General features: G+C 47.6%; 7 protein-coding genes and 1 long non-coding RNA gene across 19 annotated transcripts; 4 read left to right on the forward strand and 4 right to left on the reverse strand.

The window, feature by feature from the left end:
• Positions 1-3,303: 3,303 nt before the first annotated feature.
• Positions 3,304-40,027, reverse strand: EHD2 (EH domain containing 2). Its single transcript, XM_039510808.1, has 8 exons — positions 39,890-40,027; positions 33,760-33,969; positions 32,039-32,185; positions 21,078-22,076; positions 15,824-15,921; positions 8,030-8,442; positions 4,662-4,826; positions 3,304-3,912 (listed from the first exon to the last, which is right to left on the reverse strand). The coding sequence occupies exons 4-8, from the start codon at positions 21,473-21,475 to the stop codon at positions 3,376-3,378; spliced, it is 1,611 nt and encodes a 536-aa protein (XP_039366742.1). The 5' UTR covers positions 21,476-22,076; positions 32,039-32,185; positions 33,760-33,969; positions 39,890-40,027; the 3' UTR covers positions 3,304-3,375.
• On the forward strand, positions 29,375-49,906 carry CAPN12 (calpain 12). Of its 2 annotated transcripts, none has more exons than XM_039510806.1 (21): positions 29,375-29,612; positions 31,294-31,363; positions 32,050-32,171; positions 33,767-33,900; positions 34,269-34,437; positions 34,993-35,076; positions 35,933-36,018; positions 36,770-36,844; positions 37,520-37,686; positions 38,405-38,583; positions 39,482-39,493; positions 39,887-40,095; positions 41,235-41,277; positions 41,886-41,939; positions 42,934-42,991; positions 43,939-44,003; positions 44,947-45,021; positions 45,573-45,651; positions 46,923-47,039; positions 47,895-47,953; positions 48,976-49,906. In XM_039510806.1, the coding sequence occupies exons 1-21, from the start codon at positions 29,385-29,387 to the stop codon at positions 49,000-49,002; spliced, it is 2,112 nt and encodes a 703-aa protein (XP_039366740.1). In that variant the 5' UTR covers positions 29,375-29,384; the 3' UTR covers positions 49,003-49,906. The 2 variants fall into 2 exon arrangements, with proteins under 2 accessions (XP_039366740.1, XP_039366741.1); XM_039510807.1 differs by having other exon boundaries at positions 44,953-45,021.
• A 4,494-nt stretch (positions 49,907-54,400) lies between these two features.
• BICRA (BRD4 interacting chromatin remodeling complex associated protein) lies at positions 54,401-167,363 on the reverse strand. Of its 11 annotated transcripts, none has more exons than XM_039510803.1 (19): positions 167,303-167,363; positions 166,931-167,022; positions 165,873-165,907; positions 163,877-164,004; positions 95,210-95,312; positions 87,871-87,916; positions 85,920-85,962; positions 84,930-84,995; positions 80,877-82,871; positions 76,836-77,153; positions 73,086-73,787; positions 70,213-70,408; positions 68,616-68,743; positions 67,961-68,086; positions 67,508-67,569; positions 66,239-66,387; positions 64,025-64,116; positions 63,130-63,232; positions 54,401-61,522 (listed from the first exon to the last, which is right to left on the reverse strand). In XM_039510803.1, exons 6-19 carry the CDS (start codon positions 87,909-87,911, stop codon positions 60,321-60,323), a joined length of 5,223 nt encoding a protein of 1,740 aa, XP_039366737.1. In that variant the 5' UTR covers positions 87,912-87,916; positions 95,210-95,312; positions 163,877-164,004; positions 165,873-165,907; positions 166,931-167,022; positions 167,303-167,363; the 3' UTR covers positions 54,401-60,320. The 11 variants fall into 11 exon arrangements, with proteins under 11 accessions (XP_039366737.1, XP_039366727.1, XP_039366729.1 ...); XM_039510793.1 differs by having other exon boundaries at positions 64,025-64,119; XM_039510795.1 differs by lacking the exon at positions 167,303-167,363 and adding an exon at positions 167,189-167,204 and having other exon boundaries at positions 64,025-64,119.
• A 7,125-nt stretch (positions 167,364-174,488) lies between these two features.
• On the forward strand, positions 174,489-218,257 carry ZNF541 (zinc finger protein 541). Its single transcript, XM_039510805.1, has 17 exons — positions 174,489-174,548; positions 178,356-178,462; positions 180,667-181,072; positions 182,372-182,615; positions 184,331-186,146; positions 188,844-188,902; positions 192,062-192,221; positions 192,863-193,030; positions 194,105-194,441; positions 195,459-195,522; positions 199,017-199,159; positions 199,677-199,780; positions 201,631-201,706; positions 202,253-202,341; positions 209,875-209,958; positions 216,043-216,224; positions 217,276-218,257. The coding sequence occupies exons 3-17, from the start codon at positions 180,769-180,771 to the stop codon at positions 217,376-217,378; spliced, it is 3,933 nt and encodes a 1,310-aa protein (XP_039366739.1). The 5' UTR covers positions 174,489-174,548; positions 178,356-178,462; positions 180,667-180,768; the 3' UTR covers positions 217,379-218,257.
• On the reverse strand, positions 204,318-209,574 carry LOC120388747. Its single transcript, XR_005590641.1, has 3 exons — positions 209,442-209,574; positions 205,047-205,246; positions 204,318-204,832 (listed from the first exon to the last, which is right to left on the reverse strand). It is a non-coding gene; the product is annotated as an uncharacterized LOC120388747 (long non-coding RNA).
• Positions 218,258-219,419: 1,162 nt separating the features above from the next.
• Positions 219,420-226,959, reverse strand: LOC120388966 (E3 SUMO-protein ligase ZBED1-like). The gene is made up of 3 exons (XM_039511107.1): positions 226,910-226,959; positions 225,139-225,295; positions 219,420-224,120 (listed from the first exon to the last, which is right to left on the reverse strand). The coding sequence occupies exons 2-3, from the start codon at positions 225,287-225,289 to the stop codon at positions 222,073-222,075; spliced, it is 2,199 nt and encodes a 732-aa protein (XP_039367041.1). The 5' UTR covers positions 225,290-225,295; positions 226,910-226,959; the 3' UTR covers positions 219,420-222,072.
• Positions 226,960-233,461: 6,502 nt separating this feature from the next.
• On the forward strand, positions 233,462-256,519 carry NAPA (NSF attachment protein alpha). The gene is made up of 11 exons (XM_039510539.1): positions 233,462-233,624; positions 241,384-241,463; positions 242,132-242,248; positions 247,486-247,532; positions 248,146-248,223; positions 250,528-250,583; positions 251,387-251,471; positions 251,891-251,995; positions 252,455-252,523; positions 253,650-253,700; positions 254,471-256,519. The coding sequence occupies exons 1-11, from the start codon at positions 233,527-233,529 to the stop codon at positions 254,570-254,572; spliced, it is 888 nt and encodes a 295-aa protein (XP_039366473.1). The 5' UTR covers positions 233,462-233,526; the 3' UTR covers positions 254,573-256,519.
• Positions 256,520-258,680: 2,161 nt separating this feature from the next.
• On the forward strand, positions 258,681-274,298 carry KPTN (kaptin, actin binding protein). The gene is made up of 13 exons (XM_039510882.1): positions 258,681-258,693; positions 258,793-259,143; positions 260,266-260,348; positions 261,687-261,771; positions 263,736-263,790; positions 264,337-264,412; positions 265,467-265,540; positions 266,043-266,152; positions 268,516-268,611; positions 269,134-269,200; positions 269,668-269,803; positions 271,666-271,875; positions 273,754-274,298. Exons 1-13 carry the CDS (start codon positions 258,681-258,683, stop codon positions 273,883-273,885), a joined length of 1,488 nt encoding a protein of 495 aa, XP_039366816.1. The 3' UTR covers positions 273,886-274,298.
• Positions 274,299-277,306: the final 3,008 nt, after the last annotated feature.

The following is a 277,306-nucleotide window of genomic DNA, read 5'->3' on the forward strand; positions in this document are numbered from 1 at the left end:
AACAGGGCTCTTGAAAACTGTAAATATTGGGGCGGAAAATCCAGAGAACCGGGTCTAAAGGGAACGAATGATGGAGCTGTGGCTAAAGCACAGGACTCCTGGGTTCTATTCCCAGCTCAGGGAGGGGAGTGGGGTCTAGTGGTTAGAGCCGAGGAGCCAGGATTCCTGGGTTCCATCCACAGCTCTGCCTCTGACTAGACCTCCCTTCCCCTTCTCTGTGTCTCATTTTCTCCTCCATCCCGGCGACCTTTATCTGGGGGTCAGGGCCCGTCTGTGCCCAGGGCTTGAGATCCCCTGGGGAGGGCAGGGTGCCACGACTGAGCGGGGCAAAAGGGACCAGGTGCCCCTTGGCTTTAGCCTCCATCCCCCGCTGGCCCCGAGGGCGGCGCTGGCCGGGTTCTGGGGTGGGGATGGAGGGCTTGGAATCTCCCCCGGCCCCCGACACACACACACACACACTTTCCGCTGCATGGACACCCCTGCATTCCCGCCGGCCCAGCCCCCCCGGCTTTCCCAAGCCCCGCTGAGGAATGCAAGTTTCCCTTGGCCAGGGCTCCGGGGTCCTGGCAGCCACCCAGGGGGGTGAGTCACCGGCCAGAGACGCTAGCTCCACCCTGTGGTGCAAAGGTGAGGAGGGAGCCGAATACACACACACACACACACACGCACACACAGACACACACACACACACACAGACACACACACACAGCACTGCCTGTGCCGGACAGTCTGTTCCCAGGGCGGCTCCCCGTCATCGGGGCTGCAGGCTCGTCCATCCCCCGTCCCCCAGCCCAGCCTCCTCCCGCTCAGGGTCGACCCAGGACCTGCCTCCTGCCCAGGGGCACAGGCTGGGGTCTCCACACCGCCCAGGGGATGGCAGATCGGGAGTAGGGGAGCAGCCTCTCACCCCCCAACTAGCTCCTGGGGACCCCACCTGGGGGCTGAGAATCTGCCCACAATGCACAGCCGCCCCCCTCCCTCCCCCTCTGCCTGGCGCTTTGGGCAGTAAGGGCATAGGGGTCCGGATTGATGGGCCGATCCGTCAATGGATCAGTGAGGGGAGGCAGGATACCAGGGTGGCTGGGCCCAGTGGTGGCAGGGACGGGGAGGGGGAGGAAGTGGGGGGCGGGAAAGCTGGGCAAGGCAGGCCACTGGGGTGAGGGGGGGGCCTGGCTGCCGAGCCCCAGGTCCGGTGCAGGACATCCGGGGCAGGATCCGGAAGCAGAGGGCCAGGCCGCTCCGATTCCGTGCGGCAGCCGGCTCTGGGGGCAAGCACCAGGGGCCAGGCGGTGGGTAAATGTGAGATCTCTTTATTGCAGAAGGATCAATATAAATACAGCCCCGGGGGCAGAGACGACGCCCAGAGTCCTGGAGCCCGGCTCGCACACGCCGAGGGCGAAAGACCTGCTGGGCTCAGGCCGCGCGTTCCCCTCAACGGGCCAAGGCCACTTCCCGGCCGTATCTGACCCGAGATCCGGAGGGACGGTAACGACAGAGGCCAGGGGAGAGACGGGGCCTGCAGGGGGAGCCCCCCAACCTGGTCACCTGACCAGCGCTGCATTAGCCCCGCCCCATCCCTCCAACCACTGTCCTGCCCCCGGGATGGGGAACCGAGGGCCTGAATCTCAGCTGCCCCATCCGTGCACTCGGGGCTGGAATGGCCGGGGCTGGCTGGTGTAACTAGAGCGGCCTCAGGGCTGCTGTGACTCATGCTCTGCCGCCAGCGGGCCCTGGTTAAAGGGCAGAATAAATGAGCGTTTTGCCATAACGATACCAAGGGGCTGCCCCCCCCAGCGCATGGGAGGGGGGAGCAGTGGGGTGTGTCGGGGGCATGAAGCGCAGGGTGGCTCGTCTGATACACGGGGTCAATATACACAAAGCATCTGGCTGGAGGGGAAACGGATGGGTCTGAATGGCCCCGGTCGGGCTGAGACGGGGCGGCTGGTACAGTGCAGGGTGCAGTACCGCCTGCTACCACTAGGGAGGGGTGTCCAGCGGGGCTGCAGTCCCCTCGGTCTGTAATACCCCAGGCTTCCACCAGGGGGCAGGCGGGCTGCAGGGCCATACAGGGATATGGGGGGCTAACGGGCAGGCCCTGTCCCCTGCAGCCGGCCCAGCTGTTCCGGGAACTGGGCCCAGAACCCCCCGAACCCCTAGGGTAGCTTTGCCCCAGGCCGCCCTCAGGGCTGGATCTGGGTCCGAGGGGCCTGGCGCCGGCCCCTGCCACCACGGCTCGCAGGCGGGACGTGGGCCCGGAGGACGCCAGGGGGCAGCGCCAGGGTGTGACTTGCGCTAACCCAGCCTGGCTCTTTGTCGCCCCCCAGTGGCGGGTCGGGGGAGAGCGGCGCGTGGCTTGCAGGCCCCGGGTTCAATCCCCACCCACTGTAGCTGGTGCCTCGGGGATCGGGGAGCACGGCAAGTCCCCCCCCCCCTTAACATGGCGACTGCCCCGGGGCCCGTCAGGTCTCCCCGCAAATGACCTGGGGCAGCTGGAGGTCCAGGCAGGGTCCAGCTCGCAGCCTCTCTCGTCTCTCCTGGTGGACAGGCAACATGGTGTGTGTGTTTGGGGGGGGTCTGGGGCTGGCAGCCCCCCGCTGGCCCCGACAGAGTCAGCTGCAGCTTCGTGCCCGGTGGCGGAGACGGTGAAGGGATTCCAGGGCGGCTGGCTCAGGATGGGATGCTGGGGGGCCCTGATCCTGCATCGATGAGGGTCCGAAATTACTGCCTCGCCAGGTGGGGGTGAGGCTGGTTTGCTGATGCTGGAAAGTGGGGGGACTGAGGTCTCCTGGAGCAGTTCAGCCTGGCACGGGGCGGGGCGGGAGCTGGGGTCTCCCGGAGCAGTTCAGCCTGGCACGGGGCGGGGGGGTAATCGGGGTCTCCTGGAGCAGTTCAGCCTGGCACGGGGCGGGGAGCTGGGGTCTCCGGAGCAGTTCAGCCTGGCACGGGGCAGGGGTAATCGGGTCTCCTGGAGCAGTTCAGCCTGGCACGGGGCGGGGGTAATCGGGTCTCCGGAGCAGTTCAGCCTGGCACGGGGCGGGGGTAATCGGGTCTCCCGGAGCAGTTCAGCCTGGCACGGGCGAGGGGGAGCTGGGGTCTCCCGGAGCAGTTCAGCCTGTCACGGGCGGGGGTGTCGGGTCTCCGGAGCAGTTCAGCCTGTCACGGGCGGGGGTAATCGGGGTCTCCCGGAGAAGTTCAGCCTGGCACGGGGTGAGGGGGTAATCGGGGTCTCCCGGAGCAGTTCAGCCTGGCACGGGGTGAGGGGGTAATCGGGGTCTCCCGGAGCAGTTCAGCCTGGCACGGGCGGGGGCGGAGCTGGGGTCTCCCGGAGCAGTTCAGCCTGGCACGGGGCGGGGGGGGGGGGGAGCCGGGGCCCCTTTACTCGGCCGAGCCCTTCTGCCTCCTCTTGGAGGGCGGCACGAGGTGGCGGGGCAGGTCGGCGGGCAGGCCGTGCCCCTCCAGCTTGACCTCGATGAGGTGGCTGGCCAGGGCGAACTCCTCGGCGTCCAGCATCCCGTCCCGGTCCACGTCGCTCAGCTTCCAGATCTTGCCCAGCACCGAGTTGGGCAGCTTGGTGGCCACCATCCAGCTCTTGGCCTTGGTGCCGCTCAGCTTCCCGTCCAGGGGCGCCAGGTTGTAGAAGATCTCGTCGTACTTGGGCTTGTCCTTGGTCACCACCCAGTCCTCGTCGTCCGCCCCCTCGTAGGCGCCGTCGGCCAGGCCCTCCACGAAGGGGCCGCTGTGGGTCACGTCGAAGGCCCCGCCCTGCACCGCGCCCTCGGGCGTCTCCAGCTCCTCCTGGCGCAGCAGGGGCATGAGCCGGGCGATGTCGCCCGTCAGCATCTCGTCCAGCCCCTCCAGCAGCCGCGGCTTCAGCGCGTGGAACTTGGTGAAGTCGCGAACCATCAGCAGCTCCTGCGGGGAGGGGGCGGTCAGCGGGGGGGGAGCGCGGCCCTGTCCGGTCACCCCCCCCAATCCCCACGGCCCAGTCCGGCCGGGCCCCCTCCCCCCCACGGCCCTGTCCGGTCACCCCCCCTAATCCCCACGGCCCAGTCCGTCCGGGCCCCCTCCCCCCCACGGCCCAGCCTAGCCTGCCCCCCTTCCCCCCACGGCCCAGTCCGGCCGGGCCCCTCCCCACGGCCCTGTCCGGTCACCCCCTAATCCCCACGGCCCAGTCCGGCCAGGCCCTCCTCCACGGCCCTGTCCGGTCACCCCCAAATCCCCACGGCCCAGTCTGGCCAGGCACTGTCCCTCCTCCACGGCCCTGTCCAGGCCACTACCGCCCCAATGGCCCACAACCCAGTCCGGTCCCCCCTCCCCACAGCCCAGTATAGCCCACCCCCCTCCCCACGGCCCAGTCCAGCCTGGCCCCTCCCCACCACGGCCCAGTCCGGTCACCCCCATCCCCACAGCCCAGTCCGGCCGGGCCCTCCCCACCCACGGCCCAGTCCAGCCTGGCCACCCCGCAATCCCCACGGCCCAGTCCGGCCGGGCCCCCTCCCCACAGCCCAGTATAGCCTAGTCCCCTCCCCACAGCCCTGTCCGGCCGGGCCCCTCCCCATGGTCCAGTATAGCCTGGCCCCCTCCCCCCCACGGCCCAGTCCGGCCTGTCCCTGCCCCCCCCCAGCTCCTCGCCCAGCCCCGTGGCGGGGGCCCCGGCTCACCTGCATCTTGCCGCAGTCGGGGAAGTCGCCGGGCGAGATGTGATGCTCCAGCTGGATCTTGGCGAAGATGACGGGCAGCTTGGCGATCAGGTGCTTCTTCTTGTTGTCCTTCCCGAACACCGAGGGCATCTCCTTCTTCAGGTGGCTGATGATGTGGGCGTGGACCTGGGGGGGCCAGGGGGCGTCAGCCAGGGACTGGGGGGTGGGGACCCACCCGCAGGGGCTGGCACCCCCCCCCCCCGTGCCAACCACAGCTCCCACCCCTGGGTTTGCTGGCAGAGCTGTCAATTATCCAGCCCCCTTCCCCCCCACCTAGTATGGCCCCCCCATCTCCCCCCCCCCAGCCCAGCTCGGACCCCCTGTGGCACCGGTGGGCCTGGCCAGCTCCCGTCAGCAGCTCTTCCTGCCCCCCCCCCCGCCTGGCACTGACCCAGAGCTTCGCTCCCTCTGCTTCCGCAGGAAGGATCCGTCTGGGGCAGCTGCGCAGGGCAGGGCAGGGGAGTTCGCTCCAGTCCCCACCCGCACCCCGGGACGGGCCCCCCAGCCCCAGGCTAATCCCGCCTGGCTCCCAGCAGGGCCCGGGACATGGGGCGGGGAGCCCGGAGTCCGGGGTTCGATCCCTGGCTCGGGGGGGGGCAGTGTCGTGGTGAGCGCAGGGGGGGCTGGGAGCCCGGACTCCTGGGTTCTATCCCCGGCTTGGGGGGGGGGTGTAGTGGGTAGAGCGGGGGGGGGGGGGGAGGGGAGCCAGGACTCCTGGGTTCTATCTCTGGCTTGGGAAGGGGAGTTGGGTGTAGTGGTTAGAGCTGGGGTGGGGCTGGGAGCCAGGACTCCTGGGTTCTCTCCCTAGCTCAGGGAGGGGGGGTGTAGTGGGTAGAGCAGGGGGGGCTGGGAGCCCGGACTCCTGGGTTCTCTCCCCGGCTCTGGGAGGGGGGGGTGTAGTGGGTAGAGCAGGGGGGGCTGGGAGCCAGGACTCCTGGGTTCTATCCCCGGCTCTGGGAGGGGGGGTCTAGTAACAATTAGGGGGGCTGAGGAGCTGATTTAGAAGGAAAGATTTAACAACCCAAATCCAGCTAAAATACACGGGGGGGGGACTACGGGCCATGGCTGCAGCCCCCCTGGGGGGAGTTTAGCCCATGAGCTCTTGGGGGCTGGGGCTCTGCCCCCCACTTGGCCCTGGCTGCCCCCAGCCATGCGCTTGCCCTGAGACGTCCGGGAATTTGCTGCCCCACGTCCCCCGGTGGAGAAGAGGAAAGTCAGCGCCCCAAAGCCTTGGGCGAGGACGGGCACCCCGGGTCCCGCCTGCAGACGGCAGCTGAACCCATGTGATTCAGTGGTTAGGCGCACGGGGCTGGGGTGCAGGACTCCTGGGTTCTCGTCCTGCCTCGGTTCCTGTGGAGTTAAGCTGTGAGCGCCTGGCACAACAGGGGGCCGGATCTCGGGCCGGGTGTGGGCAGCGCCCGGCACAACAGGGCCCCAACTTACTGTGACCGTAAGAAAGCGCCTCTGTGCCTCAGTTTCCCCTCTGCACTAAGGCTCGGGGCCAGACACCAGCGCCAGGGGGGCAGGGGGCAGATGAACGTCCCCGCTCGACGGCGACGCCGGCCCGGGGCCGAGGGGCGGGCGGGCGTCCAGCCTCCGTGACCAGGCGGCTCTTGGCAGCCGGCGGTGGAAAGTGCTCGGCGGCTGGTCCATGGACGTTCTGTTCCCTGGCTCTGGCCGTGGCCGGGAGGAAATGGCCACTCGGGAGCCCGGGCCGCTCAAAGGGCCCCGGGGAGCCGCGCAGCAGGTGGCAGGAAAAGATAAGGCGGCGCGGGAGGGAAAGAGGCCGCGAAAGCCAAGCGGGCGCTTCCTCTCGGGCCAATGGAGGAGCCTCATTAAACCTCCCCCGCGTCACTGGGGGCTCGGGAGAGGAACCCGCCTCACTGGAGGGGCCGCGCCCTCGGGGGGGAGGGGGCGCTTTCCAAAAGCCTGTTAGACTAGGGACCGGGGGGCTGGCTGGTTGGGGGGCGGGGTACGGGACCCGGGGCCTTTCCCCTCTCCAGGGTGTCGACTCTGATCCGGCTCCAGGGCAGGGGCCTTTCTCCTCTAGGGGGTGCTGGCCCCGATCCGGCCGTGGGGCTGGGGCCTTTCCCCATTTCTCAGGCTGGGGGCCCTGTTACTCGGGAGGGGGTCCCCGTTTCTCAGGCGGGGGGGCTGGATCACAGCTGCGGAAGGCTCTGCCGCATGGGAAACCCTTAACGAGGAAACCAGGCGCAGGATGCGGGGGCGGGGGGGGCTCGCAAACCCCGTAATGCCCCCCCCCGGCAGGGCCATTGTTCAGGGCAGGACAGCCAAGTTCGGGGGCTTCGTGTCTGGAGCCATCTGCTGCCTAAGAGTCACAACCCTGAAATGATATGGGGAGGGGGTAGGAAACAGCCCCAAAAGCTGCCCTCAGAGACTCCCCCCAAACTCAGGGGGTGCAGAGCCCCAAGGGGCAGAGAATGTGAGACCGCACCCTGCAGCCAAGGGGTCTCTAATCACTAGCCCTCCCCTCCCTGGGATAGAACCCAGGAGTCCTGGTTCCCAGCCCTGCTCTAACCACCAGCCCCCACTCCCCAGGCCAGGCCAGGCCAGGCCAAGGAGAGAACCCAGGAGTCCTGGTGGCTAGGATGATAACCAGGTCCTTTTGCCATCTGAGTGGCCAGGTGCTCCCTGCCCCCTCAGTCCCCCGTCTCTCCTGGTGCCCCCCACTCACCCTGCTAGAACTCCTCCCTCCCCTCAGTCCCCACCTGCCTAGGTCCCCCTGTCCCCCTCAATGCCCTCCACCCAGGACCCCAGAACCCCCCTTCCACACCTAGATCCTCATCCTCCTCAGTGCTCCCCAGAACCCCCCTTCCACGCCCCTCGGTCCCCCTGCCCGCCTAGGTCCCCAGCCCCCTCAGTGCCCCCAGAACCCCCTTCCACGCCCCTCGGTCCCCCAGAACCCCTTTCCATGCCCTCGGTCCCCTGCCCGCCTAGGTCCCCATCCCCTCAGTGCCCCCAGAACCCCTTCCACGCCCCTCAGTCCCCTGCCCGCCTTGGTCCCCATCCCCTCAGTGCCCCCAGAGCCCCTTCCAAGCCCCTCGGTCCCCGCCCCTCAGTGTCCCCAGAGCGCCCTTCCACACCCCTCGGTCCCCTGCCCGCCTAGGTCCCCATCCCCTCAGTGCCCCCAGAACCCCTTTCATGCCCCTCGGTCCCCACCCCCTCAGAGCCCCCTTCCACACCCCTCAGTCCCCGCCCTCTCAGTGCCCCCAGAGCCCCCTTCCACACCCCTCGGTCCCCCTGCCCGCCTAGGTCCCCGCCCCCCTCAGTGGCCCCCATCGCCCCAAACCCCGCGGTGCCCCGCTCACCCTGACGAGCCGGGCTCTCTTGACCAGGTCGTTGAGCTTGCGGAGGGCCGAGTTGCGGGGCAGGTTCTGGATGTCCTGGAACAAGTCCTGCTCCTCCAGCTCGAAGAGCCGCCGGTTGTCGGAGACGAGCAGCGGCTCGGCCCAGAAGGAGCCAATGTAGACACGCAGCACCTCGGGGGTGTTAAACACCTTCCCCAGGGACCACATGAGGGCCCCATAGACCCGCATCAGCTGCTGCGTCTCCACCATGTCGGCCTTGTTCAGGACCACCCGGATCTTGTCCTCGTTGCCCTTCAGGGCTCGGATGGCCTCCGAGAACTCGTCCGAGATCTCCAGCTTGTGGGCGTCGAAGAGCAGGATGATGCGATCCACGCGCTCCGCGAACCACTGCAGCACGGCCGGGAAGTCGTAGCCTGCGGGGCGAGGCCGGGCGGGGAGATGCCGTCAGGGCAGGGCCTGCCCTGTGCCCCACTCCCCAGACCCTGGCCCCCTGCCCGCCCTGCCCCCGTGTCTCGTGCCCACCCTGCCGCCCCACTCCCCAGACCCTGTGCCCCACACCCGCCCTGGCCCCCTGCCGCCCCATTCCCCAGACCCTGTGCCCCACACCTGCCCTGGCCCCCTGCCGCCCCATTCCCCAGACCCTGTGCCCCACGCCCGCCCTGGCCCCCTGCCGCCCCATTCCCCAGACCCTGTGCCCCCTGGCCCCTGCCCGCCTGCTCCCACTCCCCAGACCCTGTGCCCCACACCCGCTCTGGCCCCTGCCCCATGCCTGCCCCACTCCCCAGACCCTGTGCCCCATGCCCGCCCTGGCCCCCTGCCCCTGTGCCTCGTGCCCACCCTGCTCCCCACTCCCCAGACCCTGTGCCCCACGCCCGCCCTGGCCCCTGCCCCCTGCCTCCCCCACTCCCCACCCCCTGTGCCCCCCATCCACCCTGGCCCCTGCCCGCCCTGCCCCTGTGCCTCGTGCCCACCCTGCTCCCCACTCCCCAGACCTGTGCCCCACACCCGCCCTGCCAGGGCATGGGGCGCTCCCTGCAGAGGGCACCGGGTGCCTGTGGACCTGGCTGCCGGGTGTGGGGTCCCTATGCAGCAAGTTTCTGCCCTGACCCCTTCTGCTGGTGCTGGGGCCGAGGCCAGAGGAATCGCTCGTGGGCTGAGAAAGGGACAGGGGCCTCCGCCTCCCCCCAACACAGGGGCGGCTCCAGACCCCAGCGCGGCTGGGCTGCGGGGCAGCCCGCCGCTGGGGTGCTCTGCCGGTCCCGTCCGTCCGTCGGTGGACCTCCCAGGCGCGCTCGCGCCTGCGGAGGTCCGATGGGCGCATGCGGCACGCCTGCGGGAGGTCCAGAGCTGGAGCCGCCGACCCGGCAGACCGGCGCCACGGCGCCACCGTGCTTGGGGCGGCGAAATGGCTAGAGCCGCCCCTGCCCCAACAGACCCCCTCTCCCACCCTCTGCTCCTCCCCCAGTGTACCCCCACCCTGCCCCAACAGACCCCTCCCCACCCTCTGCTGCTCCCCAGTGTACCCCCACCCTGCCCCAACAGACCCCTCCCCACCCTCTGCTCCTCCCAGTGTACCCCACCCTGCCCCAACAGACCCCCTCCCCCACCCTCTGCTGCTCCCCCAGTGTACCCCCACCCTGCCCCCATCACTCTCCACTGCCTCCCACTGAGATCAGGGCCCCGTCGCCGCCCAGACCCCAGCCAAGATCAGGGCCCCTGTACTGGGGGGGGGGAGCTCAGGGGCTGAGAGAAGACGTCTCATTACATCCCCCCAGCAGCCCTAGCAGCCTCGCTGAGGAGCGATCCCCCCCCTGGGCAGCCCGCGGCAGCAAGTGTCTCCAGCGCACCAAAAAAGGAAGCCGTGAGGCTGAGCAGAGGAAAGTCTGAGCCAGCTGGGGCCCTGCTGTGACTCAAACCCCAGCTGGACCGGACGGGGCTGTAACCCCCCCCCCGGGCTTCTCTCCGCTGCCCGGGAGTCCTGGGAAAGGTTGGGGTGGCCTGGCCTGGCCTCCCGTGCCAGGGGGAATCAGCCCTGCTGCAGCCCCTCCCCTGTCCCCTGGCCTCGCCGGGGGGCAGGGAGCAGGAGCCGGCCCCGTTGGCTGCAGTGATGGGGGGTGGGGGGAGAATCGGGTCCCGCGAACTCCTCCGGCCCCTGCTGTTTACACAAGCAGGGAGGGAGTGGGCGAGTTTCCAGGCCTGGCGCCCGGCCCTGCCTGGAAAATGGAGCCGATCCAGGGGACGGGGGCTCCCGGTGACGGATGCCACTGAGCTGGGGTGGGGAAGGGGAGGCTGGGCCCAGAGCCCGTCCGGCTGGAGAGCCGAGGCTGAGCTGGGGATTTGGGGGATTCTCGGGGGGCGGGGGGTCCGAGGGGCAGGAACAGCAGCTGGCCCAGACCGTGTGCCCACCCGAGAGCCGCGCTGGCCTTTCCCCCATGCCAGCCTGGATCTCACAGTGCCCTGCACCTACTGTCCCGAGCTCCAGGGTTCGCCGTTGCTTGCGGGCCCGGAGCAGCGGTGGGTTATGGGGCACTGAACAGGCCCCGCGCCCCACCCCAGAGGTGGCTGCAGCTCAGGCCTGGCCGGGGAGCAGGGCCGTAAATCAGCCCTGCGGGAAACAGCCTGAGCGCCGGACGGTGCCAGCTCACGGCGGGAATTTCCTCTGCGCTCCGCCCCATTCGGCTCAGGCCCCGGGCAGCGTCTCGGCGACGGGGTTCACCAGGGGACGGGGCTCTGGGCTTCCATTGCCTCAGGGGATCTCCTCCTTCCCCCCGACAACCAGCACCCAGGAACTGCCGCTAGCTCCCTGCCACTGGGGGCTGGTGGTTAGAGCGGGGAGGGGCAGCTGGGAGCCAGGACTCCTGGGTTCTCTCCCCGGCTCTGGGAGGGGAGTGGGATCTAGTGGTTAGAGAGTGGGGGGAGGGGAGCTAGGACTCCTGGTTTCAGACAGTGATTCACTGAATGGCCTTCAGCAAGTCCCCGCTCCTCTCTCTGTGCCTCAGTTTCCCCAGTTGTGAAGCAGGGAGAGAACCACCCTGATTGGCCTCACAAGGGTCGACCTGGCCATAGGTTTTCACTAGCAATGCTCCCGGTGCCCCCCGTCAAAGCGGGTTGTGCTGTTCCCATTCACATGCGCTGTCGCCTGCCTCCCCCATGATCACCCCCCCGGACATACGCCCTGCCCCCGCCGCGCTCCCCTCTGCTGCCCAGCCCCGCTGGCAGGACGGGCACGGTTCTCATTGCTATGGGGCTCAGCTGGTCCTGGCCACGGAAACCTCCCTGCCCCGGCTTATCACCTGCTTTATTTTAACAGCTTCTTCCTCCGTTTGTCCCGGCCCTGCTGGGGGATTTCAGATCCTGCCCTGCTCCCAGAAGGGACCTGCCCTGAACTGAACGGCCCAGCTGGGCATTCCCTGGGTTCAGTCCCATGGCCGGCTGCAGCGCCGGCTCGGGGGGACGCACAGCTGCACAAGCGACCCTACAATAACAGACCAGTGTAGCAGTGCAGGAGTCACACTGCAGCCTGCATGCTGGAGGGAGATCGGTTTTGTTTGGGACGCAGAGCTGGGCCTGTCCTGAGGGTTGTTTGCACCACGGGAGAGCTGTGAGCAGCCGAGGGCGCCTTGAACTCAGCAGGGTGTTTACCGAGCCGCCACGCGCCAGGGTCGGGCTGGATTCCCTGCATAGCTCAGGGCGCGGAGCTCCCTCCAGCTCCGAAGGGGGCCAGGTGGGCCGCTGGGCAAGGGAGACCCATGGCAGCTGGGTGAACCCCTCCTGGAATGCAGCCCCCGCCCCACACGGGCCAGCGATGAATTCAGAGGGGAGGAATCCCAACGAGGAATTCGGACACGTCAGTGGGAAAGCACGCCCCCCCCCCACTACATTCCTCCAGCCAGGGCACATCCAGGCCGGGGACCCCCCCCCGGCACATTCCTGCAGGGGCCAGGGGTCACCGGGAGGGCAGGTGCTCAGTGCCCCTGAAATCAGGCTGCCGGCAGCCCCACGGGGCTTTGATAAACTGCCGTGTTAAGGATTCCTGTTCCCTGCCACTGAGATGCAGCCGCCTCTGGGGTGCGGGGTGGGGGCCTGTTTATACAGGGATCCCACACCCCACACTGAGATGTAGTCACCTCTGTGACGGGCCCTGGCAGCTGTTTATACAGAGAGTCCCTCAGCCAGGAGTGAAATGCAGCCACCTCAGGGGTGGAATGCAGCAGCTGCTAAACATCGGCATTGCACTATGGTTTAGAATAATAATCAAAGCATGATCTTATGGTCCAAAACCAGGACTGGGAGCCAGGACTCCTGGGTTCTCTCCCCAGCTCTGGGAGGGGAGTGGGGTCTAGTGGTTAGAGCAGGGGGGCTGGGAGCCAGGACTCCTGGGTTCTCTCCCCAGCTCTGGGAGGGGAGTGGGGTCTAGCGGTTAGAGCAGGGGGGCTGGGAGCCAGGACTCCTGGGTTCTCTCCCAGCTCTGGGAGGGGAGTGGGGTCTAATGGTTAGAGCAGCAGGAGCTGGGAGCCAGGACTCCTGGGTTCTCTCCCCAGCTGCCCTGGGGGAGCCACTGCCCCTCAGTTTCCCTGGGAGCTAATGGCCCCGCACACCTGGTGCGGGTGGCGGTGTGGAAGCAGGTTATCCAGCGTTGGCTTTCCCAGGAACATCAGAACGGCCGTACTGGGTCAGACCAAAGGTCCATCCAGCCCCGTATCCTGTCTGCCGCCAGTGGCCAATGCCAGGTGCCCCAGAGGGAGTGAACCTAACAGGCAATGATCAAGTGATCTCTCTCCTGCCGTCCATCTCCACCCTCTGACAGACAGAGGCTGGGGACCCCATTCCTTACCCAGCCTGGCTAATAGCCATTAATGGACCTAACCTCCACGAATTTATCCAGCTCTCTTCCCCCCGCACCCCCCCGCGGCTGCTCCCTGCCCCGCAGGGCCAGAGGCCTGGATGTCCCTGTGTTGGTGCCCCTGTGCCTCATGCTCCCTGGCCGGCATCCCGGCGCGGGAACAGCCAGCCCCTGCTCAGCTGACGGGGATCCAGCCCCGGCTGGGAGGTGAGGCTCCGGGGCCCTGCCGGATCCCGTGGCAGGGTGAGGTCATCGGCCTCCTTCAGTTCGCACGCCCAGCTTCACTGGATACAGGATTCGCCCTCACTTCTGGCCCCGAATGGCTGGCTGGCATTGCTGAATCGTAAACGGGCCCCCGCGCCCCACCCCAGAGGTGGCTGCACCTCATCCCCGGCTGAGCCGAGCACCAATCCCTCCCCACCCAGCATCACCCCCCAGCTCCCCACAGGTGGGACCCCGCGGGATCCCTGTCGCTCCACTGATGAGGCTCACTAACGAGCTGGTGCCTTGAGGCGACATTGCACCGGATTCTGGCCCTGGCACTTTTCATTCCCACTCAGTGCCCCCCTTTGTAACGGATTCGGCCAAACGTTTCCTTCCAGGAATGATTTTCTAACCAGAAGGGCGGAGTGAGGGGCACAGGAACAAGAGAAAGAAAATGTCCATGTTTGTGGGTAACGTTTCCGCACTCCCCTGTGCTGAGCCTGCAACGCCGTGCGGGCGGGAGTGGCTCCCGCTCTGTGTCTGGCTGGGGCAGAGAGAGACACCCAGAGCTGGACAGCAGGGGCTGCGGGTCAGGAGTGAGGGGCCCCGGCAGAGCTGGGGGAGCAGGGGCTGCGGGTCAGGAGTGAGGGGCACCGGCAGAGCTGGGGGAGCAGGGGCTGCGGGTCGGGAGTGAGGGGCCCCGGCAGAGCTGGGGGAGCAGGGGCTGCGGGTCGGGAGTGAGGGGCAGCGGCAGAGCTGGGGAAGCAGGGGAACTCAAAGCCCCAGCTCCAGTCCCTCCTTTGCCATCTGTGTCTGGCGCTCGCCCAGCATCACCGGCAGCCCCGGCCCTTTGGAGGCGCTGGGATAACGCCCCCCCCCCGCCCCCCAGCCCTTCCTGTTTGGAAGGAGCCCGGCTGCATTGTCACTATTTCCCGGCGGCCGGAGCCGGGGGGGCTGGGACCGGGGGGCTCGGCTGCAGCCCCGCGCCAGGACCACGCCCGGCCGGTCGCAGGGCAGGGCCAAGGGCAGAGCGGAGACGAAGCCTGAGATTTATTTGTCTGATGGCTCTGGGCCCCCCCAACGCCCTTTAGGAACCCAGGCGTCCTGGCCCCAGGCCCCTCCCCCAGTCAGTGCGGCAACACCCACGTTTGTCCCCCTGGGGCTTGGCCTCTGCCCCTGGGCAGCGTCTCGCCTCCCGCCCCCGGCATCCCCCTAGCTGGGGGGGAGCTGGGCCCCATCGACCCGGGAGCCCCCAGCCCGACCACGCCCAGCCCCTGGGCTCTGCAGCGGGGGGGCAGAGCCCACCCCCAGGCTGGCATCGCACCCGCTAGTGAGCAGCGGGGGGCCCCGCTCGGCCCTGGTGCAAGGCACCCGCAAGGCAACGACTTGCTTGCACAGACGCCCTGCCCCGCCCTGGGGGCACACACATGCCACACCCCATGGGCACATGCCCCACGGGCGCACGCACACACACACACGCCCCGTGGGCACGCACACACCCCGCACACACACACACACACAGAGCCTGGGGCGCACACACACACACACACACACACACACACACACACCTCCACTGAAATACGGACACACACACACACCCACCCAGTGAGTGCCCTCCCGAGCTGCGCCCAGACCCAGGGCACACGCCCTGCCACGAGGGGCCGCACACACTGACAGGCACAAACAGTTTGTTCAAGCAAATCACTACGACGACGGGTGGTTCATCCCGCGACGATGACTCACGGTGAAAAAATGCCCTTGGCCCGGGCCCGGCCCCTGTAGCAACAGGCCCGACAGCCAAGCGCGAGTTGCCCCGGGCGGGACGGGGAGGGGGCGTTCTGCAGGGGGGGGTCCTGGTGCAGGGGGTGCACGGGGACACACCCAGCCAAGGGGATACACCACGACTCCCAGCCCCCGCCCCCCACTACCCCACTGGACCCCACTCCCCTCCCCGAGCTGGGGAGAGAACCGAGGAGTCCTGGCTCCCAGCCCCCCCTGCTCTAACCCCCCCTCCCCTCCCCTCCCCTCCCCTCCCCTCCCAGAGCTGGGGGGAGAACCCAGGAGTCCTGGCTCTCAGCCTCCCCCGCTCTAACCCACCAGCTCCCATTTCCCTCCCCTCCCCTCCCCGAGCTGGGGAGAGAACCCAGGAGTCCTGGCTCCCAGCCCCCGCTCCATCCCCCCTCCCCTCCCAGAGCTGGGAAGAGAACCCAGGAGTCCTAGCTCCCAGCCCCCCCTGCTCTAACCGCTAGCCCCACTCCCCTCCCAGAGCTGGGGATGGAACCCAGGAGTCCTGGCTCTCAGCCCCCGCTCCCAGAGCTAACCCAGGAGTCCAGCTCCCATTTCCGCTCCCCTCCTCCCAGAGCTGGGAGAGAACCCAGGAGTCCTGGCTCCCAGCCCCTGCTCTAACCCCTCCCCTCCTCCTCCCCGAGCTGGGAGAGAACCCAGGAGTCCTGGCTCCCAGCCCCCTGCTCTAACCCCCTCCTCCCCTCCTCCTCCCAAGCTGGGGAGAGAACCCAGGAGTCCTGGCTCCCAGCCCCTGCTCTAACCCCCTCCCCTCCCCTCCCCTCCCCGAGCTGGGGGGAGAACCCAGGAGTCCTGCTGGGCTCCGCAGCCCTTCCACCCACCCTGGCGATCAACGTGCCCCTGAACGAAGCCCCACGCGGGGGGAGCCGGGGTTACAGATGAAGCCCCCGCCCTTTGCTCCATCCACAGAGCACTGAGCCAGTGCATCCCCCCCCAGGCCTTACCCCGGGACACACGCTGCTTGGCTCCCGACAGGATCCCCGGGGTGTCGATGAGGCTGATGCTCTCCAGGACTTGGTTGGGCAGCTGGGCGCACATGAACCTGGCAGGAGAGGGAGGCAGCGATGAGCAATGGCAGCACGTGAGACAGGAGAGGGGCAGCTCAGCCTAGCAGCTTGGGCTGCGCACGAGGAGCCAGGACGCCTGGGTCCTACCCTGGCACAGGGAGGGGAGAGGAGTCTAGTGGTTAGAGCTGGGGGGGCTGGGAGCCAGGACTCCTGGGTTCTCTCCTGGCTCTGGGATTGGAGTGAGGTCTAGTGGTTAGAGCAGGGGGGTGGCCAGGAGCCAGGACTCCTGGGTTCAATGCGTGGCTCTGTCACTGCACTGCTGTGTGACCTGGGGCAAGTCTCTTCCCCGCTGGTACCCGTCTCCCCTCCCTGCCCTTGTCGAGTTAGGGTGGGACTGTCTCACTCTGGGCAGCGGGGGGCCCTGATCCCGGCCGGGGTCTGGGCAGCACCTGGCGCACTCGGAGACTCTGTGTTTGGATGCTGGCAGGTTTATCTCGCGTGCTGAGAAAGCCGCTGGAAAACACGTACTGTTTACTCAGCCCCCTCTCCTTGCGCAAGGAGCAGATCGGGGGCCGGGCCGGAGCGCACTGCGCTGGGGCCAGTCTCTGCTCCCCAGGGCCCACAGAAGAGTTAGAGCAGCCCCGAGGCTGCTGTAATTTACACTAAGGGCCAGGCAGCTCGCAGGATTCAGAGGGTTTAAAGCCACAGGTGCGGGGAGGGGTAACTGGGAATCACAGACCTTCTGCACCTTGGGGAGTCCCTGCCTGTCCCTGATCCTGGGGGTGCTGGGGAGCCAGGTCCCCCCCCCTACAGAACAGCAGCCTTGGGGGAGCCCCAAGCTGGCTGGAGAGGCCGGTGGCCCTGTGCAGCAACACCAGAGCTGGGCATTGGCCCCCTCCAGTCCCAGGGTGCAGCAGCCACCCCCTGGCCTCACCTGTGCCAGCCTGGGACCACCCTTCTTCCACACCTCCCCCCGCCCCCCACCCGCGGCGGGCCCGGTGCCTCGGCTCACGCTGGAAAATGTCTTCTCCTGCCCGGGGGCAGCCTGGGGCACCGCGGCACCGGCCACGTGCCACGTGCCAGCGCCTGGACGCGGGCGAAGGGGGGAGCGGCCCCCATGGCAGCCCGGGGCACCGGCCACGTGCCAGCGCCTGGACACGGGCGAAGGGGGGAGCGGCCCCCGTGGCAGCAGGAATGAAGGCTGGAGCAAGCCGCAGGCTGGGGGATCTGGGGAGAGGAGAGCGAGCCAGGGCTGGGGCAGAGACGGGGGGCGCTGCCCCACGCTCCCTGGCCTGCGCAGGGGGGTGGGGATGGGGGGGGGGCATCGGCAGGAAGCTGGGCCATGCACACGAGTGGGGGGCTCATGGGAGGAGCCCGTGTTTACAAACTCCTCCCCGCTGCAGGAAGTCGGCCCGGCCCGATAGAAACACACTGCTAAAAATAGCCCTGCCCGGGCCCAGCTGAGCCGGGCGTGGGAGGGGGCTCCCAGCTCGGCCGTGGCTCATTCGCTACAGGCCAGATGGGCTCCGGGGTCTGCTCCAAGCCGGGGGCTGACGGGAGCCGTTGCACTGACCTCAGTGGGCTTGGGGTTGGGCTCCAGGGCCCATTGCCCTGGGAAAGCCGCCACAGTCCATGAAAAGAACCCAGGCGTCCTGGCCTGTTTGTCTAGAAGGGAGAGTGTTTCCAGAGTCAGAATTCATTTTATTTTACCGACATTGGGGCCCCGTCGGGCCGGGCACCGCCCAGACCCTGGCCGAGATCAGGGCCCCGTCGCGCCGGGCGCCGCCCAGACCCCGGCCGAGATCAGGGCCCCGTCACGCCGGGTGCTGCCCAGACCCTGGCCGAGATCGGGGCCCGTCGCGCTGGCGCCGCCCAGACCCGACCGAGATCGGGGCCCCCGTCGCGCCGGGCGCCGCCCAGACCCTGGCCGAGAGCGGGGCCCCCGTCGCGCCGGGCGCCGCCCAGACCCCGGCCGAGAGAGGGGCCTCCGTCGCGCCGGGCGCCGCCCAGACCCCGGCCGAGATCAGGGCCCCGTTGGGCCGGGCGCCACCCAGACCCCGGCCGAGATCAGGGCCCCCGTCGCGCCGGGCGCCGCCCAGACCCCGGCCAAGATCGGGGCCCCGTCGCGCCGGGCGCTGCCCAGCCGAGATCACGGCCCCATTGTGCTGGGTGCTGCACAGACACAGAGTGAGAGCCAGTCCCCCATAGATGTATTATCCCTATGTTACCGACAGGGGAAACTGAGGCACAATGCGATTTCCAGTGAGTCTGTGACAGAGCCAGATACTGAACCCCCATCTCCTGGGTCCCAGCCTTTCCTCAAGGCCCCCCTCCCTCCGTCTTCCCCATTTGCACCCCTCAGCTCAGCCCCGGGGGCCTCCTGCCAGCCATCCCCGGGGGCCTCCTGCCAGCCATCCCCGGGGGCCTCCTGCCAGCCGTCTCGTGAGCAGGGCCTGGCCGCCGTGGCTCCCTGCCGCCAGCGCATCTGGAGCCGTGACGCCTTCTTTCCAGGCAGGCCGGGCCGGGGAGGGGACTGGGCCACAGGCCCTGCATTCCTGAGAGCCTGGCTCAGCCCCAGCCCCCAGCCGGGCCCCCCCGCCGCGGAGCGGGGCTGGGTGGGAGCAGGTGCCTCTGCACTGCATGAGACCCCCACCCCAGACAAGGCCAGGCTGGACGCACATCAGGGGGGGCTGCTGCTGTTTAAACCTCCCTCCCCCAGCCGCAGCCCCCCAGGTGTAGCCCCCTCCCCTGTCAAACCCGACAGGCCAGGCTTCTCCCCAGGGGCTGGGCAGGGACATGCCGGGCTGAACAGCTGTTTGCAATGGGCTCTGGTGGAGCAGGGGTGGGGCGGGAAGCCAAGGCAGGGCTGTGCCAGATGGGGCAAGGGATCTCCACTTTTCAGAGAAGGAGTGGGGTCTAGTGGTTAAAGCTGGGGGGGTTGGGCTGGGAACCAGGACTCCTGGCTTCTATCCCTGGCTCTGGGAGGGGAGTGGGGTCTAGTGGTTAGAGCAGGGAGGGTTAGGAGCCAGGACGCCTGGGTCCGATCCCTGGCTCTGTGAAGGTGTGGGGTGTCTGGTGCAGGGGGGGCCTGGGAGCCGGGACGCCTGGGTCCGATCCCTGGCTCTGTGAAGGTGTGGGGTGTCTGGTGCAGGGGAGGTCTGGGAGCCAGGACTCCTGGGTCCGATCCCTGGCTCTGTAGGATGTAAGGCTCGACGAGGAGAAACGACATGTGCAGGGTTATGCAGAGTCAGGGAAATCGCTCAGGAGTCCTGACAACAAGCACACGCCGCCTTGCTACCATCCTGAGCTGCTGCGTGCGGCCGCTGAAGTGCTGCTGTGTTCCACCCCAGAGGCAGCTGCACTGCGGTGTGTGTTGGGGGAGCCGTCCCATGCGATACTCTGTGACTCGGTGGGAGAGGTTTACAAAGCAGGGCCAGTGGCTTAGCCACAAATTTAATCACTGACACCCCCAGGCCGGCTCCTCAACATCAGGACAGGAACTGGCTCCCAGGGGTGTGGGTGTGTGTCCCCACTGGCTTACACACACACACATGCAGGGATGCATGCACACACATACCGGATTGCACACACACAAGTACACACACAGGTGCACAAACACAGAGGAATGTATGCGCACACACACACACACACATACACACGCCCCACCCAGCCTTTCCGAAACACGCTTGAACAAAACCTGGCAGGGGAATTTGCCTGACACCGTGCGGCCTGGGCCCCGAGCTCGGCTCTCGCTTGCCCTGCAGACCCTGGGCGTGAAGCAGGACTCCCCGGGCCGGGGCTCTGGATAGTCCCTCCTATCCTTGTAATCTACGATGCAGTGAACAGCCCGGGGGGGGGGGGGTCTGTTCCCATCTATCCCCCTGCCCCCCCATCTCGGAACAGTGTCGTCTCCCAAGGAAGGACGGGAGCCCCATTGCAAGAGACATTTACTATCCGACTGCAGCGAGCGGAGGGGACCGTCCTGTCCCATGGGGGCGGGGGGGATAGACTGGAGGGGCCGATCCCACCCCAGGGGGGGCGATAGACTGGGAGAGGCCGATCCCACCCCAGCATGGGGGGGGATAGACCGGAGGGGACACACCGCCCTCTCCCCCCAGGATGCCCAGCACAGAGGGGGGCCAGGGCAGAGCCAAGGGTGGAGACAGGCTGTAGAAATGAACCATGGCTCCGCCCTGGGGTGAGGCTGGCTAGATCGGGGCTGGGAGAGGAGAGGAGAGGAGCGGAGCTGGGGGTGGGAGGGGCTAGAGAAGGGGAATGGGCTCCCCCTGCTTATCCCAAGGGCAAGGGGACGCCCATTGACGCTGAATGGCAGCTGTTTAAGCCAATGAAAGGAAATGCAGCCGGCCATTGGCCAGCGGAACTCCCTGCTACAAGCTCCGAGGCCAAGCGCTTAGGGATAGTGAGAACGGTTAAAGACACACTGGGGGGTTTGGTTTAAGAAGGGATACAAGTCCCCAAGCTTCAGGGCATGAGCCCCCTTCCAAGTCTTGGGGATCAGGGGAAAGCATCCCCTAGTGGCCAGATTATCCCATAGTTCTCTGGGCTAGACGGACCCGCTGGCCATTCCTATGTCACATCCCTTTGCTTAAGCACAAGTGAGGGGAGCTGGGACTGGGCCCATCAGGCCAGGCCTCCTGCCTGCAAGAGAGCGGGTCAAACCAGACACCCCCGAGGACCGTGAGGTACCGGCTGTGGCATCGCACCCCATGGGGGGAATTCCTGACCCCTCCATGGGGCTGATCCGCTCACGCCCTGGAGCATGCCCATTAAACAGCCCCAGGACCCAAGCTGGGTCAGCCCGGGCTGGCTCGGGCGAGGGCTGAAGACGAGGAAGAGCTCTTGCACATGGCAAGGAAAGGCCGTGGCACAGGGTCCCTGGGGGAAGGCACTGGACAACTAGCGGCCCTCTGTTGTGCCACAGTGAGTTAGCGGTGGCCGGGGAGCATTGTGGGAAGGCACTGGAGGACCAGCAGCCCTCGATTGTTGTGTGGCGGGCTGGCCTGGGCCGAGTTAAGTGGCTGTAGAGGGAAGCTCACTCAAGGGCTGCCCAGTAGGCCCCGTTGTTCCGGCCACCACACGCGTGCGGACGGGGCTGAGTTCACGGGGACGTTGGCCACTGCTGGCCGGCCCTTCGGGGGCAGGAGCCAGCGAGCGGGGGGCCAGCACTCACCGGTTGAGGAAGGTGTTCCCGAAGGGGTTGAGCTTGCGGAAGGGTTTCTTGGGGTCAACGATGAGGGCGTTGCCCGGGATGATCCCCTCGGTCTCGCCGTGCATGACCGCAATGAAGGAGTCGGTGGTGGGCTCGGGCCCGATGCGGCTGCCCGGGATGTCCTGCTCCAGCAAGTACCTGATGAAGGTGGTCTTCCCTGTGGAGTACTGCCCCACCACCAGCACCATGGGCTTGTTGTCAAAGTCGGCGTCCTCCAGGGCCGGCGAGTGGAAGTCATGGAAGCGGTAGAACTCCTCCACGGGCAGCAGCTTCTTCTTGTAAAGGTTCTTTAGCCCCTCGGTGACTGTGTGGATCACCTCAGGGGTCTTCTTCTCGTTCTTCCTCATCCAGCTGAACATCTTCCCCTAGTCCTGCCGTACACACCCGGGGAGAAACAGGGCAACGGGACCTCCTTGGGAGATCGATAGATCCTAATCAATAGATCCTGCCGAGATCAATAGCTCGGAGCTGATAGCTCTTTCTGAGATCAATAGATCTGTGAGTCAATAGTTCAACCGATCCGATAGAGAGATCAATGAATCCAAGCTGAAAACCCCGTCGAAAACCAGGAAGAGCCACAGACTTTTGGAGATCAGCAGATGTGAAGTTGATAGATCTTTAAATTGCTAGATCTCTGGGAGATCAGTCAGTCCAAATGGAAAGCTCTTGGAGACGGGAGACCGACAGATCTGAAACCAATAGACCTCTTGGGAATCAGCAGATCTCTGATCAGTAGATCCAAATGGATAGATCTTTTTTTGTGGGGAGACGGGTGGATCTCTTGGGTGATTTCCAGACCTGGATTTGGTAATCAGATGACATTTAAAGGCACGGCGTTGCGTATGCTGCTTGATTTATAGAAACCCAAGCAGAATCACTCCTAAACCAGGATCATAGGCTTGGCACAGGGGGGTTTCTTCTGATGCCGTTTGGGAAGGAACTTGTGCTCCCCTTTCCTCCCTTAAAAAAAAAAAAAAAAAAAAAAAAGTTATGCAGCCCGGAGAAAGCCAGCACCAGGAGCTAGCGGCACAATCTCAGCAGGGATCAGAGCTGCTAATGGCGCTTTGCAGAGAAAAATTCCTTCTCTGGCCCATGCAATTTTTTTTTCTAAAGGAGGAAAAAAATCTTTCAGTGAACTTGCAGAAGATCCTGCAGAACATCTGAGGAGGGGCTGGGAGGCGGCCTAGGGAAAAGGAGTTGCCAGATGACACAAGGCAGACAGCGGAATATATTAACATAAATTATCAGGGGGGTTGTGGGGGGAACTTGAGAACGAATATTGTGTGTGGAGGGGGAGACATATGAACAGCTTTGTACCGAAGGCAGGAATGTAGGCTGGACAGGCAGCCTGTGGTGCCACCAAGCGGGGGACTGAAGCATGTGCTGTCAGAGGGAAAAGGAGGAACCAGATGCAGCCTTTGCAGTCACCCTTTGCACAGGATGCTCAGGAAAGTTCATCTGAATTCACAGCAGGGGACGTTACCACCCCCTCCCAGAACATGCCTGTGCAGAAGTCAAGGGGTCTGTGGCCAAAGCTCATGATTTTGTCACAAGTCTCATGATAATTATTAGCGGGGTGGGCGTGTTCGTCTGTATCCACAAACACAACGAGGAGTCAGTGGCACCTTAAAGACTAACAGATTTATTTGGGCAGAAGCTTTTGTGGGTAAAACCCCACTTCTTCAGATGCCTGGAGTGAGAGTTACAGATACAGACGTAAATATCCTGGCACGTGAAGAGAAGAGAGTTACCTCCCGAGTGGGGACCCAGTGCTGACAAGGCCAATTCAGTCAGGGTGGACGTGGTCCACTCCCAATAACTGATGAGGAGGTGTCAATTCCAGGAGAGGGGAAATTGCTTTTGTCGCGAGCCAGCCACTCCCAGTCCCTATTCAAGCCCAAATGAACGGTGTTAAGTTTGCAAATGGATTGTAGCTCTGCGGTTTCTCTTTGAAGTTTTTGTTGTTGAAGGATGGGCATCAGATGCCATCGTGTGCCAGCCATGCCCCTCTGCCATGTACATTGGCCAAACCGGACATCCCTACGGAAAGGAATAAATGGACACACATCGGACATCAGGAACGGTACCATAGAAAAGCCAGTAGGAGAACCCGTCACTCTCCCTGGACATTCAAGAGCTGATTTACAAGTAGCCATCCCTTAGCTCTCTGGGCCGGACATTTGTACAGCATGTAGCACAACAGGGTCCTGGCCCAGGTGCTACCCTAATACAAATAATAAGGAAAAACTAAAGCCTAATGAAACCTGGCAGTAAATCCCATGCAGGCACGAGGCATCGCTCTTCTAGAGGCCTTCCATCGGTCGATCTCCAAGTACTTCATGACCAAGGTCGGTATGGTTGTCTCCATTTCACAGGTGGGGAAACTGAGGTTCAGAGTGGCCAGTGACTCGCCCTCGGTCAGCAGGCCAGTGACAGAACCTACCTCCCCCGAGTCCCCCTCCAGCGCTCTATTCACTGAGCCAGGCTGCTTCCCGCACAGAGCTCCAGGGTGGTCAACCATCCCCTATTAACGACGCAGCCACTTTCTACTAAGCAAAGGAACCTGCTCGCAACGGCTAATCGCAGGCGCTGAAAGCTCCCTGGCACTCCAGGCCCATCGCACAGAGCTCAGAGCAGACGGGGTGGGTGGCGAGCCGACAGAGGGGGTGTACGGAGACACCCGAGCAATTTATTATTTTGGGCCTGGTTGTACATTTTCCATTAAGTCTCCCCCCTTCCCACCTCTGATGGTTGAGTTTTTGACCAAGTATCTTAGTGGGACGAGCCTGCTTCTCTCAGAACCACCTTGTGCCATAAAACTAGGACGGAAGGCAGAGTCCGGGAAGTAGCTGACAAAATCCAGGAAGCGCGACTTTGCTGGTTCAGACGCCTGTGGAGCAGGAGCAAAGAGGCCCTGGTGAAGGCCGCAGGGCAGGACACGGTGGTAAGAAAGAGGAAAGCCAAGGGAGCAGTTGCCTTCTTCTTGCAGCAGCCTTGGCAGGGAGGCGCAGAGCCCTCAGATCGTGTCAAATCTGCTCTGCGGGCAGTCCTCAGTGATGTTTGACGTTGTCTGTCTTTGGCTTCAGTCATACATGGGATCCTTTAACAGGTCCCAGGTGTGAGGGCTGGGTCTGCATTGACACTGGCCCACTCAAAATCCATTCACAAGGACCTGGGAGTGGCATGGCAAACCAAAGCGGGGGACACGCATGGCCAGGTCAGTAACGAGTCTGGTTTCTGATGTCAGCCGTAGACTATAGAAATCTGGGCTGGACAAATGGGCCCACAGCAGGTGCCCTGATGACAAGCACACTCTTGGGTTGTCAAAGAGAACTGTTTGCAGGGGTAGGCTTGGGTTTGTCCTGATCTTCTCAGCCATTCTGCCTGGAGCATCCTCATGAAGGACACGTAGGGGAGTGATTTTCTTAACATGGGGAGCAGCGGTACTGCTGGGGGGTGAATCGTCCCAGTTACGATGCACATGTTGAGCGCAGTTGTGGGTCGACCAACGTGACATGAGACAACTGGAAAAGAAGCAGTAGATAGATTGCATTAACGAAGATGGATCTTAGTTCCACCTTGGAGCGATGAAGGTGGTTGGATGCTTGCACAACAACCCGACCTCAGAGGATGCAATCAAGGGAAGAAGAATTCTGCTTTTCGCAAAAACAGAGGCTTGCTGTGAAAATTTTCATTTGGTCAACATTGAATTAATTTTCTGTTGGGGAAAACCTTTTTATGGAAAGTTGTTGTCCAACCCTATTAATAAAAATACTTCATTTTCCACCCAAAACCTGAAAGTTTTCAGACAAAAAGGCAAAATTTTCCACAGGGGTGGGGCAAAAAAATTCCAATCAGGTCTAATTTTTAAATATCTGAAACTGGCGTCTCAGCAAAAGCTGGAGCAAATGGTCTCTAAGGATTCGTGGGTTGCAAGGCCAAGAGGGACCACGGTGATCTAGTCTGACCTCTGTATAACGCAAGCCAGAGAACTGCCCTGAAATGATTCCCAGAGCAGAGCTTGTAGAAAAACAGACCGTCTTGATTTTACAAGGGTCAGTGATGGAGACTCCACCATGATCCTTGGTCAATTGTTCCAATGGTTAATGACTCTCACTGTTAAAAATTCCCGTCTTATTTTTGGTCTGAGTTTGTCTAGCTTCAACACCAGGTTCGACCTTCCTCCGCTGGATCGTAGAGCCCGTTACCGAATGTTTGTTCCCCGTGCAGGTACTTACAGACTGATCCAGTCAGCCCTGAGCCTTCTCTTGGTTAAGTTAGACTCAAGGAGCTCAATCCATTTGTTACTCCAAGGCAGGTTCTCTCAGCCTTTCCTCGTTCTCCTGTGAGCCCTCTCCGATTCATCAGCATCCTTCTTGTGTGGTGGCCACCAGGACTGGACACGAGATCCCAGCAGTGGTCGCACCAGGGCCAAATACGGTGGGAGAAGAACCTCTCTGCTCCGACTCGAGATTCCCCTGTTGATGCATCATCTCAGGCTGGCATTAGCCCTCATGGCCCCAGTGTCACACCGGGAGCTGACGTTCGGCTGATTCTCCACCCAATCTCTGTCAGAGTCCCTGCTCCCCAGGACAGCGTCTCCCCCACCCTGTAGGCACGGCCTGCATTCTGTGTTCCTAATCGTATCCATTGACATGCAGCTGTAGTAAAACACTGCGGGAATCGCACAGGTCAGGAAACGAGTCCAGTTCTACCCACAAGTGGAGAGCAGCATTTTAACAAGGGCTTTCCCCGGTCCCTCCTCCGCGACGCTAATAGCTGCTATAAGCAGCCACTGTCTGTCTGAGTTGTCTCCCTGGAACTGAACCACCAACTTCCAGAGCTAAAGCTTAGAATCGTAGAATCACAGAATCTCAGGGTTGGAAGGGACCTCAGGAGGTATCTAGTTCAACCCCCTGCTCAAAGCAGGACCAAACCCAACTAAATCATCCCAGCCAGGGCTTTGTCAAGCCTGACCTTAAACACCTCTAAGGAAGGAGATTCCACCACCTCCCTAGGTAACCCATTCCAGTGCTTCACCACCCTCCTAGTGAAATTGTTTTTCCTAATATCCAACCTAGACCTCCCCCACTGCAACTTGAGACCATTGCTCCTTGTTCTGTCATCTGCCACCACTGAGAACAGTCTAGATCCATCCTCTTTGGAACCCCCTTTCAGGTAGTTGAAAGCAGCTATCAAATCCCCCCTCACTCTTCTCTTCTGCAGACTAAATAAGCCCAGTTTCCTCAGCCTCTCCTCATAAGTCATGTGCTCCAGCCCCCTGGTCATTTTTGTTGCCCTCCACTGGGCTCTTTCCAATTTTTCCACATCCTTCTTGTAGAGTGGGGCCCAAAACTGGACACAGGACTCCAGATGAGGCCTCACTAATGTTGAATAGAGAGGAAGGATCACATCCCTCGATCTGCTGGCAATGCCCCTACTTATACAGCCCAAAACACCGTTAGCTTGCTTGGCAACAAGGGCACACTGTCAACTCATATCCAGCTTCTCGTCCACTGTAACCCCTAGGTCCTCTTCTGCAGAACTGCTTCCTAACCATTCGATCCCTAGTCTGTAGCAGTGCCTGGGATTCTTCCGTCCTAAGTGCAGGACTCTGCACTTGTCCTTGTTGAACTGTCCTCCAATTTGTCTAAGCCACTCTGGACCCTATCCCTACCCTCCAGCGTACCTACCTCTCCCCCTAGATTAGTGTCATCTGCAAACTTGCTGAGGGTGCAATTCATCCCATCATCCAGATCATTAATAAAGATGTTGAACAAAACCGGCCCCAGGACCGACCCTTGGGGCACTCCGCTTGATACCGGCTGCCAACCAGACATTGAGCCACTGATCACTATCCATTGAGCCTGACAATCTAGCCAGCTTTCTATCCACCGTATAGTCCATTCATCCCAATCCGTACTTCTTTAACTTGCTGGCGAGAATACTGTGGGCGATCGTATCAAAAGCTTTTCTAAAGTCAAGATATATCACGTCCACTGCTTTCCCCATATCCACAGAGCCAGTGATCTCATCAGAGAAAGCAATTAGGTTGGTCAGGCATGACCTGCCCTTGGTGAATCCATGTTAATTGTTCCTGATCACCTTCCTCTCCTCCAAGTGCTTCAGAATGGATTCCTTGAGACCTGCTCCGTGATTTTGCCGGGGACTGAAGTGAGGCTGACCAGTCTGTAGTTCCCCGGGTTCTCTTTCTTCCCATCACTATATTTGCCTTTTTCCAATCGTCTGGGACCTCCTCCGATCGCCACAAATTTTCAAAAATAATGTCCAGTGGCTCTGCAGGCTTTGCCATAGCCTGATGAGCCAGCAGAAGGTGCTGTAGCCAAGCTGGACTGGAGTCACAGAAGCTATTGCTGCCGATGTCCCTCACTGCCGACCCCCAGCCCCTCTGCTATCCCAGCCTGGAATCCCCCCCAACACACACAGCTCGGCCGATGCCCCTCACTCCCGACCCGCAGCCCCTCTGCTATCCCAGCCTGGGATCCCCCCCAACACACGCAGCTCGGCCGATGCCCCTCACTCCCGACCCACAGCCCCTCTGCTATCCCAGCCTGGGATCCCCCCCAACACACACAGCTCGGCCGATGCCCCTCACTCCCGACCCGCAGCCCCTCTGCTATCCCAGCCTGGGATCCCCCCCAGCACACACAGCTCAGTCCTGCAGCCCCCCAGTGGCTGCTGCTAAGGAGGCATCTCCCTGAGCTGCGTTCTGGGGTGGGGCTCTGATGGGCGATTTAGCCCGAGAGCTCTCTGAGGCACACGCCGTGTGGCCTACTTTGTGCTTGTCCAGCAGCTGGCACCATGGGGACCTGGTCTCCCTTGGTCACTAGGCGCTGGATCGCGATGTCTGAGCACGTGGGGGTCGGCCAGGACTCCTGGGCACCCCCCGAGGGGAGGGGAAGCTACACAGGACAAAGCAAACTGGGTTTCAGCTCCGGTGAACACCTGCAGGGTCCAGGAATCGGGTCGGATCCCTCACCATAGCGGGGAGCCCCCTCCCAGCCTCCCGTGGCAGTGCCCACCGGTGCAGCCCGGTGCGCGTCTGCAGCCGGGCCGCGTAGCTAGCGAGGGAACTCGGTTATTGCCTCCATCCGAGGGGGTCGGGGCCGGGAGGGACCAGCAGCTCCCGTCTCGAGCCCAGGCACTTGTGCTGTGTAGCGAGCTCAGGGTGTCAGCGTCACTCCAGCGCATGGCAGGGCGGCTCCTCCACAGGGCCTGATAACACATTGTTTTATGATCTCTACAGTAGCAAAGGTGCCCATCTCACCAGAAGCGCCCCAGATACGGAATTAACCCTTTTATATCTTGGGCCAAAACTTACACAGTGAGTGTGTTCATTTACTTCAGTGGGCTTTGGGGGGCCAGGACTCCTGGGTTCTATGCCTGGGTCTGAGAGAGGAATGGGGGTGCTATGAGCCAGGACTCCTGTGTTTTATTTCCTGCCCTGGGAGGGGAGTGGGATCTAGTGGTTAGAGCAGGGGGGGCTGGGAGCCAGGACTCCTGGGTTCTGTCCCGGCTCTGGGAGGGGAGTGGGGTCTAATGGCTACAGCACGGGGGGGCTGGGAGCCAGGACTCCTGGGTTCTATTTCCTGCTCTGGGAGGGGAGTGGGGTCTAATGGCTAGAGCAGGGGGGGCTGGGGAGCCAGGACTCCTGGGTTCTATTTCCTGCTCTGGGAGGGGAATGGGGTCTAATGGCTAGAGCAGGGGGTTGGGAGCGAGGACTCTGGGCTGGGTGTGGGACTGATTTCACTGGGATTTGGGGGCACTCAGCTCCCACAGAACACTGGGCACCGGCAGCGCACAGCACCGAGAGATGGACCAAAGAACTTTACTTTAGGCAACCGGCTCTGAACACTTCGGCCCATTTGCATGTTACCAGCGGATGGGGAAAGTGAGGTCCAGAGAGGAGACGTGTCAATGGAACCCAGGAGTCCTGCGCTTCTGCTCGCCCCTGCTGTAACCACTAGTCCATCCCTCCCCCCTCTCCACCACTCAACACCCAAATCAACAGTCAAATAGGACACAGGCAGGATGGGACCAACCCGCAGCCCTGCAAAGAGTTAACAGCACCCAAAGTGCGTGCAGACTCAGATCAATAACCAGCTCCCTCCAGCTTTGTTTAATGTGGAGCAGAACCCGGCTGTTGACAAAGGCTAATAAACATTGGCCTTGGCCCTGGGTTTCACTAGGACACGCCCGTGCGACGGCACAGGTGCCTGGTGCAGAGCGTTGCCGGCACTGCTGAGCATGGCTTCCCCCGGGATCACCGTCCGGCTCATCGGCGACCCGAGCTCGGCGCCCGCCCAGGCCGTCCCGCACTCGGGGCAGGGGTACCAGGAGCTCAAGCAGCAATGCCTGCAGGAGCGACGCCTCTTCACCGACCTGCTCTTCGACGCCGTCCCCAGCTCACTCGGATACTGGCAACTCGGACTTGGGTCTGAGAATATTAGGGGGCTGGAGTGGAAGAGGCCACAGGTAGGTCTGATGCTTTCGCAGCCAGCCAGTGCTTCCTGCAGACAGGGTTCAGGGGTCTCCTGCCACTGGCTCCCTCCTCAAGGAGAGCCAAGATGCGAATCCCCACAAGTCTCCTGAGGACGGGAGGATGCTGCGCTGCTGGGTCTTATTAGTGCCTAGTCTCCCCGACCGAGATCAGGGCCCCTTGTCACGCCGGGCGCTGCCCAGACCTCGACCGAGATCAGGGCCCTGTCACACCAGGCGCTGCCCAGACCCCGACTGAGATCGGGGCCCCGTTGTGCCAGATGTAGACACACAAAGGGAGAGAGTCCCTGCATCTAAGCTGAGGAAGCTTGGCCTTGTGGTTAAGACACTGGACGCAGACTCAGGGTTCAAATCCTGGTTAACCGCCCCCGGCGTGACCTTGGACAAGTTACTGTATCTCTCTGGGCCTCAGTTTCCCTGGTTCCAAACTGGACCTCTAGGAGCTAGTGTAATAAGTAACGGCAGTGTCTCGTTCATCGGGAATTGGGATGGCACACGGGCGGTGGCAGCGGCCCAGGGCACAACCAAAGCTGTCACTTAACAGGGCAAGAATGCAAGTCTCTAATTAAGAAGGTGACTCGTTTTCTTAGCCTGGAGATCTCTCCTCAGTCACCGTTGCAGCACAGGCAGGCTGTTTGCTTTAGGATTAGCCAGGTGACAGGTGATTTGTTTCAGCATCAGAAACTGGAGTTGGGCAGAGGTCAGGTTGCCGATTCCTCCTGTATCCAGGCGTGTCCCGCGGCGAGCACTGACTGAGGCAGGCTCTCACGCCATTGTCAAAGGGATCCCAGTGCCGACTTGAGTCCAAACCAGGATTTGGGTTCCACACAAGGTGCTCTGGCAACAATTTGGTCTGGGATGGTGGAAATCTTGCAAGCTCAGCTGCAGATAGGAAATTTCCCATCAGCTGGAATGGATGAAAGGTCCTGAGACCGGCCTAACACCCCGCCACGCCCCATCTGTACTGTGCCCCCACAGCAGTGGCAAGTCGTTTGCTGCTGAGGCTACAGTTGCTAGTGAAGAATGCACGGTGGACAGAGGGGTAGGAACAGGGATCGATAGCTTTCAGATGAGAACACTCAACATCTGTAGTGTTGCCCCTTCTTCTGGCACTAGTATCCCACTGCTGACACCAGCGTTGCCCCAAGTGCTGAATGGCAGCAGGTGTCTGGAGCCCGGCAGTTTGGCTTCCCTTTGGGGGAGAAATCACTGATGTGGAGTGTGTGTCTATTCTAGGTGTAACATCCATGCCCCAGTCTTGATGTGAGATGGTCAAACAGCATGCAGGGCGATACCTTGTCCTGGGACCAACACCAATGCTCATGGAGCAACTCTGCCCAAGGAACTGACACTCAATAGTGCAAAAGGCAGAGAGCAAACTACCTGGCTACTCTCCCAGCTCCCTCTCTCCCCAAGTTGTCTCTACGCAAAACCCTTGTGTAACCCCAAACTAACAACTACACAGCATGTCTGCATGAGTCGCAAACCTTGCTCGCACACTCAGAACTTGGAAGACTATGTGTAACAGCGCCACCTGGTGACGCCTGCCATTGTGGTATCAAAAATGACAACCATTCATTCCTCTCCTGCTGTATAATTTCCATGCTGGACTTTCCTCCTCAAACCAGAAAGCTCCCGTCTCTATTCTGTCTTGCAGGAAATTTGCAGGTCCCCAAAGTTCATAAAAGAGGACATGAGCCGGACTGATGTCATGCAGGGCAAGCTGGGTAAGCACCTTCTCCTCCCCTTCTGAGTGCCCTGCGCGTGGTTTCATCCTCCACCTCGGACGATGCGCAAAAAGGTGGGCTGAAAACTTGGCCCCGCTGGCAGAGTCCTCACGCCACCCGTGGGTAGTAGCTGCAGCCTCACAACTGCGGTGCCTGGAGTGGCACCCGTGGGACGCAGCGCTGCTCTCCTGTGGTCCATGGGCATGAGAGAGAATTTCCCTGCAGTTTCCCAGGAACAAACCTTATTGAATTAAACGTCATTCAATACGGTTTAACATCCGCCTCTTAGGAGCACATTGTATTCGAAACGCGAAGGTTTGTGTGTTATTGCAGCAGACTAATGCAGAGCTTGGAAAGTGTTAAGAGTTTGCAGGGAAAGGAACAAGGCTTGGTGGGATTCCTAGGCAGTCTGTGCTGCTGGGGAGTTCAGCATGTAGGCAGGGGCTGCGACCCTGGGTCAGGAGGGAGAGACACGGGTCTCCGCCCAAGAGAGGTGGCGGTTGGGGAGCCGGGAGCCCTTGCTGGACCACAGACTGGGAATCCAGTTACAGTGGCCCAGGACGGTGGCAGTGAGTCTGTCTCTGGGCCAATGCAGCTGGGTTAGCTGTCGCCGGTAGCGCCAAAGGTCGCGGGTTCAAATGATCCAGTGCAACAGAACCGTCCAAATCGACTCACCCCTCCAACAGGCAACTGCTGGTTCCTGGCTGCAGCTGCGTCTCTCACCCTCGAACCACGGCTCATGCAGAGGGTGGTACCCAGGGGGCAAAGCTTTGCACAGGAGGACTATGCTGGCATCTTCCATTTCCAGGTGGGTTGTCCAGCCTGTGGGACCAAAACGGGGCTGGTCAGGGGAGCTGGCGGATGGCGGTGGACGGAGGGGGCATTTCCCCACCTGGCGAGGGGGATGGCTCGGGCAGTTGCAGGGTGGGAGCCTAGGCTGTGCATTAGGAGTGAAAGGGAGCCTTTACATCAGGGTTGGCATGTCAGGGGCCCCAGGGTGCCGATGCGTCAGGTGCTGTCCATCCACAACCGGGGCCGGCTCCAGGCACCAGCGCAGGAAGCAGGTGCTTGGGGTGGCACGTCCGGGTCTTCGGCGGCAATTTGGCAGCAGGTCCCTCAGTCCCTCTGGGAGGGAAGGACGGGCCACCGAATTGCCGCCAAAGACTGAAGCAGCGCGGTAGAGCAGCCGCCAAAGTGCCGCCGATCACGGCTGGGTTTTTTTCCCCTCCTTCACCGCTTGGGACAGCAAAAAACAGCTGGATCCGGCCCTGTCCACAACGCAAAAAGACCGAACGGACGAAGGGTCCGATTGTCAGAAGCGAGAGGCACTCACGGCTCAGCCCTGGCCGCTGCTCCACGTCACTCCTTATGGTCTTATGGAAATGCCTCTCTCAGGATGTGCTAGTCACCTTCTCCTAACCCCTAGGCTCCATCCCCCACACTTATTGTTTCCAATCTCCCCTAAGCAGCAATCAGACTCATTCAGGTCCAGCTCCCAAACCTGCGATGTTCCAGCAAACTGGCGTCCCCCCCGCTCCAATGCATCAATCTGGACTAAGCGAAAACCCCAGCTCGGAACAGCCTCATTCGCGCGGGGAATTTGGCTCTGAGCTTCATGGCAGCTCTGTGCTGGAGACGTTCCAATAGGAGGGTGCTGCCGTGGGGGCTGATCCCGGATTGAGGGCCTTGCCAAAATTTTTCCATCAAATACCCAAAAACGTGACATATTTTGATTTAAAAAATTGTCACCATGGTGCCTCATGGAAACTGTAGTTCCAGGGTCTCAAAAGTCTGTTCTCCAGTATGGCCGGGGCTCCCGGGTTTGGACTACATCTCCCAGGATGTATCACTATCTTGCCTGCTGGAGGGTGTGTTCTATAGGCATCCTGGGCCATGGGGCATCATGGGAGATGTAGTCCAGCCAGAGGGGTTGGCCCATAGAGGAGAATGGGAACACAACGTGACTGAACTACAACTCCCATAAGGCACCATAGTGACACTGTTGAATGGAAAGGCTTTGGTTCAGTGTTTCTCAACTTTTTGGATACCAGGGACCGGCTTCTGCCTTCCTAAACTGAGTCAGGGAGATCTCAGGGACTAACGCCACTGGGCTTAATACTGGAGTCACTGACTGAAATGTATTGGCCTGTGGAATCCAGGGCAGACTAGAGGAGCTGATGGTCTGTTCTGGCCATAAACTCTATTAAATATTGTGGGTTTTCCAGCAGAAACCCCCCTTTTCGGAACAGCTCTAAGATGTTCCCCCTCTGAGATGCTGTAGGATTTCTAGGGAGCAGCTCCCCAGATCACAGGGGCGGGGACCCCCTGGGTTGGACTGACAGGGTCGAGCTCCGATGGGTCCGGTAGCAGCATGCACTGTGCTAATGGGTTCTTACCCTCCAGTTCTGGCAGTACGGGCAGTGGGTGGATGTGGTGGTTGACGACCGGCTGCCGGTGAAGAACGGAGAACTGGTCTTCGTGCGCTCCTGCCAGAGCGATGAATTCTGGATGCCCCTGCTGGAGAAGGCCTATGCCAAGTGAGTTGGCGGATCTCTGCCCGGGTAGCTTTGCGCTCAACCTTGCATTCCCATGGGGCAACGCAGCTGCTGGACAACAGAGAGCATCCCTTGGCACTGATGTCACACTGGCTGACCAGAGAACTCAGAGAGCCGAGAAAAGGGGCAAAGGGTCATTCTCTCAAGTTGACAGCGGGGGAAACTGAGGCACAGAGCCTGTCCAAATCCACACAGTCATTGGCATAGGCCCCAGGAGTCCTGAGTCCCAACCCCCCCGCTCTAATCCACCAGACCTCACTTTCCTCCTGTAGCGGGGCACACAGCCCAGAAGTCCTGCCTCCCAATCCTGCGTGCTCTCTTTCTCCTTCCCCTTCGCTGCCCCGTTTCAGGCTCAACGGCTCTTACGAGGCCATGAACGGCGGGTACATGAACGAGGCCTTCGTGGACTTCACGGGTGGGGTCGGGGAAACCTACCAGCTCAAGATGCCCAATCCAGAGCTCTTCAAAGTCATCCGCGCGGCCCTCACGAAGAGGTCTCTGATGGGGGCACACATCAAGGTGAGCGTGCGGAGAATCTCTTCTCTCAGCCGCCGATGTAATAATGGGCCTCGGGCGGAGCACCAGGAGCAGAACCTGAACCCCGGAGCTTGGAATCTTAATCTGCGAGTCCCAGCTCCTGGCATGTGTGAGGGTTGCACTTCTCCCCCGTGGTCCTGGCTCCTGCTAGTGATGGCTGGGCCACACAGCTCTTTAGGAGCCTGCTACGATATTGGCTACCAGAGACCCCGACCGAGATCAGGGCCCCGTCGTGCCGGGCGCTGCCCAGACCCCGGCCGAGATCAGGGCCCCGTCGCACCAGGTGCCGCCCAGACCCCAGCTGAGATCAGGGCCCCGTCGCGCCGGGCGCTGCCCAGACCCCAGCCGAGATCAGGGCCCCATCGGGCCGGGCGCTGCCCAGACCTCAACCGAGATCGGGGCCCCGTCGCACCGGGCGCCACCCAGACCCCGGCTGAGATCAGGGCCCCATCACGCCAGGCGCCGCCCAGACCCCAGCCGAGATCGGGGCCCCGTCGCAAAGCCTGATTGTGGGGATGTTTTCTCCCTCTTCCCTAGATCACCCGGCCGGAGGACATGGAGGGACACACGCCAGAGGGGCTGGTGAAGGGACACGCCTACTCCATAACGGGTGTTCGCAAGGTGGGCCCGTAGCTACCCCTCCTTCCACTGGCTGAGGGAGCGCAGGGCCGGGCAGCGCTGGGGGATCCTGGGGGCAGACATGCAGCCGGGTTACCTCTGTGACGGGTATCGCAGGAGCCCCCAGCGAGATCAGAGTCCCTTCGTGCCAGGTGCTGCACAGACAATCCCTGCCCCAGTGGGGATCCAGTGTAAACCAGGGAGCCGGCCTGGCCCACTGGGTCATTGTCCAGCCCGCGGCAGGGGATCAGGCAGCGCCAGGGGGAGATATTCCCAGGGAGCACCTTGCCTGCGTGTGGATGTGCACATCACATGATGCTGTGGTGAGAGCCAGCGGGCTGGAGGGGGAGCTGGGCCCAGCCTGCAGGACAGGACCTGCCGCTGCAGGGTGGGTTTGCTAACTGCCCCCGCCCAGGGCATCCCACCCCCACCCCCGCCGCTGCGACAGGCTGTCAGGACTCCATCCCCCCCACACCCCACATTGTCTCCCTCTGCTACCTTCTAGTTGCCCATTGCTGATCTAAATAGCCCACGAAAGGGTTATTAGACCCATTACACAAATGGGGAAACTGAGGCCAGAGGAGCTCCATCCTTCAATAATTACCACACCACTGTAGCACCTGGGAGCCTATCACAGACCAGAGCCCCACAGCGCTAGGCGCTGTACAGAGAACAGAATGACAGATTGGGGTACAGGCTACGGATCACACGAGAGTCGACAGGCAGCCACAGACAGGGCCCTAGGAAACAATGAGCCATGACTGGTCAGAGTGATGGGCTGGGCAGGGTCCCAGCAACCTTCCTGAAGGGCGACCGCGTGCCACGATTCAAGCCCGTTTCCCCGCGTGCCTTTGTACAGCTGGATCACGGGGGCAAGAGGCTTAAGCTGCTGAGGCTGAGGAATCCCTGGGGAAAGGTGGAGTGGAACGGCCGGTGGAGCGACCAGTGAGTGCGGGGAAAAGGAGGGGTGGACTTGAGGAACACGGCGGTGTTCTGACAAGTGCTTTCAACATCCATTGCCCCCAGGCCGCATTGCTTTATGGGTGAGCAGCAATTGCACCCAGGACTCTGGACTCTGAAACACAAACCTCCCCAGCCTGAGCTGCCAGACCCAGCTCCGTTTGCTTATGCTCCCCTGCTCCCCAGCTTGTCACCCTCTGCAAGCAGCAGCAGCAGTGTATGGGGCATTGGGGGGTCAGTTTCCCATTGGAAGAGAAATCAGGGATGTGGCCTCCGGGAATGATCTCAGTACAACTTACTAACAACACTAGAACGCCAGTCCTGGAGCAAGGCTGCTCCCACACAGCACGGAGGTGAGCCCCTCATTCAGGGATCTCAGCCCCACCACGCAGTTCCCGGCTCCACCCCCAAGAGCTGACTCAAGTTAGGGAGATTAGGGTGGAGCGCAACCCCCCCAGGGGGCCCTGAAATGAAATTAACGACAAGGGTTTCTTCAAAGACTGACCACTTGCTCGCACTCAAAGAACTTGTAAGACTGTGTGAAACCTGGTGACTCTCCCCATCACAACTAATTTTCTGGAATTGGACTCTGCATCTCAAAGCACAAGCCTCAGCCACCAGAGCTAAAGGACCTGAGCCAGTAACTCTGGGGCAGGTGTGGGGTCTATATGGCCCAGACACTGGGTGGCAGAGTCGTGGGTATCACATTTAACCCCCGCACCCTTCTCCTTCTCAGCTCCCCGCTGTGGGCAGGGCTGGAGCCCCAGCTCCAGAAGAGCCTACGAGTGAGAAAGGAAGATGGGGAATTCTGGTAAGAGACCCAGCCCCACACCCAACAAAGGGGGACCGGATACCGGGGCAGGGGTGGGAAAGGGCAGCACGGGGCACGTCAGGTATGTTCAATGACAGGCGGCACTGTTCAGTGTTACTATGGTTACCACCAGTAGTATTATGGTAGTGCCTGGGCCTCCAACCGAGATCGGGATCCCCGTTGTGCCAGGGGCTGCACGGACCCTGACCATGATCAGGGCCCCCTTTGTGCCAGGGGCTGCCTCAGAGAAGTTACAGTCCAAGTGGACAAAGGTTGGGAGGGGAAACTGAGGCACAGGGCGGGGACGCGCCTGGCACAGGGCCACCCAGCAGGCCAGTGGCAGGGCTCGGAATAGAACCCAGGCCTTGGGACTCCCGCTCTGGCGCCCTGACCTGCTAGATGGAATCAGCCCACTCCCCCCACGTGCTATGGGACAGCGATGTAGTAACGAGACAGGCTAGGTCGCCTGTGAGGCTCTACGAGCATGGGGAGCGGAGGGGGCCCAATCCCCAGCTGCTGTGCAAACTGCTGCCGCTCCAGTGGAGTCGACAGGACGGAGCTGATTTCTGCCAGCGGGGGAGTTGGGCCGCTGGATCCTGCTCCAGGGCTCCCTGACAGACCAGCACTGGGCTGTGTCTGCACCTCCCAGCTCTCTCGGTCTGTCTCAATGCACAGGATGCAAATGGACGACTTCCTGCGGTACTTTGACGCCCTGGAGATCTGCAGCCTGACTCCAGACTTGCTGGAAGAGGAGAAGGGGCTCGGCTGGAACGTCCACTCCTTCCAGGGGCGCTGGAGCACTGGCTATACCGCCGGCGGGTGCAGGAGCTCAGGCCTTCGAGGTAAAGGGCTCTGCCCGAAGGAGGGCTGGGGACAGGGACTGGCCCGTGAGCCCTTCGCCTGGGCTCACACCCAGGCTAGGTCAGGGGGAACGAAGGCTGCTGACCCTCAGCCTGAGCCCCACAGCTTGTCCCCACTGAGAAACCCCCAGAGACTGAGCACCGAGAGACGTCAACACAGCAGCCGGCCCTGGAATTACAGGGGGCTGCGGGTCGGGATTGAGGGGCAGGGGCAGAACCGGGGGTCGCCGGGGAGAACAGGGCTGGGACAGCGGGGGGCTGCGGGTCGGGATTGAGGGGCAGGGGCAGAACCGGGGAGAACAGGGCTGGGACAGCGGGGGGCTGCGGGTCAGGATTGAGGAGCAGGGGCAGAGCAGGGAGGGGCAGGGTGCAGGAGTCAGGGGCTCTGCGTGTGTGTGTGGGGGACCTGCCCGCTGGTGCACACAAGGCCCTTAGGGCAGAAGCTGGGATGGGGTTGGGGAATTAATGACTAGGCAGATCCACGCCCCCCCCCCCCCCACGGGCTGGGGGAGCGGATGCAGAGGCAGTGGGGGCTGTTCCACGCTGAAGCAAGTGCAGACATTCCTAGGGGTGGGGGAGGTTCTTTGGCCCAAGCTCCCCCCCGCCCCCCCACAAAGCACAAAGTTCACTGGGGAGGCGACACCCTATGGGTGGAGCCTCCCCCTCCCACTGTGAGCCTGGCCTGGCCTCGCCCCCGCAGACAGCTTCTGGATGAACCCCCAGTACCACGTCCGCCTGCTGGAGGCGGATGAGGCCGACCTGCGGAAGCAGCGCCCGGACCCCAGCTGCACCCTGCTGGTCTCCCTGATGCAGAGGGACCGGCGCCAGGACAGGAAGCGGGGAAAGGACTTTCTGCCCATTGGCTTTGAGATCCTGAAGGTAAGGGCTGAGCCCGGGAAGTGTAAGGGCCCCCCCACCCCCCCCGGGGGAAGCCGGAGCACCTCCCGCTGAGCTCACTGGCCCAATACACCAAACTTCCTCTGTCCACCCAGCGGGCTCCATCTCCCCCGGAGAGTGACGGCCCCAAGGGGCTGCCAGCTGCTCTGCTCCCTGGCCCTGGCCAAGGGGCTCGGGGCAACTGTCCCGCAGCGCTGGGATCTGCAGTAGGAGCCAAGGTGAGACCCTGGCCCCCTTAACGCCAGAGGCGAGTAATCCCCCCAGAAGAGTCAACACCGGGACGGGGGGCGGGGCGGGGAAGGAGGTATTAGCAAGGGGGATTTTGGGTGCTGGGAAGGGGGACAGGTCAAAGAGGAGCGAGACGACCCAACTGAGGTCAAGGCCACCTCGCACTGGGCCCTACCTGGAACCCCACCAAGATTGGGGTGTGTGTTGTGCCAGGTGCTGCGCAGACGTCGAGCGAGACAGCCCCTGCCCCCCAGCCCCTGAACAGGCAGAGGTAGGAGCATTCTCCCACATTTGACAGATGGGGAAGGGAGGCCCAGAGAGATGCGAACTGATGCCCAGTCTCCAGCCTTCACCACAAGGCTGCTGCAGCCTCTTACCGCGTCCTTGAGAAACCCGGGGCAGGTCGGGGTGTGGCTGCCTGCTCCAGCCAGCTCTGGAGACCGGGAACAGAGCAGGTTCTGCAGCCCGCTGGGGACCCCGATACCCAACGCTCCTCGTGAGTGACGCTGTAGGGACGCGGCGTGAGCAGCCCCTCCTCAGAGATCGCCCCGTGTCCCAGGGGAGGGGGCCCTAGAGCCCTGGGGAGGGAGGGGACCACCAGGGTTTCTTGCTCAGTTGCTCTCATTCCCCCACTGCTGTTTTTCTCTTGCAGATGTCCAAGGAGGTAACTAGCGAGAGAGGTTGTGATTCCCCCCAGCGCGCGGGCCAGACTCCCTCCCAGCTTGCGGCCGGACGGCTGATTCGCAGTGATTAGAACATGGGGATGCTGGTGGGGATGGCGCAGAGAGGAGCTTGGGCCATGGGGGGACCTGCAGGAAAGATCAACGAAAGGAGTGAGCAGGGCCAGATCCCCAGGTGGTATAAATTGGTGTCGTTTCTTTGGTGTCAGTGGGGCCAGATCGGCAGCTGGTGTAAACTGGTGTCACTCCAGTGGCTTGCAAGGAACTCAGCTGACTCCAATCCCCTGCCGCTGACCAGGTTCCAGACTGACGGGCCCAGACCCTCGGAGTCATTTCGGTACCCGACTCCCTCTGATTTCAGACCCATCTCCCCGCAGTACCTGGAGCTGAAGAACGTGTCCCAGAGGAGGACGCTGCTCCCGTCTCTCCGCGCCGTGTGTTGGACCTCGCACGTGCCCATGAGGGATGTCACCGGCCGCTACAGGCTGCCGCAGGGGGATTATCTCATCATCCCCAGCACTGGCTACCCGATGGAGGAGTCCAGCTTCACCCTGCGCATCTTCACGGAGAAGGCAAACAAGTTCCTGTGAGTCCCAGCTTCCTGACACCCGCGGGCCTTGCAAAGAGACGCCGTGAACAGGGGTTTGCACGGCGCGGGGTTGGCGCATCCAGTTGAATAGTGCGTTGCACTTTGACAGCCATCGACAGCATGGCTGAGGGGTTAAAGCAGGGGGCTGGGAGTCAGGACTGCGGGAGCCCTGCCCCAGATGTGTGGGGGAGCGGTTGGGTTAAAGATGGGGGCTTATGACTCCTGGGAAGGGAATGGGGGCTAATGGTTAGGCTGGGAGTCAGGACTCCTGGGTTCTTTTCCTGGATCTCCAAGGGAATATTAGCTAGTGGTCAGAGCACGGGGGCTGGGATTCAAGAGACTGGGATTCTTTTCCCAATTCTCCCCCCGTCTCCCCGTGTGACCTTGGGCAAGTCATGGCCCTGCTCCATGCCTCAGTTTCCCCATCCCTACAATGAAGTTAAATACCTAGCTCACCAGAGGGGGGGGGGTGACATCTAATCCATGTCATACAGCAGGCTGGCACCTCGAGGCGCTGCATATGCCTTTCTCACCCGCTGCATGGCGATTCTGTCGCCTCCCACCACTGCAGAGCGGGCTCCTAACACCGGAGCTGTGAAAAGGATCAAATGGGGTGTGGGTGTGGCCCGGCGGGACAGTGCCCTCTATTGGGCAGCAGCAGGCGCCATGGCACAGTTCAAGGCCCCAGTTCTGCAGTGCATTTTAAGCACATGCTTAAATCCATCCCTGTTTTGCAAAGCACATGCTTAACTTTAAGCACGTCTAAGTGCTCTCCCAGAGAGGGCTGGAACGCTGGCTCTAAATGGCTAAACAAAAGGAAGATGATCGAGAAGAGGGAGAAGGAAAAGGGTAAAGAAACCAACCCAATACTGGGAGGAAGGATAAGGAGACTCAGTTCCCTGGGCCGCCAAAGTCTTCCTCTGTACCATGGGCAAGTCATTCACAGCCTCACTCTCCCTGTCTGTGCAATGGGGAGAACGGCACCTCCCGACCTCACAGGCGTAGGAGGATAAATACGCTGAAGAGGCTGAGGCGTTCAGGTCCCCAGGAACAGAAGGCCATCGAAGTACCTCAGATAGACAGACACTGAGTGCCCATCTTAACAAGCTATTGTGCAATATTCATGTGTCTTCCAGGGAAATCGATGATGAAATCAGAGCAGACATGAGACCCCTTCAGGTAACAGCGTCTCGGCTAATTTACTCTGAACAGTCAGGCTTGCCAGCGAAGCAGGTTCCATCCCAGCATCTCAATGCGCTTCCCAGGAATTTTCGACACTGTCCCCAACGCGGGGCTAAGTCCACGCGCTGGTGAAACACACCTAGCCAGGAAGCACAAAACCCCTCAGCCAGCAGCTCTCAGAATATTCTGCAGGACAAACTCAGCCACTATCCATGTGGATTCAGGTGGAGGAACGGGGCAGTAAATAAGCCCCAGATGGCTGTAAGGAAATGAGTGTGGATTTGTGCACTGACAGCCCCTTTGCCCCCCATCTGCAGCAGGTTAGAAATGCAAAGGAGAAAACCTTCCCTCAGAGGGCCTAAAAACCTAGGAACCATCCGAAACCAAATGGAAACTCTGGGGCATGGTTCTTCCTCAGCATTTCACGCTGGGGCAGCATTCCTACCAGGTCTCACCCCAATGACCCCTCATTTCCTGGCCCCCACTAGCAGCACCCAGAGCAGAGCCTCTTGCAGTGCAGGAGAAGATTCCACCGAGGTTCTTCACAGGTGAAAACATTTTAGGCAAAATGCCACAGGCCTGAAAACGTGTCCCTCTTTCCCCAGAGGATCCCCAACGAGAAGGAGTTTGAGCAAACCTTCCTGAAGCTTGCAGGACCGGTGAGTGGGGTGGGGAGGATGCTGGGTTTGACTGGGATGGGTTATTGGGGTCTTTTTCTACAGAGCCGGGCTCTGGATCTCCCACGAACGCTTTGAGTTGCTCGTGGGGCCAAGTTCTGACCTCAGACGAACTGAAGTGACACAGGGGTTGCAAGGATGGAAAAGGCAACTGGCTATTTCCAATGTTCTCTATGGGGGGAAGTCAGTCAGTCCAATGGTATCTGTCTGCCCCCCATTAACACCGTACCTGAGCACCCCATCCTCTCTCATGTAGATTAGGGTTGTTCAACTTAGAAGAGAGACAGCTGGGAGGGGAGGGAGAATATGAGAGATGTCTAGAAAATCATGAATGGTGTGGAAGCAATGAACCGAGAAGTGTTATTTACCCTTTCCCACAATACGAACACCAGGGGTCACCCAGTGAAATGAGCATTCAGCAGGTTTAATACAAACACGAGGAAGTACTTTTTCATGCAATGCACAATTAACCTGTGGAACTCATTGCCAAGGGATGTTGTGATGGCCAAAAGTATAACGGGGTTCAAAAAAGAACAGATCCACCAATGGCTATTAGCCAAAATGGTCAGGGACACAAACCCCATGCTCGGGGCAACCCGAAACCTCTCACTGCCAGAAGTCAGGGGTGGATCATTCCATGATTGCCCTGTTCTGTACACTTCCCCTTAAGCTCTGGTATGGGCCACTGTCAGAGACAGGATACTGGGCAAGATGGACCCTGGCGTGACCCAGTGTGGCAGCTCTGATGTTCTCATCCTCCTACCACACCCTGCGAGGTAGGGAAGTGTGATTATCCCTATTGTACAGTGGGGAAACCGAGGCACAGAGAAGCTAAGTGACTTGCCCAGGTTGACACAGGGAGTCTGTGGCAAAGCAAGGAATTGAACCCGGTACCAGGCAGCTTGCTAACCCCTGGATCATCCATCCTGCCCCTGGGAAACCCCATTTCAACCCACTCGCGTTGCTTGGTTGGCAGGACAAGCAGATCAGTGCTGCCAAACTACAGGATATCCTGAACAAGGTCACGGCAAAGCGTGAGTACCCCTGCGCAATCACCTCTACCCTTCCCTGGCCAGCGCTGCACTCCGTAGCTTTGCTACCCCAGAGAGGAGCTTTAATCCCAAACCAGCCCCGCTGTCCGCAACCTCCAATGGACTCAGCTTAGAGGGTGGAAAGTCGGCCTGCCCCAGGCGTTCTCCCTCTCGAGACGGGAAAGGGTCTGGTGGCAATGGAAATAAATCAGTTCAACACCACAGGAGCCAGTGTTTGACCAGTTCAGACTGGACCTTTCCCCCTTGCGAGGTAGGGCAGTACAGTTCTCCTCCTTTGAGGGATGGGGAAACTGAGGCACGGGAGAGGAGAAGTGACATGCCCAAGGTTGCACAGCCAGTCTGCAGCAGAGGCAGGAAGAGAAGCCAGGAGTCCTGGCTCCCAGTCCTCTGCTCTAACCACTGGACAACACAATACACTCTCCCCCCACTCAGCCCCTCCGATCACCATGAGCTAAGAATATCACTCATCAGTGGTGACTCTCAGTCCCCTCTCTCTAACCATTAGGTGACATTTCCTTCCAGCGGCTGAAATGGAATCCAGCAGTTTTGACTCCCCAGCCTCGGCCTCCTGCTCCAACCATTGGACAACACTCTCTGTCCTCTACTGGAAGAGCTGCGAATAGAACCCAGAGGTCCTGACCCCCAATTCCAGTATCAACCAGTAGAACTTAATCCCCTCCTGACTCCCAACCCCCCCGTGGAATCCACTCCCTTCCCAGAGCCAAGGACAGAACCCAGCCATCCTAACTCCCAGCCTCCCCGTTCCAACCAGTAGACTCCCCTCCCCTCCAGGAGCATGGCAAACACTTCAGGCTGCTTCGGCATCTCTTGACAGCTGCAGGCCTGGCGAAGATGATGGGCAAAGCCCTGTCTCCCCCACTGTTATGAGATAAGCCTTTATCTAACACCGCCACATTCTTACCTTGCAGAGAGTCAGCTGAAGACAGATGGGTTTGGCCTGGAGCTCTGCCAGAAGATCATCCAGCACTTTGATGTATCCTTTGGAGAAGAAAACTAGGGTGGGAGATGTTAAGAAACAAACATCACACGGCATCACCCGGCCCAGGACAGAGTAACCCCACGACAAGGCCTTGGCATGAGGGAACTCAGCTGTAACTGGGAGAGCAATGCTCAGCCTCCATCTTCTTTTGCTGGCAATGGGTATTACAGATCAAGGGGGTAGATTGTCCCATATCTGCCTATTGTGGGGCTCTTCCACTGTCCTCTAGAGCCAGCCACTGTTGGAGATGGGAAACGGGAGTAGCTGGATCCCTGGTTTCAGGCAATTCCTACATTTGCTGTATGGGTGGGGTTGGCCTGAGCTGAGCTCCAGAGCTGCCTGGGAACAGGACCTCGCTGGGGGAGGAGGGAGCTGTTTGCATGAATAAGGAAGGGGCAGAGCCTCTGGGGTCTGGCTCTCGTAGGATAAAGGGATCTGAGGACTTTGGATCGCCGACCCTCCCCCTGGGAAACCCCCTCAATGATCTCAAAGGGGTAATCCCACTTGGGTCCGTGGGGTTTGAACCCTGGACCTAGGAGCACGTGCTGACCACCGTGTGAGCTAAAGTTTGTCCCAGCTCCTCCGAGGTATTAAGGCACCTAATTCCCATTGAGATGCAGGGCTCACATCCCACAGGCGTGAGCTGCAGGAGCCTGCTCACCACGTATGTAGACTAGGGTGGGTTATCCACAGTCACAGCATACGCCACTGTCCAAACAGCCACGTCCGCCTCGTGGCGGAGAATCCCCGAATGGGGCTCCCCGTTCTGGGAGCAGCCCACAGACACCAAGCTGAACAGGGGATGGTGGTGGGAGAACAGGGCAAGTTGAGACAGGATCCCCTTTGCTACAAAAGCCAGCCGGGTATGAAGCAGGAATTGGAGAGAGCCACGCATCTCCTCCCTGCGCTGGGCTGGTGTTTTCCCTTCACTGAGCAGCATCAGCACAGCAAGACTGGAAAACTGACACTGCCAGAGTTCAAGCACCTGTGGAGCAAGATTAAAGAATGGGAGGTACACGCGGTGGCAGAAAGTCGTGGGTTCGAGTCCCCCCCACCCCCGAGGGATGCAGCAGCTGGGTTATTAGCCATATTGCCCTTCCAGAGAGGCAAACAATTCCCATTTCTGGAGGCTGCCCAGGAAACAGGCTCCAGTGGATAGGGGGAAGATCGATGCTCTTCCAAGCTCTGCCCCTGTGAGTCACCAAAACAAGGCACCGCCCCCTGTTTTAAAATCAGGAATCAAAGTGTTATCTTACACTAAGTGATTACTGGGCCTCTGGTTCACCCTTACCCGAGATGGACAGAGGCAGTTCACACCTCTCCGAGCTATTGCCAAGGAGTCACAACTTTCAGCCAAGTCAGGGAGAGCTGCAGCTTCCCAGCACTAACAGGGGTCAGAGACCCACAAAACACACTGACCAGGGGGTTGCATGTGCATTGATCTCCTTGTAAACCCCTGAATTCGATTCCTGTTGGCGCTGGCCTCTGGCTCAGGGATAGGTGTGTGGGATTTTAAGCCCGTATCCTCTCTTGGATCCCGACACTCCTGCTCCCATTTGACAGGCTGTCTTTATCGAGTACGACGTGGATCGCTCGGGGACGATGAACATCCACGAAATGCAGCTGGCGCTGGATGCAGCGGGTAAGGAGGGGGGTGGTGTCAGCAGTTAAAGGAGAGCGACGAAGGAACGGCTGGGGCTATGTGACCTCTGGTGGGTCTCTCTGGTGGGATGCAGGAACAGCATTGGCCATGCCTGCCAAAAGGGTGAAGCCTCTTGGAGGGGTCTAAGGTGAAACAGCAGCTGGCCAGCTGCGGGGATCAAGGGGGGGGCCCCCTCTGTGGAACTCTGCTCACATGTGCGTGAGGATAGAGACAAGGCAACACAGTCAGAGAGCCACCCTATGGGTGGGTTGTGTTTTACTGCACATCTCAGTGCAGAAATAGGGTTTAACCCTCTAGTAAAAAATCCTGGAGGTGTCCCCCACCTTCCCCGCCCAGCACCTTGGAAATGCTGCCACCGATTTCGAAAGCGTCGCTGCCATTTCTCAAGCTCAGGAAATCCCGGCGACTGGGGACAGGGAGGAAAATGTGGGGTGCTTGCCTGACCCGCTGTGCAATAGAGTCAGCAATCCTCAAATCAGAGAAACGTCGGGCTGGATGGGGCCTCAAGCAGTCAGCGACACCAGCCCCCTCCCCTGAGGCTGGGCCACGGAAAGCTAGACCACCCCCGACAGGGGTCTCGCCAACCCAGCGACGGGGATCCCACAACCTCCCTTGGAAGCCCATCCCAGAGGGTTAGAAAGTTTCTACTTCGATCCAACCTAAATCTCCCTTGTTGCAGATTAAGCCCATCACTTCCTGTCCTACCTTCACCGGACATGGAGAACAACTGATCCCCATCCTCTTTGTAACAGCCCCTCCTGGCTACGCTCAGGTTCTCCCTCAGTCGCCTGTTCCACGAGTCCGGACTCTGACCACGGCCACAGACCTGTTGGGTGACTGGGCCAGTCACCTTCCTATGCCTCTGTTCCCCTCCCCCTTTTCCTCTCTTTAAGCTCCTGCCAGGGCTTTCCCCTTCCATTCAAGAGCTCAGTTTAGAGTAATTAAACAGGGATTCCCTTAGCCTCACTGCCTCTTTGCCTCTCTGTGAAATTAAGTAACTTGCAGTCAGAGGTCGCAGCGCTCTCGAGTCCCCACGCCTGTGCTAGACCACACCACCTGTCCAGGACAGGAGACATCCATTAAGTGCCCCAGCTCCGAGTAGGTGTCTGTTGATATTGAGGTGCATTAAACTGGAGAAGACAAAATCAGCCTGGGTACGAGCTGCAACAACTGCACAACAAGCCCCAGTGAAAGTCCGAACACTGTGTGAATCTCAGGCCTTCGCTGTCCGTTTCGCCCTTTGCACGCAGGTTTTCACTTGAACCACCAGCTGAGGGAGACCATCACGAGCAAATACCGCGACCGTTACATGATGATCAACTTCGACAACTTCCTGTCCTGCATGGTGCAGCTGGAAGCCATCTTCAGTAAGTGCCGTCTCCCGCTAGGCTAACAGATGATTAGCAGCTCCGCCGTCAGTGACGGTCCAGATCCACACCTCTCCAGCAGCAGAACCATGTGCACAAATCACATGCTAAGAACACCCCAGTGTCAGCAACCATTCGTAACCCCTCTTCTCCCCACCTTTCCACTTCATCCAATCGGTCTCCTCAGAACGAGCCGGGAGAAATAAAGCCCTTGCAACGTGACCCGGTGGCAACCCGGGTGCTAGCTGGGGAAATGAGGAATAGGAGGAGATGGAGAATGGAGAGTTTTAAAGGGGGCTGAAGGCGAGGAGGAGAGGTTTGAATCCCATGCAGGAGATTCAGAGATGTCAAGGCCAGAATAGATCATTCTGACCATCTCAATCTGTCCCTCCCGTTCAGCACAGGCTGGAGATCTCACCCAGCGACCCCAATAGCGAGCCCAAGTTCTTACTGAACTGGGGTGTGTCTTGTAGCAAGAGACGGGAAGCCAGCACGAGAACGGGCAGTAGAGGGGAGACAGCATCAGAGCAGGGCGTGAGGTTGCTGCACTAGCTGAGCTTTGGCTCCCTGTATTAATCAGTGGGTAACCCAGCCGCTCATTTAAGAAGAGGATTTAAAAGCAATCTGTGGGGCGGGCCACATGGCTTTGGAAACAGACCTAAACTGGAACAATGGCTCAGAACGCTCCACTTGAATGTCATGGGCACGTGATGTCAACTCCAGGGCATGTTGGGATTGCTATATTTCAACCCCGTGGAATCAGTGATGCAAATTGGGATGTAAAGGGGGGGGTGGGGGGAGCGTTATGTGGGACACAGCTGCCTGCTAAGTCTCGCTTTCTTTTTGTCGTGGCAGGGCAGTGCCAAGAGTACGACAAAGCCGGTGCTGGGACGATCACCATGACGCAGAAGGAGGTGAGAAGCCCGGGTTACCGCCTCTCACTCATCATCTCGACTGCTGATCGTTGCCCCAATGCTGGGCGCTAGCTGAGCCGAGACCCCTATTCCTTTTGCAGCAGCCATTAGTAAGCCCGAGGCTCATGCTCACGAGCTTCGGTGTTCAGGCTGCCCTGCCCTGCTGTGCGGCGGCACCTCATGCCCACTGCTGGGTCTGGGCACGCACCAAACCATCCTCGTGATCACCCCCTTGTCTTGTCCTTCAAGAGACGGCATTAGGGGCACCTGCTCCGCAGTGGAAGGAAGAAGGGCTGGTTTGAGCCAAGCAGGACAAACTTCTCCCACTCAGCTCTGCAAAGGGCCGAGCTGCTCCTGGGTCTCCAACCGCTTTGCCGCTGCACCTCAATCCTGACCCGGAGGCCCCCCACCTCCTAGTACAGTGCCCCCACCACGATCTCAGCCCAAGTCCACCTGCAATCCCAAACCACAACCCCTCTCTCCTTCTTGTCCCCTCCCGGGCTCCTTCCCCACAGCCGTGCCATGGTGCCTCGGTCCCGATCAGCCTCCCAACCCTGCTATACACTCCTGCCTCCACCCCACCATCGCTGCAGACGTCCCTCAATCTTGCCCATCTCCTGGCTATTCCACCCCAGGCTTCCCACACACAGATCTGCCAATGCTGTCTATCACCATATTGCCTTTCCGGGCTTGGGCGTAGCTCGGACAAACCATGCCACCCATCACGCCAGTGGCAAAGGACTAACATGTTTACCCAGTGCATCACCCAGCCTCCACCGGAGGGCCCCACTGAACACTCTGCAGTGGACAGAGTTGCTTCCTGACTCACTGAAGTATAAAAAATGCTAGTGAAATATTGCGCCACCCCTTGCATTTTTCTTTCCTACGACCCACGCAACCATCTTTTCTAAAGCAGCTTCCAACGGGGGTTCTGTTTTGCAGCACTTATCTTGACACACAGCCTCGAAGATACACAAAGACTTGGGTTGCCTAAACGGTTCGGTTTTGTTTCTGCCTTTCAGTGGTTGCAGCTTGCTACCCTCACCTAACCTGGAAGAGGTGACAGAAACGTCTCCCGGGAGGATCAGCAACAAATACCTAACAAGATGCAATAAAAAAAAAAATCAGTTAAGGAGGATGCATTAGGAGAAATTGAATAGATAATTTTGCACTAATCATTTTGCACTAATTCATAACATTCAAGGCCAGAAAGAACCATTAGATCATCTAGTTTGATTTTCCGTATCACACAGGCCAGATTAGTTCAGCCTTACCCCTGTACTGAGCCAAGTAATTTGTCTGGCTAAAGTCTCTCTTCCAGAAAGTCAGCCATGATCTGAAATCTTTAAGAAATGGAGAATCCGCCACTTTCCTTGGGAGTTCGTTCCTGTGGTTAATCACCCTCCCTGTTAATCTGCCTTCCTACTAACTCTGATTTGTCTGGGTTTAACTTCCCGCCCTTTGTTCTTGTTCCGCCTGTCTCTGCTAGATTAAAGAGCCCTTGAGCAGCAGATATTTTCTCCCCAGGGAGGTACTTATACACTAATCAAGTCACCTCTTGATCTTCTCAATTCACTAAACAGATCGAGCTCCTTAAGTCTCTCATTGTAAAGTGTTTTTTCCAGCCCTGGAATCATTTTTGTGGCTCTTTGCACTTTTCTCCAAATATTCCTCAACTGGTTCATCTCTTGGGATGAAGCAGGTTCGATCCTAGCTCTGCAGACTGCTCTGCTGGGGCATGGCCCTGCCTTTTCCGCACCCCCTTTTCAACATCCAACTCCCAAGAGTGAGAAGGGGGTGGGGTGGAGAACCTGTTGCTCATGTGGCTATCAGGGGTTACTGACAAACGATTTCCAATATGATGAACGCTCATCATGTCGAAACTGTGAATGTTCTGCCTCTTGGAATCTCAGCAGCTGAACTGAGCACCTAATAAAGAATGTGTCAAATGTATATATTTAAGGTGGGTTTATTTACAGTGGGTGAAAGCAACTAGCACAAATATATATTCTGGTTGCACCTAAGTGTATGTCAACATTGCATTTTGAAACCTATGGCAGTGACTTTCAGATCCTAGCTCCACAGACTCAGGCTTGTGGGTTTCACACAGCAACACTAAAACCAGCTGTGTAGACCAGGGGTAGGCAACCTAAGGCACGTGTGCGAAAGGCGGCACTCGAGCTGATATTCAGTGGCACTCACACTGCCCGGGTCCTGGCCACCGGGGCGGGGAGGGCGGACTCTGCATTTTAATTTAATTTTAAATTAAGCTTCTTAAACATTTTTAAAACATTATTTACTTTCCACACAACAATAGTTTAGTTCTATATTATAGACTTATAGAAAGAGACCTTCTAAAGACGTTAAAATGTATGACTGGCCTGCGAAAGCTTAAATTGGAGGGAATCAATGCAGACTCGGCACAGCACTGCTGAAAGGTTGCCGACCCCTGGTGGACATTCAGGCTTGGGCTGGAGCCCGGGCTCTGATGCCTGGGGCAGGTTGGGGAGATCAGGGCCCAAGCTCCACACCGAGCCCAACACCTACAGGGCTGTGTTTAGTGCCCAGTGCAAGCCCGAGCCTGTAGACCTGGACTCCGAGACTTGCTGCTGCCGGTTTTAAAATGCAGTGGAGACTCACTCCAGGAGTCCACGTCATGGACCTTGCCCCTAAGTGCTGCACACCTTTCAGGGTTTGGCTAACCACGGAAAATCCCAATAGAGCTGGGCGGGAAAATTTGTTTTCCCCCCCTGCTAAAAATTTCAACGAAAGCAATTTTGGTTTTGACTTGAGTATTTCAGGGTTATGTTGGGAGAAAAACAACAACATATTTTTTCAAATTAAAACCTGAAAATTTGATGAAAACAACCCTCACCCCTCCCAAAGTTGTGGGATCAAAAAGCCATTTGATGGAAGCTTCCACCAGCTCTAGGTGCCAAATCTGACAGCAGTTGCGGAGACAAAAAGCACACCCTTATTCCACACAGTTTACTGAACAGCCAGGAGACGGCAATGACTTTCGAACCCTGCTGGAAATGCAGGTAGGTGCAGCAGAGGCCAGCAAATCAGGCCCTTTCTGTTGGTATGTCTAGAATCCAGCCATGCCAAGGTGTAACGAAGCAATAAGCTACATCCATCGTACAATGGGACATCTCCAGACCCTGGGATGGGGCAGGGTGGGCAGATGGGAAAAGCAAAGCCAACAGGACCTCAAAAGACATTTAAGCTGGGAGCTTCCAGAGGAGTCCAAATCCCATGAAAATTCATTTGGAGTTGGGAGCCTAACGTGAGGCTCTTTCGAACCCCAGCCTTCAAGCCCAAGCCTGCAGACCTTAAAAGAGTTATGAATGTATCAATTATTTTCTGTTCACAACTTTCCAAGGCCAAGACCCCGTCTAACAAGTACTAGGGTTAGAAAGGATCCGGCTTGATTCTCCATTGCCCTGGCATCTGGTGCAGTCATTTCACACTCACTTTGCACTGGTGTAAGATGGCCACACAAGGAGGAGACGTAAGCCCCATCAAGTGACAAGTTTCATTCTTGCTTCCGCGGGAGCCAGATTTGTAACACACCATGAGCACTACAAGATTGTGAGAAACCCAAATATTGCTATGTCCAGGAGCTAATTTATAATCCAGTTTCCCAACCTGATTACAAAGATGGACCCTCATGATACAACAAGACTTATGCAGGCACACTCATACACCCACGTGAAGCCACACTGTCCCAGTGAAAACAGCAGGGGGGCCCCAGAGGGAAACCAAGAATATGCTTGCAAGGATCAGACTGGGTCATGGTTCCAAACTGTGGGGCAGAATATCCCTTAACCGTATTTCCTCAGACAGAAACTTTGGGTCATGTTTGTAAGCAGCTGGGTTGTGATCAGGTTCCTAGACATAAGATATAGACAAGGTCTAATTTGCTTTTCCCTTTTGCAAACCACCGTAAACATCAGACTGTCTTGCCAAGCAAAAGCATTACATATAAGGGCTACCGTAATGCAAATAATAAATAATGAGCCATCTAAAGTCAAGAGCTCATTTGCATCTTTCAAACCTGCATTCTAAAGGTCTTTGGAAAGAAACACCAAACAATTCATATACAGTATTTAAAAAGAAGAGCAATTTAATTTACACAGAAGTACTAAATGTACATAATTCTTTAAAAAAATTGTTATACACAATAAATACAGTACAAAATTATTTTATAGTACTATATTTTGTTTCGAACTGTGATAGCGTTCACTGGTACCAGCGGGGCAAGAAAGAAAAGGGGGTTGTTTTACTTGGTTAAGGGGTGGGGAATTTTCCCTCTCCTTTTTTGCAAGTGTTGCTGTTACTTTATTTCGGTAGGTGGGGAGGAAATGAACAGTCAGGGATGAGAGATTTACTTTTTGCCATAATTATTTTTTTGCATTTCCTCTTCCGGTTAATTCTACACCAGAGACAAGCTGACATGGATAGGGGGCAGCTGAGAGTAAAAACTCGTTAGCTGTCCCCCTGCAAAACTATGTAAATTAAAATGTGCAGAAAAGGGGTGAAAAGAACCCCACTCCCCGCTGTGAAAGGAAAAAGGTATGGTCACTTCAAGTTCATTTCAAAATACTGGGAAGTTGTAAAAAATTTTCGAGTATACTTCCCCGAAACAGTGAGAAAGCCAATGCTTATCAGCCTTTTGTTCAAAAGGGGAGTCTCTGGTTTTAAAGTTATCCATCTTGCAGAAAAAGGAAAACAAGAATGCTCTAATGATCCCAAGCCACTCTTTCTTTTAGATTAAAGAAAAAAGTAGAGACTAAACAAAAACCAAACAATTTAATACACATTTTTATATATATGTATATATAAAAAAGAAAACGCCAAATATTTTAGCCTGGGAATTGTCATTTCTTATTGCTACCTCACCAATCCTCTCATCACAGCTAATGAAGGGTTAAGAGGGGCCACTGAGCACTTTGACCTCTAGTGTTTGCAAGCCAATCCAAAAGGGGGTTCTCTCCTTGGATTTTTTATCTTCCTGCTCTGTGCCACAGAGCAGTGTTCAAATGCAAAAATAAAATCTCAGTAACAATAATTAAAAAAAAAAAAATCAGTCACCTTCGGTTTGCTTATCTTCTAACAAGCCCAGGCTACTGTGATAAAACAGGAGACCTCCCTTCTTAAGTAGAACCAGTGCTTCAGAATGTATCAAAGGCAGTTCACAAGCAACAAACCTTAAAAAGTTTGATTGAGAAGGCTTCTCAAATGGAGGAATTAAAATACACCTGGTACAAAGGCAAAATTTATCAGGCAGTTTTGTGAACTGCTACACAGCATGAAGTGAATGGAAAAGCAACACTGCTAATTTTTTTTTTTTAAATAAAATAGTATTAGAAAAACTTGTGGGCACAGAGGTAAAGACCTGATACATAACTATCCAAAAAGCTACATCAGTGGTGGATGGTCTAATGTTAAAATACTCTTGTCAAAGAAAAAAAGTGGACCGTAATTTTTTATTTTTAATTTTTGGTTAAATTATGCCCCCTAAAAAATGGTCTTAATTAAACTGCAAATTTTCCTTAAGACACAAACTTTTCTCTACTTCACAAGACACATAAAGGGTTAAAGAAGAAGAAATTGATGTTGAAGAATAGTTTGGGTGAGCAGTCACTGTCCAAAACTTTCTACTTTCTCCAGCAGTCGTTTCATTATCGTTTGCGGGTGTAAAGAATGGTGATGTCTTTTCCTATATTGCCGTTTTCCAACAAGGACACCACCTCAGGGGACATGGGGACATTTGTGCATAAAGGAGTTGGAAGTGAATAGGATGGTAACAAACACTAATGTTGGACTTCAATGTTTCTGTCACAGGTAAAAAGCAGTTAGCTAATAAAAGGTGTGCAAGTGACACTAAGGCCAGATGGTAAAAAGAAAGCCTGCATGTGTTCCATTCCCAGCTATTCATCTCCCAGTGGACTAGAACATGTGTGTCAATTCTGTACTTGCATAGCTGGAAGGACCTGATTGCATAAGCTTTTCTATTCTCCTTGTCAAGTGCGTTCACAGCTATGAGAGTTAAATGCACACACTGAAATATGCTGGTTTATAAAATGTCTTGAGTATTTTTGACCTACACTGTGTGCACGAGCATGTACTGAGTTGGGAGGAAGATGGCAGAGGCAATAATGATTGTGCAAAATTAACACTAGCTATAAGAATTGAAAACAAGGAACAAAACAGGGGATTCTGGTATGTTCAAAACTCCTCAAGAGTGACCTGCACACATTTCTTAAGGAGTTTTGTGTTCACATAAAGGGTCCAATTACTTACTGCTTAAAGCCACCAGTCCTCCTGCCACAATAACTCCTCTTCCCCACTGCTTTTTAAAGCAAACTCATTCTTGGAAAATACTTGCTTCCATCCACTGAAATGCAAAAGCTGCCTCTGGAGTTCTAAATTAATTACTTTCCCGTTTTTATATTTCTTGGTGTGGAGTAACGAGGGGCATATGAATACTTTTAAGGCCTCTTTTTAGTAAGAAATGAGGAGGAGAGGAAGAGAGGAAAATAATACGGTCCAGATTTTCACGTCCTCACCATCCAGAACAGTGGGACCTGCTGGGGGTTGAGTATTTTTGAAAATCAAGTGATTTCATTTATATGCCTAAATTTGAGCTATTGAGTATTAAGCCATCTTGAAAATCTGATCCCAGAGGGAGAAAAAGAAAAGTTGCTGACTCCCTATATTTCTAGTTGAGTCTCTTGAGCTATAATGCAAGAGTAGGCTGTTGAATTTTAAATGGAGTTTGCAGATTTTAGGACAATGTTAACCACCAAAAATTGGTCCAGAAAGGAAAAGATACCTTGATGATTTACAAACATTCACATATCCTCAAAGACTGAGTTTGAAGTCTGTTTGTAATGAGCATATGAGAATATGTAGGAATTTGAATGCAGTTATAGCTAATTCCCAGGCCCTGGAAATGAGATTTATGATTTCTTCTTGGAAAGAAAGGGAAGCAGCAAAAGAAAAGATGTTTAGTTAGTGGCTGAAAGCAGTTCATCTGGCTTCCTATCAAGAGCTCAAGCAGCTAAGCTTCAGCACAACTTGCTGGGCCTAACTTGTTCTGTTGGTAAAACACTGGGACATTAGCCAAGGGGGTAGCTAGCCTGTGTTTAATCTGCAGCCTGACCATGTGTTTCTTTTTTCACATGCAGAAAGCAGGAAAAATAACATGGATTTGGAAATATATGAAGCAGCTACTTATTAGGTAACTCCCAGAACGAGGCCAAACAGTTTGGTCTCTTAAAGTATACATTCAGGAGACGAACTGGAGCCTCTAAAATATATGAGAGGGTATTGCATGTGTGAAAAAGGATTTAGACCTACTTTTAAAAATAATTTATGATAATAAAAAAGAGACAACAGAAGAAAGATTAGGGGAATTTCTGTCAACCATTAAGAGTCACACTGCAACCAATTTTAATAGTGGCCAAAAAGGGGTTTAACTATGTGTTTGGCCAATGTTGACAGTGTCAAACAGTAAATCTACTCCAGCCCACTCAGGAACCTACAACAGAAACTTTTAAAACATTATCTTTTTTCCTTAACAATACAGGTTTAACAAAGCATGGGCCCATGCACCCTGGCTGCCCTGCCATGTTAAAAACCTGATTAACCTTGTAATGCCAGAAAAGACAGGGCTAAAGATCCAGAACTTGCAGCCTGAAGGAACCCACTGATGAAGCACGTCAATGAGATTCACAACAGGTGACTAGTGCTAGCGCACACAACGCAGGGGTCTCCTGTGATAGAGTGGGAGTATCCTGACCCTGACTCACCATTCTGCACTTGGTACTGTCCCTGCATAAATCAAACGGATCAAGTATCAGGTGATTAACCAATCAACAAGGGGATTCAGCTGTCTGTTGATGATGGTTCAGAGAGAGAGACAGGATGGAAGGCTGGAAGGCAGAGCAAAGGAGCTCAGGATTTCAGAGTGGTGAGATCTCTCTCTCCCTCCTGTCCTGGGCCTTGGTAGTAGATAAAGACTTGGAGAAAAGCTTATGTGGTGGGGACCAAACACTTGTACAGTACACTGTAAATAAAGCACATGGTGACCAGCCTACCCAGGAGTGTGTAAGGATTGTTTGCAGCAAGGAACCCCAGGAACCCCAAACTGTGACATTCCCTCACTTGGCTCCTCAGGTTACATATTATACCATGACCCAGGACAGGCACTGACTGGGTGCCGAGCTGCTCTGACTCATGTGGCACAAGCTGTGCACATTGATGGCTGGTGGAGGACCGTTACGTAAGTGTGAGCCTAAAGATCTGGGGGAATTTGGGCCCACTATAATCTTAATTCCCCCCCCCCCATTTGTGGAAGCAGCCTTTATGCTCATAAAATATCTCCCCAACCCCACTACTAGAGACACATGTGCACTCGCAGACTCTCAGTTCTAATTCCTCCAGGGTCAGCAAACTTTCTAGGAGGCCAGCCCTTCTTCCAGTGAAGTCAATGGGCGTTTTACCATTGATTTCAATGGGACCACAATTTGGAAGGAATTCATTGGGCTATACTGAATCCCAGCAGACAATATGAGAGAGACTAAAATGTGGAGGGACTGGTGGTGGTGGTTGTGCCTTTTAAGGTTCAAATCTTGTTGTGGGGATTGCTGTGAAAAGAAAACACTAAACTTCCATGGAATAAAGGAGGTGGTGGCCCCTTACGGTTAATCAACACACAATGCTAACAGGCTTCCTTCCACAGGAGTCTGATAGCAGCTGCAATTCAGGACATTCATTAGGGGTGTGGGCTGGGGATGGTAAAACTGTAAATCAGTTTAAGAAAGGGGAAAAAAAATAAGCAGAAAACTTCCAAATTCAAATGCCTCTAACTGATAACACTGACAATTTTCTCCCTTTTCTGTTCACCAACTCTCTACTTCATCATCCAAAAGGATGCTAATGCTAACAGGCAGGTCCTTGGCTCCAGGCTCACACAGAGATGTTTGCCTTCCTTTCCCACCCTCCCTCAGGGACACTTTTGCCAATTCCATAGGTCTGGTAACAGGAGAGAGACTGATATCGGAATAGTGTACATCTGTGTTAATGTCACAATCTCTGAAGTTTGATTATTCACTCTGTGAGCTCGAGCTCTCTCTTATACATGCACACAACACAGGAAATTCTACATTATCTCATTAACTGCTCTTGGTTTCGCAGGTATCTGTCAAGCCATAGGGTGGGAGGTGTGTGTATATATAAGAGCAAGGGACACAGAGAAGCGCCACTTCTGTGCTACCTCCATAGTTACAATTTTTCAGTAAGCTGGCCAGACAAGGGAGCAGCTGCCACCTGTTATTCTCTGAATGCCCTGCTCTGAAGATGTTCTCTAAAGGGAATTTCAGCAAAAAGGAGGATCTGTTTTAAAAAAATACAATCGGCGAGATAAATATGAGGCGGATTGAAACCCATTAATTTATAGAACTCAGTGCATAGAAGAAACTGAAGAAAGAAATACTGTGAAGGATCAAAAATACTAAAAGATGCTAGAAAACAGGCTCACGCTTTCATTTGGGACGGGGAATCCCTCAGTGGCTGTAATACAACACGCTGCAGTTTTAAGTGTTATCAACCCAGTTGTGAGCAATGCATTTTAAGAGGAACCTGAGATTCGCACCCAGTTGATTTTTATTGTGCATTTATTTTAACTTCCTATTAATTTATTGTTACCCTCCTGATATTTCACCACTTCTTAATCCCCACTTTGGGCAGCTAAGAGCACTGGGAGTGGAGTGCAAATTACTTTAACCAGGCTTCTCTCTTTGATCATTATCTCTCTGTCTTGCCTACTGACAGAAAAGGAAATGTTCTTTTGCAGAGTGACACCCCTTTATACATGTCCACTCCAGGCCAGGAAGAGGAGATACATTTCCTCACAAATCCAATTCTTCCATCCTGGTTTGAACTGTGGGATCCCATCTAAAGCAGCAGGAGCCTGCCAACACGAGAGACTCCAAGCAGGTGGTGTGCTGATATTGCAATCCGTTTGTATGGTACATACCACTCCTATCGTGCGGTAATGAATGACATCAATAGGCTGTTGAAGGAAACAGGACTCATGGCACATCACAAATACTTGATGGCACTGATGCAAAGCCTTAACTCCTACTACCACCAATAAAAAATGGAGGTAAAATCAGTGAAAAAGCTCTAATGGGATGAATGCCACACATACAGGTTACAACGTCTACATACATTCAGCATACATACATACAATTAAGTCATGGTTACATACACACCCATGCGGGGGAACAGTGAAAAGAAACCAGGTATTTCCACTGTCACCACACATTTGGGTAAAGAAATAATAAGGCATGAGTGGGAATAAATAGATCCTCCTCAGGGTTTCTGGCATTAGTCAATGTACATTTCTGGAAGGGTTTATGTCTGTTATTTGTAGTGAAATAAATGTGATCTTGCCCAGCTCACATTTCCTGGCATTTTCTTTATCACAGTGTTCTCAACCATTATCCATGTGAGTGTGACCATAAGTAGGGCGATAAGGTCGCATCGGAGAACAGGAAGACTGAACTGGAATGACAGAGCCCTCGTGCATTGAAACCAATGTTATAAGATGTCCTGATGTTAATTTCAGTAGGCAGCATTTAACTGATAAATCTAGGATTAGAGAGAAAAGTGGCAGCCCTAGTATACGTGTGAATTCTAAAGAGACTGTGGTTGGAATCCTTAGCACAAGGCAGGTGTTAGAACTCAAATCCTGACAAAGCCACTGGAAGTTTGTCAGCAAAAGGCCTGGTATCTGATCTATCACAGCATCCACCTGCTCATATAAATTTAATAGGGCTTCTAAACCTCCCTGTATGCCTCTGAGTTCCAGTGCCTGCAGGATGTGCAGAGAGAGAGAGAGACAGAATGGGAAGAACTAAAGGAAAAGGAAAATCAGGAACTGATCAAAACCAAACACGCCGGGGGAGAAGTGGGCCTGGTGGCGTAGTGAAAGTGTCCATCACTGCTATGAAGAGGATGATTTGGGTTTGTCACTCAATCTAATACTCTCACATCCCAGACTGCCTGGGGCCAGCAGTGCTGCTGAAGTGGAGAGGCAGGAGTACCTTGTGTCATTCAACAGGCTCCTCCTCTAACTGATTAGGGAGAGGCATTGACAGGTCCCTAAGGGAGCCCCATCCAGTCCTCCTTAGTCAGGAGGCTGATGGTCATGACACAGGGTCTCAAGAGTACATGCTATAACCCCCCCACCCCCCTTATGGCTTTAATAAGGAAACAGGGGATCCCTATGGGGAAGCAATAAGATGAAGGTAACTGAGTACAAGAAAACATTTAAACAACAACAAATGATGCAAAGCAGAAATGTAAAACATGTAAACATTCATTTGGCATTTTTGCTTTCCGCCTTTGCCTAGCTCCAAGCAGAACATTGCAACCCGATGCCTTGGCCCCAGCCTGTTCTCTTATCAGCACACCCCCTGCCTTGGAATGCTGCAGGGAAATGCCAGAGCAGCTTCACTCCTAACACAGCCTGAATACACTTCGCCCGGTTGCTACCAAAATATCAGGTTGCCATGGAGTACAACAAAAAGCTCTGTAACCACCCCGCTCAGAGTAAATGATTGCATGATATTCCTCTCTTCCCCCATCTCCTCTGTGCTGCTCCTGCTAGTCCTACCCACAGCTACTCCCAAGGGAATTCTTTCTCTTCAAGTTGTAGGAGTAAAACATAGATTTAGTTGTAAACTTTCTTTCTTTTTAATTATTAGTGTTTGCATTTCCTTTCTTGACTATTTTTTTGCCCTTTGTTGACCAATGAGAGGTTTCACAAGCCCATGCTTGATTCCTGAAATAACTTAAAAATGAACAATAAATTTTGCCCCTGTGGCAATTCCTGCAGAGTCCCCTTTTGCCTCACACTGGCTTGACTTGCAATCTGTTCAAAGTTTAAGATGGGGGCGGGGGGAGGGGAAACTGATCAATCAGATATTCAAATTAGCCATTTGTTACAGAATCTAAATTACACAGCCAGCACTACCTATGGGCCCCATCAATCCCCTCCCACCCACCTGTTTGCTTCTCACTTGCCGTTATAGGGTGTATTTGATGAGACGAGTGTATTGTAAATCCAGCCTCAGCTTGTACTTTACAACATCCAAAACCCATCATATAAACACTTGGATGAAGCATCATTAGGACACCCTCTTCCCCCACTCCTGCTGGTGCCAGGCCCGAGCCATCGGGTCTCTGGATAGGCGGCACCATTGACACCCATGGTGCTCAACCCTTTCAACCAGCAAGAGCGTCTTCTTCGGTCCTTGCTTTCTGTTCAGTTTCTGCTCAGTTTGGTTTTCTGTTATCTGTTCAACGTCCTTGCTCCAAGGCCGCCATTGTGATTAGGGGCAAGGTAAGTGTCTGTACGATGGACAGGTGAAGAGAAAGGGGAGGAAGAGGAGTTGTACGAGGAGGAGGGTGTCCGGATATTCTGACCCCCAGTCTGAGGTTGCTGCAGGTTGAGAATGCTGTCAATGGCACTCTGTAGGTGTTCATTAAGGGAGTCGTCCTGGGGGCTGTCGCTGGAGAAGCTGGCATTATCCACATCAAAGGACTCTGACTTCCTGCGCTTGGCTGGAGGCAAGGGAACCTCCCAGGTGAGCTCTGAGCCAGAGCTGTGGTCAGGGGGCTCCGTTTTTATCATTCCATGATAAAACTCATCCTCTACTTCTGCAAGTTCCTTCATAAGGCCACTGGTAGAGTCATCGGTCTTCGGAGGGGCAGGGCTGTCTTGCATCACCAGAGAACGGGCATCGCTCCTGTTGAAAAACAGGAGCTTGGAGCTCTCCTCCGGCTTGCTCTTCTCTGCCACCACCACAGTTGGGGTTTCATGGGTTTTGAGAGAGGTGATCACGCCTTTGGAGCTGTCCTCCTGCTTGATCACAAGGGTGCTGGGGATCGTATCGACCTTTGGGATGCCTCCCTTCGGACAGGCATCAGTGGCTTTATCTGCTATAAAAGCATCCACGTTCTCTCTGTAAGTCTTACGAAGCGGAAGCCTGCAGTAGGTCACAATGGGTTTTTTCTCCACAGGCGCTGAGGTTATGTGGTCAATAGTCCCGTTCATTTGCCCGGCAGTGGTGGTGGTGGTGGTGGCGGCAGCTGAAGAGTGCTGGTCAGCTGTTTTGATGACTGTGCACACCGGAGGTGGCTGGTGAACTGGGTCCAAGGCAGTGTTGTGCACCACCTTCCTCAGACCAGCCTCCTGCTTGATCTTCAGCTTAAGCCCAATCCGGCTCCGTGCCTCGTAAGTTTTGATTGGGGGCTTGCTCCTCGAGGGTAGGGCATCCTCATCTCCATCCAAAGAAGGCGAAGCTTTTGCCCATGTGACAGAAGGGGAGCCTCCGCTGTGCTTGATAACCAATTTGGTGGGGTGGATCTGGGTGGCTGTCTGCACTGGAGGCACCTTTAGATTCTCAGAAGCTGGGGTGATGCTGGATACAGAGGATAGAGCCAGAGAGGAAGTGAGGCTCTGTGAGCGAGATGATGATGAAACATACTCATCTGCAACAAAAACACAATGTCACAGTCCAGCCAAAGCAGCACACTGAGAAGACACCCAGCAGAAAAATGGTAACAATAAGTGTGTGTCAACCCTAAAACTAATAATAATTCTTGACTTTCCCTAGCATCCAGGGCCGGCTCCAGACCCCAGCGCGGCAAGCACGCGCGTGGGGCGGTCCTTTCCCGGGGGGGCGGCAGGCAGGTCCGGCGGACCTGCCGCAGTCATGCCTGCGGGAGGTCCACCGGAGCCCCGGGACGACGGGACCTGCCACAGGCATGACTGCGGAGGGTTCGCTGGTCCCGCGGCTCGGCTGGACCTCCCGCAGGCATGACTGTGGCAGCTCAAGCGGAGCCGCCGGACCAGCCAACCGTCCGCAGCTGCGGGAGGTCCAGCCGAGCCGCGCGACCAGCGGACCCTCACCAGTCATGCCCGCGGGAGGTCCGCTGCTCCCGTGGCTCCGGGGCGCCTCCCGCGCATGACTGCTTGGGGCGGCCAAAAAGGTAGAGCCGCCCCTGCTAGCATCTAACGATTACCCTAATTAATTAATTCATCCTAAAAAATCTTAGTCCATGAGGGAAGTTTTATCCCTATTTTACAGCAAATCACCACCAGAGCTGGGATTAGAAACCCTGGAGTCCGGACTCATATTCCCTTTCTTCAATCACTAGACACTCTCTCCTTCAGGAGAAAGGAGCATTTTGGCATCTCAGCAATTCCTTACTTTCGTCAACAAAATTAAATAAAATAATTTTTACAAATCAAAACACTTACCCTGTTCCAGCCGGGATTTATTTTCTGTTCTGTAATTCCTGCCCCCCCTGCTAGCTGCGTCTTCTGTTTCTCAGCCCCTCTTCTCTTTCTCTTAGCTAATTTTCTCTCCTTCTGCCTCCTATATGGTTTAGTCCCTTACTGGCTCAGCCTTCCCCATGTGCTTTCACTGAACACACAAGGAGAGGAACACAATCATTCAAAAAGCCACCTGTGTTCCTTTGATCATGAGTGCCCAGCAGGAACCATTTCAGAGCCCTGGTAATTTGGTTGTTCATGTTACAGACACCACTGCCTAGTTGCTCTTTCTTCTCTAGGCTGCACAGATTTTCTCCTTGTTCCAAGGCTCTTTCCAGCTTTTTCAAGTTGAGCCAAGCAAATATATATTACTGCGAAAAGATGCCATAAATGTACACAAACCCATTAGTATAAAAAACACCCACAATCAGGGCAACTGAGAACTGTAAGCAATTGATCAGGAGCCTACAGACTGCACCTAATTTGTGTAAAATGGAGAAGACTGCAGCCACTGACTTCTTTGATACAGACCAAGAGATAGAGGAGCCTACAGAACCCAACACACACTGCTCAATCTTGCTCAATCGACTCCGATCATACAGAAGCGTTGTAAAATGGGACTTGCACTCTCTGCACACTGACCCCTCTGTATTCAGATGAAGTTGGCTGAGAGCTGGCATGGGCCAGCTCACTGGTTTACAAGTTTTCCACTCCTCCCTCAGTAACTTAAAAAGGTAGGAAAATACTGTGTCTAGGGAGAGGTGGGAGGAGCAGCATATGAGTAAATGACGAGCACAGATAGAAATAATGTCTCCCTAACCTGGTTTCTCCTTTGCTAGCTGTTTATCAAGAGCCAACATGGTCTTTTCTTCCTGAATAAACATTCGATCGATCATCACCATCTCTGCAGAAGGGCTGACTCTCTGCAGACCAAAAATGAAAAACAGGTGAGAGGTGGAGGAAAAGAACGGCACAGTAACCACAGTACAGAAATTAGGGGTCCAATCTTCAGCTTCTGCTTTAGGGAAACAAGCATTAACACAATGGTGAATTACCTTGACATGTCACTGAGTAGTGTTTGTTCTCATGGAGCTGGCACAAGTCTTAACCATGCACTGGAAAGCACTTTTCCTCACTTAGACATTTGGGAAGGGCTTTTGGGTAGTGGTTTATAGTATGGAATCTCTGCCTTTCTTACAGCACGGATAAGGAGTCACAATTTTAATATAAACTTGTAATCTAAGTTAATGGGTCATATTTCTGGGGTGACCAAGCCTTCCTGTCCCCATTAAAAAAAAAAAGTTCCAGGCTTGCTGCAAAATTACCCCTCGCTAATCACAGAATCATAGGACTGGAAGGGACCTATGTAAATTAATGTTTTATTTTACTTTTAAATTGAAATCTCCTGTTTCAATTTAAAAGTAAAATAAAACATTAATTTACGTAGTTGTGAGGCGTTCCTCCCAAAGGTAAAAGCCTTTTCCCCAGTCTCCCTACTTGCAACTTGGTCCTGTTCTCACTGAAATCAAGTGAAAAACTCCCACTGACTTCAACAGTGCAGGACTGAACCCTTATTACCTCAGCATGGTCATATTTAGTAAGTGAAACTGCAATTTAAACTCTCATTACAAATGCATAGGATAGATTAGAGAAGACCAATAATCATGCTGACCTTCATACCATTGAGCACAGTAGCACATAAAGGCCAATCTTACCCGAGACTCCTCTAAGAGCAGCAGGCGGTATTTGTTCAACATAGCTTGTGTGCGTTTCAGCAGTTGGGTGGACACTGTTTCAAACTCTTCATCTACTAAAAGAAGAGGTAAAGAAAGAAGGCTATTTGGTTTTTTTATATACAGGCATTGTTGGGGCTATCTTGTTAGCTCTGAAAGGAAAGTCTCCATTCCCTGAAAGACATTTTATATGATAAGGTAAATGCAGAAACAGGACTAACATTCTATATCAACATTAGTGTTACTAGAGGACTCAGCAGCAGCAATTGTGATTGCTCCTTCAAATGCTTTCCTCATCAGCTTAGGTTGCTTCCCAAAGTATGTGGCTAGTTTCAATTGTGCACATGATCATGTGATTGGTCTCATAGCTTAGAGGGGCAAGGGACCATTGAGACAACAGATATTTTTCTCTGTGTAACATCAAGTGGTTTAAAACTCTCTCTACACGTTCAGGATTTGAGACTGCAGATTATTGCCAGGCCAGGAGCTGGCTTTATGTCTGGATTGCAGTACAGCGCCAAGCAGTGAATCAACTCGACCTTTGGAGCAGAAGAGTGCTTCAGCAGACAGTTGAGGAACACAAGAATTGCCAGACTGGATCAGACCAAGGTCCCATCTAGCTCAATATACTGTCTCTGATAGTGGACAATACCAGATGCTTCAGTGGAAGGGACATAAAACATCCTAAAAGGACAACTACAGACTAATTTACCCAAAGGGAAATTTCTTCCTAATTTCCTCCCTGCCCCAGCAGAAGAGGTTATGTCCATATAATATATTTTGTATCCTGTCTAATGTAACCATGGATGTTCTCATTATTCATATACATGGATAAATTCTTTGACTCCTGCTAAGCTTTTGGCCTCCATCATATCTTGTGGTAATGATTTCCATAGGTTAATTATGCATGGCACATAAATGTAGGTTATTGGTTTCCAATGTGCTGCCTTTCAATTTAATAAAATGCTTCCCCTATTCTTCTGTTATAGGAGGATAAATAAGAGCACCTGATTCACATTCTCTATACTGGTCATTATTTTACATATGGATACCATTTAGAATAAAAGAAAATCACAGCCTGCAGACAATTAATATAACAATGCTTTTTTCCTGAATTTTAACACTAGGGAAAGTGATTCTTCCTGCTTCAAATGCACATTATAACAAACAGGTTTATCATCTTTCTTAGTGGAAATAAATAAAGAATGACACTCCCCACAAAGCTATATGCAGTGTTGTTGTACCTGTATTGGTACCAGGATATTAGAGAGACAAGATGGGTGAGGTAATACTCCTCGCAAAGAGAAGAATGATACAATTACATGGGAAGAAGAGGTTGAACTCCCTGCACTAACTGATAATGTGGAAAACTTCATAAGGCACATATACCACACAGATAGAGTGAGTGAGTTTAAAATTGTTAATTAATGTTTGTAATAAAACTTTGAAAGTGTACAGCACTATGTATTAAAACTACTCATAGTTTTCTCTTCTACAATGCCTGGATCCTCACGGGGTCTTTTACAAACTATGCACAGCACTACTAAAATTATTTTGGGGGAAGTTCTACAGTCTGTGTTATACAGGTCAGACTAGATGAGCACAATGGTCCTTTCTGGCCTTGGAATCTATGAAATGCAGCCACTTCTGGGGTGGAGGATGGCAAACAGCAAAGCAACAACAGAGGAAAGAGAACTTTTGACCAAGGATACCAGGGTAAACTCCAACTCTTATGAAAAACCCTAAGGGATCATTAGTGGCCTTACTAAGCAGACAAGAACTCTCTTTTTAATATCTGAGGGGTAGCCGTGTTAGTCTGGATCTGTAAAAGCAGCAAAGAGTCTTGTGGCACCTTATAGACTAACAGACGTATTGGAACATGAGCTGCCAGATTTCAAACAGGTGGTTCCAAGAAGTTTATTCAGGTTTTGGGGATTTCATCTTTTTTCTGGAGTGGAAGCAGAGCAGCTTACTTCTCTCTTTTCATGGCTGGACAAATCCATTTTTCCCCGTGACCCACCAACCGTGATCTCTCTCATGCCAACATCAGAAGAAGAGGCCTGAGTTTACTTCTTGAGGGTGAGACCCACCTCCATTCTGTTGCTTAGCGAAGAAGCCAAGCTAAGTTTAAAACACTTTGCTATAGTTCTAGGACTATTAGTTATCATCCTTCCTTGTCTACACAGCTGAACTTACCCTTTCTGTAGTCGTGGGTAGAGGGAAGCATCCCCTGGTAGACATGATAGGGTAGAAGCCTTTGTAAGGCATCTTCAAATGATCGGAATGAAGTTTTATAGTCAGGGTGCAACACCGCTCCCTGATGTTTATGTAACTGTTCCAAGAAACTAAAAAAAAAAAAAAAAAAAAAGGACAAGTCAGACAGTTGTACAAAGTGTATGGAAAACGCAGACTCAAAAGCAGAGATATCTATAAAAGCATTATGCTGAGTGGTTGAAATTCTTATTGCTCCTCCTTCCAATATATATATAGGCTGTTTGCAGTGACTGAAGCATGATATACAGAGATGCTCTAAAGCTTACCTTCTACGTCTGCAGAAAACGAGCTGTTTTATATGTGCGGAACATGAAATACACATATGTGCACACACGAGGAACACACGCACACACAATTACCTATCCCTGCTAATACTGTATGTAGTTTTATGGTTGCCAAAGGGCACTCATAACTGAATTATATAGCAGCTTGTGAGATTTCTGGGCAGCAGCAAGAGGCTCATAGAACAGACAAAAGGTTCTTTTGATACATGGAATGTGACTCAGACATCCTATAACTCAATTATAAAAATGCCCCCTAGGAGCCTTCAAATTATATTACTACACAGTTTTACTAATTAAGGAAAATGTAATTTATCTTCCAGTTAAAATAGTCTCATCCTCCTGACACTAACAATAAAGTTGGTTGAGCTAAAATGGGCAGTGATGGAATGTGGTCTGCTGTGCATGTGTGAAGTACTATGTGCAGACAGGCACACACGGATATAAACAAAAGCAGCGTAATACATAGCTGGCTATGTTATAGGTGTGTGTGTGTGTGTGTGTGTGTGTGCATGCACATGCTAAACACACTAACGCAAAAGGAGGATGAGTGCAATCATGGAGAAGGAAGAATGACTGACCACACAGGAAAAGAACCACAACAAAATTCTAGAAGAATTATTCTCTTCAGTGTGAAATGTACTTTCAACCAGTGTCACCCATGGGCCCTCTGGAGAGGCACTGAAGGGCATGCTATGTTACCGAGAATTGCCATGCCATGATAAAGTATCATGCTTCCTCCCCAGTAGAGTGGATTACAGTGCACAACATTGCATGCCTCCAAAGTTAACACAGATGCGGGATAGTCTGTTAAACTTTAACCTTACTAGGCATGCGATGTTACTGTTACCCTTACACTGCTTTCTTTAACTTCTTAGGCTCCAACACACTCTCTCTGGCAAACACTTACCAAGCTTCTTTGCTGGGCTGTAGTGTAGGAGGTTTTTTCAGACTTCCAAGCTTACTATCATACTGGTAAGAAAAAAGAATGCACATGAAAGGACTTAGTAAGAAATAGATTAGTTTTACTCGGCAGAGAATGATGAACTAACGGAGGAACCATCCAGCTCACATTAGAGAGAACTCTTTCTGTTCAGTAAATTAGTACAAGGAAATTGGAGAATAAAATGAGATTGTGGGCCGGAGGAAATCAGTTGGATGATTTTGGAGATTCTGGCCAAAGCGCAGAAGAAAAGGGCTAATTCCAGCTGACGACTAAGAAAAACAGCTTTCCTCACTTTAAACATGGCAGCTTTCAGGTAGCAGAAAACACACAGCTTCCTTTCGAACTTCCTCACTGATAGAATAGTTAAAAAAAAATTGAGCTATTATTTGAAGGAAATAAACATTTGTGTAAACTCACCTGCTGCTGGGATGGGACTGGGACTGAGGGCATGAGTTGTGATAATCCTTTCCCAACTACCTGGATCTGCAAGGGGCCTTTTCCAAGATTCAGGCCGGAGATGGAGCTAATCACTCCAGGCTTCGCCTGCAGAAGAAACAAAGGATCTCTTTTATTTGGGATCCCAATATGAATTTAATGACTACAAACTGATTACCAAAACACACAGTAGGAAACTACTCGCCAAGAGGATGTCAGTCATCAGTGAAATGACTTAGAATGGAATTCCTTGGTGTTGATATGCAAACATCTATGAATAAATCTTTTTTGATATATAATTATTTTAACTTGCACATCTAGAACGTACATCCCAACAGTATTTGCATGCCATTAAATAAATTGGGAAGCACATTAAGTCCCTCAAGGAAGAGGAACAAAGCTCCCTTCCCCAGTGGTCTAATTAATATTAATAGGGATAATTATTTGTTTTCTTTTTGTTTAAGAGTTCATAGTACTTATAAAATCAAACAATTATACGCCAAAGTCAAATGGTTTCTGAAACTTAATTCCTTCTTCTCACACAAAAAGAACAAATGTGGAGTGAAACTCAGTAAGTTTTGTTTATCCTTGAAATGGACAAACTACTGTGAAGAAGCATTAAAAATGAAGCTCTCACCTGAACTGGCTGCTGTACGGCAAGAGGTGTTCCTGGTTTCCCTGGCACTGTAGTCACTTTCCCCACAGAAACAGCTGCGGAGCCACTGGAAAATGTTTTACTCTCTGCAGGAACTGAAGCAGCTATACCTAGCAAATATAAGCAGATTTTAAAACGAGCTCCAAGTTTAAACAACAATAGCAACATGTCTTGGATTCCTGCAGCATATTGCATCTTGAAGAATCTTTATAGACTATCTAGAGATATTGGGCAAAATTTTCAAACGACATATGCGCTTTTGAAAATTTTGCCCATTGCTTCAGCTATCACTGAAATGCAGCCACCTCTGCCAGCGGTTTAACAGCACACAGCAACACTCCACAACAGGGCAGCAAAAGAAGTGAAAAAGATGACCACTTAATTCAACTGAATACTAATGCAGGGGATTGTAGGGAAGCAGAATGCAATTATCAGGACACCAGGGCTAAAACACCTCTACTCTTGAGACATGTGCCAGGGGATCTTAACAACTATAAGTGGGAGAAATCTTAGTTTTATACCCATGCAAAAATCATTACTACCAGCAGAGCAGAAAGTGACTGAAAATCAAAATACCACCACGCTGTAAATATGTTTTGGTTTTTTTTTAACAAATGAAAATATGTGGACCTTTTTATCAATACCTCAGATTAGTTTACTCAGTGTACCATGGGCATAACATTATAAAAACAGTATCCATTTCCCATTTGTGAAAGTGCATGGAAGCAGCTGATAGGTGCCTAAAATAATTGATAGGCACAGTGTATAAATCTAAATCAGTAAATAGAGCGAGGGAAAATACAGAGCACCTGTAGCCTAAAATTCATCCCTGTGTGTGGCGGGGAAGCATAAGGCCTGCGCATGATTTAAGTCCCACTTAAATCTTTAAATTAGGGTTTAAATGAGAATTAAGTGGTGCACTGACCCTAAACTAGCCTTCAGCACGGGGTGAATTTCCCCCCTGGGTTTCAGAGAGCTTCACACAAGAAGGTAAATATAATTATTCCTGGTTTTCAGATGGAGAACTGGTGGCTGAAAGAGGTAAGTGTCTTGGCCAAAGCAACACAGAAGGTGAGTAGCAGAACTGGCATTAAGGATGTCTTGACTCTCCATCCAGGGCCCATATCTGCTCCACCATGTTGCCCCCAATCAATTGAGTTACTTCAGATTTACACTCTGTGAATGAGAGCAGCATCTGGCCCGTGGACTTCAATGACATTTGAGGGCACTCAGCAGCTCACAGAATCAGGCCCTTAGAGAGGCAGATGATGAACTTCCCAACATCATTTTTAGAATAGCTTTTCTTACTGCACAGGCACTTCGAAGTGTGAAGGGGGGGAAAAGGGGGAGAAAGAGGAAGTTGAAAGTCACAGTCCAGCAGAAATGCAACAGAATTTCCCCTTCCCAGACTGGTTCCCCTCCCCAAGCACGCACGAGGCCTGGTTTTAGCAGCTTCCGCTGATGTCTGCTGCAGCAGTGTTGCGAGCTGCGCTGGCTGCCCTCCTCCACTACCACCTCCTCCTCCCGCTCCCTCCTTGTACTTGGCCCTTCCCAAGAACAGGCGCCACCTCACTCGAACCTGCAGTAGAAGGCTGGACTGCAGCAGGGACAGATGGGTGGCTGTGGACTGGTGCTTGCGTTGTTGTCACTGCTACTGGCTGTCCTTGGCTGCTAACCAGGACAGATGACGGCTGGCTGCTGAAGTGGCTCAGAGCTGATGACACCTGGCTGGTGGAAGTCTGGTGTTTCGTTTGCAGGATAATCCCCTGGGGCACCTGTGTTGGATAAATGACAGAGGCTGAAAAGATGCCCTAACACCATCTTTTGGTACATTTTATCCTTTTACCTTCCTTTTGAATCTGCTATGTACCATAAATATTTCTACCCAGCAGCAAAGCATGGGAAGAAAGGGACCCTCCTTTGCTCTCATGTTTCCAACCTAGTCCACTGGTTTCCATCCTATAGCCCCAGGATCTCACAGTCTTAGGTGGTGAATGTAAAGGAAACAAAAAAAGGTCTTTGCTTAGCAGTGGGAATCTCCAGGTCTGTCAGCGACAGGAATTTAAAATCACATGAACATGCCCTGCGTGCTTGAAATACAGCAGACTGGATCCCAGACTAAGTCCTTTCAAGGGAAATTTATTTTTAATATGCAGGTTTTTAAAAACCGGAGCTTGGCTCCCCTTTCCCCTGCAGATAAAGTGACAGTAAAGACAATATCTGAAATGTGGATTGTAAAGAATTTTTCGGATGCTTTCTAAGATGTAAGGCCCGAGCCGGCTCTCACTGAAGTTAATGGGAATCAACCCATTAACATGAATTTGAACGGACTGGGATCTACAACTCCAGGGCTCAAAGTTCAAATTACTAATACTTAGGCTTGGTTTACACCAGTGGTCCCCAACCTTTCTGTGTGGCAGGCGCCGAACGACTAGCCGCCGAGGAGTGTGGCCGCCAAACAAGCAGCCAACAAAATGCCGCTGAGAAGCGGCAACGCCAAGAAAAGCTGCCACTGAAATGCAGCCGAGAAGTAGCGTCATCAAGAGGCAGCGACGCTTCTTGACGTTGCCGCTTCTCGGCGGCATTTCAGCAGCTGCTTGTCTAGTGGCCAGTAGGTGGGTGCACACAGATGCCCCGGGGCGGGCGCCATGGCGCCCGCGGGCACTGCATTGGGGACCCCTGGTTTACACTATTGTCAGGTCAACATAAGGCAGCTTACGATGACCTAATTATGTCAGACGTTTTGCAGCATGAGCTTTCATGGGTGAATACCCACTTCTTCAGATTCACCCACGAAAGCTCATGCTGCAAAACGTCTGTTAGTCTATAAGGTGCCACAGGATTCTTTGTTGCTTCTACAGAACCAGACTAACACGGCTACCCCTCTGATACTAATTATGTCAGTGTCTACACTACAATGGTGCTTCTGCTGATGTAAGTGGCCCACTACACTGACTACACCCCAAAGGGGCTGACAGCTGGAGCCCTTCCCCCACCCCAGCCCTGACAGTCTGAGCTGTCAGTGGGGTGTAGGCTCACAGCTGTGAGTCTCTCCCCGTTTCCCTGCCTCCTGGTGAGGGATTGCGAGGGGGGGGGGCAGTGGCTGGGCTCAGGTTATCCTCTCCCTCACCCCAATCCCTCACTGGGAGGTTCCAGCTGTGAGCCCCACATAGAGCTGACAGCCAGAGTCAAAAAATTAAATAATACCAGGTGAGAAACCAACGAGAATGTCAATTTCATTGCTGGTAGGCTGCCGCTGTGAAATCGAGCCCTGTACTGTTAGCCCTGGGGCCAGGGGCGCTCACAGCTGTGAGCCTGCTGGGCTGACAGCTCGGGTTATCAGGGTGGAGGGCCCAGCTGTGAGCCCCCTGCCTACAGATGAGGCTGTCATTCCCAGAGCTGCCAGGCTCCAACTGTCAAGTGTCCCATAATGCCCCATTTCAGTCAGTGGAAGTGCTCCTGGTGTGGACACGCACCACAGACAGAGGGAGCAAGTGTGGATATGAACCACTGCTTTAATTATTGTGGTAGCTGTACTTCGACTTAAGGGGACTTAATTTTGTAGTGCAGGCACGCCCTCAGACTCCCTGGAAACAGGCTGAGACCCCAGCAGGGTTGAGCTCTGTCTGCTCTGCATGAATAGGAAAGATCCCAAGGGGCACTTTTCACAGGAGCATGTGTTTGTTTTTATCTCTGTCCAAAAATTTCTCTCCGTTTCGGTGCTTGAGTAATTCATGTTGCTAAAGAACTTGGAAGAGGCCAAACTCTGTAAGTCCTAAATATTAAATAATTATTTATTTTATGTACTATTTACATAGTATTTGGTAGCAAAGATACACACTCAGGGCTTGTCTACATGAACAATTAGTTTGTGGCAAACTGGGGTGTGAATCTATCTTGCACTAGTTTTCTGGGGACTAACTGTTCACGTGCTAACAGACATTAAGAGTTAGTTAATTCACTTTAATCTAGTCCTCTTTGAAATGGGACGATCAAAGTGAACTAAAATTGTTAATGCGCAGCAGCAGGGTCCACACGGACAGGTAGTCTGCAGCAGGCTAGCACGGGGTAGAGCTTGCTGCAAACTAAGTTTGTGTAGACAAGCCCTTAAACAGCTCCAAAACAATTTAGAAACTATTCTACATTGTTACTGTTTCCTAAAGGCTGACAATGTGCCCATGATACTAAAATCAAGATAATTCCTTCCCAGAGGACTATTTTAAAAACAAACAAAACAAGATATAACCTTGGTAGTCCAGATGATCATTTTTTAAGGTGGTGACTTTTGTGATTTGCATATCTGTCCAGAAGAAGCTAGACTGAAAATCTCCAATTTCTAATCCCTATGACCCATTCATTCTCCTTGAAGTATGGGGGTGTATTTTTAATTTCTAGAGGGTTATATTTCTACAGGCCAAGTTTAATTTACCCTCGTTGATGGTAATTATTTACCTGCTGGAACCTGTCCAATAGCTGCTTCTGCTGAGGAGCGGGATTTGGAATTGCAGAGAGTGTCTGGAATTGATTTGGGACCATCTGAAAACTTCTCTGTTGTTCCGGTGTTAGGTGAAGGGTCTGGGTTGGGACTGGCGGTTTGATTTGGCCCTGGGAAGGGAACTGGAAATGTGGGGAATGAGTATGCTGAGACTCAGCTGGAGCCTGGATCTGGGATTGCAACCGTGCCTGCACCTGGGTCTCAGACTGGGGCTGGATCTGAGTGGCAAGCTGAACTTGTAGCTGCAGATGTGGAGGTGTTGCCAGCTGAGGTTGCCCTTCGGCCTGAGACTGGGGTGGCTGGAACTGTACCTGAGGCTGCGACGGGGGTCGTAAGGGGTGCTGGGTGGGACCATGGGGGGATGATGTGATTTGATTCTGTATCACGTACAAGTTCTGCATTTGCGTTTGAGGGGTGCAGGACCGGGAGAGGGGTTCAGAAGGAGGCCTGGACAAAGTTTGTGGCTGGGAGGGAGGCCTTGAGTGAGGCCGGGAGGGTGGTCGGGAAAGTGGCTGTGGCTGTGATGGAGGACGGGACTGGTGGGGGGACTGCATCTGTGAGAGGTGTGCAGGTTGGAGCTGGGGACTCTCCCCCATTGGAGGATGAGGTAGCGAATGGGACGGGGAGGCTCCAGGGAGCTTCTGTTGCCCTGCGGGTAACTGAAACAAAGAAAGAAACAGGGAGTAAGTTAGTTAGGACTCATGTGTCTCACCAAAATCCTTGCATGTTCTTCAGGCATTTTAGGGTATGTCCACACAGCAAAAGCTCTACAAGGACTAGTGTACCTGAGCTAGCTTGAATGCAGCTAGTGCTGGCAGTAACAACAGTGACGACTGCACAGTGCAGGCTTCAGCGCGAGGAGTACAAATCCAGTACCGACCCTGGGTATATACTCAGCTCACAAGCCGCACTCTCTTCACTACTACTGTTACCTGTGCTATCTGGATGCAAGCCAGACCAAACAGGCTTGCCTGTGCACAACTTCTGCTGTCCAGATATATCCTCAGACTGTACTGCAGTGCAAACCACTCTTAAAACATAAAAAGCCTGGGGCTCCCAAACTACTTTTAAGTCCAGAAACCCCACTGAACTCAAGTCACTCTGTGAAGGGGTTTACCGAGGCATTGCCTACGGAAAAAAGAGCTTGAGGAACTGAGCTCTTTCTACCACTCGCCCCCTCTGGTTTATTCAAGAGAAGTGCTTCTTTGAGCTAACCGGAGCATACGTAGAGTGAGATTTCAGGGGTACAGTTTCCAGCTCTCATACCTTCCACCAGGGATGCTTGTGGGCATAGTACTATCATCTACAGATTTATTGCACTGGCTCGCCGGCTTAGAAGCTACCTTCAAAAATGTTTTTAAATCAGTAAAAGAAACAACTTGGGAATAAAACTTGAAAGGCATCTTGTATGGGTGTTCCTTAGCTTCTGAAAACAGCTTCAAGTCTCAGCCAGTGTAGCCAACCTTTCCCCAGAAAGCCTTACTGCAGGGGGTACAGTGTTTGTACCAGTGTGCGTGAATGTAAATAAAGCCCAGCCCCTTTGCCCCACAGCTGTGGCACCATGAAAAAGGGGAGGGAGAGGGGGTCCAAGTTTATTTTTAGAATGTATTTAGTTTCCTCTCCTAGAGCCCTTCTCCTCGTCTGAGCCCCCCGGGGGGCACAAGAACCTCCTTGGTTTTATTTACCCTCCTCTGTATTGCACCATCTTAGCTCCTTCCTAAGCTCCCTTTGAATTGCTTAGAACAACACTAGGCATACCTTTTGCTCCCTTCCCACGGGATCTAATCAAAATTAAAATGCCCTCCACCCAAAGGAGCAAGCCTGAGCCCACTGGTTCCCTGCATAGTACAGTATTGTACTACCCACTACATTAGAGCCAACCCGCATTTTTAATGGTGCTAACCCTATGAAGGCACTGGCCACTGCAAGTCCCCTGATATGAGAACCTGGTCAATATCACGCTCTTCTATAAATTACGGGGGTGAAACTGATCTATTATAAAGTCAAGTTCTCAAGTCTTATTGTGGCTAAGAAGAGCCTTTCGACTATCACATCACTTCAAGTCTACCACAGTCCTTATTATAACCATTTGCTACTAAAATATAAAGAATAAAAGAAGAATTAAGCCTCTGGCAGGAACACAAATGTACCAGGACAGCAGCGTGCAACTGTGAAGGGACAGAAGAAAAAGCATTGCAAGACAGCAGCAGTTTCCAGCGCTAGTGAGAACCTGCAGGCAAGCAAGCAAGAGCAGCAGGAATTCAGAGAGTAGATGAACAGGCAAGTGTCACAGACTGACAACAAGGGCCAGAAGGGGGTACGTTTGGAAGGGGAAAGAAAGATTCAATAGGACTGCTGACGCAGCAATGCATGGACATGTCCCAGGCTCCGAATATAAAAGGCAATTCCCTCAGTCACAGACCTTGGTGTGAAAACATCGGCAGCTCACCCAACCCAGCATGCTGATGTTTTATATATTGTCTGGAAGCTTCCAAACTGAACTAAACTGCAGTCTGAACTCCCATCTTCTCCAGGCTGCTCACATGATGATCATGGGTGATAAATTACTCAGGTCCATTTGATCACTTTGGCTACCAAGGTCCTCCGTGCCTGAAGTCTGCTAACCTCACCTTGGAACCCTGACCCATGCACATTATTCTTCTCCTTTTATTGCTTTCTTCTCAGAATAAGAGCAAGTTATATTTTCTTTTGTTTCTGGGCTGTCTAAAAACAGGGATGGAGCTGCTTTTATTTTAAAACAAAGATGCAGCTGGATTTTGTTTTATCTTCTCCTAGCGATACAGATCCACCATAGAAAAGTGAACTAGGGAGTTGAATTTGGATGCTATAAATATTAGAATCGTGGAGATAAGAGATGGAAAAGACTTATTACAACATCATCCAAGCCACCTCTTTGCCAACATGTGATGGTATCATGCAGCACAACTCTTTTGCTATAGAAATGTGATTATGAATATTTATGTGTACTTATGTGTATATATATAAAAAAATATAAAAATCCACACACATAATGAACTTAAACTTTTGATTACATTTGAGACTGGTAAAAACATTTTTAAAAGCATACAGTTTATTAACAACTTTGCTTTTTACCTTTTTTTTCCTTTCTTTTTCTTCTTTTTTTGGGCAAGTCTCATTGAAACCAAGAAAAGAATGTTTGGTTGTTTCCACATTTCTATATAGCACAGAGGCCAGTCAAAAATCTCTCTCTGGGAAATTCGCACAGAGTTTTATAACATGTGGATTCAGGGCCAGACTGTCTATGCACTTACTACACACTTACAACAATGTAACTGAAATCATAATCCTGCCCTCAGACTGCTCATGAAAAGTCACCCTAGTTAGAAGGGAGATAAATGTGCCAGTAGCAGAATTCTTTTTCCATCACATTTTTGCCATTACACCACAAGAGGGCGACTTCTGTTACTACTATAGAGGTTACCCTACCACCACCCACTTCCATCTTTGTTTTGAAATGTGAAAAATGCTAGTGTCCACCTAAGAGATACACTGATATTCTGTCTTTGTGTATTGGTCCCTCCCCTCCTGCAGAGAGAGAGAAAGCAAAAAGCAAAAGAGAACTCTAAGAGGAAGGACCAAACAGATTAGACAGAAGCTAAGGACAGAAGAAAGAAAGGAAGATAGGCCAAAGCAGGCTGTGTGGAATCACAACAGGTAAGGGCTACCTGGCAAGCCAGTGCCTGTTGGGAATGGCTGGCTGAGAACTGAGGTATAAGATTCGGTCCTTTGGACTCCACCGTTGCCAGATTCTGATTCTGGGTCAGCTCTCGGCTGGCAGGCGGTTGCAGAGCTGTGCCTGCACTGCTGCTCACTATCACTGATGCTGGGACACTGCTTGTGGTGCTGAGAGCTGTTGTGGCTATGCTGTAGATGGGCAGAGGCATTGGAAGGTGTGGTGGTACTGTGGACTGATTCAGATTGTTCTCCTGCTGCATTTTCAAGGATGCCGGATAAAATTGCTGCTGCTGCTGGCTCCGATCCTTCTGAAATTTCCAACAAATTTAGCATTGACCAGATTTCTGGTTCTTACTCCTCCTTTTTTTCTGTTGATGTTCACCATCCAACCCCCATATTCATTCAGGCCTTTGCTACTAATGGTACTCTATTAACAATACCTCAACCAGTTGTCAAAAGCAAATAGTTTCTGCTCTTGCTCTTCACCATGCCCACCCCCAGATACTGGTCCAATACTTTTCAGGACTCTTCACAGGCACTAGGCAGATCCAAATTACTGTCAGAAATGAGACTGCCTCCTCTGAAGATGGTAAGAGTCATTTTACAGCAGTCTCCTCCAGGAACCTGCAGAATCTGACCATAGCCATGTTACTCCTGGGGGAATTCTGCACCACTGCGCATGCACAGAATTTGTCCCCCACAGATTTCTTTGCTTCCCCGCATTAAAATGACTTTCTGACAGGGAAGCACAGGAAAGCCATAAGAGCAGTGCCCAGGGCAGTCGGCAGAGAGGTAAATCACTGTGGGCAGAAGGCAGGACTGGAGAAGACCCGGCTGGTGGCTGCTAGTGCTGGCTGGGCTGGGGAGGACGGGACTTCCTCTTCCCCTGCACAGCATCCGGGGCTGGGTCAGACCCACTCCCAGATTTCTCCCCGGCTACAGGAAGCTCTGCAAACTCCCCCTGCCCCAACGCTCCTCAGCTGCAGGGGGAGCGATCCCTGTACAGGGAGCTGCACCCCCAGCTGCCCAACCTCCATGCATCCAGACCCCCTCATTACCCAGACCTTCCTGCTGAGTCTCAGCCCTCCTCCCCGCACTCAGAACCTCACCCACAATGAGCCCCACTCCCCTTGCACCTGGACCACCCCGATGAGCCCCCCGCACCCAGATCCCCACCCCACCGAGCCCACACCAACTGCACCTGGAGCCCCACCCCACTGAACCCCACTCCCCCAGCATCTGGACCTCCCACTGAGCCCCCCCCCCAGGCCCCGCTGCCGAGCTCTATCACTGCAACGCCCGCCCCCGCTGAGCTCCAAACACCTTCATCTGGACCTCCCTGCAAACTCCCATTACCGATACACCCAGAACCCACCCCCACAAGCCCCTGTGCATCCAGATGCCACTCGCACCCAGAACCCTCTCAACCCACACCTGGATCCCCCCACATTAAGTCCCTCCACACTTGGATCCTGGGAGGGTGGCGGAGGAGAGGCAGAAAGCTGCACAGTGATCTCCCACCTCGGTGCAGCCAGTGGCCTGTGCTCCCCAGTGCCAGGCTGGAGCCTCCACATTTATTAGACAAATAACATTTGCAGAATTTTGCAGATTTTTGGCGCAGAATGCCCTCAGGAGTAAACTATCAAAGCAACAGCTTATGCCCTACTGCGAGACCTAATGTGAAATGCAGGGAACATTCCTACTGGATGGTAGCTTTACACAGTATCAGAATTTGATGTGATATCAAACTGCAAATAAAAACAAAAAACCTCCAAGCCAAGACGTTGGGAGCCATGTCTGAAACTCCCATTCTTAATGTCATTCCCTACCCTTGTGCTGAGACAGTGCAGAACATGCAGGATTCACAGGAAATCATTTATGGTTTAGATAAGTGAGGGTTTCTTTTCCCCCCTCAATACCCAGCAAGAAGAGAGTAGGCTAGGGTTCATTTTTGTCTCTGAAGATCATAACTTTTGTGAATTTTTTAGGATCTCAGTGACACGTCCCTCCTCAAGTTACATTAACATTTGTACATTTCTTTTCTTGTATATAGTAATAAACAGTGAAAATGGAAGTACATTTTAGTGTTAAAGGGTCACTGTCAAGATCAAAGCCTTATGTTTAAAATGATATGTCCTCCCCTGTGTTACTAGCAACATCCAAAAAAAATAAAAATTAAATAACTTCAAGCTTCCCTTTACTCTTCACCATCACTGATGCTGTTTGTTTACTTTTTGCACTTGGACAATGAAATGAGACTGATTAGTTTCACGATCAGTTTCTACTCCCCGAGGCAGAGTTCTAAACTAGGCTCTGCAGCCTTGGGAAAGTCATTTAACCTCTTTATCTCACATTCACCATCTGTAAAATGGGACTAATATTACTTTCTCAACTACCTCATAGGAGTGTTGTTACAGCTAATTAATTACATGTTTCTACAGTGCTTTGAAAATGTGGAGCATTATATAAGAGGTAATTTAAATATTATTAGTCATGTTCTATAAACCCCAAAGTGAAACCGATTCTGATTGCTAACTCTCTGCACTTCTACTTGCTTTACAAATATTAACTAATGAATCCCCACCTCTATGAGGTAGGTATGTACGATTAGTATCATTATTGCTTTTAAGATGTTGCTGTGTTCCAACTGCAGGAGATGGTTTGTCTTTTAATTTAAACAACTTTAATTGAATTAAAAAAGATAAAAACCTTTCTATTCATAATAGGTTATGTAACATCCCCCCCCTTTGTTTTAAACTACTACTACATCTGGGGCCCAATTTAGTGACAGTGACCACTTTAAGTGGATTATGCAGTTACTGTATCATATTGGTGAATCAATTAATTGAATTAATTAAATGTTTACAAACATTTATATTATAAAAAATTTTTTTAAAAAAAGTATATTTAGAGGAATATAAAAAACAAAGAAAATTCACAGATGACTCTAGTTTTGTATCTCGTAAGTTGCCAGAGGATCTTAGTGACATTGGGACAAATTTAACCCTAGTATGGGGAGGCACAGCTCAAATGATGTCAGTAGTATTGTGTCCATTCATGTCAGAGGTAAATCTGGCCCACTGTCTTTTGGAGAAAGGCATGTGTGAGAATGTTATGGTAAATTGATAACACTACTCTTAGGTAATATTTAAGAGGAATTAAAAAAAAAAAAACTGTAAACTCCTATGGTCTCTCTAATGCAATTCAGTGACTTCACCAGGCCTTGGATCAAGCCTTCATCTTTTTTTAAATTAAAGAATAAAAATACAATGGTTTAAACTGATGCCCAAAAGAAGTGAAAAGCCTTATCTAATCTGCTATGATATGAACAGATGAGGTGAGCCATACCTGCTTTCTGTCTGCACTCCTTAACAGCGTACATAGTGACTGCATCAACACTTGTGAGAGTGGAAGATGCTGAACTGGCAAGCCTGGACACTGAACTCTTATCCACAAACAGAAGAACACAGGCAGTGGCTGTGCAAGTCTCCCCTCACTAATGCGCCTCAGCAGAGAACTGGAGGTACAGTCTCGGGGAGCCATGGGAACTCAGTCAACGTGGCATGTTTATTTATCAGCTTCTCTTCTGTGACTACCAGCCATGATGGTAGCTTTTGTGATCTGGATGCAAGTACCACTAACCCACCTACTCATTCCACAGAAGTGATCGAATGGCCAGCAGACGACAATAGCTGCCAGATACTAAAAACCTAGGCTAGATTCAAAGTAGGTAAAAGGCTACATACTCATTACCAAACCCCTGAGACCACCCAGTTCTTCTAGCAGTTTTAAATTAAAGCACACATTCTAAGTGAGTAGGTCTTATGATGGGATAACCCACCAACTTTGAAACTTCATTTAAAAAAATAATTAGTGCTATAATACAGCATTTGTAGTGTGTCCAGTCTATGAGGAAAGATTAGATTATGCAGCCTGAATCCTATAACTCTCCTTTGCCTTCCTCACAATAGATAAAATAAGTGAGCCAACTAGCAATACCACTAATAGGGTCATTACAATATTTCACTTGCCTGTTGCAGAAACATCTGCATGGAATCTTGGTTTATGACAGTTCCAGCAGCTGTCTGGCCCAAGATGATCTTCTCTGGACTGGATGCCAAGTTAGGGCTGGGCTGTGAAGTCACAGGTAGCTGTGCTGGCTGCTGAGGAGGCTGCTGCTGCACATTCAACTGAAGATGAGGTGGAGCTGGAGGCTGGGATGCAGTCTGGACGGTCAGTATAGAGGACTGGTCACTGCTTGGCAGCAGGCTGGTGCCAGAAGCAGGCTGTGGCTGAATGAGGCCTGGACTCTGACTGCTGGTGGTGGCAGATGCCTGAATGCTCACAGCTTGGTTGAGGTTCTCAGTGGAATTTAACATAGCAACTTGATTAGGCAGAGTTACACCTTGGATAACGGTCTGCCCAGTCTGACTGATGGCACCACTGGCCAATGAGGCTGCAACAGAGGGCTGACTCTGAGTGGTCAAGCTGCCAGCTAGAGAGACAGGCATCTGGAACAAAGTTGGCTGACCCACCTGACCAGGCTGCAGCTGAATAGGTGCAGAAAGAATGTGAGCAGTGCCATGCGCATTCTGCGATGTAAGCACCTGCCCCAGATTCAGCTGGCTAGCTATGTTCTGATTGGTGAGGATTTGGGCAGGCAAGGCCTGATTGGTTATCAGCTGTCCACCAGGCCCTTGGCTAGTTATGATGTGGGCTTGGCCACTAGGGTGCGAAGTTGTTAGGATCTGTCCTCCCATGTTAGCCTGCAAGGCTGAGAGCTGCTGGGGTATCTGAACAGCAGAGGTACCTGCTAACTGCCCAGGAAGAAGGAACTGGTTCTGACCCTGTAACATGGCTTGAGGAACATGCTGCGCGGGGATGACAATACTGCTGCCTTGGTTTAGCAAGTGGACGCTCATGGGCTTGCTGAGGGCTTGCTGCTGCGGTGGAGGCTGTTTGAACATGTTGGCAGGCAGCCCTTGCGGGAATCCAGACAGCACCACATTCTGTCCCGGTTTGCCTGCCATAAACGTCAGGTTCTGTTGGGCCTTCTGCTGTTGCAGGGCAGCCTCATTCTGGATGGTCAGGGTGGTATTATTGGGACCAAATGGCTTGGGGGTGATCTGGTACAGCTTTTGTTGAAGGACCCCTGCAGGTTTGGGCTGAATTGGTGTGGGTGTTCTGTGGATAATCACGTTTTGGGCCTGCACCAATGGGCTGCTTAAGTTCGACGTGACTGTGAGAGGTTGGGAGCCTTGGGTGGCAGATACATTCCCAAACATGGAGTTTCCATTCAGTGTGGTAGTGGCCACTGATGGCAGGTTTTTCTGGATGACAAGGCCAGCGTTCTGTGGAGACACCCCTGTGGAAGCAAGGGTGACCTGCTGTTGCTCAGGTGTCTGGGTGATGTAACTGCCTACAGGCATGGTGGTCACTTGGGAGGGCTGAACTTGTTTTGCAATGATCTGCTGAGCTGACTGGTTAATAGCCATCACCTGTTGCCCAACTACTTGAATAGGCCCAATTCCCAATGTCCCACTTGGGCTTCCATTAGGCAAGCCCTGAAGGTTGGAAATTGGCTGTATGGTAACATTCCCCAAGCCAACCTGCTGAAGAAAAGGCTGAACACTGATGGCCTTATTAACAACGTCTGCTCCCACTGACTGCTGCACCAGTGCTTGATGTGTCAGGACTGCAGGCTGCTGCAACCCGATTAGGTCAGCCCCACTGGAGAAAATCTGCGGCGTGCCATCAGAGGCAGTCTGAACCACTGGCTGAAGTGTAGGGAGCTGGAAAGAACCCAGGTCCAGTTCTGCCTCTGCCTCCAGAGTCTGTTCTGTAATGTTAGCCTCTTGCAGGCTCTGCTGGAGAATGTCACAGGGCTGGTCTGAGTTCTGAAGATTTGCCCCGCCACCAGATGGTGACCCCAGGATGTCATCTTCTAAAAAGTCTAGGTCAACGCTTGTTGTGTTCTGATTCTGTTCAGTGTTCAGATGGTTGCCAGAGGATTCTTGTACATGCAGCTAAAAGGTTTAAGATGGGAGGAGTGGGGGAAGAGAGAGAGAAAAAGCATTTAATTCAAACCCATGAAACAGGATTTTTAATCTTTCTGTGCTAAATGGTTGTGCACCCTTACTGGGAGCTGTTAAAATGCTTTTGTGATCCACCCTAGAGTTGACTGCATCTCAGTGTTGGGCAAAGTGATCCCAATGTCAAGTTTGTGTATCAATTTGCTAAGTACATTTGTAAACCATCTTGCCATCCCCATAAAGTGCTAAATAAATGCATGATGTTATTAAAGGGAACCCGAGGCACAGGAATTAAATGCCTTGCATAAAGTCACACTGTGAGTCAGTGGAAGAGCTGGTAACAGAACCCAAGCGAGCAAACTCGCAGTTCCTTTACTTTAGCCATTAGACCAGTGGTTCCTAAACTTGTTCCACTGCTTGTGCAGGGAAAGCCCCTGGCGGCCAGGCTGCTTTGTTTACCTGCCGCGTCCGCAGGTTCGGCCGATCGCAGCTCCAGTGGCCGCGGTTCGCTGCTCCAGGCCAAGGGGAGCTGCTGGAAGCAGCCCAGGCTGAGGGACGTACTGGCCGCGCTGCTTCCAGCAGCTCCCATTGGCCTGGAGCAGCGAACCGCGGCCACTGAGAGCCACGATCGGCCGAACCTGCAGACACGGCAGGTAAACAAACCAGCCCGGCCCACCAGGGGCTTTCCCTGCACAAGCAGCGGAACAAGTTTGGGAACCACTGCACTAGACTTCTCTAGAGCATAAACATAAGAAAGCGAGGTGATAGCAACAGAGTTTGGAAAATATAACGCCTTTGTATTAATCAATCAACTAAAAAGTAGAATAAAATTGTTGTTGGACCTAGAACTGAGATTTCCATATTCCAAAACTAGAAAAATAGTTTCTTGCCACTGACATTCAAACGAGCTTAGACATATACCTCCATACACTGGCTGACCTTAGAGCAGTGGTTCTAAAACTTTTGTACTGGTGACCCCTTTCACATAGCAAGCCTCCGATTGCAACCCCCTTTATAAATATATAAACAAGTGTTTTTAATTTAACACCATTATAAATACTGGAGGCAAAGCGGGGTTTGGAGTGGAGGCTGGCAGCTCGCGACCCCCCATGTAATAACCTCGCGACCCCCTTAGGGGTCCTGACCCGCAGTTTGAGAACCCCTGCCTTACAGGGTGAGCTCCTCAGAGCAGGGACTGTCCTTGTGTGTTTGGAAAGTGCCTAGCACACAGTGGGCACTACTGGCTTTATCATGTCAATGTTTTGTGTGAGGCAATCTTGGTTCCATTTGTTTTTGGATCTACCTGAAATCAGAATCTAACATTTAAATCCAAACTCTTGGAAAAGCTTCTTTGCTTTCCAACAAGTACCATAGAGCATCAGAAGCTTTAATAAATGGCTTTTCATAAGTAAAAAAAAAAGCTCAATGTAGTCAGGAAAGGATAAAAAAAACCTCACTACGCTCTCTATTCTATTGCAAGTACAAACAGCATACTTGGTGGAAAATAAAAAATACTGACCATGTTTCCAATCAGATTTGTGCAAAATAATCAAGTGAGGCTTTCCAGGGTCAACTTTACCCTGTCTGTCTGTCAACAAAACTGAGCACTCCCAACTCCAATCCTACATTAGAAGAAAGAACTAAGAAGGTGCTACATGTTCCTTACAATTTCTTTGTAACATTCCGCCCCATTTTCCCCACAATCTTTAAAGGATAGTGGTCTTATCATACTTCCTTTTTTAGCTCCTCTGTATTCTCTGTCCTCAAAGTTTTCCCAAGTTTATAGAAAAACAAACACACAGAGAGAGAGATGTGTGCTTATAAACCCATTTCCCCCCCCACACACACATATGGGGCACACACTAAACCCATTTGTTCTTCCCTGCCCCAACTTTTCTTTAAGATTTTGGGGAATAATCCATGCATCCTGTGTAATCTACTCACACTGGAAAACAGATTTATTAAAAACAAACTTGTGAAACTACAAAAGACAGGTTTCTAAAATGAATTTACCAAGTAACAATTAAAAAAAAACCCATTATAAATACATACCCCAGTACCCTCAAAGAAGGCACTGGCTGCATCTCCTGTGTTGTCCAGGAGATCATCACTGTCAATCTGCAATTAAAAATATTGTATTTACTTTATTTAAATAGAATTAAACTGAATTTAGTGCTGACACTGTGGATGGTGCTGAGTGGCAGTCACTGGAGACAGATGAATGGTCTCTCTAGCCACAGAGCTGGTACACCATTGGTAGCAGTTGGGCAAGCTTCCTTCACATGCACTGCCCCTCTGCCAACATGCCTCAGATTTGATGTGGAGAGCCCCAAATCCAGAGGTGGGAAGGTAGTTCTTTCTCTGGGGCTTATTCAATACTTGGCTTCTCTGCTGAAGGGGCAAACAAGTACCAACCGTAGCGGCAGATATTGTAAGGTAGACACTTCCCTGCTAAAAGAACAGGAGTCCTTGTGGCACCTTAGAGACTAACACATTTATTTGAGCATAAGCTTTCGTGGGCTACAGCTCACTTCATTCCGATGAAGTGAGCTGTAGCCCACGAAAGCTCATGCTCCAATAAATGTGTTAGTCTCTAAGGTGCCACAAGGACTCCTGTTCTTTTTGCAGATACAGACTAACACGGCTGCTGCTCTGAAACTTACCTACTAGGAGATAGAAAACAAACGTATTTTGCTCAGGTCAGCAAACAATAACTAGAAGATAGGGCTCTGTGATCGCTAGCAACATAGGTGACTAGGTTGGGTCCCATTCTTGTAAACTGCTCTGTGCAGAGGACAGTGCATGTACAGCTCTAATGACTTCAGTGTGGCTCTGCTTGGAGCAGCTTGCAGGATTGGGTCCTTAGAGACGAAAAATTCCAGAACCTATTACCACCCCCCTGGGCTACTCAATCCCTTCCCCCTTTAAAAAAAAAAAAAAAGAGAAATTCAAGTTAGGGTTTTTTTCCCTTTAATCTAAACTTCACTGTCAAACATGTTTAAATTTTAATATTTTGATTAACAAGTAAAAACCACTACTCACCTTTTCAGATCCATGTAAAAAATCATTCAAAGCCTGAGGATCACTGCAAAAGAACATATGAAATTGTTTAAAGAGAGAATGTACGACCCAAATTTTAATCTGAAAAGAAATACATGTCCCTAATGAATATATTCACATAACTGGGCATCCACTTGCATTCTGACTGGTAGAAATATCAGTTTACTGCTAGGGGATCGCTGTTATTTTTTTTGACAGTCATTCCTCAGCAGCACTGGTGTGGCCAACAGTTAGTTAATATTGCTTCGGCAGAGGCCAGTAACTCCTTCTATACACTGTCCTGTCAGGAGCACATAAAAGCCATGAGGTTCTATCATGAAAAATATTGCATTTTGGTGCATGAAATGTGCCAATATGGATCTGGGAGCCATTTGGCTGCTCTATCACCCCCATGGACAGAATTAATGTGGATGCATTTTGAATAAAAACAATTAGGTCCTGTACCCTAGAACATTTTTACAAATTTAAATTTGATACAAGATTTCAACCATCTAAGACTAAATGACCAATAACGTACACAGCTTTATGCTCTATTTTTATACTACATCAATATACTGATCACCGTTTACAATCAGTAAATGTATGTAATTTTTCTTTTTAGCCTCCTCTGTCACTAACATGCTCTTATTCCCCCTCCCCTGTTATTTCTGCAGGGCCCTACTTACCAAGTCATTGACAACAGTTTTATAATCGCAATAATCCCTTCTGGAAAATTAGCCTACATTGTGGTTAACAAGTAGTTTGTCAAAACATTAACTGCTCTGAGTTAACCTCAGGCTACTAGCTAGCTCAGGGGTCGGCAACCTTTCAGCACTGCTGTGCCGAGTCTTCATTTATTCACTCTAATTTAAGGTTTCCTGTGCCAGTAATACATTTTAACTTTTTTAGAAGTTCTCTTTCTATAAGTCTATAATATAGAACTAAACTATTGTTGTGTGTAAAGTAAATAAGGTTTTTAAAATATTTAAGAAGCTTCATTTAAAATTAAATTAAAATGCAGAGCCCCACGGACCAGTGGCCAGGACCCGGGCAGTGTGAATGCCACTGAAAATCAGCTCGCGTGCCACCTTTGGCACGCATGCCATAGGTTGCCTACCCCTGAGCTAGCTAGAGCTGATGACAGCTTTCACCAGGCACTTCTCTCAACAAGCACTTTGCAACAGTGCTGTGAGACGGACTATCGCTGTACATTTTTAAGCGTGTGCAGTGCCTAGATGCTATAGTTACTGGCATAACACTACAGAAATTAGATAGTTTTATCCACACATGCATTAAATGGAACAAATGAAAAACAGAATGTGCAGAGTTAATCTACTGTTAATGTTTATTTCCCTATAAAAATCAGCTGTGCAAAATGTTCTTAATTAAACCTAAACAAACAAACAAAAAACAAGTGCAACAAAACATGAAACCACAAAAGTTTCAAACAAGAAAATCAGAGCTGGTTCAGCCAAAAACTTACTGCAGTTTTAAAGGTTGCTATCAAATTTTCACATAAAATTATTAATTATTATTTGTTTGTTTGCAGGAGCGTCTACAATGTGGGTAGTCTCTTTCAGCACAGCAAAGAAGGGATAGTCCCTGCCCCAAAGAGTTCACAGTCTAAGGCAGACAGAGATTAGGGAAGGGGAGTAGTTTCACTATGGAAAGCATTGCAGAAGTGGGCATTAAGAGGGGCCTTGAAAGTAGGCAGCGTAGGGCCTTTAAGAGAACTTCAGGGAAGTTGAACCATGCAAAGAGAACTGCATGGAAAAAAGCATGGAGGCAACTGATTGAGAATGTGTGCAAACCTGAATTCCATGGAAATGCTCTTAACTCCAAACATGGAATCTCAAGTCTTTAGCACCCTCCCCCCGCCCCACCCAATACCCTAGAATAGTCCAGAAGATGATAAATTAGCATGGGGTCTGTTTCATGAGGCGGTACTACTTACCAAATTACATCTAACAAGCACCGGCCATCTTCATCATCCATGTCAACTGAAAAGAGGGGTGAGAGACTGCATTAAAATTAGAAAAATACAGCTGTGCTATGTAGCACAAACTGTATTTATTAACTGCTGCCTTCCCATCCCCACCCCACAACAAACAAAAACAACCCCCCACCCACCCCTTAAGCCCCAACACAACATTTTGCAATTCAAAAGGTCTTTCTTCCACATACAGACCCAATAATATACACCTCATTTTATCCTGCTATGGCAGATGAGTAATCATTGCTTAGTCCTGGTCTACATTGGGGGGGGGGGGGGTGAAATCGATCTAAGATACGCAACTTCAGCTATGAGACCAGTGTAGCTGAAGTTGACATATCTTAGATCGACTTACCTCCCGTCCTCACGGCCTGGGATCGATGGCCGCGGCTCCCCCGTCGACTCCACTTCTGCCTCTTGCCCTGGTGGAGTTCCGGAGTCGATGGCAGAGCATTTGGGGATTGATTTATCGCATCTAGAGGAAACACGATAAATCGATAGCTACCCGCCAATCCGTCGGGTAGTGTGAACATACCCTTAGGTGCTCAAAGGTCTTTGGGCTTCAGCACCTTAGAGCATAAATACACGTGTTAACACATTCCATTCTTATTATTTATGTTGCTGTGTAATTTGGTGCTGGTTGAAAGAGCTAGACTGCTAGGCCCTGAAGTTTGAAGTCCCTATTTCTCCAAAGAGCGACAGTGACAAGTCAAATTGCAGGCCCACACGATGTCCTCACCAACATACCCCAAGCCTCTAACATACTTATGGGGAATATGTGTATCAGCCTCCATTCAATCTTTAGCTTCCCTCCTGAGACTAGGGAGGAGCAAACAGCTATTGCTAATTTATGGTTGCAGGTTTTTATGTGAATACTTGTCCACTGGATACTGAAGAGCCATCAATAACTTTCAGTCACTACTGATATAGGCTGGATTTGAAAAGGTGACCTACAAGTGAAAGGCTCCAGCTCCATTTCCAGTCCATCTAGCATGCCAATTCCTTTACTTATTTTCTCTCTCTCTCTCTCACACACACACACACACACACACACACACTCTCTCTCTCACTTAAAATTAAAGCTTATGAAAATCAGTCCTTTGTTATCGGCTGGCAGCATGAATTCAAGTGTTCGTTTGCAAATTTATCCCCCACAATAACAACCCCATACCTCATCTGGGCCTCTTCAGAATAGATAGGGCCAAATAAATCCAACTGATTCACTATTAAGAGAAACCCATGATAAGACGTTAACTAAATTAGAACTCAACTCTTCAGATTGAATATACAGGCCCATCTTGCTGACATTTGCTATAGAAGTAACTAGAATTACTTAGCTGTGTTTAAGAGATTAGTTCTGCACCACAGGGATAAAACACCCTTCCCCCTGGTTTTTGCACCCCATGTTCTGGCCATTTGTTTTGCATATTAAATCACAAGTCTCTTTTGCCTCAGACCTGACTGGGTTGAGGGTGCAGGGGGAAAAATCATCCCAGCTGACATTGCAGTCACGGTTTGATCATCTGCAAGAAGTTCTCAAAAGGGATTCACGTGACTTACAACCAATATGTTCTATCACGTTTTAACTAGCTCTAGACACCAGGGGGCAACCTCTCAAAAAACACTAGGTGCAGGATGCAGCTGGACATTCCCAGGGTCCGTGAAAGCGGGAAGAAGAGAGGCAGGTGCACAGGATGGGGTGTGCACAGCTCTCCATACAGAAACAAATGAGCTGTCTTGTCTTAAAGGGGCTTAAAGCTGGTTTGTCAGCTGCAGCTAGACAACTGCTAGAAAACCATTAACTCTCCAGTGGTGACACTCAGCTACAATACAGTACACATAACACTGAAGACTATATTATTGACCCCTTCAGATGTACATGCCACTTCTATTAATGTTAATGAGTAGTCCTCAGCACACATTAGTTCCATATAAAATCACATTGCCAGAAGTCAGTTTCCTGCTGTGAAAACACTTTAATTCAAGGGTTTGCCTTTAAAAAAAAAAAACAACAAAAAACATGAAGGGCATTAAATAAAGGCTACACATTGTGGCTCCTTCGGCAATAAGATGCCATATAAGAGAAAACCGCAGTAAGGACTGTCTATGCCACAGCCGTTGAAGGCAAAGACTGAATCACTGGTGACTGATACTCTTGGTGATCTGTCTTCGTTGGGGTGGAGGATCCCGGGGTTTGTGCTTGGGAGGTACCAGAGGCACTGATACTACCACATCCTGACCCAGTGCCAATGGAGCCCTAGACTTGGGGGCTTTCTTATCATGCCTCTTTAACTTAGGACGTATTAAGTTCTCTTGGGCTGAGCAAGTGCTCAATTTAGGCAGGGCTGGATCCAACTTCTTTAAAGTGGATTTGAAGTAAGATTTAGCCTCATGCTTATGAGAATGCTCCCTGCTCTCCCAACAAGACCCTGCTGAGACATCTGGGGGAGGTAGATTCCAGGGGGGTGGGTCCCCGGCCTGGATATGAGTCAACTGTGTGCCCTTGTTGCCAAGAAGGCTAATGGCATTTTGGGCTGTACAAGTAGGAACACTGCCAGCAGATCGAGGGACATGATCATGAATCTTGATGACTCCCATTAACCAGGACAATTATCTGCAGATGGGTGTGTTTTACCTCTAAGTCTTCCTGTATATGTGTGTGCTGGCAAGTGGGCAATGAAGTCTTTCAGTGACATGTGATCATGTCACCTGAACTGGAATCCATCTTTAACCTGGTGCTTTTCTATTGAGAAGGAGGGGGTGGAAACGCAGAGAGGGACAAAGGATTCCTGCCTTATGCAAAAGATATATAAAGGGGTGGAACAGAACAAAGAGGAGGGAGAAGCCATCACGAAGAATCCCCTAGCTACCACCTGAGCTGGAACAAGAGCTGTACCAGGGGAAAGAATTGTGCCCAGGCCTGGAAGGTGTCCAGTCTGAGGAAAAAACGTACTGAAGCATCTCTAAGGGTGAGATTATCTATATTCAGTTTGATTAGACATAGATTTGCGCATTTTATTTTATTTTGCTTGGTGACTTACTTTGTTCTGTCTGTTACTACTTAGAACCACTTAACTCCTACTTTCTGTATTTAATAAAATTATTTTTTACTTAATTAACCCAGAGTATGTATTAATACCTGGGGGAGCAAACAATTGTGCATCTCTCTCTATCAGTGTTATAGAGGGCGAACAATTTATGAGTTTACCCTGCATAAGCTTTATACAGGGTAAAACGGATTTATTTGGGTTTAGACCCCCATTGGGAGTTGGGCATTCGGGTGTTAAAGACAAGCACACTTCTGTTAGCTGCTTTCAGGTAAACCTGCAGTTTTGGGACAAGTAATTCAGACCCTGGGTCTTTGTTGGAGCAGACAGGAGTGTCTGGCTCAGCAAGACAGGGTGCTGGAGTCCTGAGCTGGCAGGGAAAACAGGAGCAGAGGTAGTCTTGGCACATTGGTTGGCAGATCCCAGGGGGGTTTCTGTGATCCAACCCGTCGCAGTATGGAAAAAGAAATTGCAAAGTCGCAGTTCTCCAGAACGTACAGATTAACACTGCTGCCTTCTCAAACACACAACATGCAAAGACATTTTCTCCTGTTCATTTCAAGACACCATTCAAAATTGCCTTTGATTTAAAAAACTCTGTTAGTCTGGAGCAAATTTTCAGACAAACCATGCCTCTCTCAACACTCATCCAACCAACTAGCACTGGACTCCTCTGTTTCTTCACCAAATCTCTGCCATTCTGGGTGCAAGAGCCTTCTTCTCCTTGGCAATCTTCCTGTAGCTCTTTACCTATTAAATTCACTATCTTATTTAAAATTTCACCAGAAAGCATAACTCTTCTCTACTGCTGTTACATCAGAGTTTCCTCCTCCACCTCTTCCCACCCATGCCATTATTTAATTCTAATTGTATTTTTAGTTCTCTAAAGCATTCTGATGATCCTGCTTGTGGGAAAGAGAGTATACAAACCAAAATTGTATTGTGTTATACTGCAAGAGGTCTGCAAAACACTGACTGATTTGGTGTACAAATAAAACCATCATGATTATAACCTTATACCAGGAGAGATGGAAAGAAGGAGGGGAAAAGGAGGAGAATCTTTAAAAAATGTATATAACCACAACCACGGATTATTATCCCATTAAAAAGTCTAACAATTTCATTCTGCTCTGTCATTCTAGTGCAAAGCAGTTTTATGAGCACTTAAGGGTTTTATGAATGAAAATATTGTTTCTTTTCTTACCCTTGCACCCATAAATCATCTTAAGTATAACAAAAAAGGACTTCACTAAAGCTTTGTCTGTTTTAAATGCAAATTCACCAGAAAACACAGGCTTAAGTAAAACGGCCACTGCTTTCCACTGAGAATATGTTCATAATTTGGAGGAATCAGAGACTCCATAATTACCACTATGATTGGGTAGATTAAACCTACTATATGAGCTAACTGACCTTTCCTTCCAGGGAGAAGCCCTGAGACCATCTGATTTTTAGGCTGAGAAGAACCATATTCACATTATTGTCCACCTGCATTAGCACTCCTTGTGAAAGCATGCGGGGGCATCCAGGGTTTCAGATGATAGTTCATATTTGTTTGTTTATTTGTTTTGGCCTGATGCCCCTGGAGACATTTTATATCCAAAAGAGGGTGCTGAGATTGTCTGCCTGGACTTGGCTACCTGTGAAGGACTTGCACAGTGAACAGGCCACTCTTACAGGTAAAATCTCCCCTAGTTAGAAACACTGAGTTCTTGACCACTAGGAAAAATAGCCACATTAATTTTCTGTAGTGATACCAGGTTACATTTTGATGGGTACACACTGAGAAACCTTATATAATGGGGGCCAAGGTGGGAAACTGGGGTACAAGGCAATAAATGGCATGCCAAGAAGTCCTTTACTGCCTTCCAGTTCTTTCACCTCTGGACCACTGTCCCTCTTTTCACTCCACAGCCATCTGCTGAAGGAGGAGGAAGAGGTGAGGAATGGCGACCTGCAACAGAAACTGGGAGCAAAAGTGACAGTCCAATAGTTAGGGCTTTATGACCCACAGCAGCAGCTGTGGACTATAACCCAATACTTTCCCCATCTTTTAGGTGCAGCAGGAAAGCACTATCACACCTGCCCAGGAAGAATGAGGAGCGATATATAGCTATAGAGAGTCTGGAGCAGCTGCAGACCTTCTAAGTGATGATCATAATGGTCTCTTCTGACCTTAAAGTCTATGAGTCTAAGTGTAGTTTCACAATATTCAGTATACTTTTGCGTGAAAGAGTCAACCCTGTGTGTCTTGGTTTCTTTTTGCTTGTTTTAAAACATACTTTACTATTTAGTTATCTAAGGCTATATCTACATTACAGACTATGTCAGCATAACTTATATTGCTTAGTGGTGTGAATAAACCACCCTCTGAGCGACAGAAGTTACACCGACATAAGCGCTCCTGTGCACAGCACTATGTCGGTGGGAAAGCTTTCCCCGCTGATGTAACTTCTACTGTTCAAGGAAGTGGTTTTATTATGCCAATGGGAGAGCTCTCTCCCATCGGCAAAGAGCATCTTCACCAGATGCGCTGCAACAGTACAGCTGACCTAACTCTTATGGGCTGCTAGTTTTCCTCCAGTAAGGACGACAAATTCCCTAGGAGGTAGTATGGGGGGGGGGGGAGGGGCACGAAGGGAAATGTAATTATAGAAGAATGAGCACATATCTAAGGCCTGGTCTTTCCAGCATTAACCTGCCATGCTGTACTCTGTGTATGTGAGGAGAAACAATGTTCATTTTATTATTCATTTATTTCCCCTTGAGAGTTTGTCTCCATCATCCTGCTTCAGAGAAGCGAGTAAAATTGTGCTCAGAAATAAGGGAAAATATTTCAAGTGACTAGCAATATCCTTGTCCTCTTTGAGGCTGTGTCCACTCATCTCTACTCCCCTCCATGGGCCCCTTCTGCGTCTTCCAGCAAGGTGCCGGGGTAGGGCTCAAGGATGGGTTCCCCAGAAGCTCTACCCCTTTCTGTTCCACAGGATTCAGATAGGCATGTGTTTCCCCTGTAGGTCTGAGCCTGGGATACAAATTGGGATCCCCTGGGGTTGGGGGATGCCTGTTATTGAAGCGGCAATAGGGGGAGGGGACTGTGCCTGAAGGACCCTTGTTGGCAGCACTTGTGCTATGTCCAGTGCCCTCCACCCATGATTCAAGCGGAAGGGGAAGCAGAGAAAGCAGGCTGAGTTCCACAGTCAGAGGTGTGGCTGCTGGTGCGGGATATAGACATGCTGCTATTCTGGCTTCACTCCCTTATGGAAATAGAGGAGAGGGAGCTGCTTGTCCCACAGCTCAGTCTTTCCAACCCTGCATGGCTCATTTCCTGCCTCGAAAAGTCACGGCGACCCTTCCCAGACTAGGCTGTGAGGGAAACTGCTCTCTGCTCATCGAGCTGGCCAAGCTCCCCAGTGAGATATTCGAGGGGTGTGAGTGTGAGAGAGAACACAAGCTCAAAAATCAAACGTAGCAATGGGAATCAGATGGACACAATACTGAACTGAATTTTTAGTAGAAAAATTTGAACTAAAGTTTAGAATTTTCCTCAGCAAAACTCTGCAGTACAGAGGGGAGCTGCAGGCCTCTGTAGGTAAAGAAAAATCTGGAGACAAGTTAAAGAGGCAGGGCATTCCCCAGCTACCAGTGACTGACAGGTCTGGTTCTGTCCCAACCTGCAAGGAGACTGAAGTACCCATTGTAACAGATTTGTAGACTTTAGCACAAGAAACAAACGTCAATGTAGAACTTTAGTCAAATGTTACATGGAAATCTAACAATATTATATTCACCCCAATTCTTCTGCGTGACATGGCAGCAGGAATATTCTTCCAGGAATATAAATAAGAACTAGCTAAGCAAGACTTCTTAATCATGAATCTACATTGGCACTGATCAAATTAATTTTTTAAAGGTGTGCTCAATAACTCCCTTCTCAAGATCATTCCCAAATTTTCCTTCAACAACTGACTAGTCTATAACTTATCATGACTTGTTTTTAATAATGGAGTTATGTCTGTCACTCACAAATCTGACACATTATCTGTGAACTGCAAGTGTTATGACTGAAACTCTTTGGAAGTGATGAATATTTTCTGGACCAATTTTACTTGCCTGAAGAAAAAAACGTTCAGGTCTTCCGTTTAGCATTTGCTTAATCACACATTACTACATATGGCTAACAACTCTCAAAACTGAACCATGTAATTTGATCTCAAAAGATAAAAAACAAAGTAACTGTTTAACAAATCTACCATTTACTTATCCGCCGTCTTCAATTTCCCATTGCATTTATTTTAGTAGGTAGGTTTTCTTCCTGCTTTAGTTTCTCTCATCTATGAGTGCATCTGAAAAACCCTATATTGTGAGATAAAATGTTAGCTTTAGTTCAACATTCAGTATTTCTTTTTGCTCTGCTAATGATGCTTTTGACTTACTTTTGCTTATTTGATTAGTCAAAACCTCCTCACCAGATTTTATTTAACAATAAAACAAAGCCTTCTAACAGGATTCTTTATACCCACCTTGGTTGCTCTGGTTTCTTTTTAGACTTAACTATGATGTATTTCAATTGCAATTTTTCCAACTTGGGGGGGGGGGTTAAATTTGGTTCTTGGGAGCTGAGGGACTAAGAGGCCAGGCATCCTCTAGAATGGTGAAGCTCAATAAAAGCCTTCTGTACCTCGGGCAGTACACATCAGTCTTGAGGCTCTCTTGAGGAGAACCTATTAATCAAGCCCAGTTCAGCTATGTCTTCACTAGGGTATTTTACGAAAAGATTCCCATCGCTGTAAGCACTAGTTCAAATGAACAGGTGTTTGCAACAGCAGGAAGTTGTATCAAATTACCTACTGGTCATACACTTGAAATCTTTAATTTTTAAAGAGATACATTTAAACACCTCCTATATTAACTTTTAGCACAAAGCCATTAGGTAGATCCTGGCAAAGCACATTTTGAAGTTTTCAGCTTAGAATGGTGAAACTGAGGAATTTGTTCTGAAAACCTCAAATCTGGCATCATGCCATTCCTAGGCAAAGCCTTTTTTGTTACTGGGTCTGGAAAGGGATTTTTTTTTCCTGTGCTCAGATCTGCACTGCAGCTGTGATCTGAGCAGGGTTTAAAGGCACTGTGATACGAAACCCCCTAATGTGATCCTGCTAATAAAAAAAATCAGAACTAAGAAGGAAAAAAAGATTCAGCTGCTTAACATATTGTATACTGAGGATAAGACTGCGTACATCTTACTTCCATAGAAACAGAGGAGAGGAAATCAGTACTTCTAAGAGACTGAGCTTTGTATGTTTAGATGGTATGGCTTTAACACTTATGAATCCTCTTTACACAAGTATTTTTAGGATGGGAAAGGTGTATCCTTAAGATCATAGGAAATTCCAAAGGACTGCTGGACCAATTTCTATTAACAAGAATATAATTTTAAAACAACCCTTGCCCTCTGAAGTTTACCTTGTTTACAGTGCCATGAACATGCTACAGTAATAATGACAACTGTATTTATTCAGGGCCTTTAACCTAGAAGGATCCCAAACCTCTAACAGACTGCATCATTCACCCATCACTGAAATGCAGCCACGTGTAGAGCAGAACATGACAGCCACGCTGTATCAACACCACAGCGCAGCAGGGGCCACAAAAGTAACTTCCACATTTGAAGTCACACAGGTCATTTTTTCTTTTTAGAAAGGTAGTATGTAAATTCAAGGAGGTAATGGGATTGATACCCCTATTTCTATGAAAACTGCCATGGGAACGTCTAATCCTCACAGATAATTCACTTCAGTTTTATAGATCACTCAGAAAACAGAGTCCCCCTATCACTCTGCTACAGCACTGGTTGGGAGCTGACACAAAAGGAAGAGGTTCCCTTACTGCAGTGGTCCCCAACGCAGTGCCCGTGGGCACCATGGCGCCCGCCAGGGCATTTATGTGCGTCCACCTAGTGCTCAGCAGGGGAAAAAAGCCGCGGCCCCGTGCCTGCCGGGCACAGAGAACTCCAGGGATGCAGGCGCCGGTGTTCTCTGTCCCCGGCAGGCATGGGGCCCGCCTAGTGCCCAGCAGGGGAGAGATGCCAGGGCCCCCCTGAGGACAGAGTACTCCGGGGGTGCAGGCTGCACAGCTTCTCTCAGGCTTCTCACTGTACTGCCCAGAACTGCAGCAAAAAAACCAACCAACCAAACTCTCTGCCTCTGCAGAATGGACCGAATGCTGCCCCGTAGCATGTGCTAACACAGGCACCTGCTTGCTCCACTGGTGCCTGGAGCCGGCCCTGTATGTGAGTATTCTTCCTGCGCTGATACTGCTGTTTTCTTGTGCTTTGCAATTTATTATTTAACATTTTGCTCCAAAATGAGTGGTTCAAATAAGAGACAACGTACATATTATTTCAACCCAGAGTGGGAAGAATATTAAATAATACCAAAAAATCATATTTAATGTACAAATACAAAATAAGCCTTGAGAAATTGTTGGCACCCGCCACACTCTTCTGAAAACATGAATGTGCTACTGGCCACAGAAAGTTTGGGGCCCACTGCCTTACTGAATCACAAACATTACTCCTTCCAGGACTTTTGGTGTTTCTTTGAGCTCTCCCATCCAAGTACTCACTAGGTCCGCTCATGCTTAACTTATTAGATACGACACGATTACCGCCCGAGCTAATATAAATGTAACAACTAAGTAGTAAGGTACAGGTATCAAAATATATTGCCGTAACAAGCCTAAGCAGTTGCTGTGTAATATCCTTAGTACTGCACAGCGCCCACTTGGTAGTTCCAAGGGAAACAACAGTAAGCTCACAATAGCATTACTGTGCTGTCTCTGAACTTGGGTGACACTGCTGGATATAATCTAGTAAACAAAAAGTCTGCAAGCTGGGGTAGATCTGAAAGATGGGCTTCTCTGCCCAGTGAACAACAAAATTTAAAGAACTTATTTACACACACTTATATTTTAGGTATTTAGTTACTCTCCAGAAAATTAATGCCTGATTGCAGGTAGAGAATCATTCAGCCCCCACAGTGCTTCTGTCTGATTATTCATACTACCAGATGAAGAGGCACATGTTCATAAGAAACAAGTAAGGGGAATACCACAGCTACACAGGAGTAAAAAAATAGATCATAGAATCATAGACTTTAAGGTCAGAAGGGACCATTATGACCGTCTAGTCTCACCTCCTGCACTACACAGGCCACAGAATCTCACCCACCCACTCCTGTATCAAACCCCTAACCTATGTCTGAGCTACTGAAGTCCTCAAATAGTGGTTTGAAGACGTCAAGGTGCAGAGAATCCTCCAGCAAGTGACCCGTGCCCCACACTGCAGAGGAAGGCGAAAAACTCCCAGGGCCTCTGCCAATCTGCCCTGGAGGAAAATTCCTTCCCAACCCCAAATATGGCGATCAGCTAAACCCTGAGCATGTGGGCAAAACTCACCAGCCAGACACCCAGGAAAGAATTCTCTGTAGTAACTCAGATCCCACCCCATCTAACATCCCATCACAGGCCACTGGGCATATTTACCACTAATAGTCAAAGATTAATTAATTGCCAAAATTAGGCTATCCCATTATACCATCCCCTCCATAAACTTATCAAGCTTAGTCTTGAAGCCAGATATGTCTTTTGCCCTCACTGCTCCCCTTGGAAGGCTGTTCCAGAACTTCACTCCTCCGATGGTTAGAAACCTTCATCTAATTTCAAGTCTAAACTTCCTGATTGCTAGTTTATATCCATTTGATCTTGTGTCCACATTGGTACAGAGCTTAAATAATTCCTCTCTCTCCCTGGTATTTATTCCTCTGATATATTTATAGAGAGCAGTCATATCTCCCCTCAGCCTTCTTTTGGTTAGACTAAACAAGCCAAGCTCTTTGAGTCTCCTTTCACAAGACAGGTTAGATGGGGAACTGAGGCACTGAGCGTGTAAGGGTATATCTACACTGCCCTTCTGTGTAGAAAGGGGAGGGGGGGGAGATAACAGTGTATACCAAAGTGCCGTGCTGTAACTCCCCCATATGGATGTTGTGGGCATGAACTCAAAAGGTCCAGAGTTTAGACTGATATAGTCCTCTTCAAAGCCTGTATGTTGTGTATGTGCTATTAACACACCTCTTAGTTCAAACTGTGGGGCAGTGTAGATACATCCTAAGAGACTTGTCCAAGCTCACACTGGAAATCTGTCCCAGAGCTGGGAACTGAACCTCATTCTCTTGAGTCCCCACTAGCACACTTACTGCCTCCCTATCATCATCAGTGCTTACCTACAATGGTCCTGAAGTGCCAATCCAAAGAAATTCATACAAGTGTAACTAAACCAGTGCAAGACCCTCATGAAGAAATGCTGCACTAGAGCAAAATGTGCCAGGCACTGATGAGACTTATTAGGTAAATTCCACTGGTGCCAGTCCTGCTTTGCACTGGTGCAGTGTGTCTATGCTAGAGATTTTCATCAGTGTAAATATATCAGTGCAGTTACACTAGTGCTAATTTCCCTAAGGAAGGCAGGACCTCTGATAGATACAGAGTTTGGAAAAGAGAAGACTGAGAGGGGACATGATGGCAGTTTTCAGGTATCTAAAAGGGTGTCATAAGGAGGTGGGAGAAAACGTGTTCACCTTAGCCTCTAAGGATAGAACAAGAAGCAATGGGCTTAAAGTGCAGCAAAGGAGGTTTAGGTTGGAGATGAGGAAAAAGTTCCTAACTGTCAGGGTGGTTAAACACTGGCATAAACAGCCTAGGGAGTTTGTGGAATCTCCATCTCTGGAGATATTTAAGAGCAGGTTAGATAAATGTCTATCCAGGATGGTCTAGACAGTATTTGGTCCTGCCATGAGGGCAGCGGACTGGACTCGATGATCTCTCGAGGTCCCTTCCAGTCCTACAATCTATGAATCTATGAACCTATTAATACCGTAGGTTAAACAGACATTAAATTTTTAAAGGCTTTTTTTTTTAAACATTCCAAAACAGGGTAGAAGTTTATGACATTTTTTAAATGAGGGAGGTTATCAGAATTGTGGTTTTAGCTAAATTTGGGATAATTACCAATTCTAAGTATCTGAGGGGTAGCCGTGTTAGTCTGGATCTGTAAAAGTAGCAAAGAGTCCTGTGGCACCTTATAGACTAACAGACATTTTGGAGCATGAGCTTTCGTGGGTGAATACCCACTTCGTCGGATGTTGAAGTGGGTATTCACCCACAAAAGCTCATGCTCCAAAACATCTGTTAGTCTATAAGGTGCCACAGGACTCTTTGCTACTTTTACCAATTCTAAGGTCCTAAGAAATCTAAGCTGCCAATTCTCTGGTTTCTCTGCCAGAATGAGTGTCATCCACTGACCCTAACATTTCCCTCCCTTGTTCACTTTGCAATTGTGTGTCAAATACCAGACTCCCAAGAACAGAGGATGCCTCGTATAGTATACATGTTAAGTGTGGTGGTACACTCCACTAAATTCCTGCTTCTCACCAAGCCATGAATATACTAAAGACAGGATTCAGAGGGGCTGTCTAATGGAGAACCACAGGGAGTAGATGGAGGCTGTAAGAACTGTAATGAAGTGTTAATAGCACACACAGAGGCACTAAAAGCTGCAAAATTAGCCTTCTTGGTGTTTGAAACATGGGACCATGAGACTATCTGATGCCATGGACTCTCATCTATAAAATCAGCACAGGGAAATTTAGCACAGAACTACAGCAAATTTTGTCTACGTTTGAAAGAGCTATTTACAATGGGGAATTCTTTGCAACACATAGCTCCTCTCATTCCACAGGTTGAGGAATTGTTGGTATTATATTTGTTTTTGCCCTTTGTTTTGTTTAAATTATCTATTTATTTTTCAGTAAGCACTAGTGTAATCACGGCTGCAAAAGTCACTGCAGCTGACATGGTCCTTGCTCTGAGGAGCTTACTATGTATATATTACAAACACAGATGGTAAAGACTCAAGCCAGACATTGCTAGAATATAACATAATGCCAATTTGAATTTTATAGCACCTTCTATCCCAAAGCATACTGAAGTGCTTTACAAACTGACTTACATGATACATACAGAAACTGCTTCACCTGCCACTAATGTGCAGCCACCTCCGGGGAGAAATCAGGCAGCTGTTATCAGTGTGCTGCAAGAGTACATAACAATTTCGGGCAGGAAGTGAAAAAGGATCATGCAGCCAACTATAAGGAGAATTTAGCTAGGCAGAATGGAATTACCAAGCATGAAAAATACCATGGTATTATTATTGGCTGAAACTGGCAATGACCATAGTTTTACATCACAACAAAAGAATCTAAAAATAAATATAGCTAAGCAGTAGATACCCAAAACAGGTATTAATATGACTATTCTAACGTTGCTACTCTATGCTGGAAATTATAGTGAGTGCTATTAAATGAATGTGAATTGTCCATTGCATCTGCACATCAAATGAAATCAGCCAGCGAAGTCTACACATTTACATAATTTTCTGGTCCACCAGAAAATCAAATATCAAAGATCACTGACTGAAGGAACCTCCAATGGAAGGCACTTTGGAGCAAAGCAGCCTGACACGACTTCCTTCCCCAAACTCTCAGGATTCATACGTTATCGAGTTCTGTTTTATACAGAGTTGTACACACTTTAAATACATAATCACCTTTCAACATTACAGATACAATAAAAGCAAATAGTTGTTCATATGCTAATTAAATAAAAAGTTCTAGACAGATTAAACTTTGCTTGCTCCAGATGCATCACTGTTAGCAATGCTTTGAAACGGGGACTGCAGGCACTTGACTAAATTGAAAAATGTGTCCGGTTTGATTGTAGTTTCTGTAAGCACTTTCACACTCCTAATTGAAATGCTATTTTCAAGCATATTGGTGGAAGAAAAAAAGGGGAGAGATTAGCCTGATTTTCAAAAATGCCAACCACCCACAAATCCCACTGAAGATAATGTCAACTGCAGGTGCTATGCCGCTGAAGATCAGGCCAGAAGATCTTGTGGTTAAGACACAGGAGTGGAAAGCAGGAGACAGGTTCTGACCTGAATATACCGGTACGTCAAACTTCCAACATAGTCTTGGATAAGTCCTGTTGTCTCTGTGCCTGTTTCTCATCCATAACATGGGGCCAGTAGTCCTAAAGCACCTCATATGGATGACGTGAGGTAGGGACGTAAATATCCATTAAAAAAGTTAACTGTTTAAACAATTAAAATTATGTTGTTTAATCGGTTAACCAATTAAAGGGTGAGCGGCTGGGGCTGCTCCGGTGGGCCAGTATGGCTGGGGCTGGGGTCGGCGGGCTGGCCTGGGGCTGGGGCTGCTCCAGCAGGCCCCAAGGCTGGGGGTTAATGGTTAGGGTTGGGTAACTGGTAAGACTAATGCTTACCGGTTAACTGTTTAACTGTTTAGTATTTTACATCCCTAAGGTGAGGCTGAATTAGTTAATAATTGTAAAGAGCATTGAGATCCTCAGATACAAGGTGTAAGAGCAGGATGAAGTGTTACTTATGAATAATTTGGGCAAAGTGTTACTTATCGTAATTTTATGACTTCCTAGAGCAGTGATTCTCCAGCTTTTAAGTTCTGTGGCTCACTTCATAAGACTGTGCAAGCGTCTCATGAACCAAACACCCCAAATCTCTCTAGCCTGGTTCTCACAATGTTTCATTCTGAGAACAAGCAAGATATGCAGTGTTATTGTAGCTGAGCTGAGTCCCAAGATATTAGCGAGACAACATAGGTGAGGTATTATCTTTTATTGGACTAACTTCTGTTGGTGAAAGAGAGAGAAGCTTTCAAGTTTACATAGAGCTCTTCCTGAGGTCTGGGAAATGTACTCAGAGGGTATGTCTACACTGCAGTTAAAAACCCGCAGCTGGCCTGTGCCAGCTGACTCGGGCTTGCGCGGCTCAGGCTGTGGGGCAGTTTAATTGCAGTACAGAGTTCTGGGCTCAGGTTAGAACCTAAGCTCAGGGACCCTGCGAGGTGGGAGGGTCCCAGAGCTCGAGCTCCAGCCCAAACCCGGAAGTCTAAACTGCAATTAAACAGCCCCACAGCCCAACCCCCGTGAGAGAGAGTTAGCTGGTATGGGCCAGACATGAGTGTCTAATTCTTCTCTGGTGGAGTGTCCTTGTTTGGTGAAGGCCATTTTAAGTATGTAAAAGTGTATATCCTTGGAGCATATTCTGTGGTATCTGAGTGCTTGATTGTAGATAACAGATTTCTTGCTGTGCTTGGAGTGGTTACTGGATCTGTGAAGGTAGGTGTGGTGCTCCATGGGTTTATTGTATACAGTTGTTTGTAGGGTTCCATTGCTTGATGCTAGTGTGTTAATGTCCCCACATGGGATATCATCAGACAGTTACAATGCATACCCAATGGAGACCATATCCTGAAAGAAATCTTTCCTGAACCTCCTCTTCTGTTCTTTAAACAACCCCCAACCACTCCCAGCTCATTATCAAAAGCAAGCTCCCTACCAACCAGGCCACATCAATTCAAAGCAGCACCAGATCTTGCCAAAACAACAGATTCAAAACCTGTAGACATCTCTCTGCTGGTACAAACAGATGCCTCACAACACACCTTTCAAGATCCATGGGTCCTACACACGCCTATTGCTACGTGTGGTATATCTCATCCAGTGTACTAAATGCCCCCAATAACAACTTATGGGTGAAACGAGGCAAACTTGCACAGAAAAATGATAAAAGACAAAAATGCCATATCACCTGTGGGTGAACACTTTTCCCAAAGTGATCACTCTATATCTGACCTCTCCGTCCTCATCCTCAAATGAAGCCTGCAGAATACCTTCAAAAGATGAGCCTGGGAGCTCAAATTCACAACCTTGCTAAATACTAAGAATCATAGCCTGAATAAAGACACTGGATTTATGATTTACTCTAACAACCTGTACCCCACTTAATCCCCCCTCTCCAGTTTACCCCAATCACTGGAGAGGTGTTAATGGGACACTTAACCTTGAATGGTCCTTGGAAATTTGTTAACTACTTGTGCTAAACAATCTGTTCCACCTTGTATTTAGCTGTGACACTCTGAGTACATTTCCCAGCCCTGAAGACGAATTCTGTGTAAGCTTGAAAGCTTGTCTCTCTCACCAACAGAAATTGGTCCAATAAAAAATATTACCTCATCCACCTCGTCTCTCTGACAACCAAGACAGAAATTTTGAGTACTGCAATCTTATGGCAAAACACTCTACTGAATCTTAATTTATTCTTTTGCATTCTACAGCTACAGCAGACAGAAGATGTAATGTGTGGTAAAATATTTTTCCTTCCACCGCCCCCCCTTGGTGGAAGCATACTGCTCTTCCAAAAATGTGATAGGTCATGACTTTTGCTTTCTCTACACTTCTGCCTAGCAGCTTCAGGCACAAAGGGGACACACAAAAATAACAAGAAAGTCAAGCTAGTGAAAGAAAGGTGTGTCATTCAGTGTGGTGGTGCTGACAGTTCTAAAGCATCAGTGGATAAACACACCTGTTGAGTCTCATCTATGTGGTGGAAGACTCTCCTCTCTCCCCCCGAAATTAATTTTAACTTTAAAAAAGCTAAGTGTCTTCCTGTTACAGAGACTTGGCAGTGCATGTTATAATGAGATTTAAAATTTTATCATTTAAAAAAAAAATCTGTCAATCAAATTTGTCACTTTTTTTTTTACACAGCTCAGGGATAAGGGGAAAAGACTTCTGATTGTCAAACCCAGCAACAGTTCAAATCCCCACAAATATACTGAATTTTATCTGTACGTCAGAGTACAAAACAAAGAGCAAGACGTCTGATCCCAGTAGATTCTCAGCAGGGTGGATGAACCAGTTCAGATAAAATAACTGTCCCAAACTTTTGCTCAAAAATCAAAGAGAACCTACACAGGACCTTTTTTTGAGATTTGAAAAATGTCAATCTTTTGGCACCTAGGTACAATGGGAAAAGGCACATTAGGAACAGATACACAGAGAGGCTAAGATATAAAATAAGATATAAGATAGGATAGGACTGATTTAGGGAAGACATGTTACCCTTCTTTTAGATGAGATGCCAAACCAAAGTCCTGACCACTTGTGTTCATCAAAAATTCAAATGCATTTTTTCCAAGGATTGGGGTTGAATCCTAGTGTCCAAGCTAAATTTCAACTCTAGCAGTTACATTCTGCCTGTCTATATCCCACCTAGTTTCTGCTAGAGACACTTCCTCACTTTCAGTCCTAAACTGTTATCTAGTGTTGCTGTTCTGCACTGTTCAACAGTTATGACATACCACCCCAGAAATGGCTGCATTTCAGTGGCAGCTAATCTCTAAGTATCCATTACTTATGTCACAGGAACATTTGCAAAGATGGAATTAGTTAATGTTTTTAAAGTGTTTGGATGACAGGTGCTACAGAAGCACAGAGTAATATGAGATGCAACATGAATTTTACTATTTTAATCAATGACAATTTCTCAGTACAGAGAGGTTACCATGTAGAGAAATTCTATTCTGTTCTATTCAGATTATTTTAGCGCACACACTACTCTGGTATCTGCACAATTTTCTGCAGTGCACTAAGGTATGTGACTAGCATCTGTCATATGTGGTTTCCTTCTTTCTCCTTTCTTCAGGGGGAAAATTGCGTGTGGATTGTTTTTTTAATTTTCTTTGGATGTATGATATGTTGTGTGCTTACACTAGTGAATGCAAGCCTGATGCAATACCTTGCACTTGGAAAGGAAGGTGGTAAGGTTTGTGGTGATCTCCTGGAGTTTGTTTCATAGGTGTAGACTAGCCTCTGAGAAAGCTCTATCTCCTGCACAAATGAACTTAACCCTTGCAGTAAACAGTTCCATTGTGCCCAAGACAATCCTTGCCCTAGAGCCCTGCATGATCGTTTAGGTATTCTGAGCCCAGATCATTAACTGCCTTGAAGATAAGGACTGAGACCTGAAAACAGCAGGTTTCACCTGCCTTAAACCTGAAGTGTATATCCCGTCTTTTAAAATGTATGTATGAACACTTCATCACGTGCACCGTGTTTTCCACAATGGGCATTTCCAAGTCAAAGTGAATTCGCCTTCTTACTTCCCCTAAATTTTGGAGCTTCCTGGATCACATTTTGTTTTTCCAACATAAAACTTGGAGTACAAAATAACCTATGCGTTGTGAATTTCTATTGTGCTTCATATCAAGTATTTGCTACGCAGTATTCCAAAGACTAAAGTGACAGATCACAGACACTCCATACATCATAACTGAGAAACATAGCATGATACTTTCCTTCCCAGCAATGCAATCCCTTGTGACTGACATTATCAGGAGACCAGAGGTATTTAACAGTCAGCAGAAGAGAGAAATCCCTCTGAATTCTGTGTTTGAATTTTCAATAACTGGTCAAGGTCAAAAAGTCCAGACCTCCCTGGAGGGATATTAATTTTATTTATGAGAGGCTTTATTTGCACAAATCTGTAAAAATGACAGCTTGACAGGGGACGTTTATTCATTAGCTGATCAAAAGGCATTAAGAGATGCCATTAAATAAATTAGCTAATCCCCGTACCCCCTTCTGTCCCTATATAACATGAAGAAGCTTGTAGTGGAGAGAGGATTTAGAAATCAAAAGATATCAGTAAGATATCTCTTGATCCCTACACATTAAAAGGATATCGGTGAACCATTATCTATATAATCTAGAATTAGGGTAGATGGAAGATGCTGCTTCAAAGAAGATGGGAAGCACTAATGTGGACTATCCTTTCCAGAAATGACAGCTAGATGGTTCTCTGTGACCCCTGGAAAGCTTTATATGTTACACCAGTGGTTGTGTTTTGCTGCCATAGGAAGCAAAAGGTATAGCAACATTTACCTAGGGTCAAAATAGTGGCCTCCATTTATATGCTTGTCCTAGTACTGGGGAAACTGTTCACTACGCAGCCGGATATGAACATCCCACTAAAATCTGGAGATTGAGATTATCAACAATTTTATTTTTTGAAATAAGTGGGGATGTGTTACTTGTATTGCAGCAGAGTACGGAGGTCTCAAGCCTGGACTGGGCCCCAGTGTGCTAGGCACAATACAGACTTATAATGAAAAGACAGTCCTGGCCTCAAGAATGCAACACTTACACAGTGAATGGGCCTCATAGTCTGTTCTCCTGCTCCATGTGTAATCACTGCATCAATGCAAAGTGAGTAGGACTACTCAATCCAAAGGGAAACATTCTGCACCCTTTTGGCATCCAGTCTAAATTATAGCTTGAGCACTGGCCTGCTAAACCCAGGGTTGTGAGTTCAATCCTTGAGGGGGCCATTTAGGGATCCGGGGAAAATGTCTGGGGATTGGTCCTGCTTTGAGCATGGGGTTGGACTAGATGACCTCCTGAGGTCCCTTCCAACCCTGATATTCTATGATTTTCCATGAAACCTACTGCCTTTGAGAGGACAAAGTTAGGGACTACCCAGAATTGCCCTGACCACCTTCAAACAAACACCAAGAACAAAGATGAAGTCTAGGGATAGCTACCGAAGGTAGCTGAAAGAACGAGGAGTATTTCTGGCACCTTAGAGACTAACAAATTTATTTGGGCATAAGCTTTCATGGGCTAAAACCCACTTAATCAGATGCACGCAGTGGAAAATACAGTAGGAAGATAGACAGACAGACAGAGAACATGAAAAAATGGGGGTTGCCATACCAACTCTAACAAGACTAATCAATTAAGGTGGGCTATTATCAGCAGGAGAAAAAAAAAACTTTTGTAGTGGTAATCAGGATGGCCCATTTCAAACAGTTGATGAGAAGGTGTGAGTAACAGTAGGGGGAAAATTAGCATGGGGAAATAGTTTTTAGTTTGTGTAATGACCCATCCACTCACAGTTTTTATTCAAGTCTAATTCAAGGTAGTTGCTATTTCTTCAGTTTACATTGTGTCTTCCTACCCTGCTAAATAAACCAAGAATTAGTGATTCCAAGGCAAAATACATTGCTTTGCATCAAAATACTCAGGTAAACAACTGGAGAGGTCATAAACATATTAAAATCAACACTAAGGCATAACCCAACAGGAAGGTGGAAGACTGCTGCGGGTTGAAATCTGCTCCTGAAATTTTAGATCCACACTTCATGTGAGTAACCTACTGGTATCTGAAAGAGCTAACACCTTGGTGTAAAATACACTTTTAAGACACAGGTTTGCTTCCCTAGTGGAAAAAAGAAGGAAAAAAAATAATCATTCAGAATGACTCTGACTACAAGACGTGAACATTTCCCATCTACAGGCAAAAAGATTTCATTCAAGGATTCCAGTCCTCACTCCAAAAAGAACAATTGTATGATTAAAAAGAATGATTAAAAAGCTTATGCTCAAATAAATGTGTTAGTCTCTAAGGTGCCACAAGTAGTCCTCGTTCTTTTTGCTGATACAGACTCACTCTGAAAACTATATGAGTGCTCACCAACAAGAACAATTGTAGGGTCCACATTTTCCCAAGACTTCTTCCTTTTTATGATGTAATGTGATACATTACATTCATTGACACTTGCAACAAAGGTTGGGCCATGTAAAACCTTTATGCATCCAATAATATTTTATATTTATATAGCATGTCACCCTCAAAGCATCACAAATCACATAAAAACACAATCACTGAAAAGCAACTACCTCTGGATTAAGAGGGCAACAGCCAAAACAAGGTATGCTATACTAAGTGTGCGTGCATTTTAGATATGCCTCTACCCCAATATAACGCGACCCGACATAACACAAATTCGGACATAGCGTGGTAAAGCACTGCTCCGGGGGGGCGGGGCTGCGCACTCCAGTGGATAAAAGCAAGTTCATTATAACGCGGTTTCACTTATAACACGGTAAGATTTTGTGGCTCCCGAGGACAGCGTTATATCAGGGTAGAGGTGTAGAATAAAAAGTTGTGGACATGCTGGCAAAGAAGCCATGAGACCTTTAACACCCACACACTGAAGATAAGATCTCAGTTTTGAAGATCTCCTCTGAAAAAGACTCTCACATATTAAGCTACAGGAAACTCTGTTGATCCACTTAGAATAAAGAGGGGTAGATTTAACCTTCCCAGGATTTGTTCCAAACAGCCTAGGGTATTCCAAACCTAACACTCAGCTCTTTAAGCCATCTGCTCTAGCAATAAAAGATTAGATAACTAACAAACTTAAAAAAGAAAACAAGTTACCTATCTTAAGAGGTAATAAATCCTTTTTCGTTTTCTTTTGGGAAGTTATAGCATTCAATAACCTCTCTTCATAGGCAAATGTGCAGAGAAAACTGCATGAGTCTCAAATACTTTGAATCTTCTCTATGGGGTGAAGCATGAACATTGTAATATACCAGACTTTCACTTCTGGAGCTCTAAGTCACAAGTAAGACTCAGTTTCATTCAAGTTCTTATCCCACCCTCATCACTGTAATATCTGAATGCTAACAGTGAGTCTCATGGTCTCTGCTAGATGCTAACCACATCACAAAACTACAACTCACAGACAGAATTCAACAGAACTGACAGTTTGCTCAACAGTGCAGCAGAGAGATTTCAAATCAGAGTGAAGGTACATGATCAAAGCACTCCTGTGCAGCACCAAACTTCGCTAGCATTATGCTGTCTCTGGTACAGATGGAAGACTTTTGACACATGGGTGGCACAGTTTTGAGTACCCAGACTATCTGCCTGAGCAATGGCGCTCTCTCTTACTGACACACTGCAATGACTTTGCTGCTCTCACTCACACACTGCACTGCCTCACACTCCTGACTCCTGGAAGAAGTGGGTATTCACCCACGAAAGCTCATGCTGCAAAACATCTGTTAGTCTATAAGGTGCCACAGGATTCTTTGCTGCTACTCCTGACTCTGCTTGCCTGCCTGTCTCAGGCTTTACCTTGGCTCTGCCTTTTGACGCTCCTGAGCCCCATCTGCCTCTGGCCCTTAAGCCCATAGCACTGTACAGGAGAAAACATAAAAGCAGGTGACAGCATGTGTGGCTGCTGTGACATGAAGTAGCTGCTATGCAGAGGACACACAGCACAGATGCCAAGAACTGAATGGTCCATGGAGATTGAACTCTCCTCTTTTCACATAGCAGGGGTCTCTCCAGATCAAAGTTGAGGCATGCTAGCCGATGTAAGTAAGTCTGCACTAATGCTGCCTGTGCTGTACTTGTTCTGGGGATAAGCAGCCGTCAGTTTCCAAACCTGTTTAATTTAGCACCAAGAGTTCAAATCTCACCTCTTAAATTCCCCCGTGTTTCACTATACTGGCTAAATTTGAGCACTAAATTCAGTTAAAAAACCCAGTGAGTTAACTACTTCCAGCAACCAATATATTTTACCCACCTCTTCCATGTCGATTTTGAGGACTTGGCCAAATCCAGTTACACAACTTTTGAGAATCCTCTCTCTTTGGGAGAGCGCATTCTGCTTTAAAAAAAAAAAGGGCTGGGGGGAGGAGGAGGAATCACCTACGTAGGCTAAGGGCAAATTAATAATCCCACCTTTAATGTCAAATAACAAAGCAGAGGAACAAACATGTCCGGTATGCAGAACATCACTGCGACATCATGATGATGAGGCAATTTTTACCAACCCCTTCTCCTAACAGAACTTTAACATCAAATATGCCTGTGATGAATATAGAAGTTATATATAATGTAATACAGAAGTTCACAGATGCAGTCAGTGGTTGCATGGACATGAAATTAAGCACCTGAAAAGGTTCTGTTCTTAATGTAAGCATTTAAAACCTACTTTGCTCTTTACTTCACCTTTCTATAAATCAAAACACAACGGTCATATCAGTCTGGTGGCCTCCATGGAAACACTTTGGTCCAGCCTATACTTAAAGTTTTGCTGGGGGAGGGGGATCTCACTCCTAACTGACATAGCTATGCCAGGAAATGCCCCAGTGTAAACTCAGCTATACCAGCAAAAAGTCCTTTGGCTGAGATAGTTTAGTTCGTTTGAGGAACTAGTGTTAGTTACCAAAGGCGGCACGCAAGCTGATTTTCAGTGGCACTCACGCTGCTCGGGTCCTGGCCACGGGTCCTGACCACCGGCTCTGCATTTTAATTTAATTTTAAATGAAGCTTCTTAAACATTTTAAAAACCTTATTGACTTCACATACACCAATAGTTTAGTTCTATATTATAGACTTATAGAAAGAGGCCTTCTAAAACGTTAAAATGTATTACTGGCACACAAAACCTTAAATTAGAATAAACAAATGAAGACTCGGCACACCACTTCTGAAAGGTTGCCGACCCCTGGATTAGAGGATGTTCAAGTCAAGATGGAAATCCTGGGAACTGACCTATGCTACCACAGAAAACAAAACTAAATTTTTCCTATCCCATCCTGTGTGTGAGAGCATGAATGTGCATCTTTCCCACCTGCTCTGGCTGTTGCATAGCTTTGAATATATAGAGAGCCTGATTCTCATTTATGCTAAGGCTTTTATACACGTCTCTCACAGTGTAGATAGGCCATGGTGTAAATGGTGGGCCTGATTCCCATTTATGTATCCAAATCTATAAAAAGTCATCTTTTGCTCTAAGCCATGTACACCTCTACCCCGATATAACGCTGTCCTCGGGAGCCAAAAAAATCTTACCGTGTTATAGGTGAAACCGCATTATATCGAACTTGCTTTGATCCACCAGAGTGCACAGCCCCCCTCCCCCCCGTTTTACCGCGTTATAACCGAATGTGTGCTATAACGGGTCGCGTTATATCGGGGTAGAGGTGTACTTTAGCATGTAGTTAACTGGACAAATGTAAAAAGGAGCAGAAATTAAAACATGAATTGACAAACGCCATATGTTAATTATCTAAAAAACTTTTGGGGGTGTACTGTATATGTTAAATAAGACTCAAGGGATTAGTTTGGACATGAGTTCTGGTTACAATTTTTTTTTAACGTTTTATAGGACGTTTGTTGGCAAATAAAGTTCTTTTGGCTCTTTCCAGCTTATAAAAAAAATAGACATTGGAAATTAGATGAGCTGTTTAAACCCAACAGATTTTCCTGCCAGAATGGAGGTCTTCTAGGACAACTCAGCACCTCAGTCAGATGGCCACAAGCCCTCCCCTCCGCTGCTAGTGTTCGAATGGTATTTCTACTTCTCACCATTTACACTTATATTTTCTTTAGGCCAGTAAGAATGAAGTTACAAAATTCTCCAAGCAGCACAGGGAGTCCTACAAGAAACCGCAGATGCACTTCTTTCCCCTATTTTACACTCACATAGTGCCTTTTTATCCACAGCTCTCAATGTGCTTTACAAACAAATACTGAGTATGAGAGAGGTAAGTAAACTGATACAGAGAAGGAGAGTGACTTGTCCAAGGTCACACACACAGTTACTGGAAGAGCCAGGAAGAGAAGCCAGAAGTTCTGGTTCCATGTCTTATTCTTTAACTAGTAGACAACTCTGCTTTTTCTTATACATGCTAAAACTCCTACACAAGGGAGGCCTTTTGCAAAGCCTTTCCCCCCGTTTGGATTTCTTGTGGATTCGCTCCAAACAGCTCAAAACTTTGGCAGACAAACCAATAACCTGGTTCACAGAGACCCATATTTTACAGAACTAGCAACTCCAAACAGCAGAAAAATAAACTGGTGCATCTTCTTTCCTTCCATCACAAAGCAATTCTGGGCATTTTAATTAGTCACCAAAAGTATTACCAATGCATTTGATTCTGAAGAACTTGATTCTGACAGCCTTACTTATTCAAGTAATCCCATGAAAATCCTTTTTACTACTTGAATGTGTAAGAAACTATTTAATGTGATCAGCTGCAGCAGAATTAGGCCCTACATTTTTCTCTCTACTCGTCTTTGGTTGACACATTGGGAATCTTAAGAAAAACATTAAGGAACTTAAGCCCTCTTTTTACTACTGCATTTTACCAATGGGTGATTTAAAAAAAAAAAAACAGTCTAGTGCTTTAACATTGAGCTGTGAAAGCATCAGAATTGGTGGCAAGCTTTCTAGATTTTTATTTAAAGTTGTTTTAAAACCATGCAACATACTTGGATTTATAATCCCATGAACAGACCCATAAATAATGAAAAAGACCATGCTTGAAGCCAATTAACTGTACCTGTGGCTGCATTGAAGCCAAGCTATCCGAGGTCCACAAGTTCAAGTCTCCAATTGCTCAAGAGGAAAGCATCACTAATGACTAATGGTGAGTGGAATCTGGCTCTCACTAACTCAGCAAGCCAGAGCCAAATATTTCCTTTCAAAGCTGTTTTCCCACAGAAAGACTCAAGAGCAGAAATGCTGCTCTTTAATTAGCAGTACATCCCTATTTTGATTTCAATGAGTTTGAATAATTAGGTTATTTACAGGTGAGACAACTCAGCTTGTCATTGGCATATTGGAGTATTAATTGATTAATTACCTTTCCTTGCTCATATTTTCCTCTATGCCATTTAGATAAACTAGGTTAAAAAGCTCCAAATAAGAATACACTATTTGTAAAATAAATATTTTTTATTTTACATTGTTTCAACTTTATTACACCTTTGTACCACATTAGTCTGCAAGAAGCTGCACCTTTAAAAACTGAAGGGGAAAAAGTTAATTCTGCTCCCCTACAAATGTAACATTGAGAGCAGTTCCTACTAAATCAGAATTACAATCAAATTAAATTGAGTTCTTTGAGGCAGGCCAGTGTCTTTCTTGGTGTCTGTACAAAACTAGTATAAATGGGGTCTCAATCCGAACTGGTAAAGCAAATAAAAAATAAATGATTATAATGATATATAATTACTTATGCCAGCAAACTGCCATGGTAAAGGTGTGGCTATTAACTAAGAGTGGCTTCTAAATGAAGGTGGGTGTTTGTTGGTTGTTTTTCCTCCCCACACTAGTGACCACTATAGGCTGGGGATTAAGAGATGCCCCACAGATAAGGATATATACCTGGAGATAGAGTTTGGAAGATCAAATTTCCCATACACAACATTTATAAAAGATAAACATGTTTTTTCCAGAATAGCACTGTCGTCATATGAAAACTAAAGCAAATCATGAATAGGAAGAGCATCATAACAACACAGACTTCATTCACTGCAGCGAAGAATTGTTGAAGTATCCACGCCTGCCTGGAAAAGAGCAGCAGCATGACATCTTTTCAGCTAATGGCTTTTTCTGTGATCGTAGTTTATATGTGGTACCCAGAAAATCCTCCCTGTTTACCTTTTCTTCCAGTTATCATCACATCCTTTATTCCAACCTCTCTATAGGCCGCTGAACAATGAATGATGCCTACGGCAAAAAAGGCTTCCCCACAATGGAGATCGGCATCTGGTACTGTACATTTGCACATGGTTTTCTCCCCCACTTTAGCTTGGCTGTGATTCACATCCTGACCAATGGCAGTGGGTTTGAATCACACAGCCTTCAAAAGCTGTAAGGCTGCCTGCTGAGTTACAGCTGGGGGTGAGGAAGAGGGAGGGAGAAAAATGCCACTATAACCACAAAGGATAATTGCACAGGGGCTCAGTTAGACAAGGTACTGCAGGCTGCTGAAGGTTTTGCAAGGAAATCAAAGCATTTTACACCGTTTATTATGGAGGGAATGCCCCATCATTCATATGAGCAAATTCAGCACGGAGTCAAGTGTGAAACTTAAGATTGCCTTGAGTCACGCAGCATGGCCAAGTGTTCTGCAAATATCCCTTAAACAACTCTGCCAATGCATCTCACTCCTAACCTGCAGTAGCTGTGCTGTTTTAGTTTTGTCTCAATCTACAGCTCTGCCAAGGCATCTCAATCCTTGACTGGCAATCCCCCACTGCTAGTCCAGTATGTAGGGCAGTAATGAGCAGTGACTTCCAGTCACATCCAATTGTGAGGTGGTTTTTATGTGGACCGATGATCTGAGGAAATCTCAATTGGGACACTAGAGTAAAAAAACCTGTAGGCTAATTTAAGCCTCGTCTGCTCTAGGAAAATTATCCATTGCTGACAATGGGCATGAGCAATGGGTGCAGCTGGACTAAAAGCCAAATGGAATCATGAAAGATTACCAGTTAAAAATAACCAGTTCTGAAACTAGCTCTTGCTTTTAAGTCTTCACGTTCAGAAGATGACTGTGGTGCATTTCACTTTATACTAATGTGATAAATGACACTTTGCTCTTCTATAGTAACTTCCATTCAAGGATCACAAGGATTTCACAAGTTTAACAGATGTCAGAAGTAAGGCGAGATAAACCATTTGTGGAAGGAATGAATGCGGGGAAGTGTGAAGTGGTACCAATTATAGGAAAGATGAGGTATTCCAGGCTTAGATGCTTTGGTCACAAGAAAAGAAAATTGGAAGAATATACAGTAAACAGGGTGTTAAACTTTGAAGGGGAGGGTAAGAGAAGGGTTGGAAGATCCAAAACTAGACAAATGGATGGATGCCATATAGAAGGATCTGATTATGTCCCGAGTTTCCAAGGAACTTCGAGACAAACTGGAATGGAGAAGGTTTTGAAGAGCTGATCCCGTATAGATGGGACTAAGGATGGAGGAAGTAGTGAGATGAGAAATTAAGCGATTTGCGCTAGGTCACATAGCAAATCAATGGTAGAGCTGGGATTAGAACCCAGATCTCCTAACTTCCAGTCTTATGCTTTAGTCACTATCATTTTTTTCATTAGTTCCTAATCTAAAAAAATGTTTTTGAAGGGAAAAAACCCACAGCCCTCTCATTTATAAGGCCCCTTTATGCCACTCTAGCTACATCAAAGGGCCACAATGTAAACGAGGATCAGGCTCATAATCTGTAAAGCAGTTATGACTCATGCACACTGGTTTGGCAAATTGTGCTTAAAGCCAGTTTGTGGGGCATTAGTCTTTTTTGTAGGAGACAACCCTCAGTCTAAAACTTTAAATATAACAGTAATTTCAAAAATGTTTGAAAAAAGCAAGGTGTACAAATATCTTCTTGGAAAAGATTACTAGAGAAGATTTCTAGGGTGTTTGTATGTGGAGACAATCTGTTGTACTACCATACCAGTCCTGAACAAAATATTTTGATGTCTGTCTCCTATTAGGTTACTAATTATTAATTATTATTATTTTTAAGGGTAAGCCTTGTGTTCATGGGAGAAAAACTCAACAAACAATCTTAGAGGGGGTAATATATTTCAATAATGGAACGGGGGGGAAATAGAGATTGATATGCAAAAACCATTAATTAGTTCAGTGTAACAGAGGCTTTATCTTTAGCAAAACCTTTCTTCTTTGTCTTAATGGCAAAGTAAGCATATTATCATGTGGGATAGAGGCAAGTATCCTTAAAAATGCAGACCTGCTTTAGGAACCATGACGTTTCAATTGTATAATACAGATATAATAGTATTTATCTATCTACATGCTTATATCACCAAACACTGTAGTGTAATGGTTATGTAGTGTAATGTAATGGTTATGTAATGTAACAACATCCCTTTTACAGCTGGGGAACTGAGGCAGCAAAATAAATCTCCCTTTCCCATGATGCCTATAAAAAAATTTACCATTAGGCCACGGTTGTGTTGAGACCACTGCCTACTATGCTGAACAGCACTGCCTCACTGTTTCCATGTAGTCCTCGATTTGCATGTCTGTATCCACCTTGTTGTCTCTTCTTTTACACCTAAGTCTGTAAACTCCTTGGTGTAGGGACTATCTTTTTGTTCTGTTTTTGTACAGCGCCTAGCACAATGGAGTCCTGATCCATGAATAGGGCTCCTAGGTACTACCGTAATACAAATAATAAACAACTAGCCCATGGTCACAAAATAAATCGGTGGCAGAGCAGGGAACTGATAGTGCCTGACCAGCATCTTGTCCACTGGTTCATCCTTCTTCCCTTATAAATCTAATATATAATAAGAAGAATGCCTAACAATTTTGCCCTGTTTTACAGACACACAGGTTTCTTATTTTAGCTAATTTTAACAACGTAAACCTGAGCCTTGGATAGCACCGTGAGTTAATGGAACTTCCACATCACAAAAGCAGCAGTCTGCCATAGCTGACTGAACTAAAGTCAGCAAGAAAGGCTGCTAAGCAGAACTGAAATGACTTAGCATAGAAGGGCTGGAGAAACTTGCACAGCATTTGTTGTAACCAGTCTTGTTAGTCCTACTCTGTAATAAGCACAGAAAGTGGTATTGTACAATAACAATACCTTCCTAGAACCATCTCAGCATCAGGTTATAAAATAACAGTTGCTTACAAAACCATATTCTGAGTCAGTAAGATTAACTGCACAAGGGAACTGGAGCAGCTGCCCTTGTTCTCAGATGGCTAACACTTGTAGCTTTTGTGCAGCGACTGCAGATATCAGCAAAATGAGGACCCAATTTTGTCTCATGCCCAGGGTTAATTATTATGATAATACTCAGGGTAACTTTCCAAAGCTTTTCCCCCACGACTGCTGATACTAAAAGTGTGAAATAATTCAATTTAAAATAAACGATAGGAAATTTTCTACTGAAGATATGGCTCCGTTCAACTCAGCACCATTTCAATTCATGAAAGCCAGTCAGAGTCATAATTCACTAAAATCAGTAGTGTGCAAAGTCAGAAAGATGTCACACTTACAAAAGGAGAGCAAATAAGCCTACTTAAATGAAGACCAGAGATAAGAATAAATCTGCGAGATCATCATTTACTCTGTATTAATACAAGAAAGTCCTCTGTGAAGAGACTTTTCAAAGCCCCTTAATATTCTGCATTTCTTTAGAGTTTTCATTCAACGATCCCAAAGAACTCTTTAAACATTAAAGCCTCACAACCTGCTGATAAGTAAGTAAGTACTATATTAGGTTTGCTTTCTCCTCTTGTCAAACCTTTGGTAAAGGTTATATTCAGACTTTATAACCTTCCTTCTATTTTCATAATTTTCTCAAGAATTCTCCTTTGGGGCTGAAACTTGCCTCAAATTAGCCCAAGAGTGATATCATCTCCAGAGATAGTTTGAGGGGAAACCCTACAGCCACTTCAGGTTTATGGAGAGCGAAAGAAACCCCTACCACCACTTATTTAGCTTAAAATAAAACATAATTCAATGGTCTCCATTAACCCAAAAATTTCTTCACAAAAATCTGTCACTTCCTGACACGTTTAAGTCTTCCATGTGAAAAAGAGATCTCCAAACACAAAACTTTTTAAAATGAGAAAGATGAAAGGGTCGCTGATATGGGAGAACACTGAAGGAGCACAAACAACTGAAAACTTAACAACCGCTTATTTAAAGTAATTTTGTCTCCGTTCTTAATAGTGAGTTTTAGTGATTATGAAAGGTGCTAATCTGTAACAGTTAAGAGACTCAAAATTTGCCAATATCTAGCACTTGACCAATTTAACAGCATGGTTGTAGTAAAAACAACGAGGAGCCCTTGTAGCTCCTTAGAGACTAACAAATTTATTTGGGCATAAGCTTTCGTGGTCTAGAACCCACTTCATCGGATGCATGAAATGAAAAATACAGGAGCGTGTATAAAACATAAAAGGATGGGGGTTGCTTTACCAAGTGTGAGGTCAGTCTAATGAGATAAATCAATTAACAGCAGGATACCAAGGGAGGAAAAATAACTTTTGAAGTGGTAAGAGAGTGACCCATTACAGACGGTTGACAAGAAGGTGTGAGTAACAGTAGGGAGAAATTAGTATTGGGAAAATTAAGTTTAGGTTTTTAATGACCCAATCACTCCAAGTCTTTATGGTATCCAGTTTTCAAATTAATTCCAGTTCTGCAGCTTCACGTTGGAGTCTGTTTTTGAAGTTTTTTTGTTGAAGAATTGCCACTTTTAGGTCTGTTATTCAGTGACCAGAGAGACTGAAGTGTTCCCTTACTGGTTTTTGAATGTTATGATTCCTGATGTCAGATTTGTGTCCATTTATTCTTTTGCGTAGAGAATGTCCAATTTGGCCAATGTATACGGCAGAGAGGCATTGCTGACACATGATGGCATATATCACATTGGTAGATATGCAGGTGAACAAGTGCCGGATGGTGTGGCTGATGTGGTTAGGTTCTATGATGGTGTCACTTGAATAGATACGTGGACAGAGTTGGCACCAGGGTTTGTAGCAGGGTTTGGTTCCTGGGTTGGTGTTTCTGTTGTGTGGTGTGTAGTTGCTGGTGAGTATTTCCTTCTGGTTGGGGGGCTGTCTGTAGGCGAGGACTGGCCTGTCTCCCAAGGTCTGTGAGAGTGAGGGATCGTCCTTCAGGATAGGTTGTAGATCCTTGATGATGTGCTGGAGAGGTTTTAGTTGGGGGCTGTAGGTGACAGCTAGTGGCGTTCCGTTACTTTCTTTGCTGGGCCTGTCTTGTAGTAGGTGACTTCTTGGTACCCTTCTGGCTCTGTCAATCTGTTTCTTCACTTCACCAGGTGGGTAATGCAGTTTTAAGAACGCTTGATAGAGATTCTGTAGGTGTTTGTCTGAGGGATCGAAGCAAATGTAGTTGTATCTTAGAGCTTGGCTGCAGACAATGGGTCATGTGATGTGGTCTGGATGAAAGCTGGAGGCGTGTAGCTAAGTATAGTGGTCAGTAGGTTTCTGGTATAGGGTGGTGTTTATGTGACCATTGCTTATTAGCACTGTTGTGTCTAGGAAGTGGACCTTTTGTGTGGACTGGTCCAGGCTGAGGTTGATGGTAGGGTGGAAATAATTGAAATCCCTCAAGGGCCTCCTTCCCATGGGTCCAGATGATGAAGATATCAATGTTGCGCAAGTAGAGTAGGGGCGTAAGGGGACGTGAGCTGAGGAAGCGCTGTTCTAAGTCAGCCATAAAAATGTTGGCATACTGAGGGGCCATGCAGGTACCCATAGCAGTCCCGCTGACTTGAAGGTACAAATTGTCCCCAAATCTGAAATAGTTGTGGGTGAGGACAAAGTCACAAAGTTCAGCCACCAGGTTTGCCGTGATGGTATCGTGGATGCTATTCCTGATGGCTTGAAGTCCATCTTTGTGTGGAATGTTGGTGTAGAGGGCTTCTACATCCATAGTGGCTAGGATGGTGTTTTCTGGAAGATCACCAAAGGATTGTAGTTTCCTCAGGAAGTCAGCGGTGTCTCGAAGATAGCTGGGAGTGCTAGTAGCGCAGGGCCTGAGGAGAAAGTCTACATAGCCAGATAATCCTGCTGTGAGGGTGCCAATGCCTGAGATAATGGGGTGTCCAGGATTCCCAGGTTTATGGATTTTGAGTAGCAGGTAGAATACTCCTGGTTGGGGCTCTAGGGGTGTGTCAGTGTAGATTTGTTCCTGTGCTTCTTTAGGAAGTTTCTTGAGCAGATGATGTAGTTTATTTTGGTACTCCTCAGTGGGGTCAGAGGGTAATGGCCTGTAGAATGTGGTGTGAGAGTTGTCTAGCAGCCTCTTCTTCATATTCCGACCTATTAATGACCACAGCACCTCCTTTGTCAGCCTTTTTTTATTATGATGTCTGAGTTGTTTCTGAGGCTGTGGATGGCATTGTATTCTGCACAGCAGAGGTTACGGGGCAAGTGGTGCTGCTTTTCCACAATTTCAGCTCATGCACATCGACGGAAGCACTCTATGTAGAAGTCCAGTCTTGTTTTGACCTTCAGGAGGAGTCCATGCAGAATCCTTCTTTTTGTAGTGTTGGTAGGAAGCTTCCTGTGTGCTGTTAGTGTGCTGTTCAGTGGTGTGTTGGAAATACTCTTTGAGTCGGAGATGTCAAAAGTAGGATTCTAGATCACTGCAGAACTGTATCGTGTTTGTGTTGTTGGGGCAGTGGGGCAGGAGAGACCCCGAGATAGGACAGACTCTTCTGTAGGAATTTAGATAGCCAGTAAGCTTTGGCGACAGATACTCCGTGTGTTAAAATATGCCAACAACAAAATGATGAGTGAAACAAATCTTAAGAATGACAGGACCAGGTGGATGTATTTGTAGACATTTGGCGATCAAATGCATATGCATTATGCAGAAAATTATGGTGGATCCTGAGACTAATTTGATGGTAAATGAGGTAAATCATAGGTATTCAAGATGGAAAAGACCTCTTTTGCACCAACAAACAAATGTTTACTCCTCCTGGCCAGTACAGGACTTCACCTCAGGAAGTTTTTTTGTTTTGCAACCTAAATTGTCTTTTTCTTAATATCATTCCATTAAGATTATCCAATGGATTATCATTCCATTAAGAGAATCTCTCTTATTATGTGTTTGCACACCAACCAACCAGAGTGCTTCAGTATGCATAAAAGAGGGCTGCATTTCATCTCTGTTTGGCATTGCCATTGACTGGATAATGAAGAAGTGTATTAACAACACAAACACCAGTAATAGCATGAGTAGATGGCAAATGCCTAGAAGACCTATACTTTGCTGCAGATATTAGGCAACTGAGAGACACCCCTGAAAAGTTACAAAGACAACTTGGCAAAAACAGCAGTTCAAGTGGTGCTTAAAATTAGTTATGCTAAAACAAACATGCTTGAAACTCAGACAGTAAACTTTACATTAGAAGGCACACAAAAAATAAATCAAGAAAGTGGGCAGCAGCATATTAGCCAATGGAGACCTCAAGAAGGAAGTGACATAAAAGACAGGAAAGGCATCCACAGAAGTTACTAAACTCAACAACGTATGGAAATCAAAGATACACAGCATCAGAACAAAACTAAGAATTTTACACACAAATGTGATCTCGGTGCTAACATACGGCTGCAAGAGCTGGAGAGATACTAAAATGTCAGACAGAAAACTAGACGCCTTTGTAAACAAGTGCCTCTGACAGATTCAAGCACTTGTTGGAAAGGCTTCATCACCAATGAAGAGATCTGAGAAATCACCAACAAGCAGCTTGTTTCTACCAAATCAGAAGGAAGTACTGGACATATTTGGGGCATGATCTCCAGGTGCCACCCTGACTCCCATGTAAAGCTCTCAAGTGGAAACCAACTGGCATAAGGAAACAAAGATGCCCAAGAGAAACATTAAGAAGAACCCTTAGCATGGAGGGCAGAACAGTCAATCTCAACACCATAGAGCACATGGAAGCAGCAGCGAGAGACTGGGTTTTGCTGCTTTACAACAACATTGGCATGGGAGGGATGTAAAAACAAAACAACACACTCACCACCAAACTAGCACCTACCACAACAGGACCTCCATAGCAACTGGGGCCTACAGGCGTTACCATAATACAAATAATAATACTTCTAGTTACAACTCTTGTGATTATAACATGTTTTATTATTATTATTTGTATATTGCAGTAGGGCCCAGCAGCCAAAAAATCAGGACTGGATTCCATTGTGCTGGGCAGTATACATACATACAGGAAGACAAGGAAATTTTATAATCTAATTTACAGAGCGGTGGAAATATATACTGAATAGCTCTGTATTAAGGAGAAAAAACACACACATCAGTCATAAATCAGATGAGAAGCTCAACAGAAATAAAGTATAATCTACCAGAGTAAGAGTTCTTACTGTTATAACTCCTCTTTATTCAACATTTGAGTACTGTAATTTCCAAACGATTCTTTGTTTTGCAGAAAGCATACTGCCAAGTTATTTTTCATAGTTTATCAGAAACATTCCCTACACCCTATTGTTTGTTATAACAACCCTGGAGTCACTTTTTATGATTCTGCAGAAGAAAGATTATATAGAGGTAGAATAATATACAGGAAAGGAAAAGGGGGAAGAAAAAGATAACTTTCTAAATTACCACCCTCTTCTAATCTTCCATTGCACTTAATTTTATCTGTGGATGCACTTTAGACCTCAGTTCTGTGAAGAGCCTGTACAAGGTGGACCTTCTTCCATAGAAGCACAGAGCCCACTGGCTGCAATGGTGGTCTGTGCATGCAGAGCTCAATGCAGGATCAGGGCCTTAGAGTTTAAGCTCCTTGTGGATATCAGTGTGTCTTGTCCAGCTTCAAGCACATTATCCACAAATAATACTTGAACTCTATACATAACACACTCTTAAGATAGGAGAGGAGGCTGTTAACAACTATAGATGGGATTCTCTCCAACTAAGCTGCCAGCCTCCGTCTCCTTTCAGGACCCCCAGAATCAGTGGATAATCAATTTCAGCAGCATTTTTGTTCAGGGGGAGCTTTTGAGATGCTCATCTATCTATAAATGCCTCTTCAGTGACTGGCACCAAGCAGCTTTTGAAGTGGAGGTTGTGCAGTGATAAGGGGATGAAATTCCAAAGTGGGTTGAATGTGCATAGGCTAGAGATGCTTTAGTGTAAAAGATCATGTGATTCAATGTCTTACTCTTAAGAAACACGAATATTTTCAAACTTAAAATCTGACCTACTGTAACATTTTAGAATTATCTGATGAGGAAAATCCTTTGCATTCTTCATACCTATTATTGCTAAATCGTCCATCATTAAGAAATTAATAAAGCACAACATACTAGTTAGATAATACAACACGTATAATAACGTTTCCAGTGGTCAGACAGCTCTACAACATCAGTCAATAAACAATCTAGAGCTTTACTCACATCAATGGATAACCGATTTTTAAAACACGTTCTTACACAAAGATCACTATCCTAATTCAGCTCCATTCAAAACACAGAGAAATTTGGGGCTGCATGTGAAAGGGGCAATGCAGAGAATAAACCAGGGATCTCAAACATGCAGCCCCCGCGGAGTTATTTCCTGCAGCCCGCCATACGCACCAACTCTACTGGCAGCCAAGCTCCCCCACTGAGCACGCCGCGTCCACACTTCTCCACCTACCTCCCAGCTCTTCTCGCTGCCAAACAGCTGTTTGGTGGCACTTAGGACTTTCCAGGAGGGAGGGGAGAGGAGTGGGGATGTGGCATGCTCAGGGGAGGAGGTGGAGAAGAGGCGGGCTGGGGTAGGGATTTGGGGCAGGGGTTGGAATAGGGGCAGGGAGGGGTTGGGTCTTTGGGGAAGGGGTTGGAATGAGGGCTGGGAAGAGGTGGGAGGGGGTGGGGCAGGAGCAGGGCCTCATGTAGTAGACGAGCAGTCTGAGGTATGAAGTTCAGCATGTGTGATTCTTTGCTGTGAGTAGTTGAGAAGAATGTTTGTTAAAAGTGGCAATGTGTTTTGTATGAATACACCTCTACCCCAATATAATGCGACCTGATATAACACGGGTTCGCATACAACGCAGTAAAGCAGCGCTCTGGCGGATCAGCGCGTCAGCTCCCAGCCACGGCGCTCCGCTTCCCACCACCGGTGAGTGTGGGGAGGTTGGGAAAAGGACGCCCCTCGTACTCACCTGCGACGGGAAGCAGAGCGCCGCAGCTGGAAGCTGGCAGAGTGGAGCAGGCTGGGGCCAGGCTGCTCCGCTTCCGCCGCTGCCAGTGAGTGCGGGACCTTTCCCCAACCCCCTCGCCCCCCCCAAGCGACATGGCTGGGACCGGCGCAAGGAAAGCGGAGCGGGCTGGGGCTGTGGTGCTCCGCTTCCTGCCACAGGTGAGTACAGGGGGTATCCTTTCTCCAACCTCCCCGCACTCACCAGCAGCGGCGGAAGTGGCGCCGCCGGGCCCCCGCCCACTCCACTCCGCCAGCTCCCAGCTGCGGCGCACCGCTTCCCACCGCAGGTGAGTACAGGAGGCATCCTTTCCCCAACCTCCCCGCACTCTCCGGCAGTGGGAAGCGGAGCACTGTGGCTGGGAGCTGGCAGAGTGGAGCGGGCTGGGGCCGGGCTGCTCCGCTTCCCACCGCTGCCGGTGAGTGACTGTCAGGGGGCAGGGGGTGTGGATAGGGGTTGGGGCAGTCAGGGGACAGGGGTGTTGGGTAGGGGGTGGAGTCCTGGGGGTGATTAGGGACGGGGGGTCTCTGGAGGGGGCAGTCAGGGGACAAAGCAAGTTCGATATAACGCGGTCTCACCTATAGCGCGGTAAGATTTTTTGGGTCCGGAGGACGGCATTATATCGGGGTAGAGGTGTAGTTACTTTAAAAAGTTCCTGCCATTACAGCTATGTTGATAGACAGTTAGTGTAGATCATCATCATTGTTTCTGACCACATAAGGAATAGTTACAGGTGTTTATAATTTTATTAAAACCCCTCTTCACATAAGTTTTTTAAATGTTCATACATTAATTTTTAATAGCACACTATATTACTCTCCTTTTTTTCATTCTTGACTATACTTTTGTATCGTTGTATGAAAAGGTGTCAGTGATGTGGCCCAAGGGCCAATGTACTAGTCCTCATGTGGCCCTCATGGTGATTTGAGTTTGAGATCCCTGGAATAAACAGTGCTTGCCCAAATGGGAAACTACAACATTAACAGCATTTGAAAAGCTTTCCTCCCCGCATGGATTATTTATAGACAATGGAGGGGAGAAAGAAAAATTAAATATTGAAAGTGAAGACCACAGTTTAGAGCAGTAGTTTGATAGTCAAAATTGGGGCCTCAAGAGTTTCAGTGAACTGTATTACGGAAATGTCTATAAATACGTATTCCTTGGTTCTAGTCACAGTTCTGCCACTCACTCATTTTGTGTCTCAGTTTCCCCATCCGTGAACCTGGGCTAATACTGACCAACTCCATAACGACAAAGCAAAGTTTAATTAAATAACATTTATGAAATGGTTTGAGATTCCCAGATGAAAGATGCTGCAGATGTGCAGAGAATGATTATTCAATAAGTGAACATCCTTTCAAACTCGGTTTGCTAATTTTTACATAGAACTACGAAAAAGATTAGAATTTAAAAGATGAACATTTGAGCTTCAAAATTTAAAAAGTTGCACAGATGTCTGCAATGCACCTTTGTGACAGAGATGTCTTTGCAAACAGAAATCAGAGCTGCCAAGAAGTGAATGCTTAAAAGGAACAGTGTTATAATTACGAGGTTGGCTAGCAGTGCCAGTTTTCATAAACACGGAGATTCTGGATTAAGGTTTCCATTCTCACAGAGGGGGGAGTAGCACAAGAAACAACTGACTCATGCTACTGTATTTTCTGTTTCATGTCATCAGGATTCACACTGAGCAACTCCTAGCACTCTGCATCAGCAGTTGATTTACAAGGCATCCTTTGTTATTTTGCTTTAAAAAGGGACCCGACTACTACTATTTTGAAGAAACTGCTTTCACATTTTTTAAATGCTCTCCCATTGATTATAGCAGCCTTTTGAAACTTTAACATCTAATTTTTTTTCCTTTTCTATTTAGTAATTTTTGCATGCACTCTCTCTCTCTCTCTCTCTCTCTGTTTTTATGAATTTCAAGTCAACATAGCTCCAAATAATATTTATCACTTATAGAGTACTTTCAATCTTCAAAGTGTTTTTCAAACTTTAATCCTCATAACACATGTGAAGGGAGGAATTACAGATTAAAAATTGGAGCATAGATAAATTAAGCAATCAGGATCCCATCTTATGTTCGGACTTTCTTCTGCCCTTTCTCCTGTCTGAATGACAAGATCACCAAGGTCATCAGCTGCAATGGATGTGGATCTAAGATGATGTTTTGATAGTTAACCATACAGATTTTGGTTAGCATTAAATATTGCAGACTATAAACACCATCACCTTCATTAAGAGTGCTCATTTCTCAAGATTTTCTTTAAATAATACATTTTAAAAAAATCAAGCAAGGCATTTCCCACCAGATTATAAGAAATTAAGGGAATATCAAAACTGGGCCCTAAGAAGTATAAACTACTTGACAGTATCCCTTTAAAAGCATGAAATTTTTTTAAAAAAAGCTAATAGGGCTGTTTTACAATTTGCTTCGATTTTTTTAACTGCATGTTTCATACAATAAGTGTTTGGATTTTAAACTATATTATCAGAGTGGATACTTTTTCTAAAGCACCTCTTTAATTTATTATTTATGTAGAGATATTCCTATAGTACTTATGAACGTAGTACCCAAATGCGCCTTAAAGTCTGAATTATGGAAAAAAACAGATGAATTAAAACTTCCATCACTCCCAAAAAGAGTGTTCTGCTTAATTTATTCTGACATCCATATCTACATCACACATTTAAATCAGTAAAACTATCCTACAATTCATACTAAAGGATTCCAAAAGCGCTTTACAAACTACTGTGAAACCTGATTTAAATGGCCACCAGAGTAACCAGCAAAAATCAGTTCCTTAGAATCATCAAAGGGTGCCAAGTATCAGGGTGGTAGCCATGTTAATCTGGATCTGTAAAAAGCGACAAAGAGTCCTGTGGCACCTTATACACTAACAGGCGTACTGGAGCATAAGCTTTCGTGGGTGAATACATGCGTCTGACCAAGTGGGTATTCACCCACGAAAGCTTATGCTCCAATACGCCTGTTAGTGTATAAGGTGCCACAGGACTCTGTCATCAGAGGGTGCGGATCTTTAACTGAAGGTTAAACATTATACAATGGAACCCTGATTATCCAATCTAATTGGGACCAGGACCAGATTGGATAATCAAAAATCCGGATAAATTGAAGGATGGGTGCAGGGTGGCTCAGTTAATTCAGAGAACCGGATAATGGAGGCTCAGATAAATGGGGTTCTACTGTACTAGAAAGTCTGTGGATTCAGTGGTCACGTAAGTCAGGGTGCTGCATGTTGAAGAGTTTGTCATTTTTCAAGTTTCTGTTTATATGCACATAGTCAGAGGAATCATTTTGCCTGACACTGAGCAGCAGCCACCTTTTGGCTGGAACGCAACAGTTTAACCACTCACTGCAATGCTACACAGCAGCTTAGTGAAGGAAATGAAGCATAGTATCCTAACCAATTGAAACTGCAGGAAGAATTTTAGGTAGTTAGTTATCCAGCCTGGAACTTGACCAGAATACCAGGATTAACAATAAAACTCAAGTAACTGTGCTGGGGTATCCCTCTGTCTTGGTCACTGTCTTCTTATGACTACTTTCTTTTAAGAAACTGATTAATGTCTATAACCACAGATGATTGTTTTGTAGAATTACACACAAAATTAATTTTCTCCAGACTTCTCCTTATGTTATTTTTAATTTTTTTTTAAAATAACATTAACACACACTGGTGTCAAATTGGGAACTGGATTTCTATAGCATAATGTCTATTTGCCCAAAATGGATGCATCAAGAATTGCCAGCATGAATACTGAAGAGGGAATATGGTCCAGTGGAGAGGACACTGGAAGAGGGATAGGGAGATCTTGGATCTACTCCCAATACACAGTATGACTTTTAGCAAGTTACTTAAAATCCATGCATCTCACAGTTCCCTCATCAGTAAAATCAGGATGGTAACATTTACAGTATTTTATAAGTGCTTTGAGATCTATGATGAACAGCCCTACACAGAGGCACAATATCATTCATGATGAACTGAACTGAGATTAGCTAATTTACGAGTATGGCATGGATTTTAGTGTGTTTTCTGTACATATGGAAATAATGGCTGAGATTAAGTAGCTTCAAGACTGCAGCATAGGTTCCCAATATTTTCAGAAACATACTACTCTCCAAAGCCAGGAAGTCACCAATTTGACACTGTATGTCGAGCAAAGCCAAAAATAAACTGTGGCCTTATGACTCTGCCTGCCATGAACATAACAGTCTCCTGCAACTGAAACAAAAGTTCTCCAGACAAGTTAAAACATACCTCATGGTAACAGGGCTTGAAACAACAAACAAAACCAATGAAAACACTCCTAGACTATCGAGGAGTATTTAATAAAATATTGATATTTCTTTCTTGAATGCACAGTATTTGTGGTTCAGGTTATTCCTGTCTTGCAAATGTAAAACAAGGAGGTGGTTGTTGTTTTTTTAACTTTTGCAAATAATTTATCCTAATTGGGAGTTTTTCATTCCAGTTTTATTTTTGTGGAGGGAAAGAAGTATCAGAAAAAATTCTCTCATACAGTCATCCATATTTTAAAAATAAGGTTAAAGGGAGCTCTGTCAAAATTTGTGGGCCTAAAAACTGATCTATCTTGAATGCCTTCAGGCTATTTACTTCCAATTAATTCCCCAAAGTGGTCAGGACTTTGTATTATACAGACAAGGTGGTGAGGTAATATCTTTTATTGGACCAACTTCTATTCATATGAGAGGCACTTCCGAGCTTATACAGAGGACTTTGTAAGTCTCAAACTGAAAAGAGGGAAGAATGAGAGACATATGCAAACAAATTCTTGTGATCTTAACCACAAAGTATACATCAGCTCCCGTAAGGGTCTGGCTTACAATGATATAAAACAGGAAATTCACTGTGAAGGTTGAAATTCATATTCTCAACTTACTCTGGGGTGTGTGTGTGTGTGTGTGTGGAGTGGAGGGCCTTGATACAGTCCCTTCATCCCACAATGGGCATCTCATAAAAGAGGATTATTAAGAATTTGAACATATATAAATAAAATAAAAAAATGGGGGTATCTCCTTGCAGAGAACAGTGTTCAAACCAATGAGACAACTGCTTGCTTTTATCTGTAATGATTTCAGCATTGGGTTGAACACCATTCAGAGCTATACGCACAAGAACGAATAACCACCAGTGAAGCACTGGACCAAATACCAACTCTACAGGTCATGCCAGAGCTAGATGTGGAGCCCACTGTAGAAGAGCTAAGCAAGGCCACTGATTTGCTATCGAGTGGCAAGGCTCCTGGAAAAGATGGCATCCCAACAAAAATCCTCAAGTGCGGGAAAGACAGCCTATTACCATATCTTCATCAGCTGCTACTTAAATGCTGGAAAGAGAGTGAGGTACCACAAGAGATGCATGTCGCGAACATCATCATTTTGTATAAAAATAAAGGCGAAAAGGGCGACTGCAACTACAGGGGTAACTCGCTACTCAGTGTCAAGTATCAGAGGCGTAACTGTGTTAGTCTGGATCTGTAAAAAGCGACAAACAGTCCTGTGGCACCTTATAGACTAACAGACATATTGGAGCATGAGCTTTCGTGGGTGAATACCCACTTCGTCAGATGCATCTGGGTGGGTATTCACCCGCGAAAGCTCATGCTCCAATATGTCTGTTAGTCTATAAGGTGCCACAGGACTCTGTCACTCGCTACACAGTGTAGCAGGAAAAGCTTTCGCAAAAGTCATCTTAGTGTGTCTACAACAGCTGGCAAATCATGTCTACCCTGAATCACAAGTGTGGATTCAGAGCTGGAAGATCCACTATAGACATGATATTTTTTCTGCGTCAACGCCAAGAAAAATGCAGAGAGCAAAACTGACCATTGTACATCGCCTTGTGGACCTAACCAAAGCATTAGACACAATCAGAAGAGCAGGTCTATTTGCAAAACTAGAAAAGATAGGATGCCCACCAACCCTGTTAAGTCTTATACGTTCATTCCACAACAAAAGAAGAACAACTGTCCAATTCGGACAGCTTTGAGATGAAAAACGGTGTGAAGCAAGGATGTGTTCTTGCCCCTACACTCTTTGGAATTTTCTTCTCGGTACTCTTGAACTGTGCATTTAAGGACATGAAAGATGCAGTGTATCTCCACACAAAATCAGATGGGAAATTCTTCAACCTGTCCCAACTTAAGTCAAAGACCAAAGTCAAAAGGTGCGAATTAGGGAACTTGTATTCACTGATGATGCTGCCCTCATAGCCCACAATGAAGATCTACTACAAGAACTCATGAATCACCTTTCAAGTGCCTGTCAGCCATTTACTCTTACCATTAGCATCAAGAAAATGGTTGTATTAGGACAGGGGGTTCCCCAAGATCCTTCAATCACCTTAAATGCAAACCAGCTAGAAGTAGTCCAAAAGTTCAGCTATTTAGGTTCTACAGTGACCACCAACCTGGAGGAAGAACTAAATGTTTGCATTGGAAAGGCGGCCGCTACCTTTAGCGGACTAACTAAAAGAGCATGGAACAACTCAAAGCTTACCATCAAAACCAAGCGGCAAAGCTGCTTTTACAGATCCAGACTAACATGGCTACCCCTCTGATACTTGACATCAAGACCAAAATACTAGTGTACCAAGCCTGCACCCTCAGCACTCTCATGTATGGTGGGGAAACATGGATACCTTATGCTCATCAGGAGAAAAGATTAATCAGTTTCCACCTACATTGTTTATGCCCCATACTCAACACCAAATGGCAGGATAAAGTCACCAACACAGAGGTTCTTCGAAGGGCAAATTTATCAAGTGTGACAGCCCTGCTCAAGTAAAGCCGACTACACTAGCTGGGCCAGCTGAGTAGGTTGGAAGACTGACGCATACCCAAGGACATGCTATACGGGGAGCTATCAAAGGGAAGAACAACAACAGGACGTCCCAAACTTCACTATAAAGACACATGCAAGTGAGATATGAAGGAATTTGAATTGATCCTGACCAATGGGAAATCTTGGCAAGTGATCATAGGTACCATCATCTCCATCAGGGTATCAAAGTCCATGACAGAAGCTGGTTCCTACAGCCTGAAGAGAAAAGAGCCTGTAGGAAGCAAGCAGCTCCCAACCAAGATACAGACATTTGCAATAACTGTCAAGATCATGCAAATTTCGGATTGGACTATTCAGTCACATGAGACATTACAAACTGTCTACATCATAGGCTGCAATTCCCACCATCTCTCAGAGATGAAAAGGTGCCAGGTGAACACTTGTTCTCACTTTCAGGTGACATTGTAAAGTGGGCAGCATTATCTCCCACAAATGTAAACAAATTTGTTTCTTTTAGAGATTGGCTGAGTAGGACTGAGTGGACTTGTAGGCTCTAAAGTTTTACATTGTTTTATTTTTGAATGCAGGTTTTTTCCTACATAATTCTACATTTGTAAGTTAAACTTTCATGATGAAGAAATTGCTCTACAGTACCTATATTAGGTAAATTGAATAATATTTATTTTGTTTTTTACAGTGCAAATATTTGTAATAAAAAATAAAGTGAGCACTGTACACTTTGTATTCTGTGTTGTAACTGAAATCAATACATTTGAAAATGTAGAAAACATCCAAAATATTTATTATTGTTTAACAGCGCAATTAAACACACAATTAATTTTATCAGGCGATTAATTTTTTATCACGCAATTAATCGCACAATTGTGATTACTCTTTTAATCACGATAATTGCTTGACAGCCCTCAAATATGTATATGTATATATATTATATATAAAAATCTGTAACCAAGGACCCACTGCAACAGGCAAACCCACATCTTATCCCTCATTCAAAGACTGTAGGCAAGAAGCTGAGTTCAGCAACAACATTTAAATCTGGTTTATACCAACAGTTCACAGCTCATAGTAGATAGAGTTTCAGGATTACCCTCTTTAGTATGTCTTGAATACTACAAAATAGTACCGTTTTGTTGGTGACAACACATCAATTTATCACAGAGAGAAAAGACATCCATTTGTGTTTCCTATTGCTTTGTATCTGTGTTGTTTCCATGTAATTTGTGTTTTACATTAAAATAATAATAGCTCTCCCCCCCACACACCTATATTAGACAATTGACTTTTCCTGGTCCTTTGAGCGGTTACTTAACACAAGTTTCACTATATAGGATTAAGTTTAGGTAACACACTCATACAAGTTTCAAACCCCTCTATTAATTAGGCATGTAAACCAACCTGCACTTATACTAACCCAGGGGTTCTCAAATTTCATTGCACCGAAACCCCCTTCTGACAACAAAAATTACTACACGACCCCAGGAAGGAGGACCAAAGTCTGAGCCTGCCCGAGTCCTGCCGCCCCGGGGGAGTGGGGGACAAAGTGAAGCCCAAGGGCTTCAGCCCCAGGAGGGGAGGCCTTTGGCCCTGAGTGGTGGGGCTCTGGCTTCAGCCCCGGGCACCAGCAAGTCTAATGCCAACCCTGGTGACCCCATTAAAATGGGGTTCCAACCCTCAGTTTGAGAACCGTTGTACTAACCTCATCACAAGTCTTCTTTCAGGGAGCTTGAGAACTGTGGTGGTGCTTACATTTGTATAGGAGCTGCAGAATGAGCAAGGAAATATTACCCCAACGTAGCTTTACTTATGTTTAACGTAGGTGTAAAAGAAAAAAGCCCCCATGTTAAACATCCTGCAAGAGATTACACACTCAATATTTCAGGGAACAGCTACAGTTTCTCTGGAAAATAGGGGAGTTTCCAAATGGGAATGCTGACATACCCTTAAATATGGAAGAGTTAGCAGTGCTATGATCCAACTAAGAATTACAAGGGCTTATGCTTATACATACAATAAATCAACTAAGACTAAAAAGAAAGGGGGTGGGGGGAAATTATGTTCTATTTCAAGGAAGCTTAAAAAATTAGGCAAAAGGCACACTTTGTTTGGATAAAAGCTTATGCAATGTTTACATCTCTTTTTAATTGAGACAAACTGCTACTGGAGTATACAATTCAAGAAGCATTTTTTTATTATTTATATAGTTTATTATTATTTCAATTGTTTCTTTTTAAACACATGTAGAGATTAATCTTGCTGCTCCTCCCCCGAGTTTTTACAACATTTGATCCTGTCTCACTGTCACACACAAATTTATCTGATGTCACTCCTGGAGGATTTGCTGTATTACTCACATGGAACCACGTACAACTGTGCTTACTTACACTTTGTAAATAATCTGAAAAATAGGCATCTGGTAAGCAGAGTGACACTTTCACAAAAGCCTACAAGCTCTTAAAGCATACACAAAAAAACGGCTTCAGAAAAACCACCTTCTTTCCATTAACAAGAGCTTCATAAAGTGCAGTAAGAGGGAAAAAATGCTGCATTCAGTGTATCATCCCATGCTAAAATTAACCCTTTACATTAAAACATTGTGATGTCTGAGTAGGATGACCAGATAGCAACTGTGAAAAAACGGGACAGGGGGTGGGTGTAATAGGCACCTATATAAGAAAAAGTTCCCCAAAAATGGGACTGTCCCTATAAAAACAGAACATCTGGTCACCCTATGTCTGAGAAATTAACTAAGTCTCCCTTAAAAAGGTTGCATGGAATAGTTCCTATTCTCCATCTAATGATTGCTAATTTGGAAAAAAAATAACTAAAGCTTTCAATAAATATGGCAAAATGTGTTGAGAAGTATATGCTGTTCCTAATAAAGAAAAATGTTCTGAAGCCATATTTTCCTTCTACATACAATGTTATTTCTCCCCATTTTGTTTATTAGAACACAGAAGAACATATTTTTGGCAAAAGAGATGTTTAAATGTGTTTCAGTAACAGCTGTGTTCGGCATGCTGATCTAACTGCAACAATATTAGAAGCTGAGCTGCAATTTCTTTTGCAATCCTCATTCTGTTCTAAGCAGGGGATGCTTCTTGCCAACAGTAGGTCTGACTTGATTTTATTGTAGGATAACACTTGATGTTATCTATGTTTAGAACTTACACACACACACACACACACACAAAGCTGGCAAGGAAAAGTCTTCTGGTAACAGAAACATCATGGATGCAATTCTGAAGGGAAAACAACAAACTACCTCTCAGAGTGCTCTTTAAAAAAATACCTTGGGGTGGCAGAGATATAAATAGTTATATTTCCTCCCTAAGGCATATGCCACCACCACCAATATCTAATTAATCCTGAAAAGGTCCTGCCAGTGAAACCTCACAAGCTGAGAAGTAACCATATCTTAATGAAGCTACAGTCTAAAAAAGATGACACTGTAAAAATCAAGATCACCCAAAAGGGAACAAAGGTTAATGTTTCTGCTTAGTTGTTTGCAGGAAGGATAGAGAAAAGGAGCCCTTGTTTTTGTTCAAGCACAGTTTCCTTTTAGTACATATGCAAATCCTTTGGGTTCAGTGGTAGAAATCTTATAACCTTGCCTTTCAGCCATAATGTAATTTCTGATGTAATAAAGGAAAGTGAAAGTGTGAGTTTCACTTTCAGTCTAACAAACAACATGGACTGTGCCCTCACAATTCACAATCTCTGTGCCTTGCTTTCTTCCTTTGCCAAAGGACAAGCAAGGACAACAAACTCCTAGATGACAAAAGGCAAAATGGCTTTGGAGGGGGATCTACGAATTATAGTGGCCTTCCAGGCTGCAAATCCATATTAATCCTGAAGTTAAATTCTGCCCCTTTTAAAACAGTCCCTGCAGTTTCTACTGGATATGGCACTCTTCACTTACTGTTCTAACTATTGCATTCTGTTAAACAAATGCTGCCACTACAAAGCAGTGGCAGAGCTAAAAAAGTCTGTAGGGCAATCTGAATCCTCCTGGATGTAAAGGAACTATATGCAATGGGCACCAACATTTTCAAAAAGGAAAAAATTCTAAGCCAGTATGTACCTGCTCAGTTTCACTCACTTAGGATTAAATTTGGAGGGCAGAAAACAGAATAAAGTAACAACAACAAAAAAAATTACCTTATTAAAAAAAGGTTTGTGAACAGCAAAATCCCTGCATCTCATTTAAACACTGGATTCCAAAATGAGATAATAAGTAATACTACTATCTGACAATCATTGTTTTAACTTCCCTAGCTCCATCTAGTCGCGGGTTAAAGTGCTTTACAAACATTAACCAAAAGACCCCTCCCAGTGAGGTACTAATATTATACTTATTTTACAGGTAGGCAAACTGAGGCCCAGAAAGATTTAATGCATTGCTGAAGCCCATACAGCAAAACACTAACAGAGTTGGGACTAGAACCCAAGGAGTTCTAGCTCTCAGTTTTATAGTTTAACCGCTAGACTACACTGCCTCTCTATTATAAAATAAAACTGAGTAGGTAATCTCTTGAATTTTGTGCAAAACATAAACGCACCTATAATATAACTGGGCCTCATGCTCACAGCCCCAGGTAGTGTGGACATAGGTTCCAATATTATTACAAGGAGAAATCCAAGATATTATATTTCCCTTAACCTGCCAGTCATAGTAACCTTTGCTTTATCACATTCAGGATTTATAAACAACCTCTCTCCCTCCTACTCTACTCTACATAATCTAACGTAGCAGGTTGGCAGGGTAATGTACAGTAGGTATGTGTTACCAGACTATAGCCAGGCAATTGTGTCCAACCAAAGAAAGGTTAGAATAGGTATAAACAGCATCAATTAAAATATTACATCTCCATCTCTCCATGTATCTATTCACAATATAGTTATTTTATTCTCTTTGTGGAGTCACTGGACATGATTGTCTTCTCAAAACAACAACAAAGTGAGTGGAGTTATACCATTACACAACCAGTGTGAGAGGAGAACCAGGCCTATGTTTATTTCTGAGCAATAGCAACAACATCCTGTCATACAATCAGATCAACAAAGTGAGATCCCCTTGACAGACTTTTCTTCTTTAGCAGCACTTAGCTCATACTATTTTATCCTAATCCTACTTATAGGAAGATGGCTGTGATTATTTCTAATACCTTTGTTAGTTTAAATAAAAATCTATATTGCAAATGTGAAAATCTTTGGGTCTGACTGACTGTTGTTCTGCACTATCATTTATATTAGTGAAAAATTGCATTCAAAATTCTACCAAATCCTATTATGTGGAAGGCAGTGCAATTTATTGGTTAAAAGCACAAAACCAGAAGCTGGTAACTGAGAATCAGGCCCTTTGAGTCCTATTAAGCAGATTGCTGTTTAATTGTTAATTATTCTTATTATATTTTATATTTAATACAATATAAAAGTTATTCCTCAGTTATTTACCTGTCTTTGTAATTAGAGGTAAGGATGAGAATATATTTTATATTGCCCTGGAATTTTCCTTTAAACCAATTCTTGGGGAAACCATGCAGCTGACGATACCTCAGACATGTTTTTACATGAGCATGGTATATGGAGACTGTGACTATCAACTCTTGAAGCCAGCTGCCTGCTATAACATTTTAGCTGTTTCAATACATAGATAAATGCCACTGGTGGTTGCCACCAGAACGATGAGCTGTTACTGGCTTCTAGCCACAAATGAATTTTGCAAGGCAAAGGGAACCGTGTTTCTAAGGCTGTGAGCAATTCAGTTCACAGGATTATGTGGAGAAGTGTTTAATACTACTGAAAAGCAGCAGTGTTTATAAGTGTGAATTTTAATAGCATTAACAGCAATTACCCATGTGAATCCCCTACCCAGTCATAGGAGAACGGACACCTATATCCATGGCCGATCTATGTTCATGAACATATCATTAGGAAAACCTCTTTGATATTGCAGGGCAGCAACAACCTTATTTAGGGTCACACAATGCCATTTCCATCCTACTGGCAGAAAACCACAGCTAGAAAAGGCTATGCAGGCAGATGATTAGTAACGGGAAGAAATTCAACATACACAGTGATCAAGTTTTATAGCAATATGCCATATTTCCTACCACTTTTTAGACTTTATTTCCCGGCCCTGGCATTATCTCTAGTAACTGCCATTATCATGAAGGAAAACAGTACATTTTAAATTGTTAACTCAATATTCCATGACCAACTCTATGTATGTTTCAGTGGCATTCACACAAGATTCTTCAAAATCAGGGCATGGTATCACTTTGCACAAACAACTTTATAGCTGAGGTTGAAAACTGTTTACTAAATGATTGGAAAACAGTTTTCCTCTTCTCCTGAGCCAAAATTTGACACACTATGTAGCATAATAATAATAGGGGGAGGAGATGTGGAGGGGTAATTTTCTAATAAAACCTTGGTTTGTATGAAAACTGTCCATAGAATAGTGCTCATATCCTGTTCACCATTTTCTGCAAGAGTCATGCTGGAGAGTGATGAGACACTGACAGTTATAGCTACAGATATTAGTATCCAACAACAAACTATTTTACATTTCTATAGCCATTTCATCCTGAAGAATCTTAAAGGGCATTTTCAAAATATACAAAAGGAATTACCTCACCCCCAACTTAAAGGCAGGTATCTCAGAGGTATAATATGGCAACTTTAAAATACTGAACAATATTTTAGAACAGGTTAGTACAAGAAGCAAAGAAGAATCCCTCATCTAATTGAGAATATAGGAAGGTAGAAAATAATTACATATTTGGGAATTTGGCCAAGACTTTTGAAAAAGTGCCATGGGATCTTTAATGATCACAAGTGGTCAAAACCCTGGTTTTAACATTTAGTATAAAAGATGACACACAGCTTCAGCAGCCCAGTATAAAAAAATCAGGATAGAAATCTATAAAATTGGGCTTTTCAATTTCACATTTGCATAAAAAATAAATCTGTTGATACAATCAGGATATAATGATAAAAATATGGAAAACCTTGAGTTAATACATTTTTAAATCAATGGAGAGGGGAAAGAAGTTTTAGAAGCAGCACATTTAGAGACAAAGGGCTTGTGGAAAGGTAATACATAACATAACTCTTCACTTGAAATCCTCTTAAATACAGCTTTTTAGAGCTGAAGAACCATGCTAGTAAAATGTTTTCAACAAGTTTAACTGGAGATGAGAATCCAAGTTTAAGAAGCAAGTGCATACTTGTTTCTCAAGTATTCTGAAATGAACAGATTATTAAATTCTTCTGTGAAACTTGTTGCCATTTACACTTGCAGGGCGAGAAGGATTACATAGAACAAGGGTAAGTAGCTCCAATTCTCCATCGTCCTGAACCTTGTGAAGTCATTTACACCAGTGCAAAGCACATGTAAAAATGCTATTAAATCAGATTGGTAGCATTTTACATCCACTTTGAACTGGTGTAAATGAGTGCACAAACTGAAGGCCAATGGAGAACAAATCTCACTGTGATTTGAAATAATGCATCATACCAAGATGTCAGAAGAGCAACTATTTCTATGAAGTTAGCCCTGGCAGTCACTCTTGCCCAGGAAAAGCACCAGATTTTCAAATGCCCAGAGAGCCAATATTTTTGAATACTGCAGCAATTCTCAAAATGTTGTAGTCCAATGGCAGTCAAGAAAGGTGGCAGATCATAAGTTGCTCTTTCCAACTTCCTTTTGCTTCTAAAGACATCTACATCACTGCAAACAACAGTCAGTCTGGCTGGAAAAGGACCACAGGATGTTGCTGAGTTGTGAACAGAAGAGGAGGTGGGTGGACCACAGGAGCGCAAGTAGGAATGGAGGTGTCTAGAAGACATTTGTTATTTCCATAGCGTTATTCATATCTCAACCAGTCTGAGAACCCTGACAATCAGTGTTATTGGAGCTTTCATTAGTAACTTGGTCTGTCCCCCAGTTAAAATAGCCACCAACATAGCAGGACTTCTAACACTGAATACAGCAGTCTCTTAAATTTTCACTGATTGTTTTTATTATGTGTTCATCATAGAGTCATAACACAAGTCTCAAGTGCTTGTAGGTTCTGACAGTTTGACCTACCCACACAGTTACAAAACTTATCCTAGTGGAACTTTCATGTCTGGCAATTGCTACATGATGCAATTATTCAAAGCACTGGAAAGAATGGGCGCGTACTTGTATAACAACCCTCTAGGGCTGTATCTACACAAAGAAAGGGAACCGGGCTCAACAGAAGTATCAGGGGGTCAACCACGTTTTCTGTAAAAAGCACTGAACACAGTCTGGTGAAACATACGAAAATCATTACTAAAAAGACTCTGATGATTCAGTGTTATTTCAGAACATCTTCTAGATTGTTTAGTTTTCTAACCAAGCACCTGGGTCCTGTTATCTTGCTGTAGTAGACCTTTCAAGTGAGACTTGATCTGTAGTGATACTCTGTCTATTACACTACATAGTAAGACAATTCATCTGCGACAGCTGGTTTCAGGCACCTTCAGTCTCAGGATTTTATATATTACTGGGAAGCGTGTATTTAAGATTTCTGACTCCAAATCCACAAAGAATTGTCAGAATTAAATGTCATGCTGAGAGTTGTAACAAGAAACTATATGGCTATGACTAGATTGCTGGTTATGAACAAACCATGGAGGAATGAGGATAAAAATATTTGGCTCTTGTATAGCACCTCTCATCCAGGGCTCTGAAAAAAATCGACAAATAAGCCTCCCAACACTGCTATGAGGGAAATATAGATGGACAAACAGAGTCACAGAGAGGTTAAGTCACAGAGAGGTTAAAACAAAGTTTCTTCTACCTGAAGACACCTGGGACCTGATTTTCAGATGTGCTGTGAACCCACAGCCCCTACTGAAATCAATGGGACACTGCGGCTCTGAAAAATCAGGTCCTAGAACATAACATTAGAATGTATGGAGATATACCTATCTCATAGAACTGGAAGGGACCCCGAAAGGGCATTGAGTCCAACCCGCCGCCTTCACTAGCAGGACCAAGTACTGATTTTGCCCCAGATCCCTAAGTGGCCCCCTCTAAGACTGAACTCACAACCTTCGGTTTAGCAGGCCAATTAGCCCCCGTCATATTGTATGTATAGTTGGGGGTTATTTTTTTCCAATGTGCATTAATTTACATTTATCCACATTAAATTTCATTTGCCATTTTGTTGCCCAGTCCTAGGTCTCTCAAGCTGAGTATTCAAAAAATAGAGTTATTGGACACTTGAAAATATGGGCCTAAGTTCTCAGTTATTGACAGAATTAAAAATACAATCCAAAAGGCTTGACTTCCAATCCCTGCTCTAACCACTATAAACACACTGTTTACACAATACAACAACTTCCTGGCCACATTATCCTGGTTCTATGAGTAATAATTACTAATAGTGCATACATTTCCCAAGATTTGGCTTTCTATTAAAAGCACTCTGGAAGCATATTTAATATAATAATACATTTATTCACATCACTATTGCATAATACCAAATACAATCGCCCAAATACATATGAAAAGCATTTCCCCTCAGCAGGAGCAACAGAACAGGAAAAAAGTTTCTAAGCCAAGTCATTTTGGAGAGAAGACAAGTCCAAAAAACAAAGTTAGGAAAAATCTTCAAGAAACTAAAGACAACTCAGTTTTGAACCCCACTGTATTCTAAATGTCTTATTGCTCCAAACATCCCAGAAAAGAAATGAACCCTGAGAAAGGTCAAATATGTGAAATTTCAGGTGGATTGGTCTGGTTCTGGTGAAGTTAGGGGAAGGGAAGGATTGCAATGATGTCAAATTTTGCCCAATAATGGTAAGCTTAAGAATGTCTCTTCATTTACAATTAGTTTACAATGCCCAATTCTCAGCGTAAATGAAAGTCTAAGGCCTTGAGATGCACACATCCTTTGACCATATGCACTAAGGTGTGTGTGAATTTTTTTTCTCTGCCTGTATTAAAACCTACATGAAATGCCTTGGGAAGCCCACAGCTACTCAAGAAAATGCAATTTACTATTTGTTTGTTCAGGATATACCCTGTTTACCCCCCGGATGTGGCATCTGTACGCATGTGCTTACATGAAAACGTTTTATCACTACGTAATAGTAACAAACTCTGCTCAAAATACACCTCTACCCTGATATAACGCAGTCCTCAGGAACCAAAAAAATCTTACTGCGTTATAGGTGAAACCGCATTATACTGAATTTGCTTTGATCTGCCTGAGCGCACAGCCCCGTCCTCCGGAGTGCTGCTTTACCACATTATATCCAAATTCGTGTTATATCGGGTCACCTTATATCGGGGTAGAGTTGTAGCAAAAAGTTACTTCTCATACAGGGCTTGGTCAGCCAGTGCTGGGCACCAACAGTTCCCACAGAGTACTTAGCACCAAGCAGGATATACTCAGAATCCTGAAAGACTGGCCGTAGCCCAGTAGGAGAAATTAAGTTTTAAGTTTGTAGGTGAAGAAGTTTAAAAAATATGGCAAGGATGTTAGGAAAAAATCTTTCTCCAAGATGCCTTGTGTTATTTCTCCCAAAGTTTTCAGAAAATATTACACCCTGGGATAAGATACAGCAAGTGAAATGTTAAATAAATTGGTTTATACACTCTTCCTGTGTCACTAAACACAAACCTGATTTATACTGGGAAACAAATTGTAACCTTAACTATGGAAAGACCATAATATCACTGAAATCACAGCTGGACATTTGGACCATCCATCCTCTTGACCACTGCAGGATTGCTCCTGCTCCAATCTATTCCCCAGGGCTTTATCAAGTTGTACATGTTCCTACTGTTTTCCTTGGGAAACTATTGCACCATCTAACAGACCTTACTGTTAGCAGATACTTGCTCTCCTCCCTGACATTCCACCTCAAACACAGTCACTGTATTAGCTGCTGTTTTGTCCATCCCTTATCTTAAGGCAAGATGGGCAAAGTTTTCAAGTGCCCAAGTGACTTAGGGGCCTAAATACCAGTGTCTTTAGGCTCCTAAGTTACACTGGCACTTTTCAAATTTTTACCTAATATGTCCAAATAAATTGTTCTCTAGACAGAATCTTTCATTCTCTCCAGTCTATGTTTAACACTCCTACTACAGAGGGATTTGAATGGGATCATATTACACACAGTGCCTTTGGGTTTATATCCTCCCCATCAATTAATCTTTTTTAAAGTTTAATTTCTTACTTTTATCTCCAGAGTTTTCTGTGGCTTCCATTCACCTTAGTTAATGTTAAAAAGATTAAATAAGTTCTTGAAGTTTTGGGTTTGCAAGGAATATAGGATAAGGCGTTTAATGATCATTTTTCCTTTTTCAAAATAAAAATAAAGTTAATTGCAAAGTATCAGGGATCAGTAAGAAATGGATGACAGCTAAAAACACTCAGATGCAGATTTACATAAAACAAAAATGTACAAAATATAGTTTTAGTGCTCTGTCTTAAGGCATCTATAGTTATTTTTGTCACTAGCCTCCTGAGATAGGAGCAAATGAAAGCAACAAGGAAAATAATCCTTTCAAACTAAGTGAGCCTGCCTACATTTTTCACTCCCAGATTTTGTCTCACTTTGTAAGGTTTTGTTTGCCTCTGATTTCAATGGCCAAATTATCCCCATGACCACTGAAAAACCTCTACAATAATTACCATCAATTTTAGAAGCGCCTTTTGCTGAGGCCTGATCACCTCAGAGCTCTACTGAGATAAGGAAATTTGAATTTATATGAGGGTATGGCCCTAAAGTGGAGATATGATGCAATACCAGATTTATAACTACTGCCATAACTGGTGTATTTGTACTTTAAAATTTCAAGGTAGGCCAATATTTAACTGTTCTCAATTATATTATTATTGAGGACTCTTTTGAGATAGTTTTCTTCCCTTTAAGAGCCCTGCTTGTCTCCTTTTTATGTCACAATCAGTAATTCTGTGGGATGTCTGTATGATCTGAAAGCTAGGAAAGGTCCAAGATGTATCATGTAACTCTGGGAGGAAAAAACAATCTAGCGGGTCTCTTCTCACCTCAATGCACATGCGTAAATCCCATTAGCAACAATAGGAGTTACACACATGCGCATGAAAAAGGAAATAATCCCCTTTCACCCTTGTGTCAACCACCTCTACCAACGTCACAATAAACAGTTTTTCTATTATGCACGAAGAACGGGGGTGGTAGTGTGATAACCCCACAACAACAACAAAGCATCCTACAGTGCAGAAAGCTGAAAATTACAATTTCCCTGTAGGGCCTGCAGTGAGGGATTTGCAGAATCTGCAAGGAATCAAGGAAATCTCCATTTCAATACATACTCTGCTGAAGGATCTGCAGGAATGCTCCACCCTTCCCAGCTGCCTTCACTATATTTTTGCAGTGGACAAGATTTTTTAAAAAGCGAACTTACAGGTGATTTCTGCAGAATCAAATTTCTAAACACTCCCCCTCCTGTCCTGCCGCTAAACAAAGTCAACATACAAATTTTATTTTTATGCTACAAATGGCTATCATATATAGTTAGTAGGCTAAGTATTTGGACTGTTTTCTTTTAAAATGTAGTTCTGTTCATATTTCCAAGAGATTTTTTTTAAATGGATAGAGTTCAAATGAGCATGCCCATATCACTCCCAACCTCAAATAATTCCATCACCTACCCATTTTGGGGGGGGGGGATTCAGTTAAAAATTGCTCTCATTTTTAAAACCTTCCATGGACTTGATCTAACCAATATCATAAACCTTATTTCTCTGGTCCCATCTCTACAGCAACTACCACTATAGATAATGGCATAGAGAGTACACTTATAAAGTCTGCGGACGATACCAAGCTGGGAGGGTTTGCAAGTGCTTTGGGGGATAGGCTTAAAATTCAAAATGATCTGGACAAACTGCAGAAATGGTCTGAAGTAAATAAGATGAAAATCAATAAAGACAAATGCAAAGTACTCCATTTAGGAAGGAACAATCAGTTGCACACATACAAAAAGGGAAATGACTGCCTAGGAAGGAGTACTGAGGAAAGGGACCTGGGGGGGTCATAGTGGACCACACGCTAAATATGAGTCAACAATGTAAGGGATGTATTAGCAGGAGTGTTGTAAGCAAGACACAAGAAGTAATTCTTCCGCTCTACTCAGGCCTCAACTGGAGTATGGTGTCCAGTTCTGGGCACCACATTTCAGGGAGGATGTGGACAAGTTGGAAAAAGTCCAGAGAAGAGCAACAAAAATGATTAAAGGTCTAGAAAACATGACCTATGAGGGACGACGATTGAAAAAAACTGGGTTTGTTTAGTCTAGAAAAGAGAAGGCTGAGAGGGAACATAACAGTTTTCAAGTATACCTCTACCCCGATATAACTCTGTCCTCAGGAGCCAAAAAAAAATCATCTTACTGTGTTATAGGTGAAACCGCGCTATATTGAACTTGCTTTGATCCGCTGAAGTGCACCGTCCCGCCCCCCCCCCCCCCCGGAGCGCTGCTTTACCGCATTATATCCGAATTCATGTTATATTGGGTCACGTTATATCGGGGTATAGGTGTATGTAAAAGTTTGTTACAAGGAGGAGGAAGAAAAATTGGTTCAAGAAGCAATGGGCTAAAATTGCAGCAAGGGAAGTTCAGGTTGGACCAGGGGTCAGCAACCTTTCAGAAGTGATGTGCCGAGTCTTCATTTATTCACTGTAATTTAAGGTTGTGTGTGCCCGTAATACATTTTTAATGTTTTTAGAAGATCTTTCTATAAGTCTATAATATACAACTATTGTTGTATGTAAGGTAAATAAGGTTTTTAAAAAATTTAAGAACCTTCATTTAAAATTAAATTGAAATGCAGAGCCCCCCGGACTGGTGGCCAGGATCCGGGCAGTGTGAGTGCCACTGAAAATCAGCTTGCGTGCCACCTTTAGCACGCGTGCCATAGGCTGCCTACCCCTGGTCTAGATAATTAGTCCTGCCACGAGTGCAGGGGACTGGACTAGATGACCTCTCAAGGTCCCTTTCAGTTTTATGATTCTATGACTATACTGGCGGATCCAGTATCAACATGGCAGTCGCCTGAAACATATATCCTTTCCACCGCCATACTGACAGACCACAGTCCTCACCCTCCCAAGACACAATTAAAACATGGTTTGGACTCACAATGTAAACAAAACAACCATGTTTGAACTGTGTTCCCACACAGTCTCTACAGCCTTAAACAGGGATGCAGCCTGATTCAGGAACAGGATTCAGTTCAATCCCATATACCTTGCAAGATCAAGTCATGTTTTAACTCTGTTCTGGGAGGGAAGTATGAGAAGAGGAGACACCATTGTTCCCCCCAACATGATAGTTATTGTAAATAAGATCTTGCACTGTATTCCCCTCACCACTTCTACACCTCATTTATCACTGGTCTCCTCTCTGCTCTTCCACACAATCTCACTACTGCTCACTACTCTTATTTAACTCAGTGTTTACAGAGGCTTTGTATGAAAGATAAGAGACAAAAAGTTGTAGTGTGAAGTCATATTGTAAAAGAGAAATAAAAAGGACAATATTATAATAAAAACTATCCTCTGAGCGTCCTAACTGTGAAGAAAGACAGCAGGCAAATGCAGGGATTTTACTAGCAGTGGATCAATTTGACCCATTCCTAAATGTAGTAAGTTCTCAGTCCCAAAAACCAATATAAAATCTGTTTATAAATCAGAAATTGATGCCTGTATTATCCAGCCCCGTCACTGTATCTGCACAGACCTTTCAATAAAGAGCATAAATGCTGATACTTGATGCCTATCTGGGCTTGGAATTATTTAAAAAATTGAACTCTGAGGTTGTACAACAGAATATTTCCTTCTGACATTAATTTTTATTCATAATGGATGTGAGTAAACTAGTTACGCCAGAGGTAGGCAACCTATGGCACGTGTGCCAAAGGCAGCACACAAGCTGATTTGCAGTGGCACTCACACTGCCCAGGTCCTGGCCCCTGGTCTCGGGGGCTCTGCATTTTAATTTAATTTTAAATGAAGCTTCTTAAACATTTTAAAAACATTATTTACTTTACCTACGACAATAGTTTAGTTATATATTATAGACTTATAGAAAGAGACCTTCCAAAAACGTTAAAATGTATTACTGGCCCGCGAAACCTTAAATTAGAGTGAATAAATTAAGACTCGGCACAGCACTTCTGAAAGGCTGCCGCCCCCTGATTTAGGCAATGAGTACTAGTGCCAAGGATGCACTATGCTGTCATGGATACAAGGATTGTGAGCTGTAACACTGACCCCCAGGAAAGAAGTCAAATCTCCCTCCCCAAAACATCCACACCTCTAACACGGTAGCTCTCAACAGCACAGCCTTTCCATTCAAAACAGGCAAGATGATTTTTAAACATTTTCTTTCACTGCATAATGAAAAGAAGAAAGAAAAAGCAAGTTAGTGGATCCAGGTGTTTGGTTTTTTTAACATATGTTGAAACACATACGATATACAAGAATAAAACTAGCAACCACTCCTCACCTCCAAATGGTATCTTACTCGACTCAGCTATGGCCAGCCTTCACCTCACCTCTCCCTCCCTCAAGCCCTGGATAAATAAATGGACTTTGGAGCATGCCTGAACCTGATTAGATTTGAGCACTTTTAGACTGGGGTGTTATGGACTAAATGATAAAGAGATGATCATTGCTGTGGCCAGCTCTGACTCGCCTGATGTTGAAGTTTATTTTTCATTGACTCTGACTCTAACTACTTGGTGGCGACAGTAGCCTCAATGTGCGCCATATCACTTTAGAGATCATCTTTTCCATATGGTGTGCATAACAAATCTTAACAGCTCAGTGCAGTGTTCTAGGTTTGAGAGCCAAACTTACATGTGATGGTTCTAACTTAAAAATTTCTGTCTTGTCCAGGTCTAACTTTTGCTTTCATTTTGTTTTTGCTTTAATTTCTTTTCAGACTCATTTATGTTTATCAGTAAGTTTGAAAGGAATGTAAATCATCCAGGGAGAGAGCTGTGGTTAAGTTTTTACAGCGTTTACCAGGCACTATCATCCTTGCTGATTTTCTGTAGCAACATTTCTTTTTAGAATGTGCTGGCCTCGCCATCCTACTTCACTGATTACTTTGGGTGACATCAGCTAGTTTTCACCAAAAGAAACTTGTAGTACTATAAACTATTTGTGGGCCTTCTTTGAACTATAATTTTATCTCTTAGGAAAGGGATAGTAGGGACTGGAAATGTATTTAGTTTTAACTTTAGGGACATAGGCAGATTGACATGCTCTGCAAAAATCTTGCTGCATGTATGTATTAGCAAAGACAACTATAACAGGAGATGAAAAAGCAGCATGTTGGCATAGTTCCAACACACTAAGGGTCTAATCCTATAAAGTGCAAAGGGAAGGTGAGGATACTCAGCACCTCCCACAATGGGACCCAAAGTTTTGAATTACTTCTCAAAATTCAAAACCCTTGCATTCTAAAATTAGTTGGACTGGTCTGTCCTTTATAATGCATATCATCCTAGAGATGAAAAAGTAGTTCTCATATTAGGCTAAAACTAGGTAAAAGGAGAACATTTCAAATATGAAACTACGTGTGGCAAACTTCCTGCCTTGTCCAGATCTATGCTGTATTGCTTCACATTTGTATTTTTTCCCTTTTAAATGCAATTTCTATTACCAGTAGTTTAAAGGAAGGCACAGTAACCTAACGGTTAAAACAGGGTCATGGGAGTCAGGACTTCTGTGATCCAATTTGCAGTGATGCCATGCACCTGCAGTTCCCAGACCAGAACAGAGAACAAAATATCCAGTGGCCAGAGAAGGATTCCCTATGTGAATTTGGACAAGAGGATTAATTTCTCTGTGCCTTAATTTCTACCACCTGCAAAGTGGGGATACCAACACTTAAACAACTTTGTAAAGCACAGAGATCCTCAAATGAAAGATGCTCTAGAAGAACGGCAAATGATTTTATTAAGGTAAAGGAAACTAAATTTTAAATAAACTTAAATTTCCAATTATATGGTTTGAATAGTGGTCTAGTGTCACAGAGGCCAGCTTCTCGTGCGTGATGCTCAAATAGTATAGCAATGGGTGCCATAAGAACACTGAACATAAAACAGACAGATTTTGCAGGGAAATTTTCATTATGTTTGTAACATGAGTCTGCTGCCATGGAAATGAATGTATCAGATTATCAACATTATGACGAATTCACTGCAGAATCATATTAGGTGTAGAGGGGAATAGGGAGGATGATTTACATTCCCTTAAACTATGATGGGATAGGAGGGGTGTGAAAATTAGTTCCCCAAATAACATCCTTAATAAAAATGTATGTACACTTTGTGCCACAAAACATTTCTTCTGCTGTTCAAATAATAAAAAAACAAAAAAACAGCTTATTTGTTTTGGAAACTGGGACTTGGTCTGCTGGAATATGATGCTTTGTTTATAAACAATGCATCAAAAACATACAATTTAACTATTAGCTGCCAAACATGCTAACAAAACACTAAAATTGTCAACACAATTCCGCTTATATTCAGACTAAATATCTATCTATCTAGCAATGCAAGTCCAGGAATATAACAAAGAAAAAAATTAACTGCTTCCGCCATTTCTTTTCCTATAATCCATAACAGCTGCAAAAAGTCACCGTGATAATGATTTACATTTCCACAGTGCCTTGCATCTAAAGATCTTCAAGTGCTTTTCAATTAATTAGTTAGCCTCAAACCCTCCAAACAATGTGAAGTACCTTAGTATCATTATACCAATATTATAGACTGGGGCTGGGATTTTAGAAGTATCCTAAGGGAGTCAGGTGCCCAACTTCCAATAAAATTCACTAGGTGTCTAACTTAATCAGGCTCCTTTAAAAAAGTGGCGGGAGGCACGAGTGACCTATACATTATAGAGCAGCCAATAGAACCTAGAAGCCTGATTCCCAGAACCCCTAGAAAATACACCTGCCCTGAAGTTGGCACTATGGACAATAATACTTTGCAAAAAAACTACACTTCTACCCCGATATAACACTGTCCTCGGGAGCCACAAAATCTTGCCGCGTTATAGGTGGAACCGCGTTATATTGAACTTGCTTTGATCCAACTGGAGTGCGCAGCCCTCCCTCCCCCGGCCCCGAGTGCTGCTTTACCGCGTTATATCCAAATTCGTGTTTTATCAGGGCAGAGGTGTACTAGGGTTACATAAATATATTTAACCCAAAACAATGTAAAATTATATCATATATAGCCATTTTCCTGTACTTTAGTATTCTTTAAAAAAAAAAATCCCCCTACATTGATTTCTACAATACAATTAGCCTTCAAACATTTTCCTCCCTTTTCCCTCCCACCTAAAAAAAAATAAATAATAATAATGATAAAAATCAATCAGGGCACAATGACTTAATGCATGCAGAGTTTATTACAATAAAACTGAAGATGATAGAATACTGTATTCTCTCTCCTAATTACATTAATGACAATAGCTAGTTGCAGTGCACTTATGCCACTGTCAACATTGCCATTGTCAATCCCACATTTTAAGATAGGTTTGAAATATAATAGTAAAAATCTTCAGAATGTTCAAACCTGGCACTCCCACAACCACTTGGAGGCAAATTTTAGTTTTGTACAAATTATAAAAAAATTGTCCCAATATGTACACACACATTTAACACAAAAACACACTCATTAGTGGACAAAGATGCTGGAAGTGGGGGGGGAGGTCCCCAAATACAATTTTATCTGTCGTGTACACAGTGCCTCAGATTGATGGAGTTTTCCACACTATCAGTCAAAGAAACACGCAAAAGGAAGTATGTCTCGAGTATCCAGTTCTGAGCCCTTCGTAGCCTGGGCCATATGGGTTTTAAAGATGCTATTTTACACTGGGATGTTTTTTTTTTTTCCCCAATTGGGTGGGAAATGTTGGGGTTCATTTCATTTTTAACAACAGATGTTTAATTTTGAGAAAGTTGAGAGAAGCTACCACACGTAAGGATTTTTGCATATCAGCAGGATTTATACACCAAAACTTGAGGCTAAAGCAGGGGATGAAGGAGTCTGACTCAATATATGATATTTAGCAATAATTCACCTTCCCAGAAGTCTCTCTCTCTCTCTCTCTCTATATATATATACACACACACACACACACACATATAATGTTCTTAAAGCTTGTAAACACACATATAGGAAAGCTATTGGCCAAAATAAATATGAAGGAACTGAAATATACCAAAACATATGAGCAACAGTGAAGATGTAATAATTCAATCAAAGGACATTCCAAGTTAATCTGTCCTCAGCGCACATCCCTTTTTTCTCCAGTTATTTGCAGAGGTCTCAAGACCAGCATTTGATACCACATTGGCTGCAACAAACGGATGATACATATCTTGACGCACATAATGTCAGACTGGTCTCTGAATTGCTATACTTTGGGTGGTTTTAGAGAACATCCTTTTACATGTGGATTATTTTTGGTGTGCATCCTAGAATATTAAGGGAATTGGCGAGTGAAATTGCAAGCCCGTTAGCGATGATTTTTAATAAATCTCTAAACTTGGGGGTTGTACCGTTTGACTGGAGATTAGCTAATATAGTTCCTATATTCAAGAAGGGGAAAAAAAGTGACCCAGGTAACTACAGGCCTGTTAGTTTAACATCTGTAGTATGCAAAGTCATGGAAAAAATTTTAAAGGAGAGAGTGGTTACGGACCTTGAGGCCGATGGCAACTGGGACAAATTACAGCATGGTTTTACGAAAGGTAGATCGTGCCAAACCAACCTGATCTCCTTCTTTGAGAAAGTAACAGATTTTTTAGACAAGGGAAATGCGGTGGATCTAATATATCTTGATTTCAGTAAGGCGTTTGATACGGTACCGCATGAGGAATTACTGGTTAAATTGGAAAAGATGGGGATCGAAATGAAAATCCAGAGGTGGATAAGGAGCTGGTTAAAGGGGAGACTGCAGAGGGTCGTATTGAAGGGTGATCTGTCGGGTTGGAGGGGGGTTACCAGTGCAGTTCCTCAAGGTTCGGTTTTGGGTCCGATTTTATTTAATCTATTTATCGCTGACCTCGGAACCAAAAGTAGGAGTGGGCTGATAAAGTTTGCGGATGACACCAAGTTGGGAGGTATTGCCAATTCGGAAAAGGATCGGGATATCCTCCAGGGAGATTTGGATGACCTTGTAAACTGGAGTATTAGTAACAGGATGAAATTCAATAATGAGAAAAGTGTAAGGTTATGCATTTAGGGATGACTAACAAGAATTTTAGTTATAAGCTGGGGACGCACCAGTTGGAAGTAACGGAGGAGGAGAAGGACCTAGGAGTCCTGGTTGATCGTAGGATGACTATGAGTAGGCAATGTGATGTGGCCGTTAAAAAAAGCTAATGCAGTCTTGGGATGCATTAGGCGAGGTATTTCTAGTAGAGATAAGGAGGTGCTAGTCCCGTTATATAAGGCGTTGGTGAGACCTCATTTGGAGTATTGTGTGCAGTTTTGGTCTCCCATGTTTAAGAAGGATGAATTCAAACTGGAACGGGTACAAAGAAGGGCCACTAGAATGATCCGAGGAATGGAAAGCCTGTCGTATGAAAGGAGACTTGAGGAGCTCGGTTTGTTTTCCTTAACCAAAAGAAGGATAAGAGGAGATATGATTGCACTCTTTAAATATATCAGAGGGATAAATACCAGGGAAGGAGAGGAATTATTTCAGCTCAGTGCTAATGTGGACACGAGGACAAACAGATATAAATTGTCAGTCAGGAAATTTAGGCTTGAAATTAGACGAAGGTTTCTAACCATCAGAGGAGTGCAATTCTGGAACAGCCTACCGAGGGAAACACTGGGGGCGAAGGACCTCCATGACTTTAAGATTAAGCTGGATAAGTTTATGGAGGGGATGGTATGATAGGATAACGGGTTTAGTCAATAGGTCAATAACGTGCCACACTGGTAATTAGTACAAAGGGTCAATGTTGGGATATTGTTAGCCTTTTCCAGAGGGTCTGGCTGGAGAGTCTTGCCCACATGCTCGGGGTTCAGCTAATCGCCATATTTGGGGTCGGGAAGGAATTTTCCTCCAGGGTAGATTGGCAGTGGCCCTGGAGGTTTTTCGCCTTCCTCCGAAGCATGGGGCAGGGGTCACTTGCTGGTGGATTATCTGCTACTTGAAGTCTTTAAATCATGATTTGGAGCATTCAACAGCAGAGTCAAGGGAGAGAATTAGTTCAGGAGTGGGTGGATCGGCTTATGTGGCCTGCATCTTGCAGGAGGTCAGACTAGATGATCATAATGGTCCCTTCTGATCTTGAATTCTATGATTCTATAAAGAAACTACAGGTGCTGAACTATCCAGGTGGGAGAGGAAGGTTCAATTCTGGTCCTAGTCCCTCCTCATGTTGGTAGGCAGCAGAAGCACTATGTAGGCAACAGAAGCACTATGTAGGCAGTATGCTCAGTCTTATGGAGTAGGAAAGAATGTCATGCAATGCTCAAGAGCAGACCCTCCACCAATTAAGGTGTAGCACTAACTCTTAAATGAAGTCCATGTCCAGCCATACAGAGATTGCCTCCATGTGGGCTGCAAAGGTGTTAAATTTGGGAAGGAAAAGAGATTACATGATCCAGCGTTTATGTCATCGATCATTTCTCACTGTAACACTTTGCACTTATACAGTGTATGTTATCTGAGGAGTTTAGTGCACTTTCTAAAGGTGAGTATTATCTCTATTTTAAAGGAGAAACTGGCACAGAGAAGACCAGTGTCTTGACCAAGGTCACCTAGTAAGTTAATGGCAGAAACAGGAATAGAACCTATGTATTATAATTTCAGTCCCCTGCCATACCACTAGAATAGACTCCATCTGGCATAGGTGCCGACTCCATGGGTGCTCCAGGGCTGAAGCACCCACAGAAATATATTAGTGGGTGCTTAGCACCCGGCAGCCAAGCTCTCCTCCTCCTGCCCCTCCCTCCCTGCACCTCCTGCACACTGTGGAACAGTTGTTCCGCGGCGTGTAGGAGGCACTGGAAGAGAGGGGGAGGAGCAGGGATGGGGCACGCGTGGGGGAAGGGGTGGGAAGGGGCTTTGGAAGAAGGGGTGGATGAGGGGCAGGTCCAGGGGAATAGCAGGAGCGGGAAAAGGCAGGGTGGGGGCAGAAGCTTGGGGGAAGGGGTAGAGTGGAGGCAGGGTCTGGGGCAGAACAAGGACGGGACGAGGCAGGGCAAGGGTAGAGGTTTGGAGGAAGGGGTTGGGGTTGCCAACTTTCTAATTGCACAAAACTGAACAGCCTTGCCTCGTCCCTTCCCCGAGGCCCCGCTGCTGCTCCAAAGCCTCCCCCCGTCACTCACTCCATCCCCCCTCCCTGTCGCTCGCTCTCACCCACCCTCACTCACTTGTTAATTTTCACTGGGTTTGGGCGGGGGCTTGGGGAACGGGAGAAGGTTGGGCTTGGGGAGCAGGAGGGGGCTCAGGGCTGGGACAGGGGGTTGGGGTGCGGGAGGGCGTGCGGGATCTAGGAGGGAGTTTGGGTGTGGTAGGGGGCTCAGGCAGGGGGTTGGGATGCAAGCAGCTCCCGGAAGCAGCAACATGTCCCTCCGGCTCCTGGGCGGAGGCGCAACCAGGCAGCTCTATGCGCTGCCTCCGCCCGCAAGCGCCGCCCCTGCAGCTCCCACTGGCCACGGTTCTTGGCCAATGGGAGCTACAGAGATGGTGCTCAGGGTGGCGGCAGCATGTGCAGAGGCCCCTGGCCATCCCTCTGCCTAGGAGCTGAGGGACATGTCACCGCTTCCTGGGAGCCATGTGGAACCAGGTAGGGAGTCTGCCATCCCTGCACCAACCAGACTTTTAACAGCCCGGTCAGCAGTGCTGACTCCGGAGTCACTTTTTGACGGGGTGTTCCAGTCAAAAATTGGACACCAGGGAACCCTAGGAGGAGTGAGGGCTGGCCTGGGGCGGAGGGAGGAGTCAAGCACCCCCCTAGATAGAAAGGAAGTCGGCGCCTCTGCCCTGTGGGCAGTGTCCACTGATTCCTTAGATGCCTTTGATGAGTGGTGGGCGCTATCCAGGAGTCTCTGCTCAGTTTCTCTCTGTCTCCCTCACTTTTAACCTTTGACCTCACTCTCATTCCTGTTTTCTCCTTTCTTGTCCCACCTACTCAACTGCAGTCTGGGCTTAGTGGTTCCTCCCCCTTAGTTGAGGGAATGGGTCTTTAGTTTTGAGCAGGCCTAGACCCACCTGTCCTAGTTCTGCAAATAGTAAAATACACTCCCTCCCCTACGGCAAAGCCAGAAAAAGGATGATGTCAGGTGGGGAACTTCCAGGAGGCACGACTGGTTCTTTGTATGGAAATGCCCTTAATGATTATAACCAAGGTTGATGGGAGGAATTAGGATACATGAAGAGAAATATTTTCAAGTATGAATTCTCTCTCTACCATATTTAGGAAGATACCACAATTTTTTTAAAAAGGTGCGACAATGCTGTTTGAAAGAATTTCCAGTTCTTGTCTGGTTGATGCTGCCATGTCCCTAGGTGGTGACTGAAATGTCTCATTTCTAGGTCAGGGGACCTTCCTTTTAACAATGGAACTCCGAGCCTGACTGCCCTCTGTCTCTCCTTTCCCTTCCTTCCCCCTCCCCCAACATGCTGTATTTACTTGTAACATTTTGCTTGAAATCACTTCCAGACTCACATTCCCTCAACCACAGCAGGAGGAGGAGTACAATAGAAAGCAAAGTGTTCTCTTTTCAGAGGAAGGGGGAGAGAGAGAGAGAGGGCTGTGTGCAGGGCAGAAATCTTCCTTGAGTGTGAAAACCCTCGTCATGATTTGCCTAAACAATGAGCAACACTGGGCTGTTTTCTCACACATCTCTTAAGAAAGTCTTAGTTCAAATACATTTGCAGAGATCATTAATCATTTTGGTTGTCAAAAATATTTTAAGTGAATTTTATGATGGTGAAAGGTGCCAGAATGATAGTCCTTGGAGACTAATGTCCTTGATCCATAGATTAGGTAAAGGAGATGCAGTAGTAGTGTGGGTTTTCCTGTCAGTGTGCCTTACATCCAGAACCTGGATGGATGACCTTTAGCACCTTTGTCTACAGCTGCAGCAAAGATGAATTATGGAGCACATTTGCTAATGTAGATGCAGCCAAGTAGACCAATTACGGTGGGCGAGAGAGAGAGAGAGAGAGAGACCCACCCACCCTACTAGGAAATGGGCTGAAACCAAAAGTTTACTTGCACAGAAGATAGTTGAAGGGTGACCAGATAGCAATTACTTTTGACCACCACTGACTTTAAACTGATTTCAACTGGGTTTTTTTAAGCTATTCACCATTTTCATGTTATTTTTCTAACCCAGGCTTGAAAAATCCATTTGTCCTGGATGAGTAGGGAACTTTGTCTGGTGCATGCATCACCTTTCAGGTATTTCAACTCCTTATGGTAACAAAGAAAACTTTAACCTGAACATAAACCAATTTTTGTCTTCCTGCCTCTGCTGCTGCTTAGAGCTTCCACTAACTGCACGAGAGTGAAAACTGAGCAGAATCTTGTTAGTTTTCATGGCTGGTTTTCAGTTCTCTCTGGGCAGCAATAAAAATGACAAGAACCACGTCAATTTCATTTTGCTGATGCTTGACAAAGCAGAGTAAAAGCAGAGACAGACAGTGGAGTCTGGGACTAAAACTTGAAGGCTGGGGAAATGGAATGACAAAAACAGCTCCTTGCAGCAGCCAGAAAGTTCATGGAGGGGTAAAGTTGCCCTGAACAGTGGAGTTACCCTTCAACCCCCCCCCCCATCCCCCATGCACGTTCTTTCATATCCATCTGTAGCTGCAATCATCTTGCTTTTAGTGGTCTGGTAAAATTTTCAAGCCCTCTTCATGCATGGATGGGGCTGGGAAAGAGGAAGAGGTTGACGGAGTATGTAAAAAAAAAAGAGAAGTAAAGAAAGAGTTGGAGGGAGAAGAAAATATATCAGAGGAGATGGACAACACAACAATTGGAAAGGGAATGGAAGAGAGAGAAAGAAAAAGGAAACACGCCAAAGACAACTCAGGAAAGGATATACCATGATCTATTATAGAAAAGAGAAAGTGGAGACAGGAAAGGAAAGAAACGGAACAATAGCAAGAGAAATGTAGTAAGTAGGAGTGTTCAAATGAGATATGGTAAATATATTATTTGATTGTTTTAATTTGGGTTAAAATGAATATTGGCAAAACTAGAGTTTTTGTGGTACTGAGACCATCTCTACAGCTGGAAAAATCCTGTTTGGCAAATATAATGCTACATTAATACTGGTATAACTCAGCAAATATATTCCATTTTTTCTGCTATTCAATCAGTTCCGGTCACAAGTTATATTTGAAAAGACTTGTTAAACAGAAGGTTGATTAACAATATGTTACAATTAAATACAGTACACAACTTTTTTAGTCCTTTATACTGCAGGGGGAATGTGGCTTTGGGGAGGGCAGGTATTTTTCATCTTGACTAATAAGCTTAATCCTAAAGTAAGCAGGTGTCAGGTAAAATTTTTAAGCCTTGTTAAAGTCCTTGAAGTCCACTGGGGATTTCAGCCATTGGCGGACAGCAACCAGCATAGCTACAATGGTGCAAACCCCTGGTGTAGACAGGGAAGTCTGCTATTTGCATGAGGGAAGCATACCCTAGTATCAAGGAGGGGGTTTTCCTGTCTACACTAGGGATTTATACCAGTGTAGTTACTCAGTGGTTGGTCACCAGTGGATGAGATCAGGACAAATCTCTAGTGTTGACAAGACCTCAAACATCTTCCAACATCTCTCTACAACACATAAAATCCATTGATGATAAAGGCAGCTTGGGTCATTTTATTATTTGTGATTTGTACTTTTAATGAAAATTATATGATTATGAATCTTAGTGGTGACCAGGATGATTTACAAAAACAGGCTGTCCTTATTCTAGTTGGGGGGAGTGTGAGAAGGCTGACTGTGTATCTGTTTACTCCATTAAAAGGTTAGTCTTGTGAAAACTTCTTTGCTATGAGACAGCTATGGAAAGGATGGCAATTATAGCTGAGGTTCCAAAGCCCTTGGGGGCAGGAGGGAATCTCTGAAGGTGTATTCTGAGTTGTCATGTTTAAAGGAGTCTATGATGTTCCATCAACCTGTTTGAATGTTTCATACAGAAGACTCTGAATAGATGTGTGAGTCCCCAGCTTTGAGAAAGCCAGAATGCAATAGTGGATGGCTTCCAACCAGAAATGATGAGAAGGCAACACTGCTCTGGGCTGAACTGATACCGCCGATGGTTAACAGCTAAGGCAGGTGAAATCAAATGTTACTCAAAGAAAGGAAGGAAAAGACAAAACAACCCTGCAGAGATTATTGATAACTGAAAATTACTAATGAATTACAGCCAGTATTGTACCACTGCTGGTATGTTTGCCTCAGCACCAGAACTGCCTCTGAAACAGTGGTTCTTTGAGGAACAAATGGTACCTTCAAATGCATATTAGCAAGGTTTCTATTTATTTTAATAGGAGTTGTGCACACAGATGAAGGCACAATTTCCTCCTTCCTTCGAGACTCAACATAGAAAGAGACAGTCCCTAATGTAAGTGATTTATGAAGTTACCCCTCTAGACTGTGTAACAGAATATATTTACCTTCCTGATTATTCTAATGCCTGCCAGTAAATCACTCTGAATCTCTCAATACAAACAAATAATACAGAAATTATGAGTATATAAAGTAACAGAGCATTGGCGGTGGTGAACAAAAAGATATTAGTAATGGTGCTTTTTGTGAGTGGTGTGTAACTGCATTCGGAACTGCAAAGGATTGTAGCTCGACAACACTGAAGTCGTCAATCTATCTAGCCTTCCTCTCCACTGCCTCACCAATTGGCTTGACCCTCACCTGGAAGCAACACGTCAGGAGATAAGAAAATAGCTCAGTCTCCACATCAAAATTAAGGTTCTCTACTGAGACTATCAAGTCTACTGAGACTTGCCAATGCATGGGAGCAGTTCTCGTAACATGAAGATTAAGGCCTTGTCTACACTGGAGAATTTGGGCATATTACATAACATTAGCCCATGTTTGTTTGGCATACATACAAACTTTCTAAAGGCATATTTTATTTATACTGTTTATGTCAGCCCTTCTACAAGTCTAAATAATGTCTGATCTTAGCCAGTACTAACTTGTGACGTTACAATGCTAACAAAGGCAAGAAGCACTGGTAAACCTGCTAGCACATTACAGTTAGTCCTCCACAGTCCCATAGTACACTAGTCACTCATTTGGAAACTTGGTCTGTTTTCTGTATTTCCACAAGCTACTACGCATTATGGCTGTGTCAAGAACGATGGGATAGGTTTCCAGGAAGCAATGTGCTTGCACTGTTTTACTATACTGTAAAGATGTGTGGACAAGGGGATACATGCAATTGAAGTGGGACATACAGTTCAGGCTCTGAAATGTGGCAGTCACACACAGGCCAATATGAACATTTTAAAAGCACACAGTGTAATTGTCTAGTGCAGATGACACATTACCCATTGGGAATTGGTTGTGAGCTCTCTTTTAAACAAAGTATTGTGAATGGTGGAATATGGCCTGACTAGTACATAGAAAAATATTACTAGTGAAAATTCACAGCACAACAACAATGAAGTAGTTTAGAACTGGCACTGCAGTTTGCACATATGAAATAATCCAGGATTTTCAATCTACTGCACAATGGAATGTAACTAGATTCAAATTCACCATAAGGAGATTCTACAGTATTTATGTGACATTTGTACACATATATTCTGCATGTTCTTCTTTCCTGAAGGGACTTCTCTATTCGGTGTCAACCTTTTGCAGAGTTGAGAGAACCCAAGTGAAAGATGAGCCTAGTTTACAGGGTCTAGTCTCCTGCCAATGGTAGGGTTGCCAGGCATCCAGTTTTCAACCGGAATGCCTGCTCAAAAAGGGACTCTGCTGGCTGGCTGGCAAAAGTCCGGTCGGCAGTGCAGCAGGGGCCCAGGGCTAATACAGGTTCCCTGCCTGCCCTAGCTCCGCAGGGCTCCTGGAAGCAGCTGCCAGATCCTTGTGGTCCCTAGGAACATGGGCTGCCAGGGAGGCTCCGCGTGCTGCCCCTGCTCCTAGTGCCAGCTCTGCAGATCTGATTGGCTGGGAACCCATTGGCTGGCCGCCCTGTACCTAGGGGCTGCAGTGACCTGGTGGCTGTTTCCTGGAACCGCGGTAAGCACTGCTGGGACCCCGCACTCCAAACCTACTCCTGCATCCCAACCTCCTGTCCCAGCCTGGAGTCCTTTTCCACACACAAACTCCCTCCCCCAACCCTCTTCGCCAGTCCTGAGCCCCCTCCTGCCCCCAAACCCCTCATCCCTGGCCCCACCCCAAAGCCCACACCCCCTTCCACACTCTGAACCCCTTGGCCTTTAGTCCAGAGCCCCCTCCTGCACCCCAACCCTCTTATCCCCAACCCCACTTCAGAGTCTGCATCCCCAGGTGGAGTCCTCACCCCCCGCACCCCAACCCCCTGCCCCAGAGCCTTCTCCTGCACCCTGAACCCCTCATTTCTGGCCCTACCTGGGGCCTGCACCCCCAGACCAGAGCCCAAACCCCCCCTGCACCCCAGCAGTCCTCTCCTGCATCCCAAGCCCCTCATCCCAGGACCCACCCCAGAGCCCACACTCCCTGCCCCAGCCCGGTGAAAGTGAGTAAGGATGGGGATGGGTGAGCGACGGGGGGGGGGGGGAGGCGGAGGGAGTGAGTGGGGACAGGGCCTCGGAGAAGGGGCGGAGGCTCAGGGCAGGGCAGGGGTTTTCAGTTTTGCACAATTATAAAATTGACAACCCTAGCCAATGGATGCAGATTAATATTAATTGGATTTACCATACATGCAAACATACCAATTGAGGGCAAGTGGCTAATTATAAATAGTTCTAAGTAGAAGCAGTAGTTTTATTCAGGGAAAATAAAGGAGGAAGATAGCTATTTGAAAAACAAACCATGTCCCTGGACATACACTGTAAGGGAAAACGCATGACAAAGGAAAAAGGCAGAGTTGGGAAAACTAACACTAAACGTGGCATCTTTATCTTCTCTAACCGCTCCAAATCTATCCCCATCTACATTTTATCCCCACTGGACTTGGAGAACTATTTATTCTTTACTTAGTACCAATCCTTTAAAGCCTTGGGGTGTAACATGTTCATATATTTTAAAATACATTGTAAGGGGTGAAATCTAAACAACATGCTGCATTATCTATAACTTCCCTCAGTCTTAAAAAAGGCAACTGTCTCTTTTTATACAAGTAAATTATCTTGCCAAAAAGCTTCATCCTAGCCATTAACTTACTCTCCAAGATTACATTAAAATGAATATACTACAGTTTAAAAATATTGATGTTTATCACATTATAAAAAAAGTATATTTATGTATAAGTATATAAAATGTATGTGACCAAGACATTCAAACTATAACCCTTGTCCTTCCTTCATCCTATTTCCCTCATAATTTATCACTTCCACTTGTGGAGTTATGTCTGTAACTAGGACTTGATCCTGTAAACACTTAGCACGTGTACAGCTTTACTCAGTGAGTAGTCACGCTGAATTAATGGCGATAAACATGAGTGAAGTCATGCCTAAATGTTTCCACGATCAAGGCCTTACGCCCCAGTGCTGGAACTTGATGGGAAGCAGACAGTGAAAACAGAATCCTAGTGAACCTGCTGAGTATAAGAGCACAGGAGTCTTTCCAGCCACATCGCACCACAGGACTGGGGGTTTAGATAGTAAGCTCTTTAGGGCAGGGAGTTGTATTTATTGTATTTGTCTGTAAAGCACCTAGGATGCACTTTGGATGCTGTATAAATGATTTTCCTGCTTTTTCTGCACACAATGGAGACCTTGGGTGACTTTTTACAAAAATCATGGAATGAAAATTCTGGGTCAAAAGTAAGCAGGTTATTAAAAGTAGAGAAGTCAGTGTGCACTTTCAAATTACTTGGTCTGCCCATAGTTCCTAAACTGTGGCACATTATTCAAACAGAGGTGGGGTTATGAACTTTGAGGGATCTACCAAGCCTACCTTCTCTAGGCACTGAATATTTCCTTTATGCTTTGTAAATAATATCTGTAAAGGCTTTTTTTGCTTTTAGCCTCCATACTCAGGGTGAAACTACAACAGGGGAGTGGGGTAGAGAGAACCTAAAAGTGTATTGTTTTATATTTCACATATTAAGGCTCTGAAACAGAGAGCAGTGTTTGGTTTTAAGAAAAGGGATGCTACGGTAATTCTGTTCCAAATAAAATAGAACAACATATTTTAATGTTTTCAATTAACTTTGATTCTCCCAAACCATTCTTAGCTGTAGTATGAGAAATACATTTACTCCTGGAACAGAACAAAAAAAAAATTATGAACTTTCAGCTCCCACTTGGCACAGTAATGTGGATCTGCACCAAATGGCAAAGAAGCAAATAATATTTGGCAAAAGACAGGAACTTTGGCGCTGCTAAGGAGCATTCATGCAAATGCCACATGTGCCTAAACTAGAGCCATGAAAATAGCAGCCCTGAACAATCAATTACACTCTTCATTTTTGGAATCAGATCTCTTTAAGGAAGAAAGAAAAATTCAAAGCTGCTGCATTTCATCAATTTTAAAAGTTGCATTAGTCTTACAGTTATAACTGAATGCTCTGCTTAGCAAAAACACAAAACAAAAGAACAGAATGCAGAGACTACTGTAGGATTTTGACACTAAATGATGTAATCTGTAAAAATTCACAAGTAGATTCATTACAGCGAAATACTTGACTGGTCAAGCACTTAAAAAGGAAACATCCACATGTCTATTATTCTGAAGCTCAACAATAAATGAGGCTAAATAACAAATGAAATAAAGCCACCCATGTCACTTTGACTTCTTGTTCTAGAAAGATCATAGACATTTAGTGCAATTATTTTAATAATAAAATACTGATTGCAAAACTGAAAATATTTTTAGTTAGTGTTGAAAAGCAATAAAACCCTAGACACACTTCAGTGGATGATGGAGCACAGTAATGTGATCTTATTTTTAAAATGCCATTTAAAAACCTAACCTGAGCACAACAGAATCAGTGCATCTCAGCCCCATATAAAGATATTTCCAAACACCTTTCCTTTTGTACTTGGTGGTAAACAGACAATTTTGATAAGTAGCACCTGTACTCACAGAAATACCACAGCAGAGCAATACAGACAACATGAGTTTGACCAGAACCCTTTGAGTCAATCACAGAGAAAGAATCAATCAATACAATACACTTAGTCCCAGTCAATCTGAATTGGTTTGGAAAAGCTCAGTTATACTTTGGGTTAAAATAAGTTTATATACCTCACCAAAGTTCAATTACTTTTCAGTGAAGCATGTGTGTTGTTTACCAATAATACCTTAAGTATACAGATATTTGGATAAACTCTACCAAAAATCTACCAGATTTGACAATAAGGAGGATATGCAAAACCACAGGAAAAAAAATGAGCAGAACATATTGTGTGTTACATTAAAAATGTGCCTCTACCCCCCAAAATAGGGGCGACGCTCTCTCAAAAATATTTTTTTCCACCTAAAATTTAAGTCAAGCCATAACAGGCACATAAATGGAAAATGTGGTGAGCGTGAATATAAATCAATTGCAGGTTTATTTACCAAATGTATTTTTTAAATGTATGCAGCCAAACTTCAGGACCACAAAAAAGTAGTGAGACACCCATTTGCAAAAAAAGGTTAATAATGTTCATTTAGTTTTCTTTACCAGACACCGTAACCATGTTGTGCTGCATTCTTTTTTTTTTTTTTAAATAAATCAGTGCTGAGCAGACACACACTGGTTTGCAAAACAATGCCAAAAACACAAGTCTGAAATTTCATAAGGGAGGAGCAAGTGAAGGATAACCCTTAACTGGCAGGTCTTCTCTCCTCAGTGGAACTCCAGGCTTGATTTTACCATCCCATGTCAAATACCAATGTACCGTTTGTAATACCTTGCAGAGCAGCAACCATCAAGATCAGGCTTTTTTATTCTGACATTGCTAATCTGTTTTGCTTCACCTCTCCATTAAAACATTTATTTTAAAATCGAGCATAAGATAAGACCCATCCGTGGGCATCCTTCTTGGTTTTTACTTGGGAGGAGTGGGGGGTGGGGTAACTGAGACAGACGATGGCTTTACCACCTCAACCGAGAAATCAAAACGAAGTCATAACCATCCAACACTGCAAACTAACAGCTCATTTTTCCTCCCCAAAGCCCCCACCCCTTTACTGGGGGAGGGGGAGAAGGGTGATTCCAGAAGGTTGCGGGGATCTGAGGAAGGAGCACCCAGCACCCCTCTTTCCACTGCTGTGTCTGTGCAGGGAACGACAGAACGTTATGTATCGTTTTATAAAGCTACATTGTATTCTGTAGACGTGACCTGCAGACGCAGTAACAGGAGGCTGTTTGGGGGGGAACTGGATTGGGGGAGCAATGGAAAGGGAACAGGGATGCTACCCTAGGAGGGGTGCAAGGCTCCCTTTCCCCCCCTCCTCCCCAGTTTTTTTCGCCCTGTCACAGCCCTGAGTTGCAGGTAGAGAGAGTTAAGAGATTTAAAGAGAAATTGCTACATTGTAACAAACTCACCGTGATGTTTGAGCAGCAGTCAGCGCGGGGTCTCCGAGACATCCCCGCACGGGCTCCGGAGGCAGGACCCCGGCAGGCACAGACACAGAGGTTCAGCACACTGCCTGATTACATTTCAACAGAGCTTCCTAAAATGCAAAGCACGGGAGGGAGGAAGGGAGGGAGAAGAACGACTGTAATACTATTTCATTTATTTAAAAAAGTCACTTACCTCTACTAAAAAAAAATAAAATCAGGTATAACTTGCCCCCACCCCTTTCAAAGGATTTACATTTGTGATGCCCCACCCCCCTCTTTCAAAATAGCCACACACACAAGTGAGAACGGCAGAGAAACACCATAGGGCTGTCAAGCTGGAATGAGTAAGATTTAAAGAGGCAGACGTGCCAAATCGCGTTCATTTTTCAAATGTAATTTTAAGGCAGTTTATAATGCATCTCCCTCATATGAAGAAACATTTTGCAGCATCTGGATGCATATGAGTGTTTATTTCAAGCGCACTTAAAAAACTATTTTTTATATTTTTAAAAAGCCAAGCTCAATGCTCCAAACTGTTGCAGCTTAACTAGAGATTAAAACGTATTTATTTATGTAAAGATGTTTTCAAAGGCACCTATAATAAAATGTCTTATACCATGCTGCCCCATTGAAGATCTCAACAAAACACTTCAAAACCCCTTCATCAAACAGATTGTTTTAAAACTGTCTTTGAAACGAGCTCAAAATGAAAGTCTCAGGCTCCATCTATAGTAAAAAAAAATTTATTTATTTTTTAAATCATTGCAAACACTCCTGTTAGCAACTCAAGGTAGACAGCCTGCTGGTTACTTCCACAGTTTCAACAGCGTGGAACAGACTTGCTTCCCAGAGGCTCAAATGATATAGGCCCCAATCCAGGGCACAAATCACTGCAGGATTGGGGCTCACTGTCATCCAACTTTTCTGGAAGCAAGTCTCTTCAACATGGTTCTGAAAATTATGTCACAGATGGCAGGATCTCTACACTAGGGCTCCCACCATGTTTCAAAATCTTCCTTAAAATAAACAAGGCGTAAAGGGGTCCATCCACAGTGGGGACTGAAGAGTGACCAGCACCTCTCGAATTTGGGCCTCAAATAAATAAAATTTAGCAAGTTTATTCTCTCCCTACGTTACTGGGTCATTCATCATTTGAATGGGAGTGTGTGGAAAGATAGATGTATTTTAATGGCTTGATCCCGATCCCATTAGCATCAATAGGCATTTTTCACTGACTTCAATAGTAGCAGGTTCAATCCCTGTTTGAAGGTTTTCAACTTGATAGTTATTATTGTCTTTATTGTTTAATTAGCCCTTAGGCCCCAATCCTGGAATGCATCCATGTAGAGCTCACTGCAGAATCAGGGATTAAGGCCCTGATCCTGGAAAAACATACACACATTCTTAACTTCAAGTATCCGAATAGTCCCCCTGAAGTCAACAGGGCAACACACGTGCTTAAACTTTAACATTTATGTAAGTGTTTACAGGAGCAAGGCCTAAGAGTCATAAGAACAAGCTTATGAATGTTTGTATAGTGCTTTATACAAAAAATATATACATCCTAAACATTATTTTAATTTTTAAAACATGTATCTGTAGTTAGTTTGCATAGTTTGTAAGGGACCGTAAAATCAATATTATTACTGAGTTTAAAATGTTGCTGCTACAGTTATTTATTAAGCACCAACGTTTTCAGCTAACTACATCAATGCAGTTGGATTCATCTCACTCAACTTAAGAGGAAAATATGACTTCAATGAAAACTGGAATGGTTAGTAGCTATAGAAACTTTTGATGTAATTCAGTCTCTAGATCATAATCACTTCAGCTTTCTGTAGCAGCAATAAAGTGACTCAGATAAATAAACCAATACAAATGTATTTAATCATTGTAATGGATGCACGATGTACATGAACAAGTGCAAAGTAGTAATTCTATTACTAATCATAAAAACAATAAACTTATTAAAACTAACCTGTTCACAGCAGACAGCACAAACACACCACTGCTCTGTGAAAGCAAAGAAAAATATGATGCAATACAATTTTAATTTATGTACACGATTAATATTTAATGACTGCTGATTTCCTTCCCAAAAATAGGTTTTCTGGACTTGGGTAATTATTAATCGTACTTTTATAAGATACATTTCATCAGCTAATTCCCACTGTACAAAATCTTGATTTAGAAGAGATCTAAAGTGAAATCATGGCCCCACTGAAACTTCTACTGACTTCAGTGGGGCCAGGATTTTACCCATGGTATGTACTAATTACCAATTATTAATTATATTCATACTGTGCCTTCCTGGTATATCACATCAGCTGCAGCTCTGGAAACATACATTTCCTTAACTCGTGTGTTTAAAATTAAGCATGTGCATAAGTGTTTGTGAGATTACGGCCTTTGTTACTTCACAGGTGGTTACAAAGGGATGTACTTCTTTCTAACTCTAAAGAAAGGTTTCTTTGGAGGCAAACAGCACTAGCTACTGTGATCTTAGATTGCCCAGCAGTTCATAGCAGTTGATTTAAAAAAAAAGTTTATAGGTATGGAAGAGAAAACTCCTTCTCATAGCCATTTGTAGTTGCCACAGTAGTCTGTTGTTTTAAATGACAATTTTTGTTATAACTGGACTTCATAATCAAAATTATTTAAATCATTATTTTGTAGTATTTTGAGAAATTAGGGGTAAACTAACCACATACTCTTAGGGTCTCACATATTGAGCAAGGACCAGTTACGTTCAGCAGGTTAATTGGAAAATTATGTACTAAAAATAATCCTTCCCCATCCCCTTCTAGTAATGGTATCACTGGCTAAAAGGTTAAACTGAGGAAGTACTGTAATATCACCAGTCTTCCCGAGGGGAGTCAATTACTGTGAAAAGGAATTATAAACATAGTTTCACTAGGGAAAGGAAGGATTTTTTTAACGTATGTCCTCTTTAACATTTTAATACCAAGTGAACATACCAAGTTTGATATAAAACCAAAAGCTGTATTTAAACAAAAAAATGTCTCAATTACTTACAGTTTTAGGGCCAAATTCTGCAAAGACTTCCCACTAAGAGTAAGCACTGTACTAGGTAGTAAATGTTTGCAGAATCAGGGCCTTAATTAATGCTGGGACAAAAAATAAAATGTCATTTGTTTCATTATATTACATGTTCACAATATTTTATTTTTTATAACTGGCCATGAAAGCCAAAGGAGCCAGCAAAATCTTATGACTGATATTAGGCATAGCTACATACATTGAGAGCAGGCACATTTTAAGCAATCTACATACTTTGAGTTTATATACTGAATGCTACTAGTACTACTGTACATTCAAACACAATCTCATACTGGCTCTGTGTTCAGGCAGCACAAAGTACAGCTCAAGCAAGGGTCCTCAGCATACCAATTAAAAACTGGTTCTGCCAGAGAGAGAAAGACCTTTCCTGATTGGTCAAAAGTAGAGCAGCTCAGAAAGGAATGGGAAGGACTATATGCATCACCCTGAATCCTGATTAGACAGGTTAAATGTGATTGACCAGTGTGAGTAATTAATAATCAAGAGGCAGGGCTTTCTGCTTTGTTTATACCCTTTGATTGGCTGAATTTGAATTAGATATACATTCTGTTTATACCTGGGTGGGACTATGGAAGGGTTTATTTTGGTGCATCACACTATAAAAGTGCAGTGCAAACTGAGTGCAGTGACAGTTTAACAGAGGGAAGAGAGAGAAGGGGGTTTGCAGTGTAGTAGCCGCCTGCAGCCTCAGCATCATCTCTATTTCCTGGCTGTAAATGGCCTTGTGATCAGCCTGCCAAACTGCTGAAAGCTAACCTAATCAGGAATGTAACTTTTAATGAAGCACACAGGGCCATGCTATGGCTTCTACTGTCAAATCTGTACAGGAATTTTGAAACACAAAATAGTTTGAATAAAATGTGTGTGAAAGGAAATGAAGATGAAGGATGTTGTTGTTCCCTCTTCATACCTACATTCCATTCTGCATAATCAGAACTGCTTATAGAGTAAATTTTAAGTAATTAAATTAATCCTTATTCACACATGAACAATATTTTTCCCTTGAGCTTTTCCACACCAACCTGAAAAGTTTAATAGGTATAATTAAGTCTATCTTGTCCAGAAATCCTGGCAAGAAGCCACAATAATTGCTAATTAAGCTTAGGCATGGGGCAAGATGGCTCAAACCAACCTCCTTCTTGAAAGGATGTTACCAGCAACCAAGCTCTTCATGCACAGGGCACATTTCCAAATGTGAAGAAGAAGGTGATACTGATTTTTTTAAAGAAAGACAGATTTTTAAATTGTATTACATTTCCCTAACTTTGCAGTAATTTCCCCGTCTCTTTTCAATACACTTAAAAAACAAACACAACCCCCCCATAACAAAACAAAAAACTTACTAGAGTGACAGGAGGCTTCCCCACAGCTAGGTCCTGCCATTCTGAATAACTAGAGCAGTTCCAATGACTTCAGGGCAGTGTCACGCATTCATACCAGCAGAGAATTTGGCCAACAAATCCATTGTTCAAAACTAGAGAAGGGGACAAGTTAAAATAATATTTTATAATTCTGCAGCACCTTTCAGTGAAAATAATACCTAGTGCTTTTCATCATTAGATCTCAAAGTGCTTTAAAAAAGAGAGACAAGGCAGGTGAGGTAATATCTTTTATTAGATCAACTTCTGTTGGTGAGAGAGACAGGCTTTCAAGCCACATGGAGCTAGGGTGGCCAGGCGTCCGGTTTTCAACTGTAACGCAATGGCCAACTCTGCGCGGCTCCCGGAAGCAGCCTGCGTGTCCTTCTGGCTCTTAGATGCAAGGGCAGTAATGGGGGCTCCACGCGCTGCCCATGCTCATGGCGCAGGCACCGCCCCAAACGCCAGCGCCGCAGCTTCCACTGACTGGAGTGGGGGCAGCGTGTGGAGCACAGTGGAGGTCTCTGGCCACTCCTGTGCCTAGGAGCTGAAGGGACATGCCGGCCGCTTCCTGGGAGCCACCTGAGGTAAGCACTGCCCGAAGCCCACACCCCAAACTCCCTCCCGTGACCCAACCCCTTGCCCCAGCCCGGAGCCCCCTCCCACACCATGAACCCCTCACTTCTGGCCACACCCCCAGCCCAGAGACCATACTCCCTCCCACACTCCAACACCCTGCCCCAGACAGGAGCCCCCTCCCACACTCTGAAACCCGCAGACCCATCCCTCCGCCCAGAGACCCCTCCTGCACCCCGAACCCCTCATCCCCAGACCCACCCCAGAGCCCGCAGCCCCTCCCACACCCCAACGCCCTGCTCCAGCCCAGTGAAAATGAGTGAGCGAGCGAGGGTGGGGGAGAGCAAGGGAAGGAAGGGGGATGGAGTGAGTGGGGGCATGGCCTCAAAGAAGGGGCAGGGCCTTGGGGAAGGGAAATGACAGGGTGTTTGGTTTTCTGCAATCAGAAAGTTGGCAACCCTATATGGAGCTCTTTTTCAGCTCAGCATCATTATGCCCATTTTTTTTTACACATGGAGAAACTGTGGCAGAGGGAGATGAAGTCACATGCCCATGTTCACAAAGCAGACCCATGGCAGAGACAGAATAGAACCTATGTCTCCAGAGTCACAGTCCAGAGCTCTAATCGCTAGGCCATACCACCTTCCATCAACTAAAAATCTCAAACAGCTTTTTAAACCTCAAGCCAGATCCTCAAATAAACAAATGCTCACAACCCCATTGTTAGTAATGGAGTTGCACCAATTTCACAGCTGAAGATTTGGCCTTTTAAACAATAAATTAAAATGTCACTGTTCCACTGTAGAGCACGCAAATCAGTAAATCTTTCTGGGCCCAACTCGCCATTGCTGTGTACCTTGGGCAATCATTTACACCTGTGTAAAGTGAGTAAAAAATGCTACAGAAGCATTTTAAACCCACTTTCCATTGGTGAAAATGACTATACAAAGTGCAGTATAATGATGAAACAGGTCATCTGTACCTCAGTTTAACTGTCTGTAAAATGGGTTAATTTATATATATATATTACTGTTTGATTAGCAGTACTAATGACGCTAATTTTATATATATATAAAATTAGCATCATTAGTACTGCTAATCAAACAGTAAAAAATCAGCCAGGAGTATTATAAACCTTGCATCTTCAGAGATTTATAATTTATGAGAGGGACATGAAAATTTACTCCAAAGTGAGACTCTTCATACATGTGGATTAACGTCCCAGAGGAGCATTTTTGTTTGTGCTTTTTTTAAATAACAAAGTTTAAAATGACAATTGACACTGCTGGACATCTCTAATACATCTTCAGTCCTATTTTAATAGGGCTACTCACATACGAGAGCCTCTCACATGAAAATTGAGCATTTAATTATAAATACAAATGATCTAATCATAAATTGTTCCTGCTTTAACCAATAGACTGCAATAACAGTAGGTGGGTACTGGGTCACTGCAGTTTTAAAAACATTGTAGGTGACATACTTTCAATTCTGTGATATTTTTCCCTTTCTTTTCTCTTCTGAGTTATTTTACTGAGATTCAGGTGACTCCAGATGACTCTTCTCTCAGCATGACCTGGACTATAATATTAGTAATAGAGCTTTTTCATGGATAGAGAGGGAGCAATAATGGCCTTAGAAGACATTCTGGGACAGAAGGCTATTCCGTCAGAATTAAAATTGCATCAGTTCTTTAGAATAATTGTAATAATAAGTAAATTTGGGAAGGAATTGAACTGTATTAATTAAAGAATACTTATAAATAATAACATTTTCCCTTTGCTAGACCTGAGGATTTCTAATCATTACACAAACATTAGTTCATTAAGCCTCACAACTCCCCGATGGGGTAGGGTCAGTAGAATAGTAATTTATTAAAGGACAAACTGAGGCAAAAAAACAAAATAAAGTAACTCATCCAAGGCCACCCAGTGGGTCAGTGGCAGAGTTGCCAGGAAAATACAGGATCCTGACTCATTTTGTTTATATAGCCGGGACTCACTCTTCCTCCTAATAGTTTAAACACAACATTTAAACTTTGCTTTTAAAAGTTTTACAAAAGCTAATTAGTAGACGTTTTCATATATACATGTGAATATATATGAAGAGATTTCTATTTATTAGGTAGAAATATATATACACACACATACACAAAAATTTACATTAAAATGTCTTTCTTTTGGATTCAAACATTTTTCTGTAAAATACGCAAATCAAATATGACAGATTTTGCTAAAAAATTAGAACCAGCCACTAGAATGTAACTGATTTAGTTTACTTTGTTCCAATCCAAATTAAGTGCGGAAAGAAAACCAACAACATAATGATGACAAGTAAACAAGCCATTTAAAATCTCTTCAGTTTTAATCATCTCAGTGGTGATATCAGAAAAAAATAACATTTTAAATATAGATAGGTCCGAATTTATGCCTGATTTGGAGTCATACTAGGAATAAATTTGGCCTATGATTTCTAACTTGACAGTAAAAAAATTTAAACACTAATTGTAAAAAGTTATTGTCCATCCTGAACATATACAATTTAACTATTGAGATTAATATATGTGGTTTCATATGATCCACATGGCTCAAAATTGGATTTTTTGGGGGTTGCAGATTTATTTGCAGGTTTTCTGGTGCAAACAGTAATAAAACAGGTTAACAAAATCAATGGACACATTCCCTTTGTTCAGATTAATAGGCTTTGAACTCCAAATCAAACAATTAAAAACACTAAAACATACATAGAACATGTCTTATATTTCCAAAACTCCATGTCCAGCTTCTAGAGTAAGCTGCCATCTGTTTTCTTCTGAAATGTGTCTAGCAACTTTTTACAGCTTTGAGCTTGCTTACCTGAGGTGGAGATAGGAAGCCTGGGGCCTCCCCATGCATTCTCAAGTTCAGGGAGTCACTCTCAGCCAAACCTACTTGACAGAATTGTAGTGTGTCTGAATATGATTGCCAACAATTGTGGTTAACTGACACAGTAATAAAACTGAGTAATTCAGGACAACCCTGCACCCTGTGTAGTCATTTACATCAGTGCAAAATGGGCTTTATATAAACATGACACATAGTCCTGCCAACCTCATCATGGCAGTCCCAAAACTATTAAGATGATAGTACTTTGAAATCTACCTTTATTTAACTGCGATGGATAGTATAAAATGTTACAATTATATAATCAAAAGAATATTTTATTATTTCCTTATTCTAATCTTGCAGCTTTATTGACATGGAATGTGTTTCATATCTATGGAAATAGTAGAATATAATAGGTCCTGTTATATCAGTGGTTCTCAAACTTTTGTACGGTGACTCCTTTCACACAGCAAGCATCTGAGTGAGACCCCCCCTAATAAATTAAAAATACCTGATAATATATTTAACACCATTGTAAATGCTGGAGGCAAAGCAGGGTTTGGAGCGGAGGCTGACAGCTCGCAACCCCCCCAGGTAATATCCTTGTGCCCCCCTCAGGGGTCCCGACCCCGTTTGAGAAACCCTGTGTTATATTAAGTGCATTAACTTGATGTGCCTGTTCAAGTGCTGAAACAATTAACATTGTTCTTTATTTGACTGGTCACAATTAGCCTTTAAATTTGAATGGAAATAAATTAAACATGATACTGTATTAAGGTAAATGGTGGAAGTTCACATCTCTCTTGGTGATGTTGTTGTTTTAAGCTGAAAACCAAAGTACATTAGAGAAATTTACAGTGTGAAGCTGTTGAAATATAAAAACCAAAGTTTTGACCACTTGTCAAACATGTAATACCGAGTATCTACTTAATATCAGTTTTAGCTCACTGATCAGTATGCACACAGATTTCACCTCACCCACCACTGAAATGCAGCCCCTTTGGGATGGAACACACCAGCTGGTTTTTTTTTTTTTCAAATGAAACTAAAAAAGGGTTTTACTAGATAGAATTGTAGCACCCAAATTTGAATTTTGTTATCACACCAAGACTAATAACCACGATCATGAATAAAGACATTAGGCTTGGTTCCTCACTCCCTTGCACTCTGTGTAGCTATGTACACCTACTGAAACGGGGAGTAAAACATTACCATTTTTCTTATGGCATTTTACTTACATGTTACACTACTGTTCATAACTACACAAGGAGTAGGGTAGTCCTGAATTAGGCCCAGTTTAATTACTGTGTCAGTTAACCACAATTGTTGGCAATCATGTGAGGCATGGTACAATTCTCTTTTGTCACCTCCTGCAACATGTCACCCTGTAACACCACAATGGGATACTGGCATCCATGCTGACAAAAGAGGAGTCTTCTCCTCTATAGCCTTGTCTACACTAGTGATTTGCCTCCTTTTCAGCCACCAGTGTAGTTGCATCAGAGCAAACCCCTACCATAGACAGAGTAAACCTCCATAAACCAATATTAGAATTGGTGCGCTTTACCCCGATTTCAAGCAGGGGTAAGTTCATCACAGTTTTATTTTTTTCTGGTTTGTGATGTGCTGTTGCCTTAGCAAGATGTTCTGGGGACAACTAAATTTAGTCACCTTTTGGTGGGGGATGGAGTGGGGGAAACAGTCACAGCACCGTCTCATCGGCTTTTTCTCCATATCTCTCTCCTACCTTCTCCCAACGTCACTGTTACACTTTCCCCCTCCTTCCTCCTCATAAACCTCTTCTCTCTCCTTACACTTCCCCCTACAGCCATCTCATACTTCCATCCCCTCCTCTAACCAATCCCTTCCTTCTTCACACTTCTTTTCCCATTGTCTCATTATATAGCAAACCCTTTCCCCCAACATGTCCTTCTTCATACTCCTCCCTCACTTCTCACTCCCCAAACACTTCCTCTCACTCCTCCACATTCCATTATGTCTCCCCCTAAGCTCCTGTTCACAACTCCTCCACCCTATATTCATCACACACCTTCCCTTTAACCTCTTCCTCTCTCCATATTCCCCTCACACCTCCCCTTTGCATCTCCTCCTCTCCACACCCTCATGCCTCCCCTTCCACATCCTCTACCTGTATGCCCGTCCCCTCATATCCTCCAGCCTTTCCATATATCCTCCAGCCCTCCTCTCCTCCCTATCCCTTCCCCTCCCCCCATTACCCCACTCCACTTCTGCCTATCCCCTCCCCCTACCTCCCTCTCCCCATCACCCTCCTCAATCTTCCCTCCCTCCTCCCCCTCCATATCTCCCACTTCACTTCTCCCTAGCCCCTCACACCTCCCCTCCTGACTTCCCTCCCTTCCCTATCCCATCACAACTCCTCTCCCATGTGCCCGCTCCCCAACCCCTCCCCCATATACCCCTTCCTACCCTCCCTCCCCTCAAGCCCTTCCCCTCCCTCCCTATTCTCATATACACTTCCCTATCCCTGCACTCCTCTCTTCCCCCCCCATGCACTCCCTCCTGGTCCCCTCACACCTCCCCTCCGTTCGCCCTCTCACAAAATGGCGCCGCCCTTCGGCCCCTTTTCCCGCCCAGACTGTCCCAGCACCACGTGACCGAGGCGGAGCCGCTCCTCCTCACGCCCCCTCCCCTCTCGGCGCGGGGCTGCGCGAGGCTCCGCCGCCAGCGCGGGGCGGGGCGAGGCGCCGCGTGCGGACCGAGGCAGCGCAGGCGGGAAGGGGCGCGAGGCGACGGGTAAAGTTGCTGCCTCCTGTGGGGCGGCCCCTAATTCGGAGACATGGCAGGACCCAGGGACAGCGACCCCGCCTGCCCATCCCCAGGGGCAGGGACCCCCGCCCAGCGCGCCGGGATCCCCATCACCGACAGGGACCCCGCCCTCCCCAGAACCCCCATCGCCCCCAGGGACAGCGACCCCCGCCGCCTGCCCATCCCCCAGGGCAGGGACCCCCGCCCAGCCCGCCGGGATCCCCATCACCGACAGGGACCCCGCCCCTCCCCCAGAGCCCCCATCGCCCCCAGGGACAGCGACCCCCCGCCGGCCCATCCCCAGGGGCAGGGACCCCCCCCGCCCAGCCCGCCGGGATCCCCCATCACCGACAGGGACCCCGCCCTCCCCCAGAGCCCCCATCGCCCCCAGGGACAGCGACCCCCGCCGGCCCATCCCCCAGGGCAGGGACCCCCTGCCCAGCCCGCCGGGATCCCCATCACCGACAGGGACCCCGCCCTCCCCCAGAGCCCCCATCGCCCCAGGGACAGCGACCCCCGCCTGCCCATCCCCGGGACAGCGACCCCATCCAAACCGCCGGGATCCCCCATCACCGACAGGGACCCCCTCCCCTCCCCCCTGGGGCCCCCCATCGCCCCCAGGGACAGTGACCCCCCCATCCAACCCGCCGGGATCCCCCATCACCGACAGGGACCCCGCCTCCCCAGAACCCCCATCGCCCCCAGGGACAGCGACCCCCGGCTGCCCATCCCCGGGACAGCGACCCCCCATCCAAACCGCCGGGATCCCCATCACCGACAGGGACCCCGCCTCCCCCAGGGGCCCCCCATCGCCCCAGGGACAGCGACCCCCATCCAACCCGCCGGGATCCCCATCACCGACAGGGACCCCTCCTCCCCAGGGCCCCCATCGCCCCAGGGACAGCGACCCCCGGTGGGAGCTGGGACCCCCCCATCCAACCCGCCGGGATCCCCCATCACCGACAGGGACCCCTCCTCCCCAGGGACCCCCATCGCCCCAGGGACAGCGACCCCCATCCAACCCGCCGGGATCCCCCATCACCGACAGGGACCCCCCTCCTCCCAGGAGCCCCCATCGCCCCAGGGACATCGACCCCCGCCTGCCCATCCCCCCAGGGGCAGGGACCCCCCCGCCCAGCCCGCCCGGATCCCCCATCACCGACAGGGATCCCCTCCCCTCCCCCCAGGGCCCGCCCATCGCCCCCAGGGACAGCGACCCACCCCATCCAACCCGCCGGGATCCCCCATCACCGACAGGGACCCCCTCCCCTCCCCCCAGGGCCCCCCCATCGCCCCCAGGGACAGCGACCCCCATCCAACCCGCCGGGATCCCCATCACCGACAGGGACCCCTCCTCCCCAGGGTCCCCATTGCCCCCAGGGACAGCGATCCCCATCCAACTCGCTGGGATCCCCATCACCGACAGGGCCCCTCCCCAGGGGCCCCCATCGCCCCAGGGACAGCAACCACCCCATCCAACCCGCCGGGATCCCCCATCACCGACAGGGACCCCTGCCCCTCCCAGGGGCCCCCATCACCCCCAGGGACAGCGACCCCGATGGGAGCAGGGACCCCCATCCAACCCGCCGGGATCCCCATCACCGACAGGGACCCTCCTCCCCCAGGCTCCCATCGCCCCCAGGGACAGCGACCCCCATCCAACTCGCCGGGATCCCCATCACCGACAGGGACCCCTCCCCTCCCCTGGGGCCCCCATCGCCCCAGGGACAGTGACCCCATCCAACCCGCCGGGATCCCCATCACCGACAGGGACCCCTCCTCCCACCAGAACCCACCCATCGCCCCAGGGACAGCGACCCCGCTGGGAGCAGGGACCCCATCCAACCCGCCGGGATCCCCTATCACCGACAGGGATCTCCGCCCTCCTCCTAGGGTCCCCCCATCGCCCCCAGGGACAGTGACCCCGCCCGCCCACCCCCCAGGGGCAGGGACCCCCCTGCCGGGATCTCCCATCACGGACAGGGACCCCCGCCCATCCCTCCAAGGGGAGGGGCACCCCATCCCCTCAGGGGCATGGACCCCCACTGCCCTTATCACAGACAGGGACCCCTCATCCATCCCCCCAGGAGAAGGGACCCCTTGCCCCATCATAGACACCCCCTGGTCATCCCCCCAGGGGCAAGGACCCCCTGACTTTCTGCAGGAACAAGGACCCCCCCCACACCCATCGCCAACAAGGGCAAGCACTCTCCCCCATCCCAGGCAGGGAGCCCCTCCCCATTCATCCACTCCAGGGGAGGGAACGCACTCTCTCTTCACCCTCAGTACAGGTAGGGACCCCCCTTCTCCATCACGGACAGGGACCCCTGCCCATCCCTCCAGGGGCAGAGATCCCCTCTTCCCCGTCACGGGCAAGGACCCCATGCCAGTCTCCCCAGGGGCAAGGACACCCCAGTCCCATTACAGACAGGGAGCCCCCCAGCCATCCCCACCAGAGGTAGTGACCCTCCCGTCCAGGGCAGGGACCACCATGCCCCCTCATTCCCACCACAGGCTCCCTGCCCATTCTCCCTAGAGGCAAGGCTCTTCCCCCTGTCATGGGCAGGGAGCTCCCCACCCATCCTCTCCAGGTGCAGGGATATCCCTCTATCATGGGCAGGTACCCAGCCCATATGGGGCAGGAGTAGCATCCCCATCAGAGCTAGGAGCCCCCCCCCCCTTCCCAATTTGAGCAGCAGCCTTATCCCCACGAGGGGAAGGAATCTCCAGAGTCCTACCACCAGAGCCAGGAGCAGTCTCCCCAGAAGTAGTACCAGTCTCCACCAGGGCAAGAGCAACCCCTCATCCCCACCCAAGCAGGAACTTCCCCCCTCTGCTACCATGGACAGCAGTCTTCTCCATTCTCATCACCCCCCCACTTCATCCCCAACAGTGCCAGAGTTCTGCCCTCTATTGGCATAGGCCCAGGGGTCAGAGTGGATAAAAATTGATTTAGAATGTTTTGATTCTTTTGAAATTGAAATCAGATTTTTTTATTTAAATTAAATGCATTTTTCTTTTTAAAATAAACCTATTGAAAATTAAATGTGAAGTTAGCCTGTATTAAGGCATAAAGATACTATAATCTATTAAAATAATTTAAACTAAATTAAAAAAATTCAAGCAGTACACATTTGCTGTTGAAGATTAAAGTCAAACTACTGAACTGGTGGAAATTGCTGACTAAGCACCTAGAACCAGAATTTGCTGACATGCTAAACCAGCTTTTAACTGCAGTAGCCTTTTCAGGTGCAGAGAGAATATTTTCTTCAGTTGAGTTTATTCAACTAGTTCAGTTCAATGGCTAGTTAATACTTAGCTTCTCTCACCTCAGTTCAGACTAGAGTAGCTGCCACCATCCCTCTTATTCTTCATATGAGAATGAGGAGGACGTGCCCTAGGAGAAACTCAGGATCTTCCTTCTTGACAGCATCAATATAGTGACCTCAGCTTCTCTGTCATGTTTCTCTGTCCCTAGTACCCTGTTCTCCCATTATCATGCTGCTTAGATTGCCTAGTTACAACCCCTGGTTATAATGTGTTCTGCCTCCTTACTAATATGCAGTTCAGACCCTCACAACAAAAATTCCAAACAGCTCTGCAATTATAATGTATTTATTAATCTTCAGCCCTCAGAGACAACATGTTAAAAAGTATTTATCCTCCCCCCACCCATTATAAATTACATTCTGGATTTTAAGGGTGGTTTTTTCCTTACCACCCCAATTTTTTTAAAGGGATGAATTTAAAAAATACTATGTATAACTGAAATTCTCTCAATTTCTTTTGACCCAGGAGCTCACAATCCTAAAAATGTGACCTGTGGACCGAAGAGTTCTAAAATGCAGTCCATAGCTGCCTTCTATCTGTAGCAGTGTGAAGACCAAATCAATCAGCTTCAGGTTTTGATTGCTGGTTAATGCAAGCAACAGGCTTTTAATCTAACAAGATAGATTAGAGTGTCAGGAGATTATTAGAGCTATGTGTGTTTATTGATAGTTTAAAAAACTGATGTGATTGAGCCCAAATCCACGAGTAGCTTTGCTGATATAAATGTGTTCACGTCTGGGCCCTTTATCTGTAAATTAGCTATAGTGCTTTTGCTCCTGGCAAATTTAGTTCCTGATCTTGTAAAGGCTTATGCATATGCTTAACTTTATGCATGTGAGTAGTCTCATTGAAATCAATGGGACCAATATGCATAAAGTTAAGCACAAATTTTGCAGGATTGGGCATTAAATGCTATGATGAGGAGCACTCTACAGATAGAAATAGAAGTTAATTTTACCCCCAGTTCTGCAAATTTGGGTGCCCCTGGTTCAACAAAATTAAGAATTGTCTTTTTTTTTTTCCTTAACGCTTTGGCCCTGTTCTTGCCATCCTTACTTAGGCAAAAATTCTCAATGATTTAAATGAGAGCTTTGCTTGAGCAGCAGACCCACTATGGAAGTTAGATGTAATTTTAGTAGCTTTATCAAATTATTACAAAAAAATTAAAATCAGTTTTCCAGCCTTCTTTGTCTCTTAAAACAAAGAAAGAAAAGCACTTGAAAGCTTCTATATAGAGGGTGAAGAACATACTTTTAAGAAAAAGAAATTTAATGCATTTGACTTTAAAAGGAAAATATTTCTTAAAAACTGGGGGTGGGGCATGATTTAAATATTTTCCTGTTATTCAAGACATGAGAGTGGGGAACAAAGGAAGGATACCCAATATATACAATGCTGTACATACAGCTAAAAATAATTTATAACAAAAAATTTGGGTGTCATTTTTACTGTTCCATCTCCTGTCAAATTTGAACCTGTTCCTTGAAAATATTATTGCCCTTGGTAGGAGTAGTATGAGGAAATTCTTTATTCTTAGATATACAGCAATAAAGTATTCTTTTTGTGGGGCTTCTGAGATGTATATGTCCTGTTTGAGAAAGAGATGATGCAGACTGGATGAAATTCACCTCTCTGCAGGTCCTGTAACCTGGACCTATTTTTTTCTAGGCATATAGCACCATAAGTTACAAACTTATAAACAGGGACGTTTTTGTGGGACATCTTTTGACCCCATTGAAATACATGAGATTCAGTAATTTTTTTGGAATGATGTAGTGAATAAATGGGAACTTTTTCATGTTTGCAGCAGCACTGGATGGTTGTAAGGAACTTTAGATTTCACAGATAATTTAGGCATATTTTAATTATGGACTAGTTCTGGTACATACACTGATTGGCATTTAGCTGTGTGCAATTGTGTATGATTTTTTTTCATATACAGTGTGCATACTTGGTTTGAATATCTTCTCTGCAGGTTGCATTTCCTAAAATAATATTATCAGGATCAAATTTCTCATCAATCAAGTTTAAGGCAAACCAGGCTTAAATTAATTGAGTTGTTGATGACTAGGCTTGGAAGGATTAGATTTTTATTGGCAAATGTCGATTTCACCATACATATACAAACGTATGAAAAATATTGCCATTGATAATAATTAAAATGTATGCATAGAAAAAGTAATAAAATTGCTGCTTGAGAGCATATTAGAGTTTGATTTAAGTATATTTATTTTGTATGTTTTGATATGTGATATTGACAGTTTGTGTTTTAACGGGTGTAAAACTGTAACTTTTTGAATCACAGTATACACGGTCATTAAATAGTTATTGTCTTAACCCTCATATTTTCCTGCAACTATGAAAAATTAAATAGATAAAAATAGAAAACAATGCTTAAAACTCATAATTTTGTGCAACAGTAAAAATTTAAATTGATACAAATTTAAAAAATGCTTAAAAATAAACATCAATATTATCCCTCAAAATTATATTTTAAAAATATGAATTCTGCCCAGTCTGTTCATGATGATCAATGTAGCTTAAACAGCAAAATGGATTTAACTACACATACAAAGTTCCAGTTGTTTGAAAGCACTTTTAATTTGAATGCATATTTCCATCTAAAATATAAACCAGAAGTATTTATCTTGAGTCCTGTATAATAAGGATTGGTTTATATATGGGCTAATGTATCAATACTGGTATTGCTTTCATTTTAAAATGAATTATCTGTTCATCTCTGTTATCTAACTTTTTCCTGTTACCTTTTGTTTAGGAATCTTGCTATACACTAATGCAGTTTTCAAGCTCTGAGTCTTGCCCTAGTTTATCAGAAACCAAAGCATATTCCCTGACCAAACATTAAAGGTGGGTAAACATGGACCAGTACCACCTCAGTGATGAAAACTTCATCCAATCAGAGATGCATATTCCTGGATTTTCAGAGAGTCAAGGGCTGAACTGTAGTGACACTCTCAACCTTAAGCTGTGTCCAGATACAAGAGACATAATGTATACTGGCCTAAGCAGCCTAGATATGGATCCTAGCCTTTCAGCTGCAGATATGGCTAATGACACTTTGGAGGACAATTTAGATGCACTGTCTTTGTATTCTGTGAAGGACTGTGATTTTGTTAAACTCCTTGATGAGTCTGACTTTGGCTCACAGCCTTCTTTGTGTGGTGAGTACATTGGAATCTCCTTTGGTTGTAATTTTACAGTTCAGTGTAGCCAAAATTTGTCAGTAGTTAATTTAGAAGCTACAATAAACCTAGTGATAATCTCTTCAGGGTAGAGACTTAGGCTTCTAAGTCACTTGGGTGCTTTTGAAAATTTTGCCAGTCGTCTTTATTTGTCTTGTAAATTGTCATGCGTATTTATAGCTCTATAGAAAATAGTTACTAATAATTATTGTAATATTAAATAGGAATATTTCCCCTACGATTCTGTTTCCTTAAAATTGTACCGTGGCTAGGAATACACTCTCTGTTCAAAGTCTTTGCAATTTGATCTCCAACTGCAAATGGAAAATTTAAAAACATTAAAGTAACAGATTTGTTAAATATGCCGCTAACATCTACATTACTAGCTTTCCCTGAAGCATAGAAGAGACGTTCTGTTTAATTCTTGTAGTTCAGATTCTCTGAGAAATGGATTTAGAAGAATGAGCTTTCTCCAAAATTTGCAATTAGAAGTTAAAAGGAGAATGTCCTTAGTAAAATACTGTTCTTGAAAGATCCTTAGTAAAATACTTAGTAATATCCTTAGTAAAATACTGATCTGCATTAGCATCACTGCTAATGCAGATCAGTGATCATGCAAAAGTTCAAGGAACTATGAAGACAGAAAAAATAAAAAGACACAACTGGGAGCACTCAAATAAGAGAATGATAGAAATTTTTTTATACAATTTGGTGCATCTTTTATTTAACTGATTAGGCCAGCTGATAAAATCTGTAGTATATCTACCTCTCTCCTTTCTCATTCTGGTTCATAGGTAATGAATCTTAGATTTTTGAAGACAATGTAAGCTTAGTGGCTCAATGTATGTATTAGCTAGTCAGTCATCTCTGGTGACCTTGGTTTAAATATTGATTAGGTCACAAGTGCAAAATAATTCGTAGGAGTCTCCTATGTCTATTTTTGTCCAAAAGAGGGAAAGCATTATGGCAGAATTTAGCTCAGTTGACACTGCTCAAGAGATTCAGGACTGAAATAGCAAGCCACAACTGAGGTGCATTGTCAGAGCTGTGTGAGGGCAGAGGCCTCGAATATCCGTGGTGTTGCAGATCACAGGCTACGTTGTAAGACACAAAACTGTGGTGCATCATGCTTGCACTAGTTACCCTACCCTGTAACTAGGCTCCGAACAAAAAATGTAGGGGAATTAAAAAGAGAAATCTGTGAAACCTTACATTATTGGGGTAATTTAATAGACACTGTGTGTTACCTAATGAGTATAACTTTCACCCTTTATTTAGAATTGGGACTTCCTATCCCAGCAGCACCTAAAGAAGTTGAACAGGAAGGCAAGTCCAGTTCTGGTAGTGCCAAGAAAGGGAAGCATCAGCACAGCTCTCCTCAAAACCCTGTCCTGGATTGCAGTCTCTGTGGGAAGGTGTTCAGCAGTGCCAGCTCTCTTAGCAAACATAACCTGACTCACAGCCAGGAACGGAAATACATCTGTAAAATCTGCAGCAAGGCTTTTAAACGGCAGGACCACCTGTATGTAGGCGTTTACTAATATAAAGGCATAAAACTATGTTCAGTTTATGTTTAAACCAGTGTAGATAGAATTCACTTCAGTAGTACTTCATTTTCCTGTTTCAGTTTGGTTTAGATGCACAGTTACACTACTTGGTACTTTGGTGTGGGCATTTGTCGGGCCAGCAGACCCCATCAAATTACATTGCAAAACTATATCAGTAGCAGAAGCAAGTTAGTTCTAGAATTTCCAGAGCATATTGGTGCAGAAAGGGCCTCACATGGTCATATAAGACATAGTTCAGCTTCAGAAGACTTGGTAAACTTGTATTGCGCAATAGCAACTAAGAACCTTTTATTTTTCTTTCTGATCAGTGGTCCAGGGAAAAGCTTACTGGTGTGGGAAGTACTTGTACTGGACAGCCAATTCTTGTGTGGTTTTAGAAGCCAATATATTGTGAACTGCAGTTAAAGATTAATTTTTCACACCATTAATAACTGGGATTCTATTTTTCAAATGGTATATACACCTCTACCTCGATATAACACGACCCAATATAACACAAATTTGGATATAATGCGGTAAAGCAGCACTCCGGGGGGGCGGGACGGCGCACTCCGGTGGATCAAAGCAAGTTCAATATAATGCAGTTTCACCTGTAACGTGGTAAGATTTTTTTGGCTCCTGAGGACAGCGTTATATCGAGGTAGAGGTGTATAGCATTTGTTCTGACCTCCAGTGGTTCTTGATGTATTGGAACTTCAGTGGTCTCTTCTAGTTTCTTGATGTAGCAGTGCTGGACATCGGACCAGTGCAAATGCCTGTCCCAGGGAACAGGCTGGAGGTTTCAGTCCGTATTATATACAGACATATTTTGGATTAATATGTGTCCTTTGAAAGTGTTGTTCTGCCCTAAAAGTGTCCCCATAGAAAGGGCATTGTGGTGTTCCATATTTATTGTTTCCCACTGGTTTCTGTATCAAATTTACTTTGCTTACAAGATGATTTTTCTGATTGCAAGTGCCTCCCCGCCTCCCCCAAGCTCAGTGAGATTGAGAGACAACCAGGATTTTTTCCATTTCATGCATTTAAAGAAGCTCTGCTGGCCAAATTAGATCCCCATTTTGGTCTGTCTTCATTGTCTTTATGTTATGCCTTCAACGAAACCTGTGCAACCCCATTATCCTTTGGTGGGTTTGCACAGGTGTAATTCAGGGCATAATCGGAAGAGAATGGGGTTGCAATGATGTTATTTAAGGACATTATTTTGTCTGCTGTACTTCTGTAACTTGTGAGAATGCAAAAGATCCTAGTTTGACTCACAGGGGACAGGATGAATTTCTCAGTGCTGGCAGTTAAAAAACATCTTTCTTGAGAGTTTTGAGAACTAGAAGGTCAGTTTTGAATTGGATTCAGCGATAGGCAGCCACTGCAGGTGATGAAGGGGAGGAGTGATGTAATCCTTCCTCCTAGAGTGAAAAAAAAAAAGCAGTCGGGCTGCAGCTGTGTGGACCCCTCCTGCTTTAGAGAGCCCTAATCGTGCTTTGTTTTACACTCTGTCAACCCCCTTTGAGTTCTGTAGGAGTTGCACTGGGTATGTCAGTGCAGAATTTGACCTTCAGGATTTAATAAAACCGTAGAAGTGAGAACTGAAATAGTTCAGAAAAGAAATGATTTAATTTCTGCTAGTCATTTTAATATGTCTTCTCTTCTGTCTTTTGTCTTTTTACCTCAGGAGTGGACACATGCTAACACACCAGAAAACAAAACCATTTGTGTGTATAGAACAGGGATGCAATAAGAGTTACTGTGACCATCGGTCGTTGCTTCGACATTATGAAATGCAACATGGCTTGTCTATCTTGAAGGAGGCCGCCTGTGATGACGATGCCTGTAAGGTCTCATCACCTTCTCATGATGCATTTGTCCAAAGAGGACAAAGTAGCTTGAGAACGGAGAGGCTGGCTGTTCACTCTGAATCCAAATCTCCAAATCCTATCCTGCCCAACAGAGACCTACTGAAATGTATTGTTAACAGCATTGTAAATCAGAAGCTTCCATCAACTCCAGCATCGTCTGCAAAGGATTTGAAAGGTTCACTGCAGTCTTGCCCCTCTGCAGCTGATCAGGTTTCTTGCATCCCATCTAGCATGACTGCACTATTTGAAGCTACAGGTGACAAGATGGTGAAGGAGCATTATCCTTGCCAAAAGAATGCCACCTCTTCCAATGTGTATGCCATAATAAATCCTGGTAATTTATCTGTGATCACACCAGGAGAAAATACAGGTACCAGTTTGACTGATACAGCCCTACTTTCAGAATCACAGTTTCCTTTAGAGACTACAGGTTTGGAGTATTGGCCAAACAGCACTTTACCTTGTTTTCCATTATTCAGAGGCCAGAAGATTTCTGCAAACTCCTCCCATCAGTCAAGCAGTAATTTTCAGTGGATCAGAAACATGCCAGTTTGTACTAAAGGCAAAGGGAATAGTGTTTATATTAATCACAATCCATCTGTTACAGCTCAGAATATTTCAGGTGGGTTTCCTGGACCTTCTCACGCGTTCGACTCATTTGCACAGATGTATGAGTGTCCAGATGCTCTGTCATTTGCACTTTTGAAGACCCAAGGGGAAATCTCAGGTGAAACAAAGCTCAGCAGTTTTGCGGAAACCTTTAGGCCAACAAAAAGACAAGAATGTGACATTGATTCCTGTCACTGGCAGAACATTCAGAAGCATAGTGTGTTACAGAATGACGCTAACCCACACTTCAGGCAGCTTTTCATGGAATCCTCAGTGAACCAGGAGCATATGCAAGTGCAGCAACACCTGCTCCAGATGTTCACCAAATCTCAACACATTTTGTCCCACACCCAGGTGGTGGCTCCAACACAGAAAGCAACTTCTGAGGTGAAACAGACTGTAGAAAAACCACTCCAAAATGTATTGCAACAGCAGCAGCAAGCTGACATGAATCACTCTCTTCTAGAGCACACAGAATGTGAAGGGTCTCCCATGTATATGCAAAAGACTTTGACCCAGTATCAGAAGGATGTGTCATCTGCTAGTGAGGAACAAGGCCAAATAGAAAGGCAGCAAGCAGCAGTTGCTTTGCAGTCTTCTCAGTCCCTGTCTGACCCTCTCATAAAGTCAGACTCTGTTTACTCTGCCAAGCAGACTAGACCCTTGAAAGGCTGTGTGGGATTCAAAGATATTGACAACCCAACCCAACCTCAGACTGTAGTATGTGATAAAGCCCTGGGAAACTCTACTTCTGGGAAATCACGTCAGTGGGAAAATAATGCTTCTGTATATAGCGACAAAGAGAAGAATGAAGGATATTGCAAAGGAACAGGTGGCAAACTGCATTCCAGCAGTGGTAGACCTCGCCGCTTGCCCGGTGTCCGAAAAGAGACGCTAAAATTTGACCTATCTTGCACAGCTTCTCCAAGTCAAGTGGCCATGGCTTCCTTTTCATTACCTGGTACTTCACCCAGTCATGTGGCTGAAAAGAAACACAAACTAACCATTTTTAATAGGATTCAGGTATGTTCAAATCTTTTTTTATTTTCTAATGAATAAAATAAAAATGTTTACATTTTAAAATAAATAAATAGAAAAAAGAGATGGCATTTTAATGCTTAGAGCAGGGAATTAGGAGTCAGAAATCCTGGCTTTTCCTATCGAAAGTCACTGGGAGGTATGTGTCTAACTCATATGGGTGCTTTTGCGTCTTTAAGTATCTAAATAACTTTGTAAATTTGGCCCTCTGTGTCTCAGATTCTCCATCTTTAAAACTAGGATAATGATATTTACCAGCCTTTGAGAAGTCCTGACACATTATTGGAGCAGTGACACAAGGCATCATTTTTTAGCCGAGAAGTGAAACCACTATTGTAACACTTGTGGTTCAAAACAAAACAAAACCACCACCTAAGCTAGTCTTTATGAAAATTAGGGTGTAATGTAAATATATAGGGGAAGTTATTTTAAAATGAAGACCTCTTGTACCAAATTTGTACAGAAGGCTGCAGTTTGTAGTGGAAATACTCACACATTTTAACAGGGCTGTGCTAGTAGACTATGCTAATAACTTCTTGTCAAGAGGAATCAAGTTGGAATCTGATTCTGGATTGTGATGGGATTTTAATCAGCTCATCCGAAAGCAAGTGTTAATGTAGTTGCAGAATAAAACTTTTTTTCAGACTAAAAAAAAAAATCCCCAGCATTGAAAATATTTAGTATTCCACAGGATAAATAAATAGTTTCACAGTTACTGTTGATCTTGATGTCTTTGTCAGGATCATATTACTAAGTTATTTTAACATGTGGGAGAAATGCTCATAATTCATTCAGTTCTTCTAGTGAATTATGTATTAGGCTTAGTCACTAATCAGTGAAGATATCTTTCAGTGCTCCCCTGGGTTGCACTGAAATATTTCTTTGCTTTTCATAAATCAAAAACAGTAAAGCTTAGTCTGACATCCTTCACACTTGGTAGTCTGACAGGATCCTTATTTCTTGTACTTGCTTTGCCAGTGTTGCTGTATTAAACTTCATTTTGAAGGGTGTGGTAAAGTGGGACCAACATTCTTTTAAACAGCACATCAATTACGTTTTTTCTTTTATTAGGAATACAAGTATGGGGCAGTTAGATGTGCTTTTAACCTGAGATCTGAAAATACTTTATACCGGATCATGAAGGGGGTTAACTTTACCTCTGTTTTATAGTTTGGAAAACGGGGGCACAGAGATGTTACATGCTGAATTAAGTTAGTTTCCAGTCTGGAGTAGAACCTAGGGTCCCTAACTTTAGGTACTGAGCCTTAGCTATTGGACTTCATTGTTTCCCTGTGTTCTTTTAAGTGTTTTTTGTTAGTGTTGACAGCTTTAGACTCACTAAAAATAATCTTTAGCATTTACATGGCCCTTTACATATTTCAGAGTGCATTAAAAACATTAACTAATTAATTCAGTGACAGAGGTGTAAAAATGATTTAACAAGATGAAGTCTCACAGGATGCTTAGTAAAGCCTTTCACCTAGGTTCTTGGTTCAACTTGGGCTCTGGTCAGTAATAAAACATTGCTAGCATCAGACTGTTCAGGGAGCTGTGTGAAATGAGTCAGTACTATAATGGACAGATGTCCATATAGCACAAATCACTTTCTCATTTGGGAGTAACTAGTGCCTAACTGCTTGCATCAGCAGAGAAATCAGGGGCTAAATAGATATACATAATGAACTTCTCACCCTTAAAGATAGTCCTTTCAGGTCAGAGATGAGGCACGTTGATGGAATGGGGTAGGGAAGCTGCTTGCAATAGTGCTGCCCATGCTGTACGTGTTCTGTGGATAAATAGAGAGTTTTGAGTCTCCAAGGTTTTGTGGAGAGTCATTTTTGTTTTGTTGATTATTAGTTGCACTTCCTGCCCCATGCAGTCTGATGACATCTCACCCTCATGCACTACTCTGATGGAAAGTTCATTTGCATGCTTTTGTCCAGGCTCTGCATGAGCTGCTGCTGTTCCGCAGGCCATTTGGTCGCCTGTCATCTATGCACTGAGGTGACCCTTTGTGCAAGGAATTCCCCCCTGTTCCATACTGCGGAGGCAGGTGCTGAACCACCTCTGTGGTACTGTTCCCCACCTTCCCCCTGGAACCTTGCAGAAGGCTCTCTGTATTCTGGGGCCTGCCATTGCTGCGGGAGGGGTGAGATGCTAGCTGGGCCAGAGGAATGCTAGCACTAGGAAACCTGCACGGGGCTCAGAAGTTATAGGAACTCTCTTAACTCCTTGAAGTCTATATGGGGCATCTTGCTTCCTTCCCAAATCCCTGCATGTGGCCACCAAGCATTAGGAGTCTAAGAGATTGGAATGTAGGAGGAGAGGATCCTCCCTCTCTGGCATTCTTCTGCAGGAGGTTACTTTCTCTGTGCTGATTGCTCTCTCTTTGAGAGGGTCCTGTAATGGGAAATATGCCACTTTTGATAAAAGAGTGGTGTTGATTGGAACTCATGTGTTATTTGTATATGCACACAAGGGTTATGAGGATAAATTCATTAATGTTTGTAAAGGGCTTTGGGATCCTGCAAAGAAAGTTTGTAAGCCATGTAACTGCAAAGTGTTATTTTTACAAATGAAACAACTCAGAAGTTCCATGTCTTATTTCAGGATGGAATAACTATTGTAAGTTTCAATCATGGACAGTATAACATCTGTTTTTGATTTTTTTTTTTAACTCAGGGTGGAAATATCTACAGCCTTACTAATGCAGTGAGGGAAGAAAACTTGTCATCTGGATGGTAAGCAGAGTACACTGTAGTCTTGACAGAGCTTCAAATAAAATAATGTGACACAGATTTTTATTTGTACTTTTAGGTTTGGCTTCAAGTGTGTATGTTAGCAGTAAGAGGCCGAATGATGTATTTGTCTGTTCCCTTAGGGTTGGATTTTTACATAGCCTTTTTTTCTTGTGGTGAGCTCTGAGATTATGCTAATTAATAAGTGTTTGAATTAGAGCCACAAGGCTTTCATAAAACTACTTTCTAACCCACAAGCATGAAAGCCATATAGCAACTTAACTTACGTGTGACACAGGGATATTTGAGTGCAGTATTTAAGGTTATTAAGATGATAAAAACTGACCAGTCCTTTTCTTTTCACACATCACCATAACGAGGGTTCACGATGAAAGGAATGCAAGGCAAATTTAGAATAAAATTAAAAGAGATTCACCTCTGGGCAAGAAGGGCTTCACTGGGTCTTAAGTTGAGCACAGGTCTTGTGCTGTGTTTCATCCACAATGAGTAGTCAGCCTTTGAAATTTATTGTAGGGGCAGAGAGTCAAATACCAAAGCTGGATTTTTAAAAGTGGATGGATAATTTTATGACTAGTAATTTATTTAGGGCAAGTTTGTGCCCCGGTCCTCAGTGGCTGCATAGGGAAGTAAACACCCTTCCCCCTCCCTCTGTTCAGCTGCTTAGAACCTACCTGCATTACTACTTGGGTGCTGGTGTAGAGAGCAGGGACTGCACTCCTGATATTCCGTCCTCAAGTAAGCCATGGTCTATCTTCCCATATGGCAGCCAGTGGAGCTGATCAGTTATTAAATGAGGAAGTAAGCTGTTCCCCGGAAAGGAGGGGAGGAACTGTGACTTTGGGTCACAGTTCATTCCTGGGGTTCCTTCTTGGGTGATGCAGCTATGTTTGCCCTGTGCTTAAGTCTGAGCCTTTGTGACACTTCCTGTGGTACCCAGGGCTGTGAGGCACCTTGCTACCACCAGCCCTTACCGTTAGGAAGCCTTGTCTGTGCCTGCCAGGGCTCAGCTCCCTGACACCACAAGCCTCAGGCGACACAAGCACTGCCTTCAGGTTTCCACAGGCCCCATCCTCTCTTTACAGGTTAATGATAGGCACACTTCAACCCCAAACTCTCTGGAGCATCCTCCTGCAGTATCCAGCGCCTGTTCCATTGAACACTCACAGAATTCATAGATCCTCTACTCCCCAAGGAAGAGGACACCCCAGTGTACCAGTTACGGCTCAAGATCGCCACTCTGATCAACACACAGCACTTAGATATGTTTATAGTAAAAACTAGAAGTAGTTTATTTAACAAAGAACAGAGATTGGAATGGCTACATATAAAATAAAATCATAACATGCTTTGTAGAGCCGAAACTTAACGAACAAGACATCATGTCATATTGAGGAAAAGCTCACTCAAAATCCTTCCAGTGTATTATAGCCAGTCTTGGCTGTAATCTTCTATTCATGAGACAAGTCATGTCCTCTTGCTTCCTCAGTGGAGAGATCCCCTGTTTCTCTTTGCAATCCCAGATACATCCAAACAGTCCTTTGATCTTTATTCATAAATAGGACACCCTCCTGTTTATTGTTCTTCCCGGTGGCCTCCTTCTCTTGTTGACCTTGCAGTCTTTTAATTAACATCTGGCTCCACATGCACATAGGCTTACCTTGAGAGACACATGGTGCACAATACACATTTGACCAAGCAAAGAGAGATAAGCATCTCCTGTCCCCTGACCAAACAGAATCTGTCCAAGGCTGGTTACCTCCTGGTGACCTGCTTTTAACTTCAAGGCTTTAAGAACATAATTTCCAGTATAGATACGTAACTTCCTAAATATTACTCCTACATACATTACAGAGTAACTAATAATCAGTGGTTGTTGATAGAGACTTCACATACCACTCTTTGGTATCACATACCATCAGACCCAGTGGATTCCTATACATCCCTACGCATCCTGGGGGTTCTCTGCCACTTAGCACCAGGTGGTTTCCTGGGTCACAGCCTTACAGTCCAATCTAGTGAAATTCAGTTGAATTCAATGAAGTTGCACAGGTGTAGCTTGAGGGCAGAATATGGCCCACTGATTTAATTCTTCTGTAGACATTGCATAGATTAATTTAATATAATTCTGCATTTAAATTGCACAAACAGCTGCCTTTCCTACAGTGCCACTAACCATGATAGATATGCCAATAATTTTCCATCGTTAAGAAATTGATTGACATTTATTAAGAATCTGAAGAATCCATTCCTGGTCTGTAAAGACTGAAAGTCACAGTTTATAGTGAGCAAGTGTCCACATAAAAAAAAAAATCACCCACACATCAAGGTAGTCTCCTTCTCTCTCTCCCCATCCTCCATTTCTATCCCCAGGAGAGGAGCCAAGGACTGAATGGACCATAGGGTCTGAACTCATCTTTCATTCTCACCCCTAAGTTGGTCCCTTCACATTAGGGTGGTAGGTGTGTCAGTGTTGGAAAGCATGAACTGCCTTTGCTTTGTTAGTATTGTGGATAGAGGACTCGAGTCTCCAGAGCTGTTAATCTGCCACCATTCATCAGCAAAAAATTCACTAGGGGAAAAAAATAAAAGGAAAAACAGCACACATGTAACACATGTTTTCCAATGGCAACATCAAAATTACAGAAATTCCATATGATATGTTTAATGCATGGCTTAAGAAAATGCTCAGCAGGATTTTGAATGCAGGCCATCATTTTTAGAGGAAGAGGTGTGGAGCTCTGTGTAAGCTCGAAAGCTTGTCTCTGTCACCAACAGAAGTTGGTCCAGTAAAAGATATTACCTCTCCCACCTTGTGTTTCTGTTTTTGGAAAAGGCATTTTTGCATAGTTGGTAACAGTGGTACAACTGCATGTAAATGCTCAAGAGGGCATTTCATTACATCTCCTATTTAAAACTATCTTTCTAACATGGATGATTTATGTCCCAGTGGGGATTTTTCTCTGGTTAACGTAGTTTGCTGATAAATGAACTGTAGAGACTTCTTTTCCAGCTAGACATAAAATGAGATCTAAAGAAGGGAATGCAAGCATGCACCTAATATTCATAGAGACTAAATTGCAAACAGGAGTTCAGCTTCATAATGTTAATTTTCCATCCTTTTACCTTGCTTTCCACGCTTAGTAATAACACCAGTGGTGTCCCTGCAGATGGGAACAGATATGCAAGTGGTTTCGTTTGCAAGACCTGCGGTCAGCTGTTCTACACCGAGAAAGGTTTAAACAGCCATATGTGTTTCCAGAGTGAACAATGGCATTCACCACCAGGGAAAATGGAACAGCAGGTAAAGGGAAATTGAATCCCTCAGTGCTTGTTAGTTAATGGAGTTTGGAATAAAGTCACAAGGATTCTTAAAACCTGTTCCTGGCTTATGGGGATAAAAATGTCTTGAAGCAACTTAACCTTTGTATTGAAAATTAAGAATAATAGGATAGAGTCTAGAATTCTGGAGTATCAGACACCCTTCAAGTGGTTATTGTTCAGTAGGCATCCTTAAACAATTGTAATGTTTCAAAAGAGTGCTGTTTCCCACAAAATTTTCTACTATATAGACACGGAATAGCGCTGAAAATTGTCACTTTCTTTTTATAAGATAGAATTTTTAAAGTGCGTCTACTGTGGCAGCACAGTCTTAGGGTTTGAGAGCTAAGTTTGGAGTGGAGTGTAGCATAATGGTTAGAATAAGGGACTGCTACTTATGGGTTCTATTCCTGGCTCTGTCACTAACTTATGTTACTTTGGAGAAAGTCATTCAAATCATTGGGTCTTAGTTTTTTCCATATATAAAATAGTGATAATAATAGTGATCTAATGCAGAAGGATATTATGAGAATTAGTTGTTTGCAAAGCACTTTGAGATCCTCAGATGAAAGATGCTATGAGATATGCCTGTTATTATTATTTATTAGAATTTTTTGTGTTAAGGTGTACAATCCAGAAAACTTAAACCCTCAGAAATTGTCACTCAAGCCAATAGGAGATGGAAACACTCCATCAGAAATTAAGAAACCTTTAGAAGACGTAACAGTGGCACCTCTTGTGATCCCAGTCTCTGTACCTGTGACAGCTATGAACCAACAGACCAGGAACAAAGTGGGTTGTGATTTGTGTTCTTCTGAATGGTATACATTGACTTTAATGGGACAACTTCTGTGAGCAATTGTTCACCAGTATGTGAAATCCATCCCTGCTCAGAGGGTTAGCAAAAAGCCTATGTACCACTTAGGTCCTACTTAAACCCCTAAAATAGAACTTAAGTGGCACTTCCCTGCTGGCTTTCTATACAGCAGTGGATTTCACTTCAGCATAAGGGGTTCATCTGGACCTATGAGATTAATCAATTAGAAATATATAAATATGTTAATCCAGTAAACCACTTTGAGTTGCATAACATTTGAAGATTGTGAGAAATGTCTGAATTATGATGTAAGCCTTGTATTCGGCTTTTGGGTTTGTGAAAAAAAAATATTTGGGATTACATGGTTAAGGCAACATTGAACTGAGTTTATTTAATTTGTTAGATTTGAAAAAAAGTAATTTGTTCTATGTATCTTGCTAGTAATTGCCTTCTCTGGTAATTCTTTGTCACCGGTAGCAAGTGAATATTTTAACTAAGAAGTTAGCAAATAGGCTTTCCTAGAAAAATTATTAGGAAAGCATTTCACAGACTTACTTTGCTATCAATACTGGTTGGTGAATTTGATTATTGTGTAGGATAATTATTTGGTTTAAAGCAAATTAGAATATATCGGAACTCTTTAGGAAGGATTCACAATGATAAGTCTCTCAGTGCTACACGATTACAAGGAAACTTACATAGGGCTCTAATTTACATTCCTTGCTCACATGAATACTTCCGTTGACTTAAATGGGACTACTTGCATGAGTAAGGGCTGCAGAAGAGGGTCCTTTCTTTAACTTTGCTCATAAATCTTGATGTTTGCTGTTAATTATTAGTCCCGAAATGATGGATCACAAAAGTGAGATTCTGGAAAACCCCCAAACATGCAAACGACATGAGTCTGATGTAATTTCAAGCTTTCTCTTCTGTTAAATGATTTTAAGTGCCTCATGTTGGTCATAAGCCACACATCTTAAATGCCAGAGACACACTTGTTATCCTTGTTCCTGTGGTCAATTAAAATTCCAAATGAAATGTCTCCTCAGGTTAATGAAAAGGAGAGCCAGGATGAGAAGGACCTCAGGAAAAGTTTGCCCCCAAAAAAGAGGAAGAGGCAGACTCGTCCCAAATCGCTCTTTATCCCACCTCCACCTCCCTTGTGTGCTGAGATGCAGCCAGCCATGATGGGAGGATGCCATGAGAGTAATCTTCGATCACCTGTCTACATGGTTGACCACCTCCTGAGAGACTTATTCCAAAACTCTCCATATACCCCACCTCCTATGCTCAGCCCAATACGGGAGGGATCAGGACTTTATTTCAGCACTCTTTGTTCTTCCTCTATTAATGCTGGTCCCAACAAGCTGTACAGTACCATTCTAGGTAATAAAAACCACAGTGTTCACATTCAGCTAATAATAATCATAGAAAGAAATCCAGTTTGCTGTCATTAGCTTTATGGGCCCAGATGGTCTGTTGCCCTGACCTTTGTGCAGATATTTAATACAATGCAAAATGGGTGTAATTGGTACTAAATTAGAAAGGCCCACACTTTTACACTGGTGTCAATGGCACAATGTAAAGATCAATGGAAAATCTGGATCTATATGTCCAACAATGTAAGTTAAGAATGAAAACTGCTCAGCTAACTTTTTTTGCACTACTTTTCTGTTGTGTTGGTCTAAGCATTAAAAGCATTTGACAGTTACACCAAAATGTACAAATATTAGTATAGAGGCATCAAAATTCAGTCATTATATATGTTTCTATTCCTGGTGCCAAATTCTACCAATCCTAGAACGGTTGTACACACACCTTCACTCTGAAACAGTGTAAAATACGCATTCGTATACCCCTGTATTTTCCAACTCTGCAGCACAGTGTAAAGCTCTCCCTCCTCCAAGGTCTGATTATTCATTCTAAAAGCATGTATAATCTGTGGTTGGGTTATATTCAGGGGCCACTGCTGAGTTAGGGGCATACAGACAGCCAGGGAGAATAGGAGCAGACATCTTCCAGCTTGTCCTTCTACTGGCAGCTGGTTTCTGAAAGGAGGAATACACCTGCCAGAATTTGGCTCCAGATATTTTATTTAATATTGTATGGTATTTAGATTTTGTTTATGATTCCAAGATAAAGACCTGTTATGCCTGTGGGATGACAGCTTGTGATGAGTGGTCAAAAAAAAACAACTGAAAAATTGTGTGAGGATGTTCCATATTGAGGGCCTGTTCTTGGAAGACATAGTCATGTGAGTAGTTCCACTGAAGTCAGTGGGAATTCCAAGAATTAAATAGCTGCAAAGGTAGTTGCCGTGACATTTTCGATGAGCATGGCAAGTAAGGCCAAGGGGAAGGGTCTTCTGAGTACATTTATCTTCAATGTATTTATATTTTTTAGGCAGAATGGATGGAGACTTTGGATTCTCTCTTGTGAAAGATAACACCAAAATCAGCATAAAGCCGTAAGTTGGGGCATAATAATAATAATAAAAAAATTCACACTTCCCCTTTAGTCAGTACTGTAGCATTAAACAAGTGACTGGACACATCATTATGAGAATAGAGCTATTTCCCTCCCTGTACAGTGTCCTTGGCTACTGAAGAAGATGGGATAACTGGACTAGCTGGACCATTGGTCCGAGGCAAGGAGTGAGAAAGTTTGAATGCAAGACAGATCCCATCGTACAAGCTAGTCATCGGCAAAATATTTGCATATGAGGCTATGGGTTTTCTGTAATTCCATAGACCCAAAGTTATTATTTCGACTCTGAATTGTCAGCGAGCAGCACAATCCCAGGGGCAAGAGAGAATGGAATTCATGAACATATGGAATGGAAAGCAGTGCTTTAAATACATGGAGTGTTGTTCAGGGGTTAAAGAAGGGTCTAGGCGTAGTTTGCTGGGTTCAGTTCTTGACTCGGACACTAATTTGCTGTCAAGTTCAGGCACCACTTCAGCACATGCCTAACTTTAAGCACGTGAGCAGACCCATTGACTTCAATGGAACTACTCATGTGCTTAGTGTTCCGCTCATTCTTAAGTACCGTGCTGAATTGGGCCCTACTTAGCACTTCACTAGACCATTCCATCCGAGGATCTAAAAGTGCTTTACAAACATGAATGAATAAAGCTTCACAAAAGCCATGAGAGTTATGTTAGTATTAGTATTCTAATAAAGAGAATATTCTCATTTGGAAGAATGCTCTTGTGCTTTAATCACTATCCCATGCTGTTCTTACCATTCTTAAATTTCACTTCCTCTTTCTGTGCCTCAGTTTATTGAATAGGAATAGTAACACATACCTGCTTCGCATTTGTGTTGTGATCCTTAATTAAATGGTTGTAAAGCACTCAATGTTTGGAGCAAAGGAACTGTATCAATGCAGTGTGTTACTGCATCGATTTAAACAAAGTTTGACTGTTATTCCTGATGTTTGGTCAAGCCATTCTATTATGCATCCCTTTTTTTCTACACTCCCCATTAAAAAAGGAACTTAGAAAACGTTAATAGTGGGGAAAAATACAATTTTAGGAGACTGAGAATCTTGGCTATTGCAACTACAATGTTTTAAAGGCCTTTTAAAACAACATTATCCACCTCCCTCTTCCTTCACCCGCACACAAATCTGTCATTTGGCTGGTTCTCTCACTGTCTTGCATCATTGGCCGAATTAATAGCATTTTTGGCCAGATAATGTCAGACGCTGGCCAAAGTGAAGTTGCAACAAAATATCCAGTGCTATCCCCATTAAACATTGACTGGATTATGCGTGAGGCTAGCATAATAAATAAAGATTGCTCTGTCTTTTCATTTTTTCTTGGGCTCTTTAGATATCCTGCTCTGTCATCTGTCATAGCCACCTTTCTTGTTATCCATTGTTAATTTCACCCTCTGCCTCTCACTTTACATGTCTATTAGTATGTCTTTGACAATGGCCAATTCCAGATGCTTCAGAGAAAGGTGTAAGAACCATGCAGTTATGGCATAACCTGATACCAGGGAAAGATTTTTCCTGATTCCCCATTAGTTAGAGATTGGCTTATGTCCTGAAGTAGGAGAGCTTACAGCACTTCTGAAACCCTTGTCTTTTTAAAAAATCCTTACTATTATAACTCTTTGAGTATTCTTATTACCCATATAAATGTCCATCCTTAACAGCTGTAATTCTGTGAACTGTATTTTTGTCAACAGCGGTGACAGATGGTGATACTTAAAATACTTGGCTAGCAATTTTAAATATTTTACTAGTATGGAGTGAGTTTAATAGTGTGAGTGATATTGTGGTTCTTGTTAAATAAAAAAGGTGAACAGGGACTATATAGGTATTACATTCCTTTTGTTTGGGCTCTGATTAGCTAAGGAAGGATAGAATCTTCTCTGATTGTCATTGGATGTGTAACATGGACAGACGGAGTGACAGTGCTACAGTAGTTGTGGAATAATGAAGTAAGATTTATCAAAGACGACTAATTCTGTTTGCAGTGAATATAGCAGTTATGTGTAGCTTGGCATCTAATGAAAAACTAAGATCTGGATAACGTATCCGGAAGGGGGCATTGTTAACAAGATTGCACCATATGGGTTAAATATACGTAGTAACAAGATAATCTGTAACAGGATTATCCTGCAATAAGACAACCCATTGAAGAGTTTCATGCCATTTACAAGAGCAAGAACTGTACATAAAGGCAAACCCTAGAGCAGTGCATAAGGGGAAACTGTGAAAACCACAAGTCAGCAGAGCGGATTGAGAATTAAGGAGGATAAAAGTAATACTGGTGAAAAAGATCTAGATGTCCTAAGAGTTTTACATGCAGTTTAGTCACACAGAATACTTGAACCATACACATTCCACTGAATGCTCATTGTGGGGCCATCAGTTGAGACTACACATCTGTTCTAAGCCTTCTTTGATCCAGCCAAGGGTAAGATATTAAACCCATCGCTATGTCTCTCACTGGGAATGAGCTACAGCGCTGAACTGTTTTGTTTTTATATATAAAATACCAGCTCATAATTTCAAGACTGGCAGCAGGAGAACTGAGGTTGTGGCTTTCCCAGACAACTGATAGTGCTGGCACCTCAGTTCAGGCTTTCCTTCCCTGTCCTGCCAATATGCTTCAACTTACCTTTGCCTGCAGAGGTACTCCCCGTAGGTATAAGGTGTTCAGTCTCCTTGGCTCATTCACTCCTTGGCCTCAATGCTGAGTTTTTCAACAAGGACACCTGTTCTGATAGTAGTTTTTGTGATGTGGGTACCTGCCTAGTTGTAATCAATTACGTTTCATACAAGCCACTGAAGAGCTGAAATTCACAGTTAGTGACCTACTTTTAATTTTGTAGTTGCTCAGGGCCTGATGCACTGCTGTGTTACTCCAGTTTTACACCGGTGTAATGCCATTGCTTTAGATGATGTCACATTGACATGAAACTGGAGTAATGCAGCAGTGCATCAGGCTTTTGTTGGGTATAGACAGCTTCCTGGTCCGGGTCAACAGCATCAAGCTAGCAGGGCTCACGCTAGCGCTCTAAAAATAGGTATGTAGACAACAGTTTGAAGTTGTGGAATGGGCTGGAACAGGGGACTCTGAAGCCAACCCCCTCCAGCTCGAGCTGCAAATTTAAAGCAGTCTACACAGCAATTTTTATACTGCTACCACAAACGCTGCTAACCCAAGTCTGTCGACCTGGGCTGGGAAGCTCACTCCCACTGGCATTGTAGACATATCCATTGTCTCTTGCTGTTTACTTGGGGACGGATAAGGTGCACTAGCTATGGTTTGCAGAGGCATTTGTGCGCAGCATAAATGACATATTTATTACACTGCATCTTGTTCATCTTTATGCTCTGAAATGCTGTATTGCTCTGTGTGTGTTTGTGTTTATCTGCTTACTTATTGAGTTACCTTTGTTCCCAATTCATTTTCCCTCATCCCCCACTTTTTATTATTTTAGACACATTAACATTGGAAACCGGTTTCAGGCAGAGATACCAAACCTCCAGGATAGAGCATTTTTAGAAAATGATGAACATGCAGCATCGTTAGTGTGGAAACCCTGGGGAGACATCGCAACCAACCAGGAAACACAGGACAGAGGTGTCTTAAAAATGTTATCCCAAGACTATCCCAAGATTTTATGATTAGAAATTGTTTTGCTGTCATTGCAACCTTGTGTTCTTTTTTAATTCTCTCCTTTTATTAACTGCATTGTGCTGTGGAAAATGTTAATTTTCTTGACCTCCTTCTCAACACAGTTGCATTACAGGGAGGGAAGTGATGTGCTTAGTTTTGGGAGAGCTAAAGCAGTAAACAAATTAGACAGCCATTATGCTCCCAGTGGCATCTCGTCGTCACAAATAGTCATGAACATCTCCATTAGTCTCCATTCATCTACAGTGAGCTTGAAAGAGGAGATGTTTTGCTTAAATACAGTAGTTTATCAGTGAGACAGCCATGCTTAAAACAGAGATGAGACATTTCGCCATTCTTTCTGTGTTTTACTGGCGGCCCATTTGAGTATCGCAATTGTTATTTTTTCCTTAAAGTAATGTTCTCATGCACTTTTCCTATCTCCATCACGGAACGTGACTCTGCTTTCTGATTGTGGTTGCAGTAACAGGGCTACTAAATGTGGCCTGCTCCAGTGTGATGCCAGGGGGAGGGACCAATCTAGAACTAGCCCTGCATTGTCTGCATGAAGCACAAGGCAATATTCTGGTAAGAGCTAGTTATTTAGTCATAGGTAATAAGTGGCCAAGCTCTGTTCTTAGTTAGAGCTAGTGTGAATTTGAAGTAATTCCATTTTTCTCCAGGCTTATACCACTTGTAACTAAGAGTAGAATTTGACCCAGTGTCTCTAAACTTAAATACAGCCTACCAAATCCTATTGTTACTGTCTGAATTTCTGTATCTTAGAATTATTAAACACCACTGGTGGTGCCTCCATATCTAACAGGCTGTCAACAAAGATTTATCACTGTTTTCATTGGAAATAGTGTTAGCCTCCCATTGACTTCAGTGGGTGCAGGGTCAGCCCCCCAAATTTGCTATTCCACTTTAGTAGCTTAGTGAATATTGTTTTGGGTTTTCACAATAGTTCAACTAACAAGTCATTTCTGTTCCTTTCTGATTCAGGAACGCATACCTATTGAAAGAAAACATGTGAATGTGTTTAACTTTAAGGTTGTACTTAAGCTCTATTGAAGTCAATGGGATTGTATTTATGTGCTTTCCTGGACAGGGATGAATTTACACATCAGTTTAAGTGCTCTGCAGACTCTAGGATTATATATGGAAATATACCTATCTCATAGAACTGGAAGGTCATTGAGTCCAGCCCCCCCTGCCTTCACTAGCAGGACCAAGTACTGATTTTGCCCCAGATCCCTAAGTGTCCCCCTCAAGGATTGAACACACAACCCTGGGCTTAGCAGGCCAATGCTCAAACCACTGAGCTATCCCTCCCCTGATGAGACAAGTTTAGATATTATTTGGAGAAGAGGGATTTTAGTTTTTACACTGTATGTACATTTCTATGCACATTAAATGCCAAACTCAGATGCTTGGAAAGTTGTCAATGTGACCTTCTGTGTCACAGAGTCTGAGCTGCGCTGCTCAAGTGTAAAACTGAAATATAAAGAGCATTACTGTTTTCCTCATTTTCAAGAACACATCTGTAAGCCAAGTCTTGCATTTTTAGAGTTCAAGGGCATAGAGCAGGGGTCCCCAATGCGGTGCCCGCCGCTGACAAGCAGGCTGACAAGCGGCGTCATCGAGAGGCGCCGCCGCCGAAATGCCGCAGAAATTCAGCAGCATTTCGGCGGATGCTCCACTGCTGCCACGGTCCTTCGTCTGGTGCCCGCCAGTCAAATAGGTTGGGGACCACTGGCATAGAGTATACAAATTTTAGTAGCCAGGAGCCTCTGCCATGCCATTTTCAAATTAACCTAAAATTGCGTTAAGTTGTATCCCCGACAGTGATTAACAATATATTTGTTATCATTATACTTAAGCCTGTCTGGCATTGTGGAACACTCTGGCCACATCCTCCTTCCTGCAGTGTGCCCCAGATGCCCCATGATACTTTTTCTATGCGGGGGATTGCTGCACGGGAGTAGTCTATCTTAGTGCCAGGCAGAGAAGGCTCATAAGCCTGGGGTGTCCCTGGCTGGGGGTCGTCTTATGGTTGCAGTGTAACTGCTATGCACTGGCATAGGTGGCACAAAATGACTGAAGCACAGGACAACTCCCCTAATGTGGCAGGATGCTGCTACTTTTCTGCAGAAGATGTTTGCACAAGATGTATTTTTTCTTAAAACACTTGAGGCCTGATCTAAAGCCATTGAAATCAGTGGAAAGACTCCCATGGACTTCAGTGGGATTTGGATCAGACCCCTAGAGAGCATTATATTACATTAGCATTGCCAACATGAGCAAATTCTTCTCTCAGGGATGCTGGCATGAATCACTAAAGTCAGTGGATTTACATCAGCATAGCTGAGAGCAGAATTTACCTCCGTGCTTCTCTTTTGAGGGCTCTGATTACTTTCTGGATTAAATTGTTGCAGGAGGCCCTAGAGATGCTGCTGTTTAGAGGACCTCAGAAAGCTCCATCCCACCCACTTGCTGACTATCGTTATGCAGGTAAATTAAAAACAAAACCTGTAGTTCAGGACCAGTGAACTGGGATGCTAATAGACATGCAATAATTAGATAACACTGTGATTTGCCTTGAATTTTCTGCTTTAAAAATACAGGCACTTTAAAAACTATAAACAAGAGATTCTTGCTAGAAAATGCGATCACCTTGTCAATTTTAATATTGTTTACACTGTTTTCTTATGTTCAGTTCCCTTGTGACAGCATGACTCTTTAGCATGCACTGCCCTGCAGTGACACCCAATGGGAGAAGTATGCTGAAACATGGCAATGACAGATGCTTGCTATTGTGTGGTATTCCTTTCAATGGTGTATATGTTTTATAGTATGTGGTATTTCCTGTGCCGGTAGTAATTTGAGTTTTTCAGACTTTTCTAACATATTACTGATTACTGTTTTTGATAGGTTGGAATTAAGTTTCCCTGAGAGAGAAAAATGTATACATGAATAATCAAGTGTTTTAATTTCGTAAGTGTGATGGTCCATTAAGCATGCTATGTGATCTAATAATTTGCATCTTATTACCATTAGGTTCAGATGTATGGACACCTGTTGAGAAGCAGTTGTTTAAAAAGGCTTTTTGCCTACATAAGAAAGATTTTTACCTGATACAGAAGAAGGTAAGACCTTTAGGCAGAGGGTTTTTTCAGATTGCTAAAGCTCCTTCGAGAATTAATTAAAGGAGTTATTTGTAGACTCTTTCTCAAAGCTAAAATGTTTTTGAAGTGTTTTTGATGTTTCCCAAAAAGAATCAGAAGCAAATAAAAAAAAGGATTATAGATGAAATTTGTTTGTCTGAGGGGTTCAAAGAGAGTAGGCAAAGGACTTGTCTACACAGGTAATTTAAACTGGATTAAGTCAAATTAATCTGGTTTGAAAATCCTTGTATACACACAACGTAGCACATGGACGCGTTTATCATGAACTCTGAAGTCCTTTTTCAAAGTGAAATAACTTTGCTGCAATTCGAGTTCGTCTGATACATTGACTACTTTGGCAGTCTTCCAACAGATATCCCTCACAAGCGGCCTGTGTGCTCTCGCCAGCTCTGGGGTCACTTTGGTCAGATGTTCTCTTCCGTTTATAAATTGGAAATGTGCCAGATTTTGTCCTTTTGCACCTGGATTTGAGTATACAGGGCAGTCGCATCTTACGCGGGGGTTAGGTTCTGAAGTCAGCGCGTAAGAGAAAATAGTGTATAGTCAAACGCTCATTGAGTGGAATGTCAGGTGGAATTGCCCGCACTACAGGTACAGTATTTAAATTATTATTTTTCTCTTTTTTGTTTTGTTTTGCTGAGTGCATATAGTTAAAATTGCATAAGTTAAATGCGCCTATGATGCGACTCCACTGTATCACAGTAGCTGCAATAATACTCCAGACTCCTTACAACATGCCTCGAGCAGGAGCTGAGCTGAGCTGAGACCTCACTTCATCGCCATCTGGGGAGAAGCATCAATGCAGGAAGCTCATATGGCCAGCCAGCAGAATAAAGATCTTGTCAACATTGCTAGGCAGATGTCCTCAAGGGGCCATGACCTTGATGACAAAGTGCCAGATAAAGAGCAAACAGGTCAAGAGGACCTATGCTAAAACAAGAGTTGACAGGAAGATATCTGTTATATGCAGTGTTATAGCCATGTTAATCCCAGGATATTAGGAAGACAAGGTGAGTGAGGTAATATTTTATTGAACAACTTCTGTTGGTGAGAGAGACAAGCTTAGAAGAGCTTTGTGTCAGCTCGAAAGCGTTCTCTCACCAACAAAAGTTGGCCCAATAAAGGAAAAAGTCTGGCAAGGGACATGTCACTTGTTCAGATTTGAGGAGATGGACAGGATTTTACATAACTACATGACCACCTAACCCATGCAGTCTGTGGATCCTGCTGCCTGCTTTCTCCCTCCCATCCCTCTCCGAGGATGACTGGCAAGATCAACAAGAGTCATCGGAAGATGAGCATGAGGAGGCCAGTGACGAGATCTCCCTGGAAAGCCAGGGTCCCTTCAAGACTCACGCCCTGATGCCAGCCAGAAAGCAAGCAAGCCTGAATTATGCCTTGCTGCAACCAACCATGGTTCCCAGACAGCAACCCAGACCAGGACGGAGGAGGCTGATCCTATGGAGGGAAGCTTCCATGTATGGTTTTTAAAAATTACTAATAATTTAATATGTAAGTTTTAATGTATTATTGTTAAGCTATACTGCTGTGCCAGCTTCTGTTCTGGGTGCCCCATGGCTGCAGCCATTGTAGGTGGATGCGAGTCCCAGATCCCTTCCTCCCTCCATCAGCCCATGCTATCTATTCTCCCCTCCCCCATATGCCTTACTAAAATGGCAGTGTCTCCGGCTGGGCAGTTGATCTCTTATCTCATGCTGAAACCCTGACTACCAACCATTTTCAGGCCCACGCTGTGGAAGGCACATGCCCATCCCTCAGCTATCCATACCAGCGACCCCCGCCCCCCAACCCCATTTTCCAGCTCAAAATGGTGATTGACAGCATGGTGCAGCTTCAGCCTCTGCGCCACCCACCTCCCACGGCAGATTCAAATAATGAAAACGTTCTTTTGTCCAAACTGCAAAAGTTTATTGAGACAATGATTACAGGAAAAACAGTTTGGTTAGTGTTTTCACTTTGTATGGTGTAGACATGCACATTGCATGCCCATAAAGCTACAAAGAGTACAATTCCCTGCTGAGGTATAAATGCCTTGTAACACACATTCTTACAGTAAAAAAGCTTTGCTGTGAGGATAGCAAAACTCTTTACAGCTTTTCACAGGCTTTACGTAGAGCTAGACTGGTAAAAGCAAATGCTTCAGGCAATCATTGCAGAACCCTATCAATTTTTCTCTGCACTTTCACCATGTCTCCCCATACAAGGGAGATAAAGCAAAATGTAAGAGTGAGAAATTGCTCAGTTGTTGTTTGTAGATTATGAGGAAAAGCTGCACTATCCCTGGTATAGTTTGAGATTCCCTTTCGCTCCTGCAGCACTCCTGGGGGACCATCTTGGTGAATAACTTGACTGGTGTGCCCTTTGTCTTTTTGAGTAAGTCCATTCTCTGCCTCCTCGTCACCTGCCTCGGGTCATCCAGAGTCAGGACAGCCTAAAGGGGAGGTAGAGGGTATTACTATCCAGCTCACCCCCAGATTCGACCCACTCTCCCTTACAACACAACACCAAGGCACAGCAGAACTCCAAAGCCAGACTGGGAATTTCATTCCTAACCTTAGCTCCCTCTCTCCTCCTGGCCAGCATCCAAGGCACAGTCAAACAGCATACATTACACAGACAAAAATGCCATTACACACACCACTTACCATGGCTGAGGTTCTCCTGAGACGGGGAGAATTTCAGGGAGGGAAATCCAGATATGCATATAAGAAAAATGCTATCACAGCCTCACTGGAATATGAACAGTAATTGCATGTGAATTTGTTAACTCCCACAACCATTGCATGTGCACTGGACAGACCCTCAAGGAGAAGGGCTTTTACCAACGGCTGAGCAGTTGGCTAACCTGTGGGAGAGAGAATGGAAAACTCACAATGAAATATTCGCACACATCATTTAAAATAGTGGCGAGGTGGAGGCAGCATTTGAGGATGGAGAGAGAATCAGACAAGCTGCTCTACAGGGAGATTGTTGCAGTGGCCAAAGGCAGGATGGCAGTTTCCAGGAATCTCATTGGCATGGACAAAACCAGTATGGAAAAAGACAGGGAGATGGAGAAGCAACTCCTGGAGGCAACACTAAGCCAAAGTGCCCTGCTGCAGCGCGTGTCACTGTTAGGGCAGCTGGCAATGCAGTACTGTAAACCAACACCCAGCCATGTTATGCAGCCCCTGGATAATACAGGCTGCTGGGAACCACATTAACTCCTCCCTGCTGTAACCCTGCAGGGCTCCCATAGGCCATTCTCTGAGAACGGTGCCAACTGGGACACCAGCCCTTTTGAGCTCTCTATCGCCCGGGTAACTTCAAGCCTTGCCACTCAATACCAGAAGGCCTAGGAACAAGAAGAGCTAGAGCCAAGGCAAATACTTGCCTGTGACTTTAAGCCCCTTCGCTGCGTGTGTGGTGTCTTGCCCTGTACGGTTGTGCTGTGCTGTTTTGTGTTGCTGCTATTTAAAAGAAAGGCTCTTTGTAGTTAGGAAATAGACTGTGTTTTAATATATTGTTTCATAATTAAAAACATTTTTCATTACCATTTCACTTCAAGATGAAACCTTGAAAACGTCATTCATAAGGAGCTGACAGCTCATTTCACATAGAAAATCATGATTAGGTTTTTACATCCACATGTAGGCAAAGAGACCCGTTTAAATAGGGATTGCCACAGGGTTGCACTTCCGCTGCCCATAAACAACACTGCACGCACAAAACCCTTCCAACACTTTCCCACCCCCCGTGGGTTAACAGCTGGATGTACAGCTGCACAATTTCAGGCCTGAGACTTAAAAGAACAAGAAAAGGCATCCAGACAATATTGCCTGGCTATTTGTGTTTTCTAGTGGATACCTCACTGACTGCTCAAACTGCTGAGTAAGTCTTTGCACCTAAACCTCCCACCCATCACTAAGGCTTTCTCCTTTACTCTCACAAATATAGTGCAAAATACAACTTCCTGCTGTAATCTTTAGGATGCTTTTTTCTGTTGCTTCCAACCTATTCAACAAACAGCACCATCTCCCTTTCAGACTGCCGAATGCACACTCCATTGTCATTCTGCAACTACTGTGGTGGTAGTTAAATAGTTCCTTCCTTCTGTTCAAGCAGCCTGTGAATAGCTTCATTAACCAGGGAAGCAGAGGATTAGCTGAGTCTCCCAAGATAACTGGAGTAAAATCCACACCATTAATGTCCATAGTGTTTCTGTGGGCAAACAGTCCTTTTTCCATTGAGTTAAATAGAGCTGAGTTCCGAAAGATCCTGGCATCGGGGGCCCTTCCAAACTACCTGGCATTTAGGTTTGTTAACCTGCCACAGTGGTTAACAAGCCCTTGGAGTGTCATGGAGAAATACCCCTTTCTGTTTGTCAGCACCAAGCCCTGGTGTGAGGGGCAAACAATAGGCACACAGGTCCCATCAATTGCCCCACTACAGTTTGGGACTCCCATATGTACAAAGCCATCGATAGATAACCTCCTGAGCATTACCAAGCTTTATAATCTGGTGCAATAGTACCTATTCCAAGGCATCACAGACCTTCGTAAGCCTGATGGTGGATCTCTCCACACTGAATTGATTAGCTGCGGACCAGTAGCATTCGGGGGTGGCCAGCTTCCAGATGGCCTTGGTGACCTGCTTCTTCTGCAAGTATGAGGCATCACATGCTGGTACACTGCAGCTCTATCATTAGTTCAGCACATATCTCCAAAAAGGCTGCATTCCCCAACCTGAAATTCTCTCGTCACTGCTGGTTGTCCCAGGTGTGCAGAACAATCCTTTCCCACCAATCTGTGCTTGTTTCCTGAGCCCAGAAACTGCGCTAGATGCTGTGAAACTGCTCCAAGAACCAGTCCTTTTCTGTCACTTGCCAGGTGTCTTCCATTTCTTTCTCATCCATGTCCGAGTTCCCCAATCCCCACCACTGAAGACCCTCCTGCTGCTGGAGAAGCTGCTGCAGCTGCCACATCATCTGCTCAGTGTTGAGGCAAACAAAGTCCAAAGCTAGTTCATCCAGTTTTGTGTGCTGAGCACACAAGCAGCCTCTCCCTATTTGAGGTTGCCAGAATAGCAGCACGGAGCATTGATGGGTCCATTTTGGCTAACAGCAATTCAGAACTGATGCCAGCCCACCCACAAAGGAAGCACAGGGCAGAGACAGATGAATCATGGGATTTTGTGAAAATTTGAACTCATCGGGTTTCCACTATGCATCCCACAATGCACAGCGAGAAAAATCCCAGAATGCACACTGCTCAACAGCAAAATAAAGGAACATGGGATACCTTCCAAGAATGCTACACCTGCAGTTTTCAGCAAACCACTGTAGTGTTTGCAGTGATGTGCTTTGAAAGAGGGCACCCTTCCCCCACGTGCATGCTGTTATTGTGACTTGCATACTGCATGTCACATGATGCACAGGGATCTGTCCATAGGTGCCGACTACGTGGGTGCTTCAGGGCTGGAGCACCCACAGGGAAAAATTGGTGGGTGCACTGCACTCACCGGAAGTTCCCCGCCCAGCTCGCCTCCGCCTCCTCCCCTGAGCGTGATGCATGCCCACTTTCCCCCCCTATCTCCCAGGGCTTGTGCTGCGAAACAGCTGTTTCACACAGCAAGTGCTGGGAGGGAGGGGGAACATGGCATGCTTGGGGAAGAGGTGGGGCCAGGGCGAGGATTTGGGGAAGGGGTCCAGTAGGGGCAGGGAGAGGGCAGAGTTGCGGCGGGGACTTTGGGGAAGGGGTTGGAATGGGGGCGAGGCAGAGGTGGGGGGGCACGAGCACCCACCGGTGCTGGGGAAGTTTGGCGCCTATAGATCTGTCCTGGGTCTGATTCTATTCAATATTTTCATAAATGATTTGGATAATGGCATAGGGAGTACACTTATAAAATTTGCAGATGATATCAAGCCGGGAGGGGTTGCAAGCCCTTTGGAGGATAGGAATAGAATTCAAAATGATCTTGACAAACTGGAGAAATGGTCTGAAATAAATAGGATGAAATTCAATAAAGACAAATGCAAAGTACTACAGTTAGGAAGGATTAATTAGTTGCACAAATACAAAATAGGAAATGACTGCCAAGGAAGGAGTCCTGCAGAAAGGTATCTGCGGGTTATAGTGGATCACAAACTAAATAGAGTCAACAATGTAATACTGTTGCAAAAAAAGCAAACCGCATTCTGGAATGTATTAGCAGGAGTGTTGTAAACAAGACTCGAGAAGTAATTATTCTGCTCCACTCCATGCTGATTAGGCCTCAACTGGAGTACTCTGTCCAGTTCTGAGCAGCACATATCAAGAATGATCTGAACAAATTAAAGAAAGTCCAGAGGAGAGCAACAAAAATGATTAAAGGTCTAGAAAACATGACCTACAAGGAAAGATTGAAAAAACTGGGTTTGTTTAGTCTGCAGAAGAGAACACTATATGGGACATGATAACTATCTTAAAGTAGTAAAGAGGCGGGTGATCAATTGTTCTCCTTATCCACTGAGGACATGACAAGATGTAATGGGCTTAAATTGCAGCAAAGGAGATTTAGGTTAGACATTAAGAAAAAATTCCTACTGTTAGGGTAGTTAAGCACTGGAACAAATTATCTGGAGAGATTGTGGAATCTCTGTCATTTGAAGTTTTTAAGAACAGTTTACACAAACATCAGTCAGGGATGGTCCAGATAATATTTACTCCTGCCTCAGTGCATTGGACTGGACTGGATGACCTAGTGAGGTCTCGTCCCATCCTACATTTCTGTGATTTATATGATTTCTATAAAGAGTTTAACTATTGTATTTTTAAAAAGCATTTCTTATCAGGGGCAATCAGATTTTATGCTTAAGCAGTTTACAGTGTCTCTTATATTTCAAATCCTCTGTGCATTAGAATTCAAACACTAATTCATTCATTTTCTTTCTTTCTTTCTTTCTTTCTAATAAAATGATGCCTATAGAAGGCACTGGTTGCTTTAATGCATAAGTAGTATTACAAGAAAATTCCAGCAGCATTAAAATAATCATTCAAACAGGAACTTAGCCAGCCACTTACCAAATATCCATTCCATCTATTCATCATTTTGGGAAGCTTACTCTGAGCCTTCTCCAAAACCCCTATCAAACACACACCTTTTTCAGCCTGCCAGGAAAGTCACCAAATCAACCCAGGTGGGAAACTGCTCCCAGAGCCCTTCCAGGGGAATGCCTTGTCAGCAGCCTCCTCTCTTTTATAATGAGGCTCAGGCACCACTGCTTATCACAGCATGGTGGTGTGTTAAAGGCTCTCAGAGCACTTTCCAAACATACATTAATTAAACCTCTCAGATTGGCTCCCAGTCTTGGTCCCTACCATTGTGATTTCTGAACACCCATTGTTGGCGGGAATGAAAAAAAAACCCCACAGACAGTTTTTGTATTGCTTTTTGCAGAAATAACTATTACTTCTGATATCTTAATGGTGGATTACTTCTGTTTTTTCCTAATAGATTCAGACTAAGAATGTGTCCCAGTGTGTTGAATATTACTATATCTGGAAAAAAATAATAAAATTTGACTTCAGTCGACCAAAAGTAAGTGATAGAAAAAAGGTTCAAGGAAGAGAGAAGGATGAGGTAGAAAAGACCGAAGAAAAGGTAGAAAAAAACTGCTTGGGGAATCTGTCTGAGATTCAGCTCTTTAATTTAAAGATCTTCCATTGCCTTAGTAGATGTGGAGTTCATGTGTGCAGCAAGCTCCCTCCAGGAAACACCTTCCTATTTAATATTCTGTTGCTACCCTTGTTTAACTTGCAGAGACCTATGGAATAATATTACAAAAAATCTCAAACAAACCCTGTTCAATGATTAGCATGTTATACCATGCCTAACATTTCCCATTACTCTCGCAGGGAAGTTATGTAACAATATTTGCTCTTGACATTATGACACCATTGCTAATTAAAACAAGAAAATTAAGATAACTCTTAGCTCCTAATTAACCATCTAATATAGTCCCTATCTCCTTGTTAGTAATGCTGTCAGCATTAAACTTGTTGTTGATGATGTGGCAGTGCCATCTTTGACGTGCCAGTATTCTGCAAAAAAACCCCTGCTAAGTACATGACACTGCTGAACTGTTTCACAGCAGCAAGTGGGGAATAAGATTTACCAGAAAGATCTTTGCAGCAGAAACTTGATGAGCACATAGCTTCAGTGCACCACGGGCCAGATTTTTAAAGGTATTTAAGTGCCTATTTGAATTTTCAAAAGCACCTGGACCCATTAATTTCAATGTGTAGTAGGTCCCTAGATGCTTTTGAAAATGCAAATAAGTACCTAAATATCCTTAAAAATCTGACCCCAAATGTTCGTTATTTTTATAGCTCTGTGGCCATTTAACAGATTTTTCGTTTGAGGACTTTGCAGTTGTTGACCTGAATTTGATGGGTTAGTTGTTATGGCTCGCCACTGATCGCATCCGCCCAGAAGATTTATAGGTTCTTATCCAATTCAGAATACAGAGTTCAAGAACTCAGAGAGTTCTATATCGGGAGAGGACTCCTGGGGTGCTTGGCAAGAACATGTACACTGAGGACAATACCAAATTGATAAAATCTTTATTGACATTAACATAAAAATAAGAAATGCAATGAAACTTATAACTGCAAAACAGTAAAAGAATTCCAAAACTCCTGCTGGCAACATTTCTATTATAAGTACCTTAACCTAACCTACTCACACCCTTCCTTGAGGACCCGGTAATAGGAGGTGAAGGACCAGCCTCACTCCTGGCTGGCCCGATTATGCAATGGTACAGAGTTGGGCTACACAGTTTCACCTAATATGATAGCACACATAACTTGTAATCATTTACTAGATCTGTGCTTTTTTTTTTCCCAGTTCATTTACAGGAGTTATTTTTTATTGGGTATTCACTGTTCAAAAGAGTTCACTGGGCAAATTCATGTTTGCTATAAATATATTCACAGCAGCGTGATGGTGTATGTTAGCTTGGTGCACGGAAAATGTAGGCTTTAACAGGACTATTTGTTTAACAAGAGTTCCTTTTAAGTTGGTTCCTGTGTGTTTAGTAAGGAAGTAAGACGGAATTTATGCTTTCAGCACTGGTATCAATGCTTTATGAATACCAGCCCTAAAAGCAAGACAGCAGCAGAAAACGAGAGTCTGTGGGAATGATTAGACTATAGTCTCTTCACGCCAAGCAAATGATAATCTGAAGGGTCATATGCAGCCTACGGAATCCTAAAACTCTAAATAATAAATACAGAAATGGTTCCTTTATCCTGTTGAAGCTGGCAACAGAAGACTTGGCGTCATATTCTTTGTCGGTGTAGATTGGCACAATTCCTTTGAACTCAGTGGTGCTCTGCCAATGTGCACCAGCAGAGAATTGTGCCCGCTAACCGTAACCTATTACAATGATAGTTGGTCAGGATGATGGGCCTAATCCAGAGCCATTTGAAGTTAATGCAAAGACCCACTTTGACCAATGCCTTTTGGCTCAGTTGGGATGTATGTGTGTGGGATTCACACCAAACTAATAAAAAATTCCCTTATCCAAATCACGGTTGCACTCCTCTTGCACACTCCCCTTTTCTATCAGTGTTTTTGATATCTCTGAGACACACTGGATAAACAGGGTTTCACTGAGATACTGAATGGTGGGAAATTTTAATGCTAAAGGTTCCAATCCTACACCATGCTGAGCCCCCTTCACCTCCTATGGACTTCAGTGAGAATTAAGTGTTCTTTAAACCTTGCAGAAGACACTCAAAGCCTTGCAGGACCAAGCCTTTAAATTGTAGGTCTGGATCAGGGTAGTATTGTTCTGGAGTTGATGCACTCTGGCAGCCTGGGCATTTTAGAGGTGTCTGAACTAGGGTTTTTTGACAACAGTTTCTCAGCTGCTATTACAGGGTCAGCTCTACTGGCGTTAGCAACAGTGGGAGCACTAGTATAGAGTGGGGTCCATGTATGACGTTGTCTGATCCTGCTCAAAGCAGGTTTACATGACATGATGCTTAAAACGTCGGTGTCTGGCAGTGCCTTGAATACACAAGCACTCCAGCCATTGTTACCATTGGTGGAGCTGGGCTGTCACAAGCAGTGGTGGCAAAAAAATTAGTGTAGACAATACTTTAGGCCCCAGGTCAGGAAAACCCTTAAGTACACGTCTGCATCCGTCGATGTTCAGGAAGGCACTTAAGCATGAGCTTACTTTTAAACATGCTGAAGTCCCATTGAGTCTGATTCTCATTTACAGTATGGCCCCTTTCAAGTTCCAGAGCAGCGTAAAGAGCCTTTGACGTAAACAAGTACCAGGCCCATTCTTCTTGGTGCTAAAGTCCACAGATCCATTACAATGAGCGCTTCAGCCTGCTTGCAGCTGGGTGGCAGAACCAAGCCCGCCAGTCCCTGTCAGCAGGGGAACGGCTCACCACCTCAAGTTCGCTCCAGTTTTTATTCTGTCCCTCGCCAATGGCCTGCGGCTCCCCTGGCCTCCCTGCTGCAGCTTTGCTAAGGGAAATTCCAAACTTCTGTTCAAATTTTTAAGACCAACAGTTGGGCTTAATAATGTGTCTGTGTAATTCCCAGCCATGTCCCAGGGCTGCACTGGATTTTGGGGAGAAACTGTGCATCTCAGCTCTACTTCCCCTACTGGGGCATTGGTTCCTTGGAGGCTTCAGGGAGGGAGTTAGGCCAAGAAAAGCCAGAGGAAGGGTCCATGTCTCTTGCTCTCCACTTATCATGCATCTCTCTGGAGAGCTCGTGCGACTCTGTGGGCAGAGAGCAGGTTGCCTCACAGCTCAGGCCAGGCAGGATTCCCTCAACCCCTCACCACGCAGGAGAGAGGAGGAAGGCAGGATTAGAAAAGAATTGGGTCCCTGGCAGGCAGCCCTCCCTCCCTCATCTCTACGATAGAAGCCAAGCAGGAAGGGCAGCGTGCCAAGTGAAGATCACCTCTGAATTCCTATAGCACAAACCAGCAGCCAAGCCTCTGACTGGCGAGCTCAGCTGTACCCTTGCTTCCCCATGGGTCACAGATAGAGGGCACCAGACACAGCACAGAAGCTACTAACACCAGAGAGTTCTATATGGGACCTTTGGGCCCAACTCCCTCCTCCTGCTGCCCCTGGAGGATCCAATCTCATATCCCAGGCTGAGACCTGCAGGAGAAACACAGACCTATATAGCCCATGTGGATCCCATGCAACAGAGAGAGGCTGCTGGGGAGTCCATCCTGAGCTGCAGGCCAGTGCCTTCCTGAGAAGCCATGTGGGGAAGGAGGGACAAATAGAGTCGGCCTCTTTGAGGACAGAGAAATCGTTAGCCACTGGAAATATTTTCAAAGCAATCTCTGAGCCCAGTTTCACTTCCTCCTCTGAAGCAGGATTCTGGGGACAAATTCTCAAGGGGAAATAAATTAATAATGAAATCAGCACTGTTTCTTCCTGTCACCTTTGCGGAGTGCCACAGGACAGATCAATATGGTAATGACCTGGCCGTAGGCGTGGGTTGATCCCTCTAGGCATGGTTTAAAATGAATAACTGGATGAAGTGATTATTGTGCTCACGGACGCCAAAAGAGAAGTCAACAAATTGGACTTAGTCTACTGACTGTTGGAAAGTCCACAGTTTAACTACCATGTTAAACCAGTGAAACACAGCCTTGGGTAGCCCTACCCCAGGAGGGCTTTCTTGTACATGCACAAGAGTGCCCAAGAAATAGGTCAAATCTCAGCAGTATAATGTTCTCAGCACATTGAAGAAAAGGAAGTTATGTACAAATACCAACATTAAATGCTTCCTTAGGGCACCAACTTTATTCCAGTGCTGCAAGGTGATATCGCTCAACCTTTGAACCTCATTCTGTTCCTTACAGCACTACCTAGATGGAATCACCCTTTTGCAGGTGTCATTCTTCCTATCCATTAGTGTAAGCCTCATGATGGCCACTTTCTCCAAAGAGATTAAGCTTCCAACTTCAAATGAAAAACTCACTCTAACCAGACCTAATATCATACCTTTCATCCAGACCAGTAGTCCTCAGAACTGTTAGAACATTCATTCTGTAAGTAAATTCAAGAAATATGCCACCTTCAGTCAAGCATTAGAGTCAAATCCTTAGGGACATGGACACTCTAAGGACAGAGTAATCATATCTCCTGTTCTGAGATCTACTGGACAACCATTAATTCATCGAGTTCTGCATATTGGTCATCCAGTCTTACTCAGTGCCATTTCCTTTCTTTTGGGAGAAGTCTTCTCCACACCTCAGTGCCAGGGGATGATGGAGGAGATATTTATATATAGTGTACTTCGTAGTAGATGTCCACATTTCAAGAATGATCCTGCTTCCTATCTTGGAGGCACACTGTTATGAAAATCTGTTGTAACAGATCTGTGGATCTTAGCATGAAGAAGAATCGGAAAATTTATCCATGGTTACCTGTAAATTTCCTTTCTTCAAATAATAAGGTCTTCAGATCCGGCCACCCTGGAGACAACAGATGGTCTGGAATAGAGATGGAAATGGATGTCCAGTGATTTGGGTTTGTTGTCAATAGGTGGAATTTACTATCTTTTGCAGTAGGAGAAATTGTTGTGCTTTTTCCTCCAAGTATATTTAACACAGTCTGGTTCTGCCTCCCACCTGCAAGCAGGTTGAAGCACCCATTGTAATGGATCTGTGTGACGAAGTGGGACTGTTCTTAATGTTTCCTCTGAATACTGTAGGGGGTGCCCCAGTTTCTGGCCAACACTGTGTCTCCTGGCAACTAATGGCCCAGGCCCTTCCCCCCTGCAAGGGGATGCTGAAGGTGTGGGACAGTAAAGAGGTCAGGTGACCTCCTGGCCTGGGAAAGGAACTCAGCAGAGAAGGAGGGGCTGGAGCGGGTTTCAGTTTGGAGCTGGCTGGGGACGGGAAGTGAGGGCAGACAGGGGTGTCTGGCTCGCTGGGCCCCAGAATGAACCCAGCTGAGGGGTCCTGTTCTCTGTTCCTACAAGCTCTGTTTTAGACCATGTTCCTGTCATCTAATAAACCTCTGTTTTACTGGCTGGCTAAGAGTCACATCTGACTGCAAAGTGGGGGTGCAGGACCCTCTGGCTTCCCCAGGGCCCTGCCTGGGCAGGCTTGCTGTGGGAAGCGCACGGAGGGGCAGAGGATGCTGAATGCTCCAAGGTCAGACCCAGGAAGGTGAAGCCATGTGAGCTTCTTGCCCTGGAGACAGTCTGCTCCAAGGGAGAGGAGGCTCCCCAAAGTCCTGACTGGCTTTGTGGGGAGCAGTTCCAGAGTATCGCCCGGGAACCCTGTGACAGTCTGTTAGAATGAACAGATTATTCAATTAAAGGAAATTTTCTTACTATTCAATTAAAGGAAATTTTCAGGTAAGCATGGATACATTTTCCTGTTCACTTCAGTGGGTCTTAATATGGACTGAAGTGCTTTCCTGAATCAGGATCTGAGAGAGGTTGCACTGTATCATAGTGTGTATGGCATGTGTATAAGCACATGCATGCGGCTTTTAAAAAGTTTAGAGTTAATTTTCTTTTACTTCAATTCCTTTTAACTATCCAACCACAACAATACAAACCTTTCTGAGGAGGAAAGAGGGGGAAAGATTGCTGTTTTAACAAATATTCCATAATTTGCAGATTGCATACAGCCCAAAGAAAATGCATGGTTATCTGCCTAGACAAGACATGAAGATAAAGTCAAAGAATTACAAAAAAGCATCACACAAGACATACAGTCCAGCCTGCAGTCAGAGGGGAACTCCAGACCAGCCTGGGAGCACAGACTATCAGGGTTCATTTCCATGTAAAGAGTGTGAAAGGTATGTCTTTATTATTAATCTTGCATTGTTCAGTGATTTCTACATGTCTGCTTAATTCAGTTTGTATTTATAAATAAAGCATTCTTAATTAAAGGAGCACCATTTACTTAAAAAAATCTAATGATTTTTTTAAAATGAGTTAAATGCATGGTGCATTTCTCCCTGAGTCCCCTAGCCAATTTGTGTGATTTTATGACCACGTATAACTTTAAAAAAAAGTTTTTTCTCCCTCATTTCATCATGAAAGACCCACACAAACAGGAAATTGGCAAAGGTGAAACTACAAAACTGACTGTACACAAAGAAAAAATAAAGGAAAATGTTTTTTTTCCCCCTGGTCTCTTTCATGTTGTAATGTTAGGTGTTTCTAACTGTAAAAGGCAAAATGATTTCAGATAAAAATGTGATTTTTTTACAATGGTTACTTATTGTCCCTTTAAATTAATGAACCCTGAAGCTGTAGATGCATATCCGGTTTCATCCGTAGGCTGACCCCTACATTTCGAAAGAGCCGTAGGGAGTTTAGCTCCATGGCTGCCACTGATATTGTGGGAGAATCATATGACTAAAAGGAAATAGGTCCTTTGGCTGTTGCCAACCCATCCATGATCATCCCCCCTTCCTTGTAGGCCTATTTCCCTACTTGTTTTCATTACAAAACAAATGCATCTTTTACCACAATGCAACATTACTTGTAGGTCCTGTTCAGGAGATGTGGGAACGGGACTGAAAAGGAAGAGAAAGTATTACCGCTAGGGACTGAGGTGTATTGGCAGAACTGGTTGTGGGAGGAGAATAACAAGCAGTGCTTTTGGTCAGGATTGAGGTGCAATTGCAAAGCTGCCTGGGGAAGCTTCCGTAGTACTAACCTTTACCTCACCATATGCTGGTCCCTCACGTCCATGTGCACCACACACCTAAAAATTAAGAGGAAAAATAAAGGGAGTCTGTTCTGCTCATTGTCTGGGGAAAGCTTTTCTGTGCGAATCCCATTTTATTTAGCCTTGTTAAGAAAACTAACAACTGGCCCTTGTTTTCTGTCAACTTGTAGGGTGTTCGACAAGATAAAAAGTCGGAATGCTCATATGAAATGCCACCGCGTGCAGGAGCAGATGGAGCCGCTGATAAATATTAAATGGCCCATAAAACATTAAAAAATGAGCCAAAGATGAAAGAAACAAACTCAGACGTTGACCTTCTCCAATGGTAACTGGGAAATCACGCGGGGTATCAGTGGTGGTAGTCTTGTCTAACCTTGGAAAATATTTAAATGTTTTTTAGCATCTGATCAGTTGCTGACCAGCTCTGTGCAGGGTTAGCTGACATGACAGCGTGCCCAGCCCACACTTCAGCTTATACCATTGTTGGCACTGCAGAAAAACACTCACTGTTTTTCCTAGTGCAGAAACACCTGGCGAAGCTGGAAAGAAACCTCCACTTGAAGGTACTGAAAGGAGAGTTGTAACTGTTTGTATTTGGTAGGATGCCAAAGCCTATTTGGATGTTTTTAGTGTTTAGCACCAATATAATAACATTGTTGGCGTCAAGTTTAACTATAAAGAAACATTAAGGCATTAAATGCTCTTTACTTACATTAAAAGAGAAAGGATGTGTGTGTTCAATTAAGTATGCATGCCTGTCATTAAATTACAATTATGCATGGTTGAAAAAAATATATAGTTGTTAATGACTGTAAAATAGCTGTTGTACAAATATGAGAGGCTCTGTACTTCTGCTTTAGTTTAATTAAAAAAAAAAGCCCTTTTGCCTCCATTTAAAAATAAAAGTTGGATGTGAATTGCCCTTGTTTCTTACCATCAGTTTATGAGTTCAGTTGCTGTTGTTAGAAAAGGTCAAAATAGGAAAATCAATGAGAAATTGCCATTGTATTTATATCTTTTTTGCTGAAACGTGATGGTCATGCCCTGCATTTCAGATTTAATATGTAGTCCTGCGATGATCTGTGCATTGTTATTTTGTATGTGCTCTCTGCATAGCTTATTAAATTGGGTTCTTGAGCTCGAGTTGTAAAAGTTGTTATACTACTTTTAATGGTTATTTCAAAACTAGTTATACCATGTTGGTGGAGCAGAACAGGGCATGCTACACGGACATTAGACTTGAAAGAATCAGTCTTATTTAACTTAACAAAGAGAATGTTAAGGGATGACTTGATTACAAGCTATGAGTACTTAGGTGGGGAACAAATAATTAATAATGGGGTCTTCAATCTGGCAGAGAAAGGCGTAACACGATCCAGAGGCTGCAAGTTAAAGCTAGACAACTCAGACTGGAAATCAGGTGTACATTTTTAACAGTCAGAGTAATTAACCAGTGGAACAACTTACCAAGAGGTCATGGTGGATTCTCCATCACTGATGATTTTTAAATCAAGATGGGATGTTTTTCTAAGAGATCTGTTCTAGGAATTATTTTGGGGAAGTTCTATGGCCTGTGTTATGCAGGAGGCCAGACCAGATGATCACAATGGTCCTTTCTGGCCTTGGAGTCTGTGAATCTGTGTACCTAAATATATGCTGTGCCAGCTTCATACAGTCATTGGTGGGTGAAATATACAGGGAAGTCATTATCATTACTATAGTTGCTTGGATCTTCAAGTGCCTTACAGACTTGTCACAGGTCCAGTGAGCTGAGGCTGGGTAAAGGACAAACTTAACATGGTTTGGAGTTTAATAAAAAGCCTGGCTTCTCTCAGGCAGAGCGAATGCTAAATTAAAACAAAAGGGCTTCATGCAGCCAGTAGCCTCTGTGGGAATAACACATTTGCAGGTCTTACATTCCCATGGGTAAACTGAACATATTAGTTAATTGGAAACTGCAAATTATGAAGCAGGGGTTTTCTTAATTGCACAACAGATACAATCGTAGCAGAATTTTGTTTTTTACTAGTTTTCTTCATATTGTCTGTGATACCAAGGAATTTTTTTTATCAGCGTAGATTAAAATGGAAGAAAAGGTCAATAGAGCTTCTTTGGAACACTGGAATTGTCTATTGGAACGATGAAGCTAATTTGTGCAGGAGACAGAACGTTCTCAGGGCTCATCCAAAGCTGTGGAATTTGCCTCCACAGGAATTCAGAGTTACTTCAGACCTCACCACTTTCAGATGCAAATACAAACCTCACTTCTTCAACCCAGCCATCACAAATAATAACATATAGCACATCAGCCTTCCTTCCTTTTATTTTTAGTCACATGCAGTTTTCCCCCAGGGGAGAGTAATGGAATGAGAGCCACACATGACATGTCAGTCCCTTGTTTATTTTATCACTGGAAGACACTCAGATACTACAGTGATGAGAGCAGCACAAGATCCAGCAACAGAACTAACAGTCTGTTTGATCTGTCATAAATCTTATCAGCTGTCTAGCAGTCCCACTGTTAATATCCCAGAATATGTTAAAGCACCATAGCAAGTCATAAATTACTGCACCGGTTTTGTCTATCCCTTTGTTTGCAGAAGCAATACAATATTGCAAAACTGCAAAGTTAAATTGTTATTGGATTTCTTTTGCTTGAACAGCAAGTCAAATATAACTAGGGTTCCCCCCCATCATTATGCAAGAACTGGAAAACAGATTTTGTTGCTGGGTTGGTGGCTGTTTTGCGAGGTTGGATGATGAAATCCTTCCTCACACTAGTCAAAATGCTCTTGTAGAGCCTCTTACTAAAGCAGCAATGTTCAGGTCAAGGGCTTGACAAACATACTCACCCATGGCAAGTAGGACAGTTTCCCTGGACGTTTGTCCATTAGCTTCTGCAGAATTTAAGGTGTTATTTTTTTTAAAAAAGTTAAAGATTAATGTGGCGGGGCAAAGACTCACCAGTGCAGCGCCTCCTGCTGGTTGTCCAGGAAATTAGCTCTTTTCCAGCTCTGGAGTGCCCTCTGCCGGCTGATGTCTCGCCTGCTGCTCGCCCCCGTGTCCCTCCCGGACCCCAGTGCTCTTTGTCCAGGGATTCTGCCCACCGCAGCAACCCACAATCTGGGTCTCCCCACCTAGGGGAACCCCCAACCCCCTATCCCCACCTTGCCTCAGTGGCTACTGCCAGTCACCATCTAGCCCCCGCTCACTGGGGTGGACTGCAGTCTGTAAACCACTCATCATCGGCAAGAGGAGTTGGACCAGCTGCCTCTGCCTATTCCTGGGCCACCCCTCTGCAGCCCTTGTACCCTTTTGTGTCCTTAACTCGGCCTGCAGCCTGGGGCTTTGCTAGACTGGAGCTCCCCAGCTCCTTCTGCCCTTCCTCAGCACTTCTGCACCCTAAGTATCTGCCTAAGCTTCCCAGGCAGCCAGGTCCTTCTCTCTCAGGGAAGCTAGAGAGAGAGTGTTTGTGTTTCACTCTCTGGCCCTCAGCCCTCTTATAGGGCCAGCTGTGGCCTGACTGGGGCGTGGCCCCAGCTGTGGCTGCTTCCCCCAATCAGCCTAACATTTCCCCCGCTGCAGCCCTCTCCCAGGGCTGTTTTAAGCCCTTCAGGGCAGGAGCAGGGTGACTACCCTGCTACAATTAAAGAAAGCTTTCTAGCCTTACAACTGCAAAATATGACCAGCTGTCTTCTGAGCATGCAGAGAGAAGGCCTCGAACAGTGCCTCCATTCATCTCAAGGTGCTCTTCACTTGGAAGCCTGTCACTCACCCAAGCCTTGTCTACATACAAGTTTCACTGGTTTAACTAAAAAATGTGCAAACACTGTGGATACCCTTGTACTGATTTAAAACTGGTCGTATTGATTTAGCTTGTGCCTGTAAATTTACGAACGCAAATTAAATTGATATAAACCAGTTTAAACTAAGTTAATTAAACTGATGCAAAATTAGTATGATCCAATTCTTCAGCCACTGAGACCAGTGTAAGTCGGGAGTATCTCCACTGAAGACAGGGTTACATGGCTTTACAACTGGTGTGTGAGTGAAGATTCAAGTTTATGGGCCAGGTCATCAGCTGATGTAAATCAGCAAAGCTCCATTGATGTATTGTACCAGCTGAGGCTCTGGCCCTTTATGTGGGAGGTTTTCTGCTCTCTCTCCTCTCAACCAAGCCATGCATACCCTCTGAAAACTGGCAACAGACAGGGTCTGTCTTCCAGTCTAGTGACCCATTGCTAAGTAGCTCACGATGCCCCGGGCAGCAGTCAGAGCCTCTTGCACCTGCTCAACCTCCAGCCCTGCCTTGATGCATACCCTCTGAAAACTGGCAACAGACAGGGTCTGTCTTCCAGTCTAGTGACCCATCCCTACGGGAACAACTTCCAGCTGCTTCTCTCTCTTACCAGGAACAACCCGTTGGAGAAGAGGAGAGTAGCTCTGAGGACTGAAACTTTTATCAGTGCAACTTAAATAACATCTCAAAATAGTGGACAGTGGCCTGTTTCATAAAAACTCACAGCTTTTGACTATGTAGTAGTAGGATCCATGCAGCAGTGAATAGTCTTAACATTTACATATATTAATATATTTGACCTTTGTTTTGTAAAAAGATTGCTACAATGAGAATTTGTATATCCTTTAGGATTTTACTAGCACGCCCCAGGGCCAAATTCAGAGGTGATGCTAAGAAGTCCAAACTGGTAGAACTTAACATTTTCTTTCGGCTCTGGAATTATATTGTATTTGAGTTGGATGAAACTATCACAAAGTGGTTACAAAACCAGTGTTGTACATGTAGGGAGGATTTTGAAAACACTCAGCATTGGCTTAACTCTGCTTCTATTGACATCAAAGGATAATTTCAATGGGAATGAAGTTAGGCAAAATCCCACCGAGAAGGTAGGGAAGCGTTAAACACTGTTACACATCACCTCTGTACTCAGCCCCACCCCCACTGCATTTTAGTACTGGGCATGCAGATTTCTGCCCCGCATCTCATTACTGTTTCTCATTGATTCTAAAAAATCAAAATTTTGGTGCAAGAACAGAATCTGGTCCAGATTTTCAGGAGTGAGGACTGCTCTCCGATGCTCCAGGGTGCTCTCGTTGGCAGCAAAGGCCTGGTCTGGCAGCACAACAGTGGCTGGTATGGCAAGGTACTGCCTGCCTAATCTCGCCACGGCGGGGAAGCGGTGCTCATTGGTTTTCCACCAGTCCAGTGGGTTGGTGCTGCGTTTGCAGAGAGGTTCCACGATGTAGTTCTCCAGTTGCTGATGGATTTCAGGCATGCTCTCCGTTGGATCTTTCCCCAAAAGGATGTCATACATGCTCTGGGACTGGCCACTGGGGATTCTGTCTTTATGAGCAGACAGCTGGACCCCTGCTTCTCCTACCTCTGCTTTGTAATCTGAGTTCGGCACCCAGAACTGGGTAGAAGGTGGGGACTGGTGGTTGAAGACCTCTGATAGCATATTTTTGACTCTCTTATGCAGCTCACTCCTCAGGTTGGGACTCAGGAACCTCATCTCCTTGAAACGAGGGTCTAGAAACGAGGCAATAATCGCAGGGCTTTCCAGCACCTTCTCATCCTCTGATATACTCCAGCGCTGCATCAGCTCTGACCTTATATTGGTTACCACCATCTTGATGACATCGCTGGACTCTTCTAACTGCTGCCCAATGGCAGTGACGATACCATGGATGCAAGGCATCAGAGAAGAGATGGAGATGTTCTGCTCCTCACGCAAGAATGATGTCGCGATCTTAATCGTCCTCATGACTGGCACCAGGTCCTGCAAGAGCTTCCACTGGTGGTCAGCTAAGTTTTGCACAGCCAACGTCCCTTTGGGATGTTCCTCCAGCAGGGACATGATCGCCCATTTGAGGTCCAGGAGGCTCTCGCACATCTCAATGGTAGTTATCCAGCGAGATCCCACATCCATCACCAGCTTCAACTTGGTCTTGTTGATCGCTTCCAGCTTGCTGTTCAGCGAGCAGGTGGCTTTCGCATCCTGTTGGAAGTAGCTCACGATGCCCCGGGCAGCAGTCAGAGCCTCTTGCACCTGCTCAACCTCCAGCCCTGCCTTGATGCACAGGTGCAGAGTGTGGGCAGCACAGCACAGGCTGCTCCAGCCATAAGCCCTCTTGAGCGGCTGCGAATTCATCACTGTGTTCTGCAGGCTGTCGTGCATCACGCAGAAAATGGACTTGTTCGACAACCCAAACTCTGTCAGGATGCTGAAGAGCTTCTCTCCTAAATCACCTGCCCCTTTAGTCTCATGCACTGGCTGGGTTTCCAGGATACATCTCGCCCGGCGCCACTCCCCGTCGATGAAGTTGGCCGTGATTGTCAAGTATGTCTGGTTGGGCTGGGACACCCAGAACTCCACGCAGATGACTATGGACTGGGCTGTTTGCAAATAGCGCTCCAGGTGCTGCTTCACCACATTGTATCTATGCCACAGCATGCTGGAGAGCTGAATAGGAGATGGGAGGGTAAAATTAGGCTCTAGATACCCAATGAGGAGGCCAAAACCCTTGTCTTTCACCACGGAAAGAGGATGGAGGTCACGGAATATCATCTCAAGCACCAGTTCCAAAATCACATCAGTCCTTGGTTCCGAGCAGGACGCGGCATGGTACAGGTAGTTTTCCGGTGTCATCTGCCGGGACCTCTTTATCATGTTCTCCTGAGCCATGCAGTCAGACTCGGAAGCCTGGTCATCCTTCAGCTGCGAGAGCAAAGTGTCGCGAATGCTGTGCTTCCTCACCAGGTGCTCCCGCATGGTGGTGGTGCTGTTGTGAAAGGAGAGCTGCTTCTTGCACACGTTGCACTCGACATAGGCATCTCCCAGCTTGGTGTAATAGTTCCACACCTTGGACTTGCGGCGGTCAACATAGAGGGAGGTGCTTGTGCCATCGTGATTTGCACCTTTCTCCCTCTTTCTCCTGGAGGCTGGGCCGAGGTTGGCTGCCATGTTGTAGGTGTTGAACACCATCGATATTTCCTCTGTGAGGAGGAGAAATGCCAAAGTTGCTATTAATATCACGCAAAAAAATTGCATTAGTTCCCTCCCAACTCCTGCAAAGTACAGTAGTTTCATTATTTCATAGATTTTCATAGAGATTCAGGCCAGAAGGCACCATTAGGTCATCTAGTCTGATCTCCTTTATATCACAGGCTATACATTTCACCCCTGTGTTGAGCCCAGTTACTTTAGTTAGTCCAAAACATTTCAGTCCTCAGGAGACTAAACTGTATGCAGAGACCAGGAGAGACCAGGGTGCCACCAATGCCAGAGGCCCCTGCAGTGGCACGGGATTGATTAGGTGAGATATGCCCAGATGATCCCACCAGGCAAACTGTGCCTCAGGCTACAGAGGAACACGAATAAGGGACATGGATGGTAGAGTTGTAGGAAAGAGGATCTCTATTGAACATGCTGCGAGACCAGTATTATGTGTGGAAGTTCTAGAGTTGGTGTGAAAGCAGTCTGGTTCAGCCAGCATTTCTGAGCTCCTTGGTGCCACAGTGAACTACATCCCTCCTGAAATGTGATCCTTTTTCTCGGGTCCACTCATCCTACTACAAAGCAGCATGAAAAATTAAGTATAAACTTTTAGTTTTAGTTGGGAAGGTCTAATATTATCATTTAGGTCACACTTTATATAAAGAGGATACATTGATAAGTAGTTTATACAGGTTTAATAGATGTTATAAGCATCTATAGCCATGAGTGGCATGTACTATAGATGGTTATAAGCCTATCAGTAGAAGGCATTATAGGTGATTATGCGCAACCTGTTGACTTGTGGGACTCTAACAAGTGGTTAATTAACTGTTATAACATCTATTCATCTATTTGTAAACTACTTAAAATGGTCCCTTCATGTGAAGTGTGACCATTATTTATACAGAACCATACAGGGGCCTGGCTCTACACAGCAATACATGACGCAGATGATAACAACATAATGGCATCACTGCAAAATGCATTATTAAACAGAGGCCAGAGAAATGCACCTACCTTGCACTGTCTGAGGGTAGGATTGCGTGATAACAGGGAGAGACTGCTCTTCTATTATCTCCTCTTTGGGTTGTGCGTCCCCTCCGTTGTCCTCTGGCTTAATACATTTTTGCAAGAACTGAGATGCCCTCTTGGAGTTTACATCTGCCATTTCGCTCTTAAGGGTGGAAACGCAATGATCATTAGAACAACGACAAGGAGCATGGTCCTGCACTTCTGACTTAAGTGATTAAAAAGTGGACAGCTGGACAGGGGGCCAGATTCTGTTCTTGGTTCCATGGAATTTACAGTGGTGTAAGCAAGATCAGAATCTGGCCATGGTTCTCCTCTCCTATGGATATTACCTCCAGGGAATGACTAGTGATAAAATAATACCTATCATCCATGAATTTCACAGCACTTTGCAAAGCAGGTCAGTATTGTTAGTCCCACACATTTGTGCCACTGTATTTGTAGATTTTAAGGTCACTGCAATCATCTAGTTGGAGCTACTATATAACACGAGGCATGGAATTTCACCCAGTAATTCCTGCAGTGGAGGAAATTGTTCTTCCCGTGAAGACAAGACTGCAGTCTGTTCTGTCTAGATGCTCAGATATTGCCGTGATGGGCAGCCATATAAGAACCCAAGCAAATAGCACAGTAGTATAAACCCAAACCATAGGTCAGTCAAAGGAAAATCTCTGTAAGAGATCCAATGGGTGGGGTTTCCTTGAATGGCAAAGGATATCTGTTCTGATTTTCTAGCACTGAGGCAATACAGACTTCTAAATCCCCCCTTACCTCCCACCTTCAGTCATATTCAGAAGCTAAAAACCAGCCTTCTATCTATGTCAATATCAGAAGGGATGCTTACAGCAGCCGTTTATTTAAACAGGTGATCTTTTAAGCAGCTGATATCTACAACTGCACTGCAGCACTTCATGCAAGGAGGAGGGGCCATCTGGCAACAACCTGCAAAGACCAACAAGCCTTGAAGGCATCATAAATCATCAATGTAAATATCATTTGGACGGAGAGCTTTGCAATCAGGAATCTGTTGAGTCACCTATAAAACGCTTGGCCATATGCGCTCCATATAGTGCAGACGATTTTAGAGGAAAGCTGCATGTCAAATTATGTAGCATTTCATGGGTGGCTAGGAATACCTATTTGTTATTTTACAATCATGAGATCTCATGACATTAGATACCATGGTGATAGATGCTATATAAAAACCTAAGCTAGGTCATCTTTGACAGCAAGAAGAAAAGAGAGCAAGACATATTTTCAAGCCAAAATTGCAGTCTCGGCATGGTTTGCACCTGTTTCAGCACGCTTGTCACAAGAGTCTTTTTAAAGTCCAACCCAGGCTTATCTCATTTGCTAATGCCTCCTCGTTTCGTCCTGCCCTCTGCTGCTATTTATTACTGCCACTGCATCATTTAACTCTGCAAAGCCTTCCGAGGAGGGGAGAACATGCCGTTTGCATGAAAGGTGCTGCACAATGCCATTGAGAGTTGCGTTGTATTGTTAAAGGTGACGGTGGAAATAACCGAAGTGGTGACGTCACATTTAAAAACCTCCAGCTGGTCATATGCAGAGGCTGTAGTCAAAGAAGCTGTGCCTGGAAAATAATTTCAAGGTTAATTTGCCATAAGAATCTCTATTTTACCTCCCCTGCATTAAAACAGAGATTATGTCCAGCACAGAAAAATATACATCGTGCATAGACTGAAGCAAGACTTAGACAAATGAAGAAACAAGCAGGCATATGACAGTGTATACTCACTGCTTTGTTACCATGGGCATAATACAGGCTGCTGGCTTGTTTGCAGTCTCTGAGCTCTGTGCAGTGAAATGGGATAGCTAACCTTTCATCTGGAAGTAATTCATTTAGGGCTCCTCTCAAAAGTTCACACTGGGATGAAAAGTGATCTGAACTTAAATGGATGTATTCTTGGATGCCAACGAAGCTGCAGGCACGTCAGAGCACAGATGCTGCATACAAACTTATGCTTGTGTACAAACGGGGGAGGCGGCGGAGTAGGGGGGAGGACTTATGGTTCACATTTATAATAATACCTCAGCATCTTCAAAGAACTCTGCAAAATAATCCAATTAATCATTAACTATTTCAACATCAAGGGACGAATTCTGCCCTTGGATACCCAATTAATAAGACACAAATTTTTAAGTGTGGATAATTAGCCATTGGAAAAAACTCCCAAAGGGACTGGTGATTCTTCTTCAAATGCTGGTCCCTATGTGTATTCCACATGTGGATACACATGCACACCATGCCCCTGAAACTGGAGATTTCTAGCAAGTAGTGTCCATTGGTGCACACCTGTGCAGTTGCCCTCCTTGTGCTCTGAACTGAGGTCACTAGGGGATCAATGCCTCTCCAGTTCCTTCTCACCGCCACATGGTCTGAGTTGGAATCCTGTGCCTGTAACTACCTCTGCGTCTTCTTCAGAACCGGTGAATATAATTGTACATAGTTTTTAGTATTCTTAGTGTTGTTAGAGTTTTAGCATTGTAGCATAGTTAGTATAGCTTAGTGTTGCCTGTTGACAAAGACTATGCCCCGAGTCCTGGGGTATAAGAACTGTATCTCCTGCCCCTCCTTCTCCAGGAGAGATGGACACTAGCACTGCCTCTGTTGCCTTGGAGAGGTCACACCTTTGCTAAGTACAGCATCTGACACCTCTCCCTCGCCAAACCTGCAAGGGACAAGAGCTCCGACTGCAGAAATACCTTATGGAGAAGGCCATGAGACCTCAGTTAGATCCGAGCCAGGGAGACACGCCCCCCCCCCCCATACGGCAGTCTCAGCCGGTGAGCAGAACCCCTTGGAGCATGAGCTCAGGAGCCAAGGCCAGAGCTGCTAAGCTCAAGGAATCATTAACAGGAATCCCTGCTATTTTAGACTATCTCTTATCCCTGAAGACATCAGGGCTTTCTGTTCATTCACTGTGGGTCCGTCTAGCAGAAATCTGGTAGAAGACTACTCCATTTTTACTAACCCAACAACCACTGGATTCCTGAAAGGTCTTGTTAGGACCTTCCCAGTGATGCTGAAACCTACATCAAAATGGAACCTCAACTTAGTACCATTAATACTTACCAGACCAATCTTTAACCCTTGGCCATGTATTCAGTTTCCCGCCTCTCCATGAAGATCGCCTTCCTAGTTGCCATCACATCAGACCAGATGGGTGAGTGACCTAGGAGTCCTCATGGCTGACCTGCCATACACCATTTTTCATAAGGAGAAGGTTTCCCTTCAGCATTTTACCTGCAAAGAACAAAACTGAATAGAAAATCACCAAGATGATTTGTCACTATAGTGAAGCAATGGCAAGGACAACCATTATCTGCTCAGTAATGCCCTAAGTAGATTTCTGGCTGCATCATTCTTTGTTATCAGTTGGCACATATTCCAATTCCTCCCACAGATGAGAGCCCACTCCACTAAAGCACAACCATCCTCAAGAGCATCCCTTCAAGAGGTACTCATACTAAACGTTTGTAGGGCAGCTACCTGGAGCTCCATCCATACATTTACAAACCAGGCCTCCTCTGTCCAGCTGTTGGGACAGCAGTATTATAGACATCTATTCCGACTGCATCCTTGTTGGAGAGGTGTCGGTCCGCACTAGCCTTTATGCCTTCGGTTTGGAGCATGAGGAGGACAACTGTGCAGGCGCAGACGAATGGACACTAATGATTAGAAATCTGTCTCATGGAGTGCATGCCTACCCTCATGTGGAATATAGATAGAGACCACACATCTCAAAGAATCTCCAGTGACAGATGAGTAACCTCCATATTCTCCATCTCGTAAAGTCTTCCCATCAAGACTGGATGACTTTCTGGAAGAGATGCTTTAGCCAAATATGTATTTTGGGGCTCAATACAGGCGTAACTGGATAAAATTCTATGGCCTGTGTTGTTCGGGAGGTCAGATTAGATGATCTAGAGGTCCGTTCTTACCTTAAAAATCCGTGAGTCTGTGAAACCCAGAATTTGGCTTTAGCCAATTAATACAGGACATGTTGCTTTAATTAAATATCCCTTTATCTAGTAAAAGCGATAACTGTGGTCTACTGTGCAAGACCCATGACTGGGAGGCAGGATCACTGAGACCATGCAAAGCCTCATCAATATCCACGGCGAGTCTCCTCAAGTGCAACGATTCCTTAGGCTCTCGTGCCGTCAATCCAGTTGCAGGCGCAGGATCCAACCTATTATGTCAATCAAAGAGTATATCTAATGAAGGCCCAATCCTGGGAATTGCCACGTGAACTCAACTCACAGTGACAGGAATAATTGATAGTGCCCAGCTCTCTGCAGGATATTTAGGGATAATCTTTCCTGCAGCTGTGCATAAAAAAAGGCTACAATCCCATCAGGAGAGTTCAGGTGGTACTACTACCAGAGCAAAGTGTGCATTGTATATTCATGATATACATAAAGAATGATGGTTTTTAAGCAGAAGTCAGCATTGTTGTTGATGGAGATATGGTCTCATAATATCCGAATACGCGTTTTCTGCATACAGCTCCAGTGGCCAAAGGATTTTGAATTACTTTACAAGTTCAGCCTAGCAACATACAATCTGCCTGTAGCCCAAAGAAGATGGATGGTCTTGTGGGAAAGGCACTGGCTTGGGATTCAGCTCTAGATTCAGTGGCTGGTTCTGCTACACACTCACTGTGTGACTTTGCACTTAATTTCTCTAGACCTTAGCTGCCCATCTGTAAAATAAGTCTGTAAGACTTTCTTATAGTAATGGGGTAACCAGTGTGGCCTAATGGTTAGAGTATGGGCTCTTCACTCAGGAGACTGGGAGTCTGTTCATGGCTCTTCCACTGGTTGCTGGGTGGCCTTGGGCAAGTCACTTCACCTTTCTGAGCCTCAGGGTCCCCATCTGTAAAATGGGGATAGTGATACCAGCCTCCTTTGTAAAGTGCATTGAGATCTTCTGAAGAAGCACTAGATAAGAGCTGCCTTTGCATGATAAACTTTTTGGGCAGGGACTGATTCTTACTTTGTGTCTGTACAACACTTAGCACAGTGGGGCCCTGATCTCTGTTGAAGCCTTTTCAGTGCTACCCTAATACAAATAATAAATAATAATGATCATTAGGACCTATCACTGGAATGCAGCCACCTCTGGGCTGGAACACTGAGCAGCAACACTTAGTACAACAGCTAAGGACTGAAAGTGAAGAATTAAAGGAATCCTCAGTTTGTTTTCTGCAGCTGTACAGTGCTTATGAATAGTATGGATTATTAAATGATTCATTTGGCATTCATTTTTACATAATAGATTCACACAGGCATTGTACATTAACATACATTCATTGTAGATTTCTGTCAGCACATTTTTTTAATAACTGTTTTTCTTTTATACTCTTTCCCTTGTCAGAAACGATGACCTACCTAACTACAGTATTCCCAAGGCAAGGTTTCTCTGACCTCTACAGTGCCAAACAGAGGGACTGAATGTCTGCACTCAGTCATGCAAATAGGGTCTTCACTGCCACAGAGAAATCTGTAGCAGCTGAAAAATGGCAGAGGACATTAAAATAAGCAAAACCAAAACCAAAAAAAACCACCTGACACACTGGAAACATTAACATGAATGTTTGCAAATAAATCAGTTGTTTGCAGTGTTATTGGTCCCAGGATAGGAGAGAGACATATAGGTGAGGTAATCTTTTGTCGGATCACCCTCTGTTAATGAAAGAGACAAACTTCTGAGTTACTCTGAGCTCTTCTGGTCTGCAAATAAATCTGTCCAGTGCTTTAGACCCAGGGGACTCTGTGGGCATGGAGTGTGTCTGGCCTAGTAAAGCTTTGCCATACCAGAGGATTGAGATGCACAGTTCTCTCAATCTCCTAAAATATTTATAACAGAAATGGTGGCATTGGAATAAATTAAAGCAAAAAATATTTAATCTAGGTATCCATTTGCAAAGGAGTAACCCCAGAATATTATTTGGTCTAATTTATCCAAGCATTTGGAAAGGAGCAACCCTAGCATGAAACTTGAATAGAATCGATCCTGTCCAATGCTATCCATTTGCAAAGCATCAGCCCCAGATTTTCATGGTCACCAACCTGAAAAAAATTGTAACAGGGAGTTTTAAAAAAGGAGGGAAACATCCAACAGACTGACAAGTGATCAGGCAGCACAATTCATTCACTGACGTCCTTTTGTCCCAACCCTCCCACCTCCCTGCTCTGTTTGGCACTTCCTGGCACTCTCAGTTTAGTACCTACATTCCCTCACACACACACTATATAGATATGTTGCATATAGGTTACCTGCATAACCATATATGTCTCTGCACATAAATACAAAGTATATGTATCTATCTAGGTGCAAGAGGGAATAAAGGTATTTAGATGTGTGCATGCCTATATGGGGGCATGTGTGTCTCTCTTTAAGGGTCCCTCCCTCTGCATGAGAACCCAAGGTTCTTTAGAGCGACCTCTGTAGGGGTTTCTCTGCATAGAAACCTAAGGATATCTCAATCTGTATGTGGACTGTTCTGAGACCTTCTCTTCATGGAAGCCTAAGGTTGTCTATTTAACATATTCATAAATGATCTGGAAAAAGGGGTAAACAGTGAGGTGGCAAAATTTGCAGATGATACAAAACTACTCAAGATAGTTAAGCCCAGGCAGACTGCAAAGAGCTACAAAAGGATCAGTCAAAACTGGGTGACTGGGCAACAAAATGGCAGGTGAAATTCAGTGTTGATAAATGCAAAGTAATGCACATTGGAAACCATAATCCCAACTACACATATAAAATGATGGGGCCTAAATTAGCTGTTACCACTCCAGAAAGAGATCACCAAGTCATTGTGGATAGTTCTCTGAAAACATCTACTCAATGTGCAGCAGACATAAAAAAAAAAAGCGAACAGAATGTTGGGAATCATTAAGGATAGATAATAAGACAGAACATATCATATTGCCCCTATATAAATCCATGGTACGCCCCATCTTGAATACTGCGTGCAGATGTGGTTGCCCCATCTCAAAAAAGATAGATTGGAATGGATAAAGGTTCAGAAAAGGGCAACACAAATGAGTAGGGGTATAGAACGGCTGCCGTATGAGATTAATAAAGCTGGGACTTTTCAGCTTGGAAAAGAGACGACTAAGGGGGAATATGATAGAGGTCTATAAAATCATGACTGGTGTGGAGAAAGTAAGGAAGGGTTATTTACTCCTTATAACACAAGGACTATGGGTCACCCAGTGACATTAATAGGCAGCATGTTTAAAACAAACCAAAGGAAGTATTTTTTCACATAATGGACAGTCAACCTGTGGATCTTCTTGCCAAAGGATGTTGTGAAGGCCAGGACTATAACAGAGTTAAAAAAAGAACTAGATAAGTTCATGGAGGAGAGGTCCATCAATGGCTATTAGCCAGAATGGGCAGGGATGGTGTCCCTAGCCTCTGTTTGCCAGAAGCTGGGAATGGCTTTCTTGCTGATTCCCTGTTCTGTTCATTCCTTCTGGGACACCTGGCATTGGTCACAAAAGCTCATGCTCAAATAAATTGGTTAGTCTCTAAGGTGCCACAAGGACTCCTGTTCTTTTTGTCGGAAGACAGGATACTGGGCTAGTTAGACCTTTGGTCTGACCCACTATGGCTGTTCTTATGTTCTGCCTTGCTCTATACAGGGACTGTTACAGAAGTATCTCTGCATAGATGGCAAAGGTTATTTCGCCCTCCATGGGGACGGTTATCGCCATAGGAGCTTCTCCCCATAACGGCCTGTGGCTCTAGCACTGTGTAGGAACCTTTACAGGAGATTCTCTCCATAGGAGCCTAAAGTTACCCCACTCTGTATAGGGACTTCTAGAGCGGCGTCTCACTATAGGAACCTAGGGTTGCCTCACGCTATACAGGGATCTCTATAGGGGCGTGTGATGAAGTGGGGGATTTTCTTGTTTTTCCCCTGGTTCCAGGAGGGGCTTAACCCCCATGAGCGCGTGTGGACCCCGAGAAGCAGGGTGACCAGACAGCAAGTGTGAGAAATCGGGACGGGGGTGGGGGGGGTGATAGGCGCCTACATAAGACAAAGACCGAAACTCGGGTCTGCCCCTATAAGATCGGGACGTCTGGTCACCCCCCCCCTCCCAGAAGGGCTGTCTCAGTGAAGGGTCTCCCCCCAATGGGCGGGGGTGGGGAGGCTGTAGCCCGTGTCACGTGATCTGGAGAGCGGCTCGCTGGTCACGTGGTGCGGGAGCCAGAGGGCGGGGCTTTCCCCCCGTCACGTGATAAGCGGGCGTTCGCCTGTCAACGATCACGTGACGGGGCGCGACGCTCGCGGCAGCTGAGGCGGCCGCTTTCCCCCCCCCCCCGCCCCCGCCATGGACCCGGCCGGGAAGGAGAAGGAGGCGCTGCAGCTCCTGGCCGAGGCCGACAGGAAGGTCCGCGGCTCCCAGTCCTTCTTCGCGGGGCTCTTCGGGTGAGTCCGCCGGCCGGGGGGCGCCGTGAGGCGGGGCCTGCGGGGTGAGGGGGGGCTGGATCCTGCGGGGGCTGTGAGGTGAGGTGGGGGCTGGATCCTGCGGGGGCGGTGAGGTGGGGGCTGGATCCTGCGGGGGCTGTGAGGTGAGGTGGGGGCTGGATCCTGCGGGGGCGGTGAGGTGAGGTGGGGCTGGATCCTGCGGGGCGGTGAGGTGAGGTGGGGCTGGATCCTGCGGGGCGGTGAGGTGAGGTGGGGGCTGGATCCTGCGGGGCGGTGAGGTGAGGTGGGGCTGGATCCTGCGGGGGCTGTGAGGTGAGGTGGGGGCTGGATCCTGCGGGGGCTGTGAGGTGAGGTGGGGGCTGGATCCTGCGGGGGCTGTGAGGTGAGGTGGGGCTGGATCCTGCGGGGCTGTGAGGTGAGGTGGGGGCTGGATCCTGCGGGGCTGTGAGGTGAGGTGGGGGCTGGATCCTGCAGGGGCTGTGAGGTGAGGTGGGGGCTGGATCCTGCGGGGGCTGTGAGGTGAGGTGGGGGCTGGATCCTGCGGGGCTGTGAGGTGAGGTGGGGGCTGGATCCTGCGGGGGCTGTGAGGTGAGGTGGGGCTGGATCCTGCGGGGGCTGTGAGGTGAGGTGGGGGGGCTGGATCCTGCGGGGGGGGGGCTGTGAGGTGGGCCCTGCGAGGTGGGGGCCTGTGAGGTGAGGGGGGGGCCTGTGGGGGGGGCCCTGCGAGGGGGGGGGAGGTTTTGAGGGGGCTGTGAGGTGAGGGGGAGCTGGATCCTGCAAGGGGTGGGGCCTGGAGGGGGGGCCCTGCGAGGTGGGGGAGGTCTTGCGGGGGGGCTGTGAGGTGGGGCAGTATAGGGGGGAACTGGGCTGCAGGGAAGGTCAGAGCCTCTGTGACCCCAGAGCTAGGAGCCTCCCTCTCTGTGAGCCCTGCAAGGGCAGCTCCCTCCCTCCTAGGGCAGCTGCCTCTGCTGGGGGTGGGTGGGATGAGGCTCATCTCTAAAGGGAGAGTTGGGGGGTGTTTCTTTCTCTCCCCCCCCTTAGCCAAGGCCCCCCCCAATCTTGCAGTGCTTTAGTGCTAGCCCACCCTGACCTGCTGAGATGGGGGGCAGGTTGGAGTCCCCAGCCTGTATTTGTCCCCACAGCTCCCCTCTACACCTAGGAGGGCTGAGCCTGTTCTGGTGAAACGGGGACCCCTAATGTATCAAGGTGTGCAGGGGGTGGGGGTGGGCAGGAGGAGTTTGAGGGTGCAGGCATGAGCCCCATCTACACAGTGGCTTCTGTCGTGGCTACCTCTGGTGGTGACCTGTACTTGGTATCTGGGTGTTTTCCCTAGTGTAGACAAGCCCCTTGGGGAGTGACTCAGAAAGATCAAATGTTGCTAAACTCGGAGGACATGTAAGGAAGGGTAGCACAGCAGCGCATTGTGGGCGGGGTGAGGTGTGTTGTGTGGCTGCAGAAGTTGAGGACATGGGCAGAAAAGACAGCAAGGCCTGGTCTAAACATAAAGTTGCACCAGTTTTACTACTTGGACTGGAAGCTGTTTGGCGCAGGGACAGTCCTTTTGTTCTGTGTTTGTGCAGCACCTGGCACCAGGAGGTCCTGGTCCATGACTGAGGCTTCACTGAAATAAAGTGATGCGATGTTGAACTGATGCAACTTTTTATGTGGATGCTCCTCAAGTGGTTTATGCCTGGATTGTGTTGGTAAAAGTCATTGTGCAGCCAGTCTAAACTCACTAGTTCTAAACTAATAACCCCTGCATGGATGCTTTAAAGTATTGTCTGTTAACTGACTTGTGTTAAATAGATGCAATGTGCATGTACAGATGTAACACAGTTGGGTGTGTGCAATATAGGTAGGCTTGGTAGAACTTGATGTTTATTTTATACTGTTGATGACTATCAGTGTTTCTTTCTAAGTATTTTTTAATTTAATTTCACAGTTGCAGGAAATTGTGTGTGGGGGGTGTCAGACTAATCATCTAACAACTGTATATTCAAAAAACTCACACTTTGTAAACCTTAAACCATAAATTGTCAACATCACATATCAAACTACAAAATAAATATCCTTAAATCAAACTCTAATGTATTCTCAAGCAGCACTTTTCTTTCTTTGCCTATCTGCAAATTTCAGTTATTGATGGGAATATTTTCTTCATCAGTTTGCATCATCTCTGATCTTTCCTAGCCTAGCTATAGATCCCAATCTGTGGAGGATAGGAGTCTGTTACAGCTCCAGCCAAGGAGGCTTGGTGCTCTAGCTCAAGCTGTCGCAGCTCACTCTTTTCACTGGAGGTTCTTTGTTCAGTCCCCTGTGTGTCTGCCAAGATGGTGGTTGTCACTTAGGCCTGGTGTATACCTAAAACTTCAGTTGACCTATCTGTGTCAATCAGGGATGTGAAAAATTCACACCTCGAGAGATGTAATTAAGCCAACCTAAGCTCTGGTATAGACGCCACTACGTGGACAGAAAAATTCTTCTGAGGGGGTAGATTTGTTGCCCTAAGGGAAGAACCCCTCCTGTCGCTGTAGAACGTGTCTACACTAGTGTTGCTGCAGCTCCGCTGCTGTAGTGCTTGTAGTGTAGACATACCCTCTGACAGGCCTTAAGATCCTCTGTAAATGAAGTGAAGTGCATGTTAGGAGAGGACTCAGTGGCTTACCATGGCTTGAGGAAGAGGTAATGGCTGACAGATTTAGGGGTGACAGTGAGCATCAAATTAGATCTGAGCTTGAAATGTGCTAGGGCTGCCAGAGAAAAGCCGATGCAAATTTTGAGGCTGTGTACTGCAGAGCCAGCACGTCTAGAGAAAGGTATGTGATAGTTTCCCCCGTGTGACTCTGTAGCTGAGATGTTATGTTCAGTTCTGGGACATAGGTGACTGACTGGAAGGGAGGACTGAGGAGAACGGCAATAATCAAATGGCCCGGAGGAACTGGATTTGGAGGGAAAGATCAGGTCTGTGTAGTTTGGCAAAGCAACCGCTAACTAAGGGGTGTCACATCTGTAAATAACAGGCAGGTGTACACATTAAATAATGAGGGGAATTTAACGTGATACGCAGGCAATGGGTAGGACTGATAAAAAGAAGGGGGGAAATAAAGGATAAATTGCAGGGAAAACTTGCTGGCAGTGAGACCCGTTACTGCAGAAATACCTCTGCTTGGGATTCTAGAAGCTGGACTAGATGCTAGAGATATTCTATAGGGAACAATCCTGCATTGTTTTCCCCGGGCAGATAGGAATGGCTGTCAGCTGTGTGTGTTAGAAACAGTGGAATGGCCAGATGCTGCACGTGGCTAAATCACGTGTGTGTTGGTGCGGAGGGGGGGTTTAAAATGCAGTCCCATCTGGGGGAGAGCGTGTTAGTTGGAAGCTAGCACAGCTAGTGGCTTTAATCCTGTGCCCTATGGGGGAATTCGGTTCGCCTCTGCAGCTTGTCCTAGCTGTGCATCTGATTGTGCTGCAGGCTGGATTCTCAATTGAAGCAGCAGCTGCCAGAGGGGTAGGGCTGGGAGAGGGCATACAAGAGCAAATGACAAGGTTCTTGTGACTCAAGGCACATTGTTTTCTCTCATCTGGGCCACTAGATTCCCAAGGTCTCCAGAGCAGGGAGCTGCAATAGATAACGATTTCTTAATCAGCACAAATAAGGGGACGGGGAGGAGAAGCTAGCAGGCTGGCTATCCAAAGGAGAGAGGAGGTGGCTGATGTGAAGAATATGATTCTTAATAATAAAATAGGAAACTGAAAACTCCAAAAGAGGCTGTTAAATTATGCCTCCTAAAATTCTTTCACTGTAACAAGTGAGAATGCTGCACATTGTGCCCGCTAAATCTAACGTTCAAAGACAATATGTCTTGGTTCTAGGGACCTGGATTTCATACTGGCATGTGACACAGTAATACTGTTGTGTGCAGCTCTTCTCTTACAAAATGTGTACTCAAAAAAGCAGTTTAGAGAAAGAGCAGAACAGGGAAGAGACACAGATAGACAAGAGAAATGTTTTCTGGTGTGTGTGTGTGTGTGTACACACTTACATATACAAAGCTTTTATTTTTAAGAGATACAGTTGAAGGGGGACTTAAAAAAAACCAAACCCAAGGAATCTAGGCGGGCAAGCCCTGTTAAGTCATTGAGATTTGTGTTTCTGAATCTTAGGTGACTTTAAAAATCTATCCCCTGAAAACCCTTTAGGACATTTTTAGCAACTAAAATTCCCTAGTGATGGTTTTTAGTGTGCATCATAAATTAGTTAGATGCTTTCAACTCATGTTAAACAAGTCATTGGTACATAACATCAGATGCCATTGTGCTAAATGCTAATTGGCATTCGGCTACGAACAAGGTATACTTCCCAAAAATCTCACTATTTACAAAATACATATTGCTCAGATTTAACTTGTCTGCTTGCCATTAGTCAAATGCTTAAAACTTGCATCTGTAAATAAAACATGGAAGCTGATCCAGACTCACTTGTGCTGTTGGTTTGAAACCTCAGTCTAAATTTTGCTTTTCTCTGTAGAGCATTGTAGCAGTCTCCTTTAATGACATAACTAGCAATGCTAATTTCCTGATTGGATGCTGGACATTGCTATCTGTCAGTATAGTGTGAGTGCTTCTTGAATGCCTCTGTTACTTCTCTTTACAAGGACTCTGTGAAATAAGGAAGGATTGTTATCCCTGTTTCACAGGTGCGAAGCAGAGGCCTGGGTAGATGAAGATCACCCAATAATTCTGTTTCACGTGGAATGGAGCCCTGGTCTCCAGAGTTAAAGTCCAGTGCCTTAACCACAAGGTCACCCTTCCTCTCTAAACTGTATCAATTTCTCTGTCAATGTCTTCAGGCTCTGGTACTAGTTGGAGGCTCCAACATAAGAGGGGATGGAGGGTAAAACCTTGTGCACTGAAATATTTAATGGGAATATTCTGTGTCTAGCACTGATCTAACATTGGAATTCCTTGTGACAGAGGTACATTTGATACGGCTGAAACCTTCGGCAGCCTTGCACTTCCATAGCTGCTTTTCAGCTCAAAGGATCCCAAAGCATCTTACAAACTGTACAGGCAGCACTGCTGCAAGGCAGACACCTGTGCATAGCATCGGTGAATAACTTGACGAAGGAGACCAGGACACACAATGCACCGTTGCCACCGTCCACACAGCACCAGGTGCCCTGAGTTCTTAAGGGCCCATTTAAAGAACTGGACAAATTGCATAGACTCTCTTTACCCAGCTAGGCAGCACAAAGGGCCCAACTGACTGCTGGGATTGAAATGCTTGATTTCAGGAGAGTAAACAAGAGTTAGATTTTAGCATCAGAAGGGATGATTATGATCATCCAGCCTGACCTCCTGCACAACGCAGGCCACAGGATCTCACCCACCCACTCCTGTAACAAACCCCTAACCTATGTCTGAGTTATTGAAGTCCTCAAATCATGGTTTAAAGACCAAGTAGTGAACTCCTCAGATACTGTGGAAAACCTCATTTCCAGGTTATAGCTTTAGCTAAGCTGGTAATTAGCTAGTTAGTTGCTTTCCTGCTTTTGCTAGGAACTGTGGGCCAGGTTCTCCACTGCCCTGCACCCTGCCAGTAACACCAGTGTTAAGCGAGTGTAATACACTCCTGTTCTGGTGTAATGCCAGTATAGCACACTCACCATTGCTTTGGTGTAAATGACCACCCAGGCAATGGGGAATCGGGCTGCCTGTGTTCCATGAATGAATTCCATGGTAACCATATAGCCTTTAGCTTTGGCCCCTTTTTGGAAACGGACTCAGGATTGAGGGATAACTTTGTCCCTCAAGCTGATCCAAACTACTGGGAACTCTTGCTGGCTCTGACCAGCAGTTTGACAAGGTCTCTGTCTGCCATATGCAAGCAATTTTCAAATGGAATGAAACGCCGGTCTTTGGGGGAGACAGGGGACTGCTTGCTTGTAATGTAAAACTCACTCACTCATGCCCGTCACCCCAGTCGGGGTATGGGCCGCCAACCACAGATCTCCAGAGTCCTCTATCCTGGGCCATTCGGCGTCTTCGAGTTGAAGACCCTTCTTTTTCCAGGCTAAAAGTCTCTGTTATCTCTATTGTTGGCGTTTCTGTAGCAAGTTGATTTTTACGGGGTGGAGTTGCTAGCCCCACGCCCAACCCTCCTCCTTTACCCTGACTTGGGACAGGCAGATGGCCCCAAAGGACCTCTCTGGTGGAGTTTGTAATGTAAAAGCAGAGTGTTTATTGCAAACCAAAGCACGCTGGTCGAAGCCAGCTGACAATCTGTATCCCAGGATATAAATTGTAAGATAAAGTTGGAATACTTGTTCTAGCCACACATTTGGGTAGAGAGAAACTGGGGTGTGGGGTAATTAGGTCCTATTCCTGGCTCAGCCCCTGTCTCACTGTGATGTTAGACCAAACTTTACCTCTGTTTCCGCCACCTTTAAAATGGGTGACACTTGTGTAACAAACAGGAATTTTGAGTGCATGAGACTCTCTGATGAGAAGGACAATAGACACATGCCTTTATTTCACTTTGTTTGCTAGATGTGCCAGCAAACAGCTCTCTGCTACCAGCATCGTGGTCTCTTGCTACCTCTAATTTTGCAGAGCTACGAAGGGAGGAAAAAATGTAGCATAAACTCTTTGATCTTCCGATTTAAAAAAAAACAAAAAACCTCACTGACGTGATGCAGCTTGGATTGTCAGTTGCCTTGTGTCCAGGGTGTTTAGTCAGAATCAATAACTTCAATAGGTGGACATACATGTTCATTAGCAAAACTAACAGCAGCTGGGGGGGACTGTGCCTGCTTGCCACAATGCCTGAATTTGGAACGATTTATCTTAGCAGGCTAACTCTGCCCCAGCTTCGTAACTTCCCCTCTGAGGTTAACGGGCAGACTGAAAGTCGCTTCTTGATCTTGGCTGGCATCGTGGCTGCCTCGGCAGTTGGCAGCTGAACCCTCCCACACTTGGGAATGTGCTAGTTCTAGGAGCCACGCAGCTGGTTTAAGATCTATGGTTGTTCATCAGTAGCTTTTATGGCCGTCCCACACTAACATCTGTTCTGCTCGATTAGCAGCAGAGAACAGATATGGGAGGAGGGCTTGGCTGATGGGAGCTGATGGCTTCATTCAAGACACATGTTTTTCCTTTTCTCCCCCACTGGTTGAGCCCTCTGAATCTTTGACTCCATTTTACTTGGTGTAAACGACACTGCTTCCATGGGGGTATCCGCCTCACTTACACTCAGCTCTTATGGTCTTTGGAGAACAGACTGAAAGTGAGTGGGAGTTGGCAAGGTGGCCCCTTGAACATGTGGAATATCACATGTGTGCATGGTACTCGGCAAAGCTTTCAGGTGGGCTCTGGAGCGTCTCCAGGGCTTGTGTTTCTCATTGACCCTCTAGCTAGAGGGTTCTGGAGTTTTTCGGGCTTTTAGTGACTGGTCCCTGAGAAGCCTTCCTGTCCTTGGCGGGAGTCTAGCATTCATGGCTGCAGGAATGAGTTGCTGGAGTTCGGAGGCAGGAAGGCTTGAGGGGTAACTCTCCTGAATTGGCACCCTGGAGAGGTAGGGGCTCCTCTAGCCAACATTCTAGCCAGTGTCCATGGAGAAACCGTTCTTTGTAGTGCAAGGGACCTTCTGCTACCAAAAGGGGAAACCGTTCCGTGGAGCAGAGTTTCCAGTGATGTGAGCGGAGGACGGGGGCTTGCCAGTGCGGTGAGTTTATGTGGTGCCTGGCTGGTTTGTTTGCAGGGGCTCCTCCAGGATAGAAGAAGCATGCGATATCTATGCCCGAGCAGCAAACATGTTCAAAATGGCCAAGAACTGGAGTGGTACGTAAGCCTGCTATGATGCTGCTGTCTCTGTTAACCATGCTGTGCTGGGCGGGCTTCGGGAGGGGTAGGGTCCCCTTGCAGGACAGAGCAGTAACTCTGGCTCTGAGTTTGTGCCACTAGCTAGCCTGTGGCAGCACGGGCAGCAGAGTCCATAATTTGGATATGGCGTCGGGGAGGGACCATGCTGTACCAGTGGCTTGATCTCTGGGCGATCTGGATACTCAGAACGCCTGCTGAACTCAGTGGGTTCTGCAAGGAATCAGCAGCTCTGAAAATCAGGCCCATGGCTTGTTAGGTGTTCGCATGACATGAGAATGAGCTCCATGGCTTCCTCCATGGGGAGGAGCTCTCTAAGCAGCACCTAGCTGATTGCTCCCCTCCAGTTTTCCCTGTGAACTGGGTCTGTGCTAGGAAACATGCAGTAAGAGGCGGCGGCTGCTGCTACTAAACTGATTTTCCTGGAACTTGAGTATGAAGCGGCTAAGCACTGCAACACGGCCCCTCTGTGCGGGCAAAGACCATTGTGCAATGCTACCTGCATGTTGGCTTCCTTAGCTTGCTATCTGGCGCGCTTCAGAAAAAGGAAGCCGTGTCTGTGAAAGGACCCTCGGGCATCTCGGGAATGGCTGGGGTTATGCTCCTCACCCTCCCGGTTTCTCTTCCAGCTGCGGGGAATGCCTTCTGCCAGGCAGCACAGCTCCACCTGCAGCTGCAGAGCAAGCACGACGCGGCCACCAACTTCGTGGATGCTGGCAATGCCTTCAAGAAAGCTGACCCGCAAGGTAAGGCGCCAGCGCTGCTGCTTGCCTCTTCTGCTTTCCAGGAGCTGAGGAATAGGTTCTGCTGTGATTACGGTGGAAGAGCTGGGAGTTGGGACACCTGGGTTCTATTCCTGGTTCAGGGCAAGGGAGGAGAAGCAGGGGGGCTGGGAATCAGAACTCCCCCTGGGTTCTTTTTGAAGCTCTGCTACAGACTGGCAGCTGTGAGTCTGCTGGTTCTGAGTAACTCCACCTGTGTCTGTTCTTGTACAAAGGTGAGGATTCACTAACCCCATAAAATGCACCAATCAACTGGGACTATATAAAATACATGTTTAGCTGCATTCACATACTGTACTTGCACTCCACCTTCCAGCTGTAGGTATGTCATGGCCAGTAGATCCCTCTGAAGAGGGGTAAAGAGAGACTTCAGACCCCTTGTGGAAACGTTCTTTTTCTGATTTAGACTCTAGACTTTAAGGTCAGAAGGGACCATTATGATCATCTAGTCTGACCTCCTGCACAATGCAGGCCACAGAATCTCACCCATCCACTTCTATAACAAACCCCTAACCTATGTCTGAGTTATTGAAGTCCTCAAATTGTGGTTTGAAGACCTCAAGCTGCAGAGAATCCTCCAGCAAGTGACCCGTGCCCCATGCTGCAGAGGAAGGCAAAAAACCTCCAGGGCCTCTGCCAATCTGCCCTGGAGGAAAATTCCTTCCCAACCCCAAATGTGGCGATCAGCTAAACCCTGAGCATGTGGGCAAGACTCACCAGCCAGCACCCAGGAAAGAATTTTTGCACCCTTAACCACCAGAAGTTGATCAATGCACTTATCTGCGTGAAAGTAAAGAAGGAAGTGTTGTGTTATGAGAAGTAGTAAACAAGTACTAGGGGTTACCCAGTGAAATTAATAGGCAGCAGGTTTAAAACAAGCAGAAGGAAGCATTTCTTCACACAATGCACAGTCAGCCTTTGGAACTCCTTGCCAAAGGATGTTGTGAAGGCCAAGACCATAACAGGGTTCAAAACAGAACTAGATAAATTCATGGAGGATAGATCCGTCAATGGCTATTAGCCAGGACAGGCAGGGATGGTGTCCCTAGCCTCTGTTTGCCAGAAGCTGGGAATAGGCAACAGGGGATGGATCACTTGATGATCACCTGTTCTGTTCATTCCCTCTGGGCCACCTGGCATTGGCCACTGTTGGAAGACAGGATACTGAGCTAGATGGACCTTTGGTCTGACCCAGCATGGATGTTCTTATGTGGCTTGCAGCCTGAGGGAGTAAATCCCACTGGCCAGCGTGCCTGTCAAATTACACATTGAGATTCCTAGTTCAGTGGAAATCCTTGTGCAACCTGAAGAGCCTGTCTGCCGTATTCATAGAATATCGGTTGGAAGGGACCTCAGGAGGTATCTAGTCCAACCCCCTGCTCAAAGCAGGACCAGTTCCCAACGAAATCATCCCAGCCAGGGCTTTGTCAAGCCTGACCTTCAAAACCTCTAAGGAAGGAGATTCCACCACCTCCTTAGGTAATCCATTCCAGTGTTGTGCTGCTGTTCTAAGAAAGCCACCCCAGTCACAAAAAGTGTGTGTGTGAATGAATTGCATCACGCTGGGATAAACCTATTACTAGAATATTGCAATAGCTTCCAGGTATACTACTCCTGCTGCTCTGACTCTGAGTGCTTGGAGGGGCTTTCTCTGCTGTGACTGTTAACTGGTCAGCTGGAATTTTGTGCTGGAGTGAATGTTCTGCAGTGCTGACTGCTGCAGTTTCCTCTCTCTGGTGTGGATTAGCTGGTTAGGATGCAGCAGGCGTGCCACCCTGCTCAGGAGGGGACCTCGATAAAATCTGACCTACCATCTGGGAGCGTTCCTCCTTTCACAGGTGGCAAGTCACACTGGTTGTGACTCTAACCAGCAAAAAGACAGGAAGCTTAGGACTCAATTCCGCGTGGAAGTTCTTGTGGCTGGTTAACCTTAACAAAAGAGCTAATAGCAAGGAGTGCAGCTGAAAATGAGGTAGCTTGGGCAGCCTACAGAGATGCACTGTGTGTGGCCATGCAGAAAAGGGTAAAGTCTCCTAATTAAGCTTCTAAGGGGCTGCTCTGTACAAATGTTCCCTGTGCAGCAGAGAACTGAAGGAGTTCTTAGAACTAACTACTCTTTAAATCTCTCTGCTGTCGAAGGGCATATCCTGCAGGCAGTTCTGTGGGAGCAGACCCTGTGGAGGCTCTCTGCAGGCCTCTCCAGAGCAGTTTGCACTGTGTCCCTCTATTTGTAGTGCCCAGCGCAAGAGGGATTCTACTTGACGTTGCATGCTTTGAGGGTGATAACTTATGCCATGGTTATCTGAGCTGGGGTTTTGCACATGCAGTTAAATCCGCTTGGGTGGTGATTCTGGAGAAAAGATAATGAAGTAACCTGAGGAGACAACAAATTTAATCCTCTGGGGGATTTGCCTAATCTTTTGGCGATTTGTGTTCTGATTATCCAGCCACATTGCTCTCCGCGGAGCAGCCAGTGTTTGTTCTCCTGAGTAGTTTTTGCGAGACGGGGAGATGGTATCTGGGCATGGTGGGCAGAGGGATTTGAGCCAGTCCCAGTGGGGCTCGTGGTATTTTTCCACTCATCAGTGGGATTATTTTTTGCCTCTCTGCTAAATCCTGTTACTCAGGCAGAGCTCCCTTAAGAAGACATGAGCTCTGTTTGTCTGATGCTATTCTACACCAGGCAAAAGGACAATTTTGTGCATGTAACTAGTGTATCAATTCCTGGGACTGCAGTTCCTTGTCCCCCAGTGGGAACACGAGCAGGAGCATGCCCTCTACTCTGGTGTCAGAGCATCAGCATCCCCAGCCTGTAGCAGGACATCAAGGTTAGCATCATGGCATTTTTGCTGTGAGCTGACTGGACAGGCAGAGCAAGTCTGGCCTGCCTTTAGGAGGGAGAGATCCTGCTCACGTGGCTCTGGTGCTGCTAGGTTCTCTTTCCAAAGAACCCGGCTCTAACCCTGGGCGTTAGAGGTGTCAATAACTGGACATGCAGGCAACCCCAGTTAAAGGAAAAAATCCCCAAATCTACCAGCTCAAGTTCTCCTCTTGTCCCCTGGCTCTGTGGGACAGCACTGGGGGCTGGCTGGACGTAGCTTGGGGAAGAAACAAGGGCAGCTGCTCTTTCTTCCTAGTGATAGTTGCCAAGTTATGGTGAGGGGAAGAGAGCCCCTTAGTCAATGTACAGGCCGGAAATGAGTGTCTGGCAGGCTAAAATGGCCCAGGTGCCAGAGCTCACAGCACTGAGGAAATGCGTTCATAACTTGAAGGCCAGAAGGGACCATTATGACATGCCCCGACTAACCCAGGCCAGAGAGGCTCACCCAGTGATTCCTATGTCAGCCCAAGTGGGACTTGTAGTTCTCCCTTTTAAAAGCTTGCAGATGGAGCCTGACCTGATTCATTGGTAAATACCCCCATCCCTGTCTCGCGTTACTGCCAGGCTCTGTTCCTTCCCCCCCCCGCCCCAGCCTGCATTAGCTTTCCAGGCCCCTTGGACTAAAGCAGTCTAAGATTCAGCAGGTGCAACACCTATTGGTTTAGAGGCAGCTGCAGCTGCTTATCCTAGGGCTGAGTTTTGGCCAGTCTGTTTCCTGCTAGGGAGCAATGCGAGTGACATTTGGGAACAGTAAGAAAAACTTGCCTGTCATTTATGTGCCAAACACCCTCCCACGTCTTTCTGGAGAATGCTGGTGAGAGAAGCTCCTCTTGTACTAGAGCAAAATGTAGTAGTGAAGGGAGCCATCTTGTGTTGCTCACAGCGCTGCGAGGTATTTAGCCAGAGCAGGCTGCTGGCCTTGTCTTTGGAAGCCACATGTCCTAGTCCATATGAGCTCCTGGCAGATCTCTTTGGCTGGAAGATCCTGCCTGAAGAGCAGGGAATCCTCTGCTTTATTTCAAGCTGACTCTGAACTTTAGCCCCATGTCTTGTAGAGGCCACTGCTGATTTAGCTGAATTGGTGAGGCTTTGTGGCAATGCCAGGGCTCGCTTGCCTGGAGACAGGCGAAGGATCGGGGCCATAAAGTCTTGTGGAGGCACCTGGTTTTCTTGTGTTAGTGATTGTGCTGGTGAGCTTTGCATGAACAGTCCTTAAGCCTGAACAAAGCTCATTGTTTGGGACGAATAAACGAGTAGCTTGCACACACCTTCCAGCTCCGTCTTTTCACGGTTGTAGAGAGGCAGCATGGTCTGGAGGAGAGGGCCCCGCGCTGAATGTCCAGCCATGTCGGCTCCGCTCCCCGCTCTGCCGCTGACCAGCTGTGGGATCTTTTGGCCAGTCACTTCCCCCTCCCACTTGCCATTTTGTTGTCTTGTCCCTTTAGACCAGGGGTCGGCAACCTTTCAGACGTGCTGGGCCGAATCTTCATGTATTCACTTTAATTTAAAGTTTCGCGGGCCAGTAATACATTTTTAACGTTTTTATAAGGTCTTTCTATAAGCCTATAATATATAACTAAACTCTTGTTGTATGTAAAGTAAATAAGGTTTTTAAAAGGTTTAAGAAGCTTCATTTAAAATTAAATTAAAATGCAGAGCCCCACGGACCGGTGGCCAGGAACCAGGCAGTGCGAGTGCCACTGAAAATCAGCTCACGTGCTGAAGGCAGCACTGGTAGGTTGCCTACCCCTGCTTTAGACTGAGCCCTTCAGGGCAGGGACTGTCTCTCGTGAAGTATCTGAGCCCAGGGGTCCTGGAAGTGCTACAGTGTTGTAAATGTTACAGGTACAATGCACAAAAGCTCCTAAAGCTTAAGCTGTTGGCTTCCTCGCAGGCAGCGTCTGGTCGATGACTGAGTGCAATACCTCAGGATTCTTGTGTGCTTAGTAATCTCTACCGTCCTAGCCAAGACGGTGGCAGTTTCCTGGTCACCTCACTCATTGCAGCCTCGTGCTCTGGTCCCTGAGGCTTTCTTTTGCTGGACTGGGCTGGACAACAGCTGCATGAGACATTGGGGCGCAGGGTGTGAAATAACCACTACAGATAAAATCTTCATTGATTCATTAGCTCCTCTGCAGGCCCCTTCTAGCGTGGTACCACCTCTCCCCTGCTCTGCTATTGATCTCTGTGGAGGGGTTGTGCTAGAAACAAACACCTAGTTGTAGTCATTTTCAGGCAGGTCAGAAGAGTTACTGCATGGCTTCATTTCTCGAAGCTCCTATGCTAAAAAAAAGTTTTGATTTTGTTTTGTTTTAAACAGAGGCCATTAACTGTCTGATCAGAGCTATTGAGATCTACACAGACATGGTAAGTCTGTCCCGCCGTATCTGCGGACCAAACTACAGAACTTTCTCTTTGCTTCTGGGCTGCTGCAGAAGGGAGGGTGATCCAGTAGCTGGCGCTCTTCCCTGGGCTCTAAGCCCTGTAGCACTGTGCTGCTGGAAGTGCTGTCAGCCGGATCAGATGACCCTGACTACTTGTGGTCCCTAAAGGTACCATGAAACTACTTGGAAGAGTTGGCGATTCAGCCACCGTGTTCTTGGCCAAGCTGAGGCAGAAGCAGAAGGTGCCTCTGGCTAACAGCCTAGCACTCTGGTACAGCAGTGAATGGGTACCCTAGATGTAATTCAGCCTGTGTCCTAACCAGTGTGTGGATTGAACTGAGCAGGGCGGCCTGCTGCAGTTTTGCCAGCTGAATGAAGCCGGTATTGGACTTAAGAGGGGTTTCTAGCGACTTCAGAATCGGCTGCCATGGCAGGTGTTTCTACCCACTGTGATGCCATTCAGAGAACTCCAGTGGGGAATTCCCTGCGGTTCGCCAGTGCGTCCTCCCCACTGCAAGTGTAGCACAAGTGCAGAGAGACAGGAGCTGAAGTTGTTGAGTCGGTGGACTTGCGTTAATTTCCCTCTCCTCTTCCAGGGTCGATTCACCATCGCTGCCAAGCATCACATATCGATAGCGGAGATCTATGAGACGGAGCTGGTGGATATAGACAAGGTAAGTCCTGAGGATGCTGGAGGAAGGGAGGGAATCAGTCTGCCTTGTAGCTCTCTTATCTAGAAATAGGTTAAACGCAAACAGTCTGCTGTGATTGGCCTGACGGTGTTGCTGTGTCGGGGATGTGCAGCCTTGCGAGGACTTGAGCTCCATCCTGTGTTTGAATCCCGTTAGACACACTCATGGCTAATTAGAACACCCACTGTTGGAGTAACTTCTTGGTAATTAGGGATATAAATCCTGCTGCAGGCCCTAAGCCAATTGCTAACTGATGGGGGAGAAAGGGGAAGGGTTGGAAGATACTTTTGTAGCAGGTTGTCATAATTGTTCACTGTTTTTTGCACCTTCCTCTGAAGCTGCTGGTACCAGTCAATATCAGAAGTGAGAGATTGGGGGTGGATGCCAATGGTTCGGTAGCCTAGGGGTATGGGTCTTGCCTTGGGTGTCCATAGGTCCTGAGGTTAAACCCAGGTGGAACCCTGGCAACTGGTGATGTATTTTGAGGTCATATTAGTTGGTCCCAGCTGGCCTGAAAGCTGGATCTGGTTCAGGGCCAGGTTCTCTATTGCTCTGCACCTTGTGGTCACTCTCACCAGCGCAACATGGGTGGAAAACACGAGCCCATCAGAATGGCAGCACTCCATGCTGGTGTAAATGACTGCGCAAGTTGCAGAGCAGTGGAGAATTGGGTCCCGTAAGCCTCCCCTTGGGGAGGACACCATGTTTATAAATAGAAGCAAAACTAAAAATTCACCAGCTGGAACAAATTGCAGGCGTTTGGAATGCGGATGCTGGCAAAGAACTACCAAAAGATCTGTGCAGCCCCTTGGCATGACTTGTGTTGCAATTGATTAAAGGTTAACGCGTTTGGCTCACGTGGGTGTCTGAGCGCCAGAGGAGCGGTCAGCTCCAGCTCTATGCCCCTAGGATCGCTCCTCCTGTTTTATAAGACGAAATGATTCACCAAATACTCTTCAGGAGAAATAACGTTTTTCCTTGTGAGGGAGAACGTCTGCGGCTGCTTCGGGGTTCTGTGGCTGCCCACACACAAACTGGCGCTGCGTATATCAAACCCGTGCAAACAGCTACTTTGGCTTTTTTCAGCTGAGCTTGAATGTTTCACTTAAGCGAAACCAAAATACTATCTCAGGTGGTAAGCAGGGGTTTTCTCATGACTGGCAGCCCCCTGCTCCACCCCCTCTTATAGCTTTGGCACAAGGTGGGGATCTTCTGTCTGTGCTTGGCCCCCACCCCTCCTTCTAAATGGAAAAGTACAAGATTTAAGGTGGATTTCAGTATCAGGTGACATGGTCACATGTTCCTGTGAGACCTCATTCTTCATTACCCCCAGCCCACAGGTACACAGGAAGGCTTGCAGGTAAATAAACTCATTCACAGTTCATTGATTCTGAAGCACCCTTAATGGCTTCCACTTAATATGTTTACATCAGTAATACAAGCTTATATCTTATTTTTCTAACTCCAGACATGGAAATAATACGTGCAAGCAAATAGGATGAACAAACTCAGAGTACAAGCTTTCTAATGATACCATACAAGGGGTATTTAGTTTAAAGCATATTCCAGTTATGTCATATTCATAAGCATATTTCCATAAAGCATATGGAGTGCAACGTCACAACCAGGCTGGGGATGTGAAAATTCTACTTGGGAGCTGATGGGAGGAAAATCCAGAGTGCTGGGGCTGTCACGGGGGTGGTGGGCTGCGGTCCCATGGCAATCTCACAGTACTGACTCTGATAAAGCTACAAAACCAGCTTAATATGCCTAATGGATCTAGGTCAGACAGGAGGAGGAAGGATGGCCCCGTGGTTAAGGCACCGAACGGGGACTGGAGAGACCTGGGGTCAGTTCCTGCCTCCACCAAAAGCTTCCTGCATGCCATGCCCAGAGTCTGTTAATCTCTGGTCCGTGTGTGTGTGTGTAATCTCTCTCTTGGGCAGGGACTCTGTGTTCACGCAGTGCCTGTCTTGGTTGGGGCCGCTACTGCAGGAGTGCCTGATGGGGATGGACTTTCTAGGTTCTAGTGAGGCTCCAGTCACAGGCTCTCTGTGACCCTGGACTCCATTGCTGGTTGATGAGCGACACCTCTCAGCTCAGGCCCTGCGTTCTGGAGCTTGCCTCGCAGATGGCTGAAGGCGTGGGTGGATTTTGTGTGTAGGGTTCTCCGCAGTTCTGGCGTGTGGTGCTGTCCTTGAGAGGTGGTGCTGTGGTCTCTCAATTCTGCTAGTGCTGCCAGCGAACTGCCTGGGGTGCCCTCATGGTATGTTGTGTTCTTTCTAGGCGATAGCCCATTATGAGCAAGCTGCTGATTACTACAAAGGGGAAGAATCCAACAGGTAAATCAGCTGCTGCTTTGCCTCCTCGTGCTGTAGAATGCAGCATAACAGCCATGCGTTAGCGCCCGTGCTCTGTAGGCATACGGGTGGCCATGCCAGCACAGCTCCCTTGAGGTGGTATTGTAACCGTACAATTCAGCCCAAATAAGGGATAGCATGTAGCTATGCCAGCCCAGGAGCTTTCTAGCTCCTGTGGGGGGTGGAGGGGGGTAGGGCTAAGGCTGGGAGGATGAGTAGTAGCCCGGCTGGAGCTGCTGTCCCACTGCACAGGCTCCGGCATTGCAGGTCGGTTCCTTGTGCCTCCTTGCTTCCCCACTCTGGTGCCCAGCTGGGTTTGCGGCTGAGCCTTTAGAAAGGACTGGACTGCGGTGGTTGTTGCTATAAAGGGTACGATGCAGACACCGCTCGTTTCCCCCCACTCTTTAGTGGCATCGTGATACTGAGCAAACCCTTAGGCACCTGGGCCCAGTGGCAGCGCCTAAAGGGGCTGCTTGATCCTGTGTAGTCAGCCTGTAGGCAGGACCCTCCCCCACAGTTCGGGTGTAGAAAGCTCTCCCTTGTAGTAACGAGGCGTGTGTGAAAGCAGGGATCCTGGGGTCTCCTGCTGCTGGGGGGCAAAAAAGAAAACTGCATTTGTGTGGTTGGTTGAGTGTATGTGAGGCAGTGCTGTCTCTCCCTTCACGCTAAGCGCTCTGCCCTCGGGAAGGGAGCGCCCTTCACGAGCCTCGCAAATGGCCAGCGGGGAGCGCAGTCTTCGGGATGCCGCCGTCAGCCTGTTTCTTGCCATTTTTGTTTCTTTGTAGCTCTGCCAACAAATGTTTACTGAAAGTGGCCACTTATGCAGCCCAGCTGGAGCAGTACCAGAAAGCCATTGAGATCTACGAGCAGGTCTGGGACTCTTAATTGTGTTTAAAGGGCAGGCGTGTTTGCTCCCCTCATGGTGTCTCCCTTCCTTCCCTTTTCCTGGGGAGATCCAAAATCCACGAGGCTGGGTCTGGGGAGATCCCAGCTGGCTTTGCCTGCCTGCGGTTCTTGTAGGGTGGATGGGAATAGCTATGTAAATGCCTCACTAGGTTAAGGTCCATTCTGAGCTCACGGCACCATCTTTGAGTGAGGGGTGTCTGCAGGCTGCCATGGCAGGGCTGGGTGTGTTGGAGGCAGGGGGTGTGTACGGGAAGCTAGCCGCTCCTGTCCTGATGTAGAGGATGAGGGTTCAGATGGGGTGTCCCCCTGCTCCATGTACATCCTGGAGAGGCACCCAAATATTGGCCCCTCAGTAGGGATCTGATCCCTTTGGTGCATTGCAGGTGGGCACTAATGCGATGGACAGTCCCCTGCTGAAGTACAGCGCTAAGGAGTATTTCTTCAAGGCGGCCCTCTGCCACTTCTGCATCGACATGCTCAACGCAAAGGTTGGTCTGGTGCTACAGAGCCGCCGCTCTGCTACCGAGCGGGGCGTGAGGCTGGGGGCCCAAGGTGCGGCTTCACCAGCACCTCATTGGTCCATTTAAACACCTCAAGCAAGGGTAGCCCCTAGAGGGGCCCGCAGTGAAGTGGGGGGAGCTCTGTTGCCACTGGAGTGACCACCTGTAGAAACCCCTCAAAGCCCTGTCGGAGCAGTCTAGTTCCCCTGCTCCCTTTGGGAGCAGTCACTCGAGCCACAGGCAGGGCTCTCACAGAATCACATCAGGGTTGGAAGGGACCTCAGGAGGTATCTAGCCCAACCCCCTGCTCAAAGCAGGACCACTCCCCAGACAGATTTTTACCCCAGTTCCCTAAATGGCTCCCTCAGGGATTGAGCTCACAACCCTGGGTTTAGCAGGCCAGTGCTCAAACCACTGAGCTATCCCTCCCCCCTCCTCTCTTTCCAGCTGGCCATACAGAAATATGAAGAGATGTTCCCAGCCTTCTCGGACTCCAGGGAGTGCAAACTGGTTAAAGTGAGTGACTCTCCCTTATTGTCCCTGCGCTGCCTGGTGGCTCAGACCTCAGAATCGCATGAGTCTCCCCGCTCCTCCCCAATTCAGAAGCAGAGTATTGTGCCCTGGGAGGACTCGTGTGAGAAGTGGCCGGATGGGGAAGTTTAAAATCAAACTCTCTGCAAATCTAGAGTGAAATGACTCCACCACTAACGTTCACTGGACTCTTCTAACGGTCTAAGGCGGGGGTCCTCAGCCTTTTTTCTTTGAGGGCCCCCCAGCATTCTGTAAAAACTCCACAGCCCACCTGTGCCACAACTGTCTTTCTGTATATAAAAGCCAGGGCCAGTGTTGGGGGGTAGCAAGCAGGGCAGTTGCCCAGGGCCCTGCAAAGCTAAGTTGCTCAGGCTTTGGCTCCCACCCTGCGTGGTGGGGCTCTGGCTTTCTGCCCTGGGCCCCAGTGAGTTTAATGCTGGCCCTGCTTGGTGGACCGGTTGAAACCTGTTCATGGCCCCTCAGGGGGCCCTGGACCCCTGGCTGAGAGCTGCTGGTCTGCAGAGCATGAAGTGCTCTTCTGTTGGGCCAGCTGTTCAGAATCCCCAGCTCTCTAGTCCAGCTGTTATGTACCAAAATCCATTCCTGCCTTTAGCAAGATGAGGAGCCATCGTGCTCTACCTGTGACAAGCCAGTGTGCAGGAAGCCTGTTGAACTGCAGTGTTGCTAAGCAACAAGGAAGTAGGAGGGTACTCATCCTCCCCCCCCAGGTGGGTTGAGAGGCCCCTGGACTAGTTCTTCCCCTGTGGCTGGCTATTCCAGAACTGGGATTTTTCTAGAGAGAGTGCTGGACTGCTAGGGCAGCTCCTGCCCTCCTGTGCACAGTGCTCTAAATCTGTTGCTTTGATAAACTATTGTTGTGCTTAAAATAAAAAGGCAGATCCAGTCCTGATGCACAGGGCAGCTGTTCAGTTGGAGCCGCCAGTCAGCCAGTTGGATTTTCCCGATAAGGCTGGCTTTAGCTACAGGGTCTCTGCTTGCACCTGTAACCTGGCTTCTGCATCAGAGGTGCAGCAGGTTACTGGGAGTTCCTGCCATTCATGGAAATTAGTCCAGATCTGTGCTGATCCTTATTCCTTTCTCCCTGTCACAGAAGCTGCTGGAAGCTCATGAAGAACAGAACATTGACAGCTACACCGACTCTGTAAGTGCAGCAGGGAGGGAAGTGTCTAATGCAGCTCAGCACCGGAGAGAAACTGGCGTGCAGTGTCTGCTTGGGACATGAATGTAGCAGCTGCACACATGGGTGTGAGGAATCCTTGTCAGAAACAGGGCACGCTGAGCCTGCTTGTGTAATTGCTGTGCTAGCCAGTCCCAGGGTTGGTGGTGGATTGCTCACTACAGTGTGTTCTCAAGGACTTAATCCCATCTCGCCATAAATGACCAGGCTGCAGAGCTCCTACCCCTTCCTTGGTACAGACTAACGGATCAGGCAAATATTCTGCCTAATTTCTCTGTAGGGCTGTTACTAATTCACTCCCCCAGCCACCCCCGGGAAAGCCTGACTTTCTTGTCCAGGCTCCTGTTGTGTCGGCACAGGTTGCAGCTCCTATTGGCTTCGTCAGGAGTCTTGGGAGTGTGGCACTTCTGCAGATCAGCCCACAACAAGCTACATGTGGGCTTACTTTGAGGGAGGGGAGGAGGGAAGTGTAAATTTTCAGAACACCAGTTGGGTTAAGAACATGGAACCTAGAAACATTAAGTAGAGCTCCTTGAAGTTAAGGACTAAGGAGAACATGGGGAAGAGAAGCTGGGTTTTACCTTGAATGGATTTGTTTCTTGTAGGAAATTCCAGGCTCCAAAGTGCATCTACTGCAATGGCCTGTTTCCTGCTGCATATTGCTAACCAGCCGCCAGGTGAATACAGCCGGGTGTATATCACTCATTCTGATCATTCTCTCCCTGACCTTCCAGGTAAAGGAGTTTGATTCCATCTCACGGCTGGACCAGTGGCTCACCACCATGCTCCTCCGTATCAAGAAAACCATCCAGGGTGAAGAGGAGGACCTGCGTTAAACCCCATCCCCTCCTTCCCTGTCACTGTCACTACTTTCCTCTGCAGAAGTCTGCATGGATATCTTTGGGGTGGGGAGGGTGGGGCCTGGAGGAGAAGGATTCAGACTTCAGTGACGTATTATCCCTTGTCTCGTAACCCTTTTGCCCCACAACCCAAAGAGCATAACTTTGTTTAGCAAAGACAGGGTGTGCGGCTGTAACCACCTGACTCAGCTGCTCTACAGATGACGTACTGGCGTGACACTAGCTCCTTCCCCCAGGGCCAAACAGATGACTTCCTGGTCCGTGGAGCTTCCCAACCTGCCTGTGGGCTCCTGCCCAGGTGCGATGGTCTAACACCCTTCCCCATCCCTCTTGTTCCCTCTTCAGATATTTAATTGTATAAAAATTACTCTGTAAGATTAAGATCTTAAACCTGCTTTAGCCCTGATGCACTTCACGCTGGTTTCAGAAGACAGCACAAAGTCAGTTTGCCTCCTAATTCCTGCTGTTTAGAACAGATCCTTTCTCACTGCCCCCTCTCCTGCCCCACACTGTTTGATGGGAGCAGGTCTTGCCCATCCCAGGCAGGGATTTCAGACTCGGTACCAGCAGGCGTGGGGATGGGAAGAACCTCTCCCTTAACTGCTTCCCCTCCCTAGCCTGTGATCAGATCCCCGTAGGGGTTCAGAAGCCTGAGTTTTGAGTATATCCAGCAGGCCCAGAGCCCTCCTTTAGGCTGGGAGATTACAGGTGCAGTGACTTCCCCCGTGGCCTGAGCTGTGAGAACAGGTTCTGCTACTCTCCGGCCTCTCCTAGCCCCCAGGGAGCTGGGAAATGTGGCAAGCACAAGCTGGCACTCCTATCTCCTGCTTATTTCAGTGAAGAACTGTACGACCCTTGTGTCTAACATCTTGGCAGCAAATACTTCCCAGGGCCCCCCATCAATCCCCAGGGCTCTGTAAGGAGCTGACAGGAAGCGTCACTTCGCTCTGTATCACAACTATCTCCTCCTTTCCCGTTTCTCTTTGTCAACTGCACATGCTAGCTTGAGAAATACACCCTGTTCCTTCCCCCCCACCCACAGGACTGTAATGCTGCTTTACGGCCAGCTATTAAGGGGCGTCAGACACTGTCATTCACGTGCAGCCCAAAGAGGCGAGAGCTGGACTGGACAGTCATTCCCACGCTGTGTGGGTAGCCAAAAATATTAGTTCTGTGCTTCTGGTATATTAGTAACCTTAGCAAACCCTTCTGTGGTGACTGTTTAGTTTAATCCTGTCTCAGACTAGGCAGAAGACTCTACAGCATGGGTGAATTCTGTATGCAGCAGGCCACTTGCTGTGGTGGGCGTGGCACCTGGTTGGAAGGGAATGTTACTCCCATTCAGTATTGTGTGTGTACAGTCCGTATTGCCATAAAGGTTTTTATTTCTGGGTCATTCTCTTGGTTTTGAAACCTAGCCCAAGAGGGGTGGGGCCAGGGCAGCTCAGGGTTTACCCTGCAGTAATCTCTACTTCTGTATTGTTTGTCGAAAGAAACAGGAAGTCTTGCTGCATGTTTTAATGTCAACAGAAAGCGACTCTTGCTGAGTGTAGTGAATAATTGCACAAGAAAAATAAAAACTTTGCATGAGCAGAAGCAGATTTTTCTAACAGTAACGCTGCACCTAAATTCATGCTGCTTCACTGAGTGCATCTGTGGGCTTGCATGTTGGAGGTCTCCCATCCTCCCTGCCAACTTCCTCTCCCTCATTGTAACTGACTTCTCCCATTACCTTGCAATCCTTTTAAATTGTGATTCTATTCTGAATGCTGGCTATGAAGCTAACACAAATACCCCACCTTCAGTTGCCAAATCTGCCCTGTGTATTCAGGTGTCTGCTCAGTTCAGTCCTGTTAGCCCTACAGAGCGCAGACTGACCTGGAATCTACCCTAGCTCTCAACGTGTCAACTGAACTAACTAAATTCTAACTGCAGAATATTTCATTCCCGTTCCTCAAGAAAATGTTTGAGAGAGTTCACTTCAATGGGCAAGGCTGGAAATCAGCAAAACCACTTCTTTCCCTGTCAAATCCAGTGTTACAAACATTGACTCCACTGTAGACTAGTTCTCATGGTTTTCTTTTGTTGGAGGATATTATTTTTCACCTTGGGCACAGAATCCTTGCAAAATCACCCAGTTGGCAGTCGAGCTGTCTGTCTATTCATCTATCGGCACATACGGTAGATATGAATTAATGAACTGCTCTGAGATTTATCTTTTTTCTAAGCTGATGCTTTTGTTGATCTAATGACTCTATGCTGCTCTCATGTTTATATTTTCTGTCCTTGGACCACAGTCTATTTTAACCTATTAAAGTGTTCCAGCTGTTCATTAACCAGCCTGTCTCTTCAGAAGCTAGAGCAGGGGTAGGCAACCTATGGCACGTGTGCCAAAGGCAGCACAAGAGCTGATTTTCAGTGGCACTCACACGGCCCGGGTCCTGGCCACTGGTCTGGGGGGGGCTCTGTGTTTTAATTTAATTTTAAATGAAGCTTCTTAAACACTTTAAAAACCTTATTTACTACACATACAACAATAGTTGAGTTATATATTATAGACCTATTGAAAGAGACCTTCTAAAAACGTTAAAATGCATTACTAGAATGCAAAAGCTTAAATTGGAGTGAATAGATGAAGACTCAGCACAGCACTGCAGGGGGCAGCAGCCTTTCAGAACTTGAGCCATGGTCCCTCACTTGGTTTGATTCATTGGTATGTTGAAGCAGCTGTGAAGATTGGTCGTCTTGACATAAACAAGCCCAAGCTTGTCGGCTGGAGTAAACTGGCTCCAGGTTCACTGCCTGAGAACTGGCCATGCTGCAGCCACCTTTTTAACAGGCCCAAGAAATCCTGGGTGTAGAATGGGACTCTTCCTCCTCCTGCAACCCAAGTTAGTGATCAAAGAGCAGCTATTTCTGCCTAGTTCTGTTCTGTGGAGGTGGATAAATGTGCTGCAATGCTGGAGGGTCCCTATCTTCAAATGAGGCTTAGTCATGACACAATCCAGCTCTGCTGCTAAAGCATGGAAAAAGCTACTGCTAATTCTGATGAAACCTTCCTGGCAGAATCTAGGAGCAGATACAAGGGCAAGATTTTAGCATAGAAATCTCTGCTTGTGTAACAGCTGTGTTGAACCCTAAATTCCCTTGCCCTTCAACCCATCCCCACTGCTAAGGAAAAAGTGAGCTGTGATTGTGCTTTGTCACGTAGAAGTTTAGACCTTTTTGAGTTTATTCTGAGTGGAGAATGCCTGTTGTTGCAAAGGCTGCATATCACTTCTCGCCTGCTGCAGTCCGATGGCATGGCACCAGCCTGGAAACTGGAGCAAGAGGGTGGACGTGTTCCCTTTATGTATGTTGAGAGTTTGTCCTGAATGCTCCTCACTCTTCCTGTCCTGGGGAAGTGGGGTGTCCTGAGCACTCCCTTGTCAGGGGGGATGGGGAGTGACTACCCTTGACCTTGCCATGGAGGTGTGCTGGGGGGGGAGGGGGGTTGAGTGCCCCTCCCAAAGCCATCCCCTCTAGAGCGAGTCTGCCCTGATACTCTTTCGGCAGAGGGAGGACTGCCCTGAGTGCCCTTCGTGTCCTTTCCCCCCTCATGAGTGTGGAACTACACTGGGCCCTGCCCCAAGGCCTGTGGGTGGTAGCCCCTGCCCCATGGGTTACTACGGTGGGTGGGGCAGCCCCTGCCCCATGGAAAGGGTTACTACTCTGTCTGCATAGGGGAAATGGGGGTGGGGGGTGTCTGTCCTGAGCACTCGCTTGCTGGGGGGGGAGGTCCTCCCTGCCCCATGGAGGGGTTGACCTGAGCCGACCAGCCCCTGCCCCATAAGGGGGTTGCTGCCCCAGGTGCCCCTCCTGGCCCCTGCCCCACGGAAAGGGTAACTACTCTGTCTGCATGTGGGGGGGAGTGACACGGCCCTGCCCCATGGAGGGGCTGACCCAGCTGACCCGTCCGGCCCCTGCCCCAGAGAGGGGGCGTGGCTTCCCTCCCCGCTGGCCCAGACCCCGCCTCCTTGGGCGCTGTTGCTCACAGACGCCCCCACCGCGCCGACAGCGGACAGGGCACCGCCCCATGGGCGCCATGTTGGATCAGGGCAAGTTGCCCTGCCCGGCCTTGTGACGTCACCCGCCGCGACGCCGGCGCCGGCTGCTGCGCGAGGACCCCGCCCCTCCACTCCCGGCCGGCCGGCGAGGACCCCGCGGCGAGGTGTCCGCCGAGCTGCCTGAGCCGAAGGAGCGGCCGCGGCCATGGGGGCGCCGGGGCTGCCCGCTGCTGGAGGACAGCTTCACCCGCCTGGCCTCCCAGAGCAACGTCTACGGGCTGGCGGCGCTGGCCGGGGGCGGCGCGGGCCGGGGGGACCCCGACGGGGAGGGGGGGCCGGAGCAGGGCGCGGGGGGGCCCCCGGAGGGGGGGGCCGGGCCCGAGGGCCCCAGGGGGCTCCTGGTGGCCACCCTGAAGGGGAAGGTGATTTACTTCCGCTACCAGGATCTGCGGCAGAAACTGCGGCCGGTGGCCAGGGAGCTACAATTCACCTACATCCCTGGTGAGAGGGGTCAGGGGTCATTCTGGGGTCAGGGGTCACAGGGCTGGGAGCTACAATTCACCTACATCCCTGGTGAGAGGGGTCAGGGGTCACAGGGCTGGGAGCTACAATTCACCTACATCCCTGGTGAGAGGGGTCAGGGGTCATTCTGGGGTCAGGGGTCACAGGGCTGGGAGCTACAATTCACCTACATCCCTGGTGAGAGGGGTCAGGGGTCATTCAGGGGTCACAGGGCTGGGAGCTACAATTCACCTACATCCCTGGTGAGAGGGGTCGGGTTATTCTGGGGTCAGGGGTCCCAGGGCTGGGAGCTACAGTTCACCTACATCCCTGGTGAGAGGGGTCAGGGGTCATTCTGGGGTCAGGGGTCACGGGTGGGAGCTCGAGGGAGCTACAATTCACCTACATCCCTGGTGAGAGGGGTCAGGGGTCATTCTAGGGTCAGGGGTCACAGAGGTGGGAGCTTGAGGGAGCTACAATTCACCTACATCCCTGGGGAGAGGGGTTAGGGAGCACACTCGGGTTGGGGGGAGTCCAACTGGGCTGGGGGACAGGAATGTTTTCACTTATTTCCTTGGTGAGAGAAGTCAGATTAGGGGCGGGGGAAGGAAGTGGGAGTCATGGTTAGGGCAGGGGGCTGGGACTAAGGACTCCTGGGTTTTGGGGGAGGACGGGGGTCTTGAGGTTAGGACAGGGACTGGGACTCCTGGGTTCTGTTCCCAGCCGTCCTGCTGATTCTTTGTGTGGCCTTTGGCCTGTCTCTCAGTTTCTCTCTCCCTGGAATGAGGATAATGGGACTGATCTTTTTAAAGTGCTTTGAGATCCTCCCTCTGGTGCAATGTAGCGATTGTTTTTAAAGGCACGGGAGAGGTTATGGAAAAACACTCTTTGTTTGTCTAAGGCCTGCAAACAGGAGTCAAGTATTGTGCAAAGTTTATTAGTATTGCATTAAACTTTGTGACCTTTGGCAAAAATCTAAACTGTTAATCTGAGATCGTAAACTCTGCAAGGCCGGGACTGTTATTTTAGTCTATGCTTGTACAACACTAATGCCACGGGGACCTGTTCCCTGGGGCAAATAATACTAACCAGTTGTGTAAATGATTTATTATTTCTTGGCAGTTGATGCTGAGATTGTCTCGATTGACAGTTTCAGCAAGTCGCCGCCGAAGAGGGGTCTCGTGGTGGGAATAACGTTCATTAAGGTACCTGCTTTTCCTTTCCTGCCCTCCACTTTCTTCAACAGGTGGAGTTTGTTGCGTGTAGCTCTGTGGAAGGTGCTGGAGTGAAATTCCTGAGGATGTAGCTAGCAACAAAACTGCTATGGCCCAGTCAGCAGCAAGGCAAACTTCTGCACTGCATACGCAGCCCTGCCATGTGTCCTGGGTGCAGCCCTAATCTAGTTAACTCCACGCACATCTGTGTAAGATAGCGACCTAATATGATCCTCATTACTGTAGTGTCTGAGCACCTCACTATCTTTAATTCTTACAACTCTCCTGTGAGGTAGATCCATGCTATTGTCCTCAATGTACAGATAGGCAGTGGAGACCCAGAGTGGCTAAATGACTTAGATGCCCAATTGTCACTGAGTTTCAATGGGATTTGGGTGCCTAAACCCCTTAGGCTCCTATGAAAAATCTCAGCCCAAATTTTTGGCTTCTTTGCTGGGACAGCTAGCATGAAAGAGGGCTGTGACCTGCTCTGTGCCTCAGTTTTCCCATCTGTAAAATGGTGATAATTATACCAACCTCCTTTGTAAAGTGTTTTGAGAGCTACTGATGGAAAGTGCTAGATGTTGTATAGGCCACGGAACCAGCTGTTATTCCCATGCCAGTGACCACTTTGAGCCCCTGATTAACTGCCTGTTGTACAGGCCAGTATTGTTCCCTTGTACTCCTCGGTCCAGGTCCGTCTGTTGTCCCTCGTGAGATAATTAGACCGTAAGCTTCGTGGGGCAGGGAGTGTGGTTTTGTTCTGCGTTTCTGCCTATTGCCCTGGGGTGCTGGTCCATGACTAGGGCTCTTAGATAATAGTAGAGGTGTAGGATTTAGACTCCATTGTTGGTCCCCAGAACTGTCCGTTCCCTTACGAAAATGGAATGATAATGTTCCCTTTTTGAAAGTTGTGCTTTGAAATGATCCCCACAGGTTCTGTTACTCCATAAGCTAACGCAGGGGTAGGCAACCTATGGCACAGGTGCCGAAGGTGGCACGCGAGCTGATTTTCAGTGGCATTCACACTGCCCGGGTCCTGGCCACTGGTCTGCCCGCGGGGCTCTGCATTTTAATTTAATTTTAAATGAAGCTTCTTAAATATTTTAAAAACCTTATTTACTTTACACACAACAATAGTTTAGTTCTATATTATAGACTTATAGAAAGAGACCTTCTAAAAACGTTAAAATGTATTACTGACCCGTGAAACCTTAAATTAGACTTAAATGAAGACTTGGCACAGCACTGCTGAAAGGTTGCTGACCCCTGAGCTAATGTCTCTGATGATCCTCAGACGGATTCCTCTTTTTCCCTGTCTCTCTCTAGGACTCTGGAGATAAAGCGAGTCCATTTCTGAACATTTATTGTGACTATGAGCCCGGATCGGAATATAACCTGGACTCCATCGCACGTAAGTAACCAAGCTAACGTCTGACCCCTGGGCTGTTGTCTGGTGGGAGCAGAGTAAACATAATTGGCCTCCTGCAGTAAACCCAAGGGCTACGATCTTGTCACATCTTACAAGCTAAGCCGCATCAGCCTGGCTCAGTACTTAGCTGTGGGACCTCTAGGGAAAACACAGGAGCTGCAGGGAGTGGTGGTGGTGGTGGCGGCTCAGCTGGAAGTGCTCTGAAGAGCGAGCGCTCTCCCCCGTGAGGCTCCCTCTTTCAGAGAAGACCTAACTGAAATCTGGCCAGTGACAGGTTGCAATAGGTCCCCCGGCGTTTTCCCTAAAGCTCTGGTTGTCATCCCTGGGGTCCTGGCCAATGTGAGCAATGGGGTTGTCTTCTTAAAGTTCCCATGTTCGTTCCGGTTGCAGAACTTTCTGCTCTTCTGAGCAGGGACTGTCCCTTCCTGTGTGTCTGTACGGCCTCTGGCACGATGGGCTCCTGCCTGTGGTTGGGGCTTCTGGGCCCTGCTGTAATCCAAATAATAACCAGCAAATAACAGTTGCAATGCTATGGCAGTTCGGTGTGCTGTTGAACAGCTGCTGTAGCCCACCCAAGAGGTGGCTGCATTTTGGTGGTAGGTGAGTTACCCTTGGGGATCCTGTAGGCTGAAAGGTGCTAAGGAAATGTAAGATTTTGTTCCAGAGATGAAGATCTTTAAGTTACTACAGAGAATTCTTGCTAGAACTGGCTGCCTAGTGTAACTTCTGCTGGTGCACCTGTCCTTCAATCAGATTAAATGTACCGCCTGCAGAACTGAGCTGGGTGGCTGGGATTTTAACACTGTTACAATCCTCATCTTGAAGACATTTACGGATTTATTCTGATCCCCCCGTCTTCTTACGATGGAAACACATTAAAAAGGAAATAGTATCAGGAAGGCTCTTGTTAAATTTTAGACCCTTCAGCCTCCTACAATCCTAGGTAGGTCTGTCTCCCCTCTTTAATTCCTGCTAGGTCCCGGTTAGCCCATAGCTAGGGGAGGCGGGCAGGGGGCAGGGCAAGATTGACAGAATGACTGTCTGTTCCCCAGCCTAATTTGAATTATGATTATTACGGTACTGCCTAGAGACCCCAACTGAGATCAGGGCCCCGTTGTGCCAGGTGCTGCCCAGACCCCAACCAAGATCAGGCCCCATTTGTGCCAGGCGCTGCCCAGACCCTGACCGAGATCAGGGCCCCGTTGTGCCAGGCGCTGCCCAGACCCTGACCGAGATCAGGCCCCCGTTGTGCCAGGCGCTGCACGTGCACCTAGTAAGAGACAGTCCCTGCCCCCAAAGAGCGTACAGGCGAAACAGCCAGTGTAACCAAACAGTAAGCTGAAGGAAGGACTGTCACTCTCATTTCATCCTTTCACAGCCCGGCTTTGAGCCCTTTCACTGTGCAAAAATATTGGAAAAAATCTGGGAACCTTAAGAAAAGCTGTTTTGCGGGGTGGGGAGGCGTCTGTATCTCAGAAATCCCTTCGTCGCACGGTCCCCTACATGGATCACTAGCCTAGCCAGCGCCCCAAGCAGGCACGCCACATTCCTGTGCAGTCTAAGTTCCCCTGCAGATTTTCGAGGACGTAGAAGAGTCGAGCGTGAAACAGAAAGCTGGCTGGAACCGTAACTCAGCTGAGCTGGCTCTCGTCTCCAGTGAGGGCGTGAGGCCCGGAGAGGTGCGGTGATGTGCCAGGGTCGCCTCGCTGGGACTTGAACGCCGATCTCTTAGATCCCTGGCCACATGGGCATCTACCGCTTCCCTCTGAGGTGGGGGTTAAAGCGCCGATTGCAGGAATGCTAAACGTCAAAGCAGATCCTCTGGGCCGCAGCCTCTGACTCTCAGAGAGCCTGTGGTGCGATTTGTGGTGGTGTTTTGTTAGAGACCCGGCGGGTAATTCTGTGTCCGATTTCCCTTCTTACTCATCTCTGTTCTTCCCCTCCAGAAAGCTGCCTGAACCTGGAGCTGCAGTTCACCCCATTCCAGCTGTACCATGCAGAGTACGTACACCGCTCCGCCATTCTTGTCTCTTGCCGTGCACGAGCCTGCGAGCTCACGCTAGCAATAACCGCCCAGCCCCTCCCTGCTTTAAACATCAGCCGGAAAAGAGACGTTGAAGACCTTGGGATTTGCCATTCTGTCTTTTGGAGGCCTGGGCGTGTCTAGTACATGGAATGGGCCTGGCCGGCTGGGCAGTTGTGCACAACAAGGCGGGTGATCCAGGAAAGGCATTTCAGAAACACGGGGGGGGGCGGCTGCCAGGCTCCGTGACCCTTGGGCAGTGAAGTTTACAATTGTGACCAGAGTGGTCACTGATGCAGGGAATGGGGAATTATGGGACAGCGGCTGGAGGCCTGGTAGGATCAACGCAGGTCACACAGTGTCTACGCTCGCCCAGCGTCGATCTGGGTAGGTTGGCCATGGTGCCAGACTGCCTGGGGAGTCGCCGTAATGTCTTTCCTCCAGCAGCACCATTCCCGCAGCTGGGTCCTCAGATGCGTGGAATCGCCAATTCTGGGAATTATTTTCCTTTTCTGCTCTTCCAGAGTCCACGTTGGAGACCAGCCAGAGACAGTCTTTCTGCTGAGTGGGAACGACCCCTGCATTCACCTGTACAAAGAGGTGAGATCAGTGCACACAAGGAGCCACCCGCTGCTGGGTTCTGCCGTGGTACGGACCCATGTGCTCCGGAGCTCACTCGGAGAACAGTTGACTCCTGTGTGGCGTGGCACCTTTCCTCTCCAACACAGGGATTAGTTACCTGCACTAGAATGCAGCCACCTCTGGAGTGGGGCGGGGCAGCTGTTAACATGGGGATCCCTCACGCAGGGCTGACATGCAGCTGCCTCTGGAGTGGGGCGGGGCAGGAATTGCTCACTCAGTGCCAAAGCTGGCCCTGAAGGGTGAGGTGTGGCAGCTTCCTCCCCAGCCATCCGTGCAGTGCTTTAGGACCGGAAATGGGGGTGCTGTGGTGACCTGCATAACACAGGCTGAAGAATTTCCCCCTGTTCTTGCTGCCTCCAGCCCATAGCTTGTGGTTGAGCTAGAGCAGAGGTGTCCTGTCTCGAGAGAGAGACTCCAGGTGCTGAGAATCCACCGCAGCTCTTCATTGCTTCTCTAATACTAAGAGCCCACCCCCGTTGCACCTGCATCGCACTGTCTGGCTCTCTGCCCCTCCCCTGGGCCTCGCAAGGCTGGGAGCTTGTTGTGTGACCCCTGGTGCAGGTTCACTTCCTTCTCAGAGATGCTGTTCTGCTGGTATCAGCACTGGGGGAGGAATGTGTGCGCTGTCCCTTTAAAAAAAAGAAAAAGAAAGAAGACGTTCCATGTGGTAATAGCGAAGTGTTACCTAGCACTCTTCGTCAGCAGCTCCTAAAGCGCTTTACAGAGGAGGTTGGTCTCATCGTCCCCTTTGGGATGGGGAAACTGAGGCACAGGGAAAGAGAAGTGACTTTGCCCAAGGTCGCCCAGCAGGCCAGTGGCAGAGCCGGGAGTAGATCCCGGGTCTCCTGTGTCTGTGTGGTGGTCCGGCCACGCTGCCGCAAAGGCGCACCGGGGCACGCTGAATGCGAGTAACTGGGATTGGCCCCCAGGGTATTTGAGCACAGTGGCTGGCCGGGCCTGGAAGGGTTCCAGCCATCTCCAGGGCGGTGACGTGAGCGCTTCCCCCTTGCAGAACAAAGGCTTGCACCAGTTCGAGGAGCAGCCCGTGCAGAACCTCTTCCCGGAGCTCCAGGAGCTGCCCAGCAAGTAGGAGAAATGGTTTGGTAGGGACGTGTCCCCCGTGCGGCTGAGCTGGGGAGGAGGTGTCTGTGTTAGTGGCTGCGGGGCTTGGGGGGGGGGCGACTCATTCTCGCAAACCGGGCCCAGATCGGCGTCACTCCATTGGAGTCAAGGCCTCCGTTTGCCACCAGCTGTGGCTCTAAGCCACGGTTTATACCCAGCTGACACCAGTGGTTCCCAGCCTTTCCCACGCTGGGTCGCCCACCCCCCTACCCGGCCCTCTCCCCCTCCTTAGCGAGTGGGCAGTGTGGTCGGGACCCCAGCCTGCAGGCTGCGATCTCTGCTCTGCTGGACACCCAGGCTGGTTCTCATGTGCCAGGGCTTCCTGCTGCTACTCTCAGCTCTGCAGCTCCTGGTCCCCCTGACACGTTCTCCCCCTTCCCCGCCTGATTGTCTCCTACCGCCTTTTCCTTTCCTCTCCCCCCTCCCCCCGGCGGCGCACGGCCTCACGTGTTGTGTCCCCCCCCAGCGTGCTGTGGCTGGACGTCTGCAACATCCCCGGCTCAGGCCGGCGTCTCACAGCCTTCGGGTGCCAGAGCGGCTACGTCCGGGTGGCCCAGGTGGAGCAGGCCAGCAGAGGTGAGCCAGGCTGCCCTTCCAAGGGCACGCAGGGCATTGGTGGGTGCGCCAGGTGTGACGGGTTCCCCCCGTGGTGCCACCTGGAACTGGGGTACCGCTGAGCCCTCTGACCCACCAGCCTGGGCTCCCTCTCTCACTGAGCTGCTGTGAGAAGCTGCAGACCCGCTCCTGATCCTACACTTCCTCCAGGTAGGAACACACCCAGCGGCAGTTACCTGCAGGCTTTCTGGCTAGCCACTGCACGACCCAACAGCCAAAATAACCAGCAGCTTCCCAGCCTCAGTCCCTAGGGCTGTCCCGTCCTGACCTGGCCCAAACCCCAGCCAGTGTGAATTTATTGTCCAGTTCACTTCCCCCTCAATGCGGAGAGGATTATGCCACAGCCTTTGAGCTACGTTTTCCCAGGCATTTCACTCAAACTCACTGGTTTAGGTAAAGCAAAAACAAATTTATTAACTACAAAGGATAGATTTTAAGTGATAGCAAACAGATTAAAGCAGATTCCCTAGGAAATAAACAGAAACACAAACTGTCTAACACACTAGTTAGACTGACTATGAATTAGAAGTTTCTCACCCTGAGAGAAGGTACAAGCAGGCTGCAGATTCTTAAGGTACAAGCTACACTTGTTTTGCAGCTTGGGATTCCCAGGCGTTTCATACACAGGCTAGCAATCCCTTTAGCCTGGGTCCAGCACTTCCCCCCGTTCAGTCTTTGTTCCCGTGTGTGGGTGTGGGAAGAACCACAGATAGAACGCCTCCCTCCTTTGTATAGCTTTTACCCTTTGTTTTAACCCTTTGTTTCAAAGTTTGGTGGTTGGTTTGGTGGACAACAACAACCCCAGGAGTCCATGGAGTCCAGCATCTGGCCTGGTGTTCTGTTCTTGTAGAGTCGCAGCAGGCGCAGGCAGGGCTGGGGCGGGGCGGCTCATCAGGTGGGGGTGAGAGGGAGCCCCTATGGTTTTTCCCAGTGACTCATTTCCTTCATAGGCCTCTTCCTACCCAGCCATCAACCCTGAATGTCATCTGAAAGCAGTGGGTCTGTGTGGGGTGTTGCACAGTGTTGATACAGGAAGTACAGTAGTATTTATAACTGATATAGGAAATGATACGCATGCAAATAGGATAATCATAGTCAGCAAATCATCATTTTCCATCACCACTCACATGACACCATTTGTACATGACCACAAATAAGATGTCAATCATAATATATCATAACATGAAGAATATGGGGGTGGGGCAAGAATGCAGGGTGGCGGGGATCTGCTGAGTCTCCAGTCGGTCCATGGAGCAGGGGGTCCTGATGGTGCCGTGAATGGGCTGGGACCCCAGCTGAATGACAGTCTGGAGCTTCAGAGCTTCAGCACCTTCAGCTTTCCCCACCTCTGCTGGCAGTGAGTGGGGTGATGGGCACCAGTGGGGTGAGCTCTGAGTATCTGATCTCCCCTCCCCTCCCGCTGGCTCCCTGGCTGGGTCCTCCTGCGAGCACAGGGCTCCCTCTCTCTCAAGAAGGAGGGGAAGAAGGAGAAACTCCTCATGAAGGAGGGAACTCCAGCGGACTGGGGCTGCTGGAGGGCTACACCCGGGACACCCCCTCGGGACAGAGGCCACCCCAGATGCTTTTTGATGGGCTTGGATCTGATGGGCCTAGGCTCTGGGGAGAGGAGAGGAGGAGATGGAGATGATGGGGCTTTTTTCCCATGCTCTTCCAGGTAGATCTGGCCTCTCTCCCACACTTCCGTGATGCACTGACCCACGTTTAACTCTGTCCTCCCTGCAGCAGGGTGTGCGTTGAGTAAGGCCATGTCTATGCTGGGTGGGAGTTTCCACTGCTAGTACATCAGCACTGGCCTAAACGGCTGGCGTTGGCCTGCTGCGAATCGTGTCTACACAAGCAGTGTGGACTAGCGCCGGGCACAAAACCCTTTTCCCATCCCGTGGGAACGGTGGAGATTTCGAAGCCATTTCCCTCCCAAATTGGACAAAAAGTCAAAATCCCCCCAAATTTCACAGCCCGAGAGACCAAAATCAGTCCAGGTTCAGGTCAGTGGAAACGTTTAGTTAATTTCCAAATGTTTCAATTGCAACCTTTTTTTTACCCTTTGTTTAGTGTAAACTACGTTAAATTTCAACCTGCCCCTTCCCTCCCCCCCAACTTTTCTGAAACATTAAAACTTTTTTTTTTCATTTGGAAAATTCGTCAAAACGGAACATTTCCCGCTAACGATTTTGGGGATGTGGCGGGAGAACATTTTGTTCAAAAAGTCCCACGCAGCTGTAGCGTGGGCAGGGCCTATGCGCCTTCCCGGCTGGGTCGTCCGCTTTGCCCTCAGCATCCTGTGTCTCTGCTCTCCGTTGCAGAGGTACTGCAGAGCTGGAGCATTCAGCAGGACGGCCCCATCTCCAAGGTCCTGGTGCTCAGGCTGCCATCCTCCGAGAGTGACCCTGCCCAGAATGGTGAGCCCGCAGGGAGCTGGGGGTGGGAGGCGTGGCTTAGGTTTGACCAAGCAGACATGGGGGGTTCATTTGTAACTCGCGGGTGCTCTGTGGGGTCTGATGCACATTAACCCTTGCAGCTCAGAGTACAAATGAGCTTGTTCTTTGCCTTCGCTCGCAAACAGCCAGTCCCCTCCCTCGCTCCGGTTTCCACCCATTCGTGTGTCCTTTGGGGCTGCCTGGGGTTCAGGCGGGTTCGCTAACAGGCACTTGTTCTGTGCCCTAAGTCTTGGGGGGCACATTTCAGGGAGGTGCAGGCCACTGGAGTCCTGCTTTCTGCTTCGCTCGACCCCTGCAGTGGAGTCGGGCTGAAGCGAGGCAGCAGGTGGAGTGGGGGTCGATGAGGGCCCAGACGAGCTTGCCTGGCAGGTGGGGAGAGGGAAGCTGCCAGGTTGCCGAGAGCCCTGCGATGGCTGGGAGCCAAGCGTTAGCCCGCTGGCCGGTGTGTCTCCCCATCACGACCCGCTGTGTCTGCTCCCCTAGGTAATGGTGGCGAGCAGGGCTACAGTGTGCTCGTCACTAGCACCATCGAGTTGTCCGTGGTGTACAGGTCAGTGCTGGGGACGGGCGGGGGCTGGGACACGCCACGACGCACTTTCCCGGCGCACTTTCCCGTGGGGCCCTGACGGGGGATGATGGGATCAGATGACGTGGGGTTGAGGGCACAGACACTACCATTGGAGAGCCGCTGCGGCGTGGCTGGCTCGGGGGCAGGTCTCCTCCTGCCCAGCTCACCTGCACTTGGATCGGCAGGATCCCTCTCCCAGTGCCCAGAGCCGGGGCACGTGTGCCTACGAGCGGGAACGCGCGGCCTTAATGGCCTGCCTAGCCCAGCAACACACAACCTTTCCCGGAGCCAGGGTCCTCCCCAAGGAGCCTTCCTCAGTCCTGACCCTGACCCAGGCTTCCTGGAGGGAGGCGTGGGGGGTTGAGACGCAGCATGGCCGAGCACGTAGGGGGCTGGGCTCAGGAGCTCCCTGCTCTGTGTTTGGTAACTTCCCTCACCGTGCCCCCCAGGAACGTCCTGACCCACGGGCTGGCAGATCAGCTGACCCTGCCAGCCAGCGACCAGCATGACAGCGTGCTCTGTGCCCTGGTGACCGACGTCGATTTCGACGGGGCGCCCGAGATACTCCTCGGCACGTATGGACAGGTAGGCGGAGGGGCATGGCGGGGTGCTGGGGGAGGCTGCTGCGCCCCTATCTGCATGGTGAAACCACTGCTCTAGGGGCAACCCAGGCAGTGGGCGAGAGCGTGTGTCAGGTGGGATCTGCTGTGTGACTCTGTGATGGGGCACCGAGGGATTGGCCAGTCCCAGCTGCTTCAGAGGAAGGTGCAGCAAACCCTGAAGTGACAGGGGAACTGCTCTGCCACAGGGTGACCTGGCCTTTTACTAGGCTGAGTCCAGGGGGCAGAAGCTCCCCCCAGATGGGGGGCAGAGGGGTAATAGAGGGAGTGAGGGGAGGTACTGAGACTCTGCCAGGTGGGAGAGAGGGGGGCAGCTGGCTCCAGGCAGGGAATGGGGGTCCCGGGAGGTTCCTACCTGCTCCCTGCGTCCCACTCTCACATCCATCGTCCCCCACCCGCATGCCGGGCATGCATGAGTTTACGCTGGGGTGGAGCTCCCACCTCCTGGTTCTGCTGTCCCCGGGTCATGTGACAGGAGCAGGTGACTCAGGTTCAGCGCAGCTGGGACATCACAGAATCAAACTGTGGCATCATCGACATGTTGGGCTGGAAGGGCCCTCGAAAGGGCCTTGGATCCAGCCCCCTGCGCTGAGCCAGGGCCAAGTGAACCTAGACCAACCCAGACAGGGCTTTGCCCAACCTGTTCCTAAAGCCTCCAGTGGCTGCGAATCCACAGCCTCCCTGGTCACCTGTCCCAGGGCTTAACCGGCCTCAGAGTCAGAAAGTTTGTCCTGATACTCAACCTAGAGCTCCCTCGCTGCCGATTAGGCCCCTTACTCCTTGTCCTACCAGCGGTGGACACAGAACAGTTCATCACCAGCCTTGAAGACTGTTCAGGTTCCCCTCACTCATCTGTTCTCCAGACTACACATGCCCAGTTGTTTTAACCTCTCCTCCTAGCTCAGGTGTTTTCTCCCTTTTGCTGCTCTCCTCTGGGCTCTCTCCACTTTGTCCACATCTTTTGTAAAGCGTGTTCCCCAGCGCTGAGCAGAGGGAGACAGGTACCGCCCGGGTCTTCTACACGACACTCCCGTTAACACCCCTCGGAATCCTAGTCACCTTCTTCATAACCGCCTCACATGAGTGACACTTTTGATCTGTGATCCCCTCGAACTCCCAGCTCCGTTTCAGCCGTCCGACCCCCTAGCCAGGTATAAAGGGCGAGAGGGAGAGATTCAAAGGCGCCAGGGAGCTGTGTGGCAGATGGGAGCCCTCGGGAGGGGTCCCCTGAGCTAGCGAGCCTGCAGACAGACGTTGGGTGTGCCTGGTTTTAAGCTGAACCGTTTTAGGATTAAAAGTGCAAAGCCCCAGGTTGTGGTGATTTTGTTTGGCTGCGGAGTTGGGGAAACTGAGGCAGCGTCCGGTTGAGCACCAGATAAGGTGAGACCCTGTTACCCCCTAGTGGCTAGAGCTCAGCCCGTGCCCTGAAGCAGGAGAATCTCTAGCCCGGCCAAATCCTCACTGTTCTGACGCTGGATTTTCTTGCTAATCACACAAACATCCCTCGCTGAATCCTGCTAAGCTCTTGGCTTCAGTGAAATCATGTGGCAGGGAGTTCTCCTGGCTAACAAGATTTAAAGTGTGTGTGTGTTTCCTGTGCACAAGTGCCAGGCCTGCTGGGGGAGGGACGGCTGTCCGGAGGTGGGGGCTGATCAGGAGCTTCCTGGCTCTTTTGCAAATGTTGATCATTTCATGCTGTGCCTGCATCCCGCTGGGTTACACCCTCCCCTGCCAGTGCAGCCTGGCCATCATTAGCAGGGCCCATCTGTCCGCCTGCAAACTCGCCTGCCTGCCTCCCAGCATGTTTCTCTCTTCTCCCTGTCGCAGGAGCTGCTCTGTTACAAGTACTGGAGCTCGGGAGCTACCGGTGCTGGTGCAGCCGAGGCCGAAGGCTCGTCGCTGCCCGCTGGGGAGTTCCATCTGCTCTGGAAGCGGAGTTTCCCCAGCCCCCTGCTGTCCATGGAGTACGCAGACCTGACCTGTGATGGGCTCTGCGAGCTGGCCGTGGTGTGTCTGAAGGGGCTGCATGTCCTGCAGGTGAGTCGGCCCTTCTGAGAAGGCCAAGCAGATCTCAGTAGCCCTCCGACTTTAGCTGTCCCAGTGTCCTGGCCAACGATAATGACGTTCTCTCTGGCTGAAAACTCTCCTGTTGGACACAGAGTTCTGCTTCACTTCCTGTCCTAAACTGGTGCGTGGGGTTGCTATATGGATGTTAAACAGCTGCCACATCCCTGCCTGGAGGTCACTGCATGCCTCTGGCAGGTGAAGTGATCCTTGCATATGTGACTTAAATCCTTTGCAATCTTTGGGGGTGAAATATGCTGCAAGAAATGTGAGAGTAATATCTCAAAGTTAGATTTCTGATGGATCCTTGTGGTCTCTATTTCTGGGGATTGGGTCCCCCGCTCCTTGCGGTCGTGAGATGTTCCACCCTGAGGGAGGCTTCCCCTCTCACTGGCCAGTCGAGAGTCTCGCAGAATCCCCAGGGCTGATAAGACCCGTGCTGCAGAACTCGGGGGATGCCAAGCATGGCTGGGGAGGAGGGATGTAGGAAGCTGACTTTGTTTCACCTCTGCATCGGGCCATCTAGTCGGGTGGTGCAGCCTTCAGCAGTGCCCAGTGCTGGGTACAGAAGATGATTTAAAAAAAAACCTTTCCCCACTTCTACTAGTGTCACAGGCCAGCGATATGGGAGGATGGGGGATTCCTTGCTGGGATCCGCTCATGCACTAGATTTGTCTCTTCCTGTCTTAGCTGCAAAAGTTACTGGTGATGGAAGTGTCACAATAACTGACCCTCTGATCTGTTGCGCTGCGAACACCTCTGCCTGCGCCTGCCCACCACACGAAGGAGTATTGCCTTTTATCACGTCTAGATTCCCTGGGCCGTCCCTTGCTGGGGATCTGCCGGCGCTTGTATGGGCCGAGGGTAACTGGGAGCTCAGAGTTCATGGCTCCGTCGAGTCCCTCCTCCGCTCTGCTCTTTGCCTATTAACGATTCATTTCAAATAGAAACGTGGGCCCCGGGCCAGCCCCTGTGTGCCAGGGAACAGAGAAGGGCAGCAAACAGGGGGGTAAAAACCCCATTTCCAGGTGGTGGCGAATGTCCCCAGCACGGTGCTGCAGAGCACGGCCTGAATGTTGCATGCAGCAATGGGGAGCTTATATCCAAGAGGAGCAGCCCGGGATCGGGAGGGCCGCCCTAGCCCCGTTGTCCTTGTACTGGCGGTTTTGTCCTCTCAGAGAATCTTCCCGGAGAGCCGCAGTCTCGTAAACAGAGGCAGGACTTCCTGCCCTTGCCAGCTGTAGGAAGGAAAAGGGAGACTGTCTCTAGGGCTGAGAAAAGGCAAACGTCTGAGGTGCGCTAGTCCGGCTCCCCATAGTACAGCCCCAAACGCTGCCTGTAAACCCGGCTGTCACAAGGGAAAGGTGCCAGGCCTGAGTCCCGCACTTTGACATCGGGGTACAGCCAGACGACTCTGCAACGTGCGTTCTGTGCACGACGCAGCCCAGACACGAGCCAGGATACAGAACAGCTAGCAGAGAAAGAAAGAGCAGATCCGCTCAGCGGCGATTGATTATCGTTCTGCCAGCGCCTAGGAGCCCATTGTGCTGGGAGAGGCGTGCAGAAGGCAGCCCCTGCCCTGGCGGGCTCATGCGATGGAGAGAGACAGGCAGGCAGGAGCTGCAGAGGAGAAGATTCTTGCGCGGATGCGTGTGCAGGGTTAGCAGAAGCGAGCGCTAGGCCAGTCGAGCGGTGGGAGGCCAGGCCTGTCGGGGCGGCTGAAGCGAGTTCCGGCAGGTGGGCGATCTGAGCTGGCTCCTGAAATGAAGGGAGGCTTGTCGATAGCCGTAACCTCTCTGGGCCCGTCCCGCTCACCAGCTCACTGCTTCTCCCCCTTCTCCTCCCACACAGCACAGCCTGAAGCAGACGGCTCAGTGCCTTCTGGAGAGGCTTCGCCAGGAGGCGGCACGGCGGGCGAGCCACAGCCGCGTCTCCCAGCGGGTGCGAGATGCTAACGCGGAGGGGGAAGCAGCAGAGGTATAACTGGGCACGGCCTGCGCTCGCCACATCGCAGCTGATTTCTGGCCAGCCTGGTTGCAGGAGCCTGCTCGCCGCAGGGGCTCCAGGAGGGGCTGGCAGGCAGAGGGGCCCTGAACAGCCAGGGGAGCGATGATGGCAGCGGCAGGGAGAGATCAGGACATGACGGAGGATCCAGCCCTAACGGCTCTTCATCTGCGAGAGTGGAGCAGCCAACCAGGAAGCCGTGCTGGAGCCTTCCTGGCTTGGACGTGAACATCGGACTCCTCCGGTCCCTTTGCCCGCTCTGGGCCAGCCAGGCACGGGCCAGCCCGTGGCACAAGAGGCCCTGGAAGTGTGACGCCAAGGGCCACAGCTGACTTGGAGGGACGTTTACATTCACCCCCACCCCCCTCCCGTCCAGTAAAAGTTCCCATGCCCCCAGTGTCCTGCTGCCGTCTGTGTCTGCCCTGGGAAGGGGGTGTGGAGCTAGGTAGAGGTCCCTGCAGGCCACATTCGGGGCCCTCCTGTTATAAATTGGAGGTGACCCTTTGATGGGGGTGCTCCTGGGCCAGAGAAGGGGAAGTGCTCTGCGAGTGGGGAGCCATTTCTGGGGGCCCCTTGGGCTAGCAGGCAAAGGCCAGGGAGAGCCAGCGGCTGGGAGCTGGAGCCAGACAAGCGGAGACTAGAAATGGGCTCGTGTTTAGCAGCGAGGGTCTTTAACCCCTGGAAGAACCAGCGCAGGGAGGTCCTGGATTCGCCATCACCTGCCGGCTTTGAGTCAAGCGGGTTCTGGAGTAGCCCTGCGAATGGAGCAGGGGGATGGACCCTGGTCAGTTTCTGAAGGGGGGGCCTGTGATAGCAGGGGTGGGACTCAGTGACCCAGGAGGTCCCGTCCAGTCCAATGTTCCCACTGAATTTCTGTCTGAAAGCCTGAGCCCAGCCTGAGCGTCGGCTGGATGCAGGAATCGCTCGGGGTGGCGCTCTGCGGGGGGTCAGGCTGGACGATCAAAATGGGCCCTTCCGGTTTCCTCTAGTTACGCTTCTCCCCGTCTTACAGTTTATGGGGAAACTGAGGCACAGCATGTGGCAGCGACCTGCCTGGGGTCACCCAGTGAGTCGGGGGATGGGGGAGAGCAGGGAGCAGCTCCCCAGGAGGCCTGGCTCACCGCCTGACAGCCTGCCATGCCACAGGTGCCAGGGACAGGCAGCCCCATATGCCCCTGCCAGACAAGAAATCACCTTTAATATTAGACACCAGCTTGTGACAAGTGTCAGGGTTTGTCAGCTCCAAAGGCTGCAGGGAGGGAATATCTGACTGATTTCCTGCATGATGCACACAAGCCTTGGGCTCCGCATTTCCCGGAGGGCACCCGGGAGTGCTGCCTTCTGCGCTGCAGCCAGGAGGGAGCAGCGGGCTTCCCGGGTGGCTGGGAGAGTCGGCAGCGGTTCCTGCTGGACAGAGCTGAATTATTGGGAGTCTCTGGATCTTTCTAAGCTGGGTCCCTCTGAATCGCCTCTGGGGGTTTTTTGGGGCTGCAGTGGTTGGCGAAGGCTGGAAGCAGCTAGGGGCAGACGTGCAAGCCAGGATTCTCTAGCTGCCCAGCCTGAGGCAGTGGGGCCTAATGAATGGGGGGCAGGGGGACGTTTTGTTTTAGGTGCAGGCGTCAGGACGTGTAGGTTTTATTCCGAGCGCTGCCGTGAACTCACTCAGTGGAATGGGGAGCTTGTCACCCAGGAGGCCGGGCGTCTGCAAGGCTGAATTTGCTAATGCTTGTTAAACGCTGCGAGATCCTCCACTGTAAGGAGCTATGCAAGCATCGGGTTGTTAGACAGGAGGCGCCCGTGGAGCCATTTCTCCGTCCTGCGCTCGGAATGTGACTCACCTCTTTGTGCCACATCTCGTTGCCTCCGATCTGTGCAGCGCGGGCTCTGGGGAGCACTCCTCTCATAACCCCCAGCCGTTCTCAGGCGCATCACAGAGCACTCGACAAAACAGCGCAGCGTCATTACCCCGTTTTACAGATGGGGAAACTGAGGCACGGGGCGGGGAAGTGACGTGCCAAGCAGGCCTGAGGGCAGAGCTCTAAGCACTAGACCACAGTGTCACTTCGTACACGACGAATAAAACAGCAACGTCCAGGGAGGTGGGACTAGTGATCTCGGCAAAACCCAGCATCTCTGAGCTGTGGCCATTTGCAGCCGTCTCAGCCGCCGGGCTGCGGGAAAGGCTCCTTCTGCCGCTCAGCAGGATTTCTCCTGCCCTCGCTCCCATTTCTCTGGGCGGCTGTCACTGGGGTGTGTGTGAGGGAAACACCAGGATGAAGCAGAGCTGTTATCTCAGCCTCCCTCCCTTAATAGACTGAATCCTCCTCCTTCCTGTCTCCCTTCCTGCACCCGGTCCTGCCGTCCTCCCTCTCCAGCCCCAGCCCCAGCCCCAGTGAACACGCTCTCTCCTTCCTCCCCGTGCCTCCAAGGCTTTAAAAAGAGCTGCCAGGTAGGCCCCACCTCCCGTTTTTCCCGTCGTGGGATGGCAGCTGGTGGGGTGTGATGGGATGGCAGCTAGGTGTGGGGGCGGAGAGGGGACGGGATAGCGGGGGGGGTGGTGTAGGAGAGAGCGGGAGTATTTATTGCAGGGGTCAGCAGCCTTTCAGCAGTGGGGTGCCGAGTCTTCATTGAGTCACTCTCATTTCAGGTTCCGCGGGCCGGTCAGACACGTTAACGTTTTTAGGTCTCTTTCTCTAAGTCTATAATATAGAACTAAACTATTCTTGTCTGTAAAGTAAATAAGGGTTTTAAAATGTTTAAGAAGCTTCATTTAAAATCAAATTAAAATGCAGAGCCCCCCCACCCCGGACTGGTGGCCAGGACCCGGGCAGCGTGAGTGCCACTGAAAATCAGCTCGCGTGTCGCCTTTGGCACATGTACCATCAGTTGCCTACCCCTGATTTACTGCTTTAACATCAGGATGAATCCTGGTGCAGGCCAGAGCAGGCTGAGAAGTGGATTGGAAAATCTGGTTCTGTTCTTCGCCTTTGCTCCTGGTGCCCATGCCCCATCTCGGTGCCGTTTCTTTTCCCTCTTTGCTTGGCCTACAGTGGAAGCCTTTGGGGGCAGGGACTCCCTGTGTGAGCTTGGGTAAGTCATTTAGCCTCTCTGGGCCTCAGTCTCCCCATCTGTGAAATGGGGTGGATCACCCCTCCTTTCTTCTCCCCCGGGATAGTCTCCTCTAGCTGGCCTGCGAGTTTCATAGGCCAAGGACTGTGTCTCATACAGCGGCCTGGCCTTCCTTAGAATAACTCTCAGCCATGTGCGAGTTGCTCTCAGTCAGTGACTCTTACGAGCACTGAATTCTCTTGCTTCCCGCCCCTCCCGGCCCATGTTCTCGTCTCAGCAGCCAAGTTGGAAGAGTTTTGTGTATTTTAATCCGAGTTCTGTAGTGCACCTG

Source organism: Mauremys reevesii, linkage group 22 (genome assembly GCF_016161935.1).
Source record: "Mauremys reevesii isolate NIE-2019 linkage group 22, ASM1616193v1, whole genome shotgun sequence".
Classification (NCBI taxonomy): domain Eukaryota; kingdom Metazoa; phylum Chordata; order Testudines; family Geoemydidae; genus Mauremys; species Mauremys reevesii.

Bases quoted from the DNA above. Each gene is read 5' to 3' on its own strand.
- NAPA (XM_039510539.1), top strand. From the start codon at position 233,527: ATGGACCCGGCCGGGAAGGAGAAGGAGGCGCTGCAGCTCCTGGCCGAG. The intron at 248,224-250,527 runs GTAAGTCCTGAG...TGTTCTTTCTAG, and splicing joins AGCTGGTGGATATAGACAAG to GCGATAGCCCATTATGAGCA. The intron at 251,996-252,454 runs GTTGGTCTGGTG...CTCTCTTTCCAG, and splicing joins TCGACATGCTCAACGCAAAG to CTGGCCATACAGAAATATGA.
- CAPN12 (XM_039510806.1), top strand. From the start codon at position 29,385: ATGGCTTCCCCCGGGATCACCGTCCGGCTCATCGGCGACCCGAGCTCG. The intron at 31,364-32,049 runs GTAAGCACCTTC...CCCCTCCAACAG, and splicing joins TGTCATGCAGGGCAAGCTGG to GCAACTGCTGGTTCCTGGCT. The intron at 36,845-37,519 runs GTAAGAGACCCA...CTCAATGCACAG, and splicing joins AAGGAAGATGGGGAATTCTG to GATGCAAATGGACGACTTCC.
- BICRA (XM_039510801.1), bottom strand. From the start codon at position 87,911: ATGGATGATGAAGATGGCCGGTGCTTGTTAGATGTAATTTG. The intron at 85,963-87,870 runs GTAAGTAGTACC...GTTCTTTTGCAG, and splicing joins TGCTTGTTAGATGTAATTTG to TGATCCTCAGGCTTTGAATG. The intron at 70,409-73,085 runs GTAAATAATTAC...TATCCAACACAG, and splicing joins TATTGGACAGGTTCCAGCAG to GTGCCCCAGGGGATTATCCT.
- LOC120388966 (XM_039511107.1), bottom strand. From the start codon at position 225,289: ATGGCAGATGTAAACTCCAAGAGGGCATCTCAGTTCTTGCAAAAATGT. The intron at 224,121-225,138 runs GTAGGTGCATTT...TCCTCCTCACAG, and splicing joins CTACCCTCAGACAGTGCAAG to AGGAAATATCGATGGTGTTC.
- EHD2 (XM_039510808.1), bottom strand. From the start codon at position 21,475: ATGTTCAGCTGGATGAGGAAGAACGAGAAGAAGACCCCTGAGGTGATC. The intron at 15,922-21,077 runs GTGAGTGCTGGC...CTCTCCTGCCAG, and splicing joins GGGAACACCTTCCTCAACCG to GTTCATGTGCGCCCAGCTGC. The intron at 8,443-15,823 runs GTAAGGCCTGGG...CTCGCCCCGCAG, and splicing joins CAAGCAGCGTGTGTCCCGGG to GCTACGACTTCCCGGCCGTG.
- ZNF541 (XM_039510805.1), top strand. From the start codon at position 180,769: ATGGACCAGTACCACCTCAGTGATGAAAACTTCATCCAATCAGAGATG. The intron at 181,073-182,371 runs GTGAGTACATTG...CCCTTTATTTAG, and splicing joins CTCACAGCCTTCTTTGTGTG to AATTGGGACTTCCTATCCCA. The intron at 199,160-199,676 runs GTGTCTTAAAAA...TTGTGGTTGCAG, and splicing joins CCAGGAAACACAGGACAGAG to TAACAGGGCTACTAAATGTG.
- KPTN (XM_039510882.1), top strand. The intron at 263,791-264,336 runs GTACGTACACCG...CTGCTCTTCCAG, and splicing joins TTCCAGCTGTACCATGCAGA to AGTCCACGTTGGAGACCAGC. The intron at 271,876-273,753 runs GTGAGTCGGCCC...CCTCCCACACAG, and splicing joins AGGGGCTGCATGTCCTGCAG to CACAGCCTGAAGCAGACGGC.